This window comes from Theobroma cacao, chromosome 4 (genome assembly GCF_053813885.1).
Source record: "Theobroma cacao isolate CCN51 chromosome 4, ASM5381388v1, whole genome shotgun sequence".
In the NCBI taxonomy this organism is placed as follows: Eukaryota; Viridiplantae; Streptophyta; class Magnoliopsida; order Malvales; family Malvaceae; genus Theobroma; species Theobroma cacao.
Window position 1 is genome coordinate 15,825,454 of NC_142642.1, and position 288,358 is coordinate 16,113,811.

Here is a 288,358-nt window from a genome sequence, read left to right on the forward strand (position 1 = left end):
ATTGCATGTTTGCCTCAGAAAACATGGAGCGAAAGCCATCCACTAACAAGAAAAGTCTATTTACAGTCACTCATGCCTTTGAAAGCCTTATTACTCGCTTTAAATGGTTTTATAATCTCATTATTGAATTGAAGTTGAATTTTTTTACATTTTTCGTTAAAACATATTGAGATTGCATGTTTACCTTGAGAAACATGGAGCGAAAGCCATCCACCAACAAGAAAAGTGTATTTATATTCACTCATGCCTTTAAAAGCCTTATTACTCGCTTTAAATGGTTTTAGAATCACATTATTGATTTTAAGTTGAATGTTTTTACATTTTTCGTTAAAACATACTGAGATTGCATGTTTACCTTGGGAAACATGGAGCTTAAGCCAGCCACTAACAAGAAAAGTCCATTTATAGTCATTCATGCTTTTGAAAGCTTTATTACTCACTTTAAATGGTTTTATAACCTCATTATTAATTTTGACGTGAATTTTTTTACATTTTTCATTCAAACAAATTGAAATTGCATGTTCACCTCGAGAAACATGGAGTGAAAGCCATCCACTAACAACAAAAATCTATTTTTAGTCACTCATGCCGTTGAAAGCCTTATTACTCGCTTTAAATGGTTTTACAATCTCATTATTAATTTTGAGGTGAATGTTTTTACATTTTTCATTAAAACAGATTGAAATTGCATGTTTAACTCGAAAAACATGGAGAGAAAGCCATCCACTAACAACAAAAGTCCATTTATAGTCACTCATGCCTTTCAAAGCCTTATTACTCGCTTTAAATGGTTTTATAATCTGCTTATTGATTTTAAGTTGAATGTTTTTACATTTTTCGTTAAAACATATTGAGATTGGATGTTAACCTTTGGAAACATGGAGCAAAAGCCATCCACTAACAAGAAAAGTCCATTTATAGTCACTCATGCCTTTGAAAGCCTTATTACTCACTTTAAATAGTTTTATAACCTCATTATTAATTTTGAGGTGAATTTTTTTACATTTCTCATTAAAACAGATTGAAGTTGCGTGCTTACCTCGAGAAACGTGGAGTGAAAGCTATCCATTTACAAGAAAAGTCCATTTTTAGTCACTCATGTTGTTGAAAGCCTTATTACTCGCTTTAAATGGTTTTATAATCTCATTACTAATTTTGAGGTGAATGTTTTTATATTTTTCATTCAAACAGATTGAAATTGCATGTTTACCTCGAGAAACATGGAGTAAAAGCCATCCACTAACAAGAAAAGTCCATTTATAGTCACTCATGCCTTTAAAAGCCTTATTATTCACTTTGAATGGTTTTCTAAGCTCATTATTAATGTTGTGGTGAATTGTTTTACATTTTTGATAAAAACAGCTTATAATTGATTGTTTACCTCAAGAAACATGAAGCGAAAGCCATCCATTGACAAGAAAAGTCTATTTATAGTCACTCATGCGTTTCAAAGCCTTATTACTCGCTTTAAATGGTTTTATAGTCTCCTTATTGAATTTAAGTTGAATTTTTTTACATTTTTGGTTAAAACATATTAAGATTGCATATTTACCTTGGGAAACATGGAGCGAAAGCCATCCACTAACAAGAAAATTCCGTTTATAGTCACTCATGCCTTTGAAAGCCTTATTACTCGCTTTAAATGGTTTTATAATCTTATTATTGATTTTGAGTTGAATTTTTTTACATTTTTCATTAAAACATATTGAGATTGTATGTTTACCTTGGGAAACATGGAGCGAAACCCATCCACTAACAAGAAAATTTCGTTTATAGTCACTCATGCCTTTGAAAGCCTTATTACTCGCTTTAAATGGTTTTACAATCTCATTATTGATTTTGAGTTGAATTTTTTTACATTTTTCGTTAAAACATATTGAGATTGCATGTTTACCTTGGGAAACATGGAGCGAAAGCCATCCACTAACAAGAATAGTCCATTTATAGTCACTCATGCCTTTGAAAGCCTTATTACTCACTTTAAATGGTTTTATAACCTCATTATTAATTTTGAGGTGAATTTTTTTACATTTTTCATTAAAACAGATTGAAATTGCATGTTTACCTCGAGAAACATGGAGTGAAAGCCATCCACCTACAAGAAAAGTCCATTTACAGTCACTCATCCCTTTAAAAGCCTTATTACTTGCTTTAAATGGTTTTATAATCTCATTAGTAATTTTGAGGTGAATTGTTTTACATTTTTGATAAAAACGGCTTATAATTGAATGTTTACCTCAAGAAATGTGAAGCGAAAGCCGTCCATTGACAAGAAAAGTCTATTTGTTGTCACTCATGCATTTCAAAGCCTTATTACTCGCTTTAAAGGTTTTATAGTCGCATTATTGAATTTAAGTTGAATTTTTTTACATTTTTGGTTAAAGCATATTGAGATTGCATGTTTACCTTGGGAAACATGGAGCGAAAGCCATCCATTGACAAGAAAAGTCTATTTATAGTCACTCATGCCTTTCAAAGCGTTATTATTCGCTTTGAATGGTTTTATAATCTCATTATTGATTTGAAGTTGAATGTTTTTACATTTTCCGTTAAAACATATTGAGATTGCATGTTTACCTTGAGAAACATGGAGTGAAAGCCATCCACTAAAAAGAAAAGTCTATTTACTGTCACTTATGCCTTTGAAAGCCTTATTACTCGCTTTAAATGGTTTTAAAATCTCATTATTGATTTTAAGTTGAATTTTTTTACATTTTTCGTTAACACATATTGAGATTGCTTGTTTACCTTGGGAAACATGGAGCGAAAGCCATCCACTAACAAGAAAATTCCGTTTATAGTCACTCATGCCTTTGAAAGCCTTATTACTCGCTTTAAATGGTTTTATCAACTCATTATTGATTATAGGTTGAATTTTTTTACATTTTTCGTTAAAACAGAGTGAAATTGCATGTTTACCTCGAGAAACATGGAGTGAAAGCCATCCACTAACAAGAAAAGTCTATTTACAGTCACTCATGCCTTTGAAAGCCATATTACTCGCTTTAAATGGTTTTATAATATCATTATTGATTTTGAGATGAGTTTTTTTATATTTTTCATTAAAACAGATTGAAATTGCATGTTTGCCTCAGAAAACATGGAGCGAAAGCCATCCACTAACAAGAAAAGTCTATTTACAGTCACTCATGCCTTTGAAAGCCTTATTACTCGCTTTAAATGGTTTTATAATCTCATTATTGAATTGAAGTTGAATTTTTTTACATTTTTCGTTAAAACATATTGAGATTGCATGTTTACCTTGAGAAACATGGAGCGAAAGCCATCCACCAACAAGAAAAGTGTATTTATATTCACTCATGCCTTTAAAAGCCTTATTACTCGCTTTAAATGGTTTTAGAATCACATTATTGATTTTAAGTTGAATGTTTTTACATTTTTCGTTAAAACATACTGAGATTGCATGTTTACCTTGGGAAACATGGAGCTTAAGCCAGCCACTAACAAGAAAAGTCCATTTATAGTCATTCATGCTTTTGAAAGCTTTATTACTCACTTTAAATGGTTTTATAACCGCATTATTAATTTTGACGTGAATTTTTTTACATTTTTCATTCAAACAAATTGAAATTGCATGTTGACCTCGAGAAACATGGAGTGAAAGCCATCCACTAACAACAAAAATCTATTTTTAGTCACTCATGCCGTTGAAAGCCTTATTACTCGCTTTAAATGGTTTTACAATCTCATTATTAATTTTGAGGTGAATGTTTTTACATTTTTCATTAAAACAGATTGAAATTGCATGTTTAACTCGAAAAACATGGAGAGAAAGCCATCCACTAAAAACAAAAGTCCATTTATAGTCACTCATGCCTTTGAAAGCCTTATTACTCGCTTTAAATGGTTTTATAATCTGCTTATTGATTTTAAGTTGAATGTTTTTACATTTTTCGTTAAAACATATTGAGATTGGATGTTAACCTTTGGAAACATGGAGCGAAAGCCATCCACTAACAAGAAAAGTCCATTTATAGTCACTCATGCCTTTGAAAGCCTTATTACTCACTTTAAATGGTTTTATAACCTCATTATTAATTTTGAGGTGAATTTTTTTACATTTCTCATTAAAACAGATTGAAGTTGCGTGCTTACCTCGAGAAACGTGGAGTGAAAGCTATCCATTTACAAGAAAAGTCCATTTTTAGTCACTCATGTTGTTGAAAGCCTTATTACTCGCTTTAAATGGTTTTATAATCTCATTACTAATTTTGAGGTGAATGTTTTTATATTTTTCATTCAAACAGATTGAAATTGCATGTTTACCTCGAGAAACATGGAGTAAAAGCCATCCACTAACAAGAAAAGTCCATTTATAGTCACTCATGCCTTTAAAAGCCTTATTATTCACTTTGAATGGTTTTCTAAGCTCATTATTAATGTTGTGGTGAATTGTTTTACATTTTTGATAAAAACAGCTTATAATTGATTGTTTACCTCAAGAAACATGAAGCGAAAGCCATCCATTGACAAGAAAAGTCTATTTATAGTCACTCATGCGTTTCAAAGCCTTATTACTCGCTTTAAATGGTTTTATAGTCTCCTTATTGAATTTAAGTTGAATTTTTTTACATTTTTGGTTAAAACATATTAAGATTGCATATTTACCTTGGGAAACATGGAGCGAAAGCCATCCACTAACAAGAAAATTCCGTTTATAGTCACTCATGCCTTTGAAAGCCTTATTACTCGCTTTAAATGGTTTTATAATCTTATTATTGATTTTGAGTTGAATTTTTTTACATTTTTCATTAAAACATATTGAGATTGTATGTTTACCTTGGGAAACATGGAGCGAAACCCATCCACTAACAAGAAAATTTCGTTTATAGTCACTCATGCCTTTGAAAGCCTTATTACTCGCTTTAAATGGTTTTACAATCTCATTATTGATTTTGAGTTGAATTTTTTTACATTTTTCGTTAAAACATATTGAGATTGCATGTTTACCTTGGGAAACATGGAGCGAAAGCCATCCACTAACAAGAATAGTCCATTTATAGTCACTCATGCCTTTGAAAGCCTTATTACTCACTTTAAATGGTTTTATAACCTCATTATTAATTTTGAGGTGAATTTTTTTACATTTTTCATTAAAACAGATTGAAATTGCATGTTTACCTCGAGAAACATGGAGTGAAAGCCATCCACCTACAAGAAAAGTCCATTTACAGTCACTCATCCCTTTAAAAGCCTTATTACTTGCTTTAAATGGTTTTATAATCTCATTAGTAATTTTGAGGTGAATTGTTTTACATTTTTGATAAAAACGGCTTATAATTGAATGTTTACCTCAAGAAATGTGAAGCGAAAGCCGTCCATTGACAAGAAAAGTCTATTTGTTGTCACTCATGCATTTCAAAGCCTTATTACTCGCTTTAAAGTTTTATAGTCGCATTATTGAATTTAAGTTGAATTTTTTTACATTTTTGGTTAAAGCATATTGAGATTGCATGTTTACCTTGGGAAACATGGAGCGAAAGCCATCCATTGACAAGAAAAGTCTATTTATAGTCACTCATGCCTTTCAAAGCGTTATTATTCGCTTTGAATGGTTTTATAATCTCATTATTGATTTGAAGTTGAATGTTTTTACATTTTCCGTTAAAACATATTGAGATTGCATGTTTACCTTGAGAAACATGGAGTGAAAGCCATCCACTAAAAAGAAAAGTCTATTTACTGTCACTTATGCCTTTGAAAGCCTTATTACTCGCTTTAAATGGTTTTAAAATCTCATTATTGATTTTAAGTTGAATTTTTTTACATTTTTCGTTAACACATATTGAGATTGCTTGTTTACCTTGGGAAACATGGAGCGAAAGCCATCCACTAACAAGAAAATTCCGTTTATAGTCACTCATGCCTTTGAAAGCCTTATTACTCGCTTTAAATGGTTTTATCAACTCATTATTGATTATAGGTTGAATTTTTTTACATTTTTCGTTAAAACAGAGTGAAATTGCATGTTTACCTCGAGAAACATGGAGTGAAAGCCATCCACTAACAAGAAAAGTCTATTTACAGTCACTCATGCCTTTGAAAGCCATATTACTCGCTTTAAATGGTTTTATAATATCATTATTGATTTTGAGATGAGTTTTTTTATATTTTTCATTAAAACAGATTGAAATTGCATGTTTGCCTCAGAAAACATGGAGCGAAAGCCATCCACTAACAAGAAAAGTCTATTTACAGTCACTCATGCCTTTGAAAGCCTTATTACTCGCTTTAAATGGTTTTATAATCTCATTATTGAATTGAAGTTGAATTTTTTTACATTTTTCGTTAAAACATATTGAGATTGCATGTTTACCTTGAGAAACATGGAGCGAAAGCCATCCACCAACAAGAAAAGTGTATTTATATTCACTCATGCCTTTAAAAGCCTTATTACTCGCTTTAAATGGTTTTAGAATCACATTATTGATTTTAAGTTGAATGTTTTTACATTTTTCGTTAAAACATACTGAGATTGCATGTTTACCTTGGGAAACATGGAGCTTAAGCCAGCCACTAACAAGAAAAGTCCATTTATAGTCATTCATGCTTTTGAAAGCTTTATTACTCACTTTAAATGGTTTTATAACCTCATTATTAATTTTGACGTGAATTTTTTTACATTTTTCATTCAAACAAATTGAAATTGCATGTTTACCTCGAGAAACATGGAGTGAAAGCCATCCACTAACAACAAAAATCTATTTTTAGTCACTCATGCCGTTGAAAGCCTTATTACTCGCTTTAAATGGTTTTACAATCTCATTATTAATTTTGAGGTGAATGTTTTTACATTTTTCATTAAAACAGATTGAAATTGCATGTTTAACTCGAAAAACATGGAGAGAAAGCCATCCACTAACAACAAAAGTCCATTTATAGTCACTCATGCCTTTCAAAGCCTTATTACTCGCTTTAAATGGTTTTATAATCTGCTTATTGATTTTAAGTTGAATGTTTTTACATTTTTCGTTAAAACATATTGAGATTGGATGTTAACCTTTGGAAACATGGAGCAAAAGCCATCCACTAACAAGAAAAGTCCATTTATAGTCACTCATGCCTTTGAAAGCCTTATTACTCACTTTAAATGGTTTTATAACCTCATTATTAATTTTGAGGTGAATTTTTTTACATTTCTCATTAAAACAGATTGAAGTTGCGTGCTTACCTCGAGAAACGTGGAGTGAAAGCTATCCATTTACAAGAAAAGTCCATTTTTAGTCACTCATGTTGTTGAAAGCCTTATTACTCGCTTTAAATGGTTTTATAATCTCATTACTAATTTTGAGGTGAATGTTTTTATATTTTTCATTCAAACAGATTGAAATTGCATGTTTACCTCGAGAAACATGGAGTAAAAGCCATCCACTAACAAGAAAAGTCCATTTATAGTCACTCATGCCTTTAAAAGCCTTATTATTCACTTTGAATGGTTTTCTAAGCTCATTATTAATGTTGTGGTGAATTGTTTTACATTTTTGATAAAAACAGCTTATAATTGATTGTTTACCTCAAGAAACATGAAGCGAAAGCCATCCATTGACAAGAAAAGTCTATTTATAGTCACTCATGCGTTTCAAAGCCTTATTACTCGCTTTAAATGGTTTTATAGTCTCCTTATTGAATTTAAGTTGAATTTTTTTACATTTTTGGTTAAAACATATTAAGATTGCATATTTACCTTGGGAAACATGGAGCGAAAGCCATCCACTAACAAGAAAATTCCGTTTATAGTCACTCATGCCTTTGAAAGCCTTATTACTCGCTTTAAATGGTTTTATAATCTTATTATTGATTTTGAGTTGAATTTTTTTACATTTTTCATTAAAACATATTGAGATTGTATGTTTACCTTGGGAAACATGGAGCGAAACCCATCCACTAACAAGAAAATTTCGTTTATAGTCACTCATGCCTTTGAAAGCCTTATTACTCGCTTTAAATGGTTTTACAATCTCATTATTGATTTTGAGTTGAATTTTTTTACATTTTTCGTTAAAACATATTGAGATTGCATGTTTACCTTGGGAAACATGGAGCGAAAGCCATCCACTAACAAGAATAGTCCATTTATAGTCACTCATGCCTTTGAAAGCCTTATTACTCACTTTAAATGGTTTTATAACCTCATTATTAATTTTGAGGTGAATTTTTTTACATTTTTCATTAAAACAGATTGAAATTGCATGTTTACCTCGAGAAACATGGAGTGAAAGCCATCCACCTACAAGAAAAGTCCATTTACAGTCACTCATCCCTTTAAAAGCCTTATTACTTGCTTTAAATGGTTTTATAATCTCATTAGTAATTTTGAGGTGAATTGTTTTACATTTTTGATAAAAACGGCTTATAATTGAATGTTTACCTCAAGAAATGTGAAGCGAAAGCCGTCCATTGACAAGAAAAGTCTATTTGTTGTCACTCATGCATTTCAAAGCCTTATTACTCGCTTTAAAGGTTTTATAGTCGCATTATTGAATTTAAGTTGAATTTTTTTACATTTTTGGTTAAAGCATATTGAGATTGCATGTTTACCTTGGGAAACATGGAGCGAAAGCCATCCATTGACAAGAAAAGTCTATTTATAGTCACTCATGCCTTTCAAAGCGTTATTATTCGCTTTGAATGGTTTTATAATCTCATTATTGATTTGAAGTTGAATGTTTTTACATTTTCCGTTAAAACATATTGAGATTGCATGTTTACCTTGAGAAACATGGAGTGAAAGCCATCCACTAAAAAGAAAAGTCTATTTACTGTCACTTATGCCTTTGAAAGCCTTATTACTCGCTTTAAATGGTTTTAAAATCTCATTATTGATTTTAAGTTGAATTTTTTTACATTTTTCGTTAACACATATTGAGATTGCTTGTTTACCTTGGGAAACATGGAGCGAAAGCCATCCACTAACAAGAAAATTCCGTTTATAGTCACTCATGCCTTTGAAAGCCTTATTACTCGCTTTAAATGGTTTTATCAACTCATTATTGATTATAGGTTGAATTTTTTTACATTTTTCGTTAAAACAGAGTGAAATTGCATGTTTACCTCGAGAAACATGGAGTGAAAGCCATCCACTAACAAGAAAAGTCTATTTACAGTCACTCATGCCTTTGAAAGCCATATTACTCGCTTTAAATGGTTTTATAATATCATTATTGATTTTGAGATGAGTTTTTTTATATTTTTCATTAAAACAGATTGAAATTGCATGTTTGCCTCAGAAAACATGGAGCGAAAGCCATCCACTAACAAGAAAAGTCTATTTACAGTCACTCATGCCTTTGAAAGCCTTATTACTCGCTTTAAATGGTTTTATAATCTCATTATTGAATTGAAGTTGAATTTTTTTACATTTTTCGTTAAAACATATTGAGATTGCATGTTTACCTTGAGAAACATGGAGCGAAAGCCATCCACCAACAAGAAAAGTGTATTTATATTCACTCATGCCTTTAAAAGCCTTATTACTCGCTTTAAATGGTTTTAGAATCACATTATTGATTTTAAGTTGAATGTTTTTACATTTTTCGTTAAAACATACTGAGATTGCATGTTTACCTTGGGAAACATGGAGCTTAAGCCAGCCACTAACAAGAAAAGTCCATTTATAGTCATTCATGCTTTTGAAAGCTTTATTACTCACTTTAAATGGTTTTATAACCGCATTATTAATTTTGACGTGAATTTTTTTACATTTTTCATTCAAACAAATTGAAATTGCATGTTTACCTCGAGAAACATGGAGTGAAAGCCATCCACTAACAACAAAAATCTATTTTTAGTCACTCATGCCGTTGAAAGCCTTATTACTCGCTTTAAATGGTTTTACAATCTCATTATTAATTTTGAGGTGAATGTTTTTACATTTTTCATTAAAACAGATTGAAATTGCATGTTTAACTCGAGAAACATGGAGAGAAAGCCATCCACTAAAAACAAAAGTCCATTTATAGTCACTCATGCCTTTGAAAGCCTTATTACTCGCTTTAAATGGTTTTATAATCTGCTTATTGATTTTAAGTTGAATGTTTTTACATTTTTCGTTAAAACATATTGAGATTGGATGTTAACCTTTGGAAACATGGAGCGAAAGCCATCCACTAACAAGAAAAGTCCATTTATAGTCACTCATGCCTTTGAAAGCCTTATTACTCACTTTAAATGGTTTTATAACCTCATTATTAATTTTGAGGTGAATTTTTTTACATTTCTCATTAAAACAGATTGAAGTTGCGTGCTTACCTCGAGAAACGTGGAGTGAAAGCTATCCATTTACAAGAAAAGTCCATTTTTAGTCACTCATGTTGTTGAAAGCCTTATTACTCGCTTTAAATGGTTTTATAATCTCATTACTAATTTTGAGGTGAATGTTTTTATATTTTTCATTCAAACAGATTGAAATTGCATGTTTACCTCGAGAAACATGGAGTAAAAGCCATCCACTAACAAGAAAAGTCCATTTATAGTCACTCATGCCTTTAAAAGCCTTATTATTCACTTTGAATGGTTTTCTAAGCTCATTATTAATGTTGTGGTGAATTGTTTTACATTTTTGATAAAAACAGCTTATAATTGATTGTTTACCTCAAGAAACATGAAGCGAAAGCCATCCATTGACAAGAAAAGTCTATTTATAGTCACTCATGCGTTTCAAAGCCTTATTACTCGCTTTAAATGGTTTTATAGTCTCCTTATTGAATTTAAGTTGAATTTTTTTACATTTTTGGTTAAAACATATTAAGATTGCATATTTACCTTGGGAAACATGGAGCGAAAGCCATCCACTAACAAGAAAATTCCGTTTATAGTCACTCATGCCTTTGAAAGCCTTATTACTCGCTTTAAATGGTTTTATAATCTTATTATTGATTTTGAGTTGAATTTTTTTACATTTTTCATTAAAACATATTGAGATTGTATGTTTACCTTGGGAAACATGGAGCGAAACCCATCCACTAACAAGAAAATTTCGTTTATAGTCACTCATGCCTTTGAAAGCCTTATTACTCGCTTTAAATGGTTTTACAATCTCATTATTGATTTTGAGTTGAATTTTTTTACATTTTTCGTTAAAACATATTGAGATTGCATGTTTACCTTGGGAAACATGGAGCGAAAGCCATCCACTAACAAGAATAGTCCATTTATAGTCACTCATGCCTTTGAAAGCCTTATTACTCACTTTAAATGGTTTTATAACCTCATTATTAATTTTGAGGTGAATTTTTTTACATTTTTCAGTAAAACAGATTGAAATTGCATGTTTACCTCGAGAAACATGGAGTGAAAGCCATCCACCTACAAGAAAAGTCCATTTACAGTCACTCATCCCTTTAAAAGCCTTATTACTTGCTTTAAATGGTTTTATAATCTCATTAGTAATTTTGAGGTGAATTGTTTTACATTTTTGATAAAAACGGCTTATAATTGAATGTTTACCTCAAGAAATGTGAAGCGAAAGCCGTCCATTGACAAGAAAAGTCTATTTGTTGTCACTCATGCATTTCAAAGCCTTATTACTCGCTTTAAAGGTTTTATAGTCGCATTATTGAATTTAAGTTGAATTTTTTTACATTTTTGGTTAAAGCATATTGAGATTGCATGTTTACCTTGGGAAACATGGAGCGAAAGCCATCCATTGACAAGAAAAGTCTATTTATAGTCACTCATGCCTTTCAAAGCGTTATTATTCGCTTTGAATGGTTTTATAATCTCATTATTGATTTGAAGTTGAATGTTTTTACATTTTCCGTTAAAACATATTGAGATTGCATGTTTACCTTGAGAAACATGGAGTGAAAGCCATCCACTAAAAAGAAAAGTCTATTTACTGTCACTTATGCCTTTGAAAGCCTTATTACTCGCTTTAAATGGTTTTAAAATCTCATTATTGATTTTAAGTTGAATTTTTTTACATTTTTCGTTAACACATATTGAGATTGCTTGTTTACCTTGGGAAACATGGAGCGAAAGCCATCCACTAACAAGAAAATTCCGTTTATAGTCACTCATGCCTTTGAAAGCCTTATTACTCGCTTTAAATGGTTTTATCAACTCATTATTGATTATAGGTTGAATTTTTTTACATTTTTCGTTAAAACAGAGTGAAATTGCATGTTTACCTCGAGAAACATGGAGTGAAAGCCATCCACTAACAAGAAAAGTCTATTTACAGTCACTCATGCCTTTGAAAGCCATATTACTCGCTTTAAATGGTTTTATAATATCATTATTGATTTTGAGATGAGTTTTTTTATATTTTTCATTAAAACAGATTGAAATTGCATGTTTGCCTCAGAAAACATGGAGCGAAAGCCATCCACTAACAAGAAAAGTCTATTTACAGTCACTCATGCCTTTGAAAGCCTTATTACTCGCTTTAAATGGTTTTATAATCTCATTATTGAATTGAAGTTGAATTTTTTTACATTTTTCGTTAAAACATATTGAGATTGCATGTTTACCTTGAGAAACATGGAGCGAAAGCCATCCACCAACAAGAAAAGTGTATTTATATTCACTCATGCCTTTAAAAGCCTTATTACTCGCTTTAAATGGTTTTAGAATCACATTATTGATTTTAAGTTGAATGTTTTTACATTTTTCGTTAAAACATACTGAGATTGCATGTTTACCTTGGGAAACATGGAGCTTAAGCCAGCCACTAACAAGAAAAGTCCATTTATAGTCATTCATGCTTTTGAAAGCTTTATTACTCACTTTAAATGGTTTTATAACCTCATTATTAATTTTGACGTGAATTTTTTTACATTTTTCATTCAAACAAATTGAAATTGCATGTTTACCTCGAGAAACATGGAGTGAAAGCCATCCACTAACAACAAAAATCTATTTTTAGTCACTCATGCCGTTGAAAGCCTTATTACTCGCTTTAAATGGTTTTACAATCTCATTATTAATTTTGAGGTGAATGTTTTTACATTTTTCATTAAAACAGATTGAAATTGCATGTTTAACTCGAAAAACATGGAGAGAAAGCCATCCACTAACAACAAAAGTCCATTTATAGTCACTCATGCCTTTCAAAGCCTTATTACTCGCTTTAAATGGTTTTATAATCTGCTTATTGATTTTAAGTTGAATGTTTTTACATTTTTCGTTAAAACATATTGAGATTGGATGTTAACCTTTGGAAACATGGAGCAAAAGCCATCCACTAACAAGAAAAGTCCATTTATAGTCACTCATGCCTTTGAAAGCCTTATTACTCACTTTAAATGGTTTTATAACCTCATTATTAATTTTGAGGTGAATTTTTTTACATTTCTCATTAAAACAGATTGAAGTTGCGTGCTTACCTCGAGAAACGTGGAGTGAAAGCTATCCATTTACAAGAAAAGTCCATTTTTAGTCACTCATGTTGTTGAAAGCCTTATTACTCGCTTTAAATGGTTTTATAATCTCATTACTAATTTTAAGGTGAATGTTTTTATATTTTTCATTCAAACAGATTGAAATTGCATGTTTACCTCGAGAAACATGGAGTAAAAGCCATCCACTAACAAGAAAAGTCCATTTATAGTCACTCATGCCTTTAAAAGCCTTATTATTCACTTTGAATGGTTTTCTAAGCTCATTATTAATGTTGTGGTGAATTGTTTTACATTTTTGATAAAAACAGCTTATAATTGATTGTTTACCTCAAGAAACATGAAGCGAAAGCCATCCATTGACAAGAAAAGTCTATTTATAGTCACTCATGCGTTTCAAAGCCTTATTACTCGCTTTAAATGGTTTTATAGTCTCCTTATTGAATTTAAGTTGAATTTTTTTACATTTTTGGTTAAAACATATTAAGATTGCATATTTACCTTGGGAAACATGGAGCGAAAGCCATCCACTAACAAGAAAATTCCGTTTATAGTCACTCATGCCTTTGAAAGCCTTATTACTCGCTTTAAATGGTTTTATAATCTTATTATTGATTTTGAGTTGAATTTTTTTACATTTTTCATTAAAACATATTGAGATTGTATGTTTACCTTGGGAAACATGGAGCGAAACCCATCCACTAACAAGAAAATTTCGTTTATAGTCACTCATGCCTTTGAAAGCCTTATTACTCGCTTTAAATGGTTTTACAATCTCATTATTGATTTTGAGTTGAATTTTTTTACATTTTTCGTTAAAACATATTGAGATTGCATGTTTACCTTGGGAAACATGGAGCGAAAGCCATCCACTAACAAGAATAGTCCATTTATAGTCACTCATGCCTTTGAAAGCCTTATTACTCACTTTAAATGGTTTTATAACCTCATTATTAATTTTGAGGTGAATTTTTTTACATTTTTCATTAAAACAGATTGAAATTGCATGTTTACCTCGAGAAACATGGAGTGAAAGCCATCCACCTACAAGAAAAGTCCATTTACAGTCACTCATCCCTTTAAAAGCCTTATTACTTGCTTTAAATGGTTTTATAATCTCATTAGTAATTTTGAGGTGAATTGTTTTACATTTTTGATAAAAACGGCTTATAATTGAATGTTTACCTCAAGAAATGTGAAGCGAAAGCCGTCCATTGACAAGAAAAGTCTATTTGTTGTCACTCATGCATTTCAAAGCCTTATTACTCGCTTTAAAGGTTTTATAGTCGCATTATTGAATTTAAGTTGAATTTTTTTACATTTTTGGTTAAAGCATATTGAGATTGCATGTTTACCTTGGGAAACATGGAGCGAAAGCCATCCATTGACAAGAAAAGTCTATTTATAGTCACTCATGCCTTTCAAAGCGTTATTATTCGCTTTGAATGGTTTTATAATCTCATTATTGATTTGAAGTTGAATGTTTTTACATTTTCCGTTAAAACATATTGAGATTGCATGTTTACCTTGAGAAACATGGAGTGAAAGCCATCCACTAAAAAGAAAAGTCTATTTACTGTCACTTATGCCTTTGAAAGCCTTATTACTCGCTTTAAATGGTTTTAAAATCTCATTATTGATTTTAAGTTGAATTTTTTTACATTTTTCGTTAACACATATTGAGATTGCTTGTTTACCTTGGGAAACATGGAGCGAAAGCCATCCACTAACAAGAAAATTCCGTTTATAGTCACTCATGCCTTTGAAAGCCTTATTACTCGCTTTAAATGGTTTTATCAACTCATTATTGATTATAGGTTGAATTTTTTTACATTTTTCGTTAAAACAGAGTGAAATTGCATGTTTACCTCGAGAAACATGGAGTGAAAGCCATCCACTAACAAGAAAAGTCTATTTACAGTCACTCATGCCTTTGAAAGCCATATTACTCGCTTTAAATGGTTTTATAATATCATTATTGATTTTGAGATGAGTTTTTTTATATTTTTCATTAAAACAGATTGAAATTGCATGTTTGCCTCAGAAAACATGGAGCGAAAGCCATCCACTAACAAGAAAAGTCTATTTACAGTCACTCATGCCTTTGAAAGCCTTATTACTCGCTTTAAATGGTTTTATAATCTCATTATTGAATTGAAGTTGAATTTTTTTACATTTTTCGTTAAAACATATTGAGATTGCATGTTTACCTTGAGAAACATGGAGCGAAAGCCATCCACCAACAAGAAAAGTGTATTTATATTCACTCATGCCTTTAAAAGCCTTATTACTCGCTTTAAATGGTTTTAGAATCACATTATTGATTTTAAGTTGAATGTTTTTACATTTTTCGTTAAAACATACTGAGATTGCATGTTTACCTTGGGAAACATGGAGCTTAAGCCAGCCACTAACAAGAAAAGTCCATTTATAGTCATTCATGCTTTTGAAAGCTTTATTACTCACTTTAAATGGTTTTATAACCTCATTATTAATTTTGACGTGAATTTTTTTACATTTTTCATTCAAACAAATTGAAATTGCATGTTTACCTCGAGAAACATGGAGTGAAAGCCATCCACTAACAACAAAAATCTATTTTTAGTCACTCATGCCGTTGAAAGCCTTATTACTCGCTTTAAATGGTTTTACAATCTCATTATTAATTTTGAGGTGAATGTTTTTACATTTTTCATTAAAACAGATTGAAATTGCATGTTTAACTCGAAAAACATGGAGAGAAAGCCATCCACTAACAACAAAAGTCCATTTATAGTCACTCATGCCTTTCAAAGCCTTATTACTCGCTTTAAATGGTTTTATAATCTGCTTATTGATTTTAAGTTGAATGTTTTTACATTTTTCGTTAAAACATATTGAGATTGGATGTTAACCTTTGGAAACATGGAGCAAAAGCCATCCACTAACAAGAAAAGTCCATTTATAGTCACTCATGCCTTTGAAAGCCTTATTACTCACTTTAAATGGTTTTATAACCTCATTATTAATTTTGAGGTGAATTTTTTTACATTTCTCATTAAAACAGATTGAAGTTGCGTGCTTACCTCGAGAAACGTGGAGTGAAAGCTATCCATTTACAAGAAAAGTCCATTTTTAGTCACTCATGTTGTTGAAAGCCTTATTACTCGCTTTAAATGGTTTTATAATCTCATTACTAATTTTAAGGTGAATGTTTTTATATTTTTCATTCAAACAGATTGAAATTGCATGTTTACCTCGAGAAACATGGAGTAAAAGCCATCCACTAACAAGAAAAGTCCATTTATAGTCACTCATGCCTTTAAAAGCCTTATTATTCACTTTGAATGGTTTTCTAAGCTCATTATTAATGTTGTGGTGAATTGTTTTACATTTTTGATAAAAACAGCTTATAATTGATTGTTTACCTCAAGAAACATGAAGCGAAAGCCATCCATTGACAAGAAAAGTCTATTTATAGTCACTCATGCGTTTCAAAGCCTTATTACTCGCTTTAAATGGTTTTATAGTCTCCTTATTGAATTTAAGTTGAATTTTTTTACATTTTTGGTTAAAACATATTAAGATTGCATATTTACCTTGGGAAACATGGAGCGAAAGCCATCCACTAACAAGAAAATTCCGTTTATAGTCACTCATGCCTTTGAAAGCCTTATTACTCGCTTTAAATGGTTTTATAATCTTATTATTGATTTTGAGTTGAATTTTTTTACATTTTTCATTAAAACATATTGAGATTGTATGTTTACCTTGGGAAACATGGAGCGAAACCCATCCACTAACAAGAAAATTTCGTTTATAGTCACTCATGCCTTTGAAAGCCTTATTACTCGCTTTAAATGGTTTTACAATCTCATTATTGATTTTGAGTTGAATTTTTTTACATTTTTCGTTAAAACATATTGAGATTGCATGTTTACCTTGGGAAACATGGAGCGAAAGCCATCCACTAACAAGAATAGTCCATTTATAGTCACTCATGCCTTTGAAAGCCTTATTACTCACTTTAAATGGTTTTATAACCTCATTATTAATTTTGAGGTGAATTTTTTAACATTTTTCATTAAAACAGATTGAAATTGCATGTTTACCTCGAGAAACATGGAGTGAAAGCCATCCACCTACAAGAAAACTCCATTTTTAGTCACTCATGCCGTTGAAAGCCTTATTACTCGCTTTAAATGGTTTTATAGTCTCATTATTGAATTTAAGTTTAATTTTTTTATATTTTTGGTTAAAACATATTGAGATTGCGTGTTTACCTTGGGAAACATGGAGCGAAAGCCATCCACTAACAAGAAAAGTCTATTTATAGTCACTCATGCCTTTCAAAGCCTTATTACTCGCATTAAATGGTTTTATAATCTCATTATTGATTATAGGTTGAATTTTTTTACTTTTTTCATTGAAACAGAGTGAAATTACATGTTTACCTCGAGAAATATGGAGTGAAAGCCATCCACTAACAAGAAAAGTCTATTTACAGTCACTCATGCCTTTGAAAGCCTTATTACTCGCTTTAAATGGTTTTATAATCTCATTATTGATTTTGAGTTGAATTTTTTTATATTTTTCATTAACACAGATTGAGATTGCATGTTTACCTTGGGAAACATGGAGCGAAAGCTATCCACTAACAAGAAAAGTCCATTTATAGTCACTCATGCCTTTGAAAGCCTTATTACTCACTTTAAATGGTTTTATAACCTCATTATTAATTTTGTGGTAAATTTTTTTACATTTTTCATTAAAACAGATTGAAATTGCATGTTTACCTCGAGAAACGTGGAGTGAAAGCCATCCACCCAAAAGAAAAGTCCATTTTTAGTCACTCATGCCATTGAAAGCTTTATTGCTCGCTTTAAATGATTTTATTGTCTCATTATAGAATTTAAGCTGAACTTTTTTACATTTTTGGTTAAAACATATTGAGATTGCATGTTTACCTTGGGAAACATGGAGCGAAAGCCATCCACTAACAAGAAAAGTCTATTTATAATCACTCATGCCTTTCAAAGCCTTATTACTCGCATTAAATGGTTTTATAATCTCATTATTCATTCTAGGTTGAATTTTTTTACATTTTTCATTAAAACAGAGTGAAATTGCATGTTTACCTCGAGAAACATGGAGTGAAAGCCATCCACTAACAAGAAAAGTTTATTTATAGTCACTCATGCCTTTGAAAGCCTTATTACTCGCTTTAAATGGTTTTATAATCTCATTATCGATTTTAAGTTGAATGTTTTTACATTTTTCGTTAAAACATATTGAGATTGGATGTTAACCTTTGGAAACATGGAGCGAAAGCCATCCACTAACAAGAAAAGTCAATTTATAGTCACTCATGCCTTTGAAAGCCTTATTACTCACTTTAAATGGTTTTATAACCTCATTATTAATTTTGAGGTGAATTTTTTTACATTTCTCATTAAAACAGATTGAAGTTGCGTGCTTACCTCGTGAAACGTGGAGTGAAAGCTATCCATTTACAAGAAAAGTCCATTTTTAGTCACTCATGTTGTTGAAAGCCTTATTACTCGCTTTAAATGGTTTTATAATCTCATTACTAATTTTGAGGTGAATGTTTTTATATTTTTCATTCAAACAGATTGAAATTGCATGTTTACCTCGAGAAACATGGAGTAAAAGCCATCCACTAACAAGAAAAGTCCATTTATAGTCACTCATGCCTTTAAAAGCCTTATTATTCACTTTGAATGGTTTTCTAAGCTCATTATTAATGTTGTGGTGAATTGTTTTACATTTTTGATAAAAACAGCTTATAATTGATTGTTTACCTCAAGAAACATGAAGCGAAAGCCATCCATTGACAAGAAAAGTCTATTTATAGTCACTCATGCGTTTCAAAGCCTTATTACTCGCTTTAAATGGTTTTATAGTCTCCTTATTGAATTTAAGTTGAATTTTTTTACATTTTTGGTTAAAACATATTAAGATTGCATATTTACCTTGGGAAACATGGAGCGAAAGCCATCCACTAACAAGAAAATTCCGTTTATAGTCACTCATGCCTTTGAAAGCCTTATTACTCGCTTTAAATGGTTTTATAATCTTATTATTGATTTTGAGTTGAATTTTTTTACATTTTTCATTAAAACATATTGAGATTGTATGTTTACCTTGGGAAACATGGAGCGAAACCCATCCACTAACAAGAAAATTTCGTTTATAGTCACTCATGCCTTTGAAAGCCTTATTACTCGCTTTAAATGGTTTTACAATCTCATTATTGATTTTGAGTTGAATTTTTTTACATTTTTCGTTAAAACATATTGAGATTGCATGTTTACCTTGGGAAACATGGAGCGAAAGCCATCCACTAACAAGAATAGTCCATTTATAGTCACTCATGCCTTTGAAAGCCTTATTACTCACTTTAAATGGTTTTATAACCTCATTATTAATTTTGAGGTGAATTTTTTAACATTTTTCATTAAAACAGATTGAAATTGCATGTTTACCTCGAGAAACATGGAGTGAAAGCCATCCACCTACAAGAAAACTCCATTTTTAGTCACTCATGCCGTTGAAAGCCTTATTACTCGCTTTAAATGGTTTTATAGTCTCATTATTGAATTTAAGTTTAATTTTTTTATATTTTTGGTTAAAACATATTGAGATTGCATGTTTACCTTGGGAAACATGGAGCGAAAGCCATCCACTAACAAGAAAAGTCTATTTATAGTCACTCATGCCTTTCAAAGCCTTATTACTCGCATTAAATGGTTTTATAATCTCATTATTGATTATAGGTTGAATTTTTTTACTTTTTTCATTGAAACAGAGTGAAATTACATGTTTACCTCGAGAAATATGGAGTGAAAGCCATCCACTAACAAGAAAAGTCTATTTACAGTCACTCATGCCTTTGAAAGCCTTATTACTCGCTTTAAATGGTTTTATAATCTCATTATTGATTTTGAGTTGAATTTTTTTATATTTTTCATTAACACAGATTGAGATTGCATGTTTACCTTGGGAAACATGGAGCGAAAGCTATCCACTAACAAGAAAAGTCCATTTATAGTCACTCATGCCTTTGAAAGCCTTATTACTCACTTTAAATGGTTTTATAACCTCATTATTAATTTTGTGGTAAATTTTTTTACATTTTTCATTAAAACAGATTGAAATTGCATGTTTACCTCGAGAAACGTGGAGTGAAAGCCATCCACCCAAAAGAAAAGTCCATTTTTAGTCACTCATGCCATTGAAAGCTTTATTGCTCGCTTTAAATGATTTTATTGTCTCATTATAGAATTTAAGCTGAACTTTTTTACATTTTTGGTTAAAACATATTGAGATTGCATGTTTACCTTGGGAAACATGGAGCGAAAGCCATCCACTAACAAGAAAAGTCTATTTATAATCACTCATGCCTTTCAAAGCCTTATTACTCGCATTAAATGGTTTTATAATCTCATTATTCATTCTAGGTTGAATTTTTTTACATTTTTCATTAAAACAGAGTGAAATTGCATGTTTACCTCGAGAAACATGGAGTGAAAGCCATCCACTAACAAGAAAAGTTTATTTATAGTCACTCATGCCTTTGAAAGCCTTATTACTCGCTTTAAATGGTTTTATAATCTCATTATCGATTTTAAGTTAAATGTTTTTACATTTTTCGTTAAAACATATTGAGATTGGATGTTAACCTTTGGAAACATGGAGCGAAAGCCATCCACTAACAAGAAAAGTCAATTTATAGTCACTCATGCCTTTGAAAGCCTTATTACTCACTTTAAATGGTTTTATAACCTCATTATTAATTTTGAGGTGAATTTTTTTACATTTCTCATTAAAACAGATTGAAGTTGCGTGCTTACCTCGTGAAACGTGGAGTGAAAGCTATCCATTTACAAGAAAAGTCCATTTTTAGTCACTCATGTTGTTGAAAGCCTTATTACTCGCTTTAAATGGTTTTATAATCTCATTACTAATTTTGAGGTGAATGTTTTTATATTTTTCATTCAAACAGATTGAAATTGCATGTTTACCTCGAGAAACATGGAGTAAAAGCCATCCACTAACAAGAAAAGTCCATTTATAGTCACTCATGCCTTTAAAAGCCTTATTATTCACTTTGAATGGTTTTCTAAGCTCATTATTAATGTTGTGGTGAATTGTTTTACATTTTTGATAAAAACAGCTTATAATTGATTGTTTACCTCAAGAAACATGAAGCGAAAGCCATCCATTGACAAGAAAAGTCTATTTATAGTCACTCATGCGTTTCAAAGCCTTATTACTCGCTTTAAATGGTTTTATAGTCTCCTTATTGAATTTAAGTTGAATTTTTTTACATTTTTGGTTAAAACATATTAAGATTGCATATTTACCTTGGGAAACATGGAGCGAAAGCCATCCACTAACAAGAAAATTCCGTTTATAGTCACTCATGCCTTTGAAAGCCTTATTACTCGCTTTAAATGGTTTTATAATCTTATTATTGATTTTGAGTTGAATTTTTTTACATTTTTCATTAAAACATATTGAGATTGTATGTTTACCTTGGGAAACATGGAGCGAAACCCATCCACTAACAAGAAAATTTCGTTTATAGTCACTCATGCCTTTGAAAGCCTTATTACTCGCTTTAAATGGTTTTACAATCTCATTATTGATTTTGAGTTGAATTTTTTTACATTTTTCGTTAAAACATATTGAGATTGCATGTTTACCTTGGGAAACATGGAGCGAAAGCCATCCACTAACAAGAATAGTCCATTTATAGTCACTCATGCCTTTGAAAGCCTTATTACTCACTTTAAATGGTTTTATAACCTCATTATTAATTTTGAGGTGAATTTTTTAACATTTTTCATTAAAACAGATTGAAATTGCATGTTTACCTCGAGAAACATGGAGTGAAAGCCATCCACCTACAAGAAAACTCCATTTTTAGTCACTCATGCCGTTGAAAGCCTTATTACTCGCTTTAAATGGTTTTATAGTCTCATTATTGAATTTAAGTTTAATTTTTTTATATTTTTGGTTAAAACATATTGAGATTGCGTGTTTACCTTGGGAAACATGGAGCGAAAGCCATCCACTAACAAGAAAAGTCTATTTATAGTCACTCATGCCTTTCAAAGCCTTATTACTCGCATTAAATGGTTTTATAATCTCATTATTGATTATAGGTTGAATTTTTTTACTTTTTTCATTGAAACAGAGTGAAATTACATGTTTACCTCGAGAAATATGGAGTGAAAGCCATCCACTAACAAGAAAAGTCTATTTACAGTCACTCATGCCTTTGAAAGCCTTATTACTCGCTTTAAATGGTTTTATAATCTCATTTTTGATTTTGAGTTGAATTTTTTTATATTTTTCATTAACACAGATTGAGATTGCATGTTTACCTTGGGAAACATGGAGCGAAAGCTATCCACTAACAAGAAAAGTCCATTTATAGTCACTCATGCCTTTGAAAGCCTTATTACTCACTTTAAATGGTTTTATAACCTCATTATTAATTTTGTGGTAAATTTTTTTACATTTTTCATTAAAACAGATTGAAATTGCATGTTTACCTCGAGAAACGTGGAGTGAAAGCCATCCACCCAAAAGAAAAGTCCATTTTTAGTCACTCATGCCATTGAAAGCTTTATTGCTCGCTTTAAATGATTTTATTGTCTCATTATAGAATTTAAGCTGAACTTTTTTACATTTTTGGTTAAAACATATTGAGATTGCATGTTTACCTTGGGAAACATGGAGCGAAAGCCATCCACTAACAAGAAAAGTCTATTTATAATCACTCATGCCTTTCAAAGCCTTATTACTCGCATTAAATGGTTTTATAATCTCATTATTCATTCTAGGTTGAATTTTTTTACATTTTTCATTAAAACAGAGTGAAATTGCATGTTTACCTCGAGAAACATGGAGTGAAAGCCATCCACTAACAAGAAAAGTTTATTTATAGTCACTCATGCCTTTGAAAGCCTTATTACTCGCTTTAAATGGTTTTATAATCTCATTATCGATTTTAAGTTGAATGTTTTTACATTTTTCGTTAAAACATATTGAGATTGGATGTTAACCTTTGGAAACATGGAGCGAAAGCCATCCACTAACAAGAAAAGTCAATTTATAGTCACTCATGCCTTTGAAAGCCTTATTACTCACTTTAAATGGTTTTATAACCTCATTATTAATTTTGAGGTGAATTTTTTTACATTTCTCATTAAAACAGATTGAAGTTGCGTGCTTACCTCGTGAAACGTGGAGTGAAAGCTATCCATTTACAAGAAAAGTCCATTTTTAGTCACTCATGTTGTTGAAAGCCTTATTACTCGCTTTAAATGGTTTTATAATCTCATTACTAATTTTGAGGTGAATGTTTTTATATTTTTCATTCAAACAGATTGAAATTGCATGTTTACCTCGAGAAACATGGAGTAAAAGCCATCCACTAACAAGAAAAGTCCATTTATAGTCACTCATGCCTTTAAAAGCCTTATTATTCACTTTGAATGGTTTTCTAAGCTCATTATTAATGTTGTGGTGAATTGTTTTACATTTTTGATAAAAACAGCTTATAATTGATTGTTTACCTCAAGAAACATGAAGCGAAAGCCATCCATTGACAAGAAAAGTCTATTTATAGTCACTCATGCGTTTCAAAGCCTTATTACTCGCTTTAAATGGTTTTATAGTCTCCTTATTGAATTTAAGTTGAATTTTTTTACATTTTTGGTTAAAACATATTAAGATTGCATATTTACCTTGGGAAACATGGAGCGAAAGCCATCCACTAACAAGAAAATTCCGTTTATAGTCACTCATGCCTTTGAAAGCCTTATTACTCGCTTTAAATGGTTTTATAATCTTATTATTGATTTTGAGTTGAATTTTTTTACATTTTTCATTAAAACATATTGAGATTGTATGTTTACCTTGGGAAACATGGAGCGAAACCCATCCACTAACAAGAAAATTTCGTTTATAGTCACTCATGCCTTTGAAAGCCTTATTACTCGCTTTAAATGGTTTTACAATCTCATTATTGATTTTGAGTTGAATTTTTTTACATTTTTCGTTAAAACATATTGAGATTGCATGTTTACCTTGGGAAACATGGAGCGAAAGCCATCCACTAACAAGAATAGTCCATTTATAGTCACTCATGCCTTTGAAAGCCTTATTACTCACTTTAAATGGTTTTATAACCTCATTATTAATTTTGAGGTGAATTTTTTAACATTTTTCATTAAAACAGATTGAAATTGCATGTTTACCTCGAGAAACATGGAGTGAAAGCCATCCACCTACAAGAAAACTCCATTTTTAGTCACTCATGCCGTTGAAAGCCTTATTACTCGCTTTAAATGGTTTTATAGTCTCATTATTGAATTTAAGTTTAATTTTTTTATATTTTTGGTTAAAACATATTGAGATTGCATGTTTACCTTGGGAAACATGGAGCGAAAGCCATCCACTAACAAGAAAAGTCTATTTATAGTCACTCATGCCTTTCAAAGCCTTATTACTCGCATTAAATGGTTTTATAATCTCATTATTGATTATAGGTTGAATTTTTTTACTTTTTTCATTGAAACAGAGTGAAATTACATGTTTACCTCGAGAAATATGGAGTGAAAGCCATCCACTAACAAGAAAAGTCTATTTACAGTCACTCATGCCTTTGAAAGCCTTATTACTCGCTTTAAATGGTTTTATAATCTCATTATTGATTTTGAGTTGAATTTTTTTATATTTTTCATTAACACAGATTGAGATTGCATGTTTACCTTGGGAAACATGGAGCGAAAGCTATCCACTAACAAGAAAAGTCCATTTATAGTCACTCATGCCTTTGAAAGCCTTATTACTCACTTTAAATGGTTTTATAACCTCATTATTAATTTTGTGGTAAATTTTTTTACATTTTTCATTAAAACAGATTGAAATTGCATGTTTACCTCGAGAAACGTGGAGTGAAAGCCATCCACCCAAAAGAAAAGTCCATTTTTAGTCACTCATGCCATTGAAAGCTTTATTGCTCGCTTTAAATGATTTTATTGTCTCATTATAGAATTTAAGCTGAACTTTTTTACATTTTTGGTTAAAACATATTGAGATTGCATGTTTACCTTGGGAAACATGGAGCGAAAGCCATCCACTAACAAGAAAAGTCTATTTATAATCACTCATGCCTTTCAAAGCCTTATTACTCGCATTAAATGGTTTTATAATCTCATTATTCATTCTAGGTTGAATTTTTTTACATTTTTCATTAAAACAGAGTGAAATTGCATGTTTACCTCGAGAAACATGGAGTGAAAGCCATCCACTAACAAGAAAAGTTTATTTATAGTCACTCATGCCTTTGAAAGCCTTATTACTCGCTTTAAATGGTTTTATAATCTCATTATCGATTTTAAGTTAAATGTTTTTACATTTTTCGTTAAAACATATTGAGATTGGATGTTAACCTTTGGAAACATGGAGCGAAAGCCATCCACTAACAAGAAAAGTCAATTTATAGTCACTCATGCCTTTGAAAGCCTTATTACTCACTTTAAATGGTTTTATAACCTCATTATTAATTTTGAGGTGAATTTTTTTACATTTCTCATTAAAACAGATTGAAGTTGCGTGCTTACCTCGTGAAACGTGGAGTGAAAGCTATCCATTTACAAGAAAAGTCCATTTTTAGTCACTCATGTTGTTGAAAGCCTTATTACTCGCTTTAAATGGTTTTATAATCTCATTACTAATTTTGAGGTGAATGTTTTTATATTTTTCATTCAAACAGATTGAAATTGCATGTTTACCTCGAGAAACATGGAGTAAAAGCCATCCACTAACAAGAAAAGTCCATTTATAGTCACTCATGCCTTTAAAAGCCTTATTATTCACTTTGAATGGTTTTCTAAGCTCATTATTAATGTTGTGGTGAATTGTTTTACATTTTTGATAAAAACAGCTTATAATTGATTGTTTACCTCAAGAAACATGAAGCGAAAGCCATCCATTGACAAGAAAAGTCTATTTATAGTCACTCATGCGTTTCAAAGCCTTATTACTCGCTTTAAATGGTTTTATAGTCTCCTTATTGAATTTAAGTTGAATTTTTTTACATTTTTGGTTAAAACATATTAAGATTGCATATTTACCTTGGGAAACATGGAGCGAAAGCCATCCACTAACAAGAAAATTCCGTTTATAGTCACTCATGCCTTTGAAAGCCTTATTACTCGCTTTAAATGGTTTTATAATCTTATTATTGATTTTGAGTTGAATTTTTTTACATTTTTCATTAAAACATATTGAGATTGTATGTTTACCTTGGGAAACATGGAGCGAAACCCATCCACTAACAAGAAAATTTCGTTTATAGTCACTCATGCCTTTGAAAGCCTTATTACTCGCTTTAAATGGTTTTACAATCTCATTATTGATTTTGAGTTGAATTTTTTTACATTTTTCGTTAAAACATATTGAGATTGCATGTTTACCTTGGGAAACATGGAGCGAAAGCCATCCACTAACAAGAATAGTCCATTTATAGTCACTCATGCCTTTGAAAGCCTTATTACTCACTTTAAATGGTTTTATAACCTCATTATTAATTTTGAGGTGAATTTTTTAACATTTTTCATTAAAACAGATTGAAATTGCATGTTTACCTCGAGAAACATGGAGTGAAAGCCATCCACCTACAAGAAAACTCCATTTTTAGTCACTCATGCCGTTGAAAGCCTTATTACTCGCTTTAAATGGTTTTATAGTCTCATTATTGAATTTAAGTTTAATTTTTTTATATTTTTGGTTAAAACATATTGAGATTGCATGTTTACCTTGGGAAACATGGAGCGAAAGCCATCCACTAACAAGAAAAGTCTATTTATAGTCACTCATGCCTTTCAAAGCCTTATTACTCGCATTAAATGGTTTTATAATCTCATTATTGATTATAGGTTGAATTTTTTTACTTTTTTCATTGAAACAGAGTGAAATTACATGTTTACCTCGAGAAATATGGAGTGAAAGCCATCCACTAACAAGAAAAGTCTATTTACAGTCACTCATGCCTTTGAAAGCCTTATTACTCGCTTTAAATGGTTTTATAATCTCATTATTGATTTTGAGTTGAATTTTTTTATATTTTTCATTAACACAGATTGAGATTGCATGTTTACCTTGGGAAACATGGAGCGAAAGCTATCCACTAACAAGAAAAGTCCATTTATAGTCACTCATGCCTTTGAAAGCCTTATTACTCACTTTAAATGGTTTTATAACCTCATTATTAATTTTGTGGTAAATTTTTTTACATTTTTCATTAAAACAGATTGAAATTGCATGTTTACCTCGAGAAACGTGGAGTGAAAGCCATCCACCCAAAAGAAAAGTCCATTTTTAGTCACTCATGCCATTGAAAGCTTTATTGCTCGCTTTAAATGATTTTATTGTCTCATTATAGAATTTAAGCTGAACTTTTTTACATTTTTGGTTAAAACATATTGAGATTGCATGTTTACCTTGGGAAACATGGAGCGAAAGCCATCCACTAACAAGAAAAGTCTATTTATAATCACTCATGCCTTTCAAAGCCTTATTACTCGCATTAAATGGTTTTATAATCTCATTATTCATTCTAGGTTGAATTTTTTTACATTTTTCATTAAAACAGAGTGAAATTGCATGTTTACCTCGAGAAACATGGAGTGAAAGCCATCCACTAACAAGAAAAGTTTATTTATAGTCACTCATGCCTTTGAAAGCCTTATTACTCGCTTTAAATGGTTTTATAATCTCATTATCGATTTTAAGTTGAATGTTTTTACATTTTTCGTTAAAACATATTGAGATTGGATGTTAACCTTTGGAAACATGGAGCGAAAGCCATCCACTAACAAGAAAAGTCAATTTATAGTCACTCATGCCTTTGAAAGCCTTATTACTCACTTTAAATGGTTTTATAACCTCATTATTAATTTTGAGGTGAATTTTTTTACATTTCTCATTAAAACAGATTGAAGTTGCGTGCTTACCTCGTGAAACGTGGAGTGAAAGCTATCCATTTACAAGAAAAGTCCATTTTTAGTCACTCATGTTGTTGAAAGCCTTATTACTCGCTTTAAATGGTTTTATAATCTCATTACTAATTTTGAGGTGAATGTTTTTATATTTTTCATTCAAACAGATTGAAATTGCATGTTTACCTCGAGAAACATGGAGTAAAAGCCATCCACTAACAAGAAAAGTCCATTTATAGTCACTCATGCCTTTAAAAGCCTTATTATTCACTTTGAATGGTTTTCTAAGCTCATTATTAATGTTGTGGTGAATTGTTTTACATTTTTGATTAAAACAGCTTATAATTGATTGTTTACCTCAAGAAACATGAAGCGAAAGCCATCCATTGACAAGAAAAGTCTATTTATAGTCACTCATGCGTTTCAAAGCCTTATTACTCGCTTTAAATGGTTTTATAGTCTCATTATTGAATTTAAGTTGAATTTTTTTAAATTTTTGGTTAAAACATATTGAGATTGCATATTTACCTTGGGAAACATGGAGCGAAAGCCATCCACTAACAAGAAAATTCCGTTTATAGTCACTCATGCCTTTGAAAGCCTTATTACTCGCTTTAAATGGTTTTATAATCTCATTATTGATTTTGAGTTGAATTTTTTTACATTTTTCATTAAAACATATTGAGATTGTATGTTTACCTTGGGAAACATGGAGCGAAACCCATCCACTAACAAGAAAATTTCGTTTATAGTCACTCATGCCTTTGAAAGCCTTATTACTCGCTTTAAATGGTTTTACAATCTCATTATTGATTTTGAGTTGAATTTTTTTACATTTTTCGTTAAAACATATTGAGATTGCATGTTTACCTTGGGAAACATGGAGCGAAAGCCATCCACTAACAAGAATAGTCCATTTATAGTCACTCATGCCTTTGAAAGCCTTATTACTCACTTTAAATGGTTTTATAACCTCATTATTAATTTTGAGGTGAATTTTTTAACATTTTTCATTAAAACAGATTGAAATTGCATGTTTACCTCGAGAAACATGGAGTGAAAGCCATCCACCTACAAGAAAACTCCATTTTTAGTCACTCATGCCGTTGAAAGCCTTATTACTCGCTTTAAATGGTTTTATAGTCTCATTATTGAATTTAAGTTTAATTTTTTTATATTTTTGGTTAAAACATATTGAGATTGCATGTTTACCTTGGGAAACATGGAGCGAAAGCCATCCACTAACAAGAAAAGTCTATTTATAGTCACTCATGCCTTTTAAAGCCTTATTACTCGCATTAAATGGTTTTATAATCTCATTATTGATTATAGGTTGAATTTTTTTACTTTTTTCATTGAAACAGAGTGAAATTACATGTTTACCTCGAGAAATATGGAGTGAAAGCCATCCACTAACAAGAAAAGTCTATTTACAGTCACTCATGCCTTTGAAAGCCTTATTACTCGCTTTAAATGGTTTTATAATCTCATTATTGATTTTGAGTTGAATTTTTTTATATTTTTCATTAACACAGATTGAGATTGCATGTTTACCTTGGGAAACATGGAGCGAAAGCTATCCACTAACAAGAAAAGTCCATTTATAGTCACTCATGCCTTTGAAAGCCTTATTACTCACTTTAAATGGTTTTATAACCTCGTTATTAATTTTGTGGTAAATTTTTTTACATTTTTCATTAAAACAGATTGAAATTGCATGTTTACCTCGAGAAACGTGGAGTGAAAGCCATCCACCCAAAAGAAAAGTCCATTTTTAGTCACTCATGCCATTGAAAGCTTTATTGCTCGCTTTAAATGATTTTATTGTCTCATTATTGAATTTAAGCTGAATTTTTTTACATTTTTGGTTAAAACATATTGAGATTGCATGTTTACCTTGGGAAACATGGAGCGAAAGCCATCCACTAACAAGAAAAGTCTATTTATAATCACTCATGCCTTTCAAAGCCTTATTACTCGCATTAAATGGTTTTATAATCTCATTATTCATTTTGAGGTGAATGTTTTTACATTTTTCATTAAAACAGATTGAAATTGCATGTTTACGTCGAGAATCATTGAGTGAAAGCCATCCACTAACAAGAAAAGTCCATTTATAGTCACTCATGCCTTTGAAAGCCTTATTACTCGCTTTAAATAGTTTTATAATCTCATTATTGATTTTGAGTTGAATTTTTTTATACTTTTCATTAAAACAGATTGAAATTGAATGTTTACCTCGGGAAACATGGAGTGAAAGCCATCCACTAATAAGAAAAGTCTATTTACAGTCACTCATGCCTTTGAAAGCCTTATTACTCGCTTTAAATGGTTTTATAATCTCATTATTGATTTTGAGTTGAATTTTTTTATATTTTTCATTAACACATATTGAGATTCCATGTTTACCTTGGGAAACATGGAGCAAAAGCCATCCACTAACAAGAAAAGTCCATTTATAGTCACTCATGCCCTTGAAAGCCTTATTACTCACTTTAAATGGTTTTATAACCTCATTATGAATTTTGAGGTGAATTGTTTTAGATTTTTCATTAAAACAGATTGAAATTGCATGTTTACCTCGAGAAATGTGGAGTGAAAGCCATCCATTTACAAGAAAAGTCTATTTTTAGTCACTCATGTCGTTGAAAGCCTTATTTCTCGCTTTAAATGGTTTTATAATCTCATTACTAATTTTGAGGTGAATGTTTTTACATTTTTCATTAAAACAGATTGAAATTGCATGTTTACCTTGAGAAACATGGAGTGAAAATCATCCACTAACAAGAGAAGTCCATTTATAGTCACTCATGCCTTTGAAAACCTTATTACTCGCTTTAAATAGTTTTATAATCTCATTATTAATTTTGAGGTGAATTTTTTTACATTATTTATTTAAACAGATTGAAATTGCATGTTTATTTCGAGAAACGTGGAGTGAAAGCCATCCACTTACAAGAAAAGTCCATTTTTAGTCAGTCATGCCGTTGAAAGTCTTATTACTCGCTTTAAATGGTTTTATAATCTCATTATTAGTTTTGAGGTGAATGTTTTTACCTTTTTCATTAAAACAGATTGAAATTGCATGTTTACCTCGAGAGACATGGAGAGAAAACCATCCACTAACAGGAAAAGTCCTATTATAGTCACTCATGCCTTTGAAAGCCTTATTACTTGCTTTAAATGGTTTTATAATCTCATTATCGATTTTAAGGTGAATGTTTTTACATTTTTTGTTAAAACATATTGAGATTGCATGTTTACCTTGGGAAACATGGAGCGAAAGCCATCCACTAACAAGAATAGTCCATTAATAGTCACTCATGCCTTTGAAAGCCTTATTACTCACTTTAAATGGTTTTATAACCTCATTATTAATTTTGAGGTGAATTGTTTTACATTTTTCATTAAAACAGATTGAAATTGCATGTTTACCTCGAGAAACGTGGAGTGAAAGCCATCCACCTACAAGAAAAGTCCATTTTTAGTCATTCATGCTTTTGAAAGCCTTATTACTCGCTTTAAATGGTTTTATAGTCTCATTATTGAATTGAAGTTGAATTTTTTTATATTTTTGGTTAAAGCATATTGAGATTGCATGTTTACCTTGGGAAACATGGAGCGAAAGCCATCCACTAACAAGAAAAGTCCATTTATAGTCACTCATGCCCTTGAAAGCCTTATTACTCACTTTAAATGGTTTTATAACCTCATTATTAATTTTGAGGTGAAATGTTTTACATTTTTCATTAAAACAGATTGAAATTGCATGTTTACGTCGAGAAATGTGGAGTGAAAGCCATCCACCTACAAGAAAAGTTCATTTTTAGTCACTCATGTCCTTGAAAGCCTTATTGCTCGCTTTAAATGGTTTTATTGTCTCATTATCGAATTTAAGCTGAATTTTTTTACATTTTTGGTTAAAACATATTGAGATTGCATGTTTACCTCGGGAAATATGGAGCGAAAGCCATCCACTAACAAGAAAAGTCTATTTCTAGTCACTCATGCCTTTCAAAGCCTTATTACTCGCATTAAATGGTTTTATAATCTCATTATTGATTCTAGGTTGAATTTTTTTACATTTTTCATTAAAACAGAGTGAAATTGCATGTTTACCTCGAGAAACATGGAGTGAAAGCCATCCACTAACAAGAAAAGTTTATTTACAGTCACTCATGCCTTTGAAAGCCTTATTACTCGCTTTAAATGGTTTTTCAATCTCATTATTAATTTTGAGTTGAATTTTTTTATATTTTTCATTAACACAGATTGAGATTGCTTGTTTACCTTGGGAAACATGGAGCGAAAGCCATCCACTAACAAGAAAAGTCCATTTATAGTCACTCATGCCTTTCAAAGCCTTATTACTCGCATTAAATGGTTTTATAATCTCATTATTGATTCTAGGTTGAATTTTTTTACATTTTGCATTAAAACAGAGTGAAATTGCATGTTTACCTCGAGAAACATGGAGTGAAAGCCATCTACTAACAAGAAAAGTCTATTTACAGTCGCTCATGCCTTTGGAAGCCTTATTACTCGCTTTAAATGGTTTTATAATCTCATTTTTGATTTTGAGTTGAATTTTTTTATATTTTTCATTAACACAGATTGAGATTGCATGTTTACCTTGGGAAACATGGAGCGAAAGCCATCCACTAACAAGAAAAGTACATTTATAGTCATTCATGCCTTTCAAAGCCTTATTACTCGCATTAAATGGTTTTATAATCCCCTTATTGATTCTAGGTTGAATTTTTTTACATTTTTCATGAAAACAGAGTGAAATTGCATGTTTACCTCGAGAAACATGGAGTGAAAGACATCCACTAACAAGAAAAGTCTATTCACAGTTACTCATGCTTTTGAAAGCCTTATTACTCGCTTTAAATGGTTTTATAATCTCATTATTGATTTTGAGTTGAATTTTTTTATATTTTTCATTAACACAGATTGAGATTGCTTGTTTACCTTGGGAAACATGGAGCGAAAGCCATCCACTAACAAGAAAAGTCCATTTATAGTCACTCATGCCTTTCAAAGCCTTATTACTCGCATTAAATGGTTTTATAATCTCATTATTGATTCTAGGTTGAATTTTTTTACATTTTGCATTAAAGTAGAGTGAAATTGCATGTTTACCTCGAGAAACATGGAGTGAAAGCCATCTACTAACAAGAAAAGTCTATTTACAGTCGCTCATGCCTTTGAAAGCCTTATTACTCGCTTTAAATGGTTTTATAATCTCATTATTGATTTTGAGTTGAATTTTTTTATATTTTTCATTAACACAGATTGAGATTGCATGTTTACCTTGGGAAACATGGAGCGAAAGCCATCCACTAACAAGAAAAGTACATTTATAGTCATTCATGCCTTTCAAAGCCTTATTACTCGCATTAAATGGTTTTATAATCTCCTTATTGATTCTAGGTTGAATTTTTTTACATTTTTCATTAAAACAGAGTGAAATTGCATGTTTACCTCGAGAAACATGGAGTGAAAGTCATCCACTAACAAGAAAAGTCTATTTACAGTTACTCATGCTTTTGAAAGCCTTATTACTCGATTTAAATGGTTTTATAATCTCATTATTGATTTTGAGTTGAATTTTTTTATATTTTTCATTAACACAGATTGAGATTGCTTGTTTACCTTGGGAAACATGGAGCGAAAGCCATCCACTAACAAGAAAAGTCCATTTATAGTCACTCTTGCCTTTCAAAGCCTTATTACTCGCATTAAATGGTTTTATAATCTTATTATTGATTCTAGGTTGAATTTTTTTACGTTTTTCATTAAAACAGAGTCAAATTGCATGTTTACCTCGAGAAACATGGAATGAAAGCCATCCACTAACAAGAAAAGTCTATTTACAGTCACTGATGCCTTTGAAAGCCTTATTACTCGCTTTAAATGGTTTTATAATCTCATTATTGATTTTGAGTTGAATTTTTTTATATTTTTCACTAACACAGATTGAGATCGCATGTTTACCTTGCGAAACATGGAGCGAAAGCCATCCACTAACAAGAAAAGTCCATTTATAGTCACTCATGCCTTTGAAAGCCTTATTACTCACTTTAAATGGTTTTATAACCTCATTATTAATTTTGATGTGAATTTTTTTACATTTTTCTTTAAAACAGATTGAAATTGCATGTTTACCTCGAGAAACGTGGAGTGAAAGCCATCCACCTAAAAGAAAAGTCCATTTTTAGTCACTCATGCCATTGAAAGCCTTATTGCTCGCTTTAAATGATTTTATTGTCTCATTATTGAATTTAAGCTGAATTTTTTTACATTTTTGGTTAAAACATATTGAGATTGCATGTTTACCTTGGGAAACATGGAGCGAAAGCCATCCACTAACAAGAAAAGTCTATTTATAATCACTCATGCCTTTCAAAGCCTTTTTACTCGCATTAAATGGTTTTATAATCTCATTATTCATTTTGAGGTGAGTGTTTTTACATTTTTCATTAAAACAGATTGAAATTGCATGTTTACCTCGAGAAACATGGAGCGAAAGCCATCCACTAACAAGAAAAGTCTATTTATAGTCACTCATGCCTTTCAAAGCCTTATTACTCGCATTAAATGGTTTTATAATCTCATTATTAGTTTTGAGGTGAATGTTTTTACATTTTTCATTAAAACAGATTGAAATTGCATGTTTACCTCGAGAAACATGGAGCGAAAGCCATCCACTAACAAGAAAAGTCTGTTTATAGTCACTCATGCCTTTCAAAGCCTTATTACTCGCATTAAATGGTTTTATAATCTCATTATTAGTTTTGAGGTGAATTTTTTTACATTTTTTGTTAAGACAGATTGAAATTGCATGTTTACCTCGAGAAACGTGGAGTGAAAGCAATCCACTTACAAGAAAAGTCCATTTTTAGTCACTCATGCCGTTGAAAGCCTTATTACTCGCTTTAAATAGTTTTATAATCTCATTATTAGTTTTGAGGTGAATGCTTTTACATTTTTCATTAAAACAGATTGAAATTGCATGTTTACCTCGAGAAACATGGAGTGAAAGCCATCCACTAACAAGAAAAGTCCTATTATAGTCACTCATGCCTTTGAAAGCCTTATTACTCGCTTTAAATGGTTTTATAATCTCATTATCGATTTTAAGTTGAATGTTTTTACATTTTTCGTTAAAACATATTGAGATTGCATGTTTACCTTGGGAAACATGGAGCGAAAGCCATCCACTAACAAGAATAGTCCATTTATAGTCACTCATGCCTTTGAAAGCCTTATTACTCACTTTAAATGGTTTTATAACCTCATTATTAATTTTGATGTGAATTTTTTTACATTTTTCATTAAAACAGATTGAAATTGCATGTTTACCTCGAGAAACGTGGAGTGAAAGCCATCCACCTAAAAGAAAAGTCCATTTTTAGTCACTCATGCCATTGAAAGCCTTATTGCTCGCTTTAAATGATTTTATTGTCTCATTATTGAATTTAAGCTGAATTTTTTTACATTTTTTGTTAAAACATATTGAGATTGCATGTTTACCTTGGGAAACATGGAGCGAAAGCCATCCACTAACAAGAAAAGTCTATTTATAATCACTCATGCCTTTCAAAGCCTTATTACTCGCATTAAATGGTTTTATAATCTCATTATTCATTTTGAGGTGAGTGTTTTTACATTTTTCATTAAAACAGATTGAAATTGCATGTTTACCTCGAGAAACATGGAGCGAAAGCCATCCACTAACAAGAAAAGTCTATTTATAGTCACTCATGCCTTTCAAAGCCTTATTACTCGCATTAAATGGTTTTATAATCTCATTATTAGTTTTGAGGTGAATTTTTTTACATTTTTTATTAAGACAGATTGAAATTGCATGTTTACCTCGAGAAACGTGGAGTGAAAGCAATCCACTTACAAGAAAAGTCCATTTTTAGTCACTCATGCCGTTAAAAGCCTTATTACTCGCTTTAAATGGTTTTATAATCTCATTATTAGTTTTGAGGTGAATGCTTTTACATTTTTCATTAAAACAGATTGAAATTGCATGTTTACCTCGAGAAACATGGAGTGAAAGCCATCCACTAACAAGAAAAGTCCTATTATAGTCACTCATGCCTTTGAAAGCCTTATTACTCGATTTAAATGGTTTTATAATCTCATTATCGATTTTAAGTTGAATGTTTTTACATTTTTCGTTAAAACATATTGAGATTGCATGTTTACCTTGGGAAACATGGAGCGAAAGCCATCCACTAACAAGAATAGTCGATTTATAGTCACTCATGCCTTTGAAAGCCTTATTACTCACTTTAAATAGTTTTATAACCTCATTATTAATTTTGAGGTGAATTTTTTTAGATTTTTCATTAAAAGAGATTGAAATTGCATGTTTACCTCGAGAAACGTGGAGTGAAAGCCATCCACCTACAAGAAAAGTCCATTTTTACTCACTCATGCTTTTGAAAGCCTTATTACTCTCTTTAAATGGTTTTATAGTCTCATTATTGAATTTAAGTTGAATTTTTATATATTTTTGGTTAAAACATATTGAGATTGCGTGTTTACCTTGGGAAACATGGAGCGAAAGCCATCCACTAACAAGAAAAGTCCATTTATAGTCACTCATGCCCTTGAAAGCCTTATTACTCACTTTAAATGGTTTTATAACCTCATTATTAATTTTGAGGTGAATTGTTTTACATTTTTCATTAAAACAGATTGAGATTGCATGTTTACCTTGGGAAACATGGAGCGACAGCCATCCACTAACAAGAAAAGTCCATTTATAGTCACTCATGCCTTTGAAAGCCTTATTACTCACTTTAAATGGTTTTATAACCTCATTATTAATTTTGAGGTGAATTTTTTTACAATTTTCATTGAAACAGATTGAAATTGCATGTTTACCTCGAGAAACGTGGAGTGAAAGCCATCCACCTAAAAGAAAAGTCCATATTTAGTCACTCATGCCATTGAAACCCTTATTGCTCGCTTTAAATGATTTTATTGTCTCATTATTGAATTTAAGCTGAATTTTTTTACATTTTTGGTTAAAACATATTGAGATTGCATGTTTACCTTGGGAAACATGGAGCGAAAGCCATCCACTAACAAGAAAAGTCCATTTATAGTCACTCATGCCCTTGAAAGCCTTATTACTCAGTTTAAATGGTTTTATAACCTCATTATTAATTTTGAGGTGAATTGTTTTACATTTTTCATTAAAACAGATTGAAATTGCATGTTTACGTCGAGAAATGTGGAGTGAAAGCCATCCACCTACAAGAAAAGTCCATTTTTAGTCACTCATGTCGTTAAAAGCCTTATTGCTCGCTTAAAATGGCTTTACTGTCTCATTATTGAATTTAAGCTGAATTTATTTACATTTTTGCTTAAAACATATTGAGATTGCATGTTTACCTTGGGAAACATGGAGCGAAAGCCATCCACTAACAAGAAAAGTCTATTTACAGTCACTCATGCCTTTCAAAGCCTTATTACTCGCATTAAATGGTTTTATAATCTCATTATTGATTCTAGGTTGAATTTTTTTACGTTTTTCATTAAAACAGAGTGAAATTACATGTTTACCTCGAGAAACATGGAGTGAAAGCCATCCACTAACAAGAAAAGTCTATTTACAGTCACTCATGCCTTTGAAAGCCTTATTACTCGCTTTAAATGGTTTTATAATCTCATTATTGATTTTGAGTTGAATTTTTTTATATTTTTCATTAACACAGATTGAGATTGCATGTTTACCTTGGGAAACATGGAGCGAAAGCCATCCACTAACAAGAAAAGTCCATTTATAGTCACTCATGCCTTTCAAAGCCTTATTACTCGCATTAAATGGTTTTATAATCTCATTATTGATTCTAGGTTGAATTTTTTTACATTTTTCATTAAAACAGAGTGAAATTGCATGTTTACCTCGAGAAACATGGAGTGAAAGCCATCTACTAACAAGAAAAGTCTATTTACAGTCGCTCATGCCTTTGAAAGCCTTATTACTCGCTTTAAATGGTTTTATAATCTCATTATTGATTTTGAGTTGAATGTTTTTATATTTTTCATTAACACAGATTGAGATTGCATGTTTACCTTGGGAAACATGGTGCGAAACCCATCCACTAACAAGAAAAGTCCATTTATAGTCACTCATGCCTTTCAAAGCATTATTACTCGCATTAAATGGTTTTATAATCTCCTTATTGATTCGAGGTTGAATTTTTTTACATTTTTCATTAAAACAGAGTGAAATTGCATGTTTACCTCGAGAAACATGGAGTGAAAGCCATCCACTAACAAGAAAAGTCTATTTACAGTCACTCATGCCTTTGAAAGCCTTATTACTCACTTTAAATGGTTTTATAATCTCATTATTGATTTTGAGTTGAATGTTTTTATATTTTTCATTAACACAGATTGAGATTGCATGTTTACCTTGGGAAACATGGTGCGAAACCCATCCACTAACAAGAAAAGTCCATTTATAGTCACTCATGCCTTTCAAAGCCTTATTACTCGCATTAAATGGTTTTATAATCTCCTTATTGATTCGAGGTTGAATTTTTTTACATTTTTCATTAAAACAGAGTGAAATTGCATGTTTACCTCGAGAAACATGGAGTGAAAGCCATCCACTAACAAGAAAAGTCTATTTATATTCACTCATGCCTTTCAAAGCCTTATTACTTGCATTAAATGGTTTGATAATCTCATTATTCATTTTGAGGTGAATGTTTTTACATTTTTCATTAAAACATATTGAAATTGCATGTTTTCGTCGAGAAATGTGGAGTGAAAGCCATCCACCTTCAAGAAAAGTCCATTTTTAGTCACTCATGTCGTTGAAAGCCTTATTGCTCGCTTTAAATGGCTTTATTGTCTCATTATTGAATTTAAGCTGAATTTTTTACATTTTTGGTTAAAACATATTGAGATTGCATGTTTACCTTGGGAAACATGGAGCGAAAGCCATCCACTAACAAGAAAAGTCTATTTATAGTCACTCATGCCTTTCAAAACCTTATTACTCGCATTAAATGGTTTTATAATCTCATTATTGATTCTAGGTTGAATTTTTTTACATTTTTCATTAAAACAGAGTGAAATTACATGTTTACCTCGAGAAACATGGAGTACAAGCCATCCACTAACAAGAGAAGTCTATTTACAGTCACTCATGCCTTCGAAAGCCTTATTACTCGCCTTAAATGGTTTTATAATCTCATTATTGATTTTGAGTTGAATTTTTTTATATTTTTCATTAACACAGATTGAGATTGCATGTTTACCTTGGGAAACATGGTGCGAAAGCCATCCACTAACAAGAAAAGTCCATTTATAGTCACTCATGCCTTTCAAAGCCTTATTACTCGCATTAAATGGTTTTATAATCTCATTATTGATTCTAGGTTGAATTTTTTTACATTTTTCCATTAAAACAGAGTGAAATTGATGTTTACCTCGAAAAACATGGAGTGAAAGCCATCTACTAACAGGAAAAGTCTATTTACAGTCGCTCATGCCTTTGAAAGCCTTATTACTCGCTTTAAATGATTTTATAATCTCATTATTGATTTTGAGTTGAATTTTTTTATATTTTTCATTAACACAGATTGAGCTTGCTTGTTTACCTTGGGAAACATGGAGCGAAAGCCATCCACTAACAAGAAAAGTCCATTTATAGTCACTCATGCCTTTCAAAGCCTTATTACTCGCATTAAATGGTTTTATAATCTCATTATTGATTCTAGGTTGAATTTTTTTACATTTTTCATTCAAACAGAGTGAAATTGCGTGTTTACCTCGAGAAACATGGAGTGAAAGCCATCCACTAACAAGAAAAGTCTATTTACAGTCACTCATGCCTTTGAAAGCCTTATTACTCGCTTTAAATGGTTTTATAATCTCATTATTGATTTTGAGTTGAATTTTTTTATATTTTTCACTAACACAGATTGAGATCGCATGTTTACCTTGCGAAACATGGAGCGAAAGCCATCCACTAACAAGAAAAGTCCATTTATAGTCACTCATGCCTTTGAAAGCCTTATTACTCACTTTAAATGGTTTTATAACCTCATTATTAATTTTGATGTGAATTTTTTTACATTTTTCATTAAAAACAGATTGAAATTGCATGTTTACCTCGAGAAACGTGGAGTGAAAGCCATCCACCTACAAGAAAAGTCCATTTTTAGTCACTCATGCTTTTAAAAGCCTTATTACTCGCTTTAAATGGTTTTATAGTCTCATTATTGAATTTAAGTTGAATTTTCTTATATTTTTGGTTAAAACATATTGAGATTGCATGTTTACCTTGGGAAACATGGAGTGAAAGCCATCCACTAACAAGAAAAGTCCATTTATAGTCACTCATGCCCTTGAAAGCCTTATTACTCACTTTAAATGGTTTTATAACCTCATTATTAATTTTGGGGTGAATTGTTTTACATTTTTCATTAAAACAGATTGAAATTGCATGTTTTCGTCGAGAAATGTGGAGTGAAAGCCATCCACCTTCAAGAAAAGTCCATTTTTAGTCACTCATGTCGTTGAAAGCCTTATTGCTCGCTTTAAATGGCTTTATTGTCTCATTATTGAATTTAAGCTGAATTTTTTACATTTTTGGTTAAAACATATTGAGATTGCATGTTTACCTTGGGAAACATGGAGCGAAAGCCATCCACTAACAAGAAAAGTCTATTTATAGTCACTCATGCCTTTCAAAGCCTTATTACTCGCACTAAATGGTTTTATAATCTCATTATTGATTCTAGGTTGAATGTTTTTACATTTTTCATTAAAACAAAGTGAAATTACATGTTTACCTCGAGAAACATGGAGTACAAGCCATCCACTAACAAGAGAAGTCTATTTACAGTCACTCATGCCTTTGAAAGCCTTATTACTCGCTTTAAATGGTTTTATAATCTCATTATTGATTTTGAGTCGAATTTTTTTATATTTTTCATTAACACAGATTGAGATTGCATGTTTACCTTGGGAAACATGGTGCGAAAGCCATCCACTAACAAGAAAATTCCGTTTATAGTCACTCATGCCTTTCAAAGCCTTATTACTCGCATTAAATGGTTTTATAATCTCATTATTGATTCTAGGTTGAATTTTTTTACATTTTTCCATTAAAACAGAGTGAAATTGCATGTTTACCTCGAGAAACATGGAGTGAAAGCCATCCACTAACAGGAAAAGTCTATTTACAGTCGCTCATGCCTTTGAAAGCCTTATTACTCGCTTTAAATGGTTTTATAATCTCATTATTGATTTTGAGTTGAATTTTTTTATATTTTTCATTAACACAGATTGAGATTGCATGTTTACCTTGGGAAACATGGAGCGAAAGCCATCCACTAACAAGAAAAGTCCATTTATAGTCACTCATGTGTTTCAAAGCCTTATTACTCGCATTAAATGGTTTTATAATCTCCTTATTGATTCTAGGATGAATTTTTTTACATTTTTCATTAAAACAGAGTGAAATTGTATGTTTACGTCGAGAAACATGGAGTGAAAGCCATCCACTAAGAAGAAAAGTCTACTTACAGTCACTCATGCCTTTGAAAGCCTTATTACTCGCTTTAAATGGTTTTATAATCTCATTATTGATTTTGAGTTGAATTTTTTTATATTTTTCACTAACACAGATTGAGATCGCATGTTGACCTTGCGAAACATGGAGCGAAAGCCATCCACTAACAAGAAAAGTCCATTTATAGTCACTCATGCCTTTGAAAGCCTTATAACTCACTTTAAATGGTTTTATAACCTCATTATTACTTTTGATGTGAATATTTTTACATTTTTCAATAAAAACAGAGTGAAATTGCATGTTTACCTCGAGAAACGTGGAGTGAAAGCCATCCACCTACAAGAAAAGTCCATTTTTAGTCACTCATGCTTTTAAAAGCCTTATTACTCGCTTTAAATGGTTTTATAGTCTCATTATTGAATTTTAGTTGAATTTTTTTATATTTTTGGTTAAAACATATTGAGATTGCATGTTTACCTTGGGAAACATGGAGTGAAAGCCATCCACTAACAAGAAAAGTCCATTTATAGTCACTCATGCCCTTGAAAGCCTTATTACTCACTTTAAATGGTTTTATAACCTCATTATTAATTTTGAGGTGAATTGTTTTACATTTTTCATTAAAACCGATTGAAATTGCATGTTTTCGTCGAGAAATGTGGAGTGAAAGCCATCCACCTTCAAGAAAAGTCCATTTTTAGTCACTTATGTCGTTGAAAGCCTTATTGCTCGCTTTAAATGGCCTTATTTTCTCATTATTGAATTTAAGCTGAATTTTTTACATTTTTGGTTAAAACATATTGAGATTGCATGTTTACCTTGGGAAACATGGAGCGAAAGCCATCCACTAACAAGAAAAGTCTATTTATAGTCACTCATGCCTTTCAAGGCCTTATTACTCGCACTAAATGGTTTTATAATCTCATTATTGATTCTAGGTTGAATGTTTTTACATTTTTCATTAAAACAGAGTAAAATTACATGTTTACCTCGAGAAACATGGAGTACAAGCCATCCACTAACAAGAGAAGTCTATTTACAGTCACTCATGCCTTTGAAAGCCTTATTACTCGCTTTAAATGGTTTTATAATCTCATTATTGATTTTGAGTAGAATTTTTTTATATTTTTCATTAACACAGATTGAGATTACATGTTTACCTTGGGAAACATGGAGCAAAAGCCATCCACTAACAAGAAAAGTCCATTTATAGTCACTCATGCCTTTGAAAGCCTTATTACTCACTTTAAATGGTTTTATAATCTCATTATTAATTTTGATGTGAATTTTTTTACATTTTTCATTAAAACAGATTGAAATTGCATGTTTACCTCGAGAAACATGGAGCGAAAGCCATCCACTAATAAGAAAAGTCTATTTATAGTCACTCATTCCTTTCAAACCCCTATTACTCGCATTAAATGGTTTTATAATCTCATTATTGATTCTAGGCTGAATTTTTTTACATTTTTCATTAAAACAGAGTGAAAATGCATGTTTACCTCGAGAAACATGGAGTGAAAGCCATCCACTAACAAGAAAAGTCTATTTACAGTCACTCATGCCTTTGAAAGCCCTATTACTCGCTTTAAATGGTTTTATAATCTCATTATTGATTTTGAGTTGAATTTTTTTATATTTTTCACTAACACAGATTGAGATCGCATGTTTACATTGCGAAACATGGAGCGAAAGCCATCCACTAACAAGAAAAGTCCATTTATAGTCACTCATGCCTTTGAAAGCCTTATGACTCACTTTAAATGGTTTTATAATCTCATTATTAATTTTGATGTGAATTTTTTTACATTTTTCATTAAAACAGATTGAAATTGCATGTTTACCTCGAGAAACATGGAGTGAAAGCCATCCACCTAAAAGAAAAGTCCATTTTTAGTCACTCATGCCATTGAAAGACTTATTGCTCGCTTTAAATGATTTTATTGTCTCATTATTGAATTTAAGCTGAATTTTTTTACATTTTTGGTTAAAACATATTGAGATTGCATGTTTACCTTGGGAAACATGGAGCGAAAGCCATCCACTAACAAGAAAAGTCTATTTATAATCACTCATGCCTTTCAAAGCCTTATTACTCGCATTAAATGGTTTTATAATCTCATTATTCATTTTGAGGTGAATGTTTTTACATTTTTCATTAAAACAGATTGAAATTGTATGTTTACCTCGAGAAACATGGAGCGAAAGCCATCCACTAACAAGAAAAGTCTATTTATAGTCACTCATGCCTTTGAAAGCCTTATTACTCGCATTAAATTGTTTTATAATCTCATTATTGATTCTAGGTTGAATTTTTTTACATTTTTCATTAAAACAGAGTGAAATTGCATGTTTACCTCGAGAAACATGGAGTGAAAGCCATCCACTACCACGAAAAGTCTATTTAAAGTCACTCATGCCTTTGAAACCCTTATTACTCGCTTTAAATGGTTTTATAATCTTATTATTGATTTTGAGTTGAATTTTTTTATATATTTCATTAACACAGATTGAGATTGCATGTTTACCTTGGGAAACATGGAGCGAAAGCCATCCACTAACAAGAAAAGTCCATTTATAGTGACTCATGCCTTTCAAAGCCTTATTACTCGCATTAAATGGTTTTATAATCTCATTATTGATTCTAGGTTGAAGTTTTTTACATTTTTCATTAAAATAAAGTGAAATTGCATGTTTACCTCGAGAAACATGGAGTGAAAGCCATCTACTAACAAGAAAAGTCTATTTACAGTCGCTCATGCCTTTGAAAGCCTTATTACTCGCTTTAAATGGTTTTATAATCTCATTATTGATTTTGAGTTGAATTTTTTTATATTTTTCATTAACACAGATTGAGATTGCATGTTTACCTTGGGAAACATGGAGCGAAAGCCATCCACTAACAAGAAAAGTCCATTTATAGTCACTCATGCCTTTCAAAGCCTTATTACTCGCATTAAATGGTTTTATGATCTCATTATTGATTCTAGGTTGAATTTTTTTACATTTTTCCTTAAAACAGAGTGAAATTGAATGTTTACCTTGAGAAACATCGAGTCAAAGCCATCCACTAACAAGAAAAGTCTATTTACAGTCACTCATGCCTTTGAAAGCCTTATTACTCACTTTAAATGGTTTTATAACCTCATTATTAGTTTTGATGTGAATTTTTTTACATTTTTCATTAAAACAGATTGAAATTACATGTTTACCTCGAGAAACGTGGAGTGAAAGCCATCCACCTAAAAGAAAAGTCCATTTTTAGTCACTCAAGCCATTGAAAGCCTTATTGCTCGCTTTAAATGATTTTATTGTCTCATTATTGAATTTAAGCTGAATTGTTTTACATTTTTGGTTAAAACATATTGAGATTGCATGTTTACCTTGGGAAACATGGAGCGAAAGCCATCCACTAACAAGAAAAGTCTATTTATAGACACTCATGCCTTTCAAAGCCTTATTACTCGCATTAAATGGTTTTATAATCTCATTATTGATTCTAGGTTGAATGTTTTTACATTTTTCATTAAAACAGAGTGAAATTGCATGTTTACCTCGAGAAACATGGAGTGAAAGCCATCCACTAACAAGAAAAGTCTATTTACAGTCACTCATGCCTTGGATAGCCTTATTACTCGCTTTAAATGGTTTTATAATCTCATTATTGATTTTGAGTTGATTTTTTTTATATTTTTCACTAACACAGATTGAGATCGCATGTTTACCTTGCGAAACATGGAGCGAAAGCCATCCACTAATAAGAAAAGTCCATTTATAGTCACTCATGCCTTTCAAAGCCTTATTACTCGCATTAAATGGTTTTATAATCTCATTATTGATTCTAGGTTGAATTTTTTTACATTTTTCATTAAAACAGAGTGAAATTACATGTTTACCTCGAGAAACATGGAGTGAATGCCATCCACTAACAAGAAAAGTCTATTTACAGTCACTCATGCCTTTGAAAGCCTTATTACTCGCTTTAAGTGGTTTTATAATCTCATTATTGATTTTGAGTTGAATTTTTTTATATTTTTCATTAACACAGATTGAGATTGCATGTTTACCTTGGGAAACATGGAGCGAAAGCCATCCACTAACAAGAAAAGTCCATTTATAGTCACTCATGCCTTTCAAAGCCTTATTACTCGCATTAAATGGTTTTATAATCTCATTATTGATTCTAGGTTGAATTTTTTTATATTTTTCATTAAAACAGAGTGAAATTGCATGTTTACCTCGAGAAACATGGAGTGAAAGCCATCTACTAACAAGAAAAGTCTATTTACAGTCGCTCATGCCTTTGAAAGCCTTATTACTCGCTTTAAATTGTTTTATAATCTCATTATTGATTTTAAGTTGAATTTTTTTATATTTTTCATTAACACAGATTGAGATTACAAGTTTACCTTGGGAAACATGGAGCGAAAGCCATCCACTAACAAGAAAAGTCCATTTATAGTCACTCATTCCTTTCAAAGCCTTATTACTCGCATTAAATGGTTTTATAATCTCCTTATTGATTCTAGGTTGAATTTTTTTACATTTTTCATTAAAACAGAGTGAAATTGCATGTTTACCTCGAGAAACATGGAGTGAAAGCCATCCACTAACAAGAAAAGTCTATTTACAGTTACTCATGCCTTTGAAAGCCTTATTACTCGCTTTAAATGGTTTTATAATCTCATTATTGATTTTAAGTTGAATTTTTTTATATTTTTCATTAACACAGATTGAGATTGCTTGTTTACCTTGGGAAACATGGAGCGAAAGCCATGCACTAACAAGAAAAGTCCATTTATAGTCACTCATGCCTTTCAAAGCCTTAATACTCGCATTAAATGGTTTTATAATCTCATTATTGATTCTAGGTTGAATTTTTTTACATTTTTCATTAAAACAGAGTGAAATTGCATGTTTACCTCGAGAAACATGGAGTGAAAGCCATCCACTAACAAGAAAAGTCTATTTACAGTCACTAATGCCTTTGAAAACCTTATTACTCGCTTTAAATGGTTTTACAATCTCATTATTGATTTTGAGTTGAATTTTTTTATATTTTTCACTAACACAGATTGAGATCGCATGTTTACCTTGCGAAACATGGAGCGAAAGCCATCCACTAACAAGAAAAGTCCATTTATAGTCACTCATGTGTTTCAAAGCCTTATTACTCGCATTAAATGGTTTTATAATCTCCTTATTGATTCTAGGTTGAATTTTTTTACATTTTTCATTAAAACAGAGTGAAATTGCATGTTTACCTCGAGAGACATGGAGAGAAAGCCATCCACTAACAAGAAAAGTCCATTTATAGTCACTCATGCCTTTGAAAGCCTTATTACTCACTTTAAATGGTTTTATAACCTCATTATTAATTTTGAGGTGAATTGTTTTACATTTTTCATTAAAACAGATTGAAATTGCATGTTTTCGTCTAGAAATGTGGAGCGAAAGCCATCCACTAACAAGAAAAGTCCATTTATAGTCACTCATGCCTTTCAAAGCCTTATTACTCGCATTAAATGGTTTTATGATCTCATTATTGATTCTAGGTTGAATTTTTTTACATTTTTCCTTAAAACAGAGTGAAATTGCATGTTTACCTTGAGAAACATCGAGTCAAAGCCATCCACTAACAAGAAAAGTCTATTTACAGTCACTCATGCCTTTGAAAGCCTTATTACTCACTTTAAATGGTTTTATAACCTCATTATTAATTTTGATGTGAATTTTTTTACATTTTTCATTAAAACAGATTGAAATTACATGTTTACCTCGAGAAACGTGGAGTGAAAGCCATCCACCTAAAAGTAAAGTCCATTTTTAGTCACTCATGCCATTGAAAGCCTTATTGGTCGCTTTAAATGATTTTATTGTCTCATTATTGAATTTAAGCTGAATTGTTTTGCATTTTTGGTTAAAACATATTGAGATTGCATGTTTACCTTGGGAAACATGGAGCGAAAGCCATCCACTAACAAGAAAAGTCTATTTATAGACACTCATGCCTTTCAAAGCCTTATTACTCGCATTAAAAGGTTTTATAATCTCATTATTGATTCTAGGTTGAATGTTTTTACATTTTTCATTAAAACAGAGTGAAATTGCATGTTTACCTCGAGAAACATGGAGTGAAAGCCATCCACTAACAAGAAAAGTCTATTTACAGTCACTCATGCCTTGGATAGCCTTATTACTCGCTTTAAATGGTTTTATAATCTCATTATTGATTTTGAGTTGAATTTTTTTATATTTTTCACTAACACAGATTGAGATCGCATGTTTACCTTGCGAAACATGGAGCGAAAGCCATCCACTAATAAGAAAAGTCCATTTATAGTCACTCATGCCTTTCAAAGCCTTATTACTAGCATTAAATGGTTTTATAATCTCATTATTGATTCTAGGTTGAATTTTTTTACATTTTTCATTAAAACAGATTGAAATTACATGTTTACCTCGAGAAACATGGAGTGAATGCCATCCACTAACAAGAAAAGTCTATTTACAGTCACTCATGCCTTTGAAAGCCTTATTACTCGCTTTAAGTGGTTTTATAATCTCATTATTGATTTTGAGTTGAATTTTTTTATATTTTTCATTAACACAGATTGAGATTGCATGTTTAGCTTGGGAAACATGGAGCGAAAGCCATCCACTAACAAGAAAAGTCCATTTATAGTCACTCATGCCTTTCAAAGCCTTATTACTCGCATTAAATGGTTTTATAATCTCATTATTGATTCTATGTTGAATTTTTTTATATTTTTCATTAAAACAGAGTGAAATTGCATGTTTACCTCGAGAAACATGGAGTGAAAGCCATCTACTAACAAGAAAAGTCTATTTACAGTCGCTCATGCCTTTGAAAGCCTTATTACTCGCTTTAAATGGTTTTATAATCTCATTATTGATTTTGAGTTGAATTTTTTTATGTTTTTCATTAACACAGATTGAGATTACAAGTTTACCTTGGGAAACATGGAGCGAAAGCCATCCACTAACAAGAAAAGTCCATTTATAGTCACTCATTCCTTTCAAAGCCTTATTACTCGCATTAAATGGTTTTATAATCTCCTTATTGATTCTAGGTTGAATTTTTTTACATTTTTCATTAAAACAGAGTGAAATTGCATGTTTACCTCGAGAAACATGGAGTGAAAGCCATCCACTAACAAGAAAAGTCTATTTACAGTCACTCATGCCTTTGAAAGCCTTATTACTCGCTTTAAGTGGTTTTATAATCTCATTATTGATTTTGAGTTGAATTTTTTTATATTTTTCATTAACACAGATTGAGATTGCATGTTTACCTTGGGAAACATGGAGCGAAAGCCATCCACTAACAAGAAAAGTCCATTTATAGTCACTCATTCCTTTCAAAGCCTTATTACTCGCATTAAATGGTTTTATAATCTCCTTATTGATTCTAGGTTGAATTTTTTTACATTTTTCATTAAAACAGAGTGAAATTGCATGTTTACCTCGAGAAACATGGAGTGAAAGCCATCCACTAACAAGAAAAGTCTATTTACAGTTACTCATGCCTTTGAAAGCCTTATTACTCGCTTTAAATGGTTTTATAATCTAATTACTGATTTTAAGTTGAATTTTTTTATATTTTTCATTAACACAGATTGAGATTGCTTGTTTACCTTAGGAAACATGGAGCGAAAGCCATGCACTAACAAGAAAAGTCCATTTATAGTCACTCATGCCTTTCAAAGCCTTAATACTCGCATTAAATGGTTTTATAATCTCATTATTGATTCTAGGTTGAATTTTTTTACATTTTTCATTAAAACAGAGTGAAATTGCATGTTTACCTCGAGAAACATGGAGTGAAAGCCATCCACTAACAAGAAAAGTCTATTTACAGTCACTCATGCCTTTGAAAGCCTTATTACTCGCTTTAAATGGTTTTACAATCTCATTATTGATTTTGAGTTGAATTTTTTTATATTTTTCACTAACACAGATTGAGATCGCAAGTTTACCTTGCGAAACATGGAGTGAAAGCCATCCACTAACAAGAAAAGTCCATTTATAGTCACTCATGCCTTTGAAAGCCTTATTACTCACTTTAAATGGTTTTATAATCTCATTATTAATTTTGATGTGAATTTTTTTACATTTTACATTAAAACAGATTGAAATTGCATGTTTACCTCGAGAAACGTGGAGTGAAAGGCATCCACCTAAAAGAAAAGTCCATTTTTAGTCACTCATGCCATTGAAAGCCTTATTGCTCGCTTTAAATGATTTTATTGTCTCATTTATTGAATTTAAGCTGAATTTTTTTACATTTTTGGTTAAAACATATTGAGATTGCATGTTTACCTTGGGAAATATGGAGCGAAAGCCATCCACTAACAAGAAAAGTCTATTGATAATCACTCATGCCTTTTAAAGCCCTTTTACTCGCATTAAATGATTTTATAATCTCATTATTCGTTTTGAGGTGAATATGTTTACATTTTTCATTAAAACAGATTGAAATTGCATGTTTACCTCGAGAAACATTGAGCGAAAGCCATCCACTAACAAGAAAAGTCTATTTATAGTCACTCATGCCTTTCAAACCCTTATTACTCGCATTAAATGGTTTTATAATCTCATTATGGATTCTAGGTTGAATTTTTTTACATTTTTCATTAAAACAGAGTGAAAATGCATGTTTACCTCGAGAAACATGGAGTGAAAGCCATCCACTAACAAGAAAAGTCTATTTACAGTCACTCATGCCTTTGAAAGCCTTATTACTCGCTTTAAATGGTTTTATAATGTCATTATTGATTTTGAGTTGAATTTTTTTATATTTTTCACTAACACAGATTGAGATCGCATGTTTACCCTGCGAAACATGGAGCGAAAGCCATCCACTAACAAGAAAAGTCCATTTATAGTCACTCATGCCTTTGAAAGCCTTATGACTCACTTTAAATGGTTTTATAATCTCATTATTAATTTTGATGTGAATTTTTTTACATTTTTCATTAAAACAGATTGAAATTGCATGTTTACCTCGAGAAACATGGAGCGAAAGCCATCCACTAACAAGAAAAGTCTATATATAGTCACTCATGCCTTTGAAAGCCTTATTACTCGCATTAAATGGTTTTATAATCTCATTATTGATTCTAGGTTGAATTTTTTTACATTTTTCATTAAAACATAGTGAAACTGCATGTTTACCTCGAGAAACATGGAGTGAAAGCCATCCACTCCCAGGAAAAGTCTATTTACAGTCACTCATGCCTTTGAAAGCCTTATTACTCGCTTTAAATGGTTTTATAATCTTATTATTGATTTTGAGTTGAATTTTTTTATATTTTTCATTAACACAGATTGAGATTGCATGTTTACCTTGGGAAACATGGAGCGAAAGCCATCCACTAACAAGAAAAGTCCATTTATAGTCACTAATGCCTTTCAAAGCCTTATTACTCGCATTAAATGGTTTTATGATCTCATTATTGATTCTAGGTTGAATTTTTTTACATTTTTCATTAAAACAGATTGAAATTGCATGTTTACCTTGAGAAACATGGAGTCAAAGCCATCCACTAACAAGAAAAGTCTATTTACAGTCACTCATGCCTTTGAAAGCCTTATTACTCACTTTAAATGGTTTTATAACCTCATTATTAATTTTGATGTGAATTTTTTTACATTTTTCATTAAAACAGATTGAAATTACATGTTTACCTCGAGAAACGTGGAGTGAAAGCCATCCATCTAAAAGAAAAGTCCATTTTTAGTCACTCATGCCATTGAAAGCCTTATTGCTCGCTTTAAATGATTTTATTGTCTCATTATTGAATTTAAGCTGAATTTTTTTACATTTTTGGTTAAAACATATTGAGATTGCATGTTTACCTTGGGAAACATGGAGCGAAAGCCATCCACTAACAAGAAAAGTCTATTTATAATCACTCATGCCTTTCAAAGCCTTATTACTCGCATTAAATGGTTTTATAATCTCATTATTCATTTTGAGGTGAATGTTTTTACATTTTTCATTAAAACAGATTGAAATTGCATGTTTACCTCGAGAAACATGGAGCGAAAGCCATCCACTAACAAGAAAAGTCTATTTATAGTCACTAATGCCTGTCAAAGCCTTATTACTCGCATTAAATGGTTTTATAATCTCATTATTGATTCTAGGTTGAATTTTTTTACATTTTTCATTAAAACAAAGTGAAATTGCATGTTTACCTCGAGAAACATGGAGTGAAAGCCATCCACTAACAAGAAAAGTCTATTTACAGTCACTCATGCCTTTGAAAGCCTTATTACTCGCTTTAAATGGTTTTATAATCTCATTATTGATTTTGAGCTGAATTTTTTTATATTTTTCATTAACACAGATTGAGATTGCATGTTTACCTTGGGAAACATGGAGCGAAAGCCATCCATTAACAATAAAAGTCCATTTTATAGTCACTCATGCCTTTGAAAGCCTTATTACTCACTTTAAATGGTTTTATAACCTCATTATTAATTTTGAGGCGAATTTTTTTACATTTTTCATTAAAATAGATTGAAATTGCATGTTTACCTCGAGAAACGTGGAGTGAAAGCCATCCACCTAAAAGAAAAGTCCATATTTAGTCACCCATGCCATTGAAAGCCTTATTGCTCGCTTTAAATGATTTTATTGTCTCATTATTGAATTTAAGCTGAATTTTTTTACATTTTTGGTTAAAACATATTGAGATTTCACGTTTACCTTGGTAAACATGGAGCGAAAGCCATCCATTAACAATAAAAGTCCATTTTATAGTCACTCATGCCTTTGAAAGCCTTATTACTCACTTTAAATGGTTTTATAACCTCATTACTAATTTTGAGGCGAATTTTTTTACATTTTTCATTAAAACAGATTGAAATTGCATGTTTACCTCGAGAAACGTGGAGTGAAAGCCATCCACCTAAAAGAAAAGTCCATATTTAGTCACCCATGCCATTGAAAGCCTTATTGCTCGCTTTAAATGATTTTATTGTCTCATTATTGAATTTAAGCTGAATTTTTTTACATTTTTGGTTAAAAAATATTGAGATTTCACGTTTACCTTGGGAAACATGGAGCGAAAGCCATCCACTAACAAGAAAAGTCTATTTATAATCACTCATGCCTTTCAAAGCCTTATTACTTGCATTAAATGGTTTTATAATCTCATTATTCATTTTGAGGTGAATGTTTTTACATTTTACATTAAAACAGATTGAAATGGCATGTTTACCTCGAGAAACATGGAGTGAAAGCCATCCACTAACAAGAAAAGTCCGTTTATAGTCACTCATGCCTTTGAAAGCCTTATTACTCGCTTTAAATGGTTTTATAATCTCATTATTGATTTTGAGTTGAATTTTTTTATATTTTTCATTAAAACAGATTGAAATACAATGTTTACCTCGGGAAACATGGAGTGAAAGTCATCCACTAACAAGAGAAGTCCATTTATAGTCACTCATGCCTTTGAAAGCCTTATTACTCGCTCTAAATAGTTTTATAATCTCATTATTAGTTTTGAGGTGAATTTTTTTACATTTTTTATTAAAACAGATTGAAATTGCATGTTTACCTCGAGAAACGTGGAGTGAAAGCCATCCACTTACAAGAAAAGTCCATTTTTAGTCACTCATGCCGTTGAAAGCCTTATTACTCGCTCTAAATGGTTTTATAATCTCATTATTAGTTTTGAGGTGAATGTTTTTACATTTTTCATTAAAAAAGATTAAAATTGCATGTTTACCTCGAGAGACATGGAGAGAAAGCCATCCACTAACAAGAAAAGTCCTATTATAGTCACTCATGCCTTTGAAAGCCTTATTACTCGCTTCAAATGGTTTTATAATCTCATTATCGATTTTAAATTGAATGTTTTTACATTTTTCGTTAAAACATATTGAGATTGCATGTTTACCTTGGGAAACATGGAGCGAAAGCCATCCACTAAAAAGAATAGTCCATTTATAGTCACTCATGCCTTTGAAAGCCTTATTACTCACTTTAAATGGTTTTATAACCTCATTATTAATTTTGAGGTGAATTTTTTTACATTTTTCTTTAAAACAGATTGAAATTGCATGTTTACCTCAAGAAACGTGGAATGAAAGCCATCCACCTACAAGAAAAGTCCATTTTTAGTCACTCATGCCGTTGAAAGCCTTATTACTCGGTTTAAATGGTTTTATAGTCTCATTATTGAATTTAAGTTGAATTTTTTTATATTTTTTGTTAAAACATATTGAGATTGCATGTTTACCTTGGGAAACATGGAGTGAACGCCATCCACTAACAAGAAAAGTCTATTTATAGTCACTCATGCCTTTCAAAGCCTTATTACTCGTACTAAATGGTTTTATAATCTCATTATTGATTATAGGTTGAATTTTTTTACTTTTTTCATTAAAACAGAGTGAAATTGAATGTTTACCTCGAGAAACATGGAGTGAAAGCCATCCACTAACAAGAAAAGTCTATTTACAATCACTCATGCCTTTGAAAGCCTTATTACTCGCTTTAAATGGTTTTATAATCTCATTATTGATTTTGAGTTGAATTTTTTTATATTTTTCATTAACACAGATTGAGATTGCATGTTTACCTTGGGAAACATGGAGCGAAAGCCATCCACTGACAAGAAAAGTCCATTTATAGTCACTCATGCCTTTGAAAGCCTTATTACACAGTTTAAACGGTTTTATAACCTCATTATTAATTTTGAGGTGAATTTTTTTACATTTTTCATTAAAACAGATTGAAATTGCATGGTTACCTCGAGAAACGTGGAGTGAAAGCCATCCCTTTACAGGAAAAGTCCATTTTTAGTCACTCATGCTGTTGAAAGCCTTATTTCTCGCTCTAAATGGTTTTATAATCTCATTACTAATTTTGAGGTGAATGTTTTTACATTTTTCATTAAAACAGATTGAAATTACATGTTTACCTTGAGAAACATGGAGTGAAATTCATCCACTAACAAGAGAAGTCCATTTATAGTCACTCATGCCTTTGAAAGCCTTATTACTCGCTCTAAATAGTTTTATAATCTCATTATTAGTTTTGAGGTGAATTGTTTTACATTTTTTATTAAGACAGATTGAAATTGCATATTTACCTCGAGAAACGTGGAGTGAAAGCAATCCACTTACAAGAAAAGTCCATTTTTAGTCACTCATGCCGTTAAAAGCCTTATTACTCGCTTTAAATGGTTTTATAATCTCATTATTAGTTTTGAAGTGAATGCTTTTACATTTTTCATTAAAACAGATTGAAATTGCATGTTTACCTCGAGAAACATGGAGAGAAAGCCATCCACTAACAAGAAAAGTCCTATTATAGTCACTCATGCCTTTGAAAGCCTTATTACTCGCTTTAAATGGTTTTATAATCTCATTATCGATTTTAAGTTGAATGTTTTTACATTTTTCGTTAAAACATATTGAGATTGCTTGTTTACCTTGGGAAACATGGAGCGAAATCCATCCACTAACAAGAATAGTCCATTTATAGTCACTCATGCCTTTGAAAGCCTTATTACTCACTTTAAATGGTTTTATAACCTCATTATTAATTTTGAGGTGAACGTTTTTACATTTTTCTTTAAAACAGATTGAAATTGCATGTTTACCTCGAGAAATGTTGAGTGAAAGCCATCCACCTACAAGAAAAGTCCATTTTTAGTCACTCATGCCGTTGAAAGCCTTATTACTCGCTTTAAATGGTTTTATAGTCTCATTATTGAATTTAAGTTGAATTTTTTTATATTTTTTGTTAAAACATATTGAGATTGCATGTTTCCCTTGGGAAACATGGAGCGAAAGCCATCCACTAACAAGAAAAGTCTATTTATAGTCACTCATGCCTTTCAAAGCCTTATTACTCGTATTAAATGGTTTTATAATCTCAATATTGATTATAGGTTGAATTTTTTTACTTTTTTCATTAAAACAGTGTGAAATTGAATGTTTACCTCGAGAAACATGGAGTGAAAGCCATCCACTAACAAGAAAAGTCTATTTACAATCACTCATGCCTTTGAAAGCCTTATTACTCGCTTTAAATGGTTTTATAATCTCATTATCGATTTTGAGTTGAATTTTTTTATATTTTTCATTAACACAGATTGAGATTGCATGTTTACCTTGGGAAACATGGAGCGAAAGCCATCCACTGACAAGAAATGTCCATTTATAGTTACTCATGCCTTTGAAAGCCTTATTACTCACTTTAAATGGTTTTATAACCTCATTATTAATTTTGAGGTGAATTCTTTTACATTTTTCATTAAAACAGATTGAAATTGCATGGTTACCTCGAGAAACGTGGAGTCTAAGCCATCCTTTTACAGGAAAAGTCCATTTTTAGTCACTCATGCTGTTTAAAGCCTTATTTCTCGCTCTAAATGGTTTTATAATATCATTACTAATTTTGAGGTGAATGTTTTTACATTTTTCATTAAAACAGATTGAAATTGCATGTTTACCTTGAGAAACATGGAGTGAAAGTCATCTACTAACAAGAGAAGTCTATTTATAGTCACTCATGCCTTTGAAAGCCTTATTACTCGCTTTAAATAGTTTTATAATCTCATTATTAGTTTTGAGGTGAATTTTTTTACATTTTTTATTAAGACAGATTGAAATTGCATGTTAACCTTGAGAAACGTGGAGTGAAAGCCATCCACTTACAAGAAAAGTCCATTTTTAGTCACTCATGCCGTTGAAAGCCTTATTACTCGCTTTAAATGGTTTTATAGTCTCATTATTGAATTTAAGTTGAATTTTTTTATATTTTTTGTTAAAACATATTGAGATTGCATGTTTACCTTGGGAAACATGGAGCGAAAGCCATCCACTAACAAGAAAAGTCTATTTATAGTCACTCATGCCTTTCAAAGCCTTATTACTCGTATTAAATGGTTTTATAATCTCATTATTGATTATAGGTTAAATTTTTTTACTTTTTTCATTAAAACAGAGTGAAATTGAATGTTTACCTCGAGAAACATGGAGTGAAAGCCATCCACTAACAAGAAAAGTCTATTTACAATCACTCATGCCTTTGAAATCCTTATTACTCGCTTTAAATGGTTTTATAACCTCATTATTGATTTTGAGTTGAATTTTTTTATATTTTTCATTAACACAGATTGAGATTGCATGTTTACCTTGGGAAACATGGAGCGAAAGCCATCCACTGACAAGAAAAGTCCATTTATAGTCACTCATGCCTTTGAAAGCCTTATTACTCACTTTAAATGGTTTTATAACCTCATTATTAATTTTAAGGTGAATTTTTTTACATTTTTCATTAAAACAGATTGAAATTGCATGGTTACCTCGAGAAACGTGGAGTGAAAGCCATCCATTTACAAGAAAAGTCCATTTTTAGTCACTCATGCTGTTGAAAGCCTTATTTCTCGCTCTAAATGGTTTTATAATCTCATTACTAATTTTGAGGTGAATGTTTTTACATTTTTCATTAAAACAGATTGAAATTGCATGTTTACCTTGAGAAACATGGACTGAAAGTCATCCACTAACAAGAGAAGTCCATTTATAGTCACTCATGCCTTTGAAAGCCTTATTACTCGCTTTAAATAGTTTTATAATCTCATTATTAGTTTTGAGGTGAATTTTTTTACATTTTTTATTAAGACAGATTGAAATTGCATATTTACCTCGAGAAACATGGAGAGAAAGCCATCCACTAACAAGAAAAGTTCTATAATAGTCACTCATGCCTTTGAAAGCCTTATTACTCGCTTTAAATGGTTTTATATTCTCATTATCGATTTTAAGTTGAATGTTTTTACATTTTTTGTTAAAACATATTGAGATTGCATGTTTACCTTGGGAAACATGGAGCGAAAGCCATCCACTAACAAGAATAGTCCATTTATAGTCACTCATGCCTTTGAAAGCCTTATTACTCACTTTAAATGGTTTTATAACCTCATTATTAATTTTGAGGTGAATTTTTTTAGATTTTTCATTAAAACAGATTGAAATTGCATGTTTACCTCGAGAAACGTGGAGTGAAAGCCATCCACCTACAAGAAAAGTCCATTTTTAGTCACTCATGCTTTTGAAAGCCTTATTACTCGCTTTAAATGGTTTTATAGTCTCATTATTGAATTTAAGTTGAATTTTTTTATATTTTTGGTTAAAACATATTGAGATTGCATGTTTACCTTGGGAAACATGGAGCGAAAGCCATCGACTAACAAGAAAAGTCCATTTATAGTCACTCATGCCCTTGAAAGCCTTATTACTCACTTTAAATGGTTTTATAACCTCATCATTAATTTTGAGGTGAATTGTTTTACATTTTTCATTAAAACAGATTGAAATTGCATGTTTACGTCGAGAAATGTGGAGTGAAAGCCATCCAACTACAAGAAAAGTCCATTTTTAGTCACTCATGCCGTTGAAAGCCTTATTGCTCGCTTTAAATGGTTTTATTGTCTCATTATTGAATTTAAGCTGAATTTTTTTACATTTTTGGTTAAAACATATTGAGATTGCATGTTTACCTTGGGAAACATGGATCGAAAGCCATCCACTAACAAGAAAAGTCTATTTATAGTCACTCATGCCTTTGAAAGCCTTATTACTTGCTTTAAATGGTTTTATAATCTCATTATTGATTTTGAGTTGAATTTTTTTATATTTTTCATTAACACAGATTGAGATTGCATGTTTACCTTGGAAAACATGGAGCGAAAGCCATCCACTAACAAGAAAAGTCCATTTTATAGTCACTCATGCCTTTCAAAGCCTTATTACTCGCATTAAATGGTTTTATAATCTCATTATTGATTCTAGGTTGAATTTTTTTACATTTTTCATTAAAACAGAGTGAAATTGCATGTTTACCTCGAGAAACATGGAGTGAAAGCCATCTACTAACAAGAAAAGTCTATTTACAGTCGCTCATGCCTTTGAAAGCCTTATTACTCGCTTTAAATTGTTTTATAATCTCATTATTGATTTTAAGTTGAATTTTTTTATATTTTTCATTAACACAGATTGAGATTACAAGTTTACCTTGGGAAACATGGAGCGAAAGCCATCCACTAACAAGAAAAGTCCATTTATAGTCACTCATGCCTTTCAAAGCCTTAATACTCGCATTAAATGGTTTTATAATCTCATTATTGATTCTAGGTTGAATTTTTTTACATTTTTCATTAAAACAGAGTGAAATTGCATGTTTACCTCGAGAAACATGGAGTGAAAGCCATCCACTAACAAGAAAAGTCTATTTACAGTCACTCATGCCTTTGAAAGCCTTATTACTTGCTTTAAATGGTTTTATAATCTCATTATTGATTTTGAGTTGAATTTTTTTATATTTTTCATGAACACAGATTGAGATTGCATGTTTACCTTGGAAAACATGGAGCGAAAGCCATCCACTAACAAGAAAAGTCCATTTTATAGTCACTCATGCCTTTCAAAGCCTTATTACTCGCATTAAATGGTTTTATAATCTCATTATTGATTCTAGGTTGAATTTTTTTACATTTTTCATTCAAACAGAGTGAAATTGCATGTTTACCTCGAGAAACATGGAGTGAAAGCCATCTACTAACAAGAAAAGTCTATTTACAGTCACTCATGCCTTTGAAAGCCTTATTACTCGCTTTAAATGGTTTTATAATCTCATTATTGATTTTGAGTTGAATTTTTTTATATTTTTCATTAACACAGATTGAGATTGCATGTTTACCTTGGAAAACATGGAGCGAAAGCCATCCACTAACAAGAAAAGTCTATTTATAATCACTCATGCCTTTCAAAGCCTTATTACTCGCATTAAATGGTTTTATAATCTCATTATTCATTTTGAGGTGAATGTTTTTACATTTTTCATTAAAACAGATTGAAATTGCATGTTTACCTCGAGAAACGCGGAGCGAAATCCATCCACTAACAAGAAAAGTCTATTTATAGTCACTCATGCCTTTCAAAGCCTTATTTTTCGCATTAAATGGTTTTCTAATCTCATTAATGATTCTAGGTTGAATTGTTTTACATTTTTCATTAAAACAGAGTGAAATTGCATGTTTACCTCGAGCAACATGGAGTGAAAGCCATCCACTAACAAGAAAAGTCTATTTACAGTCACTCATGCCTTTGAAAGCCTTATTACTCGCTTTAAATGGTTTTATAATCTCATTATTGATTTTGAGTTGAATTGTTTTATATTTTTCATTAACACAGATTGAGATTACATGTTTACCTTGGGAAATATAAAGCGAAAGCCAACCACTAACAAGAAAAGTCCATTTATAGTCACTCATCCCTTTGAAAGCCTTATTAGTCACTTTAAATGGTTTTATAACCTCATTATTAATTTTGAGGTGAATTTTTTTACATTTTTGGTTAAAACAGATTGAAATTGCATGTTTACCTCGAGAAACGTGGAGTGAAAGCCATCCACCTAAAAGAAAAGTCCATTTTTAGTCACTCATGCCATTGAAAGCCTTATTGCTCGCTTTAAATGATTTTATTGTCTCATTATTGAATTTAAGCTGAACTTTTTTACATTTTTGGTTAAAACATATTGAGATTGCATGTTTACCTTCGGAAACATGGAGCGAAAGCCATCCACTAACAAGAAAAGTCTATTTATAATCACTCATGCCTTTCAAAGCCTTATTACTTGTATTAAATGGTTTTATAATCTCATTATTCATTTTGAGGTGAATGTTTTTACATTTTTCACTAAAACAGATTGAAATTGCATGTTTACCTCGAGAAACATGGTGTGAAAGCCATCCACTAACAAGAAAAGTCCATTTATAGTCACTCATGCCTTTGAAAGCCTTATTACTCGCTTTAAATGGTTTTATAATCTCATTATTGATTTTGAGTTGAATTTTTTTATATTTTTCATTAAAACAGATTGAAATATAATGTTTACCTCGAGAAACATGGAGTGAAAGTCATCCACTAACAAGAAAAGTCCATTTATAGTCACTCATACCTTTGAAAGCCTTATTAGTCACTTTAAATGGTTTTATAACCTCATTATTAATTTTGAGGTGAATTTTTTTACATTTTTCGTTAAAACAGATTGAAATTGCATGTTTTCCTCGAGAAACGTGGAGTGAAAGCCATCCACCTAAAAGAAAAGTCCATTTTTAGTCACTCATGGCATTGAAAGCCTTATTGCTCGCTTTAAATGATTTTATTGTCTCATTATTGAATTTAAGCTGAACTTTTTTGCATTTTTGGTTAAAACATATTGAGATTGCATGTTTACCTTGGAAAACATGGAGCGAAAGCCATCCACTAACAAGAAAAGTCTATTTTTAATCACTCATGCCTTTCAAAGCCTTATTACTCGCATTAAATGGTTTTATAATCTCATTATTCATTTTGAGGTGAATGTTTTTACATTTTTCATAAAAACAGATTGAAATTGCATGTTTACCTCGAGAAACATGGAGTTAAAGCCATCCATTAACAAGAAAAGTCCGTTTATAGTCATTCATGCCTTTGAAAGCCTTATTACTCGCTTTAAATGGTTTTATAATCTCATTATTGATTTTGAGTTGAATTTTTTTATATTTTTCATTAACACAGATTGAGATTGCATGTTTACCTTGGGAAACATGGAGGGAAAGCCATCCACTAACAAGAAAAGTCCATTTATAGTCACTCATGCCTTTGAAAGCCTTATTACTCACTTTAAATGGTTTTATAACCTCATTATTAATTTTGAGGTGAATTTTTTTACATTTTTCATTAAAACAGATTGAAATTGCATGTTTACCTCGAGAAACGTGGAGCGAAAGCCGTCCACCTAAAAGAAAAGTCCATTTTTAGTCACTCATGCCCTTGAAAGCCTTATTGCACGCTTTAAATGATTTTATTGTCTCATTATTGAATTTAAGCTGAATTTTTTTACATTTTTTGTTAAAACATATTGAGATTGCCTGTTTACCTTGGGAAACATGGAGCGAAAGCCATCCACTAACAAGAAAAGTCTATTTTTAGTCACTCATGCCTTTCAAAGCCTTATTACTCGCATTAAATGGTTTTATAATCTCATTATTCATTTTGAGGTGAATGTTTTTACATTTTTCATAAAAACAGATTGAAATTGCATGTTTACCTCGAGAAACATGGAGTTAAATCCATCCATTAACAAGAAAAGTCCGTTTATAGTCATTCATGCCTTTGAAAGCCTTATTACTCGCTTTAAATGGTTTTATAATCTCATTATTGATTTTGAGTTCAATTTTTTTATATTTTTCATTAAAACTGATTGAAATTGAATGTTTACCTCGGGAAACATGGAGTGAAAGCCATCCACTAAGAAGAAAAGTCTATTTACAGTCACTCATGCCTTTGAAAGCCTTATTACTCGCTTTAAATGGTTTTATAATCTCATTATTGATTTTGAGTTGAATTTTTTTATATTTTTCATTAACACAGATTGAGATTGCATGTTTACCTTGGGAAACATGGAGTGAAAGCCATCCACTAACAAGAAAAGTCCATTCATAGTCACTCATGCCCTTGAAAGCCTTATTACTCACTTTAAATGGTTTTATAACCTCATTATTAATTTTGAGGTGAATTTTTTTACATTTTTCATTAAACCAGATTGAAATTGCATGTTTACCTCGAGAAATGTGGAGTGAAAGCCATTCACCTACAAGAAAAGTCCATTTTTAGTAACTCATGCCGTTGAAAGCCTTATTGCTCGCTTTAAATGGTTTTATTGTCGCATTATTGAATTTAAGCTGAATTTTTTTACATTTTTGGTTAAAACATATTGAGATTGCATGTTTACCTTGGGAAACATGGAGCGAAAGCCATCCACTAACCAGAAAAGTCTATTTATAATCACTCATGCCTTTGAAAGCCTTATTACTCGCATTAAATGGTTTTATAATCTCATTATTCATTTTGAGGTGAATGTTTTTACATTTTTCATAAAAACAAATTGAAATTGCATGTTTACCTCGAGAAACATGGAGTTAAAGCCATCCATTAACAAGAAAAGTCCGTTTATAGTCATTCATGCCTTTGAAAGCCTTATTACTCGCTTTAAATGGTTTTATAATCTCATTATTGATTTTGAGTTGAATTTTTTTATATTTTTCATTAAAACTGATTGAAATTGAATGTTTACCTCGATAAACATGGAGTGAAAGCCATCCACTAAGAAGAAAAGTCTATTTACAGTCACTCATGCCTTTGAAAGCCTTATTACTCGCTTTAAATGGTTTTATAATCTCATTATTGATTTTGAGTTGAATTTTTTTATATTTTTCATTAACACAGATTGAGATTGCATGTTTACCTTGGGAAACATGGAGTGAAAGCCATCCACTAACAAGAAAAGTCCATTCATAGTCACTCATGCCCTTGAAAGCCTTATTACTCACTTTAAATGGTTTTATAACCTCATTATTAATTTTGAGGTGAATTTTTTTACATTTTTCATTAAACCAGATTGAAATTGCATGTTTACCTCGAGAAATGTGGAGTGAAAGCCATCCACCTACAAGAAAAGTCCATTTTTAGCAACTCATGTCGTTGAAAGCCTTATTGCTCGCTTTAAATGGTTTTATTGTCGCATTATTGAATTTAAGCTGAATTTTTTTACATTTTTGGTTAAAACATATTGAGATTGCATGTTTACCTTGGGAAACATGGAGCGAAAGCCATCCACTAACAAGAAAAGTCTATTTATAATCACTCATGCCTTTGAAAGCCTTATTACTTGCATTAAATGGTTTTATAATCTCATTATTCATTTTGAGGTGAATGTTTTTACATTTTTCACTAAAACAGATTGAAATTGCATGTTTACCTCGAGAAACATGGTGTGAAAGCCATCCACTAACAAGAAAAGTCCGTTTATAGTCACTCATGCCTTTGAAAGCCTTATTACTCGCTTTAAATGGTTTTATAATCTCATTATTGATTTTGAGTTGAATTTTTTTATATTTTCATTAAAACATATAGAAATACAATGTTTACCTCGAGAAACATGGAGTGAAAGTCATCCACTAACAAGAAAAGTCCATTTATAGTCACTCATACCTTTGAAAGCCTTATTAGTCACTTTAAATGGTTTTATAACCTCATTATTAATTTTGAGGTGAATTTTTTTACATTTTTCGTTAAAACAGATTGAAATTGCATGTTTACCTTGAGAAACGTGGAGTGAAAGCCATCCACCTAAAAGAAAAGTCCATTTTTAGTCACTCATGGCATTGAAAGCCTTATTGCTCGCTTTAAATGATTTTATTGTCTCATTATTGAATTTAAGCTGAACTTTTTTACATTTTTGGTTAAAACATATTGAGATTGCATGTTTACCTTCGGAAACATGGAGCGAAAGCCATCCACTAACAAGAAAAGTCTATTTATAATCACTCATGCCTTTCAAAGCCTTATTACTTGCATTAAATGATTTTATAATCTCATTATTCATTTTGAGGTGAATGTTTTTACATTTTTCACTAAAACAGATTGAAATTGCATGTTTACCTCGAGAAACATGGTGTGAAAGCCATCCACTAACAAGAAAAGTCCGTTTATAGTCACTCATGCCTTTGAAAGCCTTATTACTCGCTTTAAATGGTTTTATAATCTCATTATTGATTTTGAGTTGAATTTTTTTATATTTTTCATTAAAACAGAGTGAAATTGAATATTTACCTCGGGAAGCATGGAGTGAAAGCCATCCACTAACAAGAAAAGTCCATTTTTAGTCACTCATGCCTTTGAAAGCCTTATTACTCACTTTAAATGGTTTTATAATCTCATTATTGATTTTGAGTTGAATTTTTTTATATTTTTCATTAACACAGATTGAGATTGCATGTTTACCTTGGGAAACATGGAGCGAAAACCATCCACTAACAAGAAAAGTCCATTCATAGTCACTCATGCCCTTGAAAGCCTTATTACTCACTTTAAATGATTTTATAACCTCATTATTAATTTTGAGGTGAATTTTTTTACATTTTTCATTAAACCAAATTGAAATTGCATGTTTACCTCGAGAAATGTGGAGTGAAAGCCATCCACCTACAAGAAAAGTCCATTTTTAGTCACTCATGCCGTTGAAAGCCTTATTGCTCGCTTTAAATGGTTTTATTATCTCATTATTGAATTTAAGCTGAATTTTTTTACATTTTTGGTTAAAACATATTGAGATTGCATGTTTACCTTGGGAAACATGGAGCGAAAGCCATCCACTAACAAGCAAAGTCTATTTATAGTCACTCATGCCTTTCAAAGCCTTATTACTCGCATTAAATGGTTTTATAATCTTATTATTGATTCTAGGTTGAATTTTTTTACATTTTTAATTAAAACAGAGTGAAATTGCATGTTTACCTCGAGAAACATGAAGTGAAAGCCATCCACTAACAAGAAAAGTCTATTTACAATCACTCATGCTTTTGAAAGCCTTATTACTCGCTTTAAATGGTTTTATAATCTCATTATTGATTTTGAGTTGAATTTTTTTTATATTTTTCATTAACATAGATTGAGATTGCATGTTTACCTTGGGAAACATGGAGCGAAAGCCATCAACTAACAAGAAAAGTCCATTTATAGTCACTCATGCCTTTGAAAGCCTTATTACTCGCTTTAAATAGTTTTATAATCTCATTATTAGTTTTGAGGTGAATTTTTTTACATTTTTTATTAAGACAGATTGAAATTGCATGTTTACCTCGAGAAACGTGGAGTGAAAGCCATCCACTTGCAAGAAAAGTCCATTTTTAGTCACTTATGCCGTTGAAAGCCTTATTACTCGCTTTAAATGGTTTTAAAGTCTCATTATTGAATTTAAGTTGAATTTTTTTATATTTTTTGTTAAAACATATTGAGATTGCATGTTTACCTTGGGAAACATGGAGCGAAAGCCATCCACTAACAAGAAAAGTCTATTTATAGTCACTCATGCCTTTCAAAGCCTTATTACTCGTATTAAATGGTTTTATAATCTCATTATTGATTATAGGTTAAATTTTTTTACTTTTTTCATTAAAACAGAGTGAAATTGAATGTGTACCTCGAGAAACATGGAGTGAAAGCCATCCACTAACAAGAAAAGTCTATTTAGAATCACTCATGCCTTTGAAAGCCTTATTACTCGCTTTAAATGGTTTTATAATCTCATTATTGATTTTGAGTTGAATTTTTTTATATTTTTCATTAACACAGATTGAGATTGCATGTTTACCTTGGGAAACATGGAGCGAAAGCCATCCACTGACAAGAAAAGTCCATTTATAGTCACTCATGCCTTTGAAAGCCTTATTACTCACTTTAAATGGTTTTATAACCTCATTATTAGTTTTAAGGTGAATTTTTTTACATTTTTCATTAAAACAGATTGAAATTACATGGTTACCTCGGGAAGCATGGAGTGAAAGCCATCCACTAACAAGAAAAGTCCATTTTTAGTCACTCATGCTGTTGAAAGCCTTATTTCTCGCTCTAAATGGTTTTATAATCTCATTACTAATTTTGAGGTGAATGTTTTTACATTTTTTATTAAGACAGATTGAAATTGCATGTTTACCTCGAGAAACATGGAGAGAAAGCCATCCACTAACAAGAGAAGTCCATTTATAGTCACTCATGCCTTTGAAAGCCTTATTACTCGCTTTAAATAGTTTTATAATCTCATTATTAGTTTTGAGGTGAATTTTTTTACATTTTTTATTAAGACAGATTGAAATTGCATGTTTACCTCGAGAAACATGGAGAGAAAGCCATCCACTAACAAGAAAAGTTCTATAATAGTCACTCATGCCTTTGAAAGCCTTATTACTCGCTTTAAATGGTTTTATATTCTCATTATCGATTTTAAGTTGAATGTTTTTACATTTTTTGTTAAAACATATTGAGATTGCCTGTTTACCTTGGGAAACATGGCGCGAAAGCCATCCACTAACAAGAATAGTCCATTTATAGTCACTCATGCCTTTGAAAGCCTTATTACTCACTTTAAATGGTTTTATAACCTCATTATTAATTTTGAGGTGAATTTTTTTAGATTTTTCATTAAAACAGATTGAAATTGCATGTTTACCTCGAGAAACGTGGAGTGAAAGCCATCCACCTACAAGAAAAGTCCATTTTTAGTCACTCATGCTTTTGAAAGCCTTATTACTCGCTTTAAATGGTTTTATAGTCTCATTATTGAATTTAAGTTGAATTTTTTTATATTTTTGGTTAAAACATATTGAGATTGCATGTTTACCTTGGGAAACATGGAGCGAAAGCCATCCACTAACAAGAAAAGTCCATTTATAGTCACTCATACCCTTGAAAGCCTTATTACTCACTTTAAATGGTTTTATAACCTCATCATTAATTTTGAGGTGAATTGTTTTACATTTTTCATTAAAACAGATTGAAATTGCATGTTTACGTAGAGAAATGTGGAGTGAAAGCCATCCAACTACAAGAAAAGTCCATTTTTAGTCACTCATGCCGTTGAAAGCCTTATTGCTCGCTTTAAATGGTTTTATTGGCTCATTATTGAATTTAAGCTGAATTTTTTTACATTTTTGGTTAAAACATATTGAGATTACATGTTTACCTTGGGAAACATGGAGCGAAAGCCATCCACTAACAAGAAAAGTCTATTTATAGTCACTCATGCCTTTGAAAGCCTTATTACTCGCTTTAAATGGTTTTATAATCTCATTATTGATTTTGAGTTGAATTTTTTTATATTTTTCATTAACACAGATTGAGATTGCATGTTTACCTTGGAAAACATGGAGCGAAAGCCATCCACTAACAAGAAAAGTCCATTTTATAGTCACTCATGCCTTTCAAAGCCTTATTACTCGCATTAAATGGTTTTATAATCTCATTATTGATTCTAGGTTGAATTTCTTTACATTTTTCATTAAAACAGAGTGAAATTGCATGTTTACCTCGAGAAACATGGAGTGAAAGCCATCTACTAACAAGAAAAGTCTATTTACAGTCACTCATGCCTTTGAAAGCCTTATTACTCGCTTTAAATGGTTTTATAATCTCATTATTGATTTTGAGTTGAATTTTTTTATATTTTTCATTAACACAGATTGAGATTGCATGTTTACCTTGGAAAACATGGAGCGAAAGCCATCCACTAACAAGAAAAGTCCATTTTATAGTCACTCATGCCTTTCAAAGCCTTATTACTCGCATTAAATGGTTTTATAATCTCATTATTGATTCTAGGTTGAATTTTTTTACATTTTTCATTAAAACAGAGTGAAATTGCATGTTTACCTCGAGAAACATGGAGTGAAAGCCATCTACTAACAAGAAAAGTCTATTTACAGTCACTCATGCCTTTGAAAGCCTTATTACTCGCTTTAAATGGTTTTATAATCTCATTATTGATTTTGAGTTGAATTTTTTTATATTTTTCATTAACGCAGATTGAGATTGCATGTTTACCTTGGAAAACATGGAGCGAAAGCCATCCACTAACAAGAAAAGTCTATTTATAATCACTCATGTTTTTCAAAGCCTTATTACTCGCATTAAATGGTTTTATAATCTCATTATTCATTTTGAGGTGAATGTTTTTACATTTTTCATTAAAACAGATTGAAATTGCATGTTTACCTCGAGAAACATGGAGTGAAATCCATCTACTAACAAGAAAAGTCTATTTATTGTCACTCATGCCTTTCAAAGCCTTATTATTCGCAATAAATGGTTTTATAATCTCATTATTGATTCTAGGTTGAATTGTTTTACATTTTTCATTAAAACAGAGTGAAATTGCATGTTTACCTCGAGAAACATGGAGTGAAAGCCATCCACTAACAAGAAAAGTCTATTTACAGTCACTCATGCCTTTGAAAGCCTTATTACTCGCTTTAAATGGTTTTATAATCTCATTATTGATTTTGAGTTGAATTATTTTATATTTTTCATTAACACAGATTGAGATTGCATGTTTACCTTGGGAAATATGGAGCGAAAGCCAACCACTACCAAGAAAAGTCCATTTATAGTCACTCATCCCTTTGAAAGCCTTATTAGTCACTTTAAATGGTTTTATAACCTCATTATTAATTTTGAGGTGAATTTTTTTACATTTTTCGTTAGAACAGATTGAAATTGCATGTTTACCTCGAGAAACGTGGAGTGAAAGCCATCCACCTAAAAAAAAAGTCCATTTTTAGTCACTCATGCCATTGAAAGCCTTATTGCTCGCTTTAAATGGATTTATTGTCTCATTATTGAATTTAAGCTGAACTTTTTTACATTTTTGGTTAAAACATATTGAGATTGCATGTTTACCTTGGGAAACATGGAGCGAAAGCCATCCACTAACAAGAAAAGTCTATTTATAATCACTCATGCCTTTCAAAGCCTTATTACTTGCATTAAATGGTTTTATAATCTCATTATTCATTTTGAGGTGAATGTTTTTACATTTTTCACTAAAACAGATTGAAATTGCATGTTTACCTCGAGAAACATGGTGTGAAAGCCATCCACTAACAAGAAAAGTCCGTTTATAGTCACTCATGCCTTTGAAAGCCTTATTACTCGCTTTAAATGGTTTTATAATCTCATTATTGATTTTGAGTTGAATTTTTTTATATTTTTCATTAAAACAGATTGAAATATAATGTTTACCTCGAGAAACATGGAGTGAAAGTCATCCACTAACAAGAAAAGTCCATTTATAGTCACCCATACCTTTGAAAGCCTTATTAGTCACTTTAAATGGTTTTATAACCTCATTATTAATTTTGAGGTGAATTTTTTTACATTTTTAGTTAAAACAGATTGAAATTGCATGTTTACCTCGAGAAACATGGAGTGAAAGCCATCCACCTAAAAGAAAAGTCCATTTTTAGTCACTCATGCCGTTGAAAGCCTTATTGCACGCTTTAAATGATTTTATTGTCTCATTATTGAATTTAAGCTGAACTTTTTTACATTTTTGGTTAAAACATATTGAGATTGCATGTTTACCTTGGGAAACATGGAGCGAAAGCCATCCACTAACAAGAAAAGTCTATTTTTAATCACTCATGCCTTTCAAAGCCTTATTACTCGCATTAAATGGTTTTATAATCTCATTATTCATTTTGAGGTGAATGTTTTTACATTTTTCATAAAAACAGATTGAAATTGCATGTTTACCTCGAGAAACATGGAGTTAAAGCCATCCATTAACAAGAAAAGTCTGTTTATAGTCATTCATGCCTTTGAAAGCCTTATTACTCGCTTTAAATGGTTTTATAATCTCATTACTGATTTTGAGTTGAATTTTTTTATATTTTTCATTAAAACTGATTGAAATTGAATGTTTACCTCGGGAAACATGGAGTGAAAGCCATCCACTAAGAAGAAAAGTCTATTTACAGTCACTCATGCCTTTGAAAGCCTTATTACTCGCTTTAAATGGTTTTATAATCTCATTATTGATTTTGAGTTGAATTTTTTTATATTTTTCATTAACACAGATTGAGATTGGATGTTTACCTTGGGAAACATGGAGTGCAAGCCATCCACTAACAAGAAAAGTCCATTCATAGTCACTCATGCCCTTGAAAGCCTTATTACTCACTTTAAATGGTTTAATAACCTCATTATTAATTTTGAGGTGAATTTTTTTACATTTTTCATTAAACCAGATTGAAATTGCATGTTTACCTCGAGAAATGTGGAGTGAAAGCCATCCACCTACAAGAAAAGTCCATTTTTAGTAACTCATGCCGTTGAAAGCCTTATTGCTCGCTTTAAATGGTTTTATTGTCGCATTATTGAATTTAAGCTGAATTGTTTTACATTTTTGGTTAAAACATATTGAGATTGCATGTTTACCTTCGGAAACATGGAGCGAAAGCCATCCACTAACAAGAAAAGTCTATTTATAATCACTCATGCCTTTGAAAGCCTTATTACTCGCATTAAATGGTTTTATAATCTCATTATTCATTTTGAGGTGAATGTTTTTACATTTTTCACTAAAACAGATTGAAATTGCATGTTTACCTCGAGAAACATGGTGTGAAAGCCATCCACTAACAAGAAAAGTCCGTTTATAGTCACTCATGCCTTTGAAAGCCTTATTACTCGCTTTAAATGGTTTTATAATCTCATTATTAATTTTGAGTTGAATTTTTTTATATTTTTCATTAAAACAGATTGAAATATAATGTTTACCTCGAGAAACATGGAGTGAAAGTCATCCACTAACAAGAAAAGTCCATTTATAGTCACTCATACCTTTGAAAGCCTTATTAGTCACTTTAAATGGTTTTATAACCTCATTATTAATTTTGAGGTGAATTTTTTTACATTTTTCGTTAAAACAGATTGAAATTGCATGTTTACCTCGAGAAACGTGGAGTGAAAGCCATCCACCTAAAAGAAAAGTCCATTTTTAGTCACTCATGGCATTGAAAGCCTTATTGCTCGCTTTAAATGATTTTATTGTCTCATTATTGAATTTAAGCTGAACTTTTTTACATTTTTGGTTAAAACATATTGAGATTGCATGTTTACCTTGGGAAACATGGAGCGAGAGCCATCCACTAAGAAGAAAAGTCTATTTATAATCGCTCATGCCTTTCAAAGCCTTATTACTTGCATTAAATGGTTTTATAATCTCATTATTCATTTTGAGGTGAATGTTTTTACATTTTTCACTAAAACAGATTGAAATTGCATTTTTACCTCGAGAAACATGGTGTGAAAGCCATCCACTAACAAGAAAAGTCCGTTTATAGTCACTCATGCCTTTGAAAGCCTTATTACTCGCTTTAAATGGTTTTATAATCTCATTATTGATTTTGAGTTGAATTTTTTTATATTTTTCATTAAAACAGAGTGAAATTGAATATTTACCTCGGGAAACATGGAGTGAAAGCCATCCACTAACAAGAAAAGTCCATTTTTAGTCACTCATGCCTTTGAAAGCCTTATTACTCACTTTAAATGGTTTTATAATCTCATTATTGATTTTGAGTTGAATTTTTTTATATTTTTCATTAACACAGATTGAGATTGCATGTTTACCTAGGGAAACATGGAGCGAAAACCATCCACTAACAAGAAAAGTCCATTCATAGTCACTCACGCCCTTGAAAGCCTTATTACTCACTTTAAATGGTTTTATAACCTCATTATTAATTTTGAGGTGAATTTTTTTACATTTTTCATTAAACCAAATTGAAATTGCATGTTTACCTTGAGAAATGTGGAGTGAAAGCCATCCACCTACAAGAAAAGTCCATTTTTAGTCACCCATGCCGTTGAAAGCCTTATTGCTCGCTTTAAATGGTTTTATTATCTCATTATTGAATTTAAGCTGAATTTTTTTACATTTTTGGTTAAAACATATTGAGATTGCATGTTTACCTTGGGAAACATGGAGCGAAAGCCATCCACTAACAAGCAAAGTCTAGTTATAGTCACTCATGCCTTTCAAAGCCTTATTACTCGCATTAAATGGTTTTATAATCTCATTATTGATTCTAGGTTGAATTTTTTTACATTTTTAATTAAAACGGAGTGAAATTGCATGTTTACCTCGAGAAACATGGAGTGAAAGCCATCCACTAACAAGAAAAGTCTATTTACAGTCACTCATGCTTTTGAAAGCCTTATTACTCGCTTTAAATGGTTTTATAATCTCATTATTGATTTTGAGTTGAATTTTTTTTATATTTTTCATTAACATAGATTGAGATTGCATGTTTACCTTGGGAAAGATGGAGCGAAAGCCATCAACTAACATGAAAAGTCCATTTATAGTCACTCATGCCTTTGAAAGCCTTATTACTCACTTTAAATGGTTTTATAACCTCATTATTAATTTTGAGGTAAATTTTTTTACATTTTTCATTAAAACAGATTGAAATTGCATGTTTACCTCGAGAAACGTGGAGTGAAAGCCGTCCACCTAAAAGAAAAGTCCATTTTTAGTCACTCATGCCCTTGAAAGCCTTATTGCACGCTTTAAATGATTTTATTGTCTCATTATTGAATTTAAGCTGAATTTTTTTACATTTTTTGTTAAAACATATTGAGATTGCCTGTTTACCTTGGGAAACATGGAGCGAAAGCCATCCACTAACAAGAAAAGTCTATTTTGAATCACTCATGCCTTTCAAAGCCTTATTACTCGCATTAAATGGTTTTATAATCTCATTATTCATTTTGAGGTGAATGTTTTTACATTTTTCATAAAAACAGATTGAAATTGCATGTTTACCTCGAGAAACATGGAGTTAAAGCCATCCATTAACAAGAAAAGTCCGTTTATAGTCACTCATGCCTTTGAAAGCCTTATTACTCGCTTTAAATGGTTTTATAATCTCATTATTGATTTTGAGTTGAATTTTTTTATATTTTTCATTAAAACTGATTGAAATTGAATGTTTACCTCGGGAAACATGGAGTGAAAGCCATCCACTAAGCAAAAAAGTCTATTTACAGTCACTCATGCCTTTGAAAGCCTTATTACTCGCTTTAAATGGTTTTATAATCTCATTATTGATTTTGAGTTGAATTTTTTTATATTTTTCATTAACACAGATTGAGATTGCATGTTTACCTTGGGAAACTTGGAGTGAAAGCCATCCACTAACAAGAAAAGTCCATTCATAGTCACTCATGCCCTTGAAAGCCTTATTACTCACTTTAAATGGTTTTATAACCTCATTATTAATTTTGAGGTGAATTTTTTTACATTTTTCATTAAACCAGATTGAAATTGCATGTTTACCTCGAGAAATGTGGAGTGAAAGCCATCCACCTACAAGAAAAGTCCATTTTTAGTAACTCATGCCGTTGAAATCCTTATTGCTCGCTTTAAATGGTTTTATTGTCGCATTATTGAATTTAAGCTGAATTTTTTTACATTTTTGGTTAAAACATATTGAGATTGCATGTTTACCTTGGGAAACATGGAGCGAAAGCCATCCACTAACAAGAAAATTCTATTTACAATCACTCATGCCTTTCAAAGCGTTATTACTTGCATTAAATGGTTTTATAATCTCATTATTCATTTTGAGGTGAATGTTTTTACATTTTTCATTAAAACAGATTGAAATTGCATGTTTACCTTGAGAAACATGGAGTGAAAGCAATCCACTAACAAGAAAAGTCCATTTATAGTCACTCATGCCTTTGAAAGCCTTATCACTCGCTTTAAATGGTTTTATAATCTCATTATTGATTTTTAGTTGAATTTTTTTATATTTTTCATTAAAACAGATTGAAATTGAATGTTTACCTCGGGAAACATGGAGTGAAAGCCATCCACTAACAAGAAAAGTCTATTTACAGTCACTCATGCCTTTGAAAGCCTTATTACTCGCTTTAAATGGTTTTATAATCTCATTATTGATTTTGAGTTGAATTTTTTTATATTTTTCATTAACACAGATTGAGATTGCATGTTTACCTTGGGAAACATGGAGCGAAAGCCATCCACTAACAAGAAAAGTCCATTTATAGTCACTCATGCCCTTGAAAGCCTTATTACTCACTTTAATTAGTTTTATAACCTCGTTATTAATTTTGAGGTGAATTTTTTTAGATTTTTCATTAAAACAGATTGAAACTGCATGTTTACCTCGAGAAACGTGGAGTGAAAACCATCCACCTACAAGAAATGTCCATTTTTAGTCACTCATGCCGTTGAAAGCTTTATTACTCGCTTTAAATGGTTTTATAGTCTAATTATTGAATTTAAGTTGAATTTTTTTATATTTTTGGTTAAAACATATTGAGATTGCATGTTTACCTTGGGAAACATGGAGCGAAAGCCATCCACTAACAAGAAAAGTCTATTTAGAGTCACTCATGCCTTTCAAAGCCTTATTACCCGTATTAAATGGTTTTATAATCTCATTATTGATTATAGGTTGAATTTTTTTACTTTTTTCATTACAACAGAGTGAAATTGAATGTTTACCTCGAGAAACATGGAGTAAAAGCCATCCACTAACAAGAAAAGTCCGTTTATAGTCACTCATGCCTTTGAAAGCCTTATTACTCGCTTTAAATGGTTTTATAATCTCATTATTGATTTTGAGTTGAATTTTTTTATATTTTTCATTAACACAGATTGAGATTGCATGTTTACCTTGGGAAACATGGAGCGAAAGCTACCCACTAAGAAGAAAAGTCCATTTATAGTCACTCATGCCTTTGAAAGCCTTATTACTTGCTTTAAATCGTTTTGTAATCTCATTATCGATTTTGAGTTGAATTTTTTTATATTTTTCATTAAAACAGATTGAAATTGAATGTTTACCTCGGGAAACATTGAGTGAAAGCCATCCACTAACAAGAAAAGTCTATTTACAGTCACTCATGCCTTTGAAAGCCTTATTTCTCGCTTTAAATGGTTTTATAATCTCATTATTGATTTTGAGTTGAATTTTTTTATATTTTTCATTAACACAGATTGAGACTGCATGTTTACCTTGGGAAACATGGAGCGAAAGCCATCCACTAACAAGAAAAGTCTATTTATAGTCACCCATGCCTTTCAAAGCCTTATTACTCGTATTAAATGGTTTTATAATCTCATTATTGATTATAGGCTGAATTTTTTTACTTTTTTCATTAAAACAGAGTGAAATTGAATGTTTACCTCGAGAAACGTGGAGTGAAAGCCATCCACTTACAAGAAAAGTCCATTTTTAGGCACTCATGCCGTTGAAAGCCTTATTACTCGCTCTAAATTGTTTTATAATCTCATTATTAGTTTTGAGGTGAATGCTTTTACATTTTTCATTAAAACAGATTGAAATTGCATGTTTACCTCGAGAAATATGGAGAGAAAGCCATCCACTAACAAGAAAAGTCCTATTATAGTCACTCAGGCCTTTGAATGCCTTATTACTCGCTTTAAATGGTTTTATAATCTCATTATCGATTTTAAGTTGAATGATTTTACATTTTTCGTTAAAACATATTGAGATTGCATGTTTACCTTGGGAAACATGGAGCTAAAGCCATCCACTAACAAGAAATATCCACTTATAGTTACTCATGCCTTTGAAAGCCATATTACTTGCTTTAAATGGTTTTATAATCTCATTATTAATTTTGAGGTGGTTTTTTTTACATTTTTTATTAAAACAGATTGAAATTGCTTGTTTCCATTGAGAAACATGGAGTGAAAGCCATCCACTAACAAGAAAAGTCTATTTACAGTCACTCATGCCTTTGAAAGGCTTATTACCCACTTTAAATGGTTTTATAATCTCATTATTGATTTTGAGTTGAATTTTTTTATATTTTTCATTAACACAGATTGAAATTGCATGTTTACCTAGGAAAACGTGGAGCGAAAGCCATCAACTAACAAGAAAAATCCATTTATAGTCACTCATGCCTTTGAATGCCTTATTACTCGTTTTAAATGGTTTTATAATCTCATTATTCATTTTGAGGTGAATGTTCTTACATTTTTCAAAAGAACAGATTGAAATTGCAAGTTTACCTCGAGAAACATGGAGTGAAAGCCATCCACTAACAAGAAAAGTCCATTTATAGTCACTCATGCCTTTGAAAGCCTTATTACTCGCTTTAAATGGTTTTATAATCTCATTACTAATTTTGAGGCGAATTGTTTTACATTTTTGATAAAAACCCCTTATAATTGAATGTTTACCTCAAGAAATGTGAAGCGAAAGCCATCCTTTGACAAGAAAAGTCTATTTATAGTCACTCATGCGTTTCGAAGCCTTATTACTCGCTTTAAATGGTTTTATGGTCTCATTATTGAATTTAAGTTGAATTTTTTTACATTTTTGGTTAAAACATATTGAGATTGCATGTTTACCTTGGGAAACATGGAGCGTAAGCCATCCACTAACAAGAAAAGTCTATTTATAATCACTCATGCCTTTCAAAGCCTTATTACTCGCATTAAATGGTTTTATAATCTCATTATTCATTTTGAGGTGAATGTTTTTACATTTTTCATTAAAACAGATTGAAATTGCATGTTTACCTCGAGAAACATGGAGTGAAAGCCATCCACTAACAAGAAAAGTCCATTTATAGTCACTCATGCCTTTGAAAGCCTTATTACTCGCTTTAAATGGTTTTATAATCTCATTATTGATTTTGAGTTGAATTTTTTTATATTTTTCATTAACACAGATTGAGATTGCATGTTTACCTTGGGAAACATGGAGCGAAAGCCATCCACTAACAAGAAAAGTCCATTTATAGTCACTCATGCCCTTGAAAGCCTTATTACTCACTTTAATTAGTTTTATAACCTCGTTATTAATTTTGAGGTGAATTTTTTTACATTTTTTATTAAAACAGATTGAAACTGCATGTTTACCTCGAGAAACGTGGAGTGAAAGCCATCCACCTACAAGAAAAGTCCATTTTTAGTCACTCATGCCGTTGAAAGCTTTATTACTCGCTTTAAATGGTTTTATAGTCTCATTATTGAATTTAAGTTGAATTTTTTTATATTTTTGGTTAAAACATATTGAGATTGCATGTTTACCTTGGGAAACATGGAGCGAAAGCCATCCACTAACAAGAAAAGTCTATTTAGAGTCACTCATGCCTTTCAAAGCCTTATTACCCGTATTAAATGGTTTTATAATCTCATTATTGATTATAGGTTGAATTTTTTTACTTTTTTCATTAAAACAGAGTGAAATTGAATGTTTACCTCGAGAAACATGGAGTAAAAGCCATCCACTAAGACGAAAAGTCCATTTATAGTCACTCATGCCTTTGAAAGCCTTATTACTCGCTTTAAATGGTTTTATAATCTCATTATTGATTTTGAGTTGAATTTTTTTATATTTTTCATTAACACTGATTGAGATTGCATGTTTACCTTGGGAAACATGGAGCGAAAGCCATCCACTAACAAGAAAAGTCCATTTATAGTCACTCATGCCCTTGAAAGCCTTATTACTCACTTTAAATGGTTTTATAACCTTATTATTAATTTTGAGGTGAATTTTTTTACATTTTTCATTAAAACAGATTGAAATTGCATGTTTAACTCGAGAAACGTGGAGTGAAAGCCATCCATTTACAACAAAAGTCCATTTTTAGTCACTCATCTCGTTGAAAGCCTTAGTACTCGCTTTAAATGGTTTTATCATCTCATTACTCATTTTGAGGAGAATGTTTTTACATTTTTCATTAAAACAGATTGAAATTGCATGTTTACCTTGAGAAACATGGAGTGAAAGTCATCCACTAACAAGAGAAGTCCATTTATAGTCACTCTTGTCTTTGAAAGCCATATTACTCGCTTTTAATAGTTTTATAATCTCATTATTAATTTTGAGGTGAATTGTTTTATATTTTTTATTAAAACAGATTGAAATTGCATGTTTACCTCGAGAAACGTGGAGTGAAAGCCATCCACTTACAAGAAAAGTCCATTTTTAGTCACTCATGCCGTTGAAAGCCTTATTACTCGCTTTAAATGGTTTTATAATCTCATTATTAGTTTTGAGGTGAATGTCTTTACATTTTTCATTAAAACAGATTGAAATTGCATGTTTACCTCGAGAGACATGGAGAGAAAGCCATCCACTAACAAGAAAAGTCCTATTATAGTCACTCATGCCCTTGAAAGCCTTATTACTTGCTTTAAATGGCTTTGTAATCTCATTATCGATTTTAAGTTGAATGTTTTTACATTTTTCGTTAAAACATATTGAGATTGGATGTTTACCTTGGGAAACATGGAGTGAAAGCCATCCACTAACAAGAATAGTCCATTTATAGTCACTCATGCCTTTGAAAGCCTTATTACTCACTTTAAATGGTTTTATAACCTCATTATTAATTGTGAGGTAAATTTTTTTACATTTTTCATTAAAACAGATTGAAATTGCATGTTCACCTTGAGAAACGTGGAGTGAAAGCCATCCACATACAAGAAAAGTCCTTTTTTAGTCACTCATGCCGTTGAAAGCCTTATTACTCGCTTTGAATGGTTTTATAGTCCCATTATTGAATATAAGTTGAATTTTTTTATATTTTTGGTTAAAACATATTGAGATTGCATGTTGACCTTGGGAAACATGGAGCGAAAGCCATCCACTAACAAGAAAAGTCTATTTATATTCACTCATGCCTTTCAAAGCCTTATTACTCGTATTAAATGGTTTTATAATCTCATTATTGATTATAGGTTGAATTTTTTTACTTTTTTCATTAAAATAGAGTGAAATTGAATGTTTACCCTGAGAAACATGGAGTGAAAGCCATCCACTAACAAGAAAAGTCCATTTATAGTCACTCATGCCTTTGAAAGCCTTATTACTCGCTTTAAATGGTTTTATAATCTCATTATTGATTTTGAGTTGAATTTTTTTATATTTTTCATTAACACAGATTGAGATTGCATGTTTACCTTGGGAAACATGGAGCGAAAGCCATCCACTAAGAAGAAAAGTCCATTTATAGTCACTCATGCCTTTGAAAGCCTTATTACTTGCTTTAAATGGTTTTGTAATCTCATTATCGATTTTGAGTTGAATTTTTTTATATTTTTCATTAAAACAGATTGAAATTGAATGTTTACCTCGGGAAACATGAAGTGAAAGCCATCCACTAATAAGAAAAGTCTATTTACAGTCACTCATGCCTTTGAAAGCCTTATTACTCGCTTTAAATGGTTTTATAATCTCATTATTGATTTTGAGTTGAATTTTTTTATATTTTTCATTAACACAGATTGACACTGCATGTTTACCTTGGGAAACATGGAGCGAAAGCCATCCACTAACAAGAAAAGTCTATTTATAGTCACTCATGCCTTTCAAAGCCTTATTACTCGTATTAAATGGTTTTATAATCTCATTATTGATTATAGGCTGAATTTTTTTACTTTTTTCATTAAAACAGAGTGAAATTGAATGTTTACCTCGAGAAACGTGGAGTGAAAGCCATCCACTTACAAGAAAAGTACATTTTTAGTCACTCATGCCGTTGAAAGCCTTATTACTCGCTTTAAATGATTTTATAATCTCATTATTAGTTTTGAGGTGAATGCTTTTACATTTTTCATTAAAACAGATTGAAATTGCATGTTTACCTCGAGAAACATGGAGAGAAAGCCATCCACTAACAAGAAAAGTCCTATTATAGTCACTCAGGCCTTTGAATGCCTTATTACTCGCTTTAAATGGTTTTATAATCTCAATATCGATTTTTAGTTGAATGATTTTAGATTTTTCGTTAAAACATATTGAGATTGCATGTTTACCTTGGGAAACATGGAGCTAAAGCCATCCACTAACAAGAAATGTCCACTTATAGTTACTCATGCCTTTGAAAGCCATATTACTTGCTTTAAATGGTTTTATAATCTCATTATTAATTTTGAGGTGTTTTTTTTTACATTTTTTATTAAAACAGATTGAAATTGCATGTTTACCTTGAGAAACATGGAGTGAAAGCCATCCACTAACAAGAAAAGTCTATTTACAGTCACTCATGCCTTTGAAAGGCTTATTACCCGCTTTACATGGTTTTATAATCTCATTATTGATTTTCAGTTGAATTTTTTTATATTTTTCATTAACACAGATTGAAATTGCACGTTTACCTAGGAAAACGTGGAGCGAAAGCCATCAACTAACAAGAAAAATCCATTTATAGTCACTCATGCCTTTGAATGCCTTATTACTCGTTTTAAATGGTTTTATGATCTCATTATTCATTTTGAGGTGAATGTTTTTACATTTTTCAATAAAACAGATTGAAATTGCAAGTTTACCTCAAGAAACATGGAGTGAAAGCCATCCACTAACAAGAAAAGTCCATTTGTAGTCACTCATGCCTTTAAAAGCCTTAATACTCGCTTTAAATGGTTTTATAATCACATTATTAATTTTGAGGTGAATTCTTTTACATTTTATTTAAAAACAGCTTATAATTGAATGTTTACCTCAAGAAACATTAAAGCGAAGGCCATCCATTGACAAGAAAAGTCTATTTATAGTCACTCATGCGTTTCAAAGCCTTATTACTCGCTTTAAATGGTTTTATAGTCTCATTATTGAATTTAAGTTGAATTTTTTTATATTTTTGGTTAAAACGTATTGAGATTGCATGTTTACCTTAGGAAACATGGAGCGAAAGCCATCCATTGACAAGAAAAGTCTTTTTATAGTCACTAATGCCTTTCAAAGCCTTATTACTCGCTTTAAATGGTTTTATAATCTCATTACTGATTTTAAGTTGAATTTTTTTATATTTTCATTAAAACAGATTGAAATTGCATGTTTACCTCGGGAATTATGGAGTGAAAGCCATCCACTAACAAGAAAAGTCTATTTACTATCACTCATGCCTTTGAAAGCTTTATTACTCGCTTTAAATGGTTTTATAATCTCATTATTGATTTTAAGTTGAATTTTTTTTATATTTTTTAATAACACAGATTGAAATTGCATGTTTACCTAGGAAAACGTGGAGCGAAAGCCATCAACTAATAAGAAAAATCCGTTTATATTCACTCTTGCCTTTGAATGCCTTATTACTCGCTTTAAATGGTTTTATAATCTCATTATTCATTTTGAGGTGAATGTTTTTACATTTTTCATTAAGACAAATTGAAATGGCATGTTTACCCCGGGAAACATGGAGTGAAAGTCATCCACTAACAAGAAAAGTCCATTTATAGTCACTCATGCCTTTGAAAGCCTTATTACTCGCTTTAAATGGTTTTATAATCTCATTATTAAATTTGAGGTGAATGTTTTTACGTTTTCATTAAAACAGATTGAAATTGCATGTTTACCTCGAGAAACGTGGAGTGAAAGCCATCCACTTACAAGAAAAGTCCATTTTTAGTCACTCATTCTGTTGAAAGCCTTATTACTCCCTTTAAATGGGTTTATAATCTCATTATTAATTTTGAGGTGAATGTTTTTACATTTGTCATTAAAACAGATTGAAATTGCATGTTTACCTCGAGAAACATGGAGAGAAAGCCATCCACTAACAAGAAAAGTCCATTTATAGTCACTCATGCCTTTGAAAGCCTTATTACTCACTTTAAGTAATTTTATAACCTCATTACTAATTTTGAGGTAAATTGTTTTACATTTTTTATTAAGACAGATTAAAATTGCATGTTTACCTCGAGAAACGTGGACTGAAAGCCATCCACTAACAAGAAAAGTCCATTTTTAGTCACTCATGTCGTTGAAAGCCTTATTACTCGCTTTAAATGGTTTTATAAACTTATTATTAATTTTGAGATGAATGTTTTTACATTTTTCATTAAAACAGATTGAAATTGCATGTTTACCTCGAGAAACATGGAGTGAAAGCCATCCAATAATAAGAAAAGTCCATTTATAGTCACTCATGCCTTTGAAAGCCTTATTACTCGCTTTAAATGGTTTTATAATCTCATTATTAATTTTGAGGCGAATTTTTTTACATTTTTCATTAAAACAGATTGAAATTGCATGTTTACCTCGAGAAACGTGGAGTGAAAGCCATCCAGTTACAAGAAATGTCCATTTTTAGTCACTCATGCTGTTGAAAGCCTTATTACTCGCTTTAAATGGTTTTATAATCTCATTATTAATTTTAAGTTGAATGTTTTTACATTTTTCATTAAAACAGATTGAAATTGCATGTTTACCTCGAGAAAAGTGGAGTGAAAGCCATCCAGTTACAAGAAATGTCCATTTTTAGTCACTCATGCTGTTGAAAGCCTTATTACTCGCTTTAAATGGTTTTATAATCTCATTATTGATTTTAAGTTGAATGTTTTTACATTTTTCATTAAAACAGATTGAAATTGCATGTTTACCTCGAGAAACGTGGAGTGAAAGCCATCCACTTACAAGAAAATTCTATTTTTAGTCACTCATGCCGTTGAAAGCCTTATTACTCGCTTCAAATGGTTTTATATTCTCATTATTAGTTTTGAGGTGAATGTTTTTACATTTTTCATTAAAACAGATTGAAATTGCATGTTTACCTCGAGAAACATGGAGAGAAAGCCATCCACTAATAAGAAAAGTCCATTCATAGTCATTCATGCCTTTGAAAGCCTTATTACTCGCTTTAAATGGTTTTATAATCTCATTATTAGTTTTGAGGTGAATGTTTTTACATTTTTCATTAAAACAGATTGAAATTGCATGTTTACCTCAAGAAACATGGAGAGAAAGCCATCCACTAAGAAGAAAAGTCCTATTATAGTCACTGATGCCTTTGAAAGCCTTATTACTCGCTTTAAATAGTTTTAATATCTCATTATTGATTTTAAGTTGAATGTTTTTACACTTTTCGTTAAAACATATTGAGATTGCATGTTTACCTTGGGAAACATGGAGCGAAAGCCATCCACTAACAAGAAAAGTCTATTTATAGTCACTCATGCCTTTCAAAGCCTTATTACTCGCATTAAATGGTTTTATAATCTCATTATTGATTATAGGTTGAATTTTTTTACTTTTTTCATTAAAACAGAGTGAAATTGCATGTTTACCTTGAAAAACATGGAGTGAAAGCCATCCACTAACAAGAAAACTCTATTAACAGTCACTCATGCCTTTGAAAGCCTTATTACTCGCTTTAAATGGTTTTATAATCTCATTATTGATTTTAAGTTGAATTATTTTGCATTTTTCGTTAAAACATATTGAGATTGCATGTTTACCTTGGGAAACATGGAGCGAAAGCCATCCACTAGCAAGAAAATTCCGTTTATAGTCACTCATGCCCTTGAAAGCCTTATTAATCGCTTTCAATGGTTTTATAATCTCATTATTAATTTTGAGGTAAATTTTTTTATATTTTTTATTAAAACAGATTGAAATTGCATATTTAGCTCGGGAAACATGGAGGGAAAGCCAGCCACTAACAACAAAAGTCCATTTATAGTCACTCATGCCCTTGAAAGCCTTATTACTCGCTTTAAATGGTTTTATAATCTCATCATTGATTTCAAGTTGAATTTTTTTACATTTTTCGTTAAAACATATTGAGATTGCATGTTTACCTTGAGAAACATGGAGCGAAAGCCATCCACCAACAAGAAAAGTGTATTTATAGTCACTCATGCCTTTGAAAGCCTTATTACTCGCTTTAAATGGTTTTATAATCTCATTATTGATTTTGAGTTGAATTTTTTTATATTTTTCATTAAAACAGATTGAAATTGCATGTTTACCTCGGGAAACATGGAGTGAAAGCCATCCACTAACAAGAAAAGTCTATTTACAGTCACTCATGCCTTTGAAAGCCTTATTACTCGCTTTAAATGGTTTTATAATCTCATTATTGATTTTGAGTTTAATTTTTTTACATTTTTCATTCAAACAGATTGAAATTGCATGTTTACCTGCGAAAACGTGGAGCGAAAGCCATCAACTAACAAGAAAAATCCATTTATAGTCACTCATGCCTTTGAATGCCTTATTACTTGCTTTCAATGGCTTTATAATCTCATTATTTATTTTGAGGCGAATGTTTTTACATTTCTCATTAAAACAGATTGAAATTGCATGTTTACCTCGAGAAACATGGAGTGAAAGCCATCCACTAACAAGAAAAGTCCATTTATAGTCACTCATGCCTTTGAAAGCCTTATTACTCGCTTTAAATGGTTTTATAATCTCATTATTAATGTTGAGGTGAATGTTTTTACATTTTTCATTAAAACATATTGAAATTTCATGTTTACCTCGAGAATCGTGGAGTGAAAGCCATCCACTTACAAGAAAAGTCCATTTTTAGTCACTCATTCTGTTGAAAGCCTTATTACTCCCTTTAAATGGGTTTATAATCTCATTATTAATTTTGAGGTGAATGTTTTTACATTTGTCATTAAAACAGATTGAAATTGCATGTTTACCTCGAGAAACATGGAGAGAAAGCCATCCACTAACAAGAAAAGTCCATTTATAGTCACTCATGCCTTTGAAAGCCTTATTACTCACTTTAAGTAATTTTATAACCTCATTACTAATTTTGAGGTAAATTGTTTTACATTTTTTATTAAGACAGATTAAAATTGCATGTTTACCTCGAGAAACGTGGACTGAAAGCCATCCACTAACAAGAAAAGTCCATTTTTAGTCACTCATGTCGTTGAAAGCCTTATTACTCGCTTTAAATGGTTTTATAATCTTATTATTAATTTTGAGATGAATGTTTTTACATTTTTCATTAAAACAGATTGAAATTGCATGTTTACCTCGAGAAACATGGAGTGAAAGCCATCCAATAATAAGAAAAGTCCATTTATAGTCACTCATGCCTTTGAAAGCCTTATTACTCGCTTTAAATGGTTTTATAATCTCAGTATTAATTTTGAGGTGAATGTTTTTACATTTGTCATTAGAACAGATTGAAATTGCATGTTTACCTCGAGAAACATGGAGAGAAAGCCATCCACTAACAAGAAAAGTCCATTTATAGTCACTCATGCCTTTGAAAGCCTTATTACTCACGTTAAGTGATTTTATAACCTCATTATTAATTTTGAAACAGATTAAAATTGCATGTTTACCTCGAGAAACATGGAGTGAAAGCCATCCATTTTTTTACATTTTTCGTTAAAACATATTTAGATTGCATGTTTACCTTGAGAAACATGGAGCGAAAGCCATCCACCAACAAGAAAAGTGTATTTATAGTCACTTATGTCTTTGAAAGCCTTATTACTCGCTTTAAATGGTTTTATAATCTCGATATTGATTTTGAGTTGAATTTTTTTATATTTTTCATTAAAACGATTGAAATTGCATGTTTACCTCGGGAAACATGGAGTGAAAGCCATCCACTAACAAGAAAAGTCTATTTACAGTCACTCATGCCTTTGAAAGCCTTATTACTCGCTTTAAATGGTTTTACAATCTGATTATTGGTTTTGAGTTGAATTTTTTTATATTTTTTATTAACACAGATTGAAATTGCATGTTTACCTAGGAAAACGTGGAGCAAAAGCCATCAACTAACAAGAAAAATGCATTTATAGTCACTCATGCCTTTGAAAGCCTTATTACTCGCTTTAAATGGTTTTATAATCTCATTATTAATTTTGAGGTGAATGTTTTTACATTTTTCATTAAAACAGATTGAAATTGCATGTTTACCTCGAGAAACATGGAGTGAAAGCCATCCACTAACAAGAAAAGTCCATTTATAGTCACTCATGCCTTTGAAAGCCTTATAACTCGCTTTAAATGGTTTTATAATCTCATTATTAATTTTGAGGTGAATTTTTTTACATTTTTCATTAAAACAGATTGAAATTGCACGTTTACCTCGAGAAACGTGGAGTGAAAGCCATCCACTTACAAGAAAAGTCCATTTTTAGTCACTCATGCCGTTGAAAGCCTTATTACTCGCTTTAAATGGTTTTATAATCTCATTATTAGTTTTGAGGTGAATATTTTTACATGTTTCATTAAAACAGATTGAAATTGCATGTTTACCTCAAGAAACATGGAGAGAAAAACATCCACTAACAAGAAAAGTCCTATTATAGTCACTCATGCCTTTGAAAGCCTTCTTACTCGCTTGAAATGGTTTTATAATCTCGTTATTAATTTTGAGGTGAATGTTTTTACATTTTTCATTAAAACAGATTGAAATTGCATGTTTACCTCGAGAAACGTGGAGTGAAAGCCATCCACTTACAAGAAAAGTCCATTTTTACTCACTCATGCCGTTGAAAGCCTTATTACTCGCTTTAAATGGTTTTATAATCTCATTTTTAATTTTGAGGTAAATGTTTTTACATTTTTCATTAAAACAGATTGAAATTGCATGTTTACCTCGAGAAACATGGAGCGAAAGCCATCCACTAACAAGAAAAGTCCATTTTTAGTCACTCATGCCGTTGAAAGCCTTATTACTCGCTTTAAATGGTTTTATAGTCTCATTATTGAATTTAAGTTGAATTTTTTTATATTTTTGGTTAAAACATATTGAGATAGCATGTTTACCTTGGGAAACATGGAGCGAAAGCCATCCACTAGCAAGAAAAGTCTATTTATAGTCACTCATGCCTTTTAAAGCCTTATTACTCGCATTAAATGGTTTTATAATCTCATTATTGATTATAGGTTGAATTTTTTTACTTTTTTCATTAAAACAGAGTGAAATTGCATGTTTGCCTCGAGAAACATGGAGTGAAAGCCATCCACTAAAAAGAAAAGTCTATTTACAGTCACTCATACCTTTGAAAGCCTTATTACTCGCTTTAAATGGTTTTATAATCTCGTTATTGATTTTAAGTTGAATTATTTTACATTTTTCGTTAAAACATATTGAGATTGCATGTTTACCTTGGGAAACATGGAGCGAAAGCCATCCACTAACAAGAAAATTCCGTTTATAGTCACTCATGCCTTTGAAAGCCTTATTACTCGCTTTAAATGGTTTTATAATCTCATTATTAAATTTGAGGTATATTTTTTTATATTTTTTATTAAAACAGATTGAAATTGCATATTTACCTCGGGAAACATGGAGGGAAAGCCATCCACTAACAACAAAAGTCCATTTATAGTCACTCATGCCTTTGAAAGCCTTGTTACTCGCTTTAAATGGTTTTATAATCTCATTATTGATTTTAAGTTGAATTATTTTATATTTTTCGTTAAAACATATTGAGATTGCATGTTTACCTCGAGAAACATGGAACGAAAGCCATCCACCAACAAGAAAAGTCCATTTATAGTCACTCATGCCTTTGAAAGCCTTATTACTCACGTTAAGTGATTTTATAACCTCATTATTAATTTTGAGGTGAATTATTTTAAATTTTTTTTCAAACAGATTAAAATTGCATGTTTACCTCGAGAAACATGGAGTGAAAGCCATCCATTTACAAGAAAAGTCCATTTTTAGTCACTCATGTCGTTGAAAGCCTTATTACTCGCTTTAAATGGTTTTATAATCTCATTATTAATTTTGAGGTGAATGTTTTTACATTTTTCTTTAAAACAAATTGAAATTGCATGTTTACCTCGAGAAACATGGAGTGAAAGCCATCCACTAACAAGAAAAGTCCATTTATAGTCACTCATGCCTTTGAAAGCCTTATTACTCGCTTTAAATGGTTTTATGATCTCATTATTAATTTTGAGGTGAATGTTTTTACATTTTTCTTTAAAACAAATTGAAATTGCATGTTTACCTCGAGAAACATGGAGTGAAAGCCATCCACTAACAAGAAAAGTCCATTTATAGTCACTCATGCCTTTGAAAGCCTTATTACTCGCTTTAAATGGTTTTATGATCTCATTATTAATTTTGAGGTGAATGTTTTTACATTTTTCATTAAAACAGATTGAAATTGCATATTTACCTCGAGAAACATGGAGAGAAAGCCATCCACTAACGACAAAAGTCCATTTATAGTCACTTATGCCTTTGAAAGCCTTATTACTCGCTTTAAATGGTTTTATAATCTCATTATTGATTATAAGTTGAATATTTTTACATTTTTTATTAAAACATATTGAGATTGCATGTTAGCCTTTGGAAATATGGAGCGAAAGCCATCCATTAACAAGAACAGTCCATTTATAGTCACTCATGCCTTTGAAAGCCTTATTACTCACTTTAAATGGTTTTATTACCATATTAATAATTTTGAGGCGAACTTTTTTACATTTTTCATTAAAACAGATTGAAATTGCATGTTTACCTCGAGAAACGTGGAGTGAAAGCCATCCAATTACAAGAAAAGTCCATTTTTAGTCACTCATGTCGTTGAAAGCCTTATTACTCGCTTTAAATGGTTTTATAATCTCGTTATTAATTTTGAGGTGAATGTTTTTACATTTTTCATTAAAACATATTGAAATTGCATGTTTACCTCGAGAAACATGGAATGAAAGCCATCCACTCACAAGAAAAGTCCATTTATAGTCACTCATGCCTTTGAAAGCCTTATTACTCGCTTTAAATGGATTTATAATCTCATTATTAATTTTGAGGTGAATTTTTTTACATTTTTCATTAAAACAGATTGAAATTGCATGTTTACCTCGAGAAACGTGGAGTGAAAGCCATCCACTTACAAGAAAAGTCCATTTTTAGTCACTCATGCCGTTGAAAGCCTTATTACTCGCTTTAAATGGTTTTATAATCTCACTATTAGTTTTGAGGTGAATGTTTTTCCATTTTTCATTAAAACAGATTGAAATTGCATGTTTACCTCGAGAAACATGCAGAGAAAGCCATCCACTGACAAGAAAAGTCCTATTATAGTCACTCATGCCTTTGAAAGCCTTATTGCTCGCTTTCAATGGTTTTATAATCTCATTATTGATTTTAAATTGAATGTTTTTACATTTTTCATTAAAACATATTGAGATTGGATGTTTACGTTGGGAAACATGGAGCGAAAGCCATCCACTAACAAGAAAAGTCCATTTATAGTCACTCATGCCTTTGAAAGCCTTATTACTCACTTTAAATGGTTTTATAACCTCATTATTAATTTTGAGGTGAATTTCTTTAAATTTTTCATTAAAACAGATCGAAATATCATGTTTACCTCGAGAAACATGGAGTGAAAGCCATCCACCAACAAGAAAAGTTCATTTTTAGTCATTCATGCCGTTGAAAGCCTTATTACTCGCTTTAAATGGTTTTATAATCTCATTATTGATTATAGGTTGAATTTTTTTACTCTTTTCATTAAAACAGAGTGAAATTGCATGTTTACCTCGAGAAACATGGAGGGAAAGCCATCCACTAACAACAAAAGTCCATTTATAGTCACTCATGCCTTTGAAAGCCTTATTACTCGTTTTAAATGGTTTTATAATCTCATTATTGATTTTAAGTTGAATTTTTTTACATTTTTCGTTAAAACATATTTAGATTGCATGTTTACCTTGAGAAACATGGAGCGAAAGCCATCCACCAACAAGAAAAGTGTATTTATAGTCACTTATGTCTTTGAAAGCCTTATTACTCGCTTTAAATGGTTTTATAATCTCGATATTGATTTTGAGTTGAATTTTTTTATATTTTTGATTAAAACGATTGAAATTGCATGTTTACCTCGGGAAACATGGAGTGAAAGCCATCCACTAACAAGAAAAGTCTATTTACGGTCACTCATGCCTTTGAAAGCCTTATTACTCGCTTTAAATGGTTTTACAATCTGATTATTGATTTTGAGTTGAATTTTTTTATATTTTTTATTAACACATATTGAAATTGCATGTTTACCTAGGAAAACATGGAGCAAAAGCCATCAACTAACAAGAAAAATGCATTTATAGTCACTCATGCCTTTGAAAGCCTTATTACTCGCTTTAAATGGTTTTATAATCTCATTATTAATTTTGAGGTGAATGTTTTTACATTTTTCATTAAAACAGATTGAAATTGCATGTTTACCTCGAGAAACATGGAGTGAAAGCCATCCACTAACAAGAAAAGTCCATTTATAGTCACTCATGCCTTTGAAAGCCTTATAACTCGCTTTAAATGGTTTTATAATCTCATTATTAATTTTGAGGTGAATTTTTTTACATTTTTCATTAAAACAGATTGAAATTGCACGTTTACCTCGAGAAACGTGGAGTGAAAGCCATCCACTTACAAGAAAAGTCCATTTTTAGTCACTCATGCCGTTGAAAGCCTTATTACTCGCTTTAAATGGTTTTATAATCTCATTATTAGTTTTGAGGTGAATATTTTTACATGTTTCATTAAATTAGATTGAAATTGCATATTTACCTCAAGAAACATGGAGAGAAAAACATCCACTAACAAGAAAAGTCCTATTATAGTCACTCATGCCTTTGAAAGCCTTCTTACTCGCTTGAAATGGTTTTATAATCTCGTTATTAATTTTGAGATGAATGTTTTTACATTTTTCATTAAAACAGATTGAAATTGCATGTTTACCTCGAGAAACGTGGAGTGAAAGCCATCCACTTACAAGAAAAGTCCATTTTTAGTCACTCATGCCGTTGAAAGCCTTATTACTCGCTTTAAATGGTTTTATAATCTCATTATTAGTTTTGAGGTGAATATTTTTACATGTTTCATTAAAACAGATTGAAATTGCATGTTTACCTTAAGAAACATGGAGAGAAAAACATCCACTAACAAGAAAAGTCCTATTATAGTCACTCATGCCTTTGAAAGCCTTATTACTCGCTTTAAATGGTTTTATAATCTCGTTATTAATTTTGAGGTGAATGTTTTTACATTTTTCATTAAAACAGATTGAAATTGCAAGTTTACCTCGAGAAACGTGGAGTGAAAGCCATCCACTTACAAGAAAAGTCCATTTTTACTCACTCATGCCGTTGAAAGCCTTATTACTCGCTTTAAATCGTTTTATAATCTCATTATTAATTTTGAGGTAAATGTTTTTACATTTTTCATTAAAACAGATTGAAATTGCATGTTTACCTCGAGAAACATGGAGCCAAAGCCATCCACTAACAAGAAAAGTTTATTTATAGTCCCTCATGCCTTTGAAAAGCCTTATTACTCGCTTTAAATGGTTTTATAATCTCATTATTAATTTTGAGGTGAATTTTTTTACATTTTTTATTAAAACAGATTGAAAATGCATGTTTACCTCGGGACACATGGAGCGAAAGCCATCCACTTACAAGAAAAGTCCATTTTTAGTCATTCATGCCGTTGAAAGCCTTATTACTCCCTTAAATGGTTTTATAATCTCATTATTAATTTTGAGGTGAATGTTTTTACATTTTTCATTAAAACAGATTGAAATTGCATGTTTACCTCGAGAAACGTGCAGTGAAAGCCATCCACTTACAAGAAAAGTCCATTTTTAGTCATTCATGCCGTTGAAAGCCTTATTACTCGCTTTAAATTGTTTTATAATCTCATTATTTATTTTGACGTGAATGTTTTTTCATTTTTCATTAAAACAGATTGAAATTGCAAGTTTACCTCGAGAAACATGGAGTGAAAGCCATCCACTTACAAGAAAAGTCCATTTTTACTCACTCATGCCGTTGAAAGCCTTATTACTCGCTTTAAATGGTTTTATAATCTCATTATTAATTTTGTGGTAAATGTTTTTACAGTTTTCATTAAAACAGATTGAAATTGCATGTTTACCTCGAGAAACATGGAGCAAAAGCCATCCACTAACAATAAAAGTTTATTTATAGTCCCTCATGCCTTTGAAAAGCCTTATTACACGCTTTAAATGGTTTTATAATCTCATTATTAATTTTGAGGTGAATGTTTTTACATTTTTCATTAAAACAGATTGAAATTGCATGTTTACCTCGAGAAACGTGGAGTGAAAGCCATCCACTTACAAGAAAAGTCCATTTTTACTCACTCATGCCGTTGAAAGCCTTATTACTCGCTTTAAACGGTTTTATAATCTCATTATTAATTTTGAAGTAAATGTTTTTACAGTTTTCATTAAAACAGATTGAAATTGCATGTTTACCTCGAGAAACATGGAGCGAAAGCCATCCACTAACAAGAAAAGTTTATTTATAGTCCCTCATGCCTTTGAAAGCCTTATTACTCGCTTTAAATGGTTTTATAATCTCATTATTAATTTTGAGGTGAATGTTTTTACATTTTTCATTAAAACAGATTGAAATTGCATGTTTACCTCGAGAAACATGGAGTGAAAGCCATCCACTAACAAGAAAAGTCCATTTATAGTCACTCATGCCTTTGAAAGCCTTATAACTCGCTTTAAATGGTTTTATAATCTCATTATTAATTTTGAGGTGAATTTTTTTACATTTTTCATTAAAACAGATTGAAATTGCACGTTTACCTCGAGAAACGTGGAGTGAAAGCCATCCACTTACAAGAAAAGTCCATTTTTAGTCACTCATGCCGTTGAAAGCCTTATTACTCGCTTTAAATGGTTTTATAATCTCATTATTAGTTTTGAGGTGAATATTTTTACATGTTTCATTAAATTAGATTGAAATTGCATGTTTACCTCAAGAAACATGGAGAGAAAAACATCCACTAACAAGAAAAGTCCTATTATAGTCACTCATGCCTTTGAAAGCCTTCTTACTCGCTTGAAATGGTTTTATAATCTCGTTATTAATTTTGAGATGAATGTTTTTACATTTTTCATTAAAACAGATTGAAATTGCATGTTTACCTCGAGAAACGTGGAGTGAAAGCCATCCACTTACAAGAAAAGTCCATTTTTAGTCACTCATGCCGTTGAAAGCCTTATTACTCGCTTTAAATGGTTTTATAATCTCATTATTAGTTTTGAGGTGAATATTTTTACATGTTTCATTAAAACAGATTGAAATTGCATGTTTACCTTAAGAAACATGGAGAGAAAAACATCCACTAACAAGAAAAGTCCTATTATAGTCACTCATGCCTTTGAAAGCCTTATTACTCGCTTTAAATGGTTTTATAATCTCGTTATTAATTTTGAGGTGAATGTTTTTACATTTTTCATTAAAACAGATTGAAATTGCATGTTTACCTCGAGAAACGTGGAGTGAAAGCCATCCACTTACAAGAAAAGTCCATTTTTACTCACTCATGCCGTTGAAAGCCTTATTACTCGCTTTAAATCGTTTTATAATCTCATTATTAATTTTGAGGTAAATGTTTTTACATTTTTCATTAAAACAGATTGAAATTGCATGTTTACCTCGAGAAACATGGAGCCAAAGCCATCCACTAACAAGAAAAGTTTATTTATAGTCCCTCATGCCTTTGAAAAGCCTTATTACTCGCTTTAAATGGTTTTATAATCTCATTATTAATTTTGAGGTGAATTTTTTTACATTTTTTATTAAAACAGATTGAAAATGCATGTTTACCTCGGGACACATGGAGCGAAAGCCATCCACTTACAAGAAAAGTCCATTTTTAGTCATTCATGCCGTTGAAAGCCTTATTACTCCCTTAAATGGTTTTATAATCTCATTATTAATTTTGAGGTGAATGTTTTTACATTTTTCATTAAAACAGATTGAAATTGCATGTTTACCTCGAGAAACGTGGAGTGAAAGCCATCCACTTACAAGAAAAGTCCATTTTTAGTCATTCATGCCGTTGAAAGCCTTATTACTCGCTTTAAATTGTTTTATAATCTCATTATTTATTTTGACGTGAATGTTTTTTCATTTTTCATTAAAACAGATTGAAATTGCAAGTTTACCTCGAGAAATATGGAGTGAAAGCCATCCACTTACAAGAAAAGTCCATTTTTACTCACTCATGCCGTTGAAAGCCTTATTACTCGCTTTAAATGGTTTTATAATCTCATTATTAATTTTGTGGTAAATGTTTTTACAGTTTTCATTAAAACAGATTGAAATTGCATGTTTACCTCGAGAAACATGGAGCAAAAGCCATCCACTAACAATAAAAGTTTATTTATAGTCCCTCATGCCTTTGAAAAGCCTTATTACACGTTTTAAATGGTTTTATAATCTCATTATTAATTTTGAGGTGAATGTTTTTACATTTTTGATTAAAACAGATTGAAATTGCATGTTTACCTCGAGAAACGTGGAGTGAAAGCCATCCACTTACAAGAAAAGTCCATTTTTACTCACTCATGCCGTTGAAAGCCTTATTACTCGCTTTAAACGGTTTTATAATCTCATTATTAATTTTGAAGTAAATGTTTTTACAGTTTTCATTAAAACAGATTGAAATTGCATGTTTACCTCGAGAAACATGGAGCGAAAGCCATCCACTAACAAGAAAAGTTTATTTATAGTCCCTCATGCCTTTGAAAAGCCTTATTACTCGCTTTAAATGGTTTTATAATCTCATTATTAATTTTGAGGTGAATTTTTTTACATTTTTTATTAAAACAGATTGAAAATGCATGTTTAACTCGATACACATGGAGTGAAAGCCATCCACTTACAAGAAAAGTCCATTTTTAGTCATTCATGCCGTTGAAAGCCTTATTACTCGCCTTAAATGGTTTTATAATCTCATTATTAATTTTGAGGTGAATGTTTATACATTTTTCATTAAAACAGATTGAAATTGCATGTTTACCTCGAGAAACGTGGAGTGAAAGCCATCCACTTACAAGAAAAGTCGATTTTTAGTCATTCATGCCATTGAAAGCATTATTACTCGCTTTAAATTGTTTTATAATCTCATTATTTCTTTTAAGGTGAATGTTTTTACATTTTTCATTAAAACAGATTGAAATTGCATGTTTACCTCGAGAAACGTGGAGTGAAAGCCATCCAGTTACAAGAAATGTCCATTTTTAGTCACTCATGCTGTTGAAAGCCTTATTACTCGCTTTAAATGGTTTTATAATCTCATTATTAATTTTAAGGTGAATGTTTTTACATTTTTCATTAAAACAGATTGAAATTTCATGTTTACCTCGAGAATCGTGGAGTAAAAGCCATCCACTTACAAGAAAAGTCCATTTTTAGTCACTCATTCTGTTGAAAACCTTATTACTCGCTTTAAATGGTTTTATAATCTCAGTATTAATTTTGAGGTGAATGTTTTTACATTTGTCATTAAAACAGATTGAAATTGCATGTTTACCTCGAGAAACATGGAGAGAAAGCCATCCACTAACAAGAAAAGTCCATTTATAGTCACTCATGCCTTTGAAAGCCTTATTACTCACGTTAAGTGATTTTATAACCTCATTATTAATTTTGAAACAGATTAAAATTGCATGTTTACCTCGAGAAACATGGAGTGAAAGCCATCCATTTACAAGAAAAGTCCATTTTTAGTCACTCATGTCGTTGAAAGCCTTATTAATCGCTTTAAATGGTTTTATAATCTCATTATTAATTTTGAGGTGAATGTTTTTACATTTTTCATTAAAACAAATTGAAATTGCATGTTTACCTCGAGAAACATGGAGTGAAAGCCATCCACTAATAAGAAAAGTCCATTTATAGTCACTCATGCCTTTGAAAGCCTTATTACTCGCTTTAAATGGTTTTATGATCTCATTATTAATTTTGAAATGAATGTTTTTACATTTTTCATTAAAACAGATTGAAATTGCATATTTACCTCAAGAAACATGGAGAGAAAGCCGTCCACAAACGACAACAGTCCATTGATAGTCACTCATGCCTTTGAAAGCCTTATAACTTACTTTAAATGGTTTTATAATCTCATTATTGATTATAAGTTGAATGTTTTTACATTTTTCGTTAAAACATATTGAGATTGCATGTTAGCCTTTGGAAACACGGAGCGAAAGCCATCCATTAACAAGAAAAGTCCATTTATTGTCACTCATGCCTTTGAAAGCCTTAGTACTCACTTTAAATGGTTTTATAACCACATTATTAATTTTGAGGTGAATTTTTTTACATTTTTCATTAAAATAGATTGAAATTGCATGTTTACCTCGAGAAACATGGAGTGAAAGCCATCCACTAACAAGAAAAGTCCATTTATAGTCATTCATGCCTTTGAAAGCCTTATTACTCGCTTTAAATGGTTTTATAATCTCATTATTAGTTTCGAGGTGAATGTTTTTACATTTTTCATTAAAACAGATTGAAATTGCATTTTTACCTCAAGAAACATGGAGAGAAAGCCATCCACTAAGAAGAAAAGTTCTATTATAGTCACTGATGCCTTTGAAAGCCTTATTACTCGCTTTAAATAGTTTTAATATCTCATTATTGATTTTAAGTTGAATGTTTTTACACTTTTCGTTAAAACATATTGAGATTGCATGTTTACCTTGGGAAACATGGAGCGAAAGCCATCCACTAACAAGAAAAGTCTATTTATAGTCACTCATGCCTTTCAAAGCCTTATTACTCGCATTAAATGGTTTTATAATCTCATTATTGATTATAGGTTGAATTTTTTTACTTTTTTCATTAAAACATAGTGAAATTGCATGTTTACCTTGAGAAACATGGAGTGAAAGCCATCCACTAACAAGAAAACTCTATTAACAGTCACTCATGCCTTTGAAAGCCTTATTATTCGCTTTAAATGGTTTTATAATCTCATTATTGATTTTAAGTTGAATTATTTTGCATTTTTCGTTAAAACATATTGAGATTGCATGTTTACCTTGGGAAACATGGAGCGAAAGCCATCCACTAGCAAGAAAATTCCGTTTATAGTCACTCATGCCCTTGAAAGCCTTATTAATCGCTTTCAATGGTTTTATAATCTCATTATTAATTTTGAGGTAAATTTTTTTATATTTTTTATTAAAACTGATTGAAATTGCATATTTACCTCGGGAAACATGGAGGGAAAGCCATCCACTAACAACAAAAGTCCATTTATAGTCACTCATGCCCTTGAAAGCCTTATTACTCGCTTTAAATGGTTTTATAATCTCATCATTGATTTCAAGTTGAATTTTTTTACATTTTTCGTTAAAACATATTGAGATTGCATGTTTACCTTGAGAAACATGGAGCGAAAGCCATCCACCAACAAGAAAAGTGTATTTATAGTCACTCATGCCTTTGAAAGCCTTATTACTCGCTTTAAATGGTTTTATAATCTCATTATTGATTTTGAGTTGAATTTTTTTATATTTTTCATTAAAACAGATTGAAATTGCATGTTTACCTCGGGAAACATGGAGTGAAAGCCATCCACTAACAAGAAAAGTCTATTTACAGTCACTCATGCCTTTGAAAGCCTTATTACTCGCTTTAAATTGTTTTATAATCTCATTATTGATTTTGAGTTGAATTTTTTTACATTTTTCATTCAAACAGATTGAAATTGCATGTTTACCTACGAAAACGTGGAGCGAAAGCCATCAACTAACAAGAAAAATCCATTTATAGTCACTCATGCCTTTGAATGCCTTATTACTTGCTTTCAATGGCTTTATAATCTCATTATTCATTTTGAGGCGAATGTTTTTACATTTCTCATTAAAACAGATTGAAATTGCATGTTTACCTCGAGAAACATGGAGTGAAAGCCATCCACTAACAAGAAAAGTCCATTTATAGTCACTCATGCCTTTGAAAGTTTTATTACTCGCTTTAAATGATTTTATAATCTCATTATTAATGTTGAGGTGAATGTTTTTACATTTTTCATTAAAACAGATTGAAATTTCATGTTTACCTCGAGAATCGTGGAGTGAAAGCCATCCACTTACAAGAAAAGTCCATTTTTAGTCACTCATTCTGTTGAAAGCCTTATTACTCGCTTTAAATGGTTTTATAATCTCAGTATTAATTTTGAGGTGAATGTTTTTACATTTGTCATTAAAACAGATTGAAATTGCATGTTTACCTCGAGAAACATGGAGAGAAAGCCATCCACTAACAAGAAAAGTCCATTTATAGTCACTCATGCCTTTGAAAGCCTTATTACTCACGTTAAGTGATTTTATAACCTCATTATTAATTTTGAAACAGATTAAAATTGCATGTTTACCTCGAGAAACATGGAGTGAAAGCCATCCATTTACAAGAAAAGTCCATTTTTAGTCACTCATGTCGTTGAAAGCCTTATTAATCGCTTTAAATGGTTTTATAATCTCATTATTAATTTTGAGGTGAATGTTTTTACATTTTTCATTAAAACAAATTGAAATTGCATGTTTACCTCGAGAAACATGGAGTGAAAGCCATCCACTAATAAGAAAAGTCCATTTATAGTCACTCATGCCTTTGAAAGCCTTATTACTCGCTTTAAATGGTTTTATGATCTCATTATTAATTTTGAAATGAATGTTTTTACATTTTTCATTAAAACAGATTGAAATTGCATATTTACCTCAAGAAACATGGAGAGAAAGCCGTCCACAAACGACAAAAGTCCATTGATAGTCACTCATGCCTTTGAAAGCCTTATAACTTACTTTAAATGGTTTTATAATCTCATTATTGATTATAAGTTGAATGTTTTTACATTTTTCGTTAAAACATATTGAGATTGCATGTTAGCCTTTGGAAACACGGAGCGAAAGCCATCCATTAACAAGAAAAGTCCATTTATTGTCACTCATGCCTTTGAAAGCCTTAGTACTCACTTTAAATGGTTTTATAACCACATTATTAATTTTGAGGTGAATTTTTTTACATTTTTCATTAAAATAGATTGAAATTGCATGTTTACCTCGAGAAACATGGAGTGAAAGCCATCCACTAACAAGAAAAGTCTATTTACAGTCACTCATACCTTTGAAAGCCTTATTACTCGCTTTAAATGGTTTTATAATCTCATTATTGATTTTAAGTTGAATTATTTTACATTTTTCGTTAAAACATATTGAGATTGCATGTTTACCTTGGGAAACATGGAGCGAAGGCCATCCACTAACAAGAAAATTCCATTTATAGTCACTCATGCCTTTGAAAGCCTTATTACTCGCTTTAAATGGTTTTATAATCTCATTATTAATTTTGAGGTAAATTTTTTTACATTTTTTATTAAAACAGATTGAAATTGCATATTTACCTCGGGAAACATGGAGGGAAAGCCATCCACTAACAACAAAAGTCCATTTATAATCACTCATGCCTTTGAAAGCCTTATTACTCACTTTAAATGGTTTTATAATCTCATTATTGATTTTAAGTTGAATTATTTTACATTTTTCGTTAAAACATATTGAGATTGCATGTTTACCTCGAGAAACTTGGAGCGAAAGCCATGCACCAATAAGAAAAGTCCATTTATAGTCACTCATGCCTTTGAAAGCCTTATTACTCACGTTAAGTGATTTTATAACCTCATTATTAATTTTGAGGTGAATTGTTTTACATTTTTTTTTAAAACAGATTAAAATTGCATGTTTACCTCGAGAAACATGGAGTGAAAGCCATCCATTTACAAGAAAAGTCCATTTTTAGTCACTCATGTCGTTGAAAGCCTTATTACTCGCTTTAAACGGTTTTATAATCTCATTATTAATTTTGAGGTGAATGTTTTTACATTTTTCTTTAAAACAAATTGAAATTGCATGTTTACCTCGAGAAACATGGAGTGAAAGCCATCGACTAACAAGAAAAGTCCATTTATAGTCACTCATGCCTTTGAAAGCCTTATTACTCGCTTTAAATGGTTTTATGATCTCATTATTAATTTTGAGGTGAATGTTTTTACATTTTTGATTAAAACAGATTGAAATTGCATATTTACCTCGAGAAACATGGAGAAAAAGCCATCCACTAACGACAAAAGTCCATTTATAGTCACTCATGCCTTTGAAAGCCTTATTACTCGCTTTAAATGGTTTTATAATCTCATTATTGATTATAAGTTGAATGTTTTTACATTTTTCGTTAAAACATATTGAGATTGCATGTAAGCCTTTGGAAACACGGAGCGAAAGCCATCCATTAACAAGAAAAGTCCATTTATAGTCACTCATGCCTTTGAAAGCCTTATTACTCACTTTAAATGGTTTTATAACCACATTATTAATTTTGAGGTGAATTGTTTTACATTTTTCATTAAAATAGATTGAAATTGCATGTTTACCTCGAGAAATATGGAGTGAAAGCCATCCACTAACAAGAAAAGTCCATTTTTAGTCACTCATGCCGTTGAAAGCCTTATTACTCGCTTTAAATGGTTTTATAGTCTCATTATTGAATTTAAGTTGAATTTTTTTATATTTTTGGTTAAAACATATTGAGATAGCATGTTTACCTTGGGAAACATGGAGCGAAAGCCATCCACTAGCAAGAAAAGTCTATTTATAGTCACTCATGCCTTTTAAAGCCTTATTACTCGCATTAAATGGTTTTATAATCTCATTATTGATTATATGTTGAATTTTTTTACTTTTTTCATTAAAACAGAGTGAAATTGCATGTTTGCCTCGAGAAACATGGAGTGAAAGCCATCCACTAAAAAGAAAAGTCTATTTACAGTCACTCATACCTTTGAAAGCCTTATTACTCGCTTTAAATGGTTTTATAATCTCATTATTGATTTTAAGTTGAATTATTTTACATTTTTCGTTAAAACATATTGAGATTGCATGTTTACCTTGGGAAACATGGAGCGAAAGCCATCCACTAACAAGAAAATTCCGTTTATAGTCACTCATGCCTTTGAAAGCCTTATTACTCGCTTTAAATGGTTTTATAATCTCATTATTAAATTTGAGGTATATTTTTTTATATTTTTTATTAAAACAGATTGAAATTGCATATTTACCTCGGGAAACATGGAGGGAAAGCCATCCACTAACAACAAAAGTCCATTTATAGTCACTCATGCCTTTGAAAGCCTTGTTACTCGCTTTAAATGGTTTTATAATCTCATTATTGATTTTAAGTTGAATTATTTTATATTTTTCGTTAAAACATATTGAGATTGCATGTTTACCTCGAGAAACATGGAACGAAAGCCATCCACCAACAAGAAAAGTCCATTTATAGTCACTCATGCCTTTGAAAGCCTTATTACTCACGTTAAGTGATTTTATAACCTCATTATTAATTTTGAGGTGAATTATTTTACATTTTTTTTTAAAACAGATTAAAATTGCATGTTTACCTCGAGAAACATGGAGTGAAAGCCATCCATTTACAAGAAAAGTCCATTTTTAGTCACTCATGTCGTTGAAAGCCTTATTACTCGCTTTAAATGGTTTTATAATCTCATTATTAATTTTGAGGTGAATGTTTTTACATTTTTCTTTAAAACAAATTAAAATTGCATGTTTACCTCGAGAAACATGGAGTGAAAGCCATCGACTAACAAGAAAAGTCCATTTATAGTCACTCATGCCTTTGAAAGCCTTATTACTGGCTTTAAATGGTTTTATGATCTCATTATTAACTTTGAGGTGAATGTTTTTACATTTTTCTTTAAAACAAATTGAAATTGCATGTTTACCTCGAGAAACAGGGAGTGAAAGCCATCCACTAACAAGAAAAGTCCATTTATAGTCACTCATGCCTTTGAAAGCCTTATTACTCGCTTTAAATGGTTTTATGATCTCATTATTAATTTTGAGGTGAATGTTTTTACATTTTTCATTAAAACAGATTGAAATTGCATATTTACCTCGAGAAACATGGAGAGAAAGCCATCCACTAACGACAAAAGTCCATTTATAGTCACTTATGCCTTTGAAAGCCTTATTACTCGCTTTAAATGGTTTTATAATCTCATTATTGATTAAAAATTGAATATTTTTACATTTTTTATTAAAACATATTGAGATTGCATGTTAGCCTTTGGAAACATGGAGCGAAAGCCATCCATTAACAAGAAAAGTCCATTTATAGTCACTCATGCCTTTGAAAGCCTTATTACTCACTTTAAATGGTTTTATTACCATATTAATAATTTTGAGGTGAACTTTTTTACATTTTTCATTAAAACAGATTGAAATTGCATGTTTACCTCGAGAAACGTGGAGTGAAAGCCATCCAATTACAAGAAAAGTCCATTTTTAGTCACTCATGTCGTTGAAAGCCTTATTACTCGCTTTAAATGGTTTTATAATCTCGTTATTAATTTTGAGGTGAATGTTTTTACATTTTTCATTAAAACAGATTGAAATTGCATGTTTACCTCGAGAAACATGGAATGAAAGCCATCCACTCACAAGAAAAGTCCATTTATAGTCACTCATGCCTTTGAAAGCCTTATTACTCGCTTTAAATGGATTTATAATCTCATTATTAATTTTGAGGTGAATTTTTTTACATTTTTCATTAAAACAGATTGAAATTGCATGTTTACCTCGAGAAACGTGGAGTGAAAGCCATCCACTTACAAGAAAAGTCCATTTTTAGCCACTCATGCCGTTGAAAGCCTTATTACTCGCTTTAAATGGTTTTATAATCTCACTATTAGTTTTGAGGTGAATGTTTTTACATTTTTCATTAAAACAGATTGAAATTGCATGTTTACCTCGAGAAACATGCAGAGAAAGCCATCCACTGACAAGAAAAGTCCTATTATAGTCACTCATGCCTTTGAAAGCCTTATTGCTCGCTTTCAATGGTTTTATAATCTCATTATTGATTTTAAATTGAATGTTTTTACATTTTTCATTAAAACATATTGAGATTGGATGTTTACGTTGGGAAACATGGAGCGAAAGCCATCCACTAACAAGAAAAGTCCATTTATAGTCACTCATGCCTTTGAAAGCCTTATTACTCACTTTAAATGGTTTTATAACCTCATTATTAATTTTGAGGTGAATTTCTTTAAATTTTTCATTAAAACAGATCGAAATTGCATGTTTACCTCGAGAAACATGGAGTGAAAGCCATCCACCAACAAGAAAAGTTCATTTTTAGTCATTCATGCCGTTGAAAGCCTTATTACTCGCTTTAAATGGTTTTATAATCTCATTATTGATTATAGGTTGAATTTTTTTACTCTTTTCATTAAAACAGACTGAAATTGCATGTTTACCTCGAGAAACATGGAGGGAAAGCCATCCACTAACAACAAAAGTCCATTTATAGTCACTCATGCCTTTGAAAGCCTTATTACTCGTTTTAAATGGTTTTATAATCTCATTATTGATTTTAAGTTGAATTTTTTTACATTTTTCGTTAAAACATATTTAGATTGCATGTTTACCTTGAGAAACATGGAGCGAAAGCCATCCACCAACAAGAAAAGTGTATTTATAGTCACTTATGTCTTTGAAAGCCTTATTACTCGCTTTAAATGGTTTTATAATCTCGATATTGATTTTGAGTTGAATTTTTTTATATTTTTCATTAAAACGATTGAAATTGCATGTTTACCTCGGGAAACATGGAGTGAAAGCCATCCACTAACAAGAAAAGTCTATTTACAGTCACTCATGCCTTTGAAAGCCTTATTACTCGCTTTAAATGGTTTTACAATCTGATTATTGATTTTGAGTTGAATTTTTTTATATTTTTTATTAACACAGATTGAAATTGCATGTTTACCTAGGAAAACATGGAGCAAAAGCCATCAACTAACAAGAAAAATGCATTTATAGTCACTCATGCCTTTGAAAGCCTTATTACTCGCTTTAAATGGTTTTATAATCTCATTATTAATTTTGAGGTGAATGTTTTTACATTTTTCATTAAAACAGATTGAAATTGCATGTTTACCTCGAGAAACATGGAGTGAAAGCCATCCACTAACAAGAAAAGTCCATTTATAGTCACTCATGCCTTTGAAAGCCTTATAACTCGCTTTAAATGGTTTTATAATCTCATTATTAATTTTGAGGTGAATTTTTTTACATTTTTCATTAAAACAGATTGAAATTGCACGTTTACCTCGAGAAACGTGGAGTGAAAGCCATCCACTTACAAGAAAAGTCCATTTTTAGTCACTCATGCCGTTGAAAGCCTTATTACTCGCTTTAAATGGTTTTATAATCTCATTATTAGTTTTGAGGTGAATATTTTTACATGTTTCATTAAAACAGATTGAAATTGCATGTTTACCTCAAGAAACATGGAGAGAAAAACATCCACTAACAAGAAAAGTCCTATTATAGTCACTCATGCCTTTGAAAGCCTTCTTACTCGCTTGAAATGGTTTTATAATCTCGTTATTAATTTTGAGGTGAATGTTTTTACATTTTTCATTAAAACAGATTGAAATTGCATGTTTACCTCGAGAAACGTGGAGTGAAAGCCATCCACTTACAAGAAAAGTCCATTTTTAGTCACTCATGCCGTTGAAAGCCTTATTACTCGCTTTAAATGGTTTTATAATCTCATTATTAGTTTTGAGGTGAATATTTTTACATGTTTCATTAAAACAGATTGAAATTGCATGTTTACCTTAAGAAACATGGAGAGAAAAACATCCACTAACAAGAAAAGTCCTATTATAGTCACTCATGCCTTTGAAAGCCTTATTACTCGCTTTAAATGGTTTTATAATCTCGTTATTAATTTTGAGGTGAATGTTTTTACATTTTTCATTAAAACAGATTGAAATTGCATGTTTACCTCGAGAAACGTGGAGTGAAAGCCATCCACTTACAAGAAAAGTCCATTTTTACTCACTCATGCCGTTGAAAGCCTTATTACTCGCTTTAAATCGTTTTATAATCTCATTATTAATTTTGAGGTAAATGTTTTTACATTTTTCATTAAAACAGATTGAAATTGCATGTTTACCTCGAGAAACATGGAGCCAAAGCCGTCCACTAACAAGAAAAGTTTAGTTATAGTCCCTCATGCCTTTGAAAAGCCTTATTACTCGCTTTAAATGGTTTTATAATCTCATTATTAATTTTGAGGTGAATTTTTTTACATTTTTTATTAAAACAGATTGAAAATGCATGTTTACCTCGGGACACATGGAGCGAAAGCCATCCACTTACAAGAAAAGTCCATTTTTAGTCATTCATGCCGTTGAAAGCCTTATTACTCCCTTAAATGGTTTTATAATCTCATTATTAATTTTGAGGTGAATGTTTTTACATTTTTCATTAAAACAGATTGAAATTGCATGTTTACCTCGAGAAACGTGGAGTGAAAGCCATCCACTTACAAGAAAAGTCCATTTTTAGTCATTTATGCCGTTGAAAGCCTTATTACTCGCTTTAAATTGTTTTATAATCTCATTATTTATTTTGACGTGAATGTTTTTTCATTTTTCATTAAAACAGATTGAAATTGCAAGTTTACCTCGAGAAACATGGAGTGAAAGCCATCCACTTACAAGAAAAGTCCATTTTTACTCACTCATGCCGTTGAAAGCCTTATTACTCGCTTTAAATGGTTTTATAATCTCATTATTAATTTTGTGGTAAATGTTTTTACAGTTTTCATTAAAACAGATTGAAATTGCATGTTTACCTCGAGAAACATGGAGCAAAAGCCATCCACTAACAATAAAAGTTTATTTATAGTCCCTCATGCCTTTGAAAAGCCTTATTACACGCTTTAAATGGTTTTATAATCTCATTATTAATTTTGAGGTGAATGTTTTTACATTTTTCATTAAAACAGATTGAAATTGCATGTTTACCTCGAGAAACGTGGAGTGAAAGCCATCCACTTACAAGAAAAGTCCATTTTTAGTCATTCATGCCGTTGAAAGCCTTATTACTCGCTTTAAATGGTTTTATAATCTCATTATTAATTTTGTGGTAAATGTTTTTACAGTTTTCTTTAAAACAGATTGAAAATGCATGTTTACCTCGGGACACATGGAGTGAAAGCCATCCACTTACAAGAAAAGTCCATTTTTAGTCATTCATGCCGTTGAAAGCCTTATTACTCGCCTTAAATGGTTTTATAATCTCATTATTAATTTTGAGGTGAATGTTTTTACATTTTTCATTAAAACAGATTGAAATTGCATGTTTACCTCGAGAAACGTGGAGTGAAAGCCATCCACTTACAAGAAAAGTCCATTTTTAGTCATTCATGCCGTTGAAAGCCTTATTACTCGCTTTAAATTGTTTTATAATCTCATTATTTATTTTGACGTGAATGTTTTTTCATTTTTCATTAAAACAGATTGAAATTGCAAGTTTACCTCGAGAAACATGGAGTGAAAGCCATCCACTTACAAGAAAAGTCCATTTTTACTCACTCATGCCGTTGAAAGCCTTATTACTCGCTTTAAACGGTTTTATAATCTCATTATTAATTTTGAAGTAAATGTTTTTACAGTTTTCATTAAAACAGATTGAAATTGCATGTTTACCTCGAGAAACATGGAGCAAAAGCCATCCACTAACAAGAAAAGTTTATTTATAGTCCCTCATGCCTTTGAAAAGCCTTATTACTCGCTTTAAATGGTTTTATAATCTCATTATTAATTTTGAGGTGAATTTTTTTACATTTTTTATTAAAACAGATTGAAAATGCATGTTTACCTCGATACACATGGAGTGAAAGCCATCCACTTACAAGAAAAGTCCATTTTTAGTCATTCATGCCGTTGAAAGCCTTATTACTCGCCTTAAATGGTTTTATAATCTCATTATTAATTTTGAGGTGAATGTTTTTACATTTTTCATTAAAACAGATTGAAATTGCATGTTTACCTCGAGAAACGTGGAGTGAAAGCCATCCACTTACAAGAAAAGTCCATTTTTAGTCATTCATGCCATTGAAAGCATTATTACTCGCTTTAAATTGTTTTATAATCTCATTATTTCTTTTAAGGTGAATGTTTTTACATTTTTCATTAAAACAGATTGAAATTGCATGTTTACCTCGAGAAACGTGGAGTGAAAGCCATCCAGTTACAAGAAATGTCCATTTTTAGTCACTCATGCTGTTGAAAGCCTTATTACTCGCTTTAAATGGTTTTATAATCTCATTATTAATTTTAAGGTGAATGTTTTTACATTTTTCATTAAAACAGATTGAAATTGCATGTTTACCTCGAGAAACGTGGAGTGAAAGCCATCCAGTTACAAGAAATGTCCATTTTTAGTCACTCATGCTGTTGAAAGCCTTATTACTCGCTTTAAATGGTTTTATAATCTCATTATTGATTTTAAGTTGAATGTTTTTACATTTTTCATTAAAACAGATTGAAATTGCATGTTTACCTCGAGAAACGTGGAGTGAAAGCCATCCAGTTACAAGAAATGTCCATTTTTAGTCACTCATGCTGTTGAAAGCCTTATTACTCGCTTTAAATGGTTTTATAATCTCATTATTGATTTTAAGTTGAATGTTTTTACATTTTTCATTAAAACAGATTGAAATTGCATGTTTACCTCAAGAAACATGGAGAGAAAGCCATCCACTAAGAAGAAAAGTTCTATTATAGTCACTGATGCCTTTGAAAGCCTTATTACTCGCTTTAAATAGTTTTAATATCTCATTATTGATTTTAAGTTGAATGTTTTTACACTTTTCGTTAAAACATATTGAGATTGCATGTTTACCTTGGGAAACATGGAGCGAAAGCCATCCACTAACAAGAAAAGTCTATTTATAGTCACTCATGCCTTTCAAAGCCTTATTACTCGCATTAAATGGTTTTATAATCTCATTATTGATTATAGGTTGAATTTTTTTACTTTTTTCATTAAAACATAGTGAAATTGCATGTTTACCTTGAGAAACATGGAGTGAAAGCCATCCACTAACAAGAAAACTCTATTAACAGTCACTCATGCCTTTGAAAGCCTTATTACTCGCTTTAAATGGTTTTATAATCTCATTATTGATTTTAAGTTGAATTATTTTGCATTTTTCGTTAAAACATATTGAGATTGCATGTTTACCTTGGGAAACATGGAGCGAAAGCCATCCACTAGCAAGAAAATTCCGTTTATAGTCACTCATGCCCTTGAAAGCCTTATTAATCGCTTTCAATGGTTTTATAATCTCATTATTAATTTTGAGGTAAATTTTTTTATATTTTTTATTAAAACAGATTGAAATTGCATATTTACCTCGGGAAACATGGAGGGAAAGCCATCCACTAACAGCAAAAGTCCATTTATAGTCACTCATGCCCTTGAAAGCCTTATTACTCGCTTTAAATGGTTTTATAATCTCATCATTGATTTCAAGTTGAATTTTTTTACATTTTTCGTTAAAACATATTGAGATTGCATGTTTACCTTGAGAAACATGGAGCGAAAGCCATCCACCAACAAGAAAAGTGTATTTATAGTCACTCATGCCTTTGAAAGCCTTATTACTCGCTTTAAATGGTTTTATAATCTCATTATTGATTTTGAGTTGAATTTTTTTATATTTTTCATTAAAACAGATTGAAATTGCATGTTTACCTCGGGAAACAGGAGTGAAAGCCATCCACTAACAAGAAAAGTCTATTTACAGTCACTCATGCCTTTGAAAGCCTTATTACTCGCTTTAAATGGTTTTATAATCTCATTATTGATTTTGAGTTGAATTTTTTTACATTTTTCATTCAAACAGATTGAAATTGCATGTTTACCTACGAAAACGTGGAGCGAAAGCCATCAACTAACAAGAAAAATCCATTTATAGTCACTCATGCCTTTGAATGCCTTATTACTTGCTTTCAATGGCTTTATAATCTCATTATTCATTTTGAGGCGAATGTTTTTACATTTCTCATTAAAACAGATTGAAATTGCATGTTTACCTCGAGAAACATGGAGTGAAAGCCATCCACTAACAAGAAAAGTCCATTTATAGTCACTCATGCCTTTGAAAGTTTTATTACTCGCTTTAAATGGTTTTATAATCTCATTATTAATGTTGAGGTGAATGTTTTTACATTTTTCATTAAAACAGATTGAAATTTCATGTTTACCTTGAGAATCGTGGAGTAAAAGCCATCCACTTACAAGAAAAGTCCATTTTTAGTCACTCATTCTGTTGAAAGCCTTATTACTCGCTTTAAATGGTTTTATAATCTCAGTATTAATTTTGAGGTGAATGTTTTTACATTTGTCATTAAAACAGATTGAAATTGCATGTTTACCTCGAGAAACATGGAGAGAAAGCCATCCACTAACAAGAAAAGTCCATTTATAGTCACTCATGCCTTTGAAAGCCTTATTACTCACGTTAAGTGATTTTATAACCTCATTATTAATTTTGAAACAGATTAAAATTGCATGTTTACCTCGAGAAACATGGAGTGAAAGCCATCCATTTACAAGAAAAGTCCATTTTTAGTCACTCATGTCGTTGAAAGCCTTATTAATCGCTTTAAATGGTTTTATAATCTCATTATTAATTTTGAGGTGAATGTTTTTACATTTTTCATTAAAACAAATTGAAATTGCATGTTTACCTCGAGAAACGTGGAGTGAAAGCCATCCACTTACAAGAAAATTCCATTTTTAGTCACTCATGCCGTTGAAAGCCTTATTACTCGCTTCAAATGGTTTTATATTCTCATTATTAGTTTTGAGGTGAATGTTTTTACATTTTTCATTAAAACAGATTGAAATTGCATGTTTACCTCGAGAAACATGGAGAGAAAGCCATCCACTAACAAGAAAAGTCCATTTATAGTCATTCATGCCTTTGAAAGCCTTATTACTCGCTTTAAATGGTTTTATAATCTCATTATTAGTTTTGAGGTGAATGTTTTTACATTTTTCATTAAAACAGATTGAAATTGCATGTTTACCTCAAGAAACATGGAGAGAAAGCCATCCACTAAGAAGAAAAGTTCTATTATAGTCACTGATGCCTTTGAAAGCCTTATTACTCGCTTTAAATAGTTTTAATATCTCATTATTGATTTTAAGTTGAATGTTTTTACACTTTTCGTTAAAACATATTGAGATTGCATGTTTACCTTGGGAAACATGGAGCGAAAGCCATCCACTAACAAGAAAAGTCTATTTATAGTCACTCATGCCTTTCAAAGCCTTATTACTCGCATTAAATGGTTTTATAATCTCATTATTAGTTTTGAGGTGAATGTTTTTACATTTTTCATTAAAACAGATTGAAATTGCATGTTTACCTCAAGAAACATGGAGAGAAAGCCATCCACTAAGAAGAAAAGTTCTATTATAGTCACTGATGCCTTTGAAAGCCTTATTACTCGCTTTAAATAGTTTTAATATCTCATTATTGATTTTAAGTTGAATATTTTACACTTTTCGTTAAAACATATTGAGATTGCATGTTTACCTTGGGAAACATGGAGCGAAAGCCATCCACTAACAAGAAAAGTCTATTTATAGTCACTCATGCCTTTCAAAGCCTTATTACTCACATTAAATGGTTTTATAATCTCATTATTGATTATAGGTTGAATTTTTTTACTTTTTTCATTAAAACATAGTGAAATTGCATGTTTACCTTGAGAAACATGGAGTGAAAGCCATCCACTAACAAGAAAACTCTATCAACAGTCACTCATGCCTTTGAAAGCCTTATTACTCGCTTTAAATGGTTTTATAATCTCATTATTGATTTTAAGTTGAATTATTTTGCATTTTTCGTTAAAACATATTGAGATTGCATGTTTACCTTGGGAAACATGGAGCGAAAGCCATCCACTAGCAAGAAAATTCCGTTTATAGTCACTCATGCCCTTGAAAGCCTTATTAATCGCTTTCAATGGTTTTATAATCTCATTATTAATTTTGAGGTAAATTTTTTTATATTTTTTATTAAAACAGATTGAAATTGCATATTTACCTCGGGAAACATGGAGGGAAAGCCATCCACTAACAACAAAAGTCCATTTATAGTCACTCATGCCCTTGAAAGCCTTATTACTCGCTTTAAATGGTTTTATAATCTCATCATTGATTTCAAGTTGAATTTTTTTACATTTTTTGTTAAAACATATTGAGATTGCATGTTTACCTTGAGAAACATGGAGCGAAAGCCATCCACCAACAAGAAAAGTGTATTTATAGTCACTCATGCCTTTGAAAGCCTTATTACTCGCTTTAAATGGTTTTATAATCTCATTATTGATTTTGAGTTGAATTTTTTTATATTTTTCATTAAAACAGATTGAAATTGCATGTTTACCTCGGGAAACATGGAGTGAAAGCCATCCACTACCAAGAAAAGTCTATTTACAGTCACTCATGCCTTTGAAAGCCTTATTACTCGCTTTAAATGGTTTTATAATCTCATTATTGATTTTGAGTTGAATTTTTTTACATTTTTCATTCAAACAGATTGAAATTGCATGTTTACCTACGAAAACGTGGAGCGAAAGCCATCAACTAACAAGAAAAATCCATTTATAGTCACTCATGCCTTTGAATGCCTTATTACTTGCTTTCAATGGCTTTATAATCTCATTATTCATTTTGAGGCGAATGTTTTTACATTTCTCATTAAAACAGATTGAAATTGCATGTTTACCTCGAGAAACATGGAGTGAAAGCCATCCACTAACAAGAAAAGTCCATTTATAGTCACTCATGCCTTTGAAAGTTTTATTACTCGCTTTAAATGGTTTTATAATCTCATTATTAATGTTGAGGTGAATGTTTTTACATTTTTCATTAAAACAGATTGAAATTTCATGTTTACCTCGAGAATCGTGGAGTGAAAGCCATCCACTTACAAGAAAAGTCCATTTTTAGTCACTCATTCTGTTGAAAGCCTTATTACTCGCTTTAAATGGTTTTATAATCTCAGTATTAATTTTGAGGTGAATGTTTTTACATTTGTCATTAAAACATATTGAAATTGCATGTTTACCTCGAGAAACATGGAGAGAAAGCCATCCACTAACAAGAAAAGTCAATTTATAGTCACTCATGCCTTTGAAAGCCTTATTACTCACGTTAAGTGATTTTATAACCTCATTATTAATTTTGAAACAGATTAAAATTGCATGTTTACCTCGAGAAACATGGAGTGAAAGCCATCCGTTTACAAGAAAAGTCCATTTTTAGTCACTCATGTCGTTGAAAGCCTTATTAATCGCTTTAAATGGTTTTATAATCTCATTATTAATTTTGAGGTGAATGTTTTTACATTTTTCATTAAAACAAATTGAAATTGCATGTTTACCTCGAGAAACATGGAGTGAAAGCCATCCACTAATAAGAAAAGTCCATTTATAGTCACTCATGCCTTTGAAAGCCTTATTACTCGCTTTAAATGGTTTTATGATCTCATTATTAATTTTGAAATGAATGTTTTTACATTTTTCATTAAAACAGATTGAAATTGCATATTTACCTCAAGAAACATGGAGAGAAAGCCGTCCACAAACGACAAAAGTCCATTGATAGTCACTCATGCCTTTGAAAGCCTTATAACTTACTTTAAATGGTTTTATAATCTCATTATTGATTATAAGTGGAATGTTCTTACATTTTTCGTGAAAACATATTGAGATTGCATGTTAGCCTTTGGAAACACGGAGCGAAAGCCATCCATTAACAAGAAAAGTCCATTTATTGTCACTCATGCCTTTGAAAGCCTTAGTACTCACTTTAAATGGTTTTATAACCACATTATTAATTTTGAGGTGAATTTTTTTACATTTTTCATTAAAATAGATTGAAATTGCATGTTTACCTCGAGAAACATGGAGTGAAAGCCATCCACTAACAAGAAAAGTCTATTTACAGTCACTCATACCTTTGAAAGCCTTATTACTCGCTTTAAATGGTTTTATAATCTCATTATTGATTTTAAGTTGAATTATTTTACATTTTTCGTTAAAACATATTGAGATTGCATGTTTACCTTGGGAAACATGGAGCGAAGGCCATCCACTAACAAGAAAATTCCATTTATAGTCACTCATGCCTTTGAAAGCCTTATTACTCGCTTTAAATGGTTTTATAATCTCATTATTAATTTTGAGGTAAATTTTTTTACATTTTTTATTAAAACAGATTGAAATTGCATATTTACCTCGGGAAACATGGAGGGAAAGCCATCCACTAACAACAAAAGTCCATTTATAATCACTCATGCCTTTGAAAGCCTTATTACTCACTTTAAATGGTTTTATAATCTCATTATTGATTTTAAGTTGAATTATTTTACATTTTTCGTTAAAACATATTGAGATTGCATGTTTACCTCGAGAAACTTGGAGCGAAAGCCATGCACCAATAAGAAAAGTCCATTTATAGTCACTCATGCCTTTGAAAGCCTTATTACTCACGTTAAGTGATTTTATAACCTCATTATTAATTTTGAGGTGAATTGTTTTACATTTTTTTTTAAAACAGATTAAAATTGCATGTTTACCTCGAGAAACATGGAGTGAAAGCCATCCATTTACAAGAAAAGTCCATTTTTAGTCACTCATGTCGTTGAAAGCCTTATTACTCGCTTTAAACGGTTTTATAATCTCATTATTAATTTTGAGGTGAATGTTTTTACATTTTTCTTTAAAACAAATTGAAATTGCATGTTTACCTCGAGAAACATGGAGTGAAAGCCATCGACTAACAAGAAAAGTCCATTTATAGTCACTCATGCCTTTGAAAGCCTTATTACTCGCTTTAAATGGTTTTATGATCTCATTATTAATTTTGAGGTGAATGTTTTTACATTTTTAATTAAAACAGATTGAAATTGCATATTTACCTCGAGAAACATGGAGAAAAAGCCATCCACTAACGACAAAAGTCCATTTATAGTCACTCATGCCTTTGAAAGCCTTATTACTCGCTTTAAATGGTTTTATAATCTCATTATTGATTATAAGTTGAATGTTTTTACATTTTTCGTTAAAACATATTGAGATTGCATGTAAGCCTTTGGAAACACGGAGCGAAAGCCATCCGATAACAAGAAAAGTCCATTTATAGTCACTCATGCCTTTGAAAGCCTTATTACTCACTTTAAATGGTTTTATAACCACATTATTAATTTTGAGGTGAATTTTTTTACATTTTTCATTAAAATAGATTGAAATTGCATGTTTACCTCGAGAAATATGGAGTGAAAGCCATCCACTAACAAGAAAAGTCCATTTTTAGTCACTCATGCCGTTGAAAGCCTTATTACTCGCTTTAAATGGTTTTATAGTCTCATTATTGAATTTAAGTTGAATTTTTTTATATTTTTGGTTAAAACATATTGAGATAGCATGTTTACCTTGGGAAACATGGAGCGAAAGCCATCCACTAGCAAGAAAAGTCTATTTATAGTCACTCATGCCTTTTAAAGCCTTATTACTCGCATTAAATGGTTTTATAATCTCATTATTGATTATATGTTGAATTTTTTTACTTTTTTCATTAAAACAGAGTGAAATTGCATGTTTGCCTCGAGAAACATGGAGTGAAAGCCATCCACTAAAAAGAAAAGTCTATTTACAGTCACTCATACCTTTGAAAGCCTTATTACTCGCTTTAAATGGTTTTATAATCTCATTATTGATTTTAAGTTGAATTATTTTACATTTTTCGTTAAAACATATTGAGATTGCATGTTTACCTTGGGAAACATGGAGCGAAAGCCATCCACTAACAAGAAAATTCCGTTTATAGTCACTCATGCCTTTGAAAGCCTTATTACTCGCTTTAAATGGTTTTATAATCTCATTATTAAATTTGAGGTATATTTTTTTATATTTTTTATTAAAACAGATTGAAATTGCATATTTACCTCGGGAAACATGGAGGGAAAGCCATCCACTAACAACAAAAGTCCATTTATAGTCACTCATGCCTTTGAAAGCCTTGTTACTCGCTTTAAATGGTTTTATAATCTCATTATTGATTTTAAGTTGAATTATTTTATATTTTTCGTTAAAACATATTGAGATTGCATGTTTACCTCGAGAAACATGGAACGAAAGCCATCCACCAACAAGAAAAGTCCATTTATAGTCACTCATGCCTTTGAAAGCCTTATTACTCACGTTAAGTGATTTTATAACCTCATTATTAATTTTGAGGTGAATTATTTTACATTTTTTTTAAAACAGATTAAAATTGCATGTTTACCTCGAGAAACATGGAGTGAAAGCCATCCATTTACAAGAAAAGTCCATTTTTAGTCACTCATGTCGTTGAAAGCCTTATTACTCGCTTTAAATGGTTTTATAATCTCATTATTAATTTTGAGGTGAATGTTTTTACACTTTTCTTTAAAACAAATTGAAATTGCATGTTTACCTCGAGAAACATGGAGTGAAAGCCATCGACTAACAAGAAAAGTCCATTTATAGTCACTCATGCCTTTGAAAGCCTTATTACTGGCTTTAAATGGTTTTATGATCTCATTATTAATTTTGAGGTGAATGTTTTTACATTTTTCTTTAAAACAAATTGAAATTGCATGTTTACCTCGAGAAACATGGAGTGAAAGCCATCCACTAACAAGAAAAGTCCATTTATAGTCACTCATGCCTTTGAAAGCCTTATTACTCGCTTTAAATGGTTTTATGATCTCATTATTAATTTTGAGGTGAATGTTTTTACATTTTTCATTAAAACAGATTGAAATTGCATATTTACCTCGAGAAACATGGAGAGAAAGCCATCCACTAACGACAAAAGTCCATTTATAGTCACTTATGCCTTTGAAAGCCTTATTACTCGCTTTAAATGGTTTTATAATCTCATTATTGATTAAAAGTTGAATATTTTTACATTTTTTCTTAAAACATATTGAGATTGCATGTTAGCCTTTGGAAACATGGAGCGAAAGCCATCCATTAACAAGAAAAGTCCATTTATAGTCACTCATGCCTTTGAAAGCCTTATTACTCACTGTAAATGGTTTTATTACCATATTAATAATTTTGAGGTGAACTTTTTTACATTTTTCATTAAAACAGATTGAAATTGCATGTTTACCTCGAGAAACGTGGAGTGAAAGCCATCCAATTACAAGAAAAGTCCATTTTTAGTCACTCATGTCGTTGAAAGCCTTATTACTCGCTTTAAATGGTTTTATAATCTCGTTATTAATTTTGAGGTGAATGTTTTTACATTTTTCATTAAAACAGATTGAAATTGCATGTTTACCTCGAGAAACGTGGAGTGAAAGCCATCCACTTACAAGAAAAGTCCATTTTTAGTCACTCATGCCGTTGAAAGCCTTATAACTCGCTTTAAATGGTTTTATAATCTCACTATTAGTTTTGAGGTGAATGTTTTTACATTTTTCATTAAAACAGATTGAAATTGCATGTTTACCTCGAGAAACATGCAGAGAAAGCCATCCACTGACAAGAAAAGTCCTATTATAGTCACTCATGCCTTTGAAAGCCTTATTGCTCGCTTTCAATGGTTTTATAATCTCATTATTGATTTTAAATTGAATGTTTTTACATTTTTCATTAAAACATATTGAGATTGGATGTTTACGTTGGGAAACATGGAGCGAAAGCCATCCACTAACAAGAAAAGTCCATTTATAGTCACTCATGCCTTTGAAAGCCTTATTACTCACTTTAAATGGTTTTATAACCTCATTATTAATTTTGAGGTGAATTTCTTTAAATTTTTCATTAAAACAGATCGAAATTGCATGTTTACCTCGAGAAACATGGAGTAAAAGCCATCCACCAACAAGAAAAGTTCATTTTTAGTCATTCATGCCGTTGAAAGCCTTATTACTCGCTTTAAATGGTTTTATAATCTCATTATTGATTATAGGTTGAATTTTTTTACTCTTTTCATTAAAACAGAGTGAAATTGCATGTTTACCTCGAGAAACATGGAGGGAAAGCCATCCACTAACAACAAAAGTCCATTTATAGTCACTCATGCCTTTGAAAGCCTTATTACTCGTTTTAAATGGTTTTATAATCTCATTATTGATTTTAAGTTGAATTTTTTTACATTTTTCGTTAAAACATATTTAGATTGCATGTTTACCTTGAGAAACATGGAGCGAAAGCAATCCACCAACAAGAAAAGTGTATTTATAGTCACTTATGTCTTTGAAAGCCTTATTACTCGCTTTAAATGGTTTTATAATCTCGATATTGATTTTGAGTTGAATTTTTTTATATTTTTCATTAAAACGATTGAAATTGCATGTTTACCTCGGGAAACATGGAGTGAAAGCCATCCACTAACAAGAAAAGTCTATTTACAGTCACTCATGCCTTTGAAAGCCTTATTACTCGCTTTAAATGGTTTTACAATCTGATTATTGATTTTGAGTTGAATTTTTTTATATTTTTTATTAACACAGATTGAAATTGCATGTTTACCTAGGAAAACATGGAGCAAAAGCCATCAACTAACAAGAAAATTGCATTTATAGTCACTCATGCCTTTGAAAGCCTTATTACTCGCTTTAAATGGTTTTATAATCTCATTATTAATTTTGAGGTGAATGTTTTTACATTTTTCATTAAAACAGATTGAAATTGCATGTTTACCTCGAGAAACATGGAGTGAAAGCCATCCACTAACAAGAAAAGTCCATTTATAGTCACTCATGCCTTTGAAAACCTTATAACTCGCTTTAAATGGTTTTATAATCTCATTATTAATTTTGAGGTGAATTTTTTTACATTTTTCATTAAAACAGATTGAAATTGCACGTTTACCTCGAGAAACGTGGAGTGAAAGCCATCCACTTACAAGAAAAGTCCATTTTTAGTCACTCATGCCGTTGAAAGCCTTATTACTCGCTTTAAATTGTTTTATAATCTCATTATTTATTTTGACGTGAATGTTTTTTCATTTTTCATTAAAACAGATTGAAATTGCATGTTTACCTCGAGAAACATGGAGCGAAAGCCATCCACTAACAAGAAAAGTTTATTTATAGTCCCTCATGCCTTTGAAAAGCCTTATAACTCGCTTTAAATGGTTTTATAATCTCATTATTAATTTTGAGGTGAATTTTTTTACATTTTTCATTAAAACAGATTGAAATTGTACGTTTACCTCGAGAAACGTGGAGTGAAAGCCATCCACTTACAAGAAAAGTCCATTTTTAGTCACTCATGCCGTTGAAAGCCTTATTACTCGCTTTAAATGGTTTTATAATCTCATTATTAGTTTTGAGGTGAATATTTTTACATGTTTCATTAAAACAGATTGAAATTGCATGTTTACCTCAAGAAATATGGAGAGAAAAACATCCACTAACAAGAAAAGTCCTATTATAGTCACTCATGCCTTTGAAAGCCTTATTACTCGCTTGAAATGGTTTTATAATCTCGTTATTAATTTTGAGGTGAATGTTTTTACATTTTTCATTAAAACAGATTGAAATTGCATGTTTACCTCGAGAAACGTGGAGTGAAAGCCATCCACTTACAAGAAAAGTCCATTTTTACTCACTCATGCCGTTGAAAGCCTTATTACTCGCTTTAAATGGTTTTATAATCTCATTTTTAATTTTGAGGTAAATGTTTTTACATTTTTCATTAAAACAGATTGAAATTGCATGTTTACCTCGAGAAACATGGAGCGAAAGCCATCCACTAACAAGAAAAGTTTATTTATAGTCCCTCATGCCTTTGAAAACCCTTATTACTCGCTTTAAATGGTTTTATAATCTCATTATTAATTTTGAGGTGAATTTTTTTACATTTTTTATTAAAACAGATTGAAAATGCATGTTTACCTCGGGACACATGGAGCGAAAGCCATCCACTTACAAGAAAAGTCCATTTTTAGTCATTCATGCCGTTGAAAGCCTTATTACTCCCTTAAATGGTTTTATAATCTTATTATTAATTTTGAGGTGAATGTTTTTACATTTTTCATTAAAACAGATTGAAATTGCATGTTTACCTCGAGAAACATGGAGCAAAAGCCATCCACTAACAATAAAAGTTTATTTATAGTCCCTCATGCCTTTGAAAAGCCTTATTACTCGCTTTAAATGGTTTTATAATCTCATTATTAATTTTGAGGTGAATGTTTTTACATTTTTCATTAAAACAGATTGAAATTGCATGTTTACCTCGAGAAACGTGGAGTGAAAGCCATCCACTTACAAGAAAAGTCCATTTTTAGTCATTCATGCCGTTGAAAGCCTTATTACTCGCTTTAAATGGTTTTATAATCTCATTATTAATTTTGTGGTAAATGTTTTTACAGTTTTCATTAAAACAGATTGAAAATGCATGTTTACCTCGGGACACATGGAGTGAAAGCCATCCACTTACAAGAAAAGTCCATTTTTAGTCATTCATGCCGTTGAAAGCCTTATTACTCGCCTTTAATGGTTTTATAATCTCATTATTAATTTTGAGGTGAATGTTTTTACATTTTTCATTAAAACAGATTGAAATTGCATGTTTACCTCGAGAAACATGGAGTGAAAGCCATCGACTAACAAGAAAAGTCCATTTATAGTCACTCATGCCTTTGAAAGCCTTATTACTGGCTTTAAATGGTTTTATGATCTCATTATTAATTTTGAGGTGAATGTTTTTACATTTTTCTTTAAAACAAATTGAAATTGCATGTTTACCTCGAGAAACATGGAGTGAAAGCCATCCACTAACAAGAAAAGTCCATTTATAGTCACTCATGCCTTTGAAAGCCTTATTACTCGCTTTAAATGGTTTTATGATCTCATTATTAATTTTGAGGTGAATGTTTTTACATTTTTCATTAAAACAGATTGAAATTGCATATTTACCTCGAGAAACATGGAGAGAAAGCCATCCACTAACGACAAAAGTCCATTTATAGTCACTTATGCCTTTGAAAGCCTTATTACTCGCTTTAAATGGTTTTATAATCTCATTATTGATTAAAAGTTGAATATTTTTACATTTTTTCTTAAAACATATTGAGATTGCATGTTAGCCTTTGGAAACATGGAGCGAAAGCCATCCATTAACAAGAAAAGTCCATTTATAGTCACTCATGCCTTTGAAAGCCTTATTACTCACTGTAAATGGTTTTATTACCATATTAATAATTTTGAGGTGAACTTTTTTACATTTTTCATTAAAACAGATTGAAATTGCATGTTTACCTCGAGAAACGTGGAGTGAAAGCCATCCAATTACAAGAAAAGTCCATTTTTAGTCACTCATGTCGTTGAAAGCCTTATTACTCGCTTTAAATGGTTTTATAATCTCGTTATTAATTTTGAGGTGAATGTTTTTACATTTTTCATTAAAACAGATTGAAATTGCATGTTTACCTCGAGAAACATGGAATGAAAGCCATCCACTCACAAGAAAAGTCCATTTATAGTCACTCATGCCTTTGAAAGCCTTATTACTCGCTTTAAATGGATTTATAATCTCATTATTAATTTTGAGGTGAATTTTTTTACATTTTTCATTAAAACAGATTGAAATTGCATGTTTACCTCGAGAAACGTGGAGTGAAAGCCATCCACTTACAAGAAAAGTCCATTTTTAGTCACTCATGCCGTTGAAAGCCTTATAACTCGCTTTAAATGGTTTTATAATCTCACTATTAGTTTTGAGGTGAATGTTTTTACATTTTTCATTAAAACAGATTGAAATTGCATGTTTACCTCGAGAAACATGCAGAGAAAGCCATCCACTGACAAGAAAAGTCCTATTATAGTCACTCATGCCTTTGAAAGCCTTATTGCTCGCTTTCAATGGTTTTATAATCTCATTATTGATTTTAAATTGAATGTTTTTACATTTTTCATTAAAACATATTGAGATTGGATGTTTACGTTGGGAAACATGGAGCGAAAGCCATCCACTAACAAGAAAAGTCCATTTATAGTCACTCATGCCTTTGAAAGCCTTATTACTCACTTTAAATGGTTTTATAACCTCATTATTAATTTTGAGGTGAATTTCTTTAAATTTTTCATTAAAACAGATCGAAATTGCATGTTTACCTCGAGAAACATGGAGTGAAAGCCATCCACCAACAAGAAAAGTTCATTTTTAGTCATTCATGCCGTTGAAAGCCTTATTACTCGCTTTAAATGGTTTTATAATCTCATTATTGATTATAGGTTGAATTTTTTTACTCTTTTCATTAAAACAGACTGAAATTGCATGTTTACCTCGAGAAACATGGAGGGAAAGCCATCCACTAACAACAAAAGTCCATTTATAGTCACTCATGCCTTTGAAAGCCTTATTACTCGTTTTAAATGGTTTTATAATCTCATTATTGATTTTAAGTTGAATTTTTTTACATTTTTCGTTAAAACATATTTAGATTGCATGTTTACCTTGAGAAACATGGAGCGAAAGCCATCCACCAACAAGAAAAGTGTATTTATAGTCACTTATGTCTTTGAAAGCCTTATTACTCGCTTTAAATGGTTTTATAATCTCGATATTGATTTTGAGTTGAATTTTTTTATATTTTTCATTAAAACGATTGAAATTGCATGTTTACCTCGGGAAACATGGAGTGAAAGCCATCCACTAACAAGAAAAGTCTATTTACAGTCACTCATGCCTTTGAAAGCCTTATTACTCGCTTTAAATGGTTTTACAATCTGATTATTGATTTTGAGTTGAATTTTTTTATATTTTTTATTAACACAGATTGAAATTGCATGTTTACCTAGGAAAACATGGAGCAAAAGCCATCAACTAACAAGAAAATTGCATTTATAGTCACTCATGCCTTTGAAAGCCTTATTACTCGCTTTAAATGGTTTTATAATCTCATTATTAATTTTGAGGTGAATGTTTTTACATTTTTCATTAAAACAGATTGAAATTGCATGTTTACCTCGAGAAACATGGAGTGAAAGCCATCCACTAACAAGAAAAGTCCATTTATAGTCACTCATGCCTTTGAAAACCTTATAACTCGCTTTAAATGGTTTTATAATCTCATTATTAATTTTGAGGTGAATTTTTTTACATTTTTCATTAAAACAGATTGAAATTGCACGTTTACCTCGAGAAACGTGGAGTGAAAGCCATCCACTTACAAGAAAAGTTCATTTTTAGTCACTCATGCCGTTGAAAGCCTTATTACTCGCTTTAAATTGTTTTATAATCTCATTATTTATTTTGACGTGAATGTTTTTTCATTTTTCATTAAAACAGATTGAAATTGCATGTTTACCTCGAGAAACATGGAGCGAAAGCCATCCACTAACAAGAAAAGTTTATTTATAGTCCCTCATGCCTTTGAAAAGCCTTATAACTCGCTTTAAATGGTTTTATAATCTCATTATTAATTTTGAGGTGAATTTTTTTACATTTTTTATTAAAACAGATTGAAAATGCATGTTTACCTCGGGACACATGGAGCGAAAGCCATCCACTTACAAGAAAAGTCCATTTTTAGTCATTCATGCCGTTGAAAGCCTTATTACTCCCTTAAATGGTTTTATAATCTTATTATTAATTTTGAGGTGAATGTTTTTACATTTTTCATTAAAACAGATTGAAATTGCATGTTTACCTCGAGAAACATGGAGCAAAAGCCATCCACTAACAATAAAAGTTTATTTATAGTCCCTCATGCCTTTGAAAAGCCTTATTACTCGCTTTAAATGGTTTTATAATCTCATTATTAATTTTGAGGTGAATGTTTTTACATTTTTCATTAAAACAGATTGAAATTGCATGTTTACCTCGAGAAACGTGGAGTGAAAGCCATCCACTTACAAGAAAAGTCCATTTTTACTCACTCATGCCGTTGAAAGCCTTATTACTCGCTTTAAATGGTTTTATAATCTCATTATTAGTTTTGAGGTGAATGTTTTTACATGTTTCAATAAAACAGATTGAAATTGCATGTTTACCTCAAGAAACATGGAGAGAAAAACATCCACTAACAAGAAAAGTCCTATTATAGTGACGCATGCCTTTAAAAGCCTTATTACTCGCTTTAAATGGTTTTATAATCTCGTTATTAATTTTGATGTGAATGTTTTTACATTTTTCATTAAAACAGATTGAAATTGCATGTTTACCTCGAGAAACGTGGAGTGAAAGCCATCCACTTACAAGAAAAGTCCATTTTTACTCACTCATGCCGTTGAAAGCCTTATTACTCGCTTTAAATGGTTTTATAATCTCATTATTAATTTTGAGGTAAATGTTTTTACATTTTTCATTAAAACAGATTGAAATTGCATGTTTACCTCGAGAAACATGGAGCGAAAGCCATCCACTAACAAGAAAAGTTTATTTATAGTCCCTCATGCCTTTGAAAAGCCTTATTACTCGCTTTAAATGGTTTTATAATCTCATTATTAATTTTGAGGTGAATTTTTTTACATTTTTTTTTAAAACAGATTGAAAATGCATGTTTACCTCGGGACACATGGAGTGAAAGCCATCCACTTACAAGAAATGTCCATTTTTAGTCATTCATGCCGTTGAAAGCCTTATTACTCCCTTAAATGGTTTTATAATCTCATTATTAATTTTGAGGTGAATGTTTTTACATTTTTCATTAAAACAGATTGAAAGTGCATGTTTACCTCGAGAAACGTGGAGTGAAAGCCATCCACTTACAAGAAAAGTCCATTTTTAGTCATTCATGTCGTTGAAAGCCTTATTACTCGCTTTAAATTGTTTTATAATCTCATTATTTATTTTGACGTGAATGTTTTTTCCTTTTTCATTAAAACAGATTGAAATTGCAAGTTTACCTCGAGAAACATGGAGTGAAAGCCATCCACTTACAAGAAAAGTCCATTTTTACTCACTCATGCCGTTGAAAGCCTTATTACTCGCTTTAAATGGTTTTATAATCTCATTATTAATTTTGTGGTAAATGTTTTTACAGTTTTCATAAAAACAGATTGAAATTGCATGTTTACCTCGAGAAACATGGAGCGAAAGCCATCCACTAACAAGAAAAGTTTATTTATAGTCCCTCATGCCTTTGAAAAGCCTTATTACTCGCTTTAAATGGTTTTATAATCTCATTATTAATTTTGAGGTGAATTTTTTTACATTTTTTATTAAAACAGATTGAAAATGCATGTTTACCTCGGGACACATGGAGTGAAAGCCATCCACTTACAAGAAAAGTCCATTTTTAGTCATTCATGCCGTTGAAAGCCTTATTACTCGCCTTAAATGGTTTTATAATCTCATTATTAATTTTGAGGTGAATGTTTTTACATTTTTCATTAAAACAGATTGAAATTGCATGTTTACCTCGAGAAACGTGGAGTGAAAGGCATCCACTTACAAGAAAAGTCCATTTTTAGTCATTCATGCCGTTGAAAGCCTTATTACTCGCTTTAAATTGTTTTATAATCTCATTATTTATTTTGACGTGAATGTTTTTTCATTTTTCATTAAAACAGATTGAAATTGCAAGTTGACCTCGAGAAACATGGAGTGAAAGCCATCCACTTACAAGAAAAGTCCATTTTTACTCACTCATGCCGTTGAAAGCCTTATTACTCGCTTTAAATGGTTTTATAATCTCATTATTAATTTTGAGGTAAATGTTTTTACAGTTTTCATTAAAAGAGATTGAAATTGCATGTTTACCTCGAGAAACATGGAGCGAAAGCCATCCACTAACAAGAAAAGTTTATTTATAGTCCCTCATGCCTTTGAAAAGCCTTATTACTCGCTTTAAATGGTTTTATAATCTCATTATTAATTTTGAGGTGAATTTTTTTACATTTTTTATTAAAACAGATTGAAAATGCATGTTTACCTCGGGACACATGGAGTGAAAGCCATCCACTTACAAGAAAAGTCCATTTTTAGTCATTCATGCCGTTGAAAGCCTTATTACTCGCCTTAAATGGTTTTATAATCTCATTATTATTTTTGAGGTGAATGTTTTTACAATTTTCATTAAAACAGATTGAAATTGCATGTTTACCTCGAGAAACGTGGAGTGAAAGCCATCCACTTACAAGAAAAGTCCATTTTTAGTCATTCATGCCGTTGAAAGCCTTATTACTCTCTTTAAATTGTTTTATAATCTCATTATTTATTTTGACGTGAATGTTTTTTCATTTTTCATTAAAACAGATTGAAATTGCAAGTTTACTTGGAGAAACATGGAGTGAAAGCCATCCACTTACAAGAAAAGTCCATTTTTACTCACTCATGCCGTTGAAAGCCTTATTACTCGCTTTAAATGGTTTTATAATCTCATTATTAATTTTGTGGTAAATGTTTTTACAGTTTTCATTAAAACAGATTGAAATTGCATGTTTACCTCGAGAAACATGGAGCGAAAGCCATCCACTAACAAGAAAAGTTTATTTATAGTCCCTCATGCCTTTGAAAAGCCTTATTACTCGCTTTAAATGGTTTTATAATCTCAATATTAATTTTGAGGTGAATTTTTTATTAAAATTGATTTAAAATGCATGTTTACCTCGGGACACATGGAGTGAAAGCCATCCACTAACAAGAAAAGTCTATTTACAGTCATTCATGCCTTTAAAAGCCTTATTAGTCGCTTTAAATGGTTTTATAATTTCATTACTGATTTTGAGTTGAATTTTTTTATATTTTTCATTAAAACGGATTGAAATTGCATGTTTACCTCGGGAAACATGGAGCGAAAGCCATCCACTAACAAGAAAAGTCTATTTATAGTCACTCATGCCTTTGAAAGCCTTATTACTCGCTTTAAATGGTTTCATAATCTCATGATTAATTTTTAGGTGAACTTTTGTACATTTTTTATTAAAAGAGATTGAAATTGCATGTTTACCTCGGGAAACATGGAGTGAAAGCCATCCACTAACAAGAAAAGTCTATTTACAGTCACTCATGCCTTTGAAAGCCTTATTACTCGCTTTAAATGGTCTTATAATCTCGTTATTGATTTGAAGTTGAATTGTTTTACTTTTTTCATTGAAACATAATGAAATTGCATGTTTACCTCGGGAAACGTGGAGCGAAAGCCATCCACTAACAAGAAAAGTTTATTTATAGTCACTCATGCCTTTGAGAAGCCTTATTACTCGCTTTAAATGGTTTTATAATCTCATTATTAATTTTGAGGTGAATGTTTTTATATTTTTCATTAAAATAGATTGAAATTGCATGTTTATCTCGGGAAACATGGAGTGAAAGCCATCCACTAAGAAGAAAAGTCCATTTATAGCCACTCATGCCTTTAAAAGCCTTATTACTCGTTTTGAATGGTTTTATAATCTCATTATTAATTTTGAGGTGAATTGTTTTACATTTTTGATAAAAAACAGCTTATAATTGAATGTTTACCTCAAGAAACGTGAAGAGAAAGCCATCCATTGACAAGAAAATTCTATTTATAGTCACTCATGCGTTTCAAAGCCTTATTACTCGCTTTAAATGGTTTTATAGTCTCATTATTGAATTTAAGTTGAAATTTTTTACATTTTTGGTTAAAACATATTGAGATTACTTGTTTACCTTGGGAAAGATGGAGCGAAAGCCATCCACTAACAAGAAAATTCCATTTATAGTCACTCATTCCGTTGAAAGCCTTATTACTCGCTTTAAATAGTTTTCTAATCTCATTATTAATTTTGAGGTGAATGTTTCTACATTTTTCATTAAAACAGATTGAAATTGCATGTTTACCTCGAGAAACATGGAGAGAAAGCCATCCACTAACAAGAAAAGTCCATTTATAGTCACTCATGCCTTTGAAAGCCTTATTACTCGCTTTAAATGGTTTTATAATCTCATTATTGATTTTAAGTTGAATGTTTTTACATTTTTCATTAAAACATATTGAGATTGCATGTTAACCTTGGGAAACATGGAGCGAAAGCCATCCACTAACAAGAAAAGTCCATTTATAGCCACTCATGCCTTTGAAAGCCTTATTACTCACTTTAAGTGGTTTTATAACCTCATTATTAATTTTGAGGTGAATTGTTTTACATTTTTTATTAAAACAGATTGAAATTGCATGTTTACCTCGAGAAACATGGAGCGAAAGCCATCCACTAACAAGAAAAGTTTATTTATAGTCCCTCATGCCTTTGAAAAGCCTTATTACTCGCTTTAAATGGTTTTATAATCTCATTATTAATTTTGAGGTGAATTTTTTTACATTTTTTATTAAAACAGGTTGAAAATGCATGTTTACCTCGGGACACATTGAGTGAACGCCATCCACTTACAAGAAAAGTCCATTTTTAGTCATTCATGCCGTTGAAAGCCTTATTACTCGCGTTAAATGGTTTTATAATCTCATTATTAATTTTGAGGTGAATGTTTTTACATTTTTCATTAAAATAGATTGAAATTGCATGTTTACCTCGAGAAACGTGGAGTGAAAGCCATCCACTTACAAGAAAAGTCAATTTTTAGTCATTCATGCCGTTGAAAGCCTTATTACTCGCTTTAAATTGTTTTATAATCTCATTATTTATTTTGACGTGAATGTTTTTTCATTTTTCATTAAAACATATTGAAATTGCAAGTTTACCTCGAGAAACATGGAGTGAAAGCCATCCACTTACAAGAAAAGTCCATTTTTACTCACTCATGCCGTTGAAAGCCTTATTACTCGCTTTAAATGGTTTTATAATCTCATTAATAATTTTGAGGTAAATGTTTTTACATTTTTCATTAAAACAGATTGAAATTGCATGTGTACCTCGAGAAACATGGAGCGAAAGCCATCCACTAACAAGAAAAGTTTATTTATAGTCCCTCATGCCTTTGAAAAACCTTATTACTCGCTTTAAATGGTTTTATAATTTCATTATTAATTTTGAGGTGAATTTTTTTACATTTTTTATTAAAACAGATTGAAAATGCATGTTTACCTAGGGACACAAGGAGTGAAAGCCATCCACTAACAAGAAAAGTCTATTTACAGTCATTCATGCCTTTAAAAGCCTTATTACTCGCTTTAAATTCTTTTATAATTTTATTATTGATTTTGAGTTGAATTTTTTTATATTTTTCATTAAAACGGATTGAAATTGCATGTTTACCTCGGTAAACATGGAGCGAAAGCCATCCACTAACAAGAAAAGTCTATTTATAGTCACTCATGCCTTTGAAAGCCTTATTACTCGCTTTAAACGGTTTCATAATCTCATGATTAATTTTGAGGTGAACTTTTGTACATTTTTTATTAAAAGAGATTGAATTTGCATGTTTACCTCGGGAAACATGGAGTGAAAGCCATCCACTAACAAGAAAAGTCTATTTACAGTCACTCATGCCTTTGAAAGCCTTATTACTCGCTTTAAATGGTCTTATAATCTCATTATTGATTTGAAGTTGAATTGTTTTACTTTTTTCATTGAAACATAATGAAAATGCATGTTTACCTCGGGAAACATGGAGCGAAAGCCATCCACTAACAAGAAAAGTTTATTTATAGTCACTCATGCCTTTGAAAAGCCTTATTACTCGCTTTAAATGGTTTTATAATCTCATTATTAATTTTGAGGTGAATGTTTTTATATTTTTCATTAAAATAGATTGAAATTGCATGTTTACCTCGGGAAACATGGAGTGAAAGCCATCCACTAAGAAGAAAAGTCCATTTATAGCCACTCACGCCTTTAAAAGCCTTATCACTCGTTTTGAATGGTTTTATAATCTCATTATTAATTTTGAGGTGAATTGTTTTATATTTTTGATAAAAACAGCTTATAATTGAATGTTTACCTCAAGGAACGTGAAGCGAAAGCCATCCATTGACAAGAAAATTCTATTTATAGTCACTCATGCGTTTCAAAGCCTTATTACTCGCTTTAAATGGTTTTATAGTCTCATTATTGAATTTAAGTTGAAATTTCTTACATTTTTGGTTAAAACATATTGAGATTACTTGTTTACCTTGGGAAAGATGGAGCGAAAGCCATCCACTAACAAGAAAATTGCATTTATAGTCACTCATTCCGTTGAAAGCCTTATTACTCGCTTTAAATAGTTTTATAATCTCATTATTAATTTTGAGGTGAATGTTTTTACATTTTTCATTAAAACATATTGAAATTGCATGTTTACCTCGAGAAACATGGAGAGAAAGCCATCCACTAACAAGAAAAGTCCATTTATAGTCACTCATGCCTTTGAAAGCCTTATTACTCGCTTTAAATGGTTTTATAATCTCATTATTGATTTTAAGTTGAATGTTTTTACATTTTTCGTTAAAACATATTGAGATTGCATGTTAACCTTGGGAAACATGGAGCGAAAGCCATCCACTAACAAGAAAAGTCCATTTATAGTCACTCATGCCTTTCAAAGCCTTATTACTCACTTTAAGTGGTTTTATAACCTCATTATTAATTTTGAGGTCAATTGTTTTCTATTTTTTATTAAAACAGATTGAAATTGCATGTTTACCTCAAGAAACGTGGAGTGAAAGCCATCCATTTACAAGAAAAGTTCATTTTTAGTCACTAATGTCGTTGAAAGCCTTATTACTCGCTTTAAATGGTTTTATAATCTCATTATTAATTTTGAGGTGAATTTTTTTACATTTTTTATTAAAACAGATTGAAAATGCATGTTTACCTCGGGACACATGGAGTGAAAGCCATCCACTTACAAGAAAAGTCCATTTTTAGTCATTCATGCCGTTGAAAGCCTTATTACTCGCTTTAAATTGTTTTATAATCTCATTATTGTTTTTGACGTGAATGTTTTTTCATTTTTCATTAAAACAGATTGAAATTGCAAGTTTACCTCGAGAAACATGGAGTGAAAGCCATCCACTTATAAGAAAAGTCCATTTTTACTCACTCATGCCGTTGAAAGCCTTATTACTCTCTTTAAATGGTTTTATAATCTCATTATTAATTTTGAGGTAAATGTTTTTATATTTTTCATTAAAACAGATTGAAATTGCATGTTTACCTCGAGAAACATGGAGCGATAGCCATCCACTAACAAGAAAAGTTTATTTATAGTCCCTCATGCCTTTGAAAAGCCTTATTACTCGCTTTAAATGGTTTTATATAATCTCATTATTAATTTTGAGGTGAATTTTTTTACATTTTTTATTAAAACAGATTGAAAATGCATGTTTACCTCGGGACACATGGAGTGAAAGCCATCCACTTACAAGAAAAGTCTATTTTTAGTCATTCATGCCGTTGAAAGCCTTATTACTCGCTTTAAATTGTTTTATAATCTCATTATTAATTTTGAGGTAAATGTTTTTATATTTTTCATTGAAACAGATTGAAATTGCATGCTTACCACGAGAAACATGGAGCGAAAGCCATCCACTAACAAGAAAAGTTTATTTATAGTCCCTCATGCCTTTGAAAAGCCTTATTACTCGCTTTAAATGGTTTTATAATCTCATTATTAATTTTGAGGTGAATTTTTTTACATTTTTTATTAAAATAGATTGAAAATGCATGTTTACCTCGGGACACATGGAGTGAAAGCCATCCACTTACAAGAAAAGTCCATTTTTAGTCATTCATGCCGTTGAAAGCCTTATTACTCGCTTTAAATGGTTTTATAATCTCATTATTAATTTTGAGGTGAATGTTTTTACATTTTTTATTAAAACAGATTGAAATTGCATGTTTACCTCGAGAAACGTGGAGTGAAAGCCATCCACTTACAAGAAAAGTCTATTTTTAGTCATTCATGCCGTTGAAAGCCTTATTACTCGCTTTAAATTGTTTTATAATCTCATTATTTATTTTCACGTGAACGTTTTTTCATTTTTCATTAAAACATATTGAAATTGCAAGTTTACCTCGAGAAACATGGAGTGAAAGCCATCCACTTACAAGAAAAGTCCATTTTTACTCACTCATGCCGTTGAAAGCCTGATTACTCGCTTTAAATGGTTTTATAATCTCATTATTAATTTTCAGGTGAATGTTTTTACATTTTTTATTAAAACAGATTGAAATTGCATGTTTACCTCGAGAAACGTGGAGTGAAAGCCATCCACTTACAAGAAAAGTCTATTTTTAGTCATTCATGCCGTTGAAAGCCTTATTACTCGCTTTAAATTGTTTTATAATCTCATTATTTATTTTCACATGAATGTTTTTACATTTTTTAGTAAAACAGATTGAAATTGCAAGTTTACCTCGAGAAACATGGAGTGAAAGCCATCCACTTACAAGAAAAGTCCATTTTTACTCACTCATGCCGTTGAAAGCCTTATTACTCGCTTTAAATGGTTTTATAATCTCATTATTAATTTTGAGGTGAATGTTTTTACATTTTTTATTAAAACAGATTGAAATTGCATGTTTACCTCGAGAAACGTGGAGTGAAAGCCATCCACTTACAAGAAAAGTCCATTTTTAGTCATTCATGCCGTTGAAAGCCTTATTACTCGCTTTAAATTGTTTTATAATCTCATTATTTATTTAGACGTGAATGTTTTTTCATTTTTCATTAAAACAGATTGAAATTGCAAGTTTACCTCGAGAAACATGGAGTGAAAGCCATCCACTTACAAGAAAAGTCCATTTTTACTCACTCATGCCGTTGAAAGCCTTATTACTCGCTTTAAATGGTTTTATAATCTCATTATTAATTTTGAGGTAAATGTTTTTACAGTTTTCATAAAAACAGATTGAAATCGCATGTTTACCTCGAGAAACATGGAGCGAAAGCCATCCACTAACAAGAAAAGTATATTTATAGTCCCTCATGCCTTTGAAAAGCCTTATTACTCGCTTTAAATGGTTTTATAATCTCATTATTAATTTTGAGGTGAATTTTTCTACATTTTTTATTTAAACAGATTGAAAATGCATGTTTACCTCGGGACACATGGAGTGAAAGCCATCCACTTACAAGAAAAGTCCATTTTTAGTCATTCATGCCGTTGAAAGCCTTATTACTCGCCTTAAATGGTGTTATAATCTCATTATTAATTTTGATGTGAATGTTTTTACATTTTTCATTAAAACAGATTGAAATTGCATGTTTACCTCGAGAAACGTGGAGTGAAAGCCATCCACTTACAAGAAAAGTCCATTTTTAGTCATTCATGCCGTTGAAAGCCTTATTACTCGCTTTAAATTGTTTTATAATCTCATTATTTATTTTGACGTGAATGTTTTTTCATTTTTCATTAAAACAGATTGAAATTGCAAGTTGACCTCGAGAAACATGGAGTGAAAGCCATCCACTTACAAGAAAAGTCCATTTTTACTCACTCATGCCGTTGAAAGCCTTATTACTCGCTTTAAATGGTTTTATAATCTCATTATTAATTTTGAGGTAAATGTTTTTACAGTTTTCATTAAAACAGATTGAAATTGCATGTTTACCTCGAGAAACATGGAGCGAAAGCCATCCACTAACAAGAAAAGTTTATTTATAGTCCCTCATGCCTTTGAAAAGCCTTATTACTCGCTTTAAATGGTTTTATAATCTCATTATTAATTTTGAGATGAATTTTTTTACATTTTTTATTAAAACAGATTGAAAATGCATGTTTACCTCGGGACACATGGAGTGAAAGCCATCCACTTACAAGAAAAGTCCTTTTTTAGTCATTCATGCCGTTGAAAGCCTTATTACTCGCCTTAAATGGTTTTATAATCTCATTATTAATTTTGAGGTGAATGTTTTTACATTTTTCATTAAAACAGATTGAAATTGCATGTTTACCTCGAGAAACGTGGAGTGAAAGCCATCCACTTACAAGAAAAGTCCATTTTTAGTCATTCATGCCGTTGAAAGCCTTATTACTCTCTTTAAATTGTTTTATAATCTCATTATTTATTTTGACGTGAATGTTTTTTCATTTTTCATTAAAACAGATTGAAATTGCAAGTTTACCTCGAGAAACATGGAATGAAAGCCATCCACTTACAAGAAAAGTCCATTTTTACTCACTCATGCCGTTGAAAGCCTTATTACTCGCTTTAAATGGTTTTATAATCTCATTATTAATTTTGTGGTAAATGTTTTTACAGTTTTCATTAAAACAGATTGAAATTGCATGTTTACCTCGAGAAACATGGAGCGAAAGCCATCCACTAACAAGAAAAGTTTATTTATAGTCCCTCATGCCTTTGAAAAGCCTTATTACTCGCTTTAAATAGTTTTATAATCTCATTATTAATTTTGAGGTGAATTTTTTATTAAAATTGATTTAAAATGCATGTTTACCTCGGGACACATGGAGTGAAAGCCATCCACTAACAAGAAAAGTCTATTTACAGTCATTCATGCCTTTAAAAGCCTTATTAGTCGCTTTAAATGGTTTTATAATTTCATTACTGATTTTGAGTTGAATTTTTTTATATTTTTCATTAAAACGGATTGAAATTGCATGTTTACCTCGGGAAACATGGAGCGAAAGCCATCCACTAACAAGAAAAGTCTATTTATAGTCACTCATGCCTTTGAAAGCCTTATTACTCGCTTTAAACGGTTTCATAATCTCATGATTAATTTTTAGGTGAACTTTTGTACATTTTTTATTAAAAGAGATTGAAATTGCATGTTTACCTCGGGAAACATGGAGTGAAAGCCATCCACTAACAAGAAAAGTCTATTTACAGTCACTCATGCCTTTGAAAGCCTTATTACTCGCTTTAAATGGTCTTATAATCTCGTTATTGATTTGAAGTTGAATTGTTTTACTTTTTTCATTGAAACATAATGAAATTGCATGTTTACCTCGGGAAACATGGAGCGAAAGCCATCCACTAACAAGAAAAGTTTATTTATAGTCACTCATGCCTTTGAAAATCCTTATTACTCGCTTTAAATGGTTTTATAATCTCATTATTAATTTTGAGGTGAATGTTTTTATATTTTTCATTAAAATAGATTGAAATTGCATGTTTACCTCGGGAAACATGGAGTGAAAGCCATCCACTAAGAAGAAAAGTCCATTTATAGCCACTCATGCCTTTAAAAGCCTTATTACTCGTTTTGAATGGTTTTATAATCTCATTATTAATTTTGAGGTGAATTGTTTTACATTTTTGATAAAAAACAGCTTATAATTGAATGTTTACCTCAAGAAACGTGAAGAGAAAGCCATCCATTGACAAGAAAATTCTATTTATAGTCACTCATGCGTTTCAAAGCCTTATTACTCGCTTTAAATGGTTTTATAGTCTCATTATTGAGTTTAAGTTGAAATTTTTTACATTTTTGGTTAAAACATATTGAGATTACTTGTTTACCTTGGGAAAGATGGAGCGAAAGCCATCCACTAACAAGAAAATTCCATTTATAGTCACTCATTCCGTTGAAAGCCTTATTACTCGCTTTAAATAGTTTTCTAATCTCATTATTAATTTTGAGGTGAATGTTTCTACATTTTTCATTAAAACAGATTGAAATTGCATGTTTACCTCGAGAAACATGGAGAGAAAGCCATCCACTAACAAGAAAAGTCCATTTATAGTCACTCATGCCTTTGAAAGCCTTATTACTCGCTTTAAATGGTTTTATAATCTCATTATTGATTTTAAGTTGAATGTTTTTACATTTTTCATTAAAACATATTGAGATTGCATGTTAACCTTGGGAAACATGGAGCGAAAGCCATCCACTAACAAGAAAAGTCCATTTATAGCCACCCATGCCTTTGAAAGCCTTATTACTCACTTTAAGTGGTTTTATAACCTCATTATTAATTTTGAGGTGAATTGTTTTACATTTTTTATTAAAACAGATTGAAATTGCATGTTTACCTCGAGAAACATGGAGCGAAAGCCATCCACTAACAAGAAAAGTTTATTTATAGTCCCTCATGCCTTTGAAAAGCCTTATTACTCGCTTTAAATGGTTTTATAATCTCATTATTAATTTTGAGGTGAATTTTTTTACATTTTTTATTAAAACAGATTGAAAATGCATGTTTACCTCGGGACACATTGAGTGAACGCCATCCACTTACAAGAAAAGTCCATTTTTGGTCATTCATGCCGTTGAAAGCCTTATTACTCGCTTTAAATGGTTTTATAATCTCATTATTAATTTTGAGGTGAATGTTTTTACATTTTTCATTAAAATAGATTGAAATTGCATGTTTACCTCGAGAAACGTGGAGTGAAAGCCATCCACTTACAAGAAAAGTCCATTTTTAGTCATTCATGTCGTTGAAAGCCTTATTACTCGCTTTAAATTGTTTTATAATCTCATTATTTATTTTGACGTGAATGTTTTTTCATTTTTCATTAAAACATATTGAAATTGCAAGTTTACCTCGAGAAACATGGAGTGAAAGCCATCCACTTACAAGAAAAGTCCATTTTTACTCACTCATGCCGTTGAAAGCCTTATTACTCGCTTTAAATGGTTTTATAATCTCATTAATAATTTTGAGGTAAATGTTTTTACATTTTTCATTAAAACAGATTGAAATTGCATGTGTACCTCTAGAAACATGGAGCGAAAGCCATCCACTAACAAGAAAAGTTTATTTATAGTCCCTCATGCCTTTGAAAAACCTTATTACTCGCTTTAAATGGTTTTATAATCTCATTATTAATTTTGAGGTGAATTTTTTTACATTTTTTATTAAAACAGATTGAAAATGCATGTTTACCTCGGGACACATGGAGTGAAAGCCATCCACTAACAAGAAAAGTCTATTTACAGTCATTCATGCCTTTAAAAGCCTTATTACTCGCTTTAAATTCTTTTATAATTTTATTATTGATTTTGAGTTGAATTTTTTTATATTTTTCATTAAAACGGATTGAAATTGCATGTTTACCTCGGTAAACATGGAGCGAAAGCCATCCACTAACAAGAAAAGTCTATTTATAGTCACTCATGCCTTTGAAAGCCTTATTACTCGCTTTAAACGGTTTCATAATCTCATGATTAATTTTGAGGTGAACTTTTGTACATTTTTTATTAAAAGAGATTGAAATTGCATGTTTACCTCGGGAAACATGGAGTGAAAGCCATCCACTAACAAGAAAAGTCTATTTACAGTCACTCATGCCTTTGAAAGCCTTATTACTCGCTTTAAATGGTCTGATAATCTCATTATTGATTTGAAGTTGAATTGTCTTACTTTTTTCATTGAAACATAATGAAATTGCATGTTTACCTCGGGAAACATGGAGCGAAAGCCATCCACTAACAAGAAAAGTTTATTTATAGTCACTCATGCCTTTGAAAAGCCTTATTACTCGCTTTAAATGGTTTTATAATCTCATTATTAATTTTGAGGTGAATGTTTTTATATTTTTCATTAAAATAGATTGAAATTGCATGTTTAGCTCGGGAAACATGGAGTGAAAGCCATCCACTAAGAAGAAAAGTCCATTTATAGCCACTCACGCCTTTAAAAGCCTTATTACTCGTTTTGAATGGTTTTATAATCTCATTATTAATTTTGAGGTGAATTGTTTTACATTTTTGATAAAAACAGCTTATAATTGAATGTTTACCTCAAGAAACGTGAAGCGAAAGCCATCCATTGACAAGAAAATTCTATTTATAGTCACTCATGCGTTTCAAAGCCTTATTACTCGCTTTAAATGGTTTTATAGTCTCATTATTGAATTTAAGTTGAAATTTCTTACATTTTTGGTTAAAACATATTGAGATTACTTGTTTACCTTGGGAAAGATGGAGCGAAAGCCATCCACTAACAAGAAAATTCCATTTATAGTCACTCATTCCGTTGAAAGCCTTATTACTCGCTTTAAATAGTTTTATAATCTCATTATTAATTTTGAGGTGAATGTTTTTACATTTTTCGTTAAAACATATTGAAATTGCATGTTTACCTCGAGAAACATGGAGAGAAAGCCATCCACTAACAAGAAAAGTCCATTTATAGTCACTCATGCCTTTGAAAGCCTTATTACTCGCTTTAAATGGTTTTATAATCTCATTATTGATTTTAAGTTGAATGTTTTTACATTTTTCGTTAAAACATATTGAGATTGCATGTTAACCTTGGGAAACATGGAGCGAAAGCCATCCACTAACAAGAAAAGTCCATTTATAGTCACTCATGCCTTTCAAAGCCTTATTACTCACTTTAAGTGGTTTTATAACCTCATTATTAATTTTGAGGTCAATTGTTTTCTATTTTTTATTAAAACAGATTGAAATTGCATGTTTACCTCAAGAAACGTGGAGTGAAAGCCATCCATTTACAAGAAAAGTTCATTTTTAGTCACTAATGTCGTTGAAAGCCTTATTACTCGCTTTAAATGGTTTTATAATCTCATTATTAATTTTAAGGTGAATTTTTTTACATTTTTTATTAAAACAGATTGAAAATGCATGTTTACCTCGGGACACATGGAGTGAAAGCCATCCACTTACAAGAAAAGTCTATTTTTAGTCATTCATGCCATTGAAAGCCTTATTACTTGCTTTAAATTGTTTTATAATCTCATTATTTTTTTTGACGTGAATGTTTTTTCATTTTTCATTAAAACAGATTGAAATTGCAAGTTTACCTCGAGAAACATGGAGTGAAAGCCATCCACTTACAAGAAAAGTCCATTTTTACTCACTCATGCCGTTGAAAGCCTTATTACTCGCTTTAAATGGTTTTATAATCTCATTATTAATTTTGAGGTAAATGTTTCTATATTTTTCATTAAAACAGATTGAAATTGCATGTTTACCTCGAGAAACATGGAGCGATAGCCATCCACTAACAAGAAAAGTTTATTTATAGTCCCTCATGCCTTTGAAAAGCCTTATTACTCGCTTTAAATGGTTTTATAATCTCATTATTAATTTTGAGGTGAATTTTTTTACATTTTTTATTAAAACAGATTGAAAATGCATGTTTACCTCGGGACACATGGAGTGAAAGCCATCCACTTACAAGAAAAGTCCATTTTTAGTCATTCATGCCGTTGAAAGCCTTATTACTCGCTTTAAATTGTTTTATAATCTCATTATTTTTTTTGACGTGAATGTTTTTTCATTTTTCATTAAAACAGATTGAAATTGCAAGTTTACCTCGAGAAACATGGAGTGAAAGCCATCCACTTACAAGAAAAGTCCATTTTTACTCACTCATGCCGTTGAAAGCCTTATTACTCGCTTTAAATGGTTTTATAATCTCATTATTAATTTTGAGGTAAATGTTTTTACATTTTTCATTAAAACAGATTGAAATTGCATGTTTACCACGAGAAACATGGAGCGAAAGCCATCCACTAACAAGAAAAGTTTATTTATAGTCCCTCATGCCTTTGAAAAGCCTTATTACTCGCTTTAAATGGTTTTATAATCTCATTATTAATTTTGAGGTGAATTTTTTTACATTTTTTATTAAAATAGATTGAAAATGCATGTTTACCTCGGGACACATGGAGTGAAAGCCATCCACTTACAAGAAAAGACCATTTTTAGTCATTCATGCCGTTGAAAGCCTTATTAGTCGCTTGAAATGGTTTTATAATCTCATTATTAATTTTGAGGCGAATGTTTTTACATTTTTTATTAAAACAGAGTGAAATTGCATGTTTACCTCGAGAAACGCGGAGTGAAAGCCATCCACTTACAAGAAAAGTCTATTTTTAGTCATTCATGCCGTTGAAAGCCTTATTACTCGCTTTAAATTGTTTTATAATCTCATTATTTATTTTCACGTGAATGTCTTTTCATTTTTCATTCAAACAGATTGAAATTGCAAGTTTACCTCGAGAAACATGGAGTGAAAGCCATCCACTTACAAGAAAAGTCCATTTTTACTCACTCATGCCGTTGAAAGCCTGATTACTCGCTTTAAATGGTTTTATAATCTCATTATTAATTTTCAGGTGAATGTTTTTACATTTTTTATTAAAACAGATTGAAATTGCATGTTTACCTCGAGAAACGTGGAGTGAAAGCCATCCACTTACAAGAAAAGTCTATTTTTAGTCATTCATGCCGTTGAAAGCCTTATTACTCGCTTTAAATTGTTTTATAATCTCATTATTTATTTTCACGTGAATGTTTTTACATTTTTTATTAAAACAGATTGAAATTGCAAGTTTACCTCGAGAAACATGGAGTGAAAGCCATCCACTTACAAGAAAAGTCCATTTTTACTCACTCATGCCGTTGAAAGCCTTATTACTCGCTTTAAATGGTTTTATAATCTCATTATTAATTTTGAGGTGAATGTTTTTACATTTTTTATTAAAACAGATTGAAATTGCATGTTTACCTCGAGAAACGTGGAGTGAAAGCCATCCACTTACAAGAAAAGTCCATTTTTAGTCATTCATGCCGTTGAAAGCCTTATTACTCGCTTTAAATTGTTTTATAATATCATTATTTATTTTGACGTGAATGTTTTTTCATTTTTCATTAAAACAGATTGAAATTGCAAGTTTACCTCGAGAAACATGGAGTGAAAGCCATCCACTTACAAGAAAAGTCCATTTTTACTCACTCATGCCGTTGAAAGCCTGATTACTCGCTTTAAATGGTTTTATAATCTCATTACTAATTTTGAGGTAAATGTTTTTACATTTTTCATTAAAACAGATTGAAATTGCATGTTTGCCTCGAGAAACATGGCGTGAAAGCCATCCACTAACAAGAAAAGTCTATTTACAGTCACTCATGCCTTTGAAAGCCTTATTATTCGCTTTAAATGGTTTTATAATCTCATTATTGATTTTAAGTTGACTTTTTTTACATTTTTCGTTAAAACATATTGAGATTGCATGTTTACCCTGACAAACATGGACCGATAGCCATCCACTAATAAGAAAAGTCTATTTACAGTCACTCATGCCTTTGAAAGCCTTATTACTCGCTTTAAATGGTTTTATAATCTCATTATTGATTTTGAGTTCAATTTTTTTATATTTTTCATTAAAACAGATTGAAATTGCATGTTTACCTCGGGAAACATGGAGCGAAAGCCATCCACTAACAAGAAAAGTTCATTTATAGTCACTCATGCCTTTGAAAGCCTTATTACTTGCTTTAAATGGTTTTATAATCTCATTATTAATTTTGAGGTGAAGTTTTTTACATTTTTTATTAAAAGAGACTGAAATTGCATGTTTACCACTAGAAACATGGAGTGAAAGCCATCCACTAACAAGAAAAGTTTATTTATAGTCCCTCATGCCTTTGAAAAGCCTTATTACTCGCTTTAAATGGTTTTATAATCTCATTATTAATTTTGAGGTGAATTTTTTTACATTTTTTATTAAAACAGATTGAAAATGCATGTTTACCTCGGGACACATGGAGTGAAAGCCATCCACTTACAAGAAAAGACCATTTTTAGTCATTCATGCCGTTGAAAGCCTTATTAGTCGCTTTAAATGGTTTTATAATCTCATTATTAATTTTGAGGTGAATGTTTTTATATTTTTTATTAAAACAGATTGAAGTTGCATGTTTACCTCGAGAAACGTGGAGTGAAAGCCATCCACTTACAAGAAAAGTCTATTTTTAGTCATTCATGCCGTTGAAAGCCTTATTACTCGCTTTAAATTGTTTTATAATCTCATTATTTATTTTGACGTGAATGTTTTTTCATTTTTCATTAAAACAGATTGAAATTGCAAGTTTACCTCGAGAAACATGGAGTGAAAGCCATCCACTTACAAGAAAAGTCCATTTTTACTCACTCATGCCGTTGAAAGCCTGATTACTCGCTTTAAATGGTTTTATAATCTCATTATTAATTTTCAGGTGAATGTTTTTACATTTTTTATTAAAACAGATTGAAATTGCATGTTTACCTCGAGAAACGTGGAGTGAAAGCCATCCACTTACAAGAAAAGTCTATTTTTAGTCATTCATGCCGTTGAAAGCCTTATTACTCGCTTTAAATTGTTTTATAATCTCATTATTTATTTTCACGTGAATGTTTTTACATTTTTTATTAAAACAGATTGAAATTGCAAGTTTACCTCGAGAAACATGGAGTGAAAGCCATCCACTTACAAGAAAAGTCCATTTTTACTCACTCATGCCGTTGAAAGCCTTATTACTCGCTTTAAATGGTTTTATAATCTTATTATTAATTTTGAGGTGAATGTTTTTACATTTTTTATTAAAACAGATTGAAATTGCATGTTTACCTCGAGAAACGTGGAGTGAAAGCCATCCACTTACAAGAAAAGTCCATTTTTAGTCATTCATGCCGTTGAAAGCCTTATTACTCGCTTTAAATTGTTTTATAATCTCATTATTTATTTTGACGTGAATGTTTTTTCATTTTTCATTAAAACAGATTGAAATTGCAAGTTTACCTCGAGAAACATGGGGTGAAAGCCATCCACTTACAAGAAAAGTCCATTTTTACTCACTCATGCCGTTGAAAGCCTGATTACTCGCTTTAAATGGTTTTATAATCTCATTACTAATTTTGAGGTAAATGTTTTTACATTTTTCATTAAAACAGATTGAAATTGCATGTTTGCCTCGAGAAACATGGCGTGAAAGCCATCCACTAACAAGAAAAGTCTATTTACAGTCACTCATGCCTTTGAAAGCCTTATTATTTGCTTTAAATGGTTTTATAATCTCATTATTGATTTTAAGTTGAATTTTTTTACATTTTTCGTTAAAACATATTGAGATTGCATGTTTACCCTGACAAACATGGACCGATAGCCATCCACTAATAAGAAAAGTCTATTTACAGTCACTCATGCCTTTGAAAGCCTTATTACTCGCTTTAAATGGTTTTATAATCTCATTATTGATTTTGAGTTCAATTTTTTTATATTTTTCATTAAAACAGATTGAAATTGCATGTTTACCTCGGGAAACATGGAGCGAAAGCCATCCACTAACAAGAAAAGTTCATTTATAGTCACTCATGCCTTTGAAAGCCTTATTACTCGCTTTAAATGGTTTTATAATCTCATTATTAATTTTGAGGTGAAGTTTTTTACATTTTTTATTAAAACAGACTGAAATTGCATGTTTACCTCGAGAAACTTGGAGTGAAAGCCATCCACTAACAAGAAAAGTCTATTTATAGTCACTCATGCCTTTGAAAGCCTTATTACTCGCTTTAAATGTTTTATAATCTCATTATTAATTTTGAGGTGAATATTTTTACCTTTTTTATTAAAATGGATTGAAATTGCATATTTACCTCGGGAAACATGGCGTGAAAGCCATCCACTAACAAGAAAAGTCTATTTATAGTCATTCATGCCTTTGAAAGCCTCATTACTCGCTTTAAATGGTTTTATTATCTCATTATTGATTTTGAGCTCAATTTTTTTATATTTTTCATTAAAACAGATTGAAATTGCATGTTTACCTCGGGAAACATGGAGCGAAAGCTAGCCACTAACAAGAAAAGTTAATTTATAGTCACTCATGCCTTTGAAAGCCTTATTACTCGCTTTAAACGTTTTTATAATCTCATTATTAATTTTGAGGTGAATTTTTTTACATTTTTTATTAAAACAGATTGAAATTGCAGGTTTACCTCGGGAAACATGGAGTGAAAGCCATTCACTAACAAGAAAAGTCTTTTTATAGTCACTCATGCCTTTGAAAGCCTTATTACTCGCTTTAAATGTTTTTATAATCTCATTATTAATTTTGAGGTGAATATTTTTACAATTTTTATTAAAATAGATTGAAATTGCTTATTTACCTCGGGAAACATGTAGTGAAAGCCATCCACTAACAAGAAAAGTCTATTTACAGTCACTCATGCCTTTGAAAGACTTATTACTCGCTTTAAAGGTTTTTATAATCTCATTATTGATTTTGAGGTAAATATTTTTACAATTTTTATTAAAATAGATTGAAATTGCATGTTTACCTCGGGAAACATGGAATGAAAGCCATCCACAAACAAGAAAAGTCTATTTACAGTCACTCATGCCTTTGAAAGCCTTATTACTCGCTTTAAATGGTTTTATAATCTCATTATTGATTTTGAGTTGAATTTTTTTATATTTTTCATTAAAACAGATTGAAATTGCATGTTTACCTCGGGAAACATGGAGCGAAAACCATCCACTAACAAGAAAAGTTCATTTATAGTCACTCATGCCTTTGAAAGCCTTATTACTCGCTTTAAATGGTTTTATAATCTCATTATTGATTTTGAGTTGAATTGTTTTACATTTTTCGTTAAAACATATTGAGATTGCATGTTTACCTTGGGAAAGATGGAGCGAAAGCGATCCACTAACAAGAAAATTTCGTTTATAGTCACTCATGCCTTTGAAAGCCTTATTGCTCGCTTTAAATGGTTTTATAATCTAATTATTGATTATAGGTTGAATTCTTTTACATTTTTCATTAAAACAGAGTGAAATTGCATGTTTACCCCGGGAAACCTGGAGTGAAAGCCATCCACTAACAAGAAAAGTCTTTTTATAGTCACTCATGCCTTTAAAAGCCTTATTACTCGCTTTAAATGCTTTTATAATCTCATTATTAATTTTGAGGTGAATATTTTTACAATTTTTGTTAAAATAGATTGAGATTGCATATTTACCTCGGGAAACATGAAGTGAAAGCCATCCACTAACAAGAAAAGTCTATTTACAGTCACTCATGCCTTTGAAAGACTTATTGCTTGCTTTAAATGGTTTTATAATCTCATTATTGATTTTGAGTTCAATTTTTTTATATTTTTCATTAAAACAGATTGAAATTGCCTGTTTACCTCGGGAAACATGGAGCGAAAGCCATTCACTAACAAGAAAAGTTCATTTATAGTCACTCATGCCTTTGAAAGCGTTATTACTCGCTTTAAATGGTTTTATAATCTCATTATTAATTTTGAGGTGAATGTTTTTACATTTTTCATTAGAACATATTGAAATTGCATGTTTACCTCGAGGAACATGGGGTGAAAGCCATCCACTAACAAAAAAAGGCCATTTATAGTCACTCATGCCTTTGAAAGCCTTATTACTCGCTTTAAATGATTTTATAATCTCATTATTGATTTTAAGTTGAATTGTTTTACATTTTTCATTAAAACAGATCGAAATTGCATGTTTACCTCGGGAAACATGGAGCGAAAGCCCTCCACTAACAAGAAAAGTTTATTTATAGTCACTTATGCCTTTGAAAGCCTTATTACTCGCTTTAAATGGTTTTATAATCTCATTATTGATTTTGAGGTGAATTGTTTTGCATTTTTTACTAAAACAGATTGAAATTGCATGTTTACCTTGGGAAACATGGAGTGAAAGTCATCTACTAACAAGAAAATTCTATTTATAGTCACTCATGCCTTTGAAAGCTTTATTACTCACTTTAAATGGTCTTATAACCTTATTATTAATTTTGAGGTGAATTTTTTTACATTTTTCATTAAAACAGATTGAAATTGCATGTTTACCTCGAGAAACGTGGAGTGAAAGCCATCCACCTACAAGAAAAGTCCATTTTTAGTCACTCATGTTGTTGAAAGCCTTATTACTCGCTTTAAAAGGTTTTATAATCTCATTATTAATTTTGAGGTGAATGTTTTTACGTTTTTCATTAAAACAGATTGAAATTGCATGTTTACCTCGAGAAACATGGAGCGAAAGCCATCCACTAACAAGAAAAGTCTATTTATAGTCACTCATGGCTTTGAAAGCCTTATTACTCGCTTTAAACGGTTTCATAATCTCATGATTAATTTTGAGGTGAACTTTTGTAAATTTTTTATTAAAAGACATTGAAATTGCATGTTTACCTCGGGAAACATGGAGTGAAAGCCATCCACTAACAAGAAAAGTCTATTTACAATCAGTCATGCCTTTGAAAGCCTTATTACTCGCTTTAAATGGTTTTATAATCTCATTACTGATTTGAAGTTGAATTGTTTTACTTTTTTCATTGAAACATATTGAAATTTCATGTTTACCTCGGGAAACATGGAGCGAAAGCTATCCACTAACAAGAAAAGTTTATTTATAGCCACTCATGCCTTTGAAAAGCCTTATTACTCGCTTTAAATGGTTTTATAATCTCATTATTAATTTTGAGGTGAATTTTTTTTTTCATTTTTTATTAAAACATATTGAAATTGCTTATTTAACTCGGGAAACATGGAGTGAAAGCAATCCACTAACAAGAAAAGTCCATTTATAGTCACTCATGCCTCTGAAAGCCTTATTACTCGCTTTAAATGTTTTTATAATCTCATTATTAATTTTGAGGTTAATATTTTTACATTTTTTATTAAAATAGATTGAAATTGCATGTTTACCTCGGGAAACATGGAGTGAAAGCCATCCACTAACAAGAAAAGTCTATTTACAGTCACTCATGCCTTTGAAAGCCTTATTATTCGCTTTAAATGGTTTTATAATCTCATTATTGATTTTAAGTTGAATTTTTTTACAATTTTCGTTAAAACATATTGAGATTGCATGTTTACCTTGAGAAACATAGATCGATAGCCATCCACTAATAAGAAAAGTCCATTTACAGTCACTCATGCCTTTAAAAGCCTTATTACTCGCTTTAAATGGTTTTATAATCTCATTATTGATTTTGAGTTCAATTTTTTTATATTTTTCATTAAAACAGATTGAAATTGCAGTTTTACCTCGGGAAACATGGAGCGAAAGCCATCCACTAACAAGAAAAGTTCATTTATAGTCACTCATGCCTTTGAAAGCCTTATTACTCGCTTTAAATGGTTTTATAATCTCATTAGTAATTTTGAGGTGAAGTTTTTTACATTTTTTACTAGAACAGACTGAAATTGCATGTTTACCTCGTGAAACATGGAGTGAAAGCCATCCACTAACAAGAAAAGTCTATTTATAGTCACTCATGCCTTTGAAAGCCTTATTACTCGCTTTAAATGGTTTTATAATCTCATTATTGATTTTGAGTTCACTTTTTTGATATTTTTCATTAAAACAGATTGAAATTGCATGTTTACCTCGGGAAACATGGAGCGAAAGCCATCCACTAACAAGAAAAGTTCATTTATAGTCACTCATGCCTTTGAAAGCCTTATTACTCGCTTTAAATGATTTTATAATCTCATTATTGATTTTGAGTTGAATTGTTTTACATTTTTCGTTAAAACATATTGAGATTGCATGTTTACCTTGGGAAACATGGAGCGAATGCCATCCACTAACAAGAAAAGTTCATTTATAGTCACTCATGCCTTTGAAAGCCTTATTACTCGCTTTAAATGGTTTTATAATCTCATTATTGATTTTAAGTTGAATTGTTTTACATTTTTCGTTAAAACATATTGAGATTGCATGTTTACCTTGGGAAACATGGCGCGAAAGCCATCCGCTAACAAGAAAATTCCGTTTATAGTCACTCATGCCTTTGAAAGGCTTATTGCTCGCTTTAAATGATTTTATAATCTCATTATTGATTATAGGTTGAATTGTTTTACATTTTTCATTAAAACAGAGTGAAATTGCATGTTTACCTTGGGAAACCTAGAGTGAAAGCCATCCACTAACAAGAAAAGTCTTTTTATAGTCACTCATGCCTTTAAAGGCCTTATTACTCGCTTTAAATGTTTTTATAATCTCATTATTAATTTTGAGGTGAATATTTTTGCAATTTTTATTAAAATAGATTGAGATTGCATATTTACCTCAGGAAACAAGAAGTGAAAGCCATCCACTAACAAGAAAAGTCTATTTACAGTCACTCATGCCTTTGAAAGACTTATTACTCGCTTTAAATGGTTTTATAATCTCATTATTGATTTTGAGTTCAATTTTTTTATATTTTTCATTAAAACTGATTGAAATTGCATGTTTACCTCAGGAAACATGGAGCGAAAGCCATCCACTAACAAGAAAAGTTCATTTATAGTCACTCATGCCTTTGAAAGCGTTATTAGTCGCTTTAAATGGTTTTATAATCTCATTATTAATTTTGAGGTGAATGTTTTTACATTTTTCATTAGAACATATTGAAATTGCATGTTTACCTCGAGAAACATGGGGTGAAAGCCATCCACTAACAAAAAAAGGCCATTTATAGTCATTCATGCCTTTGAAAGCCTTATTACTCGCTTTAAATGGTTTTATAATCTCATTATCGATTTTAAGTTGAATTTTTTTACATTATTCATTAAAACAGATTGAAATTGCATGTTTACCTCGGGAAACATGGAGCGAAAGCCAACCACTAACAAGAAAAGTTAATTTATAGTCACTCATACCTTTGAAGGCCTTATTACTCGCTTTAAATGGTTTTATAATCTCATTATTGATTTTGAGGTGAATTTTTTTACATTTTTTATTAAAACAGATTGAAATTGCATGTTTACCTTGGGAAACATGGAGTGAAAGTCATCTACTAACAAGAAAATTCTATTTATAGTCACTCATGCCTTTGAAAGCCTTATTACTCACTTTAAATGGTCTTATAACCTTATTATTAATTTTGAGGTGAATTTTTTTACATTTTTCATTAAAACAGATTAAAATTGCATGTTTACCTCGAGAAACATGCAGTGAAAGCCATCCACCTACAAGAAAAGTCCATTTATAGTCACTCATACCTTTGAAAGCCTTATTACTCGCTTTAAATGGTTTTATAATCTCATTATTGATTTCAAGTTGAATGTTTTTACATTTTTCATTAAAACATATTGAGATTGCATGTTAACCTTGCGAAACATGGAGCGAAAGCCATCCACTAACAAGAAAAGTCCATTTATAGTCACTCATGCCTTTGAAAGCCTTATTACTCACTTTAAGTGGTTTTATAACCTCATTATTAATTTTGAGGTGAATTGTTTTACATTTTTTATTAAAACAGATTGAAATTGCATGTTTACCTCGAGAAATGTGGAGTGAAAGTCATCCATTTACAAGAAAAGTCCATTGTTAGTCACTCATATCGTTGAAAGCCTTATTACTCGCTTTAAATGGTTTTATAATCTAATTATTACTTTTGAGGTGAATGTTTTTACATTTTTCATTAAAACAGATTTAAATTGCAAGTTTACCTCGAGAAACATAGAGTGAAAGCCATCCACTAACAAGAAAAGTCCATTTATAGTCACTCATGCCTTTGAAAGCCTTATTACTCGCTTTAAATGTTTTTATAATCTCATTATTAATTTTGAGGTGAATTTTTTTACATTTTTGATTAAAACATATTGAAATTGCTTGTTTACCTCGAGAAACGTGGAGTGAAAGCCATCCACTTGCAAGAAAAGTCCATTTTTAGTCACTCATGCCGTTGAAAGCCTTATTACTCACTTTAAATGGTTTTATAATCTCATTATTAATTTTGACGTGAATGTTTTTACATTTTTCATTAAAACAGATCGAAATTGCATGTTTACCTCGAGAAACATGCAGTGAAAGCCATCCACTTACTAGAAAAGTCCATTTTTAGTCACTCATGCCGTTGAAAGCCTTATTACTCGCTTTAAATAGTTTTATAATCTCATTATTAATTTTGAGTTGAATGTTTCTACATTTTCATTAAAACTGATTGAAATTGCATGTTTACCTCGAGAAACATGGAGTGAAAGCCATGCACTTACAAAAAAAGTCCATTTTTAGTCACTCATGCCGTTGAAAGCTTTATTACTCGCTTTAAATGGTTTTATAATCTCATTATTAATTTTGAGGTGAATGTTTTTACATTTTTCATTAAAACAGATTGAAATTGCATGTTTACCTCGAGCAACATGGAGTGAAAGCCATTTACTTAGAAGAAAAATCCATTTTCAGTCACTCATGCCGTTGAAAGCCTTATTACTCGCTTTAAATGTTTTATAATCTCATTATTAATTTTGAGGTGAATATTTTTACATTTTTTATTAAAATAGATTGAAATTGCATATTTACCTCGGGAAACATGGAGTGAAAGCCATCCACTAGCAAGAAAAGTATATTTACAGTCACTCATGCCTTTGAAAGCCTTATTACTCGCTTTAAATGGTTTTATAATCTCATTATTGATTTTGAGTTCAATTTTTTTATATTTTTCATTAAAACAGATTGAAATTGCAGTTTTACCTCGGGAAACATGGAGCGAAAGCCATCCACTAACAAGAAAAGTTCATTTATAGTCACTCATGCCTTTGAAAGCCTTATTACTCGCTTTAAATGGTTTTATAATCTCATTAGTAATTTTGAGGTGAAGTTTTTTACATTTTTTATTAGAACAGACTGAAATTGCATGTTTACCTCGTGAAACATGGAGTGAAAGCCATCCACTAACAAGAAAAGTCTATTTATAGTCACTCATGCCTTTGAAAGCCTTATTACTCGCTTTAAATGGTTTTATAATCTCATTATTGATTTTGAGTTCACTTTTTTGATATTTTTCATTAAAACAGATTGAAATTGCATGTTTACCTCGGGAAACATGGAGCGAAAGCCATCCACTAACAAGAAAAGTTCATTTATAGTCACTCATGCCTTTGAAAGCCTTATTACTCGCTTTAAATGATTTTATAATCTCATTATTGATTTTGAGTTGAATTGTTTTACATTTTTCGTTAAAACATATTGAGATTGCATGTTTACCTTGGGAAACATGGAGCGAATGCCATCCACTAACAAGAAAAGTTCATTTATAGTCACTCATGCCTTTGAAAGCCTTATTACTCGCTTTAAATGGTTTTATAATCTCATTATTGATTTTAAGTTGAATTGTTTTACATTTTTCGTTAAAACATATTGAGATTGCATGTTTACCTTGGGAAACATGGCGCGAAAGCCATCCGCTAACAAGAAAATTCCGTTTATAGTCACTCATGCCTTTGAAAGGCTTATTGCTCGCTTTAAATGATTTTATAATCTCATTATTGATTATAGGTTGAATTGTTTTACATTTTTCATTAAAACAGAGTGAAATTGCATGTTTACCTTGGGAAACCTAGAGTGAAAGCCATCCACTAACAAGAAAAGTCTTTTTATAGTCACTCATGCCTTTAAAGGCCTTATTACTCGCTTTAAATGTTTTTATAATCTCATTATTAATTTTGAGGTGAATATTTTTGCAATTTTTATTAAAATAGATTGAGATTGCATATTTACCTCAGGAAACATGAAGTGAAAGCCATCCACTAACAAGAAAAGTCTATTTACAGTCACTCATGCCTTTGAAAGACTTATTACTCGCTTTAAATGGTTTTATAATCTCATTATTGATTTTGAGTTCAATTTTTTTATATTTTTCATTAAAACTGATTGAAATTGCATGTTTACCTCAGGAAACATGGAGCGAAAGCCATCCACTAACAAGAAAAGTTCATTTATAGTCACTCATGCCTTTGAAAGCGTTATTAGTCGCTTTAAATGGTTTTATAATCTCATTATTAATTTTGAGGTGAATGTTTTTACATTTTTCATTAGAACATATTGAAATTGCATGTTTACCTCGAGAAACATGGGGTGAAAGCCATCCACTAACAAAAAAAGGCCATTTATAGTCACTCATGCCTTTGAAAGCCTTATTACTCGCTTTAAATGGTTTTATAATCTCATTATCGATTTTAAGTTGAATTTTTTTACATTATTCATTAAAACAGATTGAAATTGCATGTTTACCTCGGGAAACATGGAGCGAAAGCCAACCACTTACAAGAAAAGTTAATTTATAGTCACTCATACCTTTGAAGGCCTTATTACTCGCTTTAAATGGTTTTATAATCTCATTATTGATTTTGAGGTGAATTTTTTTACATTTTTTATTAAAACAGATTGAAATTGCATGTTTACCTTGGGAAACATGGAGTGAAAGTCATCTACTAACAAGAAAATTCTATTTATAGTCACTCATGCCTTTGAAAGCCTTATTACTCACTTTAAATGGTCTTATAACCTTATTATTAATTTTGAGGTCAATTTTTTTACATTTTTCATTAAAACAGATTAAAATTGCATGTTTACCTCGAGAAACATGCAGTGAAAGCCATCCACCTACAAGAAAAGTCCATTTATAGTCACTCATACCTTTGAAAGCCTTATTACTCGCTTTAAATGGTTTTATAATCACATTATTGATTTCAAGTTGAATGTTTTTACATTTTTCATTAAAACATATTGAGATTGCATGTTAACCTTGCGAAACATGGAGCGAAAGCCATCCACTAACAAGAAAAGTCCATTTATAGTCACTCATGCCTTTGAAAGCCTTATTACTCACTTTAAGTGGTTTTATAACCTCATTATTAATTTTGAGGTGAATTGTTTTACATTTTTTATTAAAACAGATTGAAATTGCATGTTTACCTCGAGAAATGTGGAGTGAAAGTCATCCATTTACAAGAAAAGTCCATTGTTAGTCACTCATATCGTTGAAAGCCTTATTACTCGCTTTAAATGGTTTTATAATCTAATTATTACTTTTGAGGTGAATGTTTTTACATTTTTCATTAAAACAGATTTAAATTGCAAGTTTACCTCGAGAAACATAGAGTGAAAGCCATCCACTAACAGGAAAAGTCCATTTATAGTCACTCATGCCTTTGAAAGCCTTATTACTCGCTTTAAATGTTTTTATAATCTCATTATTAATTTTGAGGTGAATTTTTTTACATTTTTGATTAAAACATATTGAAATTGCTTGTTTACCTCGAGAAACGTGGAGTGAAAGCCATCCACTTGCAAGAAAAGTCCATTTTTAGTCACTCATGCCGTTGAAAGCCTTATTACTCACTTTAAATGGTTTTATAATCTCATTATTAATTTTGACGTTAATGTTTTTACATTTTTCATTAAAACAGATCGAAATTGCATGTTTACCTCGAGAAACATGCAGTGAAAGCCATCCACTTACTAGAAAAGTCCATTTTTAGTCACTCATGCCGTTGAAAGCCTTATTACTCGCTTTAAATAGTTTTATAATCTCATTATTAATTTTGAGTTGAATGTTTCTACATTTTCATTAAAACTGATTGAAATTGCATGTTTACCTCGAGAAACATGGAGTGAAAGCCATGCACTTACAAAAAAAGTCCATTTTTAGTCACTCATGCCGTTGAAAGCTTTATTACTCGCTTTAAATGGTTTTATAAACTCATTATTAATTTTGAGGTGAATGTTTTTACATTTTTCATTAAAACAGATTGAAATTGCATGTTTACCTCGAGAAACATGGAGTGAAAGCCATTTACTTAGAAGAAAAATCCATTTTCAGTCACTCATGCCGTTGAAAGCCTTATTACTCGCTTTAAATGTTTTATAATCTCATTATTAATTTTGAGGTGAATATTTTTACATTTTTTATTAAAATAGATTGAAATTGCATATTTACCTCGGGAAACATGGAGTGAAAGCCATCCACTAGCAAGAAAAGTATATTTACAGTCACTCATGCCTTTGAAAGCCTTATTACTCGCTTTAAATGGTTTTATAATCTCATTATTGGTTTTAAGTTGAACTTTTTTACTTTTTTCATGAAAACAGATTGAAATTGCATGTTTACCTCGAGACACATGGAGTGAAAGCCATCCACTAACAAGAAAAGTCTATTTACAGTCACTCATGCCTTTAAAAGCCTTATTACTCGCTTTAAACGGTTTTATAATTTCATTATTGATTTTGAGTTGAATTTATTTATATTTTTCATTAAAATATATTGAAATTGCATGTTTACCTTGGGAAACATGGAGCGAAAGCCATCCGCTAACAAAAAAAGTCTATTTATAGTCACTCATGCCTTTGAAAGCCTTATCACTAGCTCTAAACAATTTCATAATCTCATTATTAATTTTGAGGTGAATTTTTTTACATTTTTTATTAAAAGAGATTGAAATTGCATGTTTACCTTGGGAAACATGGAGTGAAAACCATCCACTAACAAGAAAACTCTATTTACTGTCACTCATGCCTTTGAAAGCCTTATTACTCACTTTAAATGGTTTTATAATCTCATTATCGATTTGAAGTTGATTTTTTTTATTTTTTTCATTAAAACATATTGAAATTGCATGTTTACCTCGGCAAACATGGAGCGAAAGCCATCCACTAACAAGAAAAGTTTATTTATAGTCACTCATGCCTTTGAAAAGCCTTATTACTCGCTTTAAATGGTTTTATAATCTCATTATTAATTTTGAGGTGAATTTTTTTTCCTTTTTTATTAAAATAGATTGAAATTGCATGTTTACCTCTGGAAACATGGAGTGAAAGCAATCCACTAACAAGAAAAGTCTATTTATAGTCACTAATGCCTTTGAAAGCCTTATGACTCGCTTTAAATGTTTTTATATTCTGATTATTAATTTTGAGGTTAATATTTTTATATTTTTTATTAAAATAGATTGAAATTGCATGTTTACCTCGGGAAACATGGAGTGAAAGGCATCCACTAACAAGAAAAGTCTATTTACAGTCACTCATGCCTTTGAAAGCCTTATTACTCGCTTTAAATTGTTTTATAATCTCATTATTGATTTTAAGTTAATTTTTTTTACATTTTTCATTAAAACATATTGAGATTGCATGTTTACCTTGGGAAACATGGAGCGATAGCCATCCACTAACAAGAAAAGTTTATTTATAGTCACTCATGCCTTTGAAAGCCTTATTACTCGCTTTAAACGGTTTCATAATCTCATTATTAATTTTGAGGTGAATTTTTTAACATTTTTTATTAAAATAGATTGAAATTCCATGTTTACCTCGGGAAACATGGAGTGAAAGCCATCGACTAACAAGAAAAGTCTATTTATAGTCGCTCATGCCTTTGAAAGCCTTATTACTTGCTTGAAATGGTTTTATAATCTCATTATTGATTTTCAGTTGAATTTTTTTACTTTTTTCATTAAAACAGATTGAAATTACATGTTTACCTCGGGAAACATGGAGCGAAAGCCATCCACAAACAAGAAAAGTCTTTTTATAGTCACTCATGCCTTTGAAAGCCTTATTACTCGCTTTAAATGGTTTTATAATCTCATTATTAATTTTGAGGTGAATTTTTTTACATTTTTTATTAAAACAGATTGAAATTGCATGTTTTCCTAGGGAAACATGGAGTGAAAGCCATCCACTAACAAGAAAAGTCTTTTTATAGTAACTCATGCCTTTGGAAAGCCTTATTACTCGCTTTAAACGGTTTTATAATCTCATTATCAATTTTGAGGTGAAGTTTTTTACATTGTTTATTAAAACAGATTGAAATTGCATGTTTACCTCGAGAAACATGGAGTGAAAGCCATCCACTAAGAAGAAAAGTCTATTTATAGTCACTCATGCCTTTAAAATCCTTAGTACTCGCTTTAAAAGTTTTTATAATCTCATTATTAATTTTGAGGTGAATTTTTTTACATTTTTTGTTAAAACAGATTGAAATTGGATGTTTACGTCGGGACACAAGAAGTGAAAGCCATCCACTAAAAAGAAAAGTATATTTACAGTCACTCATGCCTTTGAAAGCCTTATTACTCGCTTTAAATGGTTTTATAATTTTATTATTGATTTTAAGTTGAATTTTTTTATATTTTTCATTAAAATAGATTGAAATTGCATGTTTACCTCGGGAAACATGGAGCGAAAGCCATCCACTAACAAGAAAAGTCTATTTACAGTCACTCATGCCTTTGAAAGCCTTATTACTCGCTTTAAACGGTTTCATAATCTCATTTTTTATTTTGAGGTGAATTTTTTTATATTTTTTATTAAAAGATATTGAAATTGCATGTTTACCTCGGGAAACATGTAGTGAAAGCCATCCACTAATAAGAAAAGTCTATTTACAGTCACTCATGCCTTTGAAAGCCTTATTACTCGCTTTAAAGGGTTTTATAATCTCATTATTGATTTTAAGTTGAATTTTTTTCTTTTTTCATTAAAACATATTGAAATTGCATGTTTACCTCGGGAAACGTGGAGCCAAAGCCATCCACTAACAATAAAAGTTCATTTATAGTCACTCATGCCTTTGAAAAGCCTTATTACTCGCTTTAAATGGTTTTATAATCTCATTATTAATTTTGAGGTGAAGTGTTTTACATTTTTTATTAAAACAGATTGAAATTGCATGTTTACCTCGGGAAACATGGAGTGAAAGCCATCCACTAACAAGAAAAGTCTTTTTATAGTCACTCATGCCTTTGAAAGCCTTATTACTCGCTTTAAATGTTTTTATAATCTCATTATTAATATAGAGGTGCATATTTTTACATTTTTTATTAAAATAGATTGAAATTGCATATTTACCTCGGGAAACATGGAATGAAAGCCATCCACTAACAAGAAAAGTCTATTTACAGTCACTCATGCCTTTGAAAGCCTTATTACTCGCTTTAAATAGTTTTATAATCTCATTATTGATTTTGAGTTCAATTTTTTTATATTTTTCATTAAAACAGATTGAAATTGCATGTTTACCTCGGGAAACATGGAGTGAAAGACATCCACTAACAAGAAATGTTCATTTATAGTCACTCATGCCTTTGAAAGCCTTATTACTCGCTTTAAAGGGTTTTATAATCTCATTATTGATTTTAAGTTGAATTTTTTTCTTTTTTCATTAAAACAGATTGAAATTGCATGTTTACCTCGGGAAACGTGGAGCCAAAGCCATCCACTAACAAGAAAAGTTCATTTATAGTCACTCATGCCTTTGAAAAGCCTTATTACTCGCTTTAAATGGTTTTATAATCTCATTATTAATTTTGAGGTGAAGTGTTTTACATTTTTTATTAAAACAGATTGAAATTGCATGTTTACCTCGGGAAACATGGAGTGAAAGCCATCCACTAACAAGAAAAGTCCTATTATAGTCACTCATGCCTTTGAAAGCCTTATTACTCGCTTTAAATGGTTTTATAATCTCGTTATTAATTTTGAGGTGAATGTTTTTACATTTTTCATTAAAACAGATTGAAATTGCATGTATACCTCGAGAAACGTGGAGTGAAAGCCATCCACTTACAAGAAAAGTCCATTTTTAGTCACTCATGCCGTTGAAAGCCTTATTACTAGCTTTAAATGGTTTTATAATCTCATTATTAGTTTTCAGGTGAATGTTTTTACATGTTTCATTAAAACAGATTGAAATTGCATGTTTACCTCAAGAAACATGGAGAGAAAAACATCCACTAACAAGAAAAGTCCTATTATAGTCACTCATGCCTTTGAAAGCCTTATTACTCGCTTTAAATGGTTTTATAATCTCGTTATTAATTTTGAGGTGAATGTTTTTACATTTTTCATTAAAACATATTGAAATTGCATGTTTACCTCGAGAAACATGGAGTGAAAGCCATCCACTTACAAGAAAAGTCCATTTTTACTCACTCATGCCGTTGAAAGCCTTATTACTCGCTTTAAATGGTTTTATAATCTCATTATTAATTTTGAGGTAAATGTTTTTACATTTTTCATTAAAACAGATTGAAATTGCATGTTTACCTCGAGAAACATGGAGCGAAAGCCATCTACTAACAAGAAAAGTTTATTTATAGTCCCTCATGCCTTTGAAAAGCCTTATTACTCGCTTTAAATGGTTTTATAATCACATTATTAATTTTGAGGTGAATTTTTTTACATTTTTTCTTAAAACAGATTGAAAATGCATGTTTACCTCGGGACACATGGAGTGAAAGCCATCCACTTACAAGAAAAGTCCATTTTTAGTCATTCATGCCGTTGAAAGCCTTATTACTCCCTTAAATGGTTTTATAATCTCATTATTAATTTTGAGGTGAATGTTTTTACATTTTTCATTAAAACAGATTGAAATTGCATGTTTACCTCGAGAAACGTGGAGTGAAAGCCATCCACTTACAAGAAAAGTCCATTTTTAGTCATTCATGCCGTTGAAAGCCTTATTACTCGCTTTAAATTGTTTTATAATCTCATTATTTATTTTGACGTGAATGTTTTTTCATTTTTCATTAAAACAGATTGAAATTGCAAGTTTACCTCGAGAAACATGGAGTGAAAGCCATCCACTTACAAGAAAAGTCCAGTTTTACTCACTCATGCCGTTGAAAGCCTTATTACTCGCTTTAAATGGTTTTATAATCTCATTATTAATTTTGTGGTAAATGTTTTTACAGTTTTCATTAAAACAGATTGAAATTGCATGTTTACCTCGAGAAACATGGAGCGAAAGCCATCCACTAACAAGAAAAGTTTATTTATAGTCCCTTATGCCTTTGAAAAGCCTTATTACTCGCTTTAAATGGTTTTATAATCTCATTATTAATTTTGAGGTGAATTTTTTTACATTTTTTATTAAAACAGATTGAAAATGCATGTTTACCTCAGGACACATGGAGTGAAAGCCATCCACTTACAAGAAAAGTCCATTTTTAGTCATTCATGCCGTTGAAAGCCTTATTACTCGCCTTAAATGGTTTTATAATCTCATTATTAATTTTGAGGTGAATGTTTTTACATTTTTCATTAAAACATATTGAAATTGCATGTTTACCTCGTGAAACGTGGAGTGAAAGCCATCCACTTACAAGAAAAGTCCATTTTTAGTCATTCATGCCGTTAAAAGCCTTATTACTCGCTTTAAATTGTTTTATAATCTCATTATTTATTTTGACGTGAATGTTTTTTCATTTTTCATTAAAACAGATTGAAATTGCAAGTTTACCTCGAGAAACATGGAGTGAAAGCCATCCACTTACAAGAAAAGTCCATTTTTAGTCATTCATGCCGTTAAAAGCCTTATTACTCGCTTTAAATTGTTTTATAATCTCATTATTTATTTTCACGTGAATGTTTTTTCATTTTTCATTAAAACAGATTGAAATTGCAAGTTTACCTCGAGAAACATGGAGTGAAAGCCATCCACTTACAAGAAAAGTCCATTTTTACTCACTCATGCCGTTGAAAGCCTTATTACTCGCTTTAAATGGTTTTATAATCTCATTATTAATTTTGTGGTAAATGTTTTTACATTTTTCATTAAAACAGATTGAAATTGCATGTTTACCTCGAGAAACGTGGAGTGAAAGCCATCCACTTACAAGAAAAGTCCATTTTTAGTCATTCATGCCGTTGAAAGCCTTATTACTCTCTTTAAATTGTTTTATAATGTCATTATTTATTTTGACGTGAATGTTTTTTCATTTTTCATTAAAACAGATTGAAATTGCAAGTTTACCTCGAGAAACATGGAGTGAAAGCCATCCACTTACAAGAAAAGTCCATTTTTACTCACTCATGCCGTTGAAAGCCTTATTACTCGCTTTAAATGGTTTTATAATCTCATTATTAATTTTGTGGTAAATGTTTTTACATTTTTTATTAAAACAGATTGAAATTGCATGTTTACCTCGAGAAACGTGGAGTGAAAGCCATCTACTTACAAGAAAAGTCCATTTTTAGTCATTCATGCCGTTGAAAGCCTTATTACTCTCTTTAAATTGTTTTATAATCTCATTATTTATTTTGACGTGAATGTTTTTTCATTTTTCATTAAAACAGATTGAAATTGCAAGTTTACCTCGAGAAACATGGAGTGAAAGCCATCCACTTACAAGAAAAGTCCATTTTTACTCACTCATGCCGTTGAAAGCCTTATTACTCGCTTTAAATGGTTTTATAATCTCATTATTAATTTTGTGGTAAATGTTTTTACAGTTTTCATTAAAACAGATTGAAATTGCATGTTTACCTCGAGAAACATGGAGCGAAAGCCATCCACTAACAAGAAAAGTTTATTTATAGTCCCTCATGCCTTTGAAAAGCCTTATTACTCGCTTTAAATGGTTTTATAATGTCATTATTAATTTTGAGGTGAATTTTTTATTAAAACAGATTGAAAATGCATGTTTACCTCGGGACACATGGAGTGAAAGCCATCCACTAACAAGAAAAGTCTATTTACAGTCATTCATGCCTTTAAAAGGCTTATTAGTCGCTTTAAATGGTTTTATAATTTCATTACTGATTTTGAGTTGAATTTTTTTATATTTTTCATTAAAACGGATTGAAATTGCATGTTTACCTCGGGAAACATGGAGCGAAAGCCATCCACTAACAAGAAAAGTCTATTTATAGTCACTCATGCCTTTGAAAGCCTTATTACTCGCTTTAAACGGTTTCATAATCTCATGATTAATTTTTAGGTGAACTTTTGTACATTTTTTATTAAAAGAGATTGAAATTGCATGTTTACCTCGGGAAACATGGAGTGAAAGCCATCCACTAACAAGAAAAGTCTATTTACAGTCACTCATGCCTTTGAAAGCCTTATTACTCGCTTTAAATGGTCTTATAATCTCGTTATTGATTTGAAGTTGAATTGTTTTACTTTTTTCATTGAAACATAATGAAATTGCATGTTTACCTCGGGAAACATGGAGCGAAAGCCATCCACTAACAAGAAAAGTTTATTTATAGTCACTCATGCCTGTGAAAAGCCTTATTACTCGCTTTAAATGGTTTTATAATCTCATTATTAATTTTGAGGTGAATGTTTTTATATTTTTCATTAAAATAGATTGAAATTGCATGTTTACCTCGGGAAACATGGAGTGAAAGCCATCCACTAAGAAGAAAAGTCCATTTATAGCCACTCATGCCTTTAAAAGCCTTATTACTCGTTTTGAATGGTTTTATAATCTCATTATTAATTTTGAGGTGAATTGTTTTACATTTTTGATAAAAAACAGCTTATAATTGAATGTTTACCTCAAGAAACGTGAAGAGAAAGCCATCCATTGACAAGAAAATTCTATTTATAGTCACTCATGCGTTTCAAAGCCTTATTACTCGCTTTAAATGGTTTTATAGTCTCATTATTGAATTTAAGTTGAAATTTTTTACATTTTTGGTTAAAACATATTGAGATTACTTGTTTACCTTGGGAAAGATGGAGCGAAAGCCATCCACTAACAAGAAAATTCCATTTATAGTCACTCATTCCGTTGAAAGCCTTATTACTCGCTTTAAATAGTTTTCTAATCTCATTATTAATTTTGGGGTGAATGTTTTTACATTTTTCATTAAAACAGATTGAAATTGCATGTTTACCTCGAGAAACATGGAGAGAAAGCCATCCACCAACAAGAAAAGTCCATTTATAGTCACTCATGCCTTTGAAAGCCTTATTACTCGCTTTAAATGGTTTTATAATCTCATTATTGATTTTAAGTTGAATGTTTTTACATTTTTCGTTAAAACATATTGAGATTGCATGTTAACCTTGGGAAACATGGAGCGAAAGCCATCCACTAACAAGAAAAGTCCATTTATAGTCACTCATGCCTTTGAAAGCCTTATTACTCACTTTAAGTGGTTTTATAACCTCATTATTAATTTTGAGGTGAATTGTTTTACATTTTTTATTAAAACAGATTGAAATTGCATGTTTACCTAGAGAAACATGGAGCGAAAGCTATCCACTAACAAGAAAAGTTTATTTATAGTCCCTCATGCCTTTGAAAAGCCTTATTACTCGCTTTAAATGGTTTTATAATCTCATTATTAATTTTGAGGTGAATTTTTTTACATTTTTTACTAAAACAGATTGAAAATGCATGTTTACCTCGGGACACATTGAGTGAACGCCATCCACTTACAAGAAAAGTCCATTTTTAGTCATTCATGCCGTTGAAAGCCTTATTACTCGCTTTAAATGGTTTTATAATCTCATTATTAATTTTGAGGTGAATGTTTTTACATTTTTCATTAAAATAGATTGAAATTGCATGTTTACCTCGAGAAACGTGGAGTGAAAGCCATCCACTTACAAGAAAAGTCCATTTTTAGTCATTCATGCCGTTAAAAGCCTTATTACTCGCTTTAAATTGTTTTATAATCTCATTATTTATTTTGACGTGAATGTTTTTTCATTTTTCATTAAAACAGATTGAAATTGCAAGTTTACCTCGAGAAACATGGAGTGAAAGCCATCCACTTACAAGAAAAGTCCATTTTTAGTCATTCATGCCGTTAAAAGCCTTATTACTCGCTTTAAATTGTTTTATAATCTCATTATTTATTTTCACGTGAATGTTTTTTCATTTTTCATTAAAACAGATTGAAATTGCAAGTTTACCTCGAGAAACATGGAGTGAAAGCCATCCACTTACAAGAAAAGTCCATTTTTACTCACTCATGCCGTTGAAAGCCTTATTACTCGCTTTAAATGGTTTTATAATCTCATTATTAATTTTGTGGTAAATGTTTTTACATTTTTCATTAAAACAGATTGAAATTGCATGTTTACCTCGAGAAACGTGGAGTGAAAGCCATCCACTTACAAGAAAAGTCCATTTTTAGTCATTCATGCCGTTGAAAGCCTTATTACTCTCTTTAAATTGTTTTATAATGTCATTATTTATTTTGACGTGAATGTTTTTTCATTTTTCATTAAAACAGATTGAAATTGCAAGTTTACCTCGAGAAACATGGAGTGAAAGCCATCCACTTACAAGAAAAGTCCATTTTTACTCACTCATGCCGTTGAAAGCCTTATTACTCGCTTTAAATGGTTTTATAATCTCATTATTAATTTTGTGGTAAATGTTTTTACATTTTTTATTAAAACAGATTGAAATTGCATGTTTACCTCGAGAAACGTGGAGTGAAAGCCATCTACTTACAAGAAAAGTCCATTTTTAGTCATTCATGCCGTTGAAAGCCTTATTACTCTCTTTAAATTGTTTTATAATCTCATTATTTATTTTGACGTGAATGTTTTTTCATTTTTCATTAAAACAGATTGAAATTGCAAGTTTACCTCGAGAAACATGGAGTGAAAGCCATCCACTTACAAGAAAAGTCCATTTTTACTCACTCATGCCGTTGAAAGCCTTATTACTCGCTTTAAATGGTTTTATAATCTCATTATTAATTTTGTGGTAAATGTTTTTACAGTTTTCATTAAAACAGATTGAAATTGCATGTTTACCTCGAGAAACATGGAGCGAAAGCCATCCACTAACAAGAAAAGTTTATTTATAGTCCCTCATGCCTTTGAAAAGCCTTATTACTCGCTTTAAATGGTTTTATAATGTCATTATTAATTTTGAGGTGAATTTTTTATTAAAACAGATTGAAAATGCATGTTTACCTCGGGACACATGGAGTGAAAGCCATCCACTAACAAGAAAAGTCTATTTACAGTCATTCATGCCTTTAAAAGGCTTATTAGTCGCTTTAAATGGTTTTATAATTTCATTACTGATTTTGAGTTGAATTTTTTTATATTTTTCATTAAAACGGATTGAAATTGCATGTTTACCTCGGGAAACATGGAGCGAAAGCCATCCACTAACAAGAAAAGTCTATTTATAGTCACTCATGCCTTTGAAAGCCTTATTACTCGCTTTAAACGGTTTCATAATCTCATGATTAATTTTTAGGTGAACTTTTGTACATTTTTTATTAAAAGAGATTGAAATTGCATGTTTACCTCGGGAAACATGGAGTGAAAGCCATCCACTAACAAGAAAAGTCTATTTACAGTCACTCATGCCTTTGAAAGCCTTATTACTCGCTTTAAATGGTCTTATAATCTCGTTATTGATTTGAAGTTGAATTGTTTTACTTTTTTCATTGAAACATAATGAAATTGCATGTTTACCTCGGGAAACATGGAGCGAAAGCCATCCACTAACAAGAAAAGTTTATTTATAGTCACTCATGCCTGTGAAAAGCCTTATTACTCGCTTTAAATGGTTTTATAATCTCATTATTAATTTTGAGGTGAATGTTTTTATATTTTTCATTAAAATAGATTGAAATTGCATGTTTACCTCGGGAAACATGGAGTGAAAGCCATCCACTAAGAAGAAAAGTCCATTTATAGCCACTCATGCCTTTAAAAGCCTTATTACTCGTTTTGAATGGTTTTATAATCTCATTATTAATTTTGAGGTGAATTGTTTTACATTTTTGATAAAAAACAGCTTATAATTGAATGTTTACCTCAAGAAACGTGAAGAGAAAGCCATCCATTGACAAGAAAATTCTATTTATAGTCACTCATGCGTTTCAAAGCCTTATTACTCGCTTTAAATGGTTTTATAGTCTCATTATTGAATTTAAGTTGAAATTTTTTACATTTTTGGTTAAAACATATTGAGATTACTTGTTTACCTTGGGAAAGATGGAGCGAAAGCCATCCACTAACAAGAAAATTCCATTTATAGTCACTCATTCCGTTGAAAGCCTTATTACTCGCTTTAAATAGTTTTCTAATCTCATTATTAATTTTGGGGTGAATGTTTTTACATTTTTCATTAAAACAGATTGAAATTGCATGTTTACCTCGAGAAACATGGAGAGAAAGCCATCCACCAACAAGAAAAGTCCATTTATAGTCACTCATGCCTTTGAAAGCCTTATTACTCGCTTTAAATGGTTTTATAATCTCATTATTGATTTTAAGTTGAATGTTTTTACATTTTTCGTTAAAACATATTGAGATTGCATGTTAACCTTGGGAAACATGGAGCGAAAGCCATCCACTAACAAGAAAAGTCCATTTATAGTCACTCATGCCTTTGAAAGCCTTATTACTCACTTTAAGTGGTTTTATAACCTCATTATTAATTTTGAGGTGAATTGTTTTACATTTTTTATTAAAACAGATTGAAATTGCATGTTTACCTAGAGAAACATGGAGCGAAAGCTATCCACTAACAAGAAAAGTTTATTTATAGTCCCTCATGCCTTTGAAAAGCCTTATTACTCGCTTTAAATGGTTTTATAATCTCATTATTAATTTTGAGGTGAATTTTTTTACATTTTTTACTAAAACAGATTGAAAATGCATGTTTACCTCGGGACACATTGAGTGAACGCCATCCACTTACAAGAAAAGTCCATTTTTAGTCATTCATGCCGTTGAAAGCCTTATTACTCGCTTTAAATGGTTTTATAATCTCATTATTAATTTTGAGGTGAATGTTTTTACATTTTTCATTAAAATAGATTGAAATTGCATGTTTACCTCGAGAAACGTGGAGTGAAAGCCATCCACTTACAAGAAAAGTCCATTTTTAGTCATTCATGCCGTTGAAAGCCTTATTACTCGCTTTAAATGGTTTTATAATCTCATTATTAATTTTGAGGTGAATGTTTTTATATTTTTCATTAAAATAGATTGAAATTGCATGTTTACCTCGAGAAACATGGAGCGAAAGCCATCCACTAACAAGAAAAGTTTATTTATAGTCCCTCATGCCTTTGAAAAGCCTTATTACTCGCTTTAAATGGTTTTATAATCTCATTATTAATTTTGATGTGAATTTTTTTACATTTTTTATTAAAACAGATTGAAAATGCATGTTTACCTCGGGACACATTGAGTGAACGCCATCCACTTACAAGAAAAGTCCATTATTAGTCATTCATGCCGTTGAAAGCCTTATTACTCGCTTTAAATGGTTTTATAATCTCATTATTAATTTTGAGGTGAATTTTTTTACATTTTTCATTAAAATAGATTGAAATTGAATGTTTACCTCGAGAAACGTGGAGTGAAAGCCATCCACTTACAAGAAAAGTCCATTTTTAGTCATTCATGCCGTTGAAAGCCTTATTACTCGCTTTAAATTGTTTTATAATCTCATTATTTATTTTGACGTGAATGTTTTTTCATTTTTCATTAAAACATATTGAAATTGCAAGTTTACCTTGAGAAACATGGAGTGAAAGCCATCCACTTACAAGAAAAGTCCATTTTTACTCACTCATGCCGTTGAAAGCCTTATTACTCGCTTTAAATGGTTTTATAATCTCATTAATAATTTTGAGGTAAATGTTTTTACATTTTTCATTAAAACAGATTGAAATTGCATGTGTACCTCGAGAAACATGGAGCGAAAGCCATCCACTAACAAGAAAAGTTTATTTATAGTCCCTCATGCCTTTGAAAAACCTTATTACTCGCTTTAAATGGTTTTATAATCTCATTATTAATTTTGAGGTGAATTTTCTTACATTTTTTATTAAAACAGATTGAAAATGCATGTTTACCTCGGGACACATGGAGTGAAAGCCATCCACTAACAAGAAAAGTCTATTTATAGTCATTCATGCCTTTAAAAGCCTTATTACTCGCTTTAAATTGTTTTATAATTTTATTATTGATTTTGAGTTGAATTTTTTTATATTTTTCATTAAAACGGATTGAAATTGCATGTTTACCTTGGTGAACATGGAGCGAAAGCCATCCACTAACAAGAAAAGTCTATTTATAGTCACTCATGCCTTTGAAAGCCTTATTACTCGCTTTAAACGGTTTCATAATCTCATGATTAATTTTGAGGTGAACTTTTGTACATTTTTTATTAAAAGAGATTGAAATTGCATGTTTACCTCGGGAAACATGGAGTGAAAGCCATCCACTAACAAGAAAAGTCTATTTACAGTCACTCATGCCTTTGAAAGCCTTATTACTCGCTTTAAATGGTCTTATAATCTCATTATTGATTTGAAGTTGAATTGTTTTACTTTTTTTATTGAAACATAATGAAATTGCATGTTTACCTCGGGAAACATGGAGCGAAAGCCATCCACTAACAAGAAAAGTTTATTTATAGTCACTCATGCCTTTGAAAAGCCTTATTACTCGCTTTAAATGGTTTTATAATCTCATTATTAATTTTGAGGTGAATGTTTTTATATTTTTCATTAAAATAGATTGAAATTGCATGTTTACCTCGGGAAAGATGGAGTGAAAGCCATCCACTAAGAAGAAAAGTCCATTTATAGCCACTCACGCCTTTAAAAGCCTTATTACTCGTTTTGAATGGTTTTATAATCTCATTATTAATTTTGAGGTGAATTGTTTTACATTTTTTATAAAAACAGCTTATAATTGAATGTTTACCTCAAGAAACGTGAAGCGAAAGCCATCCATGGACAAGAAAATTCTATTTATAGTCACTCATGCGTTTCAAAGCCTTATTACTCGCTTTAAATGGTTTTATAGTCTCATTATTGAATTTAAGTTGAAATTTCTTACATTTTTGGTTAAAACATATTGAGATTACTTGTTTACCTTGGGAAAGATGGAGCGAAAGCCATCCACTAACAAGAAAATTGCATTTATAGTCACTCATTCCGTTGAAAGCCTTATTACTCGCTTTAAATAGTTTTATAATCTCATTATTAATTTTGAGGTGAATGTTTTTACATTTTTCATTAAAACATATTGAAATTGCATGTTTACCTCGAGAAACATGGAGAGAAAGCCATCCACTAACAAGAAAACTCCATTTATAGTCACTCATGCCTTTGAAAGCCTTATTACTCGCTTTAAATGGTTTTATAATCTCATTATTGATTTTAAGTTGAATGTTTTTACATTTTTCGTTAAAACATATTGAGATTGCATGTTAACCTTGGGAAACATGGAGCGAAAGCCATCCACTAACAAGAAAAGTCCATTTATAGTCACTCATGCCTTTGAAAGCCTTATTACTCACTTTAAGTGGTTTTATAACCTCATTATTAATTTTGAGGTGAATTGTTTTCTATTTTTTATTAAAACAGATTGAAATTGCATGTTTACCTCAAGAAACGTGGAGTGAAAACCATCCATTTACAAGAAAAGTTCATTTTTAGTCACTAATGTCGTTGAAAGCCTTATTACTCGCTTTAAATGGTTTTATAATCTCATTATTAATTTTGAGATGAATTTTTTTACATTTTTTATTAAAACAGATTGAAAATGCATGTTTACCTCGGGACACATGGAGTGAAAGCCATCCACTTACAAGAAAAGTCCATTTTTAGTCATTCATGCCGTTGAAAGCCTTATTACTCGCTTTAAATTGTTTTATAATCTCATTATTTTTTTTGACGTGAATGTTTTTTCATTTTTCATTAAAACAGATTGAAATTGCAAGTTTACCTCGAGAAACATGGAGTGAAAGCCATCCACTTACAAGAAAAGTCCATTTTTACTCACTCATGCCGTTGAAAGCCTTATTATTCGCTTTAAATGGTTTTATAATCTCATTATTAATTTTGAGGTAAATGTTTTTATATTTTTCACTAAAACAGATTGAAATTGCATGTTTACCTCGAGAAACATGGAGCGATAGCCATCCACTAACAAGAAAAGTTTATTTATAGTCCCTCATGGCTTTGAAAAGCCTTATTACTCGCTTTAAATGGTTTTATAATCTCATTATTAATTTTGAGGTGAATTTTTTTACATTTTTTATTAAAACAGATTGAAAATGCATGTTTACCTCGGGACACATGGAGTGAAAGCCATCCACTTACAAGAAAAGTCCATTTTTAGTCATTCATGCCGTTGAAAGCCTTATTACTCGCTTTAAATTGTTTTATAATCTCATTATTTTTTTTGACGTGAATGTTTTTTCATTTTTCATTAAAACAGATTGAAATTGCAAGTTTACCTCGAGAAACATGGAGTGAAAGCCATCCACTTACAAGAAAAGTCCATTTTTACTCACTCATGCCGTTGAAAGCCTTATTACTCGCTTTAAATGGTTTTATAATCTCATTATTAATTTTGAGGTAAATGTTTTTACATTTTTCATTAAAACAGATTGAAATTGCATGTTTACCACGAGAAACATGGAGCAAAAGCCATCCACTAACAAGAAAAGTTTATTTATAGTCCCTCATGCCTTTGAAAAGCCTTATTACTCGCTTTAAATGGTTTTATAATCTCATTATTAATTTTGAGGTGAATTTTTTTACATTTTTTATTAAAATAGATTGAAAATGCATGTTTACCTCGGGACACATGGAGTGAAAGCCATCCACTTACAAGAAAAGACCATTTTTAGTCATTCATGCCGTTGAAAGCCATATTACTCGCTTTAAATGGTTTTATAATCTCATTATTAATTTTGAGGTGAATGTTTTTACATTTTTTATTAAAACAGATTGAAATTGCATGTTTACCTCGAGAAACGTGGAGTGAAAGCCATCCACTTACAAGAAAAGTCTATTTTTAGTCATTCATGCCGTTGAAAGCCTTATTACTCGCTTTAAATTGTTTTATAATCTCATTATTTATTTTCACGTGAATGTTTTTTCATTTTTCATTAAAACAGATTGAAATTGCAAGTTTACCTCGAGAAACATGGAGTGAAAGCCATCCACTTACAAGAAAAGTCCATTTTTACTCACTCATGCCGTTGAAAGCCTGATTACTCGCTTTAAATGGTTTTATAATCTCATTATTAATTTTCAGGTGAATGTTTTTACATTTTTTATTAAAACAGATTGAAATTGCATGTTTACCTCGAGAAACGTGGAGTGAAAGCCATCCACTTACAAGAAAAGTCTATTTTTAGTCATTCATGCCGTTGAAAGCTTTATTACTCGCTTTAAATTGTTTTATAATCTCATTATTTATTTTCACGTGAATGTTTTTACATTTTTTATTAAAACAGATTGAAATTGCAAGTTTACCTCGAGAAACATGGAGTGAAAGCCATCCACTTACAAGAAAAGTCCATTTTTACTCACTCATGCCGTTGAAAGCCTTATTACTCGCTTTAAATGGTTTTATAATCTCATTATTAATTTTGAGGTGAATGTTTTTACATTTTTTATTAAAACAGATTGAAATTTCATGTTTACCTCGAGAAACGTGGAGTGAAAGCCATCCACTTACAAGAAAAGTCCATTTTGAGTCATTCATGCCGTTGAAAGCCTTATTACTCGCTTTAAATTGTTTTATAATCTCATTATTTATTTTCACGTGAATGTTTTTTCATTTTTCATTAAAACAGATTGAAATTGCAAGTTTACCTCGAGAAACATGGAGTGAAAGCCATCCACTTACAAGAAAAGTCCATTTTTACTCACTCATGCCGTTGAAAGCCTGATTACTCGCTTTAAATGGTTTTATAATCTCATTACTAATTTTGAGGTAAATGTTTTTACATTTTTCATTAAAACAGATTGAAATTGCATGTTTGCCTCGAGAAACATGGTGTGAAAGCCATCCACTAACAAGAAAAGTCTATTTATAGTCAGTCATGCCTTTGAAAGCCTCATTACTCGCTTTAAATGGTTTTATCATCTCATTATTGATTTTGAGCTCAATTTTTTTATATTTTTCATTAAAACAGATTGAAATTGCATGTTTACCTCGGGAAACATGGAGCGAAAGCCAGCCACTAACAAGAAAAGTTAATTTATAGTCACTCATGCCTTTGAAAGCCTTATTACTCGCTTTAAACGGTTTTATAATCTCATTATTAATTTTGAGGTGAATTTTTTTACATTTTTTATTAAAACAGATTGAAATTGCAGGTTTACCTCGGGAAACATGGAGTGAAAGCCATTCACTAACAAGAAAAGTCTTTTTATAGTCACTCATGCCTTTGAAAGCCCTATTACTCGCTTTAAATGTTTTTATAATCTCATTATTAATTTTGAGGTGAATATTTTTACAATTTTTATTAAAATAGATTGAAATTGCTTATTTACCTCGGGAAACATGTAGTGAAAGCCATCCACTAACAAGAAAAGTCTATTTACAGTCACTCATGCCTTTGAAAGACTTATTACTCGCTTTAAATGTTTTTATAATCTCATTATTGATTTTGAGGTAAATATTTTTACAATTTTTATTAAAATAGATTGAAATTGCATGTTTACCTCGGGAAACATGGAGTGAAAGCCATCCACCAACAAGAAAAGTCTATTTACAGTCACTCATGCCTTTGAAAGCCTTATTACTCGCTTTAAATGGTTTTATAATCTCATTATTGATTTTGAGTTGAATTTTTTTATATTTTTCATTAAAACAGATTGAAATTGCATGTTTACCTCGGGAAACATGGAGCGAAAACCATCCACTAACAAGAAAAGTTCATTTATAGTCACTCATGCCTTTGAAAGCCTTATTACTCGCTTTAAATGGTTTTATAATCTCATTATTGATTTTGAGTTGAATTGTTTTACATTTTTCGTTAAAACATATTGAGATTGCATGTTTACCTTGGGAAACATGGAGCGACAGCGATCCACTAACAAGAAAATTTTGTTTATAGTCACTCATGCCTTTGAAAGCCTTATTGCTCGCTTTAAATGGTTTTATAATCTAATTATTGATTATAGGTTGAATTCTTTTACATTTTTCATTAAAACAGAGTGAAATTGCATGTTTACCTCGGGAAACCTGGAGTGAAAGCCATCCACTAACAAGAAAAGTCTTTTTATAGTCACTCATGCCTTTAAAAGCCTTATTACTCGCTTTAAATGTTTTTATAATCTCATTATTAATTTTGAGGTGAATATTTTTACAATTTTTGTTAAAATAGATTGAGATTGCATATTTACCTCGGGAAACATGAAGTGAAAGCCATCCACCAACAAGAAAAGTCTATTTACAGTCACTCATGCCTTTGAAAGACTTATTACTCGCTTTAAATGGTTTTATAATCTCGTTATTGATTTTTAGTTCAATTTTTTTATATTTTTCATTAACACAGATTGAAATTGCCTGTTTACCTCGGGAGACATGGAGCGAAAGCCATCCACTAACAAGAAAAGTTCATTTATAGTCACTCTTGCCTTTGAAAGCGTTATTACTCGCTTTAAATGGTTTTATAATCTCATTATTAATTTTGAGGTGAATGTTTTTACATTTTTCATTAGAACATATTGAAATTGCATGTTTACCTCGAGGAACATGGGGTGAAAGCCATCCACTAACAAAAAAAGGCCATTTATAGTCACTCATGCCTTTGAAAGCCTTATTACTCGCTTTAAATGGTTTTATAATCTCATTATCGATTTTAAGTTGAATTGTTTTACATTTTTCATTAAAACAGATCGAAATTGCATGTTTACCTCGGGAAACATGGAGCGAAAGCCATCCACTAACAAGAAAAGTTTATTTATAGTCACTTATGCCTTTGAAAGCCTTATTACTCGCTTTAAATGGTTTTATAATCTCATTATTGATTTGGAGGTGAATTGTTTTGCATTTTTTACTAAAACAGATTGAAATTGCATGTTTACCTTGGGAAACATGGAGTGAAAGTCATCTACTAACAAGAAAATTCTATTTATAGTCACTCATGCCTTTGAAAGCTTTATTACTCACTTTAAATGGTCTTATAACCTTATTATTAATTTTTAGTTGAATTTTTTTACATTTTTCATTAAAACAGATTGAAATTGCATGTTTACCTCGAGAAACGTGGAGTGAAAGCCATCCACCTACAAGAAAAGTCCATTTTTAGTCACTCATGCCGTTGAAAGCCTTATTACTCGCTTTAAAAGGTTTTATAATCTCATTATTAATTTTGAGGTGAATGTTTTTACGTTTTTCATTAAAACATATTGAAATTGCATGTTTACCCCGAGAAACATGGAGCGAAAGCCATCCACTAACAAGAAAAGTCTATTTATAGTCACTCATGGCTTTGAAAGCCTTATTACTCGCTTTAAATGGTTTCATAATCTCATGATTAATTTTGAGGTGAACTTTTGTAAATTTTTTATTAAAAGACATTGAAATTGCATGTTTACCTCGGGAAACATGGAGTGAAAGCCATCCACTAACAAGAAAAGTCTATTTACAATCACTCATGCCTTTGAAAGCCTTATTACTCGCTTTAAATGGTTTTATAATCTCATTACTGATTTGAAGTTGAATTGTTTTACTTTTTTCATTGAAATATATTGAAATTTCATGTTTACCTTGGGAAACATGGAGCGAAAGCCATCCACTAACAAGAAAAGTTTATTTATAGCCACTCATGCCTTTGAAAAGCCTTATTACTCGCTTTAAATGGTTTTATAATCTCATTATTAATTTGGAGGTGAATTTTTTTTTTCATTTTTTATTAAAACAGATTGAAATTGCTTATTTAACTCGGGAAACATGGAGTGAAAGCAATCCACTAACAAGAAAAGTCCATTTATAGTCACTCATGCCTCTGAAAGCCTTATTACTCGCTTTAAATGTTTTTATAATCTCATTATTAATTTTGAGGTTAATATTTTTACATTTTTTATTAAAATAGATTGAAATTGCATGTTTACCTCGGGAAACATGGAGTGAAAGCCATCCACTAACAAGAAAAGTCTATTTACAGTCACTCATGCCTTTGAAAGCCTTATTATTCGCTTTAAATGGTTTTATAATCTCATTATTGATTTTAAGTTGAATTTTTTTACATTTTTTGTTAAAACATATTGAGATTGCATGTTTACCTTGAGAAACATAGATCGATAGCCATCCACTAATAAGAAAAGTCTATTTACAGTCACTCATGCCTTTAAAAGCCTCATTACTCGCTTTAAATGGTTTTATAATCTCATTATTGATTTTGAGTTCAATTTTTTTATATTTTTCATTAAAACATATTGAAATTGCATTTTTACCTCGGGAAACATGGAGCGAAAGCCATCCACTAACAAGAAAAGTTCATTTACAGTCACTCATGCCTTTGAAAGCCTTATTACTCGCTTTAAATGGTTTTATAATCTCATTAGTAATTTTGAGGTGAAGTTTTTTACATTTTTTATTAGAACAGACTGAAATTGCATGTTTACCTCGGGAAACATGGAGTGAAAGCCATCCACTAACAAGAAAAGTCTATTTATAGTCACTCATGCCTTTGAAAGCCTTATTACTCGCTTTAAATGGTTTTATAATCTCATTATTGATTTTGAGTTCACTTTTTTTATATTTTTCATTAAAACAGATTGAAATTGCATGTTTACCTCGGGAAACATGGAGCGAAAGCCATCCACTAACAGGAAAAGTTCATTTATAGTCACTCATGCCTTTGAAAGCCTTATTACTCGCTTTAAATGATTTTATAATCTCATTATTGATTTTGAGTTGAATTGTTTTACATTTTTCGTTAAAACATATTGAGATTGCATGTTTACCTTGGGAAACATGGATCGAATGCCATCCACTAACAAGAAAAGTTCATTTATAGTCACTCATGCCTTTGAAAGCCTTATTACTCGCTTTAAATGGTTTTATAATCTCATTATTGATTTTAAGTTGAATTGTTTTACATTTTTCGTTAAAACATATTGAGATTGCATGTTTACCTTGGGAAACATGGCGCGAAAGCCATCCGCTAACAAGAAAATTCCGTTTATAGTCACTTATGCCTTTGAAAGGCTTATTGCTCGCTTTAAATGGTTTTATAATCTCATTATTGATTATAGGTTGAATTGTTTTACATTTTTCATTAAAACAGAGTGAAATTGCATGTTTACCTTGGGAAACCTGGAGTGAAAGCCATCCACTAACAAGAAAAGTCTTTTTATAGTCACTCATGCCTTTAAAAGCCTTATTACTCGCTTTAAATGTTTTTATAATCTCATTATTAATTTTGAGGTGAATATTTTTGCAATTTTTATTAAACTAGATTGAGATTGCATATTTACCTCAGGAAACATGAAGTGAAAGCCATCCACTAACAAGAAAAGTCTATTTAGAGTCACTCATGCCTTTGAAAGACTTATTACTCGCTTTAAATGGTTTTATAATTTCATTATTGATTTTGAGTTCAATTTTTTTATATTTTTCATTAAAACGGATTGAAATTGCATGTTTACCTCAGGAAACATGGAGCGAAAGCCATCCACTAACAAGAAAAGTTCATTTATAGTCACTCATGCCTTTGAAAGCGTTATTAGTCGCTTTAAATGGTTTTATAATCTCATTATTAATTTTGAGGTGAATGTTTTTACATTTTTTATTAGAACATATTGAAATTGCATGTTTACCTCGAGAAACATGGGGTGAAAGCCATCCACTAACAAAAAAAGGCCATTTATAGTCACTCATGCCTTTGAAAGCCTTATTACTCGCTTTAAATGGTTTTATAATCTCATTATCGATTTTAAGTTGAATTTTTTTACATTTTTCATTAAAACAGATTGAAATTGCATGTTTACCTCGGGAAACATGGAGCGAAAGCCAGCCACTAACAAGAAAAGTTAATTTATAGTCACTCATGCCTTTGAAAGCCTTATTACTCGCTTTAAATGGTTTTATAATCTCATTATTGATTTTGAGGTGAATGTTTTTACATTTTTTATTAAAACAGATTGAAATTGCATGTTTACCTTGGGAAACATGGAGTGAAAGTTATCTACTAACAAGAAAATTCTATTTATAGTCACTCATACATTTGAAAGCCTTATTACTCACTTTAAATGGTCTTATAACCTTATTATTAATTTTGAGGTGAATTTTTTTACATTTGTCATTAAAACAGATTAAAATTGCATGTTTACCTCGAGAAACATGCAGTGAAAGCCATCCACCTACAAGAAAAGTCCATTTATAGTCACTCATGCCTTTGAAAGCCTTATTACTCGCTTGAAATGGTTTTATAATCTCATTATTGATTTTAAGTTGAATGTTCTTACATTTTTCATTAAAACATATTGAGATTGCATGTTAACCTTGGGAAACATGGAGCGAAAGCCATCCACTAACAAGAAAAGTCCATTTATAGTCACTCATGCCTTTGAAAGCCTTATTACTCACTTTAAGTGGTTTTATAACCTCATTATTAATTTTGAGGTGAATTGTTTTACATTTTTTATTAAAATAGATTGAAATTGCATGTTTACCTCGAGAAATGTGGAGTGAAAGTCATCCATTTACAAGAAAAGTCCATTGTTAGTCACTCATATCGTTGAAAGCCTTATTACTCGCTTTAAATGGTTTTATAATCTAATTATTACTTTTGAGGTGAATGTTTTTACATTTTTCATTAAAACATATTTAAATTGCAAGTTTACCTCGAGAAACATAGAGTGAAAGCCATCCACTAACAAGAAAAGTCCATTTATAGTCACTCATGCCTTTGAAAGCCTTATTACTCGCTTTAAATGTTTTTATAATCTCATTATTAATTTTGAGGTGAATTTTTTTACATTTTTTATTAAAACATATTGAAATTGCTTGTTTACCTCGAGAAACGTGGAGTGAAAGCCATCCACTTGCAAGAAAAGTCCATTTTTAGTCACTCATGCCGTTGAAAGCCTTATTACTCACTTTAAATGGTTTTATAATCTCATTATTAATTTTGACGTGAATGTTTTTACATTTTTCATTAAAACAGATTGAAATTGCATGTTTACCTCGAGAAACATGCAGTGAAAGCCATCCACTTACTAGAAAAGTCCATTTTTAGTCACTCATGCCGTTGAAAGCCTTATTACTCGCTTTAAATAGTTTTATAATCTCATTATTAATTTTGAGTTGAATGTTTCTACATTTTCATTAAAACTGATTGAAATTGCATGTTTACCTCGAGAAACATGGAGTGAAAGCCATGCACTTACAAAAAAAGTCCATTTTTAGTCACTCATGCCGTTGAAAGCTTTATTACTCGCTTTAAATGATTTTATAATCTCATTATTAATTTTGAGGTGAATGTTTTTACATTTTTCATTAAAACAGATTGAAATTGCATGTTTACCTCGAGAAACATGGAGTGAAAGCCATTTACTTAGAAGAAAAGTCCATTTTCAATCACTCATGCCGTTGAAAGCCTTATTACTCGCTTTAAATGTTTTATAATCTCATTATTAATTTTGAGGTGAATATTTTTACAGTTTTTATTAAAATAGATTGAAATTGCATATTTACCTCGGGAAACATGGAGTGAAAGCCATCCACTAGCAAGAAAAGTATATTTACAGTCACTCATGCCTTTGAAAGCCTTATTACTCGTTTTAAATGGTTTTATAATCTCATTATTGGTTTTAGGTTGAACTTTTTTACTTTTTTCATGAAAACAGATTGAAATTGCATGTTTACCTCGGGACACATGGAGTGAAAGCCATCCACTAACAAGAAAAGTCTATTTACAGTCACTCATACCTTTAAAAGCCTTATTACTCGCTTTAAACGATTTTATAATTTCATTATTGATTTTGAGTTCAATTTTTTTATATTTTTCATTAAAACAGATTGAAATTGCATGTTTACCTCGGGAAACATGGAGCGAAAGCCATCCGCTAACAAAAAAAGTCTATTTATAGTCACTCATTTCTTTGAAAGCCTTATCACTAGCTCTAAACAATTTCATAATCTCATTATTAATTTTGAGGTGAATTTTTTTACATTTTTTATTAAAAGAGATTGAAATTGCATGTTTACCTTGGGAAACATGGAGTGAAAACCATCCACTAACAAGAAAACTCTATTTACAGTCACTCATGCCTTTGAAAGCCTTATTACTCACTTTAAATGGTTTTATAATCTCATTATCGATTTGAAGTTGATTTTTTTTACTTTTTTCATTAAAACATATTGAAATTGCATGTTTACCTCGGAAAACATGGAGCAAAAGCCATCCACTAACAAGAAAAGTTTATTTATAGTCACTCATGCCTTTGAAAAGCCTTATTATTCGCTTTAAATGGTTTTATAATCTCATTATTAATTTTGAGGTGAATTTTTTTTCATTTTTTATTAAAATAGATTGAAATTGCATGTTTACCTCTGGAAACATGGAGTGAAAGCAATCCACTAACAAGAAAAGTCTATTTATAGTCACTAATGCCTCTGAAAGCCTGATGACTCGCTTTAAATGTTTTTATATTCTGATTATTAATTTTGAGGTTAATATTTTTATATTTTTTATTAAAATAGATTGAAATTGCATGTTTACCTCGGGAAACATGGAGTGAAAGGCATCCACTAACAAGAAAAGTCTATTTACAGTCACTCATGCCTTTGAAAGCCTTATTACTCGCTTTAAATTGTTTTATAATCTCATTATTGATTTTAAGTTAATTTTTTTTACATTTTTCATTAAAACATATTGAGATTGCATGTTTACCTTGGGAAACATGGAGCGATAACCATCCACTAACAAGAAAAGTTTATTTATAGTCACTCATGCCTTTGAAAGCCTTATTACTCGCTTTAAACGGTTTCATAATCTCATTATTAATTTTGAGGTGACTTTTTTTACATTTTTTATTAAAACAGATTGAAATTCCATGTTTACCTCGGGAAACATGGAGTGAAAGCCATCCACTAACAAGAAAAGTCTATTTATAGTCGCTCATGCCTTTGAAAGCCTTATTACTTGCTTGAAATGGTTTTATAATCTCATTATTGATTTTAAGTTGAATTTTTTTACTTTTTTCATTAAAACAGATTGAAATTGCATGTTTACCTCGGGAAACATGGAGCGAAAGCCATCCACAAACAAGAAAAGTTTATTTATAGTAACTCATGCCTTTGGAAAGCCTTATTACTCGCTTTAAACGGTTTTATAATCTCATTATCAATTTTGAGGTGAAGTTTTTTACATTTTTTATTAAAACAGATTGAAATTGCATGTTTACCTCGAGAAACATGGAGTGAAAGCCATCCACTAAGAAGAAAGGTCTATTTATAGTCACTCATGCCTTTAAAATCCTTAGTACTCGCTTTAAATGTTTTTATAATCTCATTATTAATTTTGAGGTGAATTTTTTTATATTTTTTGTTAAAACAGATTGAAATTGGATGTTTACGTCGGGACACAAGAAGTGAAAGCCATCCAGTAAAAAGAAAAGTCTATTTACAGTCACTCATGCCTTTGAAAGCCTTATTATTCGCTTTAAATGGTTTTATAATTTCATTATTGATTTTAAGTTGAATTTTTTTATATTTTTCATTAAAATAGATTGAAATTGCATGTTTACCTCGGGAAACATGGAGCGAAAGCCATCCACTAACAAGAAAAGTCTATTTACAGTCACTCATGCCTTTGAAAGCCTTATTACTCGCTTTAAACGGTTTCATAATCTCATTTTTTATTTTGAGGTGAATTTTTTTATATTTTTTATTAAAAGAGATTGAAATTGCATGTTTACCTCGGGAAACATGGAGTGAAAGCCATCCACTAATAAGAAAAGTCTATTTACAGTCACTCATGCCTTTGAAAGCCTTATTACTCGCTTTAAAGGGTTTTATAATCTCATTATTGATTTTAAGTTGAATTTTTTTCTTTTTTCATTAAAACAGATTGAAATTGCATGTTTACCTCGGGAAACGTGGAGCCAAAGCCATCCACTAACAAGAAAAGTTCATTTATAGTCACTCATGCCTTTGAAAAGCCTTATTACTCGCTTTAAATGGTTTTATAATCTCATTATTAATTTTGAGGTGAAGTGTTTTACATTTTTTATTAAAACAGATTGAAATTGCATGTTTACCTCGGGAAACATGGAGTGAAAGCCATCCACTAACAAGAAAAGTCTTTTTATAGTCACTCATGCCTTTGAAAGCCTTATTACTCGCTTTAAATGTTTTTATAATCTCATTATTAATTTAGAGGTGCATATTTTTACATTGTTTATTAAAATAGATTGAAATTGCATATTTACCTCGGGAAACATGGAATGAAAGCCATCCACTAACAAGAAAAGTCTATTTACAGTCACTCATGCCTTTGAAAGCCTTATTACTCGCTTTAAATTGTTTTATAATCTCATTATTGATTTTGAGTTCAATTTTTTTATATTTTTCATTAAAACAGATTGAAATTGCATGTTTACCTCGGGAAACATGGAGTGAAAGCCATCCACTAACAAGAAATGTTCATTTATAGTCACTCATGCCTTTGAAAGCCTTATTACTCGCTTTAAATGGTTTTATAATATCATTATTAGATTTGAGGTGAATGTTCTTACATTTTTCATTAAAACATATTGAAATTGCATGTTTACCTCGAGAAACATGGGGTGAAAGCCATCCACTAACAAGAAAAGTCCATTTATAGTCACTCATGCCTTTGAAACTTTATTACTCGCTTTGAATGGTTTTATAATCTCATTATTGATTTTAAGTTGAATTTTTTCACATTTTTCATTAAAACAGATTGAAATTGCATGTTTACCTCGGGAAACATGGAGCGAAACCCATCCACTAACAAGAAAAGTTTATTTATAGTCACTCATGCCTTTGAAAGCCTTATTACTCGCTTTAAATGGTTTAATAATCTCATTATTGATTTTGAGGTGAATTGTTTTACATTTTTTGTTAAAACAGATTGAAATTGCATGTTTACCTTGGGAAACATGGAGTGAAAGTCATCTACTAACAAAAAAAGTCTATTTATAGTCACTCATACCTTTGAAAGCCTTATTACTCGCTTTAAATGGTTTTATAATCTCATTATTGATTTTAAGTTGAATTTTTTTACATTTGTTATTAAAACAGATTGAAATTGCATGTTTACCTCGAGAAACATGGAGTGAAAGCCATCCACTAACAAGAAAAGTCTATTTATAGTCACTCATGCCTTTGAAAGCCTTATTACTCGCTTTAAATGTTTTATAATCTCATTATTAATTTTGAGGTGAATATTTTTACCTTTTTTATTAAAATAGATTGAAATTGCATATTTACCTCGAGAAACATGGAGTGAAAGCCATCCATTAACAAGAAAAGTCTATTTACAGTCACTCATGCCTTTGAAAGGCTTATTACTCGCTTTAAAAGGTTTGATAATCTCATTGTTGATTTTGAGTTCAATTTTTTTATATTTTTCATTAAAACATATTGAAATTGCATGTTTACCTCGGGAAACATGGAGCGAAAGCCATCCACAAACAAGAAAAGTTCATTTATAGTCACTCATGCCTTTGAAAGCCTTATTACTCGCTTTAAATGGTTTTATAATCTCATTATTAATTTTGAGGTGAATTTTTTTACATTTTTTATTAAAACAGATTGAAATTGCATGTTTTCCTAGGGAAACATGGAGTGAAAGCCATCCACTAACAAGAAAAGTCTTTTTATAGTCTCTCATGCCTTTGAAAGCCTTATTACTCGCTTTAAATGTTTTTATAATCTCATTATGAATTTTGAGGTGAATATTTTTATATTTTTTATTAAAATAGATTGAAATTGATAATTTACCTCAAGAAACATGGAGTGAAAGCCATCCACTAATAAGAAAAATCTATTTACAGTCACTCATGCCTTTGAAAGCCTTATTGCTCGCTTTAAATGGTTTTATAATCTCATTATTGATTTTGAGTTCAATTTTTTTATATTTTTCATTAAAACAGATTGAAATTGCATGTTTACCTCGGGAAACATGGAGCGAAAGCCATCCACTAAGAAGAAAAGTCTATTTACAGTCACTCATGCCTTTGAAAGCCTTATTACTCGCTTTAAACGGTTTCATAATCTCATTATTAATTTTGAGCTGAATTTTTTTACATTTCTTATTAAAAAAGATTGAAATTGCATGTTTACCTCGGGAAACATGGAGTGAAAGCCATCCACTAATAAGAAAAATCTATTTACAGTCACTCATGCCTTTGAAAGCCTTATTACTCGCTTTAAAGGGTTTTATAATCTCATTATTGATTTTAAGTTGAATTTTTTTCTTTTTTCATTAAAACAGATTGAAATTGCATGTTTACCTCGGGAAACGTGGGGCCAAAGCCATCCACTAACAAGAAAAGTTCATTTATAGTCACTCATGCCTTTGAAAAGCCTTATTACTTGCTTTAAATGGTTTTATAATCTCATTATTAATTTTGAGGTGAAGTTTTTTACATTTTTTATTAAAACAGATTGAAATTGCATGTTTACCTCGGGAAACATGGAGTGAAAGCCATCCACTAACAAGAAAAGTCTTTTTATAGTCACTCATGCCTTTGAAAGCCTTATTACTCGCTTTAAATGTTTTTATAATCTCATTATTAATTTTAAGTTGAATATTTTTACCTTTTTTATTAAAATAGATTGAAATTGCATATTTACCTCGGGAAACATGGAGTGAAAGCCATCCATTAACAAGAAAAGTCTATTTACAGTCACTCATGCCTTTGAAAGCCTTATTACTCGCTTTAAATGGTTTGATAATCTCAATGTTGATTTTGAGTTCAATTTTTTTATATTTTTCATTAAAACATATTGAAATTGCATGTTTACCTCGGGAAACATGGAGCGAAAGCCATCCACAAACAAGAAAAGTTCATTTATAGTCACTCATGCCTTTGAAAGCCTTATTACTCGCTTTAAATGGTTTTATAATCACATTATTAATTTTGAGGTGAATTTTTTTACATTTTTTATTAAAACAGAATGAAATTGCATGTTTTCCTAGGGAAACATGGAGTGAAAGCCATCCACTAACAAGAAAAGTCTTTTTATAGTCCCTCATGCCTTTGAAAGCCTTATTACTCGCTTTAAATGTTTTTATAATCTCATTATGAATTTTGAGGTGAATAGTTTTACATTTTTTATTAAAATAGATTGAAATTGATAATTTACCTCGGGATACATCGAGTGAAAGCCATCCACTAACAAGAAAAGTCTATTTACAGTCACTCATGCCTTTGAAAGCTTTATTACTCGGTTTAAATGGTTTTATAATCTCATTATTGATTTTGAGTTCAATTTTTTTATATTTTTCATTAAAATAGATTGAAATTGCATGTTTACCTCGGGAAACATGGAGCGAAAGCCATCCACTAACAAGAAAAGTTCATTTATAGTCACTCATGCCTTTGAAAGCCTTATTACTCGCTTTAAATGGTTTTATAATCTCATTATTACTTTTGAGGTGAATGTTTTTACATTTTTCATTAAAACATATTGAAATTGCATGGTTACCTCGAGAAACATGGGGTGAAAGCCATCCACTAACAAGAAAAGTTCATTTATAGTCACTCATGCCTTTTGAAAGCCTTATTACTCGCTTTAAATGGTTTTATAATCTCATTATTGATTTTAAGTTGAATTTTTTCACATTTTTCATTAAAACAGATTGAAATTGCATGTTTACCTCGGGAAACATGGAGCGAAAGCCATCCACTAACAAGAAAAGTTCATTTATAGTCACTCATGCCTTTGAAAGCCTTATTACTCGTTTTAAATGGTTTTATAATCTCATTATTGATTTTGAGGTGAATTGTTTTACATTTTTTATTAAAACAGATTGAAATTGCATGTTTACCTTGGGAAACATGGAGTGAAAGTCATCTACTAACAAGAAAAGTCTATTTAGAGTCACTCATGCCTTTGAAAGCCTTATTACTCGCTTTAAATGGTTTTATAATCTCATTATTGATTTTAAGTTGAATTTTTTTACATTTGTTATTAAAACAGATTGAAATTGCATGTTTACCTCGAGAAACATGGAGTGAAAGCCATCCACTAACAAGAAAAGTCTATTTATAGTCACTCATGCCTTTGAAAGCCTTATTACTCGCTTTAAATGTTTTATAATCTCATTATTAATTTTGAGGTGAATATTTTTACCTTTTTTATTAAAATAGATTGAAATTGCATATTTACCTCGAGAAACATGGAGTGAAAGCCATCCATTAACAAGAAAAGTCTATTTACAGTCACTCATGCCTTTGAAAGGCTTATTACTCGCTTTAAAAGGTTTGATAATCTCATTGTTGATTTTGAGTTCAATTTTTTTATATTTTTCATTAAAACATATTGAAATTGCATGTTTACCTCGGGAAACATGGAGCGAAAGCCATCCACAAACAAGAAAAGTTCATTTATAGTCACTCATGCCTTTGAAAGCCTTATTACTCGCTTTAAATGGTTTTATAATCTCATTATTAATTTTGAGGTGAATTTTTTTACATTTTTTATTAAAACAGATTGAAATTGCATGTTTTCCTAGGGAAACATGGAGTGAAAGCCATCCACTAACAAGAAAAGTCTTTTTATAGTCTCTCATGCCTTTGAAAGCCTTATTACTCGCTTTAAATGTTTTTATAATCTCATTATGAATTTTGAGGTGAATATTTTTATATTTTTTATTAAAATAGATTGAAATTGATAATTTACCTCAAGAAACATGGAGTGAAAGCCATCCACTAATAAGAAAAATCTATTTACAGTCACTCATGCCTTTGAAAGCCTTATTGCTCGCTTTAAATGGTTTTATAATCTCATTATTGATTTTGAGTTCAATTTTTTTATATTTTTCATTAAAACAGATTGAAATTGCATGTTTACCTCGGGAAACATGGAGCGAAAGCCATCCACTAAGAAGAAAAGTCTATTTACAGTCACTCATGCCTTTGAAAGCCTTATTACTCGCTTTAAACGGTTTCATAATCTCATTATTAATTTTGAGCTGAATTTTTTTACATTTTTTATTAAAAAAGATTGAAATTGCATGTTTACCTCGGGAAACATGGAGTGAAAGCCATCCACTAATAAGAAAAATCTATTTACAGTCACTCATGCCTTTGAAAGCCTTATTACTCGCTTTAAAGGGTTTTATAATCTCATTATTGATTTTAAGTTGAATTTTTTTCTTTTTTCATTAAAACAGATTGAAATTGCATGTTTACCTCGGGAAACGTGGAGCCAAAGCCATCCACTAACAAGAAAAGTTCATTTATAGTCACTCATGCCTTTGAAAAGCCTTATTACTTGCTTTAAATGGTTTTATAATCTCATTATTAATTTTGAGGTGAAGTTTTTTACATTTTTTATTAAAACAGATTGAAATTGCATGTTTACCTCGGGAAACATGGAGTGAAAGCCATCCACTAACAAGAAAAGTCTTTTTATAGTCACTCATGCCTTTGAAAGCCTTATTACTCGCTTTAAATGTTTTTATAATCTCATTATTAATTTTAAGTTGAATATTTTTACCTTTTTTATTAAAATAGATTGAAATTGCATATTTACCTCGGGAAACATGGAGTGAAAGCCATCCATTAACAAGAAAAGTCTATTTACAGTCACTCATGCCTTTGAAAGCCTTATTACTCGCTTTAAATGGTTTGATAATCTCAATGTTGATTTTGAGTTCAATTTTTTTATATTTTTCATTAAAACATATTGAAATTGCATGTTTACCTCGGGAAACATGGAGGGAAAGCCATCCACAAACAAGAAAAGTTCATTTATAGTCACTCATGCCTTTGAAAGCCTTATTACTCGCTTTAAATGGTTTTATAATCACATTATTAATTTTGAGGTGAATTTTTTTACATTTTTTATTAAAACAGAATGAAATTGCATGTTTTCCTAGGGAAACATGGAGTGAAAGTCATCCACTAACAAGAAAAGTCTTTTTATAGTCCCTCATGCCTTTGAAAGCCTTATTACTCGCTTTAAATGTTTTTATAATCTCATTATGAATTTTGAGGTGAATAGTTTTACATTTTTTATTAAAATAGATTGAAATTGATAATTTACCTCGGGATACATCGAGTGAAAGCCATCCACTAACAAGAAAAGTCTATTTACAGTCACTCATGCCTTTGAAAGCTTTATTACTCGGTTTAAATGGTTTTATAATCTCATTATTGATTTTGAGTTCAATTTTTTTATATTTTTCATTAAAATAGATTGAAATTGCATGTTTACCTCGGGAAACATGGAGCGAAAGCCATCCACTAACAAGAAAAGTTCATTTATAGTCACTCATGCCTTTGAAAGCCTTATTACTCGCTTTAAATGGTTTTATAATCTCATTATTACTTTTGAGGTGAATGTTTTTACATTTTTCATTAAAACATATTGAAATTGCATGGTTACCTCGAGAAACATGGGGTGAAAGCCATCCACTAACAAGAAAAGTTCATTTATAGTCACTCATGCCTTTTGAAAGCCTTATTACTCGCTTTAAATGGTTTTATAATCTCATTATTGATTTTAAGTTGAATTTTTTCACATTTTTCATTAAAACAGATTGAAATTGCATGTTTACCTCGGGAAACATGGAGCGAAAGCCATCCACTAACAAGAAAAGTTCATTTATAGTCACTCATGCCTTTGAAAGCCTTATTACTCGTTTTAAATGGTTTTATAATCTCATTATTGATTTTGAGGTGAATTGTTTTACATTTTTTATTAAAACAGATTGAAATTGCATGTTTACCTTGGGAAACATGGAGTGAAAGTCATCTACTAACAAGAAAAGTCTATTTAGAGTCACTCATGCCTTTGAAAGCCTTATTACTCGCTTTAAATGGTTTTATAATCTCATTATTGATTTTAAGTTTAATTTTTTTACATTTTTTATTAAAACAGATTGAAATTTCTGTTTACCTCGAGAAACATGGAGCAAAAGCCATCTACTAACAAAAAAAGTCCATTTATAGTCGCTCATGCCTTTGAAAGCCTTATTACTCGCTTTAATTGGTTTTATAATGTCATTACTGATTTTAAGTTGAATTGTTTTTACATTTTTCATAAAAACAACTTATAATTGAATGTTTACCTTGAGAAACATGAAGCCAAAGCCATCCATTGACAAGAAAAGTCTATTTATAGTCACTCATGCCTTTGAAAGCCTTATTACTCACTTTAAATGGTTTTATAATGTCATTATTGATTTTAAGTTAAATTTTTTTACATTTTTCGTTCAAACAGATTGGAATTGAATGTTTACCGCGAGAAACTTGAAGCGAAAGCCATCCATCAACAAGTCCATTTATAGTCACTCATGCCTTTGAAAGCCTTATTACTTGCTTTAAATGGTTTTACAATGTCATTGTTGATTTTACGTTTAATTTTTTTACTTTTTTCATTAAAACATATTGAAATTGCATGTTTACCTCGGGAAACATGGAGCGAAAGTCATCCACTAACAAGAAAAGTTTATTTATAGTCACTCATGCCTGTGAAAGCCTTATTACTCGCTTTAAATGGTTTTATAATCTCATTATTAATTTTGAGGTGATTTTTTTTATATTTTTTATTAAAACAGATTGAAATTGCATGTTTACCTCGGGAAACATAGAGTGAAAGCCATCCACTAATAAGAAAAGTCTATTTATAGTCACTCATGCCTTTGAAAGCCTTGTTACTCGGTTTAAATGGTTTTATAATCTCATTATTGATTTTAAGTTGAATTTTTTTTACATTTTTTGTTTAAACAAATTGAAATTGCATGTTTACCTCAAGAAACATGGAGCGAAAGCCATCCACTAGCAAGAAAAGTCCATTTATAGTCACTCATGCCTTTGAAAGTCTTATTACTCGCTTTAAATGGTTTTATAATGTCATTACTGATTTTAAGTTGAATGTTTTTTACATTTTTCATAAAAACAACTTATAATTGAATGTTTACCTTGAGAAACGTGAAGCCAAAGCCATCATTGACAAGAAAAGTCTATTTATAGTCACTCATGCATTTGAAAGCCTTATTACTCACTTTAAATGGTTTTATAATGTCATTATTGATTTTAAGTTGAATTTTTTTACATTTTTCATTAACACAGATTAGAATTGAATGTTTACCTCCAGAAGCATGAAGTGAAAGCCATCCATTAACAAGAAAAGTCCATTTATATTCATTCATTCTTTTGAAAGCATTATTACCCGTTTTAAATGGTTTTATAATGTCATTACTGATTCTAAGTTGAATTTTTTTTACATTTTTGATAAAAACAGCTTATAATTGAATGTTTACCTTAAGAAACGTGAAGCGAAAGCCATCCATTGACAAGAAAAGTCTATTTACAGTCACTCATGCCTTTCAAAGCCTTATTACTCGCTTTAAATGGTTTTATAATCTCATTATTGCTTTTAAGTTGAATTTTTTTACATTTTTCGTTAAAACATATTGAGATTGCATGTTTACCTTGGGAAACATGGAGCGAAAGCCATTCACTAACAAGAAAAGTCCATTTATAGTCACTCATGCCTTTGAAAGCCTTATTACTCGCTTTAAATGGTTTTATAATCTCATTATTGATTTTAAGTTGAATTGTTTTACATTTTTCGTTAAACCAGATTGAAATTGCATGTTTACCTCGAGAAACATGGAGTGAAAGTGTGAGGCCCTGTCAAGCTCGATTAAAAGATGGTATTGTACCGAGTGGTACAACTAAGTTAAATCGAGCCTTGAATTAGTTCAAATAGAAATTCTAAGAGGAATTTGAAAATTTTGAAACCCACAAAATGGCTTAGAATAGTGATTTAGAGTTCAAGGTCCAATTTAGAGTCCATCAGAAAAATTGACCGATTCGGGATAAAATGGTCATTTTACCATTTGATGATTAAATGGAGATTTCTAGCCAAGATTTGATCACATTTGACCAAGAATAATTATATGAGATATAATTATTATTATTGGAGTATAAAATGATGTTTAGCAGTGAAAAATTGTGCTTCTCGGTATTTTTGGAGCACAAGGGCAAAATGGTAATTTTGCCACTAGAGGACTAAACGAAAATTTTTATAAAATAATTTTTTACCCCATTTGGTTAATATTGATCAATATTAGTGTTATTTGAGGTTGAAAAGTAGAAATAATGTGATTCCGGTACATTTTGGAGTATAGGGGTAAAATCGTAATTTTTTCACTCCGGGGGCAAATCGGTAAATTTTTCACCCCAGCACTTGTCAAGATCAAGGGATTTTAATTGTGGTAGGATTGGATAAGTACCAGAATATTTGTGGTGGAGAGAGATTGCTTAATGGCTAAGTATGACACATGGACCAATGGAATGGTGACATGTGTCAAAATCTCATCCATTCATTATTTTCTTTATAAAAGGCATAAAATCAGCCCATTTCTCCCATAGTGATCAGCCAAACCAGAAGAGAAGAGAAACCAAGGAAGAACAAGCCCTAGGTGGGAAAAATCAAAGAGAAAGTGTTGGAATTCAAGGAAACAAGCTAGGTAAGTTAAAATTTCTTTAATTCTCCTTGATACCTAACTTACCCATGCTTTTGTTCTTGATTTCCATGGTTGAATATTGAGTTATCATGATGAATTCAATTCTGAAAAATGGGTATGGAAGAGGAATTGTTGTTGGAATAATTTGATTTCAGACTATGTTAGTGTTAAGGGATAGTTAAGCATGGTTATGAACAAAAACACAAAAGAAATATTCAATTTCTCTAGGGTTCCTTGTTGGTCGAACCATGAGGGCTGAATATCAATGGGGGATTGTTTTTATTTCAAGGAAAATGGCTTGGAAAATGATGAATTAAGGTGAAACGGTTATGTGGAAAAATTTTCGGTGCTAGTGCACCAAATGACCGAATTTTTCTATTAGGAACTGTGAGGGTTCTAATGCTGAATTTGGCTTTATTTAAATGGTATGTGGTAAATTAAGGTATTAGAGGAGAAATGGATTAATTTGGAGTGAAATTGGACGCATTGGCTAATTTATCAGATGAAAAATTGACTTAGGTCACTACCGGGTCTAGATGGCTACCCGTGTATTTTTCATTTTATATCATATATATATATCGAGCCTGAAATAGCTTATGACTATTAAACACAATTTAATTGGAATATGTGTCATGGATTATGGCTAGGTGGTGAGCCATTGGATACGGGTAAAGGACTATACTCGCAGACTGAAAATAAGAGTATTTCTACTCCTAATACCGGTGAGTGGACTTGCATTTCAAACTTGTTTTGAGAAATATGAAAGATTCTATCCAACTTGTCTTAGAAAATGTACCTTGGGAACAAGCTTTTAGTAAAATGATATTATATTGTGAAAATGTGCTATACAATGGTTTATGTGTTATCACAATATGATAAAATGCATGATATGCATTGGATGCTTTTTTGCATGTTGATTTGGACCCAGCTATGTGCGAGTGGGAGTGCACATAAGCCGTTGCTGACCCGACTATGTGCGAGTGGGAGTGCACATAAGCCGTTGTTGACCCGGCTATGTGCGAATAGGAGTGCACATAAGCCGTTGCTGACCCAGCTATGTGCGAGTAGGAGTGCACATAAGCCGTTGCTGACCCGGCTATGTGTGAGTGGGAGTGCACATAAGCCGTTGTTGACCCGTTGCATATGAGATGATGATGATGGGATGGTGTGCATGTTGATGATGGGTATATGGTTGTAAATGCAAATATGTAAGCATTTGTTTTGTTGGAATTTGGAAGTTTACATGTGTTACATGTTGCTATTGTTTTTTTAGCAGGATGACTTGTTTTAAGGGAAAAATGAGACTTTTTCCTTGATGTTCTGGTTCTCGCTGTAGCGAGAATGAAGTTTGCTACAGCGAGAAACTTTCTGTCCATTTTGCTAACTTGTGGGTGTTTGCCATATATCCCATTTCTTTGGTACCATAGTTGAGCATGGATTTTTGTAAAGTGATTTACTCATGTGGGGTTTACATGAGGGGTTTAAAGGAGCTAAAATAATTGCATGGTTTTGAGAAAATGAATGCATCATGATTTCGATAAACATTTCTTATGGTATGCTTGTTCCCATCTTGTTCACTCACTGAGTATTGTACTCACGTTTTATTAAAAAAAAAATCATGTTTTCAGATAAGGTGACTGTTGGACCTTAGATCGAGGAATCCCCGCAGTGCATCTCCTAGGTATGTGTCTGGCATTCGATAGTAATCCTTTTTATTGTACATGTCTCCACTGGAAGTCATGGGTCCTTTTGCAGTGTGAATACAATCTAACAATGTGAATATGTGTATGCAATGTAAATTGCTAAATACATGACTGGTATAGTGCATGTATATCATTATCGATAATGCAATTGTGTTTTGGCTATGTTCACACCCGGGAAAAGGTGTGTGTGTGTGTTTGATGATATGATAAATTTGTTAAGCAAAGGTAAACGGATAGGCTTGCTTGGGCTTAGTGAGCTATGCTCATTGAGCTCATGCACCGGTCATGGCCCGAGAAATTGGGTCGTGACAGAAAGCCATCCACTAACAACAAAAGTCCATTTATAGTCACTCATGCCTTTGAAAGCCTTATTACTCGCTTTAAATGGCTTTATAATCTCATTATTAATTTTGAGGTGAATTTTTTAACATTTTTCATTAAAACAAATTGAAATTGCATGTTTACCTCGAGAAACATGGAGTGAAAGCGATCCACTAACAAGAAAAGTCCATTTATAGTCACTCATGCCTTTGAAAGCCTTATTACTCGCTTTAAATGGTTTTATAATCTCATTATTAATTTAGAGGTGACTGTTTTTACATTTTTTGTTAAAACAGATTGAAATTGCATGTTTACGTCGAGAAACATGGACTGAAAGCCATCCACTAACAAGAAAAGTCCAACTATAGTTATTCATGCCTTTGAAAGCCTTAATACTCGCTTTAAATCGTTTTATAATCTCATTATTGATTTTGAGGTGAAATTTTTTACATTTTTTATTAAAACAGATTGAAATTGCATGTTTACCTCGAGAAACATGGAGCAAAAGCCATCCACCAACAAGAAAAGTCCATTCATAGTCACTCATTCCTTTGAAAGCCTTATTACTCGTTTTAAATGGTTTTATAATATCATTATTAATTTTGAGGTGGATTTTTTTACATTGTTTGTTAAAACAGATTGAAATTGCATTTTTAGCTCGGGAAACATGGAGGGAAAGCCATCCACCAAGAAGAAAAGTCTATTTATAGTCACTCATGCCTTTGAAAGCCTTATTACTCGCTTTAAATGGTTTTATAATCTCATTATTAATTTTGAGGTGAATATTTTTACATTTTTCATTAAAACATATTGAAATTGCATGTTTACCTCGGGAAACATGGAGTGAAAGCCATCCACTAACAAGAAAAGTCTATTTATAGTCACTCATGCCTTTGAAAGCCTTATTACTCGCTTTTAAATGATTTTATAATCTCATTATTGATTTTGAGTTGAATTTTTTTATATTTTTCATTAAAACAGATTTAAATTGCATGTTTACCTCGGGAAACATGGAGTGAAAGCCATCCACTAACAAGAAAAGTCTATTAATAGTCACTCATGCCATCGAAAGCCATATTACTCGTTTTAAATGGTTTTATAATTCATTATTAATTTTGAGGTGAATGTTTTTTCATTTTTCATTGAAACAGATTGAAATTGCATGTTTACCTCGAGAAACATGGAGTGAAAGCCACCCACTAACAAGAAAAGTCCATTTATAGCCACTCAAGCCTTTGAAAGCCTTTTTACTCGCTTTAAATGGTTTTATAATCTCATTATTGATTTTAAGTTGAATTTTTTTACATTTTTCATTAAAACAGATTGAAATTGCATGTTTACCTCAGGAAATATGGAGCGAAAGCCATCCACTAACAAGAAAGGTCCATTTATAGTCACTAATGCCTTTGAAAGCCTTAACACTCGCTTTAAATGGTTTTATAATCTCATTATTAATTTTGAGGTGAATTTTTTTATATTTTTTATTAAAACATATTGAAATTACATGTATACCTCGAGAAACATAAAATGAAAGCCATCCACTAACAAGAAAAGTCCAATTATAGTCACTCATGCCTTTGAAAGCCGTATTACTCGCTTTAAATGGTTTTATAATCTCATTATTGATTTTGAGGTGAATTTTTTTACATTTTTTATTAAAACATATTGAAATTGCATGTTTACCTCGAGAAACATGGAGTGAAAGCCATCCACTAACAAGAAAAGTCCAATTATAGTCACTCATGCCTTTGAAAGCCTTATTACTCGCTTTAGATGGTTTTATAATCTCAATATTAATTTTGAGGTGAATTTTTTTACATTTTTGATAAAAACAGCTTATAGGTGAATGTTTACCTCAAGAAACGTGAAGCGAAGACCATCCATTGACAAAAAAGTCTATTTATAGTCACTCATGCCTTTCAACGCCTTATTACTCGCTTTAAATGGTTTTATAATCTCATTATTGATTTTAAGTTGAATTGTTTTACATTTTTCGTTAAAACGTATTCAGATTGTAACCTTGGGAAACATGGAGCGAAAGCCATCCACTAACAAGAAAAGTCCATTTATAGTCACTCATGCATTTGAAAGCCTTATTACTCGCTTTAAATGGTTTTATAATCTCATCATTAATTTTGAGGTGAATGTTTTTATATTTTTCATTAAAACAGATTGAAATTGCATGTTTACGTCGAGAAACATGGAGTGAAAGCCATCCACTAACAAGAAAAGTCCATTTCTAGTCACTCATGCCTTTGAAAGTCTTTTTACTCGCTTTAAATGGTTTTATAATCTCATTATTGATTTTAAGTTGAATTTTTTTACATTTTTCATTGAAAGAGATTGAAATTGCATGTTTACCTCGGGAAACATGGAGCGAAAGCCATCCACTAACAAGAAAAGTCCATTTATAGTCACTCATGCCTTTGAAAACCTTATTACTCGCTTTAAATGGTTTTACAATGTCATTACTGATTTTAAGTTGAATTTTTTTAACATTTTTCATAAAAACAGCTTATCATTGAATGTTTACCTTAAGAAACGTGAAGCCAAAGCCATCCATTGACAAGAAAAGTCTATTTATAGTCACTCATGCCTTTGAAAGCTTTATTACTCGCTTTGAATGGTTTTATAATGTCATTATTGATTTTAAGTTGAATTTTTTACATTTTTCATTAAAACGGATTAGAATTGAATGTTTATCGCCAAAAACATGAAGCGAAAGCCATCCATTAATAAGAAAAGTCTATTTAATTTTCATTCATTCTTTTGAAAGCATTATTACCCGTTTTAAATGGTTTTATAATGTCTTTACTGATTTGAGGTTGAATTGTGGTTACATTTTTGATAAAAACAGCTTATAATTGAATGTTTACCCCAAGAAACGTGAAGCGAAAGCCATCCATTGACAAGAAAAATTTATTTATAGTCACTCATGCCTTTCAAAGCCTTATTACTCGCTTTAAATGGTTTTATAATCTCATTATTGATTTTAAGCTAAATTTTTTTACATTTTTCGTTAAAACATATTGAGATTGCATGTTTACCTTGGGAAACTTGGAGCGAAAGCCATTCACTAACAAGAAAAGTCCATTTATAGTCACTCATGCCTTAGAAAGCCTTATTACTCCCTTTAAATGGTTTTATAATCTCATTATTGATTTTAAGTTGAATTTTTTTACAGTTTTCATTAAACCAGATTGAAATTGCATGTTTACCTCGAGAAACATGGAGTGAAAGCCATCCACTAACAAGAAAAGTCCGTTTATAGTCACTAATGCCTTTGAAAGCCTTATTACTCGCTTTAAATGGTTTTATAATCTCATTATTAATTTTGAGGTGAATTTTTTTACATTTTTTATTAAAACAAATTGAAATTGCATGTTTACCTCGAGAAACATGGAGTGAAAGCCATCCACTAACAAAAAAAGTCCAATTATAGTCACTCATGCCTTTGAAAGCCTTATTACTCGCTTTAGATGGTTTTATAATCTCATTATTAATTTTGAGGTGAATTTTTTTGCATTTTTGATAAAAACAGCTTATAATTGAATGTTTACCTCAAGAAACGTGAAGCGAAGACAATCCATTGACAAAAAGGTGTGTTTATAGTCACTCATGCCTTTGAAAGCCTTATTACTTGCTTTAAATGGTTTTATAACCTCATTCTTGAATTTCAGTTGAATTGTTTGACATTTTTCGTTAAAACATATTGAGATTGCATGTTTACCTTGGGAAACATGGAGCGAAAGCCATCCACTAACAAGAAAAGTCCACTTATAGTCAATCATGCCTTTGAAAGCCTTATTACTCGCTTTAAATGGTTTTATAATATCATCATTAATTTTGAGGTGAATGTTTTTACATTTTTCATTAAAACAGTTTGAAATTGCATGTTTACGTCGAGAAACATGGAGAGAAAGCCATCCACTAACAAGAAAAGTCCATTTATAGTCACTCATGCCTTTGAAAGCCTTTTTACTCGCTTTAAATGGTTTTATAATCTCATTATTGATTTTAAGTTGAATTTTTTTACATTTTTCATTAAAACAGATTGAAATTGCTTGTTTACCTCGGAAAACATGGAGTGAATGCCATCCACTAACAAGAAAAGTCCATTTATAGTCACTCATGCCTTTGAAATCCTTATTACTCGCTTTAAATGGTTTTATAATCTCATTATTAATTTTGAGGTGAATATTTTTACATTTTTTATTAAAACAGATTGAAATTGCATGTTTACCTCAGGAAACATGGAGCAAAAGCGATCCACCAACAAGAAAAGTCTATTTATAATCACTCATGCCTTTGAAAGCCTTATCACTCGTTTTAAATGGTTTTATAATCTCATTATTAATTTCAAGGTGAATTTTTTTACCTTTTTTGCTAAAACCGATTGAAATTGCATGTTTACCTTGGGGAACATGGAGTGAAAGCCATCCACCAACAAGAAAAGTCTATTTTTAGTCACTCATGCCTTTGAAAACCTTATCACTCACTTTAAATGGTTTTATAATCTCATTAGTAATTTTGAGGTGAATTTTTTTACATTTTTTGTTAAAACAAATTGAAATTCCATGTTTACCTCAGGAAAGATGGAGTGAAAGCCATCCACCAACAAGAAAAGTCTATTTATAGTCACTCATGCCTTTGAAAGGCTTATTACTCGCTTTAAATGGTTTTATAATCTCATTATTAATTTTGAGGTGAATATTTTTACATTTTTTATTAAAACAGATTGAAATTGCATGTTGACCTCGGGAAACATGGAGGGAAAGCCATCCACTAACAAGAAAAGTCTATTTGTAGTCACTCATGCCTTTGAAAGCCTTATAACTCGCATTAAATGATTTTATAATCTCATTATTGATTTTAAGTTGATTTTTTTTACATTTTTCGTTAAAACAGATTGAAATTGCATGTTTACCTTAGGAAACATGGAGCGAAAGCCATCCACTAACAAGAAAAGTCCATTTATAGTCACTCATGCCTTTGAAAGCCTTATTACTCGCTCTAAATGGTTTCAAATCTCATTATTAATTTTGAGGTTAATTTTTTACATTTTTCATTAAAACAGATTGAAATTGCATGCTTACCACGGGAAACATGGAGCGAAAGCCATCCACTAACAAGAAAAGTCCATTTATAGTCACTCATGCCTTTGAAAGCCTTATTACTCGCTTTAAATGGTTTTATAATCTCATTATTAATTTTGAGGTGAATTGTTTTACATTTTTTATTAAAACAGATTGAAATTGCATGTTTACCTCAGGAAACATGATGCGAAAGCCATCCACTAATAAGAAAAGTCCATTTATAGTCACTCATGCCATTGAAAGCCTTATTACTTGCTTTAAATGACTTTATAATGTCATTATTGAGTGTTTCTTGAATTTTTTTTACATTTTTCATAAAAACAGCTTATAACTGAATGTTTACAATGAGAAACGTGACGCCAAAGCCATCCATTGAAAAAAAAAGTCTATTTATAGTCACTCATGCCTTTCAAAGCCTTATTACTCACTTTAAATGTTTTTATAATCTCATTATTGATTTTCAAATTGAATTTTTTTACATTTTTTGTTAAAACATATTGAGATTGCATGTTTACCTTGGGAAACGTGGCGCGAAAGCCATCCACTAACAAGAAGAGTCCATTTATAGTCACTCATGACTTTGAAAGCCTTATTACTCGCTTTAAATGGTTTTATAATCTCATTATTAATTTTGAGGTGGCTTTTTTTATATATTTTTTTAAAACAGATTGAAATTGCATGTTTACCTCGGAAAACATGGAGCGACAGCCATCCACTAACAAGAAAAGTCCATTTATAGTCACTCATGCCTTTGAAAGCCTTATTACTCGCTTTAAATGGTTTTATAATCTTATTAGTAATTTTGAGGTGAATTTTTTTACATTTTTTGTTAAAACAAATTGAAATTCCATGTTTACCTCTGGAAAGATGGAGTGAAAGCCATCCACCAACAAGAAAAGTCTATTTATAGTCACTCATGCCTTTGAAAGGCTTATTACTCGCTTTAAATGGTTTTATAATCTCATTATTAATTTTGAGGTGAATATTTTTACATTTTTTATTAAAACAGTTTGAAATTGCATGTTTACCTCAGAAAACATAGACTGAAAGCCATCCACTAACAAGAAAAGTCTATTTATAGTCACTCATGCCTTTAAAAGCCTTATTACTCGCTTTAAATGGTTTTATAATCTCATTATTGATTTTGAGTTGAATTTTTTTACATTTTTCACTAAAACAGATTGAAATTGCATGTTTACCTCGAGAAACATGGAGCGAAAGCCATCCACTAACAAGAAAAGTCCATTTATAGTCACTCATGCCTTTGAAAGCCTTATTACTCGTTTTAAATGGTTTTATAATCTAATTATTAATTTTGAGGTGAATGTTTTTACATTTTTCATTAAAACAGATTGAAATTGCATATTTACCTCGAGAAACCTGGGGTGAATGCCATCCACTAACAAGAAAAGTCCATTTATAGTCACTCATGCCTTTGAAAGCCTTATTACTCGCTTAAAATGGTTTTATAATCTCATTATTGATTTTAAGTTGAATTTTTTTACTTTTTTCATTAAAACAGATTGAAATTGCATGTTTACCTCGGGAAACATGGAGTGAAAGCCATTCACAAACAAGAAAAGTTTATTTATAGTCACTCCTGCCTTTGAAAGCCTTATTACTCACTTTAAATAATTTTATAATGTCATTATTGATTTTATGCTGAATTGTTTTACATTTTTCATTAAAACAGATTGGAATTGAATGTTTACCCCCAGAAACATGAAGCGAAAGCCATCCATTAACCAGAAAAGTCCGTTTATATTCATTCATTCTTTTGAAAGCATTATTACTCGCTTTAAATGGTTTTCTAATGTCATTAATGATTTTAAATCAAATTTTTTTTACATTTTTGATAAAAATAGCTGATAATTGAATGTTTACCTCAAGAAAAGTGAAGCGAAAGCATCCCATTGACAAGAAAAGTCTATTTATAGTCACTTATGCCTTTCAGAGCCTTATTACTCGCTTTAAATGGTTTTATAATCTCATTATTGATTTTCAGTTGAATTTTTTTATATTTTTTGTCAAAACATGTTGAGATTGCATGTTTACCTTGCCAAACGTGGAGCGAAAGCCATCCACTAACAAGAAAATTTCGTTTATAGTCACTTATGCCTTTGAAAGCCTTATTACTCGCTTTAAATGGTTTTATAATCTCATTATTGATTTTAGGTTGAATTTTTTTACATTTTTCATTAAAACATATTGAAATTGCATGTTTACCTCGGGAAACATAGAGCGAAAGCCATCCACTAACAAGAAAAGTCCATTTATAGTCACTCATGCCTTTGAAAGCCTTATTACTCGCTTTAAATGGTTTTATAATCTCATTATTAATTTTGAGGTGAATTGTTTTACATTTTTTATTAAAACAGATTGAAATTGCATGTTTACCTCAGGAAACATGATGCGAAAGCCATCCACTAATAAGAAAAGTCCATTTATAGTCACTCATGCCATTGAAAGCCTTATTACTCGCTTTAAATGACTTTATAATGTCATTATTGATTTTTTGTTGAATTTTTTTTACATTTTTCATAAAAACAGCTTATAACTGAATGTTTACAATGAGAAACGTGAAGCCAAAGCCATCCATTGAAAAAAAAGTCTATTTATAGTCACTCATGCCTTTCAAAGCCTTATTACTCACTTTAAATGTTTTTATAATCTCATTATTGATTTTAAATTGAATTTTTTTACATTTTTTGTTAAAACATATTGAGATTGCATGTTTACCTTGGGAAACATGGAGCGAAAGCCATCCACTAACAAGAAGAGTCCATTTATAGTCACTCATGCCTTTGGAAGCCTTATTACTCGCTTTAAATGGTTTTATAATCTCATTATTAATTTTGAGGTGGCTTTTTTTATATTTTTTTTAAAACAGATTAAAATTGCATGTTTACCTCGGGAAACATGGAGCGACAGCCGTCCACTAACAAGAAAAGTCCATTTATAGTCACCCATGCCTTTGAAAGCCTTATTACTCGCTTTAAATGGTTTTATAATCTCATTATTAATTTTCAGGTGTATTGTTTTACATTTTTTAGTAAAACAGATTGAAATTGCATGTTTACCTCAGGAAACATGATGCGAAAGCCATCCACTAATAAGAAAAGTCCATTTATAGTCACTCATGCCATCGAAAGCCTTATTACTCGCTTTAAATGACTTTATAACGTCATTATTGATTTTTTGTTGAATTTTTTTTACATTTTTCATAAAAACAGCTTATAACTGAATGTTTATAATGAGAAACGTGAAGCCAAAGCCATCCATTGAAAAAAAAAGTCTATTTATAGTCACTCATGCCTTTCAAAGCCATCTTACTCACTTTAAATGTTTTATAATCTCATTATTGATTTTAAATTGAATTTTTTTACATTTTTTGTTAAAACATATTGAGATTGCATGCTTACCTTGGGAAACGTGGAGCGAAAGCCGTCCACTAACAAGAAGAGTCCATTTATAGTCACTCATGCCTTTGCAAGCCTTATTACTCGCTTTAAATGGTTTTATAATCTCATTATTAATTTTGAGGTGGCTTTTTTTATATTTTTTTTAAAACAGATTAAAATTGCATGTTTACCTCGGGAAACATGGAGCGACAGCCGTCCACTAACAAGAAAAGTCCATTTATAGTCACCCATGCCTTTGAAAGCCTTATTACTCGCTTTAAATGGTTTTATAATCTCATTATTAATTTTGATGTGAATTTTTTTACATTTTTTATTAAAACAGATTGAAATTGCATGTTGACCTCGGGAAACATGGAGGGAAACCCATCCACTAACAAGAAAAGTCTATTTGTAGTCACTCATGCCTTTGAAAGCCTTATAACTCGCATTAAATGGTTTTATAATCTCATTATTGATTTTAAGTTGATTTTTTTTACATTTTTTGTTAAAACAGATTGAAATTGCATGTTTACCTCAGGAAACATGGAGCGAAAGCCATCCACTAACAAGAAAAGTCCATTTCTAGTCACTCATGCCTTTGAAAGCCTTATTACTCGCTCTAAATGGTTTTAAATCTCATTATTAATTTTGAGGTTAATTTTTTACATTTTTCATTAAAACATATTGAAATTGCATGTTTACCTCGAGAAACATGGAGCGAAAGCCATCCACTAACAAGAAAAGTCCATTTATAGTCACTCATGCCTTTGAAAGCCTCATTACTCGCTTTAAATGGTTTTATAATCTCATTATTAATTTTGAGGTGAATTTTTTTACATTTTTTGTTAAAACAGATTGAAATTGCATGTTGACCTCAGGAAACATGGAGGGAAAGCCATCCACTAATAAGAAAAGTCTATTTGTAGTCACTCATGCCTTTGAAAGCCTTATAACTCGCATTAAATGGTTTTATAATCTCATTATTGATTTTAAGTTGATTTTTTTTACATTTTTTGTTAAAACAGATTGAAATTGCATGTTTACCTCAGGAAACATGGAGCGAAAGCCATCCACTAACAAGAAAAGTCCATTTATAGTCACTCATGCCTTTGAAAGCCTTATTACTCGCTCTAAATAGTTTTATAATCTCATTATTGATTTTAGGTTGAACTTTTTTACATTTTTCATTAAAACAGATTGGAATTGAATGTTTACCCCCAGAAACATGAAGCGAAAGCCATCCATTAACCAGAAAAGTCCATTTATATTCATTCATTCTTTTGAAAGCATTATTACTCGCTTTAAATGGTTTTCTAATGTCATTAATGATTTTAAATCAAATTTTTTTTACATTTTTGAAAAAAACAGCTGATAATTGAATGTTTACCTCAAGAAACGTGAAGCGAAAGCATCCCATTGACAAGAAAAGTCTATTTATAGTCACTTATGCCTTTCAGAGCCTTATTACTCGCTTTAAATGGTTTTATAATCTCATTATTGATTTTAAGTTGAATTTTTTTATATTTTTTGTCAAAACATGTTGAGATTGCATGTTTACCTTGCCAAACGTGGAGCGAAAGCCATCCACTAACAAGAAAATTTCGTTTATAGTCACTCATGCCTTTGAAAGCCTTATTACTCGCTTTAAATGGTTTTATAATCTCATTATTGATTTTAGGTTGAATTTTTTTACATTTTTCATTAAAACATATTGAAATTGCATGTTTATCTCGGGAAACATGGAGCGAAAGCCATCCACTAACAAGAAAAGTCCATTTATAGTCACTCATGCCTTTGAAAGCTTTATTACTCGCTTTAAATGGTTTTATAATCTCATTATTAATTTTGAGGTGAATTATTTTACATTTTTTATTAAAACAGATTGAAATTGCAAGTTTACCTCAGGAAACATGATGCGAAAGCCATCCACTAAGAAGAAAAGTCCATTTATAGTCACTCATGCCATTGAAAGCCTTATTGCTCGCTTTAAATGACTTTATAATGTCGTTATTGATTTTTTCTTGAATTTTTTTTACATTTTTCATAAAAACAGCTTATAACTGAATGTTTACAATGAGAAACGTGAAGCCAAAGCCATCCATTGAAAAAAAAAGTCTATTTATAGTCACTCATGCCTTTCAAAGCCTTATTACTCACTTTAAATGTTTTTATAATCTCATTATAGATTTTAAATTGAATTTTTTTACATTTTTTGTTAAAACATATTGAGATTGCAAGTTTACCTTGGGAAACGTGGAGCGAAAGCCATCCACTAACAAGAAGAGTCTATTTATAGTCACTCATGCCTTTGGAAGCCTTATTACTCGCTTTAAATGGTTTTATAATCTCATTATTAATTTTGAGGTGGCTTTTTTTATATATTTTTTAAAACAGATTAAAATTGCATGTTTACCTCGGGAAACATGGAGCGACAACCGTCCAGTAACAAGAAAAGTCCATTTATAGTCACCCATGCCTTTGAAAGCCTTATTACTCGCTTTAAATGGTTTTATAATCTCATTATTAATTTTGAGGTGAATTGTTTTACATTTTTTATTAAAACAGATTGAAATTGCATGTTTACCTCAGGAAACATGATGCGAAAGCCATCCACTAATAAGAAAAGTCCATTTATAGTCACTCATGCCATTGAAAGCGTTATTACTCGCTTTAAATGACTTTATAATGTCATTATTGATTTTTTGTTCAATTTTTTTTACATTTTTCATAAAAACAACTTATAACTGAATGTTTACAATGAGAAACGTGAAGCCAAAGCCATCCATTGAAAAAAAAAGTATATTTATAGTCACTCATGCCTTTCAAAGCCTTATTACTCACTTTAAATGTTTTTATAATCTCATTATTGATTTTAAATTGAATTTTTTTACATTTTTTGTTAAAACATATTGAGATTGAATGTTTACCTTGGGAAACGTGGAGCGAAAGCCATCCACTAACAAGAAGAGTCCATTTATAGTCACTCATGCCTTTGGAAGCCTTATTACTCGCTCTAAATGGTTTTATAATCTCATTATTAATTTTGAGGTGGCTTTTTTTATATTTTTTTTAAAACAGATTAAAATTGTATGTTTACCTCGGGAAACATGGAGCGACAGCCGTCCACTAACAAGAAAAGTCCATTTATAGTCACCCATGCCTTTGAAAGCCTTATTACTAGCTTTAAATGGTTTAATAATCTCATTATTAATTTTGAGGTGAATTTTTTTACATTTTTTATTAAAACAGATTGAAATTGCATGTTGACCTCGGGAAACATGGAGGGAAAGCCATCCACTAACAAGAAAAGTCTATTTGTAGTCACTCATGCCTTTCAAAGCCTTATAACTCGCATTAAATGGTTTTATAATCTCATTATTGATTTTAAGTTGATTTTTTTTACATTTTTCGTTAAAACAGATTGAAATTGCATGTTTACCTCAGGAAACATGGAGCGAAAGCCATCCACAAACAAGAAAAGTCTATTTATAGTCACTCATGCCTTTGAAAGCCTTATTACTCGCTCTAAATGGTTTTACATCTCATTATTAATTTTGAGGTTAATTTTTTACATTTTTCATTGAAACAGATTGAAATTGCATGTTTACCTCAAGAAACATAGAGTGAAAGCCATCCACTAACAAGAAAAGTCCATTTATAGTCACTCATGCCTTTGAAAGCCTTATTACTCGCCTTAAATAGTTTTATAATCTCATTATTAATTTTGAGGTCAATTTTTTTACATTTTTTATTGAAACAGATTGAAATTGCAAGTTTGCCTCGGGAAACATGGAGGGAAAGCCATCCACTAACAAGAAAAGTCTATTTATAGTCACTCATGCCTTTGAAAGCCTTATAACTCGCTTTAAATGGTTTTGTAATCTCATTATTGATTTTAAGTTGATTTTTTTTACATTTTTCGTTAAAACAGATTGAAATTGCATGTTTACCTCAGGAAACATGGAGCAAAAGCCATCGACTAACAAGAAAATTCCATTTATAGTCACTCATGCCTTTGAAAGCCTTATTACTCGCTCTGAATGGTTTTAAATCTTATTATTAATTTTGCGGTTAATTTTTTTACATTTTTCATTAAAACAGATTGAAATTGCATGTTTACCTCGAGAAACATGGAGTGAAAGCCCTCCACTAACAAGAAAAGTCCATTTATAGTCACTCAAGCCTTTGAAAGCCTTATTACTTGCTTTAAATGGTTTTATAATCTCATTATTAATTTTGAGGTGAATTTTTTTATTTTTTTATTAAAACATATTGAAATTGCATGTTTACCTCAGGAAACATGGTGCGAAAGCCATCCACTAATAAGAAAAGTCCATTTATAGTCACTCATGCCATTGAAAGCCTTATTACTCGCTTTAAATGACTTTATAATGTCATTATTGATTTTTTGTTGAATTTTTTTTACATTTTTCATAAAAAACAGCTTATAATTGAATGTTTACATTGAGAAACTTGAAGCCAAAGCCATCCATTGAAAAACAAAATCTATTTATAGTCACTCATGCCTTTCAAAGCCTTATTACTCACTTTAAATGTTTTTATAATATCATTAGTGATTTTAAATTGAATATTTTTACATTTTTTTTAAAACATATTGAGATTGCATGTTTACCTTGGGAAACGTGGAGCAAAAGCCATCCACTAATAAGAAAAGTCCATTTATAGTCACTCATGCCTTTGAAAGCCTTATTACTCGGTTTAAATGGTTTTATAATCTCATTATTACTTTTGAGGTAGCTTTTTTTATATATTTTTTGAATACAGATTGAAATTGCATGTTTACCTCGTGAAACATGGAGTGAAAGCCATCCACTAACAAGAAAAGTCCATTTATAGTCACTCATGCCTTTGAAAGCCTTATTACTCGTTTTAAATGGTTTTATAATCTCATTATTCATTTTGAGGTGGATTTGTTTACATGTTTTATTAAAACAGATTGAAATTGCATGTTTACCTCGGGAAACATGGAGGGAAAGCCATCCACTAACAAGAAAAGTCTATTTCTAATCACTCATGCCTTTGAAAGCCTTATTACTCGCTTTAAATGGTTTTATAATCTGATTATTAATTTTGAGATCAATTTTTTTACATTTTTTATTAAAACAGATTGAAATTGCAAGTTTGCCTCGGGAAACATGGAGGGAAAGCCACCCACTAACAAGAAAAGTCTATTTATAGTCACTCATGCCTTTGAAAGCCTTATAACTCGCTTTAAATGGTTTTGTAATCTCATTATTAATTATAAGGTGAAATTTTTTACATTTTTCATTAGAACAGATTGAAATTGCATGTTTCCCTCGAGAAACATGGAGTGAAAGCCATCCACTAACAAGAAAAGTCCAATTATAGTCACGCATGCCTTTGAAAGCCTTATTACTCGCTTTAACTGGTTTTATAATCTCATTATTAATTTTGAGGTGAATTTTTTTAAATTTTTGATAAAAACAGTTTATAATTGAATGTTGACCTCAAGAAACGTGAAGCGAAAGCCGTCCATTGACAAAAAAATGTCTATTTATAGTCGCTCATGCCTTTGAAAGCCTTATTACTCGCTTTAAATGGTTTTATAATCTCATTATTGATTTTAAGTTGAATTTTTTTACATTTTTGTCAAAACATATTGAGATTGCATGTTTACCTTGGGAAACGTGGAGCGAAAGCCATCCACTAATAAGAAAATTCTGTTTATAGTCACTGATGCCTTTGAAAGCCTTATTACTCGCTTTAAATGGTTTTATAATCTCATTATTCATTTTGAGGTGGATTTTTTTACATGTTTTATTAAAACAGATTGAAATTGCATGTTTACCTCGGGAAACATGGAGGGAAAGCCATCCACTAACAAGAAAAGTCTATTTATAGTCACTCATGCCTTTGAAAGCCTTATTACTCGCTTTAAATGGTTTTATAATCTCATTATTAATTTTGAGGTCAATTTTTTTACATTTTTTATTAAAACAGATTGAAATTGCAAGTTTGCCTCGGGAAACATGGAGGGAAAGCCACCCACTAACAAGAAAAGTCTATTTATAGTCACTCATGCCTTTGAAAGCCTTATAACTCGCTTTAAATGGTTTTGTAATCTCATTATTGATTTTAAGTTGATTTGTTTTACATTTTTTGTTAAAACAGATTGAAATTGCATGTTTACCTCAGGAAACATGGAGCGAAAGCCATCCACTAACAAGAAAATTCCATTTATAGTCACTCATGCCTTTGAAAGCCTTATTACTCGCTCTGAATGGTTTTAAATCTTATTATTAATTTTGAGGTTAATTTTTTTACATTTTTCATTAAAACAGATTGAAATTGCATGTTTACCTCGAGAAACATGGAGTGAAAGCCCTCCACTAACAAGAAAAGTCCATTTATAGTCACTCATGCCTTTAAAAGCCTTATTACTCGCTTTAAATGGTTTTATAATCTCATTATTGATTTTAAGTTAATTTGTTGTACGTTTCTCATTAAACGAGATTGAAATTTCATGTTTACCTCGGGAAACATAGAGCGAAAGCCATCCACTAACAAGAAAAGTCCATTTATAGTCACTCATGCCTTTGAAAGCCTTATTACTCACTTTAAATGGTTTTATAATCTCATTATTGATTATAAGGTGAAATTTTTTACATTTTTCATTAGAACAGATTGAAATTGCATGTTTCCCTCGAGAAACATGGAGTGAAAGCCATCCACTAACAAGAAAAGTCCAATTATAGTCACGCATGCCTTTGAAAGCCTTATTACTCGCTTTAAATGGTTTTATAATCTCATTATTGATTTTAAGTTTAATTTTTTCACATTTTTCATTAAAACAGATTGAAATTGCATGTTTACCTCGGGAAACATGGAGCGAAACCCATCCACTAACAAGAAAAGTTTATTTATAGTCACTCATGCCTTTGAAAGCCTTATAACTCGCTTTAAATGGTTTTGTAATCTCATTATTGATTTTAAGTTGATTTGTTTTACATTTTTCGTTAAAACAGATTGAAATTGTATGTTTACCTCAGGAAACATGGAGCGAAAGCCATCCACTAACAAGAAAATTCCATTTATAGTCACTCATGCCTTTGAAAGCCTTATTACTCGCTCTGAATTGTTTTAAATCTTATTATTAATTTTGAGGTTAATTTTTTTACATTTTTCATTAAAACAGATTGAAATTGCATGTTTACCTCGAGAAACATGGAGTGAAAGCCCTCCACTAACAAGAAAAGTCCATTTATAGTCTCTCATGCCTTTAAAAGCCTTATTACTCGCTTTAAATGGTTTTATAATCTCATTATTGATTTTAAGTTAATTTGTTGTACGTTTCTCATTAAACGAGATTGAAATTTCATGTTTACCTCGGGAAACATAGAGCGAAAGCCATCCACTAACAAGAAAAGTCCATTTATAGTCACTCATGCCTTTGAAAGCCTTATTACTCACTTTAAATGGTTTTATAATCTCATTATTGATTATAAGGTGAAATTTTTTACATTTTTCATTAGAACAGATTGAAATTGCATGTTTCCCTCGAGAAACATGGAGTGAAAGCCATCCACTAACAAGAAAAGTCCAATTATAGTCACGCATGCCTTTGAAAGCCTTATTACTCGCTTTAAATGGTTTTATAATCTCATTATTGATTTTAAGTTTAATTTTTTCACATTTTTCATTAAAACAGATTGAAATTGCATGTTTACCTCGGGAAACATGGAGCGAAACCCATCCACTAACAAGAAAAGTTTATTTATAGTCACTCATGCCTTTGAAAGCCTTATAACTCGCTTTAAATGGTTTTGTAATCTCATTATTGATTTTAAGTTGATTTGTTTTACATTTTTCGTTAAAACAGATTGAAATTGTATGTTTACCTCAGGAAACATGGAGCGAAAGCCATCCACTAACAAGAAAATTCCATTTATAGTCACTCATGCCTTTGAAAGCCTTATTACTCGCTCTGAATTGTTTTAAATCTTATTATTAATTTTGAGGTTAATTTTTTTACATTTTTCATTAAAACAGATTGAAATTGCATGTTTACCTCGAGAAACATGGAGTGAAAGCCCTCCACTAACAAGAAAAGTCCATTTATAGTCTCTCATGCCTTTAAAAGCCTTATTACTCGCTTTAAATGGTTTTATAATCTCATTATTGATTTTAAGTTAATTTGTTGTACGTTTCTCATTAAACGAGATTGAAATTTCATGTTTACCTCGGGAAACATAGAGCGAAAGCCATCCACTAACAAGAAAAGTCCATTTATAGTCACTCATGCCTTTGAAAGCCTTATTACTCACTTTAAATGGTTTTATAATCTCATTATTGATTATAAGGTGAAATTTTTTACATTTTTCATTAGAACAGATTGAAATTGCATGTTTCCCTCGAGAAACATGGAGTGAAAGCCATCCACTAACAAGAAAAGTCCAATTATAGTCACGCATGCCTTTGAAAGCCTTATTACTCGCTTTAAATGGTTTTATAATCTCATTATTGATTTTAAGTTGAATTTTTTCACATTTTTCATTAAAACAGATTGAAATTGCATGTTTACCTCGGGAAACATGGAGCGAAACCCATCCACTAACAAGAAAAGTTTATTTATAGTCACTCATGCCTTTGAAAGCCTTATAACTCGCTTTAAATGGTTTTGTAATCTCATTATTGATTTTAAGTTGATTTGTTTTACATTTTTCGTTAAAACAGATTGAAATTGTATGTTTACCTCAGGAAACATGGAGCGAAAGCCATCCACTAACAAGAAAATTCCATTTATAGTCACTCATGCCTTTGAAAGCCTTATTACTCGCTCTGAATTGTTTTAAATCTTATTATTAATTTTGAGGTTAATTTTTTTACATTTTTCATTAAAACAGATTGAAATTGCATGTTTACCTCGAGAAACATGGAGTGAAAGCCCTCCACTAACAAGAAAAGTCCATTTATAGTCTCTCATGCCTTTAAAAGCCTTATTACTCGCTTTAAATGGTTTTATAATCTCATTATTGATTTTAAGTTAATTTGTTGTACGTTTCTCATTAAACGAGATTGAAATTTCATGTTTACCTCGGGAAACATAGAGCGAAAGCCATCCACTAACAAGAAAAGTCCATTTATAGTCACTCATGCCTTTGAAAGCCTTATTACTCACTTTAAATGGTTTTATAATCTCATTATTGATTATAAGGTGAAATTTTTTACATTTTTCATTAGAACAGATTGAAATTGCATGTTTCCCTCGAGAAACATGGAGTGAAAGCCATCCACTAACAAGAAAAGTCCAATTATAGTCACGCATGCCTTTGAAAGCCTTATTACTCGCTTTAAATGGTTTTATAATCTCATTATTGATTTTAAGTTGAATTTTTTCACATTTTTCATTAAAACAGATTGAAATTGCATGTTTACCTCGGGAAACATGGAGCGAAACCCATCCACTAACAAGAAAAGTTTATTTATAGTCACTCATGCCTTTGAAAGCCTTATAACTCGCTTTAAATGGTTTTGTAATCTCATTATTGATTTTAAGTTGATTTGTTTTACATTTTTCGTTAAAACAGATTGAAATTGTATGTTTACCTCAGGAAACATGGAGCGAAAGCCATCCACTAACAAGAAAATTCCATTTATAGTCACTCATGCCTTTGAAAGCCTTATTACTCGCTTTGAATTGTTTTAAATCTTATTATTAATTTTGAGGTTAATTTTTTTACATTTTTCATTAAAACAGATTGAAATTGCTTGTTTACCTCGAGAAACATGGAGTGAAAGCCCTCCACTAACAAGAAAAGTCCATTTATAGTCTCTCATGCCTTTAAAAGCCTTATTACTCGCTTTAAATGGTTTTATAATCTCATTATTGATTTTAAGTTAATTTGTTGTACGTTTCTCATTAAACGAGATTGAAATTTCATGTTTACCTCGGGAAACATAGAGCGAAAGCCATCCACTAACAAGAAAAGTCCATTTATAGTCACTCATGCCTTTGAAAGCCTTATTACTCACTTTAAATGGTTTTATAATCTCATTATTGATTATAAGGTGAAATTTTTTACATTTTTCATTAGAACAGATTGAAATTGCATGTTTCCCTCGAGAAACATGGAGTGAAAGCCATCCACTAACAAGAAAAGTCCAATTATAGTCACGCATGCCTTTGAAAGCCTTATTACTCGCTTTAAATGGTTTTATAATCTCATTATTAATTTTAAGGTGAATTTTTTTAAATTTTTGATAAGAACAGCTTATAATTTAATGTTGACCTCAAGAAACGTGAAGCGAAAGCCGTCCATTGACAAAAAAATATCTATTTATAGTCGCCCATGCCTTTGAAAGCCTTATTACTCGCTTTAATTGGTTTTATAATCTCATTATTGATTTTAAGTTGAATTTTTTACATTTTTGTCAAAACATATTGAGATTGCATGTTTACCTTGGGAAACGTGGAGCAAAAGCCATCCACTAACAAGAAAATTCCGTTTATAGTCACTGATGCCTTTGAAAGCCTTATTACTCGGTTTAAATGGTTTTATAATCTCATTATTGATTTTAGGTTGAATTTTTTACATTTTTCATTAAAACATATTGAAATTGCATGTTTACCTCGAGAAACATGGAGCGAAAGCCATCCACTAACAAGAAAAGTCCATTTATAGTCACTCAAGCCTTTGAAAGCCTTATTACTTGCTTTAAATGGTTTTATAATCTCATTATTAATTTTGAGGTGAATTTTTTTATTTTTTTATTAAAACAGATTGAAATTGCATGTTTACCTCAGGAAACATGGTGCGAAAGCCATCCACTAATAAGAAAAGTCCATTTATAGTCACTCATGCCATTGAAAGCCTTATTACTCGCTTTAAATGACTTTATAATGTCATTATTGATTTTTTGTTGAATTTTTTTTACATTTTTCATAAAAAAACAGCTTATAATTGAATGTTTACATTGAGAAACTTGAAGCGAAAGCCATCCATTGAAAAACAAATTCTATTTATAGTCACTCATGCCTTTCAAAGCCTTATTACTTAATTTAAATGTTTTTATAATATCATTAGTGATTTTAAATTGAATATTTTTACATTTTTTTTAAAACATATTGAGATTGCATGTTTACCTTGGGAAACGTGGAGCGAAAGCCATCCACTAATAAGAAAAGTCCATTTATAGTCACTCATGCCTTTGAAAGCCTTATTACTCGGTTTAAATGGTTTTATAATCTCATTATTAATTTTGAGGTAGCTTTTTTTATATATTTTTTGAATACAGATTGAAATTGCATGTTTACCTCGTGAAACATGGAGTGAAAGCCATCCACTAACAAGAAAAGTCCATTTATAGTCACTCATGCCTTTGAAAGCCTTATTACTCGCTTTAAATGGTTTTATAATCTCATTATTCATTTTGAGGTGGATTTTTTTACATGTTTTATTAAAACAGATTGAAATTGCATGTTTACCTCGGGAAACATGGAGGGAAAGCCATCCACTAACAAGAAAAGACTATTTATAGTCACTCATGCCTTTGAAAGCCTTATTACTCGCTTTAAATGGTTTTATAATCTCATTATTAATTTTGAGGTCAATTTTTTTACATTTTTTATTAAAACAGATTGAAATTGCAAGTTTGCCTCGGGAAACATGGAGGGAAAGCCATCCACTAACAAGAAAAGTCTATTTATAGTCACTCATGCCTTTGAAAGCCTTAAAACTCGCTTTAAATGGTTTTGTAATCTCATTATTGATTTTAAGTTGATTTTTTTTACATTTTTCGTTAAAACAGATTGAAATTGCATGTTTACCTCAGGAAACATGGAGCGAAAGCCATCCACTAACAAGAGAATTCCATTTATAGTCACTCATGCCTTTGAAAGCCTTATTACTCGCTCTGAATGGTTTTAAATCTTATTATTAATTTTGAGGTTAATTTTTTTCCATTTTTCATTAAAACAGATTGAAATTGCATGTTTACCTCGAGAAACATGGAGTGAAAGCCCTCCACTAACAAGAAAAGTCCATTTATAGTCACTCATGCCTTTAAAAGCCTTATTACTCGCTTTAAATGGTTTTATAATCTCATTATTGATTTTAAGTTAATTTGTTTTACATTTCTCATTAAACGAGATTGAAATTTCATGTTTACCTCGGGAAACATAGAGCGAAAGCCATCCACTAACAAGAAAAGTCCATTTATAGTCACTCATGCCTTTGAAAGCCTTATCACTCGCTTTAAATGGTTTTATAATCTCATTATTAATTTTGAGGTGAATGTTTTTACATTTTTCATTAAAACAGATTGAAGTTACATATTTACCTCAAGAAACATGTAGTGAATGCCATCCACTAACAAGAAAAGTCCATTTATAGTCACTCATGCCTTTGAAATCCTTATTACTCGCTGTAAATGGTTTTATAATCTCATTATTAATTTTGAGGTGAATATTTTTACATTTTTTATTAAAACAGATTGAAATTGCATGTTTACCTCGGGAAAGTTGGAGCAAAAGCCATCCACTAACAAGAAAAGTCCATTTATAGTCACTCATGCCTTTGAAAGCCTTATTACTCGCTTTAAATGGTTTTATAATCTCATTATTAATTTTGAGGTGAATGTTTTTACATTTTTCATTAAAACAGATTGAAGTTACATATTTACCTCGAGAAACATGTAGTGAATGCCATCCACTAACAAGAAAAGTCCATTTATAGTCACTCATGCCTTTGAAATCCTTATTACTCGCTTTAAATGGTTTTATAATGTCATTATTCATTTTGAGGTGAATAGTTTTACATTTTTTATTAAAACAGATTGAAATTGCATGTTTACCTCAGGAAACATGGTGCGAAAGCCATCCACTAACAAGAAAAGTCTATTTACAGTCACTCATGCCTTTGAAAGCCTTATTACTCACTTTGAATGGTTTCATAATGTCATTATTGATTTTAAGTTGAATTTTTTACATTTTTCATTAAAACAGATTAGAATTGAATGTTGATCGCCAAAAAATGAAGCGAAAGCCATGCATTAACAAGAAAAGTCTGTTTTATTTTTATTCATTCTTTTGAAAGCATTATTACCCGTTCAAAAAATGGTTTTATAATGTCGTTACTGATTTTAAGTTGAATTGTGGTTACATTTTTGATAAAAACAGCTTATAATTGAATGTTTACCTCAAGAAATGTGAAGCGAAAGCCATCCGTTGACAAGAAAAGTCTATTTATTGTCACTCATGCCTTTGAAAGCCTTATCACTCGCTTTAAATGGTTTTATAATCTCATTATTAATTTTGAGGTGAATGTTTTTACATTTTTCATTAAAACAGATTGAAGTTACATATTTACCTCGAGAAACATGGAGCGAAAGCCATCCACTAACAAGAAAAGTCCATTTATAGTCACTCATGCCTTTGAAATCCTTATTACTCGCTGTAAATGGTTTTATAATCTCATTATTAATTTTGAGGTGAATATTTTTACATTTTTTAATTAAACAGATTGAAATTGCATGTTTACCTCGGGAAAGATGGAGCGAAAGCCATCCACTAACAAGAAAAGTCCATTTATAGTCACTCATGCCTTTGAAATCCTTATTACTCGCTGTAAATGGTTTTATAATCTCATTATTAATTTTGAGGTAAATATTTTTACATTTTTTATTAAAACAGATTGAAATTGCATGTTTACCTCGGGGAAAGATGGAGCGAAAGCCATCCACTAACAAGAAAAGTCCATTTATTGTCACTCATGCCTTTGAAAGCCTTATTACTCGCTTTAAATGGTTTTATAATCTCATTATTAATTTTGAGGTGAATGTTGTTACATTTTTTATTAAAACATATTGAAATTGCTTGTTTACCTCAGGAAACATGGTGCGAAAGCCATCCACTAATAAGAAAAGTGCATTTATAGTCACTCATGCCTTTGAAAGCCTTATTACTCGCTTTAAATGATTTTATAATGTCATTATTAATTTTGAGGTGAAGTTTTTTACATTTTTGATAGAAACAGCTTATAATTGACTGTTGACCTCAAGAAACGTGAAGCGAAAGCCGTCCATTGACAAAAAAAGTCTATTTATAGTCGCTCATGCCTTTAAAAGCCTTATTACTCGCTTTAAATGGTTTTATAGTCTCATTATTGATTTTAAGTTGAATTTGTTTACATTTTTTGTTAAAACATATTGAGATTGCATGTTTACCTTGGGAAACATGGAGCGAAAGCCATCCACTAACAAGAGAAGTCCAATTATAGTCACTCATGCCTTTGAAAGCCTTATTACTCGCTTTAAATGGTTTTATAATCTCATTATTAATTTTGAGGTGAATGTTTTTACATTTTTCATTAAAACAGATTGAAGTTACATATTTACCTCGAGAAACATGTAGTGAATGCCATCCACTAACAAGAAAAGTCCATTTATAGTCACTCATGCCTTTGAAATCCTTATTACTCGCTTTAAATGGTTTTATAATGTCATTATTCATTTTGAGGTGAATAGTTTTACATTTTTTATTAAAACAGATTGAAATTGCATATTTACCTCAGGAAACATGGTGCGAAAGCCATCCACTAACAAGAAAAGTCTATTTACAGTCACGCATGCCTTTGAAAGCCTTATTACTCACTTTGAATGGTTTTATAATGTCATTATTGATTTTAAGTTGAATTTTTTACATTTTTCATTAAAACAGATTAGAATTGAATGTTTATCGCCAAAAACATGAAGCGAAAGCCATCCATTAACAAGAAAAGTCCGTTTTATTTTTATTCATTCTTTTGAAAGCATTATTACCCGTTCTAAATGGTTTTATAATGTCGTTACTGATTTTAAGTTGAATTATGGTTACATTTTTGATAAAAACAGCTTATAATTGAATGTTTACTTCAAGAAATGTGAAGCGAAAGCCATCCGTTGACAAGAAAAGTCTATTTATTGTCACTCATGCCTTTGAAAGCCTTATCACTCGCTTTAAATGGTTTTATAATCTCATTATTAATTTTGAGGTGAATGTTTTTACATTTTTGCACTAAAACAGATTGAAGTTACATATTTACCTCGAGAAACATGAAGCGAAAGCCATCCACTAACAAGAAAAGTCCATTTATAGTCACTCATGCCTTTGAAATCCTTATTACTCGCTTTAAATGGTTTTATAATGTCATTACGGATTTTAAGTTGAATTTTTTTTACATTTTTCATAAAAATAGCTTATAATTGAATGTTTACCTTGAGAAACGTGAACCCAAAGCCATGCATTGACAAGAAAAGTCTATTTATAGTCACTCATGCCTTTAAAAGCCTTATTGCTCACTTTGAATGGTTTTATAATGTCATTATTGATTTTAAGTTGAATTTTTTACATTTTTCATTAAAACAGATTAGAATTGAATGTTTATCGCCAAAAACATGAAGCGAAAGCCATCCATTAACAAGAAAAGTCCATTTTATTTTCATTCATTCTTTTGAAAGCATTATTACCCGTTTTAAACGGTTTTATAATGTCATTACTGATTTTAAGTTGAATTGTGGTTACATTTTTGATAAAAACAGCTTATAATTGAATGTTTACCTTAAGAAATGTGAAGCGAAAGCCGTCCGTTAACAAGAAAAGTCTATTTATAGACACTCATGCCTTTCAAAGCCTTATTACTCGCTTTAAATGGTTTTATAATCTCATTATTAATTTTAAGTTGAATTTTTTTGCCTTTTTTGTTAAAACAGATTGAAATTCCATGTTTACCTCAGGAAACATGGAGCGAAAGTCATCCACTAACAAGAAAAGTCTATTTATTGTCACTCATGCCTTTGAAAGCCTTATCACTCGCTTTAAATGGTTTTATAATCTCATTATTAATTTTGAGGTGAATGTTTTTACATTTTTCATTAAAACAGATTGAAGTTACATATTTACCTCGAGAAACATGTAGTGAATGCCATCCACTAACAAGAAAAGTCCATTTATAGTCACTCATGCCTTTGAAATCCTTATTACTCGCTTTAAATGGTTTTATAATCTCATTATTAATTTTGAGGTGAATATTTTTACATTTTTTATTAAAACAGATTGAAATTTCAAGTTTACCTCGGGAAAGATGGAGAGAAAGCCATCCACTAAAAAGAAAAGTCCATTTATAGTCACTCATGCATTTGAAAGCCTTATTACTCGCTTTAAATGGTTTTATAATCTCATTATTGATTTTAAGTTGAATTTTTTTACATTTTTCATTAAAACATATTGAAATTGCATGTTTACCTCGGGAAACATGGAGCGAAAGCCATCCACTAATAAGAAAAGTCCATTTATAGTCACTCATGCCTTTGAAAGCCTTATTACTCGCTTTAAATTGTTTTATAATCTCATTATTAATTTTGAGGTGAATGTTTTTACATTTTTCATTAAAAGATAATGAAGTTACATATTTACCTCGAGAAACATGTAGTGAATGCCATCCACTAACAAGAAAAGTCCATTTATAGTCACTCATGCCTTTGAAATCTTTATTACTCGCTGTAAATGGTTTTATAATCTCATTATTAATTTTGAGGTGAATATTTTTACATTTTTAATTAAAACAGATTGAAATTGCTTGTTTACCTCGGGAAAGATGGAGCGAATGCTATCCACTAACAAGAAAAGTCCATTTATAGTCACTCATGCCTTTGAAATCCTTATTACTCGCTGTAAATGGTTTTATAATCTCATTATTAATTTTGAGGTGAATATTTTTACATTTTTTATTAAAACGGATTGAAATTGCATGTTTACCTCGGGAAAGATGGAGCGAAAGCCATCCACTAACAAGAAAGTCCATTTATTGCCATTCATGCCTTTGAAAGCCTTATTACTCGCTTTAAATGGTTTTATAATCTCATTATTAATTTTGAGGTGAATGTTTTTACATTTTTTATTAAAACAGATTGAAATTGCATGTTTACCTCAGGAAACATGGTGCGAAAGCCATCCACTAATAAGAAAAGAGCATTTATAGTCACTCATGCCTTTGAAAGCCTTATTACTCACTTTAAATGATTTTATAATGTCATTGTTGATTTTTTGTTGAATTTGTTTTACATTGTTCATAAAAACAGCTTACAATTGAATGTTTACATTGGGAAACGTGAAGCCAAAGCCATCCATTGAAAAGAAAAGTCTATTTATAGTCACTCATGCCTTCCAAAGCCTTATTATTCACTTTAAATGGTTTTATAATCTCATTATTGATTTTAAATTGAATTTTTTTACATTTTTTGTTAAAACATATTGAGATTGCATGTTTACCTTGGGAAACGTGGAGCGCAAGCCATCCACTAATAAGGAAAGTCCATTTATAGTCATTCATGCCTTTAAAAGCCTTATTACTCGCTTTAAATGGTTTTATAATCTCATTATTAATTTTGAGGTGGCTTTTTTTATATATTTTTTTAAAACAGATTGAAATTGCAAGTTTACCTCGGGAAACACGGAGCGACAGCCATCCACTAACAAGAAAAGTCCATTTATAGCCACTCATGCCTTTGAAAGCCTTATTACTCGCTTTAAATGGTTTTATAATCTCATTATTAATTTTGAGGTGAATTGTTTTACATTTTTTATTAAAACAGATTGAAATTGCATGTTTCCCTCGGGAAACATGGAGGGAAAGCCATCCACTAATAAGAAAAGTCTATTTATAGTCACTCATGCCTTTAAAAACCTTATAACTCGCTTTAAATGGTTTTATAATCTCATTATTGATTTTAAGTTGATTTTTTTTGCATTTTTCTTTAAAACAGATTGAAATTGCATGTTTACCTCAAGAAACATGGAGCAGTAGCCATCCACTAACAAGAAAAGTCCAATTATAGTCACTCATGCCTTTGAAAGCCTTATTACTCGCTTTAAATGGTTTTATAATCTAATTATTTGAGTTGAATTTTTTTACATTTTTCATTAAAACATATTGAAATTGCATTTTTACCTTGGGAAAAATGGAGCGAAAGCCATCCACTAACAAGAAAAGTCTAGTTATAGTCAATCATGCCTTTAAAAGCCTTATTACTCGCTTTAAATGGTTTTATAATCTCATTATTGATTTTAAGTTGACTTTTTTTACATTTTTCGTTAAAACAGATTGAAATTGCATGTTTACCTCGAGAAACATGGAGTGAAACCCATCCACTAACAAGAAAAGTCCATTTATAGTCACTCATGTCGTTGAAAGCCTTATTACTCGCTTTAAAAGGTTTTATAATGTCATTACAGATTTTAAGATGAATTTTTTTTACATTTTTCATAAAAATAGCTTATAATTGAATGTTTACCTGGAGAAACGCGAAGCCAAAGCCATCCATTGACAAGAAAGGTCTATTTATAGTCACTCATGCCTTTGAAAGCCTTATTACTCGCTTTAAATGGTTTTATAATGTCATTATTGATTTTAAGTTGAATTTTTTTACATTTTTTGTTAAAACATATTGAGATTGCATGTTTACCTTGGGAAACGTGGAGCGAAAGCCATCCACTAACAAGAAAATTCCGTTTATAGTCATTCATGCCTCTGAAAGCCTTATTACCCGCTTTAAATGGTTTTATAATCTCATTATTAATTTTGAGGTGAATTTTTTTACATTTTTTATTAAAACAGATTGAAATTGCATGTTTACCTCAGGAAACATGGAGCGAAAGCCATCCACTAATAAGAAAAGTCCATTTATACTCACTCATGCCTTCGAAAGCCTTATTACTTGCTCTAAATGGTTTTAAATCTCATTATGAATTTTGAGGTGAATTTTTTTACATTTTTCGTTAAAACAGATTGAAATTGCATCTTTACCTCGAGAAACATGGAGTGACAGCCATCCACTAACAAGAAAAGTCCATTTATAGTCACTCATACCTTTGGAAGCCTTATTACTCGCTTTAAATGATTTTATAATGTCATTGTTGATTTTTTGTTGAATTGTTTTTACATTGTTCATAAAAACAGCTTACAATTGAATGTTTACATTGGGAAACGTGAAGCCAAAGCCATCCATTGAAAAGAAAAGTCTATTTATAGTCACTCATGCCTTCCAAAGCCTTATTATTCACTTTAAACGGTTTTATAATATCATTATTGATTTAAAATTGAATTTTTTTACATTTTTTGTTAAAACATATTGAGATTGCTTGTTTACCTTGGGAAACGTGGAGCGCAAGCCATCCACTAACAAGGAAAGTCCATTTATAGTCACTCATGCCTTTAAAAGCCTTATTACTCGCTTTAAATGGTTTTATAATCTCATTATTAATTTTGAGGTGGCTTTTTTTATATATTTTTTTAAAACAGATTGAAATTGCAAGTTTACCTCGGAAAACATGGAGCGACAGCCATCCACTAACAAGAAAAGTCCATTTATAGCCACTCATGCCTTTGAAAGCCTTATTACTCGCTTTAAATGGTTTTATAATCTCATTATTAATTTTGAGGTGAATTGTTTTACATTTTTTATTAAAACAGATTGAAATTGCATGTTTCCCTCGGGAAACATGGAGGGAAAGCCATCCACTAATAAGAAAAGTCTATTTATAGTCACTCATGCCTTTGAAAGCCTTATAACTCGCTTTAAATGGTTTTATAATCTCATTATTGATTTTAAGTTGATTTTTTTTGCATTTTTCATTAAAACAGATTGAAATTGCATGTTTAGCTCAGGAAACATGGAGCAGTAGCCATCCACTAACAAGAAAAGTCTATTTATAGTCACTCATGCCTTTGAAAGCCTTATTACTCGCTTTAAATGGTTTTATAATCTTATTATTTGAGTTGAATTTTTTTACATTTTTCATTAAAACATATTGAAATTGCATTTTTACCTTGGGAAAAATGGAGCGAAAGCCATCCACTAACAAAAAAAGTCTAGTTATCGTCAATCATGCCTTTAAAAGCCTTATTACTCGCTTTCAATGGTTTTATAATCTCATTATTGATTTTAAGTTGAATTTTTTTACATTTTTCGTTAAAACATATTGAAATTGCATGTTTACCTCGAGAAACATGGAGTGAAACCCATCCACTAACAAGAAAAGTCCATTTATAGTCACTCATGTCGTTGAAAGCCTTATTACTCGCTTTAAAAGGTTTTATAATGTCATTACAGATTTTAAGATGAATTTTTTTTACATTTTTCATAAAAATAGCTTATAATTGAATGTTTACCTGGAGAAACGCGAAGCCAAAGCCATCCATTGACAAGAAAGGTCTATTTATAGTCACTCATGCCCTTGAAAGCCTTATTACTCGCTTTAAATGGTTTTATAATGTCATTATTGATTTTAAGTTGAATTTTTTTACATTTTTTTTAAAACATATTGAGATTGCATGTTTACCTTGGGAAACGTGGAGCGAAAGCCATCCAGTAACAAGAAAATTCCGTTTATAGTCATTCATGCCTCTGAAAGCCTTATTACTCGCTTTAAATGGTTTTATAATCTCATTATTAATTTTGAGGTGAATTTTTTTACATATTTTATTAAAACAGATTGAATATGCATGTTTACCTCAGGAAACATGGAGCGAAAGCCATCCACTAATAAGAAAAGTCCATTTATAGTCACTCATGCCTTTCAAAGCCTTATTACTTGCTCTAAATGGTTTTAAATCTCATTATGAATTTTGAGGTGAATTGTTTTACATTTTTCGTTAAAACAGATTGAAATTGCATCTTTACCTCGAGAAACATGGAGTGACAGCCATCCACTAACAAGAAAAGTCCATTTATAGTCACTCATGCCTTTGAAAGCCTTATTACTCGCTTTAAATGATTTTATAATGTCATTGTTGATTTTTTGTTGAATTTGTTTTACATTGTTCATAAAAACAGCTTACAATTGCATGTTTACATTGGGAAACGTGAAGCCAAAGCCATCCATTGAAAAGAAAAGTCTATTTATAGTCACTCATGCCTTCCAAAGCCTTATTATTCACTTTAAATGGTTTTATAATCTCATTATTGATTTTAAATTGAATTTTTTTACATTTTTTGTTAAAACATATTGAGATTGCATGTTTACCTTGGGAAACGTGGAGTGCAAGCCATCCACTAACAAGGAAAGTCCATTTATAGTCACTCATGCCTTTGAAAGCCTTATTACTCGCTTTAAATGATTTTATAATCTCATTATTAATTTTGAGGTGGCTTTTTTCATATATTTTTTTAAAACAGATTGAAATTGCAAGTTTACCTCGGGAAACATGGAGCGACAGCCATCCACTAACAAGAAAAGTCCATTTACAGTCACTCATGCCTTTGAAAGCCTTATTACTCGCTTTAAATGGTTTTATAATCTCATTATTAATTTTGAGGTGAATTGTTTTACATTTTTTATTAAAACAGATTGAAATTGCATGTTTCCCTCGGGAAACATGGAGGGAAAGCCATCCACTAATAAGAAAAGTCTATTTATAGTCACTCATGCCTTTGAAACCCTTATAACTCGCTTTAAATGGTTTTATAATCTCATTATTGATTTTAAGTTGATTTTTTTTGCATTTTTTGTTAAAACAGATTGAAATTGCATGTTTAGCTCAGGAAACATGGAGCAGTAGCCATCCACTAACAAGAAAAGTCTATTTATAGTCACTCATGCCTTTGAAAGCCTTATTACTCGCTTTAAATGGTTTTATAATCTTATTATTTGAGTTGAATTTTTTTACATTTTTCATTAAAACATATTGAAATTGCATTTTTACCTTGGGAAAAGTGGAGCGAAAGCCATCCACTAACAAAAAAAGTCTAGTTATCGTCAATCATGCCTTTAAAAGCCTTATTACTCGCTTTCAATGGTTTTATAATCTCATTATTGATTTTAAGTTGAATTTTTTTACATTTTTCGTTAAAACATATTGAAATTGCATGTTTACCTCGAGAAACATGGAGTGAAACCCATCCACTAACAAGAAAAGTCCATTTATAGTCACTTATGTCGTTGAAAGCCTTATTACTCGCTTTAAAAGGTTTTATAATGTCATTACAGATTTTAAGATGAATTTTTTTTACATTTTTCATAAAAATAGCTTATAATTGAATGTTTACCTGGAGAAACGCGAAGCCAAAGCCATCCATTGACAAGAAAGGTCTATTTATAGTCACTCATGCCCTTGAAAGCCTTATTACTCGCTTTAAATGGTTTTATAATGTCATTATTGATTTTAAGTTGAATTTTTTTACATTTTTTTTTAAAACATATTGAGATTGCATGTTTACCTTGGGAAACGTGGAGCGAAAGCCATCCAGTAACAAGAAAATTCCGTTTATAGTCATTCATGCCTCTGAAAGCCTTATTACTCGCTTTAAATGGTTTTATAATCTCATTATTAATTTTGAGGTGAATTTTTTTACATATTTTATTAAAACAGATTGAATATGCATGTTTACCTCAGGAAACATGGAGCGAAAGCCATCCACTAATAAGAAAAGTCCATTTATAGTCACTCATGCCTTTCAAAGCCTTATTACTTGCTCTAAATGGTTTTAAATCTCATTATGAATTTTGAGGTGAATTGTTTTACATTTTTCGTTAAAACAGATTGAAATTGCATCTTTACCTCGAGAAACATGGAGTGACAGCCATCCACTAACAAGAAAAGTCCATTTATAGTCACTCATGCCTTTGAAAGCCTTATTACTCGCTTTAAATGATTTTATAATGTCATTGTTGATTTTTTGTTGAATTTGTTTTACATTGTTCATAAAAACAGCTTACAATTGCATGTTTACATTGGGAAACGTGAAGCCAAAGCCATCCATTGAAAAGAAAAGTCTATTTATAGTCACTCATGCCTTCCAAAGCCTTATTATTCACTTTAAATGGTTTTATAATCTCATTATTGATTTTAAATTGAATTTTTTTACATTTTTTGTTAAAACATATTGAGATTGCATGTTTACCTTGGGAAACGTGGAGTGCAAGCCATCCACTAACAAGGAAAGTCCATTTATAGTCACTCATGCCTTTGAAAGCCTTATTACTCGCTTTAAATGATTTTATAATCTCATTATTAATTTTGAGGTGGCTTTTTTCATATATTTTTTTAAAACAGATTGAAATTGCAAGTTTACCTCGGGAAACATGGAGCGACAGCCATCCACTAACAAGAAAAGTCCATTTACAGTCACTCATGCCTTTGAAAGCCTTATTACTCGCTTTAAATGGTTTTATAATCTCATTATTAATTTTGAGGTGAATTGTTTTACATTTTTTATTAAAACAGATTGAAATTGCATGTTTCCCTCGGGAAACATGGAGGGAAAGCCATCCACTAATAAGAAAAGTCTATTTATAGTCACTCATGCCTTTGAAACCCTTATAACTCGCTTTAAATGGTTTTATAATCTCATTATTGATTTTAAGTTGATTTTTTTTGCATTTTTTGTTAAAACAGATTGAAATTGCATGTTTAGCTCAGGAAACATGGAGCAGTAGCCATCCACTAACAAGAAAAGTCTATTTATAGTCACTCATGCCTTTGAAAGCCTTATTACTCGCTTTAAATGGTTTTATAATCTTATTATTTGAGTTGAATTTTTTTACATTTTTCATTAAAACATATTGAAATTGCATTTTTACCTTGGGAAAAGTGGAGCGAAAGCCATCCACTAACAAAAAAAGTCTAGTTATCGTCAATCATGCCTTTAAAAGCCTTATTACTCGCTTTCAATGGTTTTATAATCTCATTATTGATTTTAAGTTGAATTTTTTTACATTTTTCGTTAAAACATATTGAAATTGCATGTTTACCTCGAGAAACATGGAGTGAAACCCATCCACTAACAAGAAAAGTCCATTTATAGTCACTCATGTCGTTGAAAGCCTTATTACTCGCTTTAAAAGGTTTTATAATGTCATTACAGATTTTAAGATGAATTTTTTTTACATTTTTCATAAAAATAGCTTATAATTGAATGTTTACCTGGAGAAACGCGAAGCCAAAGCCATCCATTGACAAGAAAGGTCTATTTATAGTCACTCATGCCCTTGAAAGCCTTATTACTCGCTTTAAATGGTTTTATAATGTCATTATAGATTTTAAGTTGAATTTTTTTACATTTTTCGTTAAAACATATTGAGATTGCATGTTTACCTTGGGAAACGTGGAGCGAAAGCCATCCAGTAACAAGAAAATTCCGTTTATAGTCATTCATGCCTCTGAAAGCCTTATTACTCGCTTTAAATGGTTTTATAATCTCATTATTAATTTTGAGGTGAATTTTTTTACATTTTTTATTAAAACAGATTGAATATGCATGTTTACCTCAGGAAACATGGAGCGAAAGCCATCCACTAATAAGAAAAGTCCATTTATAGTCACTCATGCCTTTAAAAGCCTTATTACTTGCTCTAAATGGTTTTAAATCTCATTATGAATTTTGAGGTGAATTTTTTTACATTTTTCGTTAAAACAGATTGAAATTGCATCTTTACCTCGAGAAACATGGAGTGACAGCCATCCACTAACAAGAAAAGTCCATTTATAGTCACTCATGCCTTTGAAAGCCTTATTACTTGCTTTAAATGATTTTATAATGTCATTGTTGATTTTTTGTTGAATTTTTTTTACATTGTTCATAAAAACAGCTTACAATTGAATGTTTACATTGGGAAACGTGAAGCCAAAGCCATCCATTGAAAAGAAAAGTCTATTTATAGTCACTCATGCCTTCCAAAGCCTTATTATTCACTTTAAATGGTTTTATAATCTCATTATTGATTTTAAATTGAATTTTTTTACATTTTTTGTTAAAACATATTGAGATTGCATGTTTACCTTGGGAAACGTGGAGCGCAAGCCATCCACTAACAAGGAAAGTCCATTTATAGTCACTCATGCCTTTGAAAGCCTTATTACTCGCTTTAAATGATTTTATAATCTCATTATTAATTTTGAGGTGGCTTTTTTTATATATTTTTTTAAAACAGATTGAAATTGCAAGTTTACCTCGGGAAACATGGAGCGACAGCCATCCACTAACAAGAAAAGTCCATTTATAGCCACTCATGCCTTTGAAAGCCTTATTACTCGCTTTAAATGGTTTTATAATCTCATTATTAATTTTGAGGTGAATTGTTTTACATTTTTTATTAAAGCAGATTGAAATTGCATGTTTCCCTCGGGAAACATGGAGGGAAAGCCATCCACTAATAAGAAAAGTCTATTTATAGTCACTCATGCCTTTGAAAGCCTTATAACTCGCTTTAAATGGTTTTATAATCTCATTATTGATTTTAAGTTGATTTTTTTTGCATTTTTTGTTAAAACAGATTGAAATTGCATGTTTAGCTCAGGAAACATGGAGCAGTAGCCATCCACTAACAAGAAAAGTCTATTTATAGTCACTCATGCCTTTGAAAGCCTTATTACTCGCTTTAAATGGTTTTATAATCTTATTATTTGAGTTGAATTTTTTTACATTTTTCATTAAAACATATTGAAATTGCATTTTTACCTTGGGAAGAATGGAGCGAAAGCCATCCACTAACAAGAAAAGTCTAGTTATAGTCAATCATGCCTTTAAAAGCCTTATTACTCGCTTTAAATGGTTTTATAATCTCATTATTGATTTTAAGTTGAATTGTTTTACATTTTTCGTTAAAACAGATTGAAATTGCATGTTTACCTCGAGAAACATGGAGTGAAACTCATCCACTAACAAGAAAAATCCATTTATAGTCACTCATGTCGTTGAAAGCCTTATTACTCGCTTTAAAAGGTTTTATAATGTCATTACAGATTTTAAGATGAATTTGTTTTACATTTTTCATAAAAATAGCTTATAATTGAATGTTTACCTAGAGAAACGCGAAGCCAAAGCCATCCATTCACAAGAAAGGTCTATTTATAGTCACTCATGCCCTTGAAAGCCTTATTACTCGCTTTAAATGGTTTTATAATGTCACTATTGATTTTAAGTTAAATTTTTTTACATTTTTTGTTAAAACATATTGAGTTGCATGTTTACCTTGGGAAACGTGGAGCGAAAGCCATCCACTAACAAGAAAATTCCGTTTATAGTCATTCATGCCTCTGAAAGCCTTATTAGTCGCTTTAAATGGTTTTATAATCTCATTATTAATTTTGAGGTAAATTTTTTTACATTTTTTATTAAAACAGATTGAAATTGCATGTTTACCTCAGGAAACATGGAGCGAAAGCCATCCACTAATAAGAAAGGTCCATTTATAGTCACTCATGCCTTTGAAAGCCTTATTACTTGCTCTAAATGGTTTTAAATCTCATTATGAATTTTGAGGTGAATTTTTTTACATTTTTCGTTAAAACAGATTGAAATTGCATCTTTACCTCGAGAAACATGGAGTGACAGCCATCCACTAACAAGAAAGGTCCATTTATAGTCACTCATGCCTTTGAAAGCCTTATTACTCGCTTTAAATGGTTTCATAATCTCATTATTTATTTTGAGGTGAATTTTTTTACATTTTGTATTGAAACAGATTTAAATTGCATGTTTACCTCGGGAAACATGGAGTGAAAGCCATCCACTAGCAAGAAAAGTCTATTTATAGTCACTCATGCCTTTAAAAGCCTTATTAGTCGCTTTAAATGGTTTCATAATCTCACTATTGATTTTAAGTTAAATTTTTTTACATTTTTCGTTAAAACAGATTGAATTGCTTGTTTACCTCGGGAAACATGGAGCGAAAGCCATCCTCTAACAAAAAAAGTCCATTTATACTCATTCATGCCTTTGAAAGCCTTATTACTCACTTTAAATGGTTTTATAATGTCATTACTGATCTTATGTTGAATTTGTTTTACATTTTTCATAAAAACAGCTTATAATTGAATGTTTACCTTGAGAAACGTGAAGCCAAAGCCATCCACTAATAAGAAAAGTCCATTTATAGTCACTCATGCCTTTGAAAGCCTTATTACTTGCTCTAAATGGTTTTAAATCTCATTATGAATTTTGAGGTGAATTTTTTTACATTTTTTGTTAAAACAGATTGAAATTGCATCTTTACCTCGAGAAACATGGAGTGACAGCCATCCACTAACAAGAAAAGTCCATTTATAGTGACTCATGCCTTTGAAAGCCTTATTACTCGCTTTAAATGGTTTTATAATCTCATTATTTATTTTGAGGTGAATTTTTTTACATTTTGTATTGAAACAGATTGAAATTGCATGTTTACCTTGGGAACATGGAGTGGAAGCCATCCACTAACAAGAAAAGTCAATTTATAGTCACTCATGCCTTTGAAAGCCTTATTACTCGCTTTAAATGGTTTAATAATCTCATTATTGATTTTAAGTTAAATTTTTTTACATTTTTCATTAAAACAGATTGAATTGTATGTTTACCTCGAGAAACATGGAGCGAAAGCCATCCACTAACAAGAAAAGTCCATTTATAGTCACTCATGCCTTTGAAAGCCTTATTACTCGCTTTAAATGGTTTTATTATCTCATTATTAATTTTGAGGTGAATTTTTTTCTATTTTTCGTTGAAACAGATTCAAATTGCATGTTTACCTCGGGAAACATGGAGTGAAACCCATCCACTAACAACAAAAGTCTATTTATAGTCACTCATGCCGTTGAAAGCCTTATTACTCACTTTAAATGGTTTTATAACGTCATTACTGATTTTAAGTTGAATTTGTTTTACATTTTTCATAAAGACAACTTTTAATTGAATGTTTACCTTGAGAAACGTGAAGCCAAAGCCATCCATTCACAAGAAAATTCTATTTATGGTCACTCATGCCTTTGAAAGCCTTATTACTCACTTTAAATGGTTTTATAAAGTAATTATTGATTTTAAGTTGAATTTTTTTACGTTTTTCAATAAAATAGATTGCAATTGAATGTTTACCTCCAAAAACATGAAGCGAAAGCCATCCATTAATAAGAAAAGTCCATTTATATTCATTCATTCATTTGAAAGCCTCATTACTTGCTCTAAATGGTTTTAAATCTCATTATTAATTTTGAGGTGAATTTTTTTACATTTTTCATTAAAATAGATTGAAATTGCATGTTTACCTCAAGAAGCATGGAGTGGAAGCCATCCACTAACAAGAAAAGTCTATTTATAGTCACTCATGCCTTTGAACGCCTTATTACTCGCTTTAAATGCTTTTATAATCTCATTATTGATTTTAAGTTGAATTTTTTTATATTTTTCGTTAAAACAGATTGAATTGAATGTTTACCTCGGGAAACATGGAGCGAAAGCCATCCACTAACAAGAAAAGTCCATTTATAGTCACTCATGCCTTTGAAAGCCTTATTACTCGCTTTAAACGGTTTTATAATGTCATTACTGATTTTAAGTTGAATTGTTTTTACATTTTTCATAAAAACAGCTTATAATTGAATGTTTACCTTGAGAAACGTGAAGCAAAAGCCATCCATTGACAAGAGAATTCTATTTATGGTCGCTCATGCCTTTGAAAGCCTTATTACTCATTGTAAATGGTTTTATAATGTAATTATTGATTTTAAGCTGAATATTTTTACGTTTTTCATTAAAATAGATTGCAATTGAATGTTTACCTCCAGAAACATGAAGCGAAAGCCATCCTTTAACAAGAAAAGTCCATTTATATTCATTCATTCCTTTGAAAGCCTTATTGCTTGCTCTAAATGGTTTTAAATCTCATTATTAATTTCGAGGTGAATTTTTTTACATTTTTCATTAAAATAGATTGAAATTGCATGTTTACCTCGGGAAGCATGGAGTGGAAGCCATCCACTAACAAGAAAAGTCTATTTATAGTCACTCATGGCTTTGAAAGCCTTATTACTCGCTTTAAATGGTTTTATAATCTTATTATTGATTTTAAGTTGAATTTTTTTATATTTTTTGTTAAAACAGATTGAATTGCTTGTTTACCTCGGGAAACATGGAGCGAAAGCCATCCACTAAAAAGAAAAGTACATTTATAGTCACTCATGCCTTTGAAAGCCTTATTACTCGCTTTAAATGGTTTTATAATGTCATTACTGATTTTAAGTTGAATTGTTTTTACATTTTTCATAAAAACAGCTTATAATTGAATGTTTACCTTGAGAAACGTGAAGCGAAAGCCATCCATTGACAAGAGAATTCTATTTATAGTCACTCATGCCTTTGAAAGCCTTATTACTCACTGTAAATGGTTTTATAATGTAATTATTGATTTTAAGCTGAATTTTTTTACGTTTTTCATTAAAATAGATTGCAATTGAATGTTTACCTCCAGAAACATGAAGCGAAAGCCATCCTTTAACAAGAAAAGTCCATTTATATTCATTCATTCCTTTGAAAGCCTTATTGCTTGCTCTAAATGGTTTTAAATCTCATTATTAATTTCGAGGTGAATTTTTTTACATTTTTCATTAAAATAGATTGAAATTGCATGTTTACCTCGGGAAGCATGGAGTGGAAGCCATCCACTAACAAGAAAAGTCTATTTATAGTCACTCATGGCTTTGAAAGCCTTATTACTCGCTTTAAATGGTTTTATAATCTTATTATTGATTTTAAGTTGAATTTTTTTATATTTTTTGTTAAAACAGATTGAATTGCTTGTTTACCTCGGGAAACATGGAGCGAAAGCCATCCACTAAAAAGAAAAATACATTTATAGTCACTCATGCCTTTGAAAGCCTTATTACTTGCTTTAAATGGTTTTATAATGTCATTACTGATTTTAAGTTGAATTGTTTCTACATTTTTCATAAAAGCAGCTTATAATTGAATGTTTACCTTGAGAAACGTGAAGCCAAAGCCATCCATTGACAAGAAAATTCTATTTATAGTCACTCATGCCTTTGAAAGCCTTATTACTCACTTTAAATGGTTTTATAATGCAATTATTGATTTTAAGTTGAATTTTTTTACGTTTTTCATTAAAACAGATTGAAATTAAATGTTTACCTCCAGAAACATGAAGCGCAAGCCATCCATTAACAAGAAAAGTCCATTTATATTCATTCATTCTTTTGAAAGCCTTATTACTCGCTTTAAATGGTTTTATAATGTCATTAATGATTTTAAGTTAAATTGTTTTTACATTTTTGATAAAAACAGCTTATAATTGAATGTTTACCTCAAGAAACGTGAAGCGAAAGCTATCCATTGACAAGAAAAGTCTATTTATAGTCACTGATGCCTTTCAAAGCCTTATTACTCGCTTTAAATGGTTTAATAATGTCATTATTGATTTTAAGTTGACTTTTTTTACATTTTTCATTAAGACATATTGAGATTGCATGTTTACATCGGGAAACATGGAGCGAAAGCCATCCACCAACAAGAAAATTTCGTTTATAGTCACTCATGCCTTTGAAAGCCTTATTACTCGCTTTAAACGGTTTTATAATCTCATTATTGATTTTAAGTTGAACTTTTTTACATTTTTCATTAAAAGAGATTGAAATTGCATGTTTACCTCAGGAAACATGGAGTAAAAGCCATCCACTAACAAGAAAAGTCCATTTATAGTCACTCATGCCTTTGAAAGCCTTACTACTCGTTTTAAATGGTTTTATAATCTCATTATTAATTTTGAGGTGAATGTTTTTACATTTTTTATTATAACAGATTGAAACTGCATATTTACCTCAGGACACATGGAGTGAAAGCCATCCACTAACAAGAAAAGTCTATTTATAGTCACTCATGCCTTTGAAAGCTTTATTACTTACGTTAAATGGTTTTATAATGTCATTACTGGTTTAAGTTGAATTTTTTTACATTTTTCATAAAAACAGCTTATAATTGAATGCTTACCTTGAGAAACCTGAAGCCAAAGCCATCCATTAACAAGAAAAGTCTATTTATTGTCACTCATGCCCTTGAAAGCCTTATTACTCAGTTTAAATGGTTTTATAATGTTATTATTGATTTTAAGTTGAATTTTTTTAAATTTTTTATTAAAACAGATTAAAATTGCACGTTTACCTCGGGAAACATGGAGCGAAACCCATCCACTAACAAGAAAAGTCCATTTATAGTCACTCATGCCTTTGAAAGACTTATTACTTGCTTTAAATGGTTTTATAATCTCATTATTAATTTTGAGGTGAATTTTTTTACATTTTTTATTATAACAGATTGAAACTGCATGTTGACCTCAGGACACATGGAGTGAAAGCCATCCACTAACAAGAAAAGTCTATTTATAGTCACTCATGCCTTTGAAAGCCTTATTACTGGCTTTCAATGGTTTTATAATCTCATTATTGATTTTAAGTTGAATTTCTTTATATTTTTCATTAAAACAGATTCAAATTGCATGTTTACCTTGGGAAACATGGAGGGAAAGCCATCCACTAACAAGAAAAGTCCAGTTATAGTCACTCATGCCTTTGAAAGCCTTATTACTCGCTCTAAATGGTTTTAAATCTCATTACTAATTTTGAGGTGAATTTTTTTACATTTTTCATTAAACCAGATTGAAATTGCATGTTTACTTAGAGAAACATGGAGTGAAAGCCATCCACTAACAACAAAAGTCCATTTATAGTCACTCATGCCTTTGAAAGCCTTATTACTCGCTTTAAATGGTGTTATAATCTCATTATTGATTTTAAGTTGAATTTTTTTACATTTTTCATTAAAACATATTGAAATTGCATGTTTACCTCAGGAAACATGGAGCGAAAGCCATCCACTAATGAGAAAAGTCCATTTATAGTCACTCATGCCTTTGAAAGCCTTATTACTCGCTTTAAATGGTTTTATAATCTCATTATTGATTTTAAGTTGAATTTTTTTACATTTTCCAATAAAACAAATTGAAATTGCATGTTTACCTAGGGAAACATGGAGCGAAAGCCATCCACTAACAAGAAAAGTCCATTTATAGTCACTCATGCCTTTGAAAGCCTTTTTACTCGCTTTAAATGCTTTTATAATCTCATTATTAATTTTGAGGTGAATTGTTTTACATTTTTTATTGAAATAGACTGAAATTGCATGTTGACCTCGGGAAACATGGAGTGGAAGCCATCCACTAACAAGAAAAGTCTATTTATAGTCACTCATGCCTTTGAAAGCCTTATTACTCAATTTAAACGGTTTTATAATCTCATTATTGATTTTAAGTTCAATTTTTTTATATTTTTCGTTAAAATGGATTGAATTGCTTGTTTACCTCGGGAAACATGGAGTGGAAGCCATCCACTAACAAGAAAAGTCCATTTATAGTCACTCATGCCTTTGAAAGCTTTATTACTCACTTTAAATGGTTTTATAATGTCATTACTGATTTTAAGTTGAATTTGTTTTTACATTTTTCATAAAAACAGCTTATAATTGAATGTTTACCTTGAGAAACGTGAAGCCAAAGCCATCCATTGACAAAACAATTCTATTTATAGTCACTCATGCCTTTGAAAGCCTTATTACTCACTTTAAATGGTTTTATAATGAAATACCCCATACTTTAATATAGTGATAAATAAAGTTGATCGAATGCAAATTGAGGTCAATTAAAATGTTTAAAAGTGATAAAAGACGAAAGGAGTAGTTTAGGATAAAATATTTCGCAAGTGAGAAAATAATAATAAAATAATAATAATTTTATCAGAGGAGAATTTGTGAGATAAAAGGCAATTCAGAAGTCAAGTGAGGCATAATAAGGTATTTCAAGTACCAAGGAGACAAGATAAAATTTTTAAAATATTAATATTTAACCGGATGTCGAAATCAGTCAAGAAGAAGGATCATATGGTGGATCCAAGTGGGGGAGAAGATGACAAGCCCGACTCTATAAAAATATTTATCATGACATACATGTGATGGATAGCATGTTTGCATGCTAAGAGAGTCTCGAAAAATTTACAAAAGTCGGTATTGTACCTAGAGGTACAACAAAGTTGAGTTAAACCTCGAACTAGATCAAATAGAGAATTCATGATGAAATTAAGAATTTTGAAGTCCCAGAATGGTTTAATATGGTAATTCGGAGTTTGAGGTCCGATTTGGAGTCAATTCGAAAAATTGACCGGTTAGGGGCAAAATGGTCATTTGCCACCTGGGGACAAAATGGGAATTCTTAGAAACGATTTTTGGCCCCATTTGACTTATTGGAGTAAGATTTGAAGTTTAGAAGTGAAAAATTTTAATTTCGGTATAATTTGGAGTAAAAGGGTAAAATGGTAATTTTGCCATCCGAAATCGAAAATTTAATTTTTGAAAGGATTTTGATCAAATTTAATTATTTGGAGTGTGAAATGAGTATGAGGAGTGAAAATTATGCATTATGGCAAATTTTCAATTTTTGGGGCAAAAATGTAATTTTTGAAAAGTTCAGGGGTAAAAGTGTAATTTTGAAAAATTTGCTCCACCAAAACTTTGGAAAAATCTGGAAATTTCACTTAAGACTTGGATAAGTCAAAGGGAATGCATGGTGGAAAAAGTAGGACAAGTGGATGGCTAGAAAAAAAAATAAATTAATAAAATATTCAAAATATGAATAAAATAATATTATTTCATTAAACTAATAAAAAAGGCATAAAAAAATCAGCCCACCCATTCTTCTTCTTCAACATTCGGCCAAGCAAGAAACAAGAGAGAGAAAGGAGAAAGTAAAACCCTAGCTAAGAAATTTAAAGGGAAAATAGGTGGAAATTCAAAAATCAAGTGAAAAAAGGTAACATTTCTTAAATTTGTCTTGTGCTTTACCTTTCCCATGCATTTTTCATCATTTTTCATGGTTGAATCATGTGATTTGAGGATGATTTGAATTCTGATCATATGGGTTTAGAGTGAGAAAGTTGTTAGATAAATTTGATTTTGAGCTATGTTAGTGTTTAGTGTTAGTTTAGCATGTTTATGAGTAAAACAACAAGAAAAATATTTATCTTCTCCATGAATTTCCCTAGGCCGAATCTAGCCAATGGTATGTGGGGATGAGGTTGACTTTATTTTAAGAGAATTGGGTGGAAAAATGATGAATTATGAGGTTGGAAATTAAATGGAAATTTTCGGTGCAATAAATTAAAATTTTTACCCACTAGGGGTAAAAGCGTAATTTATAGTCCGGACTGATAAATTGGACCAAATTCATAGTCATTGAGGTATTGTGGATATAATTGGATAATTGAAATTGAAATGGATGGAATTGGAGTCGAATTGGGGATTTTAGGAATTTACACCGTGTGTAGGCGAGTTAGGTCGGACACCACAATTAAGCGATTGTCTAGACATTTCAAATCCTATCTAGTGCATACGCATGGATAAGAGCCTGAAATAATTTATGATAAATTGACACAATTTACTGAATTTTGTGTCATGGATTATGGATAGGTGGTGAGTCAATTGTTTCGGGTAAGAGACTGCACCCGAGGGCAGAAGATAGGAGTATTTCTACTCCTAATACTGTGAGTAAACTTATTATCGTCTTAATTATCTAGAGTAGTTTTATACAACTGTGTGATTTTATGAAAAATGGGTTTAAATGGTAAATTGCTATGTTTTAAGAGAAATTGTGATTTTATAAAATGATTTTATAAATTTTCTCGAAAATCGAATACTGGTTTTGAAAATAGAGTAATTGGAGACTGCCTGCTTGTGTTGCATATTTATGGTTTTGAATTGAATGGCTTATGACAATAAATGAGCATGAATGGCTAAACTGATTTTGGTATTAGAATTATTTATATTGTGTATTCAGCCTTGAGAGGCTAGGTTGCGATAAATTGCCATGTCATGCTAGAATGAATTTTATTGATTGGTGGATTATATATTAATTATTTACTGCAGAGGGGGTTCCGTGGACCAGCCTATTAGAGGGGCACGGTAAACTCCATTATATTATTACCTCGAATGGAGAGGCGCGTAGGGTATCTCCTGGGGTATAGCTTAGGGTTCACTTCACGCCAAACCACCACGTGAAGGGGAACTCAGCCAACGCCAAGGAACGGCTGTATTTTTCTCAAACTAAAAATATGATTTATGTGAAATGTGAATTTTAACAACCTTGGCGGACTCGGTTGGATGCCCTGCGCAAGGTATCACCGAGTATGAGTTTTGACACGAGCCAAAGTTTTAAGAAATTCATAAGCCAAGTTGATTACTCGATTTATATGGATTGATTTTGCTTGGTTGAAATGAACTGGAAGGTAATGAAATTACAGTATGATGACTTATTTTAATTGTCTCCATTTACTCGACTTTAGATACTTTAGATGGTATCTGTTTACTCACTGGGATTATAAAATCTCACCCCTTCTTCCTATACATTTTTCAGGCTCAGGACAGTTTGTAGATAGTCGAGTAGGATGAGAACTAAGCTCGGAACTGCATTATAGAAAGTAAGAGTTCATAGTCTTACATCCTCTTGGTCAATTGGAGCCCACGTGTCATTGCAGATCAAAACTTATATTTTGGTTATCTGTATTTCTATTCATACAATTTTTACTTTACTTTCATGTGCGAAAAATTATTTACGAATATTTCTATAAAAATTTATTTTATGAGAAAATAGAATATTTTATTAATTATTTTTGAATAGTACTAGTTGTTAACAATTTGCTTTCAAATGAACGTTTTAGATACTTATTTTGTTTTTAAATCATTAAATATATATTTTCTGCTTACCTATTACATTTTTAGCAAGTTTTGAGATTTTTGACGAAAAATTACGAAAATGCCCCTATGAGCCAGAAAATAATATTTTATTATTCTTATTTGAAAATGACTTATGATTTTTTTAAATGCGAGATTTTATAATTGTTGCTCACCGGGGAGATGCGAAAGTTGATGCTAAGCCTTACGGGGTTTCGATAGGCATTCGGGGTGAAGAACGTATGTCGAGGCCTCATGGCGGTTGTCACGGGCTTGATGGGGAGTTTCGGGTCGTGACATATAATGTAATTATTGATTTTAAGTTGAATTTTTTGACGTTTTTCATTAAAACAGATTGAAATTGAATGTTTACCTCCAGAAACATGAAGCGAAAGCCATCCATTAACAAGAAAAGTCCATTTATATTCATTCATTCTTTTCAAAGCCTTATTACTCGCTTTAAATGGTTTTCTAATTTCATTAATGATTTTAAGTTGAATTGTTTTTACATTTTTGATAAAAACAGCTTATAATTGAATGTTTACCTCAAGAAACGTGAAGCGAAAGCCATCCATTGCAAGAAAAGTCTATTTATAGTCACTCATGCCTTTCAAAGCCTTATTACCCGCTCTAAATGGTTTAATAATGTCATTATTGATTTTAAGTTGAATTTTTTTACATTTTTCATTAAAACATATTGAGATTGCATGATTACATCGGGAAACATGGAGCGAAAGCCATCAACTAATAAGAAAATTCCGTTTATAGTCACTCATTCCTTTGAAAGCCTTATTACTCGCTTTAAATGGTTTTATAATCTCGTTATTGATTTTAAGTTGAACTTTTTTACATTTTTCATTAAAAGAGATTGAAATTGCATGTTTACCTCAGGAAACATGGAACGAAAGCCATCCACTAACAAGAAAAATCTATTTATCGTCACTCATGCCTTTGAAAGCCTTATTACTCGCTCTAAATGGTTTTATAATCTCATTATTAATTTCGAGGTAAATTTTTTTACATTTTTTATTAAAACAGATTGAAATTGCATATTTACCTCGGGAAACGTGGAGGGAAACACATCCACTAACACGAAAAGTCTATTTATAGTCACTCATGCCTTTGAAAGCCTTATAACTCGCTTTAAATGGTTTTCTAATCTCATTATGGATTTTAAGTTGAATATTTTTACATTTTTTGTTAAAACAGATTGAAATTGCATGTTTACCTCGGGAAACAAGGATCGAAAGCCATCCACTAACAAGAAAAGTCCATTTATAGTCACTCATGCCTTTGAAAGCCTTATTACTCGCTCTAAATGGTTTTAAATCTGATTATTAATTTTGACGCGAATTTTTTTACACCTTTCATTAAAACAGATTGAAATTGCATGTTTACTTCGAGAAACATGGAGTGAAAGCCATCCACTAACAACAAAAGTCCATTTATAGTCACTCATGCCTTTAAAAGCCATATTACTCGCTTTAAATGGTTTTATAATCTCATTATTGATTTTAAGTTGAATTTTTTTACATTTTTCAATAAAACATATTGAAATTGCATGTTTACCTTGGGAAACATGGAGCGAAAGCCATCCACTAACAAGAAAAGTCCATTTATAGTCACTCATGCATTTGAAAGCCTTATTACTCGCTTTAAATCGTTTTATAATCTCATTATTAATTTTGAGGTAAATTTTTTTACATTTTTTATTAAAACAGATTGAAATTGCATATTTACCTCGGGAAACATGGAGGGAAAGCCATCCACTAACAAGAAAAGTCTATTTATAGTCACTCATGCCTTTAAAAGCCTTATAACTCGCTTTAAATGGTTTTATAATCTCATTATCGATTTTAAGCTGAATTTTTTTACATTTTTTGTTAAAACAGATTGAAATTGCATGTTTACCTCGGGAAACATGAAGAGAAAGTCATCCACTAACAAGAAAAGTCCATTTATAGTCACTCATACTTTTGAAAGCCTTATTACTCGCTCTAAATGGTTTTAAATCTCATTATTAATTTTGAGGTGAATTTTTTTACATTTTTTATTAAAACATATTGAAATTGCATGTTTACCTCAGGAAACATGGAGCGAAAGCCACCCAATAATAAGAAAAGTCCATTTATAGTCACTCATGCCTTTGAAAGCCTTATTACTCGCTTTAAATGGTTTTATAATCTCATTATTACTTTTAAGGTGAATTTTTTACATTTTTTATTGAAACAGATTGAAATTGCATATTTACCTTGGGAAACATGGAGCGAAAGCCATCCACTAACAAGAAAAGTCCATTTATAGTCACTCATGCCTTTGAAAACCTTATTACTCGCTCTAAATGGTTTTAAATCTCGTTATGAATTTTGAGGTGAATTTTTATACATTTTTCATTAAAACAGATTGAAATTGCATCTTTACCTTGAGAAACGTGGAGTGACAGCCATCCACTAACAAGAAAAGTCCATTTATAGTCAATCATGCCTTTGAAAGCCTTTTTACTCGCTTTAAATGGTTTTATAATCTTATTATTTATTTTGAGGTGAATTTTTTAAATTTTGTATTGAAACAGCTTAAAATTGCATGTTTACCTCGGGAAACATGGAGCGAAAGCCATCCACTAACAAGAAAAGTCCATTTATAGTCACTAATGCCTTTGAAAGCCTTATTACTCGCTTTAAATGGTTTTATAATGTCATTACTGATTTTAAGTTGAATTGTTTTTACATTTTTCATAAAAACAGCTTATAATTGAATGTTTACCTTGAGAAACGTGAAGCGAAAGCCATCCATTGACAAGAGAATTCTATTTATAGTCACTCATGCCTTTGAAAGCCTTATTACTCATTGTAAATGGTTTTGTAATGTAATTATTGATTTTAAGCTGAATGTTTTTACGTTTTTCATTAAAATAGATTGCAATTGAATGTTTACCTCCAGAAACATGAAGCGAAAGCCATCCATTAACAAGAAAAGTCCATTTATATTCATTCATTCCTTTGAAAGCCTTATTACTTGCTCTAAATGGTTTTAAATCTCATTATTAATTTCGAGGTGAATTTTTTTACATTTTTCATTAAAATAGATTGAAATTGCATGTTTACCTCGGGAAGCATGGAGTGGAAGCTATCCACTAACAAGAAAAGTCTATTTATAGTCACTCATGGCTTTGAAAGCCTTATTACTCGCTTTAAATGGTTTTATAATCTTATTATTGATTTTAAGTTGAATTTTTTTATATTTTTTGTTAAAACAGATTGAATTGCTTGTTTACCTCGGGAAACATGGAGCGAAAGCCATCCACTAAAAAGAAAAGTACATTTATAGTCACTCATGCCTTTGAAAGCCTTATTACTCGCTTTAAATGGTTTTATAATGTCATTACTGATTTTAAGTTGAATTGTTTTTACATTTTTCATAAAAACAGCTTATAATTGAATGTTTACCTTGAGAAACGTGAAGCGAAAGCCATCCATTGACAAGAGAATTCTATTTATAGTCACTCATGCCTTTGAAAGCCTTATTACTCACTGTAAATTGTTTTATAATGTAATTATTGATTTTAAGCTGAATTTTTTTATGTTTTTCATTAAAATAGATTGTAATTGAATGTTTACCTCCAGAAACATGAAGCGAAAGCCATCCGTTAACAAGAAAAGTCCATTTATATTCATTCATTCCTTTCAAAGCCTTATTACTTGCTCTAAATGGTTTTAAATCTCATTATTAATTTCGAGGTGAATTTTTTTACATTTTTCATTAAAATAGATTGAAATTGCATGTTTACCTCGGGAAGCATGGAGTGGAAGCCATCCACTAACAAGAAAAGTCTATTTATAGTCACTCATGACTTTGAAAGCCTTATTACTCGCTTTAAATGGTTTTATAATCTTATTATTGATTTTAAGTTGAATTTTTTTATATTTTTTGTTAAAACAGATTGAATTGCTTGTTTACCTCGGGAAACATGGAGCGAAAGCCATCCACTAAAAAGAAAAGTACATTTATAGTCACTCATGCCTTTGAAAGCCTTATTACTCGCTTTAAATGGTTTTATAATGTCATTACTGATTTTAAGTTGAATTGTTTCTACATTTTTCATAAAAACAGCTTATAATTGAATGTTTACCTTGAGAAACGTAAAGCCAAAGCCATCCATTGACAAGAAAATTCTATTTATAGTCACTCATGCCTTTGAAAGCCTTATTACTCACTTTAAATGGTTTTATAATGTAATTATTGATTTTAAGTTGAATGTTTTTACGTTTTTTTACTTTTGAAAGCCTTATTACTCGCTCTAAATGGTTTTATAATCTCATTATTAATTTTGAGGTAAATTTTTTTACATTTTTTATTAAAACAGATTGAAATTGCATATTTACCTCGGGAAACGTGGAGGGAAAGACATCCACTAACACGAAAAGTCTATTTATAGTCACTCATGCCTTTGAAAGCCTTATAACTCGCTTTAAATGGTTTTCTAATCTCATTATGGATTTTAAGTTGAATTTTTTTACATTTTCTGTTAAAACAGATTGAAATTGCACGTTTACCTCAGGAAACAAGGAGCGAAAGCCATCCACTAACAAGAAAAGTCCATTTATAGTCACTCATGCCTTTGAAAGCCTTATTACTCGCTCTAAATGGTTTTAAATCTGATTATTAATTTTGACGTGAATTTTTTTACACTTTTCATTAAAACAGATTGAAATTGCATGTTTACTTCGAGAAACATGGAGTGAAAGCCATCCACTAACAACAAAAGTCCATTTATAGTCTCTCATGCCTTTAAATGGTTTTATAATCTCATTATTGATTTTAAGTTGAATTTTTTTACATTTTTCAATAAAACATATTAAAATTGCATGTTTACCTTGGGAAACATGGAGCAAAAGCCATCCACTAACAAGAAAAGTCCATTTATAGTCACTCATGCCTTTGAAAGCCTTATTACTCGCTTTAAATCGTTTTATAATCTCATTATTAATTTTGAGGTAAATTTTTTTAGATTTTTTATTAAAACATATTGAAATTGCATATTTACCTCGGGAAACATGGAGGGAAAGCCATCCACTAACAAGAAAAGTCTATTTATAGTCACTCATGCCTTTAAAAGCCTTATAACTCGCTTTAAATGGTTTTATAATCTCATTATCGATTTTAAGCTGAATTTTTTTACATTTTTTGTTAAAACAGATTGAAATTGCATGTTTACCTCGGGAAACATGAAGAGAAAGCCATCCACTAACAAGAAAAGTCCATTTATAGTCACTCATACCTTTGAAAGCCTTATTACTCGCTCTAAATGGTTTTAAATCTCATTATTAATTTTGAGGTGAATTTTTTTACATTTTTTATTAAAACAGAATGAAATTGCATGTTTACCTCAAGAAACATGGAGCAAAAGCCACCCACTAATAAGAAAAGTCCATTTATAGTCACTCATGCCTTTGAAAGCCTTATTACTCGCTTTAAATGGTTTTATAATCTCATTATTAGTTTTAAGGTGAATTTTTTACATTTTTTATTGAAACAGATTGAAATTGCATGTTTACCTTGGGAAACATGGAGCGAAAGCCATCCACTAACAAGAAAAGTCCATTTATAGTCACTCATGCCTTTGAAAACCTTATTACTCGCTCTAAATGGTTTTAAATCTCGTTATGAATTTTGAGGTGAATTTTTTTACATTTTTCAGTAAAACAGATTGAAATTGCATCTTTACCTCGAGAAACGTGGAGTGACAGCCATCCACTAACAAGAAAAGTCCATTTATAGTCAATCATGCCTTTGAAAGCCTTTTTACTCGCTTTAAATGGTTTTATAATCTCATTATTTATTTTGAGGTGAATTTTTTAAATTTTGTATTGAAACAGATTAAAATTGCATGTTTACCTCGGGAAACATGGAGTGAAAGCCATCCACTAGCAAGAAAGGTCTGTTTATAGTCATTCATGCCTTTAAAAGCCTTACTAGTCGCTTTAAATGGTTTTATAATCTCATTATTGATTTTAAGTTAAAATTTTTTACATTTTTCGTTAAAACAGATTGAATTGCATGTTTACCTCGGCAAACATCGAGCGAAAGCCATCTTCTAACAAGAAAAGTCCATTTATAGTCACTCATACCTTTGAAAGCCTTATTACTCACTTTAAATGGTTTTATAATGTCATTACTGATTTTAAGTTGAATTTGTTTTACATTTTTCATAAAAACAGCTTATAATTGGATGTTTACCTTGAGAAACGTGGAGCCAAAGCCATCCACTAACAAGAAAAGTCCATTGATAGTCACTCATGCCTTTGAAAGCCTTATTACTCGCTTTAAATGGTTTTATAATCTCATTATTAATTTGGAGGGGAATTTTTTTTCATTTTTTATTGAAACAGATTGAAATTGCATGTTTACCTCGGGCACATGGAGTGAAAGCCATCCAATAACAAGAAAAGTCTATTTATAGTCACTCATGCCTTTGAAAGTCTTATTACTCGCTTTAAATGGTTTTATAATCTCATTATTGATTTTAAGTTAAATTTTTTTACATTTTTCATTAAAACAGATTGAATTGTATGTTTACCTCAGGAAACATGGAGCGAAAGTCATCCACTAACAAGAAAAGTCCATTTTTAGTCACTCATGCCTTTGAAAGCCTTATTACTCGTTTTAAATGGTTTTATAATCTCATTATTAATTTTGAGGTAAATTGTTTTACATTTTTCATTGAAACAGATTGAAATTGCATGTTTACCTCGAGAAACATGGAGTGAAACCCATCCACTAACAAGAAAAGTCTATTTATAGTCACTCATGCCTTTGAAAGCCTGATTACTTGCTTTAAATGGTTTTATAATCTCATTATTGATTTTAAGTGAAATTTTTTTCCATTTTTCATTTAAGCAGATTGAATTGTATGTTTACCTCGGGAAACATGGAGCGAAAGCCATCCACTAACAAGAAAAGTCCATTTATAGTCACTCATACCTTTGAAAGCCTTACTACTCGCTTTAAAAGGTTTTATAATCTCACTATTGATTTTAAGTTGAATCTTTTTACTTTTTTCATTAACACAGATTGAAATTGCATGTTTACCTCGGGAAACATGGAGCGAAAGCCATCCACTAACAAGAAAAGTCCATTTATAGTCACTCAAGCCTTTGAAAGCCTTATTACTCGCTTTAAATGGTTTTATAACGTCATTACTGATTTTAAGTTGAATTGTTTTTGCATTTTTCTTAAAAACAACTTATAATTGAATGTTTACCTTGAGAAACGTGAAGCCAAAGCCATCCATTGACAAGAAAATTCTATTTATAGTCACTCATGCCTTTGAAAGCCTTATTACTCACTTTAAATGGTTTTATAATGTAATTATTGATTTTAAGCTGAATATTTTTACGTTTTTCATTAAAATAGATTGCAATTGAATGTTTACCTCCAGAAACATGAAGCGAAAGCCATCCATTAACAAGAAAAGTCCATTTATATTCATTCATTCCTTTGAAAGCCTTATTACTTGCTCTAAATGGTTTTAAATCTCATTATTAATTTCGAGGTGAATTTTTTTACATTTTTAATTAAAATAGATTGAAATTGCATGTTTACCTCGTGAAGCATGGAGTGGAAGCCATCCACTAACAAGAAAAGTCTATTTATAGTCACTCATGGCTTTGAAAGCCTTATTACTCGCTTTAAATGGTTTTATAATCTTATTATTGATTTTAAGTTGAATTTTTTTATATTTTTTGTTAAAACAGATTGAATTGCATGTTTACCTCGGGAAACATGGAGCGAAAGCCATCCACTAAAAAGAAAAGTCCATTTATAGTCACTCATGCCTTTGAAAGCCTCATTACTCGCTTTAAATGGTTTTATAACGTCATTACTGATTTTAAGTTGAATTGTTTTTACATTTTTCATAAAAACAGCTTATAATTGAATGTTTACCTTGAGAAACATGAAGCCAAAGCCATCCATTGACAAGAAAATTCTATTTATAGTCACTCATGCCTTTGAAAGCCTTATTACTCACTTTAAATGGTTTTATAATGTAACTATTGATTTGAAGTTGATCTTTTTGACGTTTTTCATTAAAACAGATTGAAATTGAATGTTTACCTCCAGAAACATGAAGCGAAAGCCATCCATTAACAAGAAAAGTCCATTTATATTCATTCATTATTTTCAAAGCCTTATTACTCGCTTTAAATGGTTTTATAATGTCATTAATGATTTTAAGTTAAATTGTTTTTACATTTTTGATAAAAACAGCTTATAATTGAATGTTTACATCAAGAAACGTGAAGCGAAAGCTATCCATTGAAAAGAAAAGTCTATTTATAGTCACTGATGCCTTTCAAAGCCTTATTACTTACTTTAAATGGTTTAATAATGTCATTATTGATTTTAAGTTGAATTTTTTTACATTTTTCATTAAAACATATTGAGATTGCATGTTACATCGGGAAACATGGAGCGAAAGCCATCCACAAACAAGAAACTTCCGTTTATAGTCACTCATGCCTTTGAAAGCCTTATTACTCGCTTTAAATGGTTTTATAATCTCATTATTGATTTTAAGTTGAACTTTTTTACATTATTCATTAAAAGAGATTGAAATTGCATGTTTACCTCGGGAAACATGGAGTGAAAGCCATCCACTAACAAGAAAAGTCTATTTATAGTCACTCATGCCTTTAAAAGCCTGATTACTCGCTTTAAATGGTTTTATAATCTCATTATTGATTTTAAGTGAAATTTTTTTCCATTTTTCATTAAAGCAGATTGAATTGTATGTTTACCTCGGGAAACATGGAGCGAAAGCCATCCACTAACAAGAAAAGTCCATTTATAGTCATTCATACCTTTGAAAGCCTTATTACTCGCTTTAAAAGGTTTTATAATCTCACTATTGATTTTAAGTTGAATCTTTTTACTTTTTTCATTAACACAGATTGAAATTCCATGTTTACCTCGGGAAACATGGAGCGAAAGCCATCCACTAACAAGAAAAGTCCATTTATAGTCACTCAAGCCTTTGAAAGCCTTATTACTCGCTTTAAATGGTTTTATAACGTCATTACTGATTTTAAGTTGAATTTTTTTTGCATTTTTCATAAAAACAACTTATAATTGAATGTTTACCTTGAGAAACGTGAAGCCAAAGCCATCCATTGACAAGAAAATTCTATTTATAGTCACTCATGCCTTTGAAAGCCTTATTACTCACTTTAAATGGTTTGATAATGTAATTATTGATTTTAAGCTAAATATTTTTACGTTTTTCATTAAAATAGATTGCAATTGAATGTTTACCTCCAGAAACATGAAGCGAAAGCCATCCATTAACAAGAAAAGTCCATTTATATTCATTCATTCCTTTGAAAGCCTTATTACTTGCTCTAAATGGTTTTAAATCTCATTATTAATTTCGAGGTGAATTTTTTTATATTTTTAATTAAAATAGATTGAAATTGCATATTTACCTCGTGAAGCGTGGAGTGGAAGCCATCCACTAACAATAAAAGTCTATTTATAGTCACTCATGGCTTTGAAAGCCTTATTACTCGCTTTAAATGGTTTTATAATCTTATTATTGATTTTAAGTTGAATTTTTTTATATTTTTTGTTAAAACAGATTGAATTGCATGTTTACCTCGGGAAACATGGAGCAAAAGCCATGCACTAAAAAGAAAAGTCCATTTATAGTCACTCATTCCTTTGAAAGCCTTATTACTCGCTTTAAATGGTTTTATAATGTCATTACTGATTTTAAGTTGAATTGTTTTTACATTTTTCATAAAAACAGCTTATAATTGAATGTTTACCTCGGGAAACATGGAGTGAAAGCCATCCACTAACAAGAAAAGTCTATTTATAGTCACTCATGCCTTTGAAAGCCTGATTACTCGCTTTAAATGGTTTTATAATTTTATTATTGATTTTAAGTTAAATTTTTTTACATTTTTCATTAAAACAGATTGAATTATATGTTTACCTTGTGAAACATGGAGCGAAAGCCATCCACTAAAAAGAAAAGTCCATTTATTGTCACTCATGCCTTTAAAAGCGTTATTACTTGCGTTAAATGGTTTTATAATGTCATTACTGATTTAAGTTGAATTGTTTTACATTTTTCATAAAAACAGCTTATAATTGAATGTTTACCATGAGAAACGTGAAGCCAAAGCCATCCATTGACAAGAAAAGTCCAATTATTGTCACTCATGCCCTTAAAAGCCTTATTACTCATTTTAAATGGTTTTATAATGTCATTATTGATTTTAAGTTGAATTTTTTTACATTTTTTTATAAAACAGATTGAAATTGCATGTTTACCTCGGGAAACATGAAGCAAAAGCCATCCACTAACAAGAAAAGTCTATTTATAGTCACTCATGCCTTTGAAAACCTTATTACTCGTTTTAAATGGTTTTATAACGTCATTACTGATTTTAAGTTGAATTGTTTTACATTTTTCATTAAAACATATTGAAATTGCATGTTTACCTTGGGAAACATGGAGCGAAAGCCATCCACTAACAAGAAAAGTCCATTTATAGTCACTCATGCTTTTGAAAGCCTTATTACTCGCTTTAAATGGTTTTATAATCTCATTATTAATTTTGAGGTGAATTTTTTTTCATTTTTGTTAAAACAGATTGAAATTGCATGTCTACCTCAAGAAACATGGAGTCGAAGCCATCCACTAACAAGAAAAGTCTATTTATAGTCACTCATGCCTTTGAAAGCCTTATTACTCGCTTTAAATGCTTTTATAATTCTATTATTGATTTTGAGTTAAATTTTTTTACATTTTTCATTAAAACAGATTGAATTATATGTTTACCTTGGGAAACATGGAGCGAAAGCCATCCACTAAAAAGAAAAGTCCATTTATAGTCACTCATTCCTTTGAAAGCCTTATTACTTGCGTTAAATGATTTTATAATGTCATTACTGATTTAAGTTGAATTTTTTTACATTTTTCATAAAAACAGCTTATAATTGAATGTTTACCTTGAGAAACGTTAAGCCAAAGCCATCCATTGACAAGAAAAGTCCATTTATTGTCACTCATGCCCTTGAAAGCCTTATTACTCACTTTAAATGGTTTTATAATGTCATTATTGATTTTAAGTTGAATTTTTTACATTTTTTATTAAAACAGATTGAAATTGCATGTTCACCTCGGGAAACATGGAGCGAAACCCATCCACTAACAAGAAAAGTCCATTTATAGTCACTCATGCCTTTGAAAGCCTTATTACTTAATTTAAATGGTTTTATAATCTCGATATTAATTTTGAGGTGAATTTTTTTACATTTTTTATTAAAACAGATTGAAACTGCATGTTTACCTCGGGACACATGGAGTGAAAGCCATCCACTAACAAGAAAAGTCTATTTATAGTCACTCATGCCTTTGAAAGCCCTATTACTCGCTTTCAATGGTTTTTTAATCTCATTATTGATTTTAAGTTGAATTTTTTTATATTTTTTTGTTAAAACAGATTGAAATTGCGTGTTTACCTTGGGAAACATGGAGTGAAAGCCATCCACTAACAAGAAAAGTCCAGTTATAGTCACTCATGCCTTTGAAAGCCTTATTACTCGCTCTAAATGGTTTTAAATCTGATTATTAATTTTGAGGTGAATTTTTTTACATTTTTCATTAAAACAGATTGAAATTACATGTTTACTTCGAGAAACATGGAGTGAAAGCTATCCACTAACAACAAAAGTCCATTTATAGTCACTCATGCCTTTGAAAGCCTTATTACTCGCTCTAAATGGTTTTAAATCTCAATATTAATTTTGAGGTGAATTTTTTTACATTTTTCGTTAAAACAGATTGAAATTTCATGTTTACTTCGAGAAACATGGAGTGAAAGCCATCCACTAACAACAAAAGTCCATTTATAGTCACTCATGCCTTTGAAAGCCTTATTACTCGCTTTAAATGGTTTTATAATCTCATTATTCATTTTAAGTTGAATTGTTTTACATTTTTCATTAAAACATATTGAGATTGCATGTTTACATCGGGAAACATGGAGCGAAAGCCATCCATTAACAAGAAAAGTCTATTTATAGTCACTCTTGCCTTTGAAAGCCTTATTACTCGTTTTAAATGGTTGTATAATGTTATTACTGATTTTAAGTTGAATTTTTTTACATTTTTCATTAAAACATACTGAAATTGCATGTTTACGTCGGGAAACATGGAGCGAAAGCCATCCAGTAACAAGAAAAGTCCATTTATAGTCACTCATGCTTTTGAAAGCCTTATTACTCTCTTTAAATGGTTTTATAATCTCATTATTAATTTTGAGGTGAATTTTTTTTCATTTTTTATTGAAACATATTGAAATTGCATGTGTACCCCGGGAAACATGGAGTGGAAGCTATCCACTAACAAGAAAAGTCTATTTATAGTCACTCATGCCTTTGAAAGCCTTATTACTCGCTTTAAATGGTTTTATAATTTCATTATTGATTTTAAGTTAAATTGTTTTACATTTTTCATTAAAACAGATTGAATTATATGTTTACCTTGTGAAACATGGAGCGAAAGCCATCCACTAAAAAGAAAAGTCCATTTATTATCACTCATGCCTTTGAAAGCCTTATTACTTGCGTTAAATGGTTTTATAATGTCATTACTGATTTAAGTTGAATTTTTTTACATTTTTCATAAGAACAGCTTATAATTGAATGTTTACCTTGAGAAATGTGAAGCCAAAGTCATCCATTGACAAGAAAAGTCCAATTATTGTCACTCATGCCCTTAAAAGCCTTATTACTCACTTTAAATGGTTTTATAATGTCATTATTGATTTTAAGTTGAATTTTTTTACATTTTTTATTAAAACAGATTGAAATTGCATGTTTACCTTGGGAAACATGAAGGGAAAGCCATCCACTAACAAGAAAAGTCTATTTATAGTCACTCATGCCTTTGAAAGCCTTATTACTCGTTTTAAATGGTTTTATAACGTCATTACTGATTTTAAGTTGAATTGTTTTACATTTTTCATTAAAACATATTGAAATTGCATGTTTACCTCGGGAAACATGGAGCGAAAGCCATCCACTAACAAGAAAAGTCCATTTATAGTCACTCATGCTTTTGAAAGCTTTATTACTCGCTTTAAATGGTTTTATAATCTCATTATTAATTTTGAGGTGAATTTTTTTTCATTTTTGTTGAAACAGATTGAAATTGCATGTCTACCTCAAGAAACATGGAGTCGAAGCCATCCACTAACAAGAAAAGTCTATTTATAGTCACTCATGCCTTTGAAAGCCTTATTACTCGCTGTAAATGGTTTATAATTCCATTATTGATTTTAAGTTAAATTTTTTTACATTTTTCATTAAAACAGATTGAATTATATGTTTACCTTGGGAAACATGGAGCGAAAGCCATCCACTAGAAAGAAAAGTCCATTTATAGTCACTCATTCCTTTGAAAGCCTTATTACTTGCGTTAAATGATTTTATAATGTCATTACTGATTTAAGTTGAATTTTTTTACATTTTTCATAAAAACAGCTTATAATTGAATGTTTACCTTGAGAAACGTTAAGCCAAAGCCGTCCATTGACAAGAAAAGTCCATTTATTGTCACTCATGCCTTTAAAAGCGTTATTACTTGCGTTAAATGGTTTTATAATGTCATTACTGATTTAAGTTGAATTGTTTTACATTTTTCATAAAAACAACTTATAATTGAATGTTTACCATGAGAAACGTGAAGCCAAAGCCATCCATTGACAAGAAAAGTCCAATTATTGTCACTCATTCCCTTAAAAGCCTTATTACTCATTTTAAATGGTTTTATAATGTCATTATTGATTTTAAGTTGAATTTTTTTACATTTTTTTATAAAACAGATTGAAATTGCATGTTTACCTCGGGAAACATGAAGCAAAAGCCATCCACTAACAAGAAAAGTCTATTTATAGTCACTCATGCCTTTGAAAGCCTTATTACTCGTTTTAAATGGTTTTATAACGTCATTACTGATTTTAAGTTGAATGTTTTTACATTTTTCATTAAAACATATTGAAATTGCATGTTTACCTCGGGAAACATGGAGCGAAAGCCATCCACTAACAAGAAAAGTCCATTTATAGTCACTCATGCTTTTGAAAGCCTTATTACTCGCTTTAAATGGTTTTATAATCTCATTATTAATTTTGAGGTGAATTTTTTTTCATTTTTGTTAAAACAGATTGAAATTGCATGTCTACCTCAAGAAACATGGAGTCGAAGCCATCCACTAACAAGAAAAGTCTATTTATAGTCACTCATGCCTTTGAAAGCCTTATTACTCGCTTTAAATGCTTTTATAATTCTATTATTGATTTTGAGTTAAATTTTTTTACATTTTTCATTAAAACAGATTGAATTATATGTTTACCTTGGGAAACATGGAGCGAAAGCCATCCACTAAAAAGAAAAGTTCATTTATAGTCACTCATTCCTTTGAAAGCCTTATTTTTTGCGTTAAATGATTTTATAATGTCATTACTGATTTAAGTTGAATTTTTTTACATTTTTCATAAAAACAGCTTATAATTGAATGTTTACCTTGAGAAACGTTAAGCCAAAGCCATCCATTGACAAGAAAAGTCCATTTATTGTCACTCATGCCCTTGAAAGCCTTATTACTCACTTTAAATGGTTTTATAATGTCATTATTGATTTTAAGTTGAATTTTTTACATTTTTTATTAAAACAGATTGAAATTGCATGTTTACCTCGGGAAACATGGAGCGAAACCCATCCACTAACAAGAAAAGTCCATTTATAGTCACTCATGCCTTTGAAAGCCTTATTACTTAATTTAAATGGTTTTATAATCTCGATATTAATTTTGAGGTGAATTTTTTTACATTTTTTATTAAAACAGATTGAAACTGCATGTTTACCTCGGGACACATGGAGTGAAAGCCATCCACTAACAAGAAAAGTCTATTTATAGTCACTCATGCCTTTGAAAGCCCTATTACTCGCTTTCAATGGTTTTTTAATCTCATTATTGATTTTAAGTTGAATTTTTTTATATTTTTTTGTTAAAACAGATTGAAATTGCGTGTTTGCCTTGGGAAACATGGAGTGAAAGCCATCCACTAACAAGAAAAGTCCAGTTATAGTCACTCATGCCTTTGAAAGCCTTATTACTCGCTCTAAATGGTTTTAAATCTGATTATTAATTTTGAGGTGAATTTTTTTACATTTTTCATTAAAACAGATTGAAATTACATGTTTACTTCGAGAAACATGGAGTGAAAGCCATCCACTAACAACAAAAGTCCATTTATAGTCACTCATGCCTTTGAAAGCCTTATTACTCGCTCTAAATGGTTTTAAATCTCAATATTAATTTTGAGGTGAATTTTTTTACATTTTTCGTTAAAACAGATTGAAATTTCATGTTTACTTCGAGAAACATGGAGTGAAAGCCATCCACTAACAACAAAAGTCCATTTATAGTCACTCATGCCTTTGAAAGCCTTATTACTCGCTTTAAATGGTTTTATAATCTCATTATTGATTTTAAGTTGAATTATTTTACATTTTTCATTAAAACATATTGAGATTGCATGTTTACATCGGGAAACATGGAGCGAAAGCCATCCATTAACAAGAAAAGTCTATTTATAGTCACTCTTGCCTTTGAAAGCCTTATTACTCGTTTTAAATGGTTGTATAATGTTATTACGGATTTTAAGTTGAATTTTTTTACATTTTTCATTAAAACATACTGAAATTGCATGTTTACCTCGGGAAACATGGAGCGAAAGCCATCCACTAACAAGAAAAGTCCAATTATAGTCACTCATGCTTTTGAAAGCCTTATTACTCTCTTTAAATGGTTTTATAATCTCATTATTAATTTTGAGGTGAATTTTTTTTCATTTTTTATTGAAACAGATTGAAATTGCATGTCTACCTCGGGAAACATGGAGTGGAAGCTATCCACTAACAAGAAAAGTCTATTTATAGTCACTCATGCCTTTGAAAGCCTTATTACTCGCTTTAAATGGTTTTATAATTTCATTATTGATTTTAAGTTAAATTGTTTTACATTTTTCATTAAAACAGATTGAATTATATGTTTACCTTGTGAAACATGGAGCGAAAGCCATCCACTAAAAAGAAAAGTCCATTTATTGTCACTCATGCCTTTGAAAGCCTTATTACTTGCGTTAAATGGTTTTATAATTTCATTACTGATTTAAGTTGAATTTTTTTACATTTTTCATAAGAACAGCTTATAATTGAATGTTTACCTTGAGAAATGTGAAGCCAAAGCCATCCATTGACAAGAAAAGTCCAATTATTGTCACTCATGCCCTTAAAAGCCTTATTACTCACTTTAAATGGTTTTATAATGTCATTATTGATTTTAAGTTGAATTGTTTTACATTTTTTATTAAAACAGATTGAAATTGCATGTTTACCTTGGGAAACATGAAGGGAAAGCCATCCACTAACAAGAAAAGTCTATTTATAGTCACTCATGCCTTTGAAAGCCTTATTACTCGTTTTAAATGGTTTTATAACGTCATTACTGATTTTAAGTTGAATTGTTTTACATTTTTCATTAAAACATATTGAAATTGCATGTTTACCTCGGGAAACATGGAGCGAAAGCCATCCACTAACAAGAAAAGTCCATTTATAGTCACTCATGCTTTTGAAAGCTTTATTACTCGCTTTAAATGGTTTTATAATCTCATTATTAATTTTGAGGTGAATTTTTTTTCATTTTTGTTGAAACAGATTGAAAGTGCATGTCTACCTCAAGAAACATGGAGTCGAAGCCATCCACTAACAAGAAAAGTCTATTTATAGTCACTCATGTCTTTGAAAGCCTTATTACTCGCTGTAAATGGTTTATAATTCCATTATTGATTTTAAGTTAAATTTTTTTACATTTGTCATTAAAACAGATTGAATTATATGTTTACCTTGGGAAACATGGAGCGAAAGCCATCCACTAAAAAGAAAAGTCCATTTATAGTCACTCATTCCTTTGAAAGCCTTATTACTTGCGTTAAATGATTTTATAATGTCATTACTGATTTAAGTTGAATTTTTTTACATTTTTCATAAAAACAGCTTATAATTGAATGTTTACCTTGAGAAACGTTAAGCCAAAGCCATCCATTGACAAGAAAAGTCCATTTATTGTCACTCATGCCTTTAAAAGCGTTATTACTTACGTTAAATGGTTTTATAATGTCATTACTGATTTAAGTTGAATTGTTTTACATTTTTCATAAAAACAGCTTATAATTGAATGTTTACCATGAGAAACGTGAAGCCAAAGCCATCCATTGACAAGAAAAGTCCAATTATTGTCACTCATTCCCTTAAAAGCCTTATTACTCATTTTAAATGGTTTTATAATGTCATTATTGATTTTAAGTTGAATTTTTTTACATTTTTTTATAAAACAGATTGAAATTGCATGTTTACCTCGGGAAACATGAAGCAAAAGCCATCCACTAACAAGAAAAGTCTATTTATAGTCACTCATGCCTTTGAAAGCCTTATTACTCGTTTTAAATGGTTTTATAACGTCATTACTGATTTTAAGTTGAATGTTTTTACATTTTTCATTAAAACATATTGAAATTGCATGTTTACCTCGGGAAACAAGGAGCGAAAGCCATCCACTAACAAGAAAAGTCCATTTATAGTCACTCATGCTTTTGAAAGCCTTATTACTCGCTTTAAATGGTTTTATAATCTCATTATTAATTTTGAGGTGAATTTTTTTTCATTTTTGTTAAAACAGATTGAAATTGCATGTCTACCTCAAGAAACATGGAGTCGAAGCCATCCACTAACAAGAAAAGTCTATTTATAGTCACTCATGCCTTTGAAAGCCTTATTACTCGCTTTAAATGCTTTTATAATTCTATTATTGATTTTGAGTTAAATTTTTTTACATTTTTCATTAAAACAGATTGAATTATATGTTTACCTTGGGAAACATGGAGGGAAAGCCATCCACTAAAAAGAAAAGTTCATTTATAGTCACTCATTCCTTTGAAAGCCTTATTTTTTGCGTTAAATGATTTTATAATGTCATTACTGATTTAAGTTGAATTTTTTTACATTTTTCATAAAAACAGCTTATAATTGAATGTTTACCTTGAGAAACGTTAAGCCAAAGCCATCCATTGACAAGAAAAGTCCATTTATTGTCACTCATGCCCTTGAAAGCCTTATTACTCACTTTAAATGGTTTTATAATGTCATTATTGATTTTAAGTTGAATTTTTTACATTTTTTATTAAAACAGATTGAAATTGCATGTTTACCTCGGGAAACATGGAGCCAAACCCATCCACTAACAAGAAAAGTCCATTTATAGTCACTCATGCCTTTGAAAGCCTTATTACTTAATTTAAATGGTTTTATAATCTCGATATTAATTTTGAGGTGAATTTTTTTACATTTTTTATTAAAACAGATTGAAACTGCATGTTTACCTCGGGACACATGGAGTGAAAGCCATCCACTAACAAGAAAAGTCTATTTTTAGTCACTCATGCCTTTGAAAGCCCTATTACTCGCTTTCAATGGTTTTTTAATCTCATTATTGATTTTAAGTTGAATTTTTTTATATTTTTTTGTTAAAACAGATTGAAATTGCGTGTTTACCTTGGGAAACATGGAGTGAAAGCCATCCACTAACAAGAAAAGTCCAGTTATAGTCACTCATGCCTTTGAAGGCCTTATTACTCGCTCTAAATGGTTTTAAATCTGATTATTAATTTTGAGGTGAATTTTTTTACATTTTTCATTAAAACAGATTGAAATTACATGTTTACTTCGAGAAACATGGAGTGAAAGCCATCCACTAACAACAAAAGTCCATTTATAGTCACTCATGCCTTTGAAAGCCTTATTACTCGCTCTAAATGGTTTTAAATCTCAATATTAATTTTGAGGTGAATTTTTTTACATTTTTCGTTAAAACAGATTGAAATTTCATGTTTACTTCGAGAAACATGGAGTGAAAGCCATCCACTAACAACAAAAGTCCATTTATAGTCACTCATGCCTTTGAAAGCCTTATTACTCGCTTTAAATGGTTTTATAATCTCATTATTGATTTTAAGTTGAATTATTTTACATTTTTCATTAAAACATATTGAGATTGCAAGTTTACATCGGGAAACATGGAGCGAAAGCCATCCATTAACAAGAAAAGTCTATTTATAGTCACTCTTGCCTTTGAAAGCCTTATTACTCGTTTTAAATGGTTGTATAATGTTATTACGGATTTTAAGTTGAATTTTTTTACATTTTTCATTAAAACATACTGAAATTGCATGTTTACCTCGGGAAACATGGAGCGAAAGCCATCCACTAACAAGAAAAGTCCAATTATAGTCACTCATGCTTTTGAAAGCCTTATTACTCTCTTTAAATGGTTTTATAATCTCATTATTAATTTTGAGGTGAATTTTTTTTCATTTTTTATTGAAACAGATTGAAATTGCATGTCTACCTCGGGAAACATGGAGTGGAAGCTATCCACTAACAAGAAAAGTCTATTTATAGTCACTCATGCCTTTGAAAGCCTTATTACTCGCTTTAAATGGTTTTATAATTTCATTATTGATTTTAAGTTAAATTGTTTTACATTTTTCATTAAAACAGATTGAATTATATGTTTACCTTGTGAAACATGGAGCGAAAGCCATCCACTAAAAAGAAAAGTCCATTTATTGTCACTCATGCCTTTGAAAGCCTTATTACTTGCGTTAAATGGTTTTATAATTTCATTACTGATTTAAGTTGAATTTTTTTACATTTTTCATAAGAACAGCTTATAATTGAATGTTTACCTTGAGAAATGTGAAGCCAAAGCCATCCATTGACAAGAAAAGTCCAATTATTGTCACTCATGCCCTTAAAAGCCTTATTACTCACTTTAAATGGTTTTATAATGTCATTATTGATTTTAAGTTGAATTTTTTTACATTTTTTATTAAAACAGATTGAAATTGCATGTTTACCTTGGGAAACATGAAGGGAAAGCCATCCACTAACAAGAAAAGTCTATTTATAGTCACTCATGCCTTTGAAAGCCTTATTACTCGTTTTAAATGGTTTTATAACGTCATTACTGATTTTAAGTTGAATTGTTTTACATTTTTCATTAAAACATATTGAAATTGCATGTTTACCTCGGGAAACATGGAGCGAAAGCCATCCACTAACAAGAAAAGTCCATTTATAGTCACTCATGCTTTTGAAAGCTTTATTACTCGCTTTAAATGGTTTTATAATCTCATTATTAATTTTGAGGTGAATTTTTTTTCATTTTGTTGAAACAGATTGAAATTGCATGTCTACCTCAAGAAACATGGAGTCGAAGCCATCCACTAACAAGAAAAGTCTATTTATAGTCACTCATGCCTTTGAAAGCCTTATTACTCGCTGTAAATGGTTTATAATTCCATTATTGATTTTAAGTTAAATTTTTTTACATTTTTCATTAAAACAGATTGAATTATATGTTTACCTTGGGAAACATGGAGCGAAAGCCATCCACTAGAAAGAAAAGTCCATTTATAGTCACTCATTCCTTTGAAAGCCTTATTACTTGCGTTAAATGATTTTATAATGTCATTACTGATTTAAGTTGAATTTTTTTACATTTTTCATAAAAACAGCTTATAATTGAATGTTTACCTTGAGAAACGTTAAGCCAAAGCCATCCATTGACAAGAAAAGTCCATTTATTGTCACTCATGCCTTTAAAAGCGTTATTACTTGCGTTAAATGGTTTTATAATGTCATTACTGATTTAAGTTGAATTGTTTTACATTTTTCATAAAAACAGCTTATAATTGAATGTTTACCATGAGAAACGTGAAGCCAAAGCCATCCATTGACAAGAAAAGTCCAATTATTGTCACTCATTCCCTTAAAAGCCTTATTACTCATTTTAAATGGTTTTATAATGTCATTATTGATTTTAAGTTGAATTTTTTTACATTTTTTTATAAAACAGATTGAAATTGCATGTTTACCTCGGGAAACATGAAGCAAAAGCCATCCACTAACAAGAAAAGTCTATTTATAGTCACTCATGCCTTTGAAAGCCTTATTACTCGTTTTAAATGGTTTTATAACGTCATTACTGATTTTAAGTTGAATGTTTTTACATTTTTCATTAAAACATATTGAAATTGCATGTTTACCTCGGGAAACATGGAGCGAAAGCCATCCACTAACAAGAAAAGTCCATTTATAGTCACTCATGCTTTTGAAAGCCTTATTACTCGCTTTAAATGGTTTTATAATCTCATTATTAATTTTGAGGTGAATTTTTTTTCATTTTTGTTAAAACAGATTGAAATTGCATGTCTACCTCAAGAAACATGGAGTCGAAGCCATCCACTAACAAGAAAAGTCTATTTATAGTCACTCATGCCTTTCAAAGCCTTATTACTCGCTTTAAATGCTTTTATAATTCTATTATTGATTTTGAGTTAAATTTTTTTACATTTTTCATTAAAACAGATTGAATTATATGTTTACCTTGGGAAACATGGAGCGAAAGCCATCCACTAAAAAGAAAAGTCCATTTATAGTCACTCATTCCTTTGAAAGCCTTATTTTTTGCGTTAAATGATTTTATAATGTCATTACTGATTTAAGTTGAATTTTTTTACATTTTTCATAAAAACAGCTTATAATTGAATGTTTACCTTGAGAAACGTTAAGCCAAAGCCATCCATTGACAAGAAAAGTCCATTTATTGTCACTCATGCCCTTGAAAGCCTTATTACTCACTTTAAATGGTTTTATAATGTCATTATTGATTTTAAGTTGAATTTTTTACATTTTTTATTAAAACAGATTGAAATTGCATGTTTACCTCGGGAAACATGGAGCGAAACCCATCCACTAACAAGAAAAGTCCATTTATAGTCACTCATGCCTTTGAAAGCCTTATTACTTAATTTAAATGGTTTTATAATCTCGATATTAATTTTGAGGTGAATTTTTTTACATTTTTTATTAAAACAGATTGAAACTGCATGTTTACCTCGGGACACATGGAGTGAAAGCCATCCACTAACAAGAAAAGTCTATTTATAGTCACTCATGCCTTTGAAAGCCCTATTACTCGCTTTCAATGGTTTTTCAATCTCATTATTGATTTTAAGTTGAATTTTTTTATATTTTTTTGTTAAAACAGATTGAAATTGCGTGTTTACCTTGGGAAACATGGAGTGAAAGCCATCCACTAACAAGAAAAGTCCAGTTATAGTCACTCATGCCTTTGAAAGCCTTATTACTCGCTCTAAATGGTTTTAAATCTGATTATTAATTTTGAGGTGAATTTTTTTACATTTTTCATTAAAACAGATTGAAATTACATGTTTACTTCGAGAAACATGGAGTGAAAGCCATCCACTAACAACAAAAGTCCATTTATAGTCACTCATGCCTTTGAAAGCCTTATTACTCGCTCTAAATGGTTTTAAATCTCAATATTAATTTTGAGGTTAATTTTTCTACATTTTTCGTTAAAACAGATTGAAATTTCATGTTTACTTCGAGAAACATGGAGTGAAAGCCATCCACTAACAACAAAAGTCCATTTATAGTCACTCATGCCTTTGAAAGCCTTATTACTCGCTTTAAATGGTTTTATAATCTCATTATTGATTTTAAGTTGAATTATTTTACATTTTTCATTAAAACATATTGAGATTGCATGTTTACATCGGGAAACATGGAGCGAAAGCCATCCATTAACAAGAAAAGTCTATTTATAGTCACTCTTGCCTTTGAAAGCCTTATTACTCGTTTTAAATGGTTGTATAATGTTATTACGGATTTTAAGTTGAATTTTTTTACATTTTTCATTAAAACATACTGAAATTGCATGTTTACCTCGGGAAACATGGAGCGAAAGCCATCCACTAACAAGAAAAGTCCAATTATAGTCACTCATGCTTTTGAAAGCCTTATTACTCTCTTTAAATGGTTTTATAATCTCATTATTAATTTTGAGGTGAATTTTTTTTCATTTTTTATTGAAACAGATTGAAATTGCATGTCTACCTCGGGAAACATGGAGTGGAAGCTATCCACTAACAAGAAAAGTCTATTTATAGTCACTCATGCCTTTGAAAGCCTTATTACTCGCTTTAAATGGTTTTATAATTTCATTATTGATTTTAAGTTAAATTGTTTTACATTTTTCATCAAAACAGATTGAATTATATGTTTACCTTGTGAAACATGGAGCGAAAGCCATCCACTAAAAAGAAAAGTCCATTTATTGTCACTCATGCCTTTGAAAGCCTTATTACTTGCGTTAAATGGTTTTATAATGTCATTACTGATTTAAGTTGAATTTTTTTACATTTTTCATAAGAACAGCTTATAATTGAATGTTTACCTTGAGAAATGTGAAGCCAAAGCCATCCATTGACAAGAAAAGTCCAATTATTGTCACTCATGCCCTTAAAAGCCTTATTACTCACTTTAAATGGTTTTATAATGTCCTTATTGATTTTAAGTTAAATTTTTTTACATTTTTTATTAAAACAGATTGAAATTGCATGTTTACCTTGGGAAACATGAAGGGAAAGCCATCCACTAACAAGAAAAGTCTATTTATAGTCACTCATGCCTTTGAAAGCCTTATTACTCGTTTTAAATGGTTTTATAACGTCATTACTGATTTTAAGTTGAATTGTTTTACATTTTTCATTAAAACATATTGAAATTGCATGTTTACCTCGGGAAACATGGAGCGAAAGCTATCCACTAACAAGAAAAGTCCATTTATAGTCACTCATGCTTTTGAAAGCTTTATTACTCGCTTTAAATGGTTTTATAATCTCATTATTAATTTTGAGGTGAATTTTTTTTCATTTTTGTTGAAACAGATTGAAATTGCATGTCTACCTCAAGAAACATGGAGTCGAAGCCATCCACTAACAAGAAAAGTCTATTTATAGTCACTCATGCCTTTGAAAGCCTTATTACTCGCTGTAAATGGTTTATAATTCCATTATTGATTTTAAGTTAAATTTTTTTACATTTTTCATTAAAACAGATTGAATTATATGTTTACCTTGGGAAACATGGAGCGAAAGCCATCCACTAAAAAGAAAAGTCCATTTATAGTCACTCATTCCTTTGAAAGCCTTATTACTTGCGTTAAATGATTTTATAATGTCATTACTGATTTAAGTTGAATTTTTTTACATTTTTCATAAAAACAGCTTATAATTGAATGTTTACCTTGAGAAACGTTAAGCCAAAGCCATCCATTGACAAGAAAAGTCCATTTATTGTCACTCATGCCCTTGAAAGCCTTATTACTCACTTTAAATGGTTTTATAATGTCATTATTGATTTTAAGTTGAATTTTTTACATTTTTTATTAAAACAGATTGAAATTGCATGTTTACCTTGGGAAACATGAAGCGAAAGCCATCCACTAACAAGAAAAGTCTATTTATAGTCACTCATGCCTTTGAAAGCCTTATTACTCGTTTTAAATGGTTTTATAACGTCATTACTGATTTTAAGTTGAATTGTTTTACATTTTTCATTAAAACATATTGAAATTGCATGTTTACCTCGGGAAACATGGAGCGAAAGCCATCCACTAACAAGAAAAGTCCATTTATAGTCACTCATGCTTTTGAAAGCCTTATTACTCGCTTTAAATGGTTTTATAATATCATTATTAATTTTGAGGTGAATTTTTTTTCATTTTTGTTGAAACAGATTGAAATTGCATGTCTACCTCGAGAAACATGGAGTGGAAGCCATCCACTAACAAGAAAAGTCTATTTATAGTCACTCATGCCTTTGAAAGCCTTATTACTCGTTTTAAATGGTTTTATAACGTCATTACTGATTTTAAGTTGAATTGTTTTACATTTTTCATTAAAACATATTGAAATTGCATGTTTACCACGGGAAACATGGAGCGAAAGCCATCCACAAACAAGAAAAGTCCATTTATAGTCACTCATGCTTTTGAAAGCCTTATTACTCGCTTTAAATGGTTTTATAATATCATTATTAATTTTGAGGTGAATTTTTTTTCATTTTTGTTGAAACAGATTGAAATTGCATGTCTACCTCGAGAAACATGGAGTGGAAGCCATCCACTAACAAGAAAAGTCTATTTATAGTCACTCATGCCTTTGAAAGCCTTATTACTCGCTTTAAATGGTTTTATAATTTCATTATTGATTTTAAGTTAAATTTTTTTACATTTTTCATGAAAACAAATTGAATTATATGTTTACCTTGGGAAACATGGAGCGAAAGCCATCCACTAAAAAGAAAATTCCATTTATAGTCACTCATGCCTTTGAAAGCCTTATTACTTGCGTCAAATGGTTTTATAATGTCATTACTGATTTAAGTTGAATTTTTTTACATTTTTCATAAAAACAGCTTATAATTGAATGTTTACCTTGATAAACGTGAAGCCAAGGCCATCCATTGACAAGAAAAGTCCATTTATTGTCACTCATGCCCTTGAAAGCCTTATTACTCACTTTAAATGGTTTTATAATGTCATTATTGATTTTAAGTTGAATTTTTTTATATTTTTCGTTAAAACAGATTGAAATTGCGTGTTTACCTTGGAAAACATGGAGTGAAAGCCATCCACTAACAAGAAAAGTCCAGTTATAGTCACTCATGCCTTTGAAAGCCTTATTACTCGCTCTAAATGGTTTTAAATCTCATTATTAATTTTGAGGTGAATTTTTTTACATTTTTCATTAAAACAGATTGAAATTGCATGTTTACTTCAAGAAACATGGAGTGAAAGCCATCCACTAACAACAAAAGTCCATTTATAGTCACTCATGCCTTTGAAAGCCTTATTACTCGCTTTAAATGGTTTTATAATCTCATTATTGATTTTAAGTTGAATTGTTTGATATTTTTGATTAAAACATATTGAGATTGCATGTTTACATCGGGAAACATGGAGCGAAAGCCATCCACTAACAAGAAAAGTCTATTTCTAGTCACTCATGCCCTTGAAAGCCTTATTACTCGCTTTAAATGGTTTTATAATCTCATTATCGATTTTAAGTTAAATTTTTTTACATTTTTCATTAAAACAGATTGAATTTTATGTCTACCTCGGGAAACATGGAGTGAAAGCCATCCACTAACAAGAAAAGTCCATTTATAGTCACTCATGCTTTTGAAAGCCTTATTACTCGCTTTAAATGGTTTTATAATCTCATTACTAATTTTGAGATGAATTTTTTTACATTTTTCATTAAAACAGACTGAAATTGCATATTTACCTCGGGAAACGTGGAGGGAAAGACATCCACTAACACGAAAAGTCTATTTATAGTCACTCATGCCTTTGAAAGCCTTATAACTCGCTTTAAATGGTTTTCTAATCTCATTATCGATTTTAAGTTGAATTTTTTTACATTTTTTGTTAAAACATATTGAGATTGCATGTTTACATCGGGAAACATGGAGCGAAAGCCATCCATTAACATGAAAAGTCTATTTATAGTCACTCATGCCTTTGAAAGCCTTCTTATTCGCTTTAAATAATTTTATAACGTCATTACTGATTTTAAGTTGAATTTTTTTACATTTTTTATTAAAACATATTGAAATTGCCTGTTTACCTCGGGAAACATGGAGCGAAAGCCATCCACTAACAAGAAAAGTCCATTTATAGTCACTCATACTTTTGAAAGCCTTATTACTCGCTTTAAATGGTTCTATAATCTCATTATTAATTTTGAGGTGAATGTTTTTTCATTTTTTATTGAAACAGATTGAAATTGCATGTCTACCTTGGAAAACATGGAGTGGAAGCCATCCACTAACAAGAAAAGTCTATTTATAGTCACTCATGCCTTTGAAAGCCTTATTACTCGCTTTAAATGGTTTTATAATCTCATTATTGATTTTAAGTTAAATTTTTTTACATTTTTCATTAAAACAGATTGAATTATATGTTTACCTCAGGAAACATGGAGCGAAATCCATCCACTAACAAGAAAAGTCCATTTATAGTCACTCATGCCTTTGAAAGCCTTATTACTTGCGTTAAATGGTTTTATAATGTCATTACTGATTTAGGTTGAATTTTTTTACATTTTTCATAAAAACAGCTTATAATTGAATGTTTACCTTGAGAAACGTGAAGCCAAAGCCATCCATTGAAAAGAAAAGTCAATTTATTGTCACTCATGCCCTTGAAAGCCTTATTACTCACTTTAAATGGTTTTATAATGTCATTATTGATTTTAAGTTGAATTTTTTTACATTTTTTATTAAAACAGATTGAAATTGCATGTTTACCTCGGGAAACATGGAGCGAAACCCATCCACTAACAAGAAAAGTCCATTTATAGTCACTCATGCCTTTGAAAGCCTTATTACTTGCTTTAAATGGTTTTATAATCTCATTATTAATTTTGAGGTCAATTTTTTTACATTTTTCATTAAAACAGATTGAAACTGCAGGTTTACCTCGGGACACATGGAGCGAAAGCCATCCACTAACAAGAAAAGTCTATTTATAGTCACTCATGCCTTTGAAAGCCTTATTACTCGCTTTCAATGGTTTTATAATCTCATTATTGATTTTAAGTTGAATTTTTTTATATTTTTCGTTAAAACAGATTCAAAATTGCGTGTTTACCTTGGGAAACATAGAGTGAAAGCCATCCACTAACAAGAAAAGTCCAGTTATAGTCACTCATGCCTTTGAAAGCCTTATTAATCGCTCTAAATGGCTTTAAATATCATTATTAATTTTGAGGTGAATTTTTTTACATTATTCATTAAAACAAATTGGAGTTGCATGTTTTCTTCGAGAAACATGGAGTGAAAGCCATCCACTAACAACAAAAGTCCATTTATAGTCACTCATGCCTTTGAAAGCCTTATTACTTGCTTTAAATGGTTTTATAATCTCATTATTAATTTTGAGGTCAATTTTTTTACATTTTTCATTAAAACAGATTGAAACTGCATGTTTACCTCGGGACACATGGAGCGAAAGCCATCCACTAACAAGAAAAGTCTATTTATAGTCACTCATGCCTTTGAAAGCCTTATTACTCGTTTTAAATGGTTTTATAACGTCATTACTGATTTTAAGTTGAATTGTTTTACATTTTTCATTAAAACATATTGAAATTGCATGTTTACCTCGGGAAACATGGAGCGAAAGCCATCCACTAACAAGAAAAGTCCATTTATAGTCACTCATGCTTTTGAAAGCTTTATTACTCGCTTTAAATGGTTTTATAATCTCATTATTAATTTTGAGGTGAATTTTTTTTCATTTTTGTTGAAACAGATTGAAATTGCATGTCTACCTCAAGAAACATGGAGTCGAAGCCATCCACTAACAAGAAAAGTCTATTTATAGTCACTCATGCCTTTGAAAGCCTTATTACTCGCTGTAAATGGTTTATAATTCCATTATTGATTTTAAGTTAAATTTTTTTACATTTTTCATTAAAACAGATTGAATTATATGTTTACCTTGGGAAACATGGAGCGAAAGCCATCCACTAAAAAGAAAAGTCCATTTATAGTCACTCATTCCTTTGAAAGCCTTATTACTTGCGTTAAATGATTTTATAATGTCATTACTGATTTAAGTTGAATTTTTTTACATTTTTCATAAAAACAGCTTATAATTGAATGTTTACCTTGAGAAACGTTAAGCCAAAGCCATCCATTGACAAGAAAAGTCCATTTATTGTCACTCATGCCCTTGAAAGCCTTATTACTCACTTTAAATGGTTTTATAATGTCATTATTGATTTTAAGTTGAATTTTTTACATTTTTTATTAAAACAGATTGAAATTGCATGTTTACCTTGGGAAACATGAAGCGAAAGCCATCCACTAACAAGAAAAGTCTATTTATAGTCACTCATGCCTTTGAAAGCCTTATTACTCGTTTTAAATGGTTTTATAACGTCATTACTGATTTTAAGTTGAATTGTTTTACATTTTTCATTAAAACATATTGAAATTGCATGTTTACCTCGGGAAACATGGAGCGAAAGCCATCCACTAACAAGAAAAGTCCATTTATAGTCACTCATGCTTTTGAAAGCCTTATTACTCGCTTTAAATGGTTTTATAATATCATTATTAATTTTGAGGTGAATTTTTTTTCATTTTTGTTGAAACAGATTGAAATTGCATGTCTACCTCGAGAAACATGGAGTGGAAGCCATCCACTAACAAGAAAAGTCTATTTATAGTCACTCATGCCTTTGAAAGCCTTATTACTCGTTTTAAATGGTTTTATAACGTCATTACTGATTTTAAGTTGAATTGTTTTACATTTTTCATTAAAACATATTGAAATTGCATGTTTACCACGGGAAACATGGAGCGAAAGCCATCCACAAACAAGAAAAGTCCATTTATAGTCACTAATGCTTTTGAAAACCTTATTACTCGCTTTAAATGGTTTTATAATATCATTATTAATTTTGAGGTGAATTTTTTTTCATTTTTGTTGAAACAGATTGAAATTGCATGTCTACCTCGAGAAACATGGAGTGGAAGCCATCCACTAACAAGAAAAGTCTATTTATAGTCACTCATGCCTTTGAAAGCCTTATTACTCGCTTTAAATGGTTTTATAATTTCATTATTGATTTTAAGTTAAATTTTTTTACATTTTTCATGAAAACAGATTGAATTATATGTTTACCTTGGGAAACATGGAGCGAAAGCCATCCACTAAAAAGAAAATTCCATTTATAGTCACTCATGCCTTTGAAAGCCTTATTACTTGCGTCAAATGGTTTTATAATGTCATTACTGATTTAAGTTGAATTTTTTTACATTTTTCATAAAAACAGCTTATAATTGAATGTTTACCTTGAGAAACGTGAAGCCAAGGCCATCCATTGACAAGAAAAGTCCATTTATTGTCACTCATGCCCTTGAAAGCCTTATTACTCACTTTAAATGGTTTTATAATGTCATTATTGATTTTAAGTTGAATTTTTTTATATTTTTCGTTAAAACAGATTGAAATTGCGTGTTTAGCTTGGAAAACGTGGAGTGAAAGCCATCCACTAACAAGAAAAGTCCAGTTATAGTCACTCATGCCTTTGAAAGCCTTATTACTCGCTCTAAATGGTTTTAAATCTCATTATTAATTTTGAGGTGAATTTTTTTACATTTTTCATTAAAACAGATTGAAATTGCATGTTTACTTCAAGAAACATGGAGTGAAAGCCATCCACTAACAACAAAAGTCCATTTATAGTCACTCATGCCTTTGAAAGCCTTATTACTCGCTTTAAATGGTTTTATAATCTCATTATTGATTTTAAGTTGAATTGTTTGATATTTTTGATTAAAACATATTGAGATTGCATGTTTACATCGGGAAACATGGAGCGAAAGCCATCCACTAACAAGAAAAGTCTATTTATAGTCACTCATGCCTTTGAAAGCCTTATTACTCGCTTTAAATGGTTTTATAATCTCATTATTGATTTTAAGTTAAATTTTTTTACATTTTTCATTAAAACAGATTGAATTTTATGTCTACCTCGGGAAACATGGAGTGAAAGCCATCCACTAACAAGAAAAGTCCATTTATAGTCACTCATGCTTTTGAAAGCCTTATTACTCGCTTTAAATGGTTTTATAATCTCATTACTAATTTTGAGATGAATTTTTTTACATTTTTCATTAAAACAGACTGAAATTGCATATTTACCTCGGGAAACGTGGAGGGAAAGACATCCACTAACACGAAAAGTCTATTTATAGTCACTCATGCCTTTGAAAGCCTTATAACTCGCTTTAAATGGTTTTCTAATCTCATTATCGATTTTAAGTTGAATTTTTTTACATTTTTTGTTAAAACATATTGAGATTGCATGTTTACATCGGGAAACATAGAGCGAAAGCCATCCATTAACAAGAAAAGTCTATTTATAGTCACTCATGCCTTTGAAAGCCTTCTCATTCGCTTTAAATAATTTTATAACGTCATTACTGATTTTAAGTTGAATTTTTTTACATTTTTTATTAAAACATATTGAAATTGCCTGTTTACCTCGGGAAACATGGAGCGAAAGCCATCCACTAACAAGAAAAGTCCATTTATAGTCACTCATACTTTTGAAAGCCTTATTACTCGCTTTAAATGGTTCTATAATCTCATTATTAATTTTGAGGTGAATGTTTTTTCATTTTTTATTGAAACAGATTGAAATTGCATGTCTACCTTGGAAAACATGGAGTGGAAGCCATCCACTAACAAGAATAGTCTATTTATAGTCACTCATGCCTTTGAAAGCCTTATTACTCGCTTTAAATGGTTTTATAATCTCATTATTGATTTTAAGTTAAATTTTTTTACATTTTTCATTAAAACAGATTGAATTATATGTTTACCTCAGGAAACATGGAGCGAAATCCATCCACTAACAAGAAAAGTCCATTTATAGTCACTCATGCCTTTGAAAGCCTTATTACTTGCGTTAAATGCTTTTATAATGTCATTACTGATTTAGGTTGAATTTTTTTACATTTTTCATAAAAACAGCTTATAATTGAATGTTTACCTTGAGAAACGTGAAGCCAAAGCCATCCATTGACAAGAAAAGTCAATTTATTGTCACTCATGCCCTTGAAAGCCTTATTACTCACTTTAAATGGTTTTATAATGTCATTATTGATTTTAAGTTGACTTTTTTTACATTTTTTATTAAAACAGATTGAAATTGCATGTTTACCTCGGGAAACATGGAGCGAAACCCATCCACTAACAAGAAAAGTCCATTTATAGTCACTCATGCCTTTGAAAGCCTTATTACTTGCTTTAAATGGTTTTATAATCTCATTATTAATTTTGAGGTCAATTTTTTTACATTTTTCATTAAAACATATTGAAATTGCATGTTTACCTCGGGACACATGGAGCGAAAGCCATCCACTAACAAGAAAAGTCTATTTATAGTCACTCATGCCTTTGAAAGCCTTATTACTCGCTTTCAATGGTTTTATAATCTCATTATTGATTTTAGGTTGAATTTTTTTATATTTTTCGTTAAAACATATTCAAAATTGCGTGTTTACCTTGGGAAACATAGAGTGAAAGCCATCCACTAACAAGAAAAGTCCAGTTATAGTCACTCATCCCTTTGAAAGCCTTATTACTCGCTCTAAATGGCTTTAAATATCATTATTAATTTTGAGGTGAATTTTTTTACATTTTTCATTAAAACAAATTGGAGTTGCATGTTTTCTTCGAGAAACATGGAGTGAAAGCCATCCACTAACAAGAAAAGTCCATTTATAGTCACTCATGCCTTTGAAAGCCTTATTACTTGCTTTAAATGGTTTTATAATCTCATTATTAATTTTGAGGTCAATTTTTTTACATTTTTCATTAAAACAGATTGAAACTGCATGTTTACCTCGGGACACATGGAGCGAAAGCCATCCACTAACAAGAAAAGTCTATTTATAGTCACTCATGCCTTTGAAAGCCTTATTACTCGCTTTCAATGGTTTTATAATCTCATTATTGATTTTAAGTTGAATTTTTTTATATTTTTCGTTAAAACAGATTGAAATTGCGTGTTTACCTTGGGAAACATAGAGTGAAAGCCATCCACTAACAAGAAAAGTCCAGTTATAGTCACTCATGCCTTTGAAAGCCTTATTACTCGCTCTAAATGGCTTTAAATATCATTATTAATTTTGAGGTGAATTTTTTTACATTTTTCATTAAAACAAATTGGAATTGCATGTTTTCATCGAGAAACATGGAGTGAAAGCCATCCACTAACAACAAAAGTCCATTTATAGTCACTCATGCCTTTGAAAGCCTTATTACTCGCTTTAAATTGTTTTATAATCTCATTATTGATTTTAAGTTGAATTATTTTACATTTTTCATTAAAACATATTGAGATTGCATGTTTACATCGGGAAACATGGAGCGAAAGCCATCCATTAACAAGAAAAGTCTATTTATAGTCACTCATGCCTTTGAAAGCCTTATTGCTCGCTTTAAATGGTTTTATAACGTGATTACTGATTTTAAGTTGAATTTTTTTACATTTTTTATTAAAACATATTGAAATTGCATGTTTACCTCAGGAAACATTGTGCGAAAGCCATCCACTAAGAAGAAAAGTCCATTTACAGTCACTCATGCCTTTCAAAGCCTTATTACTCGCTTTAAATGGTTTAATAATGTCATTATTGATTTTAAGTTGAATTTTTTTACATTTTTCATTAAAACATATTGAGATTGAATGTTTACATTGGGAAACATGGAGCGAAAGCCATCCATTAACAAGAAAAGTCTATTTATATTCACTCATACCTTTGAAAGCCTTTTTACTCACTTTAAATGGTTTTATAACGTCATTACTGATTTTCAAATGAATTTTTTTACATTTTTCATTAAAACATATTGAAATTGCATGTTTACCTCGGGAACCATGGAGCGAAAGCCATCAACTAACAAGAAAAGTCCATTTATAGTCACTCATGCTTTTGAAAGCCTTATTACTCACTTTAAATAGTTTTATAATCTCATTATTAATTTTGAGGTGAATTTTTTTTCATTTTTTGTTGAAACAGATTGAAATTGCATGTTTACCTCGGGAAACATGGAGCGAAAGCCATCCACTAAAAAGAAAAGTCCATTTATAGTCACTCATGCCTTTGAAAGCCTTATTACTTGCGTTAAATGGTTTTATAATGTCATTACTGATTTAAGTTGAATTTTTTTTACATATTTCATAAAAACAGCTTACAATTGAATTTTTACCTTGAGAAACGTGAAGCCAAAGCCATCCATTGACAAGAAAAGTCCATTTATTGTCACTCATGCCCTTGAAAGCCTTATTACTGACTTTAAATGGTTTTATAATGTCATTATTGATTTTAAGTTGAATTTTTTTACATTTTTTATTAAAACAGATTGAAATTGCATGTTTACCTCGGGAAACATGGAGCGAAACCCATCCACTAACAAGAAAAGTCCATTTATAGTCACTCATGCCTTTGAAAGCCTTATTACTTGCTTGAAATGGTTTTATAATCTCATTATTAATTTTGAGGTCAATTTTTTTACATTTTTTATTAAAACAGATTGGAACTGCATGTTTACCTCGGGACACATGGAGTGAAAGCCATCCACTAACAGGAAAAGTTTATTTATAGTCACTCATGCCTTTGAAAGCCTTATTACTCGCTTTCAATGATTTTATGATCTCATTATTGATTTTAAGTTGAATTTTTTTATATTTTTCGTTAAAACATATTGAAATTGCGTGTTTACCTCGGGAAACATGGAGCGAAAGCCATCCACTAATAAGAAAAGTCCAGTTATAGTCACTCATGCCTTTGAAAGCCTTATTACTCGCTCTAAATGGTTTTAAATCTCATTATCAATTTTGAGGTGAATTTTTTTACATTTTTCATTAAAACAGATTGAAATTGCATGTTTACTTCGAGAAACATGGAGTGAAAGCCATCCACTAACAACAAAAGTCCATTTATAGTCACTCATGCCTTTGAAAGCCTTATTACTCGCTTTAAATTGTTTTATAATCTCATTATTGATTTTAAGTTGAATTATTTTACATTTTTCATTAAAACATATTGAGATTGCATGTTTACATCGGAAAACATGGAGCAAAAGCCATCCATTAATAAGAAAAGTCTATTTATAGTCACTCATGCCTTTCAAAGCCTTATTACTCGCTTTAAATGGTTTTATAACGTCATTACTGATTTTAAGTTGAATTTTTTTAAATTTTTCATTAAAACATATTGAAATTGCATGTTTACCTCGGGAAACATGGAGCGAAAGCCATCCAGTAACAAGAAAAGTCCATTTATAGTCACTCATGCTTTTGAAAGCCTTATTACTCGCTTTAAATGGTTTTATAATCTCATTATTAATTTTGAGGTGAATTGTTTTTCATTTTTTATTGAAACAGATTGAAATTGCATGTCTACCTCGGGAAACATGGAGTGGAAGCCATCCACAAACAAGAAAAGTCTATTTATAGTCACTCATGCCTTTGAAAGCCTTATTACTCGCTTTAAATGGTTTTATAATCTCATTATTGATTTTAAGTTAAATTTTTTTACATTTTTCATTAAAACAGATTGAATTATATGTCTACCTTGGGAAACATGGAGCGAAAGCCATCCACTAACAAGAAAAGTCCATTTATAGTCACTCATGCTTTTGAAAGCTTTATTACTCGCTTTAAATGGTTTTATAATCTCATTATTAATTTTGAGGTGAATTGTTTTTCATTTTTTATTGAAACAGATTGAAATTGCATGTCTACCTCGGGAAACATGGAGTGGAAGCCATCCACTAACAAGAAAAGTCTATTTATAGTCACTCATGCCTTTGAAAGCCTTATTACTCGCTTTAAATGGTTTTATAATCTCATTATTGATTTTAAGTTAAATTTTTTTACATTTTTCATTAAAACAGATTGAATTATATGTCTACCTCGGGAAACATGGAGCGAAAGCCATCCACTAACAAGAAAAGTCCATTTATAGTCTCTCATGCTTTTGAAAGCCTTATTACTCGCTTTAAATGGTTTTATAATCTCATTATTAATTTTGAGGTGAATTTTTTTTCATTTTTTATTGAAACAGATTGAAATTGCATGTCTACCTCGGGAAACATGGAGTGGAAGCCATCCACTAACAAGAAAAGTCTATTTATAGTCACTCATGCCTTTGAAAGCCTTATTACTCGCTTTAAATGGTTTTTTAATCTCATTATTGATTTTCAGTTAAATTTTTTTACATTTTTCATTAAAACAGATTGAATTATATGTCTACCTCGGGAAACATGGAGTGAAAGCCATCCACTAACAAGAAAAGTCCATTTATAGTCACTCATGCTTTTGAAAGCCTTATTACTCGCTTTAAATGGTTTTATAATCTCATTACTAATTTTGAGATGAATTTTTTTACATTTTTCATTAAAACAGATTGAAATTGCATATTTACCTCGGGAAACGTGGAGGGAAAGACATCCACTAACACGAAAAGTCTATTTATAGTCACTCATGCCTTTGAAAGCCTTATAACTCGCTTTAAATGGTTTTCTAATCTCATTATCGATTTTAAGTCGAATTTTTTTACATTTTTTGTTAAAACATATTGAGATTGCATGTTTACATCGGGAAACATGGAGCGAAAGCCATCCATTAACATGAAAAGTCTATTTATAGTCACTCATGCCTTTGAAAGCCTTATTACTCGCTTTAAATGGTTTTATAACGTCATTACTGATTTTAAGTTGAATTTTTTTACATTTTTTATTAAAACATATTGAAGTTGCATGTTTACCTCGGGAAACATGGAGCGAAAGCCATCCACTAACAAGAAAAGTCCATTTATAGTCACTCATGCTTTTGAAAGCCTTATTACTCGCTTTAAATGGTTTTATAATCTCATTATTAATTTTGAGGTGAATGTTTTTTCTTTTTTTATTGCAACAGATTGAAATTGCATGTCTACCTTGGAAAACATGGAGTGGAAGCCATCCACTAACAAGAAAAGTCTATTTATAGTCAGTCATGCCTTTGAAAGCCTTATTACTCGCTTTAAATGGTTTGATAATCTCATTATTGATTTTAAGTTAAATTTTTTTACATTTTTCATTAAAACAGATTGAATTATATGTTTACCTCAGGAAACATGGAGCGAAAGCCATCCACTAACAAGAAAAGTCAATTTATAGTCACTCATGCTTTTGAAAGTCTTATTAGTCGCTTTAAATGGTTTTATAATCTCATTATTAATTTTGAGGTGAATTTTTTTTCATTTTTTATTGAAAAAGATTGAAATTGCATGTCTACATCGGGAAACATGGAGCGAAAGCCATCCATTAACAAGAAAAGTCTATTTATAGTCACTCATGCCTTTGAAAGCTTTATTACTCGCTTTAAATGGTTTTATAATGTCATTACTGATTTTAAGTTGAATTTGTTTACATTTTTCATTAAAACATATTGAAATTGCATGTTTACCTCGAGAAACATGGAGCGAAAGCCATCCACTAACATGAAAAGTCCATTTATAGTCACTCATGCTTTTGAAAGCCTTATTACTCGCTTTAAATGGTTTTATAATCTCATTATTATTTTTGAGGTGAATTTTTTTTTCATTTTTTATTGAAACAGATTGAAATTAAAAGGTTATAAATAAATGTTTACCATGAGAAACGCAAAGCAAAAGCCATCCATTGACAAGAAAAGTCCATTTATAGTCACCTATGCCTTTCAAAGCCTTATTACTCACTTTAAATGGTTTTATAATCTCATTATTGATTTTAAGTTGAATTTTTTTATGTTTTTGGTTTAGAAAGGTTATAAATAAATGTTTACCTCGAGAAACACAAATCCAAAGCCATCCATTGATAAGAAAAGTCCATTTATAGTCACCCATGCCGTTCAAAGCCTTATTATTCGCTTTAAATGGTTTTATAATCTCATTATTGATTTTAAGTTGAATTTTTTAACATTTTTCATTCAAACAGATTGAAATTTGTTTGTTTACCTTAGGAAACATGGAGCGAAAGCCATCCATTAACAAAAAAAGTCCATTTATAGTCACTCATGCCTTTGAAAGCCTTATTACTCGCTCTAAATGGTTTTATAATCTCATTATTAATTTTGAGCTGAATGTTTTTATATTTTTCATTAAAACAGATTGAAATTACATATTTACCTCATGAAACATGCAGTGAAAGCCATCCACTAACAAGAAAAGTCCATTTATAGTCACTCATGCCTTTGAAAGCCTTATTACTCGCTTTACATGGGTTTATAACGTCATTACTGATTTTAAGTTGAATTTTTTTACATTTTTCATTAAAACATATTGAAATTGCATGTTTACATCAGGAAACATGGAGCGAAAGCTATCCACTAACAAGAAAAGTCCATTTATAGTCACTCATGCCTTTGAAAGCCTTATTACTCGCTTTAAATGGTTTTATAATCTCATTACTAATTTTGAGGTGAATTTTTTTACATTTTTTATTGAAACAGATTGAAATTGCATGTTTACCTTGGGAAACATGGAGTGAAAGCCGTCCACTAACAAGAAAAGTCTATTTATAGTCACTCATGCCTTTGAAAGCTTTGTTACTCGCTTTAAATGGTTTTATAATTTCATTATTAATTTTGAGGTGAATTTTTTTTAATTTTTTGTTGAAACAGATTGAAATTGCATGTCTACCTCGGGAAACATGGAGTGGAAGCCATCCACTAACAAGAAAAGTCTATTTATAGTCACTCATGCCTTTAAAAGCCTTATTACTCGCTTTAAATTGTTTTATAATCTCATTATTGATTTCAAGTTAAATTTTTTTACATTTTTCATTAAAGCAGATTGAATTGTATGTTTACCTTGGGAAACATGGAGCAAAAGCCATCCACTTAAAAGAAAAGTCTATTTATAGTCACTCATGCCTTTGAAAGCCTTATTACTTGCGTTAAATGGTTTTATAATGTCATTACTGATTTAAGTTGAATTTTTTTACATTTTTCATAAAAACAGCTTATAATTGAACGTTTACCTTGAGAAACATGAAGCCAAAGCCATCCATTGACAAGAAAAGTCTATTTATTGTCACTCATGCCCTTGAAAGCCTTATTACTCACTTTAAATGGTTTTATAATCTCATTATTGATTTTAAGTTGAATTTTTTTACATTTTTCATTAAAACATATTGAAATTGCATGTTGACCTCGGGAAACATGGAGCGAAAGCCATCCACTAACGAGAAAAGCCATTTATAGTCACTCATGCCTTTGAAAGCCTTATTACTCGCTTTAAATGGTTTTATAATCTCATTATTGATATTAAGTTGAATTTTTTTACATTTTCCAATAAAACATATTGAAATTGCATTATTACCTCGGGAAACATGGAGCGAAACCCATCCACTAACAAGAAAAGTCCATTTATAGTCACTCATGCCTTTGAAAGCCTTATTACTTGCTTTAAATGGTTTTATAATCTCATTATTAATTTTGAGGTGAATTTTTTTACATTTTTTATTAAAACAGATTGAAACTGCATGTTTACCTCAGGACACATGGAGTGAAAGCCATCCACTAACAAGAAAAGTCTATTTATAGTCACTCATGCCTTTGAAAGCCTTATTACTGGCTTTCAATGGTTTTATAATCTCATTATTGATTTTAAGTTGAATTTCTTTATATTTTTCATTAAAACAGATTCAAATTGCATGTTTACCTTGGGAAACATGGAGGGAAAGCCATCCACTAACAAGAAAAGTCCAGTTATAGTCACTCATGCCTTTGAAAGCCTTATTACTCGCTCTAAATGGTTTTAAATCTCATTATTAATTTTGAGGTGAATTTTTTTACATTTTTCATTAAAACAGATTGAAATTGCACGTTTACCTCAAGAAACATGGAGTGAAAGCCATCCACTAACAACAAAAGTCCATTTATAGTCACTCATGCCTTTGAAAGCCTTATTACTCGCTTTAAATGGTTTTATAATCTCATTATTGATTTTAAGTTGAATTTTTTTACATTTTTCATTAAAACATATTGAAATTGCATGTTTACCTCGGGAAACATGGAGCGAAAGCCATCCACTAACGAGAAAAGCCATTTATAGTCACTCATGCCTTTGAAAGCCTTATTACTCGCTTTAAATGGTTTTATAATCTCATTATTGATATTAAGTTGAATTTTTTTACATTTTCCAATAAAACAGATTGAAATTGCATTATTACCTCGGGAAACATGGAGCGAAACCCATCCACTAACAAGAAAAGTCCATTTATAGTCACTCATGCCTTTGAAAGCCTTATTACTTGCTTTAAATGGTTTTATAATCTCATTATTAATTTTGAGGTGAATTTTTTTACATTTTTTATTAAAACAGATTGAAACTGCATGTTTACCTCAGGACACATGGAGTGAAAGCCATCCACTAACAAGAAAAGTCTATTTATAGTCACTCATGCCTTTGAAAGCCTTATTACTGGCTTTCAATGGTTTTATAATCTCATTATTGATTTTAAGTTGAATTTCTATATATTTTTCATTAAAACAGATTCAAATTGCTTGTTTACCTTGGGAAACATGGAGGGAAAGCCATCCACTAACAAGAAAAGTCCAGTTATAGTCACTCATGCCTTTGAAAGCCTTATTACTCGCTTTAAATGGTTTTAAATCTCATTATTAATTTTGAGGTGAATTTTTTTACATTTTTCATTAAAACAGATTGAAATTGCACGTTTACCTCAAGAAACATGGAGTGAAAGCCATCCACTCACAACAAAAGTCCATTTATAGTCACTCATGCCTTTGAAAGCCTTATTACTCGCTTTAAATGGTTTTATAATCTCATTATTGATTTTAAGTTGAATTTTTTTACATTTTTCATTAAAACATATTGAAATTGCATGTTTACCTCGGGAAACATGGAGCGAAAGCCATCCACTAACAAGAAAAGTCCATTTATAGTCACTCATGCCTTTGAAAGCCTTATTACTCGCTTTAAATGCTTTTATAATCTCATTATTAATTTTGAGGTGAATTTTTTTATATTTTTTATTGAAATAGATTGAAATTGCATGTTTACCTCGGGAAACATGGAGTGGAAGCCATCCACTAACAAGAAAAGTCTATTTATAGTCACTCATGCCTTTGAAAGCCTTATTACTCAATTTAAACGGTTTTATAATCTCATTATTGATTTTAAGTTCAATTTTGTTATATTTTTCGTTCAAACAGATTGAATTGCATGTTTACCTCAGGAAACATGGAGTGAAAGCCATCCACAAACAAGAAAAGTCTATTTATAGTCACTCATGCCTTTGAAAGCCTTATTACTGGCTTTCAATAGTTTTATAATCTCATTATTGATTTTAAGTTGAATTTCTTTATATTTTTCATTAAAACAGATTCAAATTGCATGTTTACCTTGGGAAACACGGAGGGAAAGCCATCCACTAACAAGAAAAGTCCAGTTATAGTCACTCATGCCTTTGAAAGCCTTATTACTCGCTCTAAATGGTTTTAAATCTCATTATTAATTTTGAGGTGAATTTTTTTACATTTTTCATTAAAACAGATTGAAATTGCACGTTTACCTCAAGAAACATGGAGTGAAAGCCATCCACTAACAACAAAAGTCAATTTATAGTCACTCATGCCTTTGAAAGCCTTATTACTCGCTTTAAATGGTTTTATAATCTCATTATTGATTTTAAGTTGAATTTTTTTACATTTTTCATTAAAACATATTGAAATTGCATGTTGACCTCGGGAAACATGGAGCGAAAGCCATCCACTAACGAGAAAAGCCATTTATAGTCACTCATGCCTTTGAAAGCCTTATTACTCGCTTTAAATGGTTTTATAATCTCATTATTGATATTAAGTTGAATTTTTTTACATTTTCCAATAAAAACAGATTGAAATTGCATTATTACCTCGGGAAACATGGAGCGAAACCCATCCACTAACAAGAAAAGTCCATTTATAGTCACTCATGCCTTTGAAAGCCTTATTACTTGCTTTAAATGGTTTTATAATCTCATTATTAATTTTGAGGTGAATTTTTTTACATTTTTTATTAAAACAGATTGAAACTGCATGTTTACCTCAGGACACATGGAGTGAAAGCCATCCACTAACAAGAAAAGTCTATTTATAGTCACTCATGCCTTTGAAAGCCTTATTACTGGCTTTCAATGGTTTTATAATCTCATTATTGATTTTAAGTTGAATTTCTTTATATTTTTCATTAAAACAGATTCAAATTGCATGTTTACCTTGGGAAACATGGAGGGAAAGCCATCCACTAACAAGAAAAGTCCAGTTATAGTCACTCATGCCTTTGAAAGCCTTATTACTCGCTCTAAATGGTTTTAAATCTCATTATTAATTTTGAGGTGAATTTTTTTACATTTTTCATTAAAACAGATTGAAATTGCACGTTTACCTCAGGAAACATGGAGTGAAAGCCATCCACTAACAACAAAAGTCCATTTATAGTCACTCATGCCTTTGAAAGCCTTATTACTCGCTTTAAATGGTTTTATAATCTCATTATTGATTTTAAGTTGAATTTTTTTACATTTTTCATTAAAACATATTGAAATTGCATGTTTACCTCGGGAAACATGGAGCGAAAGCCATCCACTAACGAGAAAAGCCATTTATAGTCACTCATGCCTTTGAAAGCCTTATTACTCGCTTTAAATGGTTTTATAATCTCATTATTGATATTAAGTTGAATTTTTTTACATTTTCCAATAAAACAGATTGAAATTGCATTATTACCTCGGGAAACATGGAGCGAAACCCATCCACTAACAAGAAAAGTCCATTTATAGTCACTCATGCCTTTGAAAGCCTTATTACTTGCTTTAAATGGTTTTATAATCTCATTATTAATTTTGAGGTGAATTTTTTTACATTTTTTATTAAAACAGATTGAAACTGCATGTTTACCTCAGGACACATGGAGTGAAAGCCATCCACTAACAAGAAAAGTCTATTTATAGTCACTCATGCCTTTGAAAGCCTTATTACTGGCTTTCAATGGTTTTATAATCTCATTATTGATTTTAAGTTGAATTTCTATATATTTTTCATTAAAACAGATTCAAATTGCTTGTTTACCTTGGGAAACATGGAGGGAAAGCCATCCACTAACAAGAAAAGTCCAGTTATAGTCACTCATGCCTTTGAAAGCCTTATTACTCGCTTTAAATGGTTTTAAATCTCATTATTAATTTTGAGGTGAATTTTTTTACATTTTTCATTAAAACAGATTGAAATTGCACGTTTACCTCAAGAAACATGGAGTGAAAGCCATCCACTCACAACAAAAGTCCATTTATAGTCACTCATGCCTTTGAAAGCCTTATTACTCGCTTTAAATGGTTTTATAATCTCATTATTGATTTTAAGTTGAATTTTTTTACATTTTTCATTAAAACATATTGAAATTGCATGTTTACCTCGGGAAACATGGAGCGAAAGCCATCCACTAACAAGAAAAGTCCATTTATAGTCACTCATGCCTTTGAAAGCCTTATTACTCGCTTTAAATGCTTTTATAATCTCATTATTAATTTTGAGGTGAATTTTTTTATATTTTTTATTGAAATAGATTGAAATTGCATGTTTACCTCGGGAAACATGGAGTGGAAGCCATCCACTAACAAGAAAAGTCTATTTATAGTCACTCATGCCTTTGAAAGCCTTATTACTCAATTTAAACGGTTTTATAATCTCATTATTGATTTTAAGTTCAATTTTGTTATATTTTTCATTCAAACAGATTGAATTGCATGTTTACCTCAGGAAACATGGAGTGAAAGCCATCCACAAACAAGAAAAGTCTATTTATAGTCACTCATGCCTTTGAAAGCCTTATTACTGGCTTTCAATGGTTTTATAATCTCATTATTGATTTTAAGTTGAATTTCTTTATATTTTTCATTAAAACAGATTCAAATTGCATGTTTACCTTGGGAAACACGGAGGGAAAGCCATCCACTAACAAGAAAAGTCCAGTTATAGTCACTCATGCCTTTGAAAGCCTTATTACTCGCTCTAAATGGTTTTAAATCTCATTATTAATTTTGAGGTGAATTTTTTTACATTTTTCATTAAAACAGATTGAAATTGCACGTTTACCTCAAGAAACATGGAGTGAAAGCCATCCACTAACAACAAAAGTCCATTTATAGTCACTCATGCCTTTGAAAGCCTTATTACTCGCTTTAAATGGTTTTATAATCTCATTATTGATTTTAAGTTGAATTTTTTTACATTTTTCATTAAAACATATTGAAATTGCATGTTGACCTCGGGAAACATGGAGCGAAAGCCATCCACTAACGAGAAAAGCCATTTATAGTCACTCATGCCTTTGAAAGCCTTATTACTCGCTTTAAATGGTTTTATAATCTCATTATTGATATTAAGTTGAATTTGTTTACATTTTCCAATAAAACAGATTGAAATTGCATTATTACCTCGGGAAACATGGAGCGAAACCCATCCACTAACAAGAAAAGTCCATTTATAGTCACTCATGCCTTTGAAAGCCTTATTACTTGCTTTAAATGGTTTTATAATCTCATTATTAATTTTGAGGTGAATTTTTTTACATTTTTTATTAAAACAGATTGAAACTGCATGTTTACCTCAGGACACATGGAGTGAAAGCCATCCACTAACAAGAAAAGTCTATTTATAGTCACTCATGCCTTTGAAAGCCTTATTACTGGCTTTCAATGGTTTTATAATCTCATTATTGATTTTAAGTTGAATTTCTTTATATTTTTCATTAAAACAGATTCAAATTGCATGTTTACCTTGGGAAACATGGAGGGAAAGCCATCCACTAACAAGAAAAGTCCAGTTATAGTCACTCATGCCTTTGAAAGCCTTATTACTCGCTCTAAATGGTTTTAAATCTCATTATTAATTTTGAGGTGAATTTTTTTACATTTTTCATTAAAACAGATTGAAATTGCACGTTTACCTCAAGAAACATGGAGTGAAAGCCATCCACTAACAACAAAAGTCCATTTATAGTCACTCATGCCTTTGAAAGCCTTATTACTCGCTTTAAATGGTTTTATAATCTCATTATTGATTTTAATTTGAATTTTTTTACATTTTTCATTAAAACATATTGAAATTGCATGTTTACCTCGGGAAACATGGAGCGAAAGCCATCCACTAACAAGAAAAGTCCATTTATAGTCACTCATGCCTTTGAAAGCCTTATTACTCGCTTTAAATGCTTTTATAATCTCATTATTAATTTTGAGGTGAATTTTTTTATATTTTTTATTGAAATAGATTGACATTGCATGTTTACCTCGGGAAACATGGAGTGGAAGCCATCCACTAACAAGAAAAGTCTATTTATAGTCACTCATGCCTTTGAAAGCCTTATTACTCAATTTAAACGGTTTTATAATCTCATTATTGATTTTAAGTTCAATTTTTTTATATTTTTCGTTAAAACAGATTGAATTGCATGTTTACCTCAGGAAACATGGAGCGAAAGCCATCCACTAACAAGAAAAGTCCATCTATAGTAACTCATGCCTTTGAAAGCCGTATCACTCACTTTAAATGGTTTTATAATGTCATTATTGATTTTAAGTTGAATTTTTTTACATTTTTCATAAAAACAGCTTATAATTGAATGTTTACCTTGAGAAACGTGAAGCCAAAGCCATCCATTGACAAAAAAATTCTATTTATAGTCACTCATGCCTTTGAAAGCCTTATTACTCACTTTAAATGGTTTTATAATGTAATTATTGATTTTAAGTTGAAGTTTTTTACGTTTTTCATTAAAACAGATTGAAATTGAATGTTTACCTCCAGAAACATGAAGCGAAAGCCATCCATTAACAAGAAAAGTCCATTTATGTTCATTCATTCTTTTCAAAGCCTTATTACTCGCTTTAAATGGTTTTCTAATGTCATTAATGATTTTAAGTTGAATTGTTTTTACATTTTTGATAAAAACAGCTTATAATTGAATGTTTACCTCAAGAAATGTGAAGCGAAAGCCATCCATTGCAAGAAAAGTCTATTTATAGTCACTCATGCCTTTCAAAGCCTTATTACCCGCTCTAAATGGTTTAATAATGTCATTATTCATTTTAAGCTGAATGTTTTTACATTTTTCATTAAAACATATTGAGATTGCATGATTACATCGGGAAACATGGAGCGAAAGCCATCCACTAATAAGAAAATTCTGTTTATAGTCACTCATGCCTTTGAAAGCCTTATTACTCGCTTTAAATGGTTTTATAATCTCGTTATTGATTTTAAGTTGAACTTTTTTACATTTTTCATTAAAAGAGATTGAAATTGCATGTTTACCTCGGGAAACATGGAACGAAAGCCATCCACTAACAAGAAAAGTCCATTTATAGTCACTCATGCCTTTGAAAGCCTTATTACTCGCTTTAAATGGTTTTATAATCTCATTACTAATTTTGAGGTGAATTTTTTTACATTTTTTATTGAAACAGATTGAAATTGCATGTTTACCTTGGGAAACATGGAGTGACAGCCGTCCACTAACAAGAAAAGTCTATTTATAGTCACTCATGCCTTTGAAAGCTTTGTTACTCGCTTTAAATGGTTTTATAATTTCATTATTAATTTTGAGGTGAATTTTTTTTAATTTTTTGTTGAAACAGATTGAAATTGCATGTCTACCTCGGGAAACATGGAGTGGAAGCCATCCACTAACAAGAAAAGTCTATTTATAGTCACTCATGCCTTTGAAAGCCTTATTACTCGCTTTAAATGGTTTTATAATCTCATTATTGATTTCAAGTTAAATTTTTTTACATTTTTCATTAAAGCAGATTGAATTGTATGTTTACCTTGGGAAACATGGAGCAAAAGCCATCCACTTAAAAGAAAAGTCTATTTATAGTCACTCATGCCTTTGAAAGCCTTATTACTTGCGTTAAATGGTTTTATAATGTCATTACTGATTTAAGTTGAATTTTTTTACATTTTTCATAAAAACAGCTTATAATTGAACGTTTACCTTGAGAAACATGAAGCCAAAGCCATCCATTGACAAGAAAAGTCTATTTATTATCACTCATGCCCTTGAAAGCCTTATTACTCACTTTAAATGGTTTTCTAATGTCATTATTGATTTTAAGTTGAATTTTTTTACATTTTTTATTAAAACAGATTGAAATTGCATGTTTACCTCAAGAAACATGGAGCGAAACCCATCCACTAACAAGAAAAGTCCATTTATAGTCACTCATGCCTTTGAAAGCCTTATTACTTGCTTTAAATGGTTTTATAATCTCATTATTAATTTTGAGGTGAATTTTTTTACATTTTTTATTAAAACAGATTGAAACTGCATGTTTACCTCAGGACACATGGAGTGAAAGCCATCCACTAACAATAAAAGTCTATTTATAGTCACTCATGCCTTTGAAAGCCTTATTACTGGCTTTCAATGGTTTTATAATCTCATTATTGATTTTAAGTTGAATTTCTTTATATTTTTCATTAAAACAGATTCAAATTGCTTGTTTACCTTGGGAAACATGGAGGGAAAGCCATCCACTAACAAGAAAAGTCCAGTTATAGTCACTCATGCCTTTGAAAGCCTTATTACTCGCTTTAAATGGTTTTAAATCTCATTATTAATTTTGAGGTGAATTTTTTTACATTTTTCATTAAAACAGATTGAAATTGCACGTTTACCTCAAGAAACATGGAGTGAAAGCCATCCACTCACAACAAAAGTCCATTTATAGTCACTCATGCCTTTGAAAGCCTTATTACTCGCTTTAAATGGTTTTATAATCTCATTATTGATTTTAAGTTGAATTTTTTTACATTTTTCATTAAAACATATTGAAATTGCATGTTTACCTCGGGAAACATGGAGCGAAAGCCATCCACTAACAAGAAAAGTCCATTTATAGTCACTCATGCCTTTGAAAGCCTTATTACTCGCTTTAAATGCTTTTATAATCTCATTATTAATTTTGAGGTGAATTTTTTTATATTTTTTATTGAAATAGATTGAAATTGCATGTTTACCTCGGGAAACATGGAGTGGAAGCCATCCACTAACAAGAAAAGTCTATTTATAGTCACTCATGCCTTTGAAAGCCTTATTACTCAATTTAAACGGTTTTATAATCTCATTATTGATTTTAAGTTCAATTTTGTTATATTTTTCGTTCAAACAGATTGAATTGCATGTTTACCTCAGGAAACATGGAGTGAAAGCCATCCACTAACAAGAAAAGTCTATTTATAGTCACTCATGCCTTTGAAAGCCTTATTACTGGCTTTCAATGGTTTTATAATCTCATTATTGATTTTAAGTTGAATTTCTTTATATTTTTCATTAAAACAGATTCAAATTGGATGTTTACCTTGGGAAACATGGAGGGAAAGCCATCCACTAACAAGAAAAGTCCAGTTATAGTCACTCATGCCTTTGAAAGCCTTATTACTCGCTCTAAATGGTTTTAAATCTCATTATTAATTTTGAGGTGAATTTTTTTACATTTTTCATTAAAACAGATTGAAATTGCACGTTTACCTCAAGAAACATGGAGTGAAAGCCATCCACTAACAACAAAAGTCCATTTATAGTCACTCATGCCTTTGAAAGCCTTATTACTCGCTTTAAATGGTTTTATAATCTCATTATTGATTTTAAGTTGAATTTTTTTACATTTTTCATTAAAACATATTGAAATTGCATGTTGACCTCGGGAAACATGGAGCGAAAGCCATCCACTAACGAGAAAAGCCATTTATAGTCACTCATGCCTTTGAAAGCCTTATTACTCGCTTTAAATGGTTTTATAATCTCATTATTGATATTAAGTTGAATTGTTTTACATTTTCCAATAAAACAGATTGAAATTGCATTATTACCTCGGGAAACATGGAGCGAAACCCATCCACTAACAAGAAAAGTCCATTTATAGTCACTCATGCCTTTGAAAGCCTTATTACTTGCTTTAAATGGTTTTATAATCTCATTATTAATTTTGAGGTGAATTTTTTTACATTTTTTATTAAAACAGATTGAAACTGCATGTTTACCTCAGGACACATGGAGTGAAAGCCATCCACTAACAAGAAAAGTCTATTTATAGTCACTCATGCCTTTGAAAGCCTTATTACTGGCTTTCAATGGTTTTATAATCTCATTATTGATTTTAAGTTGAATTTCTTTATATTTTTCATTAAAACAGATTCAAATTGCATGTTTACCTTGGGAAACACGGAGGGAAAGCCATCCACTAACAAGAAAAGTCCAGTTATAGTCACTCATGCCTTTGAAAGCCTTATTACTCGCTCTAAATGGTTTTAAATCTCATTATTAATTTTGAGGTGAATTTTTTTACATTTTTCATTAAAACAGATTGAAATTGCACGTTTACCTCAAGAAACATGGAGTGAAAGCCATCCACTAACAACAAAAGTCCATTTATAGTCACTCATGCCTTTGAAAGCCTTATTACTCGCTTTAAATGGTTTTATAATCTCATTATTGATTTTAATTTGAATTTTTTTACATTTTTCATTAAAACATATTGAAATTGCATGTTTACCTCGGGAAACATGGAGCGAAAGCCATCCACTAACAAGAAAAGTCCATTTATAGTCACTCATGCCTTTGAAAGCCTTATTACTCGCTTTAAATGCTTTTATAATCTCATTATTAATTTTGAGGTGAATTTTTTTATATTTTTTATTGAAATAGATTGACATTGCATGTTTACCTCGGGAAACATGGAGTGGAAGCCATCCACTAACAAGAAAAGTCTATTTATAGTCACTCATGCCTTTGAAAGCCTTATTACTCAATTTAAACGGTTTTATAATCTCATTATTGATTTTAAGTTCAATTTTTTTATATTTTTCGTTAAAACAGATTGAATTGCATGTTTACCTCAGGAAACATGGAGCGAAAGCCATCCACTAACAAGAAAAGTCCATCTATAGTAACTCATGCCTTTGAAAGCCTTATCACTCACTTTAAATGGTTTTATAATGTCATTATTGATTTTAAGTTGAATTTTTTTACATTTTTCATAAAAACAGCTTATAATTGAATGTTTACCTTGAGAAACGTGAAGCCAAAGCCATCCATTGACAAAAAAATTCTATTTATAGTCACTTATGCCTTTGAAAGCCTTATTACTCACTTTAAATGGTTTTATAATGTAATTATTGATTTTAAGTTGAAGTTTTTTACGTTTTTCATTAAAACAGATTGAAATTGAATGTTTACCTCCAGAAACATGAAGCGAAAGCCATCCATTAACAAGAAAAGTCCATTTATGTTCATTCATTCTTTTCAAAGCCTTATTACTCGCTTTAAATGGTTTTCTAATGTCATTAATGATTTTAAGTTGAATTGTTTTTACATTTTTGATAAAAACAGCTTATAATTGAATGTTTACCTCAAGAAATGTGAAGCGAAAGCCATCCATTGCAAGAAAAGTCTATTTATAGTCACTCATGCCTTTCAAAGCCTTATTACCCGCTCTAAATGGTTTAATAATGTCATTATTCATTTTAAGCTGAATGTTTTTACATTTTTCATTAAAACATATTGAGATTGCATGATTACATCGGGAAACATGGAGCGAAAGCCATCCACTAATAAGAAAATTCTGTTTATAGTCACTCATGCCTTTGAAAGCCTTATTACTCGCTTTAAATGGTTTTATAATCTCGTTATTGATTTTAAGTTGAACTTTTTTACATTTTTCATTAAAAGAGATTGAAATTGCATGTTTACCTCGGGAAACATGGAACGAAAGCCATCCACTAACAAGAAAAGTCCATTTATAGTCACTCATGCCTTTGAAAGCCTTATTACTCGCTTTAAATGGTTTTATAATCTCATTACTAATTTTGAGGTGAATTTTTTTACATTTTTTATTGAAACAGATTGAAATTGCATGTTTACCTTGGGAAACATGGAGTGAAAGCCGTCCACTAACAAGAAAAGTCTATTTATAGTCACTCATGCCTTTGAAAGCTTTGTTACTCGCTTTAAATGGTTTTATAATTTCATTATTAATTTTGAGGTGAATTTTTTTTAATTTTTTGTTGAAACAGATTGAAATTGCATGTCTGCCTCGGGAAACATGGAGTGGAAGCCATCCACTAACAAGAAAAGTCTATTTATAGTCACTCATGCCTTTGAAAGCCTTATTACTCGCTTTAAATGGTTTTATAATCTCATTATTGATTTCAAGTTAAATTTTTTTACATTTTTCATTAAAGCAGATTGAATTGTATGTTTACCTTGGGAAACATGGAGCAAAAGCCATCCACTTAAAAGAAAAGTCTATTTATAGTCACTCATGCCTTTGAAAGCCTTATTACTTGCGTTAAATGGTTTTATAATGTCATTACTGATTTAAGTTGAATTTTTTTACATTTTTCATAAAAACAGCTTATAATTGAACGTTTACCTTGAGAAACATGAAGCCAAAGCCATCCATTGACAAGAAAAGTCTATTTATTATCACTCATGCCCTTGAAAGCCTTATTACTCACTTTAAATGGTTTTCTAATGTCATTATTGATTTTAAGTTGAATTTTTTTACATTTTTTATTAAAACAGATTGAAATTGCATGTTTACCTCAAGAAACATGGAGCGAAACCCATCCACTAACAAGAAAAGTCCATTTATAGTCACTCATGCCTTTGAAAGCCTTATTACTTGCTTTAAATGGTTTTATAATCTCATTATTAATTTTGAGGTGAATTTTTTTACATTTTTTATTAAAACAGATTGAAACTGCATGTTTACCTCAGGACACATGGAGTGAAAGCCATCCACTAACAATAAAAGTCTATTTATAGTCACTCATGCCTTTGAAAGCCTTATTACTGGCTTTCAATGGTTTTATAATCTCATTATTGATTTTAAGTTGAATTTCTTTATATTTTTCATTAAAACAGATTCAAATTGCATGTTTACCTTGGGAAACACGGAGGGAAAGCCATCCACTAACAAGAAAAGTCCAGTTATAGTCACTCATGCCTTTGAAAGCCTTATTACTCGCTCTAAATGGTTTTAAATCTCATTATTAATTTTGAGGTGAATTTTTTTACATTTTTCATTAAAACAGATTGAAATTGCACGTTTACCTCAAGAAACATGGAGTGAAAGCCATCCACTAACAACAAAAGTCCATTTATAGTCACTCATGCCTTTGAAAGCCTTATTACTCGCTTTAAATGGTTTTATAATCTCATTATTGATTTTAAGTTGAATTTTTTTACATTTTTCATTAAAACATATTGAAATTGCATGTTTACCTCGGGAAACATGGAGCGAAAGCCATCCACTAACGAGAAAAGCCATTTATAGTCACTCATGCCTTTGAAAGCCTTATTACTCGCTTTAAATGGTTTTATAATCTCATTATTGATATTAAGTTGAATTTTTTTACATTTTCCAATAAAACAGATTGAAATTGCATTATTACCTCGGGAAACATGGAGCGAAACCCATCCACTAACAAGAAAAGTCCATTTATAGTCACTCATGCCTTTGAAAGCCTTATTACTTGCTTTAAATGGTTTTATAATCTCATTATTAATTTTGAGGTGAATTTTTTTACATTTTTTATTAAAACAGATTGAAACTGCATGTTTACCTCAGGACACATGGAGTGAAAGCCATCCACTAACAAGAAAAGTCTATTTATAGTCACTCATGCCTTTGAAAGCCTTATTACTGGCTTTCAATGGTTTTATAATCTCATTATTGATTTTAAGTTGAATTTCTTTATATTTTTCATTAAAACAGATTCAAATTGCTTGTTTACCTTGGGAAACATGGAGGGAAAGCCATCCACTAACAAGAAAAGTCCAGTTATAGTCACTCATGCCTTTGAAAGCCTTATTACTCGCTTTAAATGGTTTTAAATCTCATTATTAATTTTGAGGTGAATTTTTTTACATTTTTCATTAAAACAGATTGAAATTGCACGTTTACCTCAAGAAACATGGAGTGAAAGCCATCCACTCACAACAAAAGTCCATTTATAGTCACTCATGCCTTTGAAAGCCTTATTACTCGCTTTAAATGGTTTTATAATCTCATTATTGATTTTAATTTGAATTTTTTTACATTTTTCATTAAAACATATTGAAATTGCATGTTTACCTCGGGAAACATGGAGCGAAAGCCATCCACTCACAAGAAAAGTCCATTTATAGTCACTCATGCCTTTGAAAGCCTTATTACTCGCTTTAAATGCTTTTATAATCTCATTATTAATTTTGAGGTGAATTTTTTTATATTTTTTATTGAAATAGATTGAAATTGCATGTTTACCTCGGGAAACATGGAGTGGAAGCCATCCACTAACAAGAAAAGTCTATTTATAGTCACTCATGCCTTTGAAAGCCTTATTACTCAATTTAAACGGTTTTATAATCTCATTATTGATTTTAAGTTCAATTTTGTTATATTTTTCGTTCAAACAGATTGAATTGCATGTTTACCTCAGGAAACATGGAGTGAAAGCCATCCACTAACAAGAAAAGTCTATTTATAGTCACTCATGCCTTTGAAAGCCTTATTACTGGCTTTCAATGGTTTTATAATCTCATTATTGATTTTAAGTTGAATTTCTTTATATTTTTCATTAAAACAGATTCAAATTGCATGTTTACTTTGGGAAACATGGAGGGAAAGCCATCCACTAACAAGAAAAGTCCAGTTATAGTCACTCATGCCTTTGAAAGCCTTATTACTCGCTCTAAATGGTTTTAAATCTCATTATTAATTTTGAGGTGAATTTTTTTACATTTTTCATTAAAACAGATTGAAATTGCACGTTTACCTCAAGAAACATGGAGTGAAAGCCATCCACTAACAACAAAAGTCCATTTATAGTCACTCATGCCTTTGAAAGCCTTATTACTCGCTTTAAATGGTTTTATAATCTCATTATTGATTTTAAGTTGAATTTTTTTACATTTTTCATTAAAACATATTGAAATTGCATGTTGACCTCGGGAAACATGGAGCGAAAGCCATCCACTAACGAGAAAAGCCATTTATAGTCACTCATGCCTTTGAAAGCCTTATTACTCGCTTTAAATGGTTTTATAATCTCATTATTGATATTAAGTTGAATTTTTTTACATTTTCCAATAAAACAGATTGAAATTGCATTATTACCTCGGGAAACATGGAGCGAAACCCATCCACTAACAAGAAAAGTCCATTTATAGTCACTCATGCCTTTGAAAGCCTTATTACTTGCTTTAAATGGTTTTATAATCTCATTATTAATTTTGAGGTGAATTTTTTTACATTTTTTATTAAAACAGATTGAAACTGCATGTTTACCTCAGGACACATGGAGTGAAAGCCATCCACTAACAAGAAAAGTCTATTTATAGTCACTCATGCCTTTGAAAGCCTTATTACTGGCTTTCAATGGTTTTATAATCTCATTATTGATTTTAAGTTGAATTTCTTTATATTTTTCATTAAAACAGATTCAAATTGCATGTTTACCTTGGGAAACATGGAGGGAAAGCCATCCACTAACAAGAAAAGTCCAGTTATAGTCACTCATGCCTTTGAAAGCCTTATTACTCGCTCTAAATGGTTTTAAATCTCATTATTAATTTTGAGGTGAATTTTTTTACATTTTTCATTAAAACAGATTGAAATTGCACGTTTACCTCAAGAAACATGGAGTGAAAGCCATCCACTAACAACAAAAGTCCATTTATAGTCACTCATGCCTTTGAAAGCCTTATTACTCGCTTTAAATGGTTTTATAATCTCATTATTGATTTTAAGTTGAATTTTTTTACATTTTTCATTAAAACATATTGAAATTGCATGTTTACCTCGGGAAACATGGAGCGAAAGCCATCCACTAACAAGAAAAGTCCATTTATAGTCACTCATGCCTTTGAAAGCCTTATTACTCGCTTTAAATGCTTTTATAATCTCATTATTAATTTTGAGGTGAATTTTTTTATATTTTTTATTGAAATAGATTGAAATTGCATGTTTACCTCGGGAAACATGGAGTGGAAGCCATCCACTAACAAGAAAAGTCTATTTATAGTCACTCATGCCTTTGAAAGCCTTATTACTCAATTTAAACGGTTTTATAATCTCATTATTGATTTTAAGTTCAATTTTTTTATATTTTTCGTTAAAACAGATTGAATTGCATGTTTACCTCAGGAAACATGGAGCGAAAGCCATCCACTAACA